We start from the raw sequence: 288,358 nt of genomic DNA on the forward strand, positions 1-288,358 counted from the left end.
CCTATTGTCTCTGGTAGGGATTCACTCACGAACACCTGCCAGTATTTAATGAGAAGCTGGATTATCAGAGTTCTCAGCTAGAATTAACTGGAAAGGTCAACAAACAAAGCAAATAAATAATCAATTTACAGCAAAATTTATTGTTTCCAAAGTTCGGAAAACAGCCATTCATACACAATGTTAGAAGAATTACTTAATGCAAACTAACATCCTTTTTTCAAAAGAAAAATGTTATTTTTCATCTGTTTTAAAAGTAATATGAAACAAAGCTTAGCATTTTACTAAATGCTGTGGAAGATGGTTATCAATTCTTGTGTCATTCAATTTCATATTGAGGTACAAAATTACTTAGAACCATTAGATTAGATTACCCACAGTGTGGAAACAGCCCTTTGGCCCAACAAGTCCACACCGACTCTTGAAGAGTAACCAACCCAGAACCATTTCCCTCTGACTGATGCACTTCACACTATGTGCAATTTAGCGTGGCCAATTCACCTGACCTGCACATCTTTGGACTGTGGGAGGAAACCGGAGCACTCGGAGGAATCCCACACAGACACGGGGAGAATGTGCAAACTCCACACAGACAGTTGCCTGAGAGTGGAATTGAACTGGCGTTGTCAGGCAGCAGTGCTAACCATTGTGCCACCTCTTTGAGACACATAATGGTACAGATATGTAAGGAGTTGCTTAATTTAAGATATTGATAATGCAAGGATTACCTAATCATAGAACTCCTACAGTGTGGAAGCAGGCCATTTTTTGAAGAAGTAACAAAGGAGATTGATGAGGGCAGAGCAGTAGATGTGATCTATATGGACTTCAGTAAGGCATTCGACAAGGTTCCCCATGGGAGACTGATTAGCAAGGTTAGATCTCATGGAATACAGGCAGAACTAACCATTTGGATACAGAACTAGCTCAAAGGTAAAAGACAGAGGGTGGTGGTGGAGGGTTGTTTTTCAGACTGGAGGCCTGTGACCAGTGGAGTGCCACAAGGATCGGTGCTGGGCCCTCTACTTTTTGTCATTTACATAAATGGATGCGAGCACAAGAGGTACAGTTGGTAAATTTGCTGATGACACCAAAATTGGAGGTGTAGTGGACAGTGAAGAGGTTTACCTCAGATTACAAGAGGATCTGGACCAGATGGGTCAATGGGCTGAGAAGGGGCAGATAGAGTTTAATTCAGATAAATACGAGGTGCTGCATTTTGGGAAAGCAAATCTTAGCAAGACTTATACACTTAATAGTAAGGTCCTAGGGAGTGTTGTTGAACAAAGACTCCTTGGAGTGCAGGTTCATAGCTTCCTGAAAGTGGAGTTGCAGATGGATAGGATAGTGAAGAAGGCGTTTGGTATACTTTCCTTTATTGGTCAGAGCATTGAGTACAGGAGTTGGAAGGTTATGTTGAGGCTGTACAGGACATTGGTTCGGCCACTGTTGGAATATTGCATGCAATTCTGGTCTCCTTTATATCGGAAAGATGTTGTGAAACGTGAAAGGGTTCAGAAAAGATTTACAAGGATGTTGCCAGGGTTGGAGGATCTGAGATACAGGGAGAGGCTGAACAGGCTGGGGCTGTTTTCCCTGGAGCGTCGGAGGCTGAGGGGTCACTTTATAGAGGTTTACAAAATTATGAGGGCATGGATTGGATAAATAGACCAAGTCTTTTCCCTGGGGTGGGGGAGTCCAGAACTAGGGGGCATAGGTTTAGGATGAGAGGGGAAAGACATAAAAGAGACCGAAGGGGCAACTTTTTCTCACAGAGGGTGGTACGTGTATGGAATGAGCTGCCAGAGAATGTGGTGGACGCTGGTAAAATTACAACATTTAAGAGGCATTTGGATGGGTAAATGAATAGGAAGGATTTGGAGGGATATGGGCCGGGTGCTGGCAGGTGGGACTAGATTGGGTTGGGATATCTGGTCAGCATGGACGGGTTTGATCGAAGGATCTGTTTCCATGCTGTACATCTCTATGACTCTATTTGACCCATCGACTCCACCCAGACCCATCCCCCCCAACCCTATCCCTGCATTTCCCATGACTACCCCATCCAACCAGGACATCTTTGGATTATGAGAGGAAACTGGAGCATCCAGAGAAAACCATTGCAGACATGGAGAGAATGTGCACACTGCACACAGTCACCTGAGGGTGGAACCTTACCCGGATCCCTGGTGCTGTGAGACAATAGTGCAAACCACTGAGCCACCATGCCACTGATGGAAGGTTTGAATCATGGAAGATATGCAGAGTTGCAGGCATGGCCTCTGTTTCACACTCAGGGTGAGAAGCTGGAATGCTTACCACATTAAAGGTGTTATATAAGATTGTGATGTTCCTTGCCTAAAGGATACAAATTAAATGAGTTGGATTTTTGTGACAATCTGATAAATTCATGATCACCATTGGCTTTTTAACTCTTGATTCACTTGATCACCATTGCCACAAGTGCCAGGCAATGATAATCTTCAGCAAAGGATAATTTAATCAACATCTCAATGGCATGACCAACCCTGAATCTTCACCATCAACATCTTGGAGGGTGGCCAATGACCAGACACTGAACTGGACCAGCCATATTAAATACTGTGGCTGCAAGAACACACCAAATAATGGGAATTCTGTGACAAGTAACTTAACTCCTGACTCCCCTAAACTGATTTACCATCTGCAAGGCACAGGTTCAGGATTTGATGGAATATCCTGCTTGAATAAATGCAGCTCCAGCAACATCAAATGATTAGGACTCTACTTTAAACCTTCACTCTATCGAATACACGTTGGTAACAGCATCTGCTCTAGAAAGATGTGTTGCAGTCACTCATCAAGCCTCCTTCACCGGCAACTTCCCAACCTACTACCCCTCCTACCTAGAAGGACAAGGGCAGCAGATGCATGGGAACACCATCCACCTGGGGGATCCCCTCTGAGCCGCTCACCATCCTGACTCATAAAAGTGTCTCCGTTCCTTTACTGTCACGGGGTCAAAATCCAGAAACTCCCTCCCTTACAATGTGGAGGTCACTACAGCATGTGGACTGCAACAGTTTGAGAATCCAGCTGACTATTGCCTTCTTAAGGACCATTTTGGATATCCAGTGATATCCACATTCTATAAACTTCAGTGGGGGAGGAGCGGCACAGTGATTACCTGCCTCACAGCACCAGGGTCCCAGGTTCGATTCCAGCCTCAGGTGACTATCTGTGTAGAGTTTGCACATTCTCCCAGTGTCTGCGTAGATTTCCTCCGGGTGCTCCAGTTTCCTCCCAGAGTCCACAGACGTGCAGGTCAGGTGAATTGCCCATAGTTTTAGGTGCATTAGTCAGAGGTAAATGTAAGGGGATGGGTCTGGGTGGTTGATCTTCGGAGGGTCGGTGCGGACTTGTTGGGCCAAATGGCCTGTTTCCACACTGTAGGACATCTAATCTAAGGAAAAAAAACTGAGTACTAAATCTCCAACTGACATAGCAAGAGACTGGCTTCTGGATTACAAATCCAGTAACATAGGCTCCATGTTGCTGTACCTCACATACTGTTCCCTTTGATGGGGAACATTTTGCAGTTGGTCAGTTGGAGGGAGCTACAACATTCTGCATCTCAAGTAACACAAAGACACTTACATGTAAGTAACGGCTTTAACACAAAGACACTTTGAACAGTCTGAGAATGTATTCTTTGCTATGAACTCAACCCCATCTGGAAAGGTAATTGTTACAGTGAAGTTGTGATTTGTGAAAAATGAGCCAGCCATAACAAGGAGCAACCGTGTCTGCAGAGCTCGTTCACCTCATTCATTTACTTCGACCTTATATCAAGCTTTACCATGTCCAAGTAATATTTGCAAAGTTCCTTAATCATTCTAACCACAAAACCACCTTTTGGTATTATTGTCAAAACGACTGCCATTTTATTTTGGTTGACTTTATCTAAAGTGAGCACATTTAGTTCATCCCAACGCTGTTAAATTTAGCAGATGTTCTGAAATAATTCACCCAGCTCACAGATAACACTTGTTGATACGATGCCAGATTTGCACTGTTTTGTGATTAGTCTGGTCAGTTAGTTAGCTATGTTGTTCTTGAACTCAATAGAGCAGCACCTATCCCACACACTTCCGTTTGCTGAAAGGTTCCACAGCTTATGTCTACACATATACAACCGAATTTTACAGTAAAGAAGGAAGCCATTTGAGCCATCAGTGCCTGAAAGAGCTATCCAGCTAGTCTCATTCTTCAGCCCTATCTCCATAGCACTCTAAATTCATCATTTTCAAATATATATCCAAATCTCTTTGAAACCTCCTATAGAATCTGCTTCCATACTCTCCCAGGCAGTGCATTCCAAATCCTAACAACCCTACGAGTAAAGACGTTTCTCTTCATCTCACTCCCAGCTCTCTTGCTGAGAATCTTGAAATTGTGACCCCGAGTTACTAACAGACCAACTCGCAGAAACAGAATGTCCTTCTTTACCCTGTCAAAACTGTTCAGAATTTTAAACATCTCAATAAGGTCGCCTCTTAACCTTCTCTGCTCCAAGAAGAATACACAAGTATTTCCGAAAGTGTATAAAATGTCTTTCATTTACAAACATGTTGACACAAAGATGAACTATTAAATATGATTTGTTTTAAAATCCTGAAAAAAGCAAGCCAAATGCCCTGGACTGAAATAATTGTAAACACACACATGGCAAAGAATCTCAAATCTGATTGCAGTGAGGTTTATTTTCATTATCTAATTTGTCAACAAATTGCATGGCACAGTGGATCAGTGGTTAGCACGGCTGCCTTTCAACACCGGGGATCTAGGTTCAATTCCAACCTCGGGTGATAGTCTATGTGGAGTTTGCACATTCTCCCCATGTCTGTGTGGGTTTTCTCTGGGTGGTCCGGTTTCCTCTCATAGTCCAGCGATGTGCAAGTTAGGTGGATTAGCCATGGGAAATATAGGATAGGGTGGGAATCTCTTCAGAGGGTCAGTGTGGACCCGATAGACTGAAAGGCCTGCTCCCACAGTCTAGGGATTCTATGAATATGCTAACTGATCACTGAAAGGGCAGTCAACTTTGATGAAGGAATGAGGAGATAACTTGCTGGAGAAACACAGTAGGTCTGGCAGCACCTGGAGAAAGAGAGTAAGTCCCTTCTTCAGAACCACCTTTGAATGAGGTGTTGGCAGTAAATCCTATTATTAATCCGGACTGTAAGGCGGCTCTGGAGATGCTGGAAACTAATTGATGCCAGTCATACAGTCATAGAGATGTACAGCACAGAAACAGACCCTTCGGTCCAACTTTTCCACGTTCTCCCCTTGTCTGCGTGGGTTTCCTCCGGGTGCTCCGGTTTCCTCCCATAGTCCAAAGATGTGCGGGTCAGGTGAATTGGCCACGCTAAATTGCCCGTAGTGTTAGGTAAGGGGTAAATGTAGGGGTATGGGTGGGTTTCGCTTCGGCGGGTCGGTGTGGACTTGTTGGGCCGAAGGGCCTGTTTCCACACTGTAAATCTAATCTAATCTTGTCTGAGCCCCAAACTCTTGCAATTTTTATTTGAATTCTATTACGTTGAATACAATCAGAGTGAACAATTTTGTTAAAATATAACATATTGGAATTGCTCATGAAACTCCAAAAAAAAATCAAGATTTAAAAACAGTTATTAGATCAATATATTACACAAAAAAAACCCTACAGAATAAGGGAATTTTATATTCCAGAAGCAAGAACAGAAATTGCTGGAGAAACCCAGCACCTGTGGAGAGAGAAACAGAGTTAATGTTCAGGGTACAGTGACCCTTCTGCGCTACAGCTCCTCCAACACTCTTTGCTTTTGTTTATAAATTACAAAATTTACTCTGCAGTTTTTAAGAACAGATTTCACATTTAAAACAGGATTTAGAAAATCTAATAAAACAGAGATGCTGAGGACCTGAAGCAAAAGCAGAAATTGCTGGAGGAACTCAGCAGTTCCGCTTAAAGAAAAACAGAATTAATGTTTCAACTCCAGTGAGGCTTCTTCAATGGTGAGATTTAGGAATATTCTGATCACAAGAAACATATATTTAATATTTCAGCAATGATATTGATAGATCTAACCATCAACTGGTAGAAACACAGAATTAATCCAAGGAGGAAGTCTCAATTTTCCCGCTACTATCAAGCCTGGGGGGATGCTGAGAAACCCAAATGAAGCGAATGCATGAAGGTTTCAAACAAATGAATTCCTTCTGTATGAATTACCCAAGGCATTTATCTGCACCTTTATTGCTGTGACCATATTGCCACCTAGGAGCCCAAATTAGATCTCATCGTACATTCCCAAACTCCCTCTTTTTGGCTTATCTTTTGTCGAAAAAAAATCAAATATATTTTTAAAAATAAGGCAGGCTGCAACTATTCTCCAAATGATTTAATCCAAGTCAGCATTCATTTTAAGTTATAGAAAAGATGCCATTTCAAGAGGTTGCTTATTCGAATGCAACCATTTTTCATTACAAGGACTGTTAGCTTAACCTGTTTAACCAGCACAAGTGAAAACTTTTTGTCCTTTTAATGGAGCATGCTAGTTTGTTGCATTACCGCTGTCTGCACAATGGGTAACAAAACCAGGCAAGGTTTCGCTCAGGTCATTGAAGTGACAGCACTATTAATGCACAGCTTTAATTACTTACTAGTGAAGTTTAAATAGAAGCAAAATCAACAGGCTGTCAATGCTTTCTAATTTCTGGGAGCTATTCAGATTATTTTTCTTTCTGAAACCATTTATATTTAATTGTACTATGTCAGTACTTGTATTTGTGATCTGGTCAGATTATAATTCTTGTTTGCAATGTGTGGGGATTCCACTCACCTTGGAACACTATCCTGAGATTCCAACCTGCCACTACCTTTGTGTAACCAACACAGAAATTGAACTCAGGAGAAACAGCGTCTGTGGAGAGGGAAACTGAGTTAACCGAATTAGAAACAAGGAAGATTAGAACAGTCGACTATTCTGCCTTTCCAACCTGCTCCACCATTCAGTGATCATCTCACTCATTACCCTGTCCCTGCTGTCACCCTGTGTCCTTTGACTCTTTTAAAATTAGAATTAGGTTTTATTATCACATGTACTCAAGTACAGGAGTACAGTGAAAGGTTTATCATGCTACCAATCTCTGATGCAATCTTAGTTACAAAGGTATCCAGGTACAAAATACAAAACTAAAGCTTGACTGTCCTAACAAGGGCATGTTTTCTCCAGCGCTGAGCCAAGTCCCACCTGGGCTCACCAGTCATTTAACCGATAACCACAATTTCACCAATGTCCACCACATTACCGATGACCATCATTTCACCAATGGTCACCACATCATCGATGACATCATTTCACCTACGTCCACCACATCACCGATGATCACCATTTCACCAATAACTACAGCACCGATGACCATGACATCACTGAAGACCATCAACTTCACTGATAACCAACACATCACCAATAACCATCATTTCACCGACGAACACTTCATTGATGACCACCATCCGGGCATGCGCTGACTGTGAAAGACCCACTCTGGGCTCCTAACCACTGCCTTCACATCCAAGCTCTCTTCAGAAAATAATTTTAAAAACTAGAAGAATAGGAAAAGAGGAAGAAATAAGCAAAAGCAGATGGAATGAACGAGACCCAGGCTCATGAGCCCTAACACTGCCTACTCTGTCGCCGCTACCTAAGCATGCATCTACAGCCTTCTTGAAAACATTAAATGCTTTGGCTTCAACCACTTTCTGTTGCAGAGACTTCCACTGGCTCATCATTCACCATTTTGTTGAACGGAGGGACCAAGGGGTGCAGGTACATAGTTCCTTGAAAGTGGTATCACAGGTAGACAGGGTGGTGAAGGCAGCCTTTGGCAAGCTTGCCTTCATTGGTCACAGTGCAGAGTTGTGACTTCATGTTGTGGCTATACAAGACATCAGTGAGGCCACATTTGGAATACTGCATACTTCTTGTAGCCAGGCGATTACAATTGTATGTTATTACACTGGAAAGAGTGCAAAAAAGATTTACAAGGCTGTTACCAAGGCTGGAGGGTCTAAGTTATATGGAGAGGCTGGATAGGCTGGGACATTTTTCCCTGGAGCATTGGAGGTTTATAAAATCATGAAGGGGCATCAATAAGGTGATTAGTCATGGTATTTTTCCAAGAGTAGGGGAGTCAAAAGGCATAGACAGCATAGGCTTAAGGTGAGGGGAGAAAGATTTAAAAGGAACCTGAGGGGCAACTTTTTCATGCAGAGGGTGGTGTGTGCATGGAATGAGCTGCCAGAGGAGGTAGTGGAGGCTGGTACAATCACAACATTTAAAAGGCATCTGGATGGGTATATGAATAGGAAGGGTTTAGAGGGATATGGGCCAAATGCTGGCAAATGGGAGGAGATTAATTTAGGATATCTGGTTGGCATGAACTGAAGGGTCTGTGTCTGTTTATGTGTTGTATATCTCTATGTCTCTACAAACAAGCAGCATAGAAGGAAATGTTTTCACACATAACAAAATACATGCATGAGAATATAATTACCATAACAGTTTTAGTAATATCTCACAAAAAAGACAAATGAAGCAACATAAGGCAGCAGTTGCACAATTAGATTCGTGAGCAATATTATCAGATAAAGCTGTTCATCCAATAAGGAAGCATTTCATAAGTACACACACCATCACTTCACAAATTGATTTTTATTAAATAAATGCATAATTCATGAGAAAGGTATTTTGAGAAATTCATGTGAACAGATATTTTGCAGATACAACACACTTCTTTTCTTGTAATGAGGTGCAGGTGATCGGTTTGGTATCCAGTCACTCTGATTGGGAAAAAAAAAGCAAAATTAGACTCCACAGATTTTTTTATTCTTGATAATTTTCTGCAAACATTTAGCTCCCAACTAGTTAAAATAGTTCACCGTAGATGTTCTAGCAGCTGTATCCATTTCGGGAATCCCCTCACAAAGAGGTGGAATTCTTTTTCAGACTTGCAAACAATTCCTTGCAATTGCTGCAGCGGATGTCGGTGTGGAACTTTACAAAGCAATAAGACTATTAAGTACATGAGGTATAAAACATCAGAACCAAAGTTCCTTCCACAGTGATCATAGAGAGGGAGAAAGTATACATTTCAGGGATTACAATTAAAGTTGCATTTACTGTAAGTAGCCCAAACTTGTAGGAGCTTCAATAACAAGCCCTGAAGCTTGATATAGAAAAGTTTCAGTCGACAGCTAGGTATGTTAATATTTCAGATGGAAAATGGTCAGTACCAAAATGGATCAGTTCTAATTGTACAAATTCTATAACATTCTAACAACTTTTGCTCCAAAATAAAACTAAAGGTATTGTCATACAAAAGAATGTAGACACTACAAGGGTGTAAGCTTACAGTAATTCTCATTCCCATTGTTAATAAATGAAAACAACTTTTGTAATAAAAATATATACTGTACCATCTACATTATTTGTGTATGAACAGAGCAAGGAATTATTTTTGACTTTATTCAATTAGAATATTTCATTTATTTGTTTGCAGAAAGACGGATACAAGTTATTTGGGGGAATGAGAAAGCTACAGAAAAAGGAGTAAATCTTGACACTTGACATTCAAGCTTTTGGTCTTTACAAAATAATCACAAAAATTCCATTATCTACATATTTACCCAACAAAAAGTTGCACTTTAACACACCAGCATTTTGATAAGGCACAGCACTGTTTTATGTGCACACAATGCCTCTCGACACTTCACAAACAAGGCATTGTTCCCATTCAATTGCATCTGCCTTAACAATATGTAAAAGAATTGCTGAATACAAATTTACACAAAATGACATTTTCTGTACACGATTGTCTTAGCAAACTGAAGTTATCTTAAATTATAAGAGAACAAATTCTCTGTAAACCGCTTTGTGACTTGACAGAATCAAACATGTTCCTGGTGTCAAACGGCAAAAAAATTCTAATTTAAGTACCTTCATAAATGATGTTAAAATACAATAGTCAGTTCATAAATAATAAAACAACCCTGGATATCAGTAAGGAAACAAAACTCCTCCACAAGTATAAGATGCCGCTAGCATTTGTCTAACTCAGTTTTCAGTGTAAGTTTTAAATTCCTTCTGGTAGAAATGTATTGTTTTCTTTACAGAGGCAATAGATTGATGACTGTCAATGCTTAAAGCGTTATCCATCCTACTTGTTGTGAAGGCCATATAACTGGTAAGAGCTAAGCATCTTTTCAGATCCAAAATCTTCACATTTTCAGATCCATTTTGTTGTAGTACTGTAGCAGTAACAGGGCTGTTGAACATTATAATGGCCTTTCATTGTATAACCTCCACAGTCTTGTGAGCCATCAGAAGCTTTGCCATAGATTAATTTGCCTCCATTTAAAGATTGGTCAAGGGTTAAGACAAATTGCAGCTGCCTGTCAACACTTGGGGCACGTCACACGGTTTGGAGTCAGAAGCTGCCAGAAGACACAGAAATATTGTAGTCTACAAACAGTGAAGGTGGAGAGCTACATTTCAAAGTACTGCTACAAGTATTCCAATTCCAGGGCATGATGTAAGGCCATAAGGTCAGAGTGGCTTGAGATCCTCCAGAAGGGCATGGTGTGCTGTGAACAATACAAACAGGAAATCTGAGAAGACCACGTAGCCTTTGCTCTGGTTAAACAATTCATTGTTTGAAATGCAAACTTGAAACAGCCCAAAGCATCAAAGACTTAACATTTCGTTACATAAGTTATTGCTTAATATTTGTAAAAATCCATACTATACTTTCAGCAAAACTGCTTTTGGCTGTTTTTACAGAATAATTAAAGTTTGAAAGAAAACTTCTGAAAGCAGCTGAGAAAGCAAGCAGTAAGTACATGCCATAAACATCCCTCAACTTTAGTATGTTGCAACATTAAATCACGATCCCCATTTGGCATTATATCCAGCATGGTGAATTGAGTTGATACATACGATGCAGCTGACATGTGAACTAAAATAGATCTTTTTACTTGGTAAAAGCAGCAAGTCATTGTCTGGCATCCCATTTTTATGCTTAAAAAGATCTTTAACAATTCTTGAAATTTACTGTAGGAAGAGCCTGCTTCATTAAGCAAAGATTTTTATGCCAATAGGTTATTCCTTGCCACTGCTCAGGCAATCGAATGATGACAATCAGATTCTGTTCACTATAAAAACAAATGGATTCATTGTGGAAATATGACTCGCAGGTGAACTAGAAGGAGACCTTGTCAAGAAATGACTTGAAATGTTTTCCTCGGATCATTACCATGTTTTATCAAAGGTAAATATTCTCAGAAGCAATGCATTCCAATCCCTAGTGTTTGTGCTGACCTTAATAATGACCTTTACTTTGTTGTATAAATCCTTTATTGTAGAGGATGATGACTTTATTCATTAGTTAACCAAACCAGAGGAGTGTATCTAGACAAATACTTAAAAATACCCTCATTTGACTTTGGGGACTTTACAAAAAAAAATACTTATTGCTTTCAATTTGTTAAGATTTCTTTCACACTTGTAGGAGGTTTGGCAAACTGAGGTGCATAGTAAGTTAATATGCTCTTCAGGGGCTTTCTCTGTGGATTGGACATTACCTTGGCAAACGATACTTCTATCATCCAATGACTCATGTGTGCTTTTTGCTTTTCTTGTGTTGTTGTCAAAAGACTCACATTTAGGATGCCATTATTTTCTAACTTTTACTTTAAGCTTTATCTTCTTCCCTATAATGGAATAGGTCAGTAGCACAAAATTTTAAAGAGTATTCCTGCCTTGCAAAGCACGGAACGTTCAGCAGTAAGTTTTACTGCTCCATCACTTCGGCTCCCACAGACAGAACTTGTTGGAACATGCTATTCAATCCTGCCTGAGTAGTATCTGTTTGAAAATGTTCGAAATAGCAAATCTGTCTCATTCTTTCACCTCGTAATTTCTGAAGCTTTTCTAATCATCATGACCTTTAACTGTAGTTTGAATTAAGAAAAGCCCCCTATTAGGTCAGGTCCCTGCCTGTTCCTTAATTAGCCTTCTAAGTGATGTGGTTCTCGTGTGGGAATTTAGTTGACATCAAAAGTCTGGAAAAGCTGAATTATTTTTATTGGGCAACAGTCTCTTAATTTCAACAACAAAGAAGCATGTGCTTTTAAGAAAATTCAAACACAAAATGATTGAAAGAGAAACCAGCTGCCAGCTGAATGCCTCTTATTGCAAACCAGGCATAAAATTTCCTTAATTTCAACTGAAATGCAGATGTACTTTGAATGCTTTATTCATTCATAATTAGGTATGCCCAAAATACTTCAATTTTTTTCCTTTCAGATGCAAAACTCAGACTCCTGTTGTGGCCACATCACTCGAACAGCCCTTATCGAAATCAGAAACGACAGGTTGGTGGAGAGCGCCACCATCTACTCCCCACTGCCCCCACTCTCTTTCCTGTCACCCCCAATGGGTGGCAAACCAATAGCAGCCTCACTGAACTTATGTGTGGAAAGCCCAACAGGGGTGGCATGGCGGCTCAGTGGGTAGCACTGCTGCCTCACAGCACCAGGGTCCCAGGTTCGATTCCAGCCTTGGGCGACTGTCTATGTGGTGTTGTGTGGGTTTCCTCAAGGTGCTCTGGTTTCCTCCCACAGGTGGGAGATATGCAAGTTAGGTGAATTGGCCATGATTAAATTGCCCATATTGTTAGGTGCATTAGTCAGAGGGAAATGGGTCTGGCTGGATTATTCTTCAGAGGGTTGATGTGGACTTGTTGGGCTGAAGGGAATCTAATCCAAAATTGAGCCCTGACAAAGGGTTTTTGCCCGAAATGTTGACTTTCCTGTTCCTCGGATGCTGTTTGACCTGCTGTCCTCTTCCAGCCTCACATTTATCGACCCCCACAATTGAAGTGCACTCAGGCAATTAACTGGCTGGAATTTGAACGTGGGAAGACAAATACCCCAACAGACCACTGCTGGCCAATCACCGATGGCACCATCAAGGTTGAGGACTGCTGTTAGTGCTGCTCCAAGCTCCTACTCATCCCTGGAGTCAGGTGAATGGGGCAGCAAGAGGGTGACAGGATTGATTGGCATTTTGTGAGGAGAGAGCTCTGGGCAATGGCTGTTGTGAACACAGCCCAGTCCATCACACAGACCAATCTCCCATCCAGTGCCTCCATCTCTAGTTCTCGCGGCCTTGGAAAGGCAGTCAACGTCACCAAAGACCCCGCCCATCCCGGTTATAAACTCTTCCATCGGGCAGAAGACAAAAACTTAAATACACCGACCAACGGATTCACACACAGCTTCTTCCCAGCTGTTATTAGACTTCTGAATGCATCTCTCAAATTTCAAATCTAATGCTGATCTTGCTTTTTGTGCACCTTCTGTGAAGCCGCAACTTTGTATTCCTCACTCTGTTCAATCACCCTATGATCTTTTTATGATATAATTGACTTGTACAGTGCACAACACAAAACCTTTCACTGTACTTAGATACACGACAATAATAAATCGAATCAAATCACTGAGATGGCACCTTGGCACGTTCCCACTGCCAGGTCCCTTGATAGACACTAAAAGCCTGGAAGCTTTACTGCACAGTCTTTGGCAGCCTTGGAAAACGCTTGTGAGTCCCATTAAACCCCTGAGCTGAGCTACCGCTAAATTCCAATTAGCTCAGGGATAATTGACCTCAAGTGGCTCATTTGTGAATCTGATTGCCATCCTCCCATGCTGAGTCCTTCCTGCCCCAGATTCTCCATACTGTCCACCCCATCATTGTGTCTGAAAGGCAGGCTCTCCTAGATATGGCTCATCACGTGACTGTGAGCTTTGTAAGGTAGCCCCTTCCCTCCATGGCTCTCTCACCCTCCTTAACCTATCAGCAGGCACTGGCATAGCCGACTGCCCCATTCTCCTTTATTGTCCAGCTGGCTCCAGTGGCCATTGCCTTATTCAATTCTAATCTACCTGACACCTTCCATACTCGTGGCCACTGCCATTTAGAAGACTAAGGGCAGCAGATACATGGCAACATCATCATAGAATCCCTAAAGTGCAGGAAGAGGCTATTCAATGCATCAAGTGCTCATCAATCCTCCAAACAGCATCCCACCCAGATACATCGTCCCTACTCCATCCCTTTAACTCCACATTTTCCCATGGCTAATCCACCTAGCCTACACATCTCTGGACACTATAGGCAATTTAGCACAGCCAATCCATCTAACCTGCACATCTTTTGCACTGTGGGAGGAAACCAGAGTACCCAATGGAAACCCATGCAGACATGGCGAGAATGTGCAAACTCCACATGACTGACTCAAGATTGGAAGTGAACGCAGGCCCCTTATGTTGTGAGGCAGCAGCGCTAACCACTGAGCCCACCATGTTGCCTGTAAGTTCGCTCTCAAGTCACTCACTGTCCTAACTTGGGAAAAAAAACCTTCACTGAGACGGGGTCAAAATCCTGGATCCTTTCCTAACGAGGTGTTCAAGGACTGCAGTGATTCAAGAAAGTAGCTCACCAGCAGCTTCTCCAGGCAACTACAAATGGGCGATAAATACAGACCAATGCCGCAATGCCATGAATGAATCATAAGATTGTTCCTTGGCATCAGCATTTGAAAACTCAATATCAAGTCCCATTAAATTCAAACAACATTCAGATGTACCTCGGCACCACCTTTCCCATTGTCACTGCTTACAAGATCAGGAATTACTTATATTTTCATATTGGGAAGACTGGAGCCACTGGGGGTGGGTTAGGATCATGAGACATGTAAAAAAAATGGATAAATGTCCACACTTGACCTCAATCCAGCTCTGACCCACTCATACTCAGATTTAACACAATGAGCAGCCAATCTCCTCCATGGAGCTGGTTTGGTCATTTACATATTGTAACGTGTCTGCAGATCTCATATTTAACCAGTTACACACGTCTAACCAGGGCTGGCAAAGTTTCCAAGCCTCATGATATCTAATAGCTCTGTGAAAATGGGGACAGCTCTGGAGAAAAGCTAAGTGTCTTTGCAGCACTGCTTATAATCCAGAAGAGGTGCAAGAGCTCCTTCTCACCTCGGTTACCTGATTCCCAGGCATCTCAGTCTCCAAAAATGTACCATGTTGATGGCTCTCCATCTGTCAAGCCCCATTGGACCTAGGAATCTAAATCCCACTGATAGAGCAGCGATTTCCTTACCCATTCCTCTGCGGACTCGGCTTCTCGTTAGAAAAATATGTAAACTTTTGGAAGCTAATGCGGACTTCCAGGTTTCCTGATCAAAATTCTCCCATCACAATATAGGAACAGGAGTAGGCTGTTCAGCCCCTTGAGCTTGTTCTGCTATTCAGTCAGATCATGGCTGATCTGTGGTAGCACGATGGCTCAGTGGTTAGCACTGCTGCCTCACAGCACCAGGGACCCGGGTTCGATTCCAGCCTCAGGAGACTGTCTGTGTGGAGTTTGCACATTCTCCCCGTGTCTGCCTGAGTTTTCTCTGGGTGCTCTGGTTTCCTCCCGTTGGCCATGCTAAATTGCCCATAGTGTTAGGTGCATTAGTCAGGGGTAAACGTAGGGTAGGGGAATGGGTCTGGGTGGATTACTCTTTGGTGTGGACTTGTTGGGCTGAAGGGCCTGTTCCCACACTTTGATCTGAGGCCTACCTCCATAGACCTGCCTTTGGCCCATACACTGAAATATTGTTGCTTAACGAAAGCCTACCTAGCTCAGATTAAAAATTAATAACTGATTCTGCATCCACTACCATTTTTGGAAGAGATTTACAAACTGTTTGTGCACATATAAGGGCATAATATGTATAATGTGATGGCAATTGTTTTTAATTACTGCTACAGATGGAGTCAATGGGAATCAGGGGAAATCTCTGCACTGGGTGGAATCGTAGCTGGTACAAAGGAAGATGGTCATGGAGTGTTAGAGGCCAATCAGCTCAGTCTCAGGACATCTTTGCAGGAGTTCCTCAGGCCTATTATCCTAGGCCCAACCATCTTCAGCTGCTTCATCAATGACCTCCCCTCTGTCATAAGGTCAGAACTAGTGATGTTTACCAATGGTTGTATCATGCTCACTACTCCTCAGATACGGAAGCAATCCATGTCCAAATGCAGCAAGACCTGGATAATATCCATGACTGGGCTGTTAAGTGGCAAGTTACACTTGCACTACACAAGTGCTAGGTAATGACCATTTCCAACAAAAGCGAATCTAATCACCATCTCTTGATATTCAATGGTATCGCCATCACTGAATTCCCCACTGCTACAATTCTGGGAGGTAGCATTGACCAGAAACTGAACTGGATCGGATACACAAATACTTTGTCTACAACAGCAGGTGAGAGGTTGGGAATCTTGCACTGAGTAACTCATTTTGTGTTTCTCCAAAGCATGTCCACCATCTACAAGTCAGGAATGCGATGGAACACTCCCCACTTGCCTGGGTGTGTGCAGCTCCAACAATTCTCAGGGAGCTTGTCACCATCCAGGACATAGCAGTCCATGTGACTGGCACCAAATCCACCTGCACTCTCTCTATTACTGATGCTCAGTAGTGACACCTACAAGACATACCGCAGAAATTCATCGAGGCTCATGAGAACATTCCATGACACAACCAACTAGAAGGAGAATGACAACAAAAAGCATGAGAAAACAAATTTTGGGCTAAGCCACAATAGCATTCTGACTTGAAAATATATTGTTGTTCCATCAGTGTTGCTGGTAAAAATACTGCAATCCCCCTTGTGGTTGTACCTATCAAATGGACTGCAGCGGCTCAGGAAGGTAGCTCATCACCATCTTCTCAAGGGCAATTAAGGATGGGCAATAAATGCAGGCCTCCATCCCCTGAATGATTTTTTTGAAAAATCAAATATTTTAAGTTTCTTTGAGGATTTGTATTTTCAAGAATTGTGGAAAAAAAGTCGATCTGTTAAAAGTTTAATCTGGATTCATTTAGAAACAACGGAGATCAGCGAAAAGACATTGAAACCTTTTGTATTAAAACAAGGCTTCTTGGAAAACATATGAGTTTATATAACTGAACGGATTAACTTCTCAGAGGTCCACTGCCTGAAGTTTAGTGCTCACTTGTTTAAAAACAATGTGGCTTGGAGAGTTGCTTATTGGAATCAGTGAGGATAAGCCGACTAAGAACATGTTTCACAGCTTGTGTTTCCAGTTTCTGAATCAACCTTTTGCAGTGAATTGATTGTGAAACCTGAATGTTCTTCTGGAAGAGGGACAGAACATCCCAATATTGTATTTCCTGAGTATGTGTGTCTGCCAATAAGCCAGAAACAACTGTGTTTTTAATGATAGAACTATATATAAGGCCATCAGACCGACTGCCATCATAATGTTCTATATGTCTCATACCTTTTTGCTCTCAAAAATAATAATTCATGACCAGAGAGTGTTTTTCTTTTTAAAATTAATATTTACAGAGAGATCCAATTTTTTCCTCCTTTGCCTGAAGAATGTGTATTTTGTGTTACTTAAATTTCCATTTTCATACAACAAACTATACATGTGAACCCACTTTATATCTTTATGCAATGGGTTTTCTTTGACAATAAATCAATAGCCTTGAGTTTATTAAAGACACAAAGTTGATAAATCTTTTCATTTGAAGTCTACTTGACTATATTTGTAATTGAGTCAGGTATGTTTACAGTTAATCTTTGACCCTTGGAATGGTGGGACTTTCATGACTCCCACTTTGTTTGTAGCAAGGTAGACATTGTTATGGCAACTTTGAGGAGAACAAGGTGCAAGGTCTCACTCCTATGAGATCCTAAGCTGTTCTAACCACAGGTCCACATGATATTGTCACAGTGGAAGGTGCAGTTGGCACTATGCAGTATTAATCCTTTTAGACCCATATACTATCATCACCACCTATACTATAATTGAAATCTTATTCCCACTGTAAAAAACCCTAAATTCTCAATTCTCTTTCCATACCAGTCTTAAACTGAAGTTGTGCCCTTTCAGTTGGTTCTATACTTCCTATAATGATTGCTGTACTCCATCCATGGCCTAACTAAAGCCTTAAATTCAACTAAGGAAATTCAACCTACCTGTCTATAGGTGTTAAATATCCATGTTAATATGATAGATATCAAACTAAAGGTTCTATTTTTTGTGGCCTTATCCACTTGCATGTCCGATCTTACTTACCAGGGAAGCTGTAAAAACCAAAGATCCCCTGCTCCTCCCCAAGTAAGGTTGTGCTACTTCCTTACCGAGATTGTGTCTCATTTCACTACACCGTAGTACACCTTCCACCTATTTGTCCACTTCACCATCCTGTAGATGGCCATCTGAAATCTTTTACACAGCTTGTCACAACTGCCAGATCAGCCTCTTTAGCCAGTTTTAGTAGCTATCCCTGAATCCCTAAAGCCAGCTCATTTATTCAATAGGAAAAAGCAATATGGACCCCTAAAGAATTCTATGTTTTTGAACCTTGCAGTTTGAAAAAGCATGTCTTCACTGTTTATTATATATATAGTGGGCGGCACGGTGGCACAGTGGGCGGCACGGTGGCACAGTGGTTAGCACTGCTGCCTGACAGCGCCTGAGACCCGGGTTCAATTCCCGACTCAGGCGACTGACTGTGTGGAGTTTGCACGTTCTCCCCGTGTCTGCGTGGGTTTCCTCCGGGTGCTCCGGTTTCCTCCCACAGTCCAAAGATGTGCGGGTCAGGTGAATTGGCCATGCTAAATTGCCCGTAGTGTTAGGTAAGGGGTAAATGTAGGGTATGGGTGGGTTTCGCTTCGGCGGGTCGGTGTGGACTTGTTGGGCCGAAGGGCCTGTTTCCACACTGTAAGTCTAATCTAATCTAATCTAATCTTGTCTCCTGATGTGAAGTGGTTGTCTTGGAGGAAGATTTACTGCATTGATTCCAGTGATGAGGGCTTTGACTTATGAAGCGAGATTGAGCCGTTTAGACACTCTCTGGAGTTTCGAAGAAAAAGGCACTGACAAAGTAAACATCGAGGAGGATGTTTCCTCATGTAGGGAAATCTAGAATGAGAGGTCATAGTTTTAGGATAAGGTGTAGTTGATTTAAAACGGAGTTGAGGAGGAATTACTTCTCTCAAAGGGTCATGAATCTGTCAAATTCACTCCCCCAGAGTGCAGCGGATGCTAGGATATTGAGTAAAGTTAAGAAGGAGATGCTTAGATTTTTAGTTATCAATGGGTTGAAGGGCTATAGAGAGTGGGTAGGAAAATGGAGTTGAGGCTGAGATGTGATCAACCATGATCGTATCAAATGGTGGACCACTCTCGAGGCTCTGAATGGCCTACTCCTGCTGCTAGTTCTTCTGAAGACGAATTATTTATGCAATAATTGAAGGACTTACTTCTGGAGTAATATTGTTATCTGCTATGATTAAAAATTGTTTCAGATTTTGATCGTTGCTACCTGCAGTCTTTGAGATACTTAAAGTGATTGTGCAACATGGATGCGAGTGGCTTGGTAGCAATTTCCTTTTGTTCAATGGGCTCGGATTAAGAAATGGACACAAAGTACTGTTTAATAAAGAGAGTGTTACAATCTTAGATCATTTACCTTTTTAGATGCCTGTTCTTCTTCCACACCGTCTCCCACAACAACATATACTACTTTTCTGCCAAACCTTTGAATTATACGTTCAAAGCAGCTTTCTTTCCCTAAAGTAAAACATGCAAATTGTTACTTTGAAATAACACATTGTTTTACTGTAACATCAAATTTAAATATTTTGCTTTTTAAGTGCAGCAGGTTGAAACCTATTGGTCAGTGCATTGAGATGGGAGTTGGGAGGTCATGTTGCGACTGCACACTACATTGGTTAGGCCACTTTTGGAATACTGTATTCCATTCTGGTCTCCTTCCTATAGGAAGGATGTTGTGAAACTTGAAAGGGTGCAGATAAGATTTACAAGGATGTTGCCAGGGTTGGAGGGTTTGAGTTATAGGGAGAGGCTGAATAGGTTGGGGCCATTTTCGCTAGCACATCGGAGGCTGAGGGGGTGACCTTTTGGAGGTTTATAAAATCATGATGGGCAGTGATAGGGTAGACAGCTAACACTTTTTTCCCCAGAATAGGGGAGTCAAGAACTAGAGGGAATAGGTTTAAGGTGAGAGGGGAAGATATATAAGAGATCTGAGGGGTAACTTTTTCATGAGAGGGTGATGCATTTATGGAATGAGTTGCCAGAGGAAGTTAGTACTAGTACTGGAGGCAAGTACAATTACAACACTTAAAAGACATCTGGGAGGGTATATGAATAGGAAGGGTTTGGAGGGATATGAGCCAAATGCTGGCAAATGGGACTAGATTAATTTAGGATATCTGGTCGGCATGGACGGGTTGGACTGAAGGTTCTGATTGCATTCTGTATAACTCTGACTTTATGCTGTACCATATATTGAAAGTATATACCTTCTTTGCTTTGAATTACCTGCATGAACTACCAACATCAGCTCTGCCATCATAGGACACAGCGAGAGAGTGAAAGTATGCCATATGCTGGCATCGAGAATCAAATTAAAGTAAGTTAGTGTCTCCTTAACTAGGAATAGTGGATGATATTGGGAGAAAAGGAAGTGTAGGAAAAAAAGGTTTCTTTTTAAACAAAACCAAAATTTTTGTAAGTAGTGTCACTTAGAGTAAAATAATTAACAATGTACTTTATTGTGAAATGATTACCTCAATTTAATATCTATAAAGAAATGCATGTCTCTCTGTACAATTCATGTTGTAGGAAGTAAAAGGTTAATGGCTAATTGTTGTTTCTGTATTTCACGATATATATCAATGATTGAGCTTTAAATGTGGGGGATAAGATTCAGAAATTGCGAGCTACTTCAAGAATTAATATTTCTGGCTGAACAGTGAGGGAGAAGGAAACAGATTGCAGGAAGATATCAACGGGCTGGGTAAATGGGCAGAAAAGTTGCAAAGTGGTGCAGGTATAGAACGTACTGTATCAAAAGGTTGAAGAGGCAGACATTTACATCGCATTTACTTGTATATTCCTTGAAGCATCGGAACATACAATATCACAGACTAAGATTTAGACAGCAGAATTAGTCTCAGTAGCCCTTTCTCTATTGACCCAGGCACAATGGCCTAAATAACCTCCTGCGTTGGAAAGGTGTATGATCCCAAACCTATTGTCAGACAATTCAACAAATAACTGCAATTCATTGCATCTCATCGAAAAGCTTTCCCTCCTAAATTGTCAAAGTTTAACATTAATTTGTTTATCATCATCTCTTTAATAGGAAAATAAAATTCACAGATCAATTTTGAGATGTGCCAGGTATAATTAGATTGGAGATGAAGTGAAATAGTTAAGTTATTCACACTTTGTATTCTGATTTTACTCACCTATTTTAGTTGCACTATATATGTTTTCAATTGGAAAAACAATTCCTAATCCATACAGCAAGACTTTGGCAAGAGCAGGTATCAATTGTGTTGTTGTTACTAAAATATTTATACAGTTTGACCTGAAAGACATCATATATTTGGCGTTATTAAAAGTTATATTCTGAAGTTGGTTAAAGAATCAGTTATATAACCGAGTAAACACGTTCTGCCATTTTGTTATCAACTAAACACCATAAGTTGTGTTCTATAAGTACTCTAATATATTGTGTTTTGTTACAAACCGTTTTCATTATCTAACTACTTTGGTGTGCTGTAAACTGCAAGTTCAGATTGCTCCTCACCTTGAGTGAATGAGTGTGAGAACTTTCAGTGCAACTGTTAACCAGGAGTCTGTCAAAGCTTCAATTTCTGCTCGTAATTGTAACCAGGATTCCCTTTTCGTCGGGCCAACGAGACCTGAGATTTTCAAAATAGTTATTCTGAGTTAAAGATTGGTTGACTCTTAACCGCCCTCTGAAATGCCCAACAAGTCACTCAGTTCAAGGACATTTGAGAACGGGCAACAGATAATGCCTATATCCATTGAAAGAATAACAACAAAATTCAATATTTAATAAGACCTACATAAAACTACTCAATGCATTCTGTCACAGAACAATTTTAAGAGAATGAAGCATTTTACCAAATGGCATACCTAAATATTATACAAAGCCATAAAAGTTAAAACCTAATTATTTTCAATTTATTTTTGATTTTACATTTTGATTTTTATTTCTCTCTCTATGTCATAAAGCTACATTCAGTCAGTAGGATAAAACAGCATGGATCACATACCCACTTGATTAACCAATGAAACCCTGTTAGAATCATGTTTCTTTTGGGGGGGGGGGGTTACTTCTGTAAAAGACTAACTGGAAACATGAGTCAAATAGGGTTAGTGGGGAAATTGAAGCCCACTGGAAGTTTAGCATCTTTTGACATGCAAATATGCAATTCATTAATGTGGTCCAATTACCAGTTTATTTGAGAACTGATAAATTTCAAACAAAATATACAAACTTGACCAAGAGAAAACCCACATACGCAAATATTTTGGTTGGATTTCTTTTATTTAGAAAATATATAGAAGATTATGCCAAACTGGCTGCAAATACAGATTCTGTTGTTTAGTACAAACTCAATTAAACCAAGTAAGTCTCCACTGAAGGACTGGATAGTCACAGACCATGATTGTAAAGTGCATATACATGTTTACAATTGGCAAACATTTAAATATTCCAAAGCTACCATATTAAGACAAGAAACATGATGTGTTTTACTCCAAACAGATAAATTACATGAAAAGAACACTGTTTTGAATTTTGGCTTTTAAAACTTTATCTGGATAAATCACTATTTTTAGCAGGTTTCAGTATTCATTATATCACAACAATTATCATCAATGTAATGTTTAATCAAAACAGTATTCACAAATTACTTAGAAAATATCTATTTGCTCTTACCTGTTACTTATAGAGTAATTTAGAATTGAAACAGACCCTTCGGTCCAACCAGCCTATGTCGACCATGTTCCCAAACTGAACTAGTGCCACCTGTCTGTGCTTGGTCCATATCCCTCCAAGGTAAAAACAATGACTGCAGATGCTGGAAACCAGATTCTGGATTAGTGGTGCTGGAAGAGCACAGCAGTTCAGGCAGCATCCAAGGAGCAGTAAAATCGACGTTACGGGCCAAAGCCCTTCACCTGTATTCCTGATGAAGGGCTTTTGCCCGAAACGTCGATTTTACTGCTCCTCGGATGCTGCCTGAACTGCTGTGCTCTTCCAGCACCACTAATCCATATCCCTCCAAATGTCTTCTAAACATTGTAACTGGACCTGCAACCACCACTTTCGCTGGCAGTTCAATCCACACATGAAATGCCCCCTGGGTAAAAAGTTTGCTCCTTTGTCCTTTTTAAACCTGTCTCCTGTCAGCCTAACAAACTTCTCCTAGATTTGAACTCACCCACCTGAGGGAACAGCCTTGTAATTCATCATAACTCTGCCCCTCATGATTTTATAAACCTCAATAAGGTAATTCCTCAACCTCCTACGTCCTGGTGAAAGAAGGCCCAACCGTTTTAGTCTATGTTTATATTTCAAACCCTCCATTCCAGGCAACATGCTGGTAAATCTTTTCAGAATCCTCTCTAGATTAATCATATCATTTCTATAGCAGGGCGACCAGAACTGCACACAGTACTCCAGAAGCGGCCTCACCAACATCCTGTACAACCTCAACATAACTCCCAACTCCAATATGCAAAAGTCTGAGCAATGAAGGCAAGGATGTGAAACACCTTCTTAAGCACCCTAACTATGTGTGATGCAAAGTTCATAGAATTACGTACCTGAAACCCCAGGTCTCTCTGTTCTACAACACTAACCAACGGGGAGAAAGTGTGGACTGCAGATGCTGGAGATCAGAGTCGAGAGTGTGGAGCTGGAAAAGCACAGCAGGTCAGGCAGCATCCGAGGAGCAGGAAAATCAATGTTTCAGGAATAAGCCCTTCATCAGGAATGATCAGCCTCGGATGCTGCCTAATCTGCTGTGCTTTTCCTGCACCACACACTTGACCCCCAACACTACCCAACACCCTATTTTTAATTGTATAATTCTTGCCTTTGTTTGTTTTAACAAAATGCAATAACTCACATTTATTCAAATTAAACTCCTCTGCCACTCATCTAACCATTGCCCAATTGAGCAAGATCTCTTTGTAATCTTAGCTGACCTTCACTGTCCACTACACCATCAAGTTTGGTGTCATATGCAAACTTACTAACTATGCCTCCTAAATTCTCATCCAAATCATTTATTTAAATGACAAACAAAAGTGGGCTTAGTACTGATCCTTGTGGAACACAATTGGTTATAGGCCTCCCAGTCCAAACAACAATCCTCCATCACCATCCTCTGTCTCTGACCATAAAGTTAATGTTGTGTCTAACTGGCAAACTCACCCTGAATCCCATGTGATCTAACTATACAATCAGTCTAGTCTACTATGCAGAACCTTGTCAAAGGCTTTACTGAAATACAAGCAAACAACATCTATCACTCTGCCCTCACCAATCTTCATTTTAAAAAACTCAATCAAGTTGGTGAGACATGATTTTCCTTTCACAAAACCATGCTGACTATCCTTAATCAATCCTTGCTTCTCCAAATACTTGGAAATCCTAACTTTCCGAATCACCTCCAACAACTTACCCACCACAGAGGCCTACAGCTTCCAGGCTTCTCCTTACAGCCTTTCCTAAACAATGACACAACATTAGCCACCCTCCATTACTTCACCTGTGTTAACAGATGATATAAATATTTATTGCAAATTAGCCAACTACATCATGAAAGAAGATTAGAATACTTGCCTCCAACATTATTCTTGTAGGTGTTATATATTTCTTTTACTCGTCGATAGCGAAAAGCTAACTTCCGCATCCAATCAACTCCTCCACGAACACCAGTTGCTAGGCAAAGATTTGCACTAGTTGCTGCAGCATGAAAGCCATCTGTAGCAAAGTTATAAGTGCTGTATAAATGGACACAAATTATACAACGGTCAGTGGAGAACAAACACATTGGTATTTCATATAACATCCTGCGCCTTATCTAATTTCTCCTTCCCTGGAGCGGCATGATAAGAAAGTTGGGAAAATGTAGCGAGAATTAAAAATAAAATTGGAATCCTCACGTTGAAGAACAAGTTCCCAATTTTCTCTTTAAAGTTGAAACAGTGACTTCAGATCCCGAGTTGAGCAGTGACTACCTTCCTATCTTGTTGAATCACCTCGTTTATGGGCCACTTCCACTTCTCCTCTCCTACCCTGAGGAAACAGATGCTGTGAACTCCTGACATATAAACGAAAGCAGCCTGCTTCTCCCGGCTTCTATCCAGCTCGGTTCTTGGCACCTTGTCTCACTCTGTCAACAAGCATGGGCAAATCAGCAGCCTCACAGCACATCATCATGACTGCTCTCAATCTGACTCCCACCCCTTCAGCTCCTTCAACACTCCACTTTGGAGCTTAGGGACACCTCCAACTTATCGCTTTCTCCAGCTTGCGTTGAACATATATGTCGTGCAACTAAACAGGAAGGCTTATGGCTGTTAGCTTACTTTCTGAAGACTGACTGTGTGTACAAGGAGACGTTCAGTTCTGAAGGAGCTCAGCATGCAAGGTTCACCATGCAGTGCAGTATCAGTGCTGGCAGCCTCTGGGGATTGTGTGGCTTTTAAGTTCAGAAGGAGAGACAGGCAGCTTGTCACAGTGTGGAGCATTGAACAGCCAAGGGGTTGAGAATGTCACTTCATGGCACTATGCTACATCAACTTCACACTTATAGCATAAACCAGCACCTTACGTGGCAACCACACTGCATGTACTTCAACCAAGTGGCTATCTTTGGAAATTGAAGAGGTGCAGGACTATGATCAGAGGGCAGAATTGTTGCTTGTTCCTACCAGGCTCCTTGCAATCCACAGGTTGGGACAGCGTGGTCCGGCAGGTTAAGTTCAGACAATCGAGTTTACAGGTATGGGAGTCCTTAATGTTAGACATCTCAGTTCTAACGGGTCATCCCTTCACTCTGAGGCTGTGCCTTTGGGTCCTATTCTCTCCTACTAGTGGAAACATCCTCTCCATGTCCAGTCTATCCAGACCTCTCAGTATTGTGTAAGTTTCAATCAAATTTCCCCCTCATCCTTCTAAACTCCATCAATTACAGATCCAGAGTCAACCATTCCTCATTTCCTCATATGGCAAACCCTTCATCCCCAGGATCATTCTTGTAAATCTCCTTTGGACTCCCTCTAACACTGGCATATCCTTCCTTAGATACAGGGCCCAAAACTGCTCACACTGTCTGTCCGTAGTCTTATACAGCTTCAGCAGTACATCCCTGTCCTTGTATTCCAGCCCTCTTGATAAGAATGTGAACACTGCAGTTGGTTTATTAACTGCCAATTGAACCTGTACATTAGCCTGAAGGGAATCCTGGACTAGGGCTCTGAAGTCCTGGTTGGACATTGAAGTCTCCAGATCCTGGCGTGAACAATTGAACTTCTCCAGCTAACATGCGGATTTTCACTTCCTGTGAAATGTGGCGCATTCCACCAATGCCCCCTTCACACCCTCCCCTCAAGCCCATACACACAATTTGGCCCTCTCAGTCTGACTTGGGGTTAAATTCATTTACCTCATATTTCAAATTAACAACAATTAACAACTAAATAATTAACAACCAGCATCCAATGCCATTTGGGAAGAGGGTTCCAAACATCTACCACCCTGTGTGTGTAAAAGTGCTTCCTAACATTTCTCCTGAACAGTCTGCCCTAATTCTCAGGCAATGCCCTAGCTCTAGAATCCCCAACCAATGGGAATAGTTTATCTTTATCTACCCTGTCTTTTCCTGCTCATATCTTGAGGGTGATTACAGTGGAGAGGGTGTTGCCATGGATGGGAAGTCTGAGATATGAGGAGAGACCGGATAGTCTGGGATTGCTTTCCCTGGAGCACAGCAAGGGAAACCTGAATGTGAGGTACACAAAAATATGAGAGGCATTGACAGAGTAGATGGTGAGAATCGTGTCCCCAAGGCAGATGTGTCAAAGACCAGAGGGCGTACATTTAAGATGAACAGCAAGTGCTTTAGAGGAGGTCTGAGAAAAAAAATCTTTCACCCAGAGGGGGTAGAAAAATGAAATGTGCTGCCTGAGAGGTAATGGTGGCAGATACTCTTGCAATATTTAAGAAGCCAAGATGAGCACTTAAAATGCCAGGGCATGGTAGGCTATGGACCACATGCAGGTAAATGGGTTTGATATTTGTTGATTGGCAATGACAGGGTGGGCCGAAGGGCCTGTTGCTACGCTGTATGACTCAATGACTCCCATCAGATCACACCTTAACCTTCTCAATTCTTGAGAAAATAGGCCTAATGTGTATAGTCTCTCCTCGTAACTGGTCACCTGAAGTCCAGGTACTGTGGAGATGTTCCATGTAACAGTGAGTACTCTGGTCCATTAGCCTTGGCAATTTGTCTGTGCAGTGGCACTACTTAAACAAGTGCTGGTCCTGAAAGGGTGAAGGGGCAGGAATAGTAGCACGTGAACGAACTACTGAACTGTTACACCACAGATGGAGACTATTCGGCCCCTATTATCCAGTGCCACTCTCCTGCCTTTTCCCATATCCTTGTATAGCATTACTAGCCATGCAATACCCTCCTGAATGCCTCGATTGAACCTCCCTCCACAACATTTCAAGGCAATGCAGTCCATACTCTAACCACTCACTGGAGGGAAAAACTCTTCCTCATTCACTGAAAACAACAAGTGCTGAAGATCACAGCAGGTCAGGCGGCATTTGTGGAGAGAGAGCAAGCCAATGTGTCGAGACTAGATGATTCCTCAGCAGAGCTCACTTATTTCATTTGTGCGTCACTTTAAATCTATGTCCTCTTGCCCTTGTTTCTTTTAGAAGCGGAAACAGCTTCAGTCTATCTACTCTGTTCATTCTGCCAAGCAACGAGAAAAAGGAACTCATGACAAACAACCAGCATCACTGTTGGACAGTGCGGAAGATCATTTGCTGCACTGTTGTGTGACTCACGGGATTGCCATCTTGGTTCTGGTGGTATGGACTCTGCAGCAATCAGGAGGAACATAGCAACACAGGAACAGGGGTAGGCCATTCAGCCACCATGCCTGCCCCACCATCCAATACAAACGTGACAGGTTGAGCACTATAATGCCTTTTACTTACCCCATCCCCATTACCAATGGTGTACAGGGTTATCAGAAATCCATTCATCTTTACCTTAAACATTCTCAGAACTGCACCTCTACAGTCCTGTATGCCACAGAATTGCAAAAATGCACAATACTTCCTTCTCATCTGGGGCCCCCAACTACTTAACCAGCTCAAGCTTAATCTACATCTCCTCCAGGAGCCCCTCCTTTCTATCACCCGATCTGGTAGTATCTCTGGCTTCCTGTTGGTGAACTGGGGTACCAGCATGGGCCATGCCCTCGGTTACATGAGCCAAGCCACATGGGACCTGGCCTGTATGGGCATCTGAAGTGCTTTGCCTCTGGGCTTTCAATGTGGCACCATTTACTTTGAATTCAATCACAGGATGAGGGCTGGTTAGGCCAATGCTTATTGCCAATCTCTAATTACCCAGAGGAGAGTTAAGAGTCAACCACATTGTTGTGGGTCTGGAGTCACACAAGAATAGGAAAGGATGGCAGTTTCCTTCCCTGAAGGATATTAGTGAGCCAGATGGGGTTTTCCTGACAATGGTTTGTGGTCATCATTTTTAATTGAATCCAAATTCCACAATCTGCCAGAACAGGATTTCAAGCCAGGTCCCCAGGATATTAGTTTAGTTTCCGGATTAATAGTCGAGTGATAAGCATTAGGCCATTTGCCTTCCCTTAGCCTCTGCTAGTGGTGGGAATGCCTGAAGATTCCAGGTGATTCCATGAAAAAAGTGCCATGGAGCCCAGATTAAGGTGAACAGCAGAAGACTGAGTGAACAAATCTGCTCCATGCTTTGGCAGACGAGTTGCCATGACTCTTAGTCAACGAAATACTTCAACTCGAAATTAGATTAGATTAGATTATTTACAGTGTGGAAACAGGCCCTTCGGCCCAACAAGTCCACACCGACCCGCCGAAGCGTAACCCACCATATCCCTACATTTACCCCTTTACCTAAAACTACGGGCAATTTAGCACGGCCAATTCACCTGACCCGCACATCTTTGGACTGTGGGAGGAAACCGGAGCACCCGGAGGAAACCCACGCAAATGCGAAAGCCCAGCCTGTAAACTCTACTCAACAAAAACCGAAGGAACTACGGATGCTGGAAATCAGAAACAACAACAGAAATTGCTGGAAAAGCTCAGCAGGTCTGGCAGCACACATGCAGAGAAATCAGAGTTAACTTTTCGGGTCCAATGACCCTTTGTCAGAACTTCCATTTTGTGATGAACATACCTCAAATCCTGCCCATTATCGTCTGATGATACATCATCGATATGAACTTGATCACATTCCTGTAATGGATTCAAGATGTTGGTAAGGTAATTTAAATATAGGCTAAAATTATTCTAACTGAAACAGTTCTGAAAATAATGGGGATAAACAGGGAACTTGTATAAGCTGCCAAACTTCTGTTCAAGTATTTTGACTTTGTTTTATTAAAACATTGCTGTAAAATTCAAATGAAAATATTTACCTTTTTCTCTTCATGCTTATGTAGTATTTGAATAAACCATGGCTATAACTGAATCATTTTTAAAAGAGAGCATTAAATAATCTATCCTGGATTAATTAGGATTAACAAGTAGCCGATAGCTTTGCAAAATTACTGTTTCCATTGACTTGTTGAAAAAAAATACACTGAAGAATCATTTGGTTTGGAGAATGAAGTCAAAATTAATGAAACCAGTTTTTGATATTCAGTAATCTAATATTAACATCTGCTTTTGCAAATACGAAAGAAGATTCTAAGGAAAGAAACGTGATATGTAAATCTATCTGCTACTTCTTTAAAGATGACAAAAGCAAGTATTCATTTTGTTGATGAACTCTCAGCGTAGTAAAACTTTCCAAGATAGGAGAATTATCAAACAGAATTTGAGACTGAGCACCAAAAAATAGAAAAAGAAATGCCATAGTCTTACCAGACCACAGGGCTACTCTCCTATTAAAGATAAGGAGAAAGGAATGAAGAGAGAAAGGGAGAAAGAAAGGAAGGGAAGGAAAGAAGGAAGGAAGAAAGGGAGGGAAGAAAGGAAGGGAAAGAAAGGGAAAGGAAGAAAGAGAAGGAAGGGAAGGAAGGAAGGAAGGGAAAGGAAGAAAGAGAGGGAAAGAAGGAAGAAAGACAGGGAAGGAAGGAAGGAAGAAGGGAAGGGAAGGGAAGGGAAGGGAAGGGAAGGGAAGAGAAGGAAGAAAGAGAGGGAAGGGAGGGAAGAGAAAGAAGAAAGGGAAAGGAAGGAAAGGAAGGAAGAAAGAGAAGGGAAGGGAAGGAAAGGGAAGGGAAGAAGAAAGGGAGGGGAGGGGAGGGAAGGGAAGGGAAGGGAAGGAAGGAAGAAAGAAAGAAAGAAAGGGCGGGAAGGAAGGGAAGGGAGGGAAGAGAAGGAAAGGAAGAAAGGGAGGGAAGGAAGAAAGGGAGGGAAGGAAGAAAGGGAGGGAAGGAAGAAAGGGAGGGAAGAGAAGTGAAGGAAGGAAGAAAGGGAGGAAAGAAAGGAAGGAAAGGGAAGCAAGGAACAAAGAAAGAGAAGGAAAGGGAAGGGAAGGGAGGAAGAAAGGGAGGGAAGAAAGGAAGGCAAGGGAAAAAAGGGAAGGAAGGAAGAAAGGGAGGGAAGAGAAGGGAAGGAAGGAAGGGAGGGAAGAAAGGAAGGGAAGGGAAGAAAGGAAGGCAAGGGAAGGAAGGAAGGAAGGAAGAAAGGGAGGGAAGAGAAGGGAAAGAAGGAAGGGAGGGAAGAAAGGAAGGGAAGGGAAGAAAGGGAAGGGAAGGAAGGAAGGGAAGAAAGGGAAGAAAGGAAGAAAGGGAGGGAAGGGAAGGGAAGGGAGGAAAGGAAGGGGGGAGAGAATGGAAGAAAAAAGAAAGAAAGAAAAAGAAGAGGAATGTGAGAGAGAAAGAAGGAAGGAATTGGTGATGGTTTAGCTTGAGGCTCACCGTACAGATGAGGGTAGAGATTGCAAAGGCAAGCCTGTCACAGTAGCCTCAGCTAGTACAGGAACTGAACTCATGATCATGGTATCAGTCTGCATTACAAACCAGCCATCCAGACAACTGAGCTAACCAACTCCCCACAAGCACCATAAGCAGATATTCAAAGCCATATTTCCTCTGATTTCTCCAGGTGCTGTGCTGACCTCTGAATCCAGCAGTAAATGTGTTGTTACATCACCGGTACACAGTCCCATGGAGAGGGCGACACAGCACATTCTGTTCATTCTCAGGATGGCAGCATCACTGGCTGGGTCAGCATTTTTCCCCTCTCTTCATTGCCTGGGGGTGGGTTAGCAATTAACAGTCTACCACATTGTTGTGGGTCTGGAATTACATGCAGGCCAGACCAGGTAAGGATGGCAGATTTCCTTCCCCATAGGGCAACTGTGAATCAGATGGGTCTTTTTTTTTTCAAAACGACAATCAACAAAGGTTACATATTACCTTTAAGCCAGTTCTTTACTGAATTAAAATTCTACCATCTGCTGTGGTGGGATTTGAAAATGCTGACCTGGAGTGCTGGATTCCCAGTGCAGTGACATTGTCACAATATCACCACCTCCCTTTTTAAGGATTAGCTTCAAGGAGGATACAGAAGTGTAGAGGCGAAGAGGTATAGGGAGACCAATCCAGCCCCTATGGTCTTGCCATTGCATGGATGCCAACGGTGGGATGATTCAAATCGGGGATCTTCAAAACGCCAGACTTGCAGAAACCCAGAACTTCTGAGGAGATGTAGACTTCAAAAGATGACAGCGGAATGAAGCCAGACAGGTTATGAAACGCCATGTAGGATTTCAAAATCATGGCATTGGTTAAGTAGGCACTAATGTCCCTGAGCACAGGGTGGATTGGATTGGATGTCATTTAGAATGCAGGCAGTTTTGTTTTCGATCACCTCAAACTGAAGGAAGGTAAAACTTGGAAAGCAAGCCTGGAGTGTACTGAAACTAATTTGCAGAAAACAAAATCCTGGATCACCTTTATGTAGCTACAAATGAATGTTTGTGGTTTGGGCCAAATGTACACTATCTACAAGATGCACTGCAGAAATTCACCAAAGAACCTTCAATAGCAACTTCCAAACTCACGATCACTTCCATGTGGAAATTTGGGAACACCACCACCTTCAAGTTCCTGTCCAAGCCACTCGCCATCCTGACTTGGAAATGGATCACCATTTCTTCACTGACGCTGGGTCAAAATTCCTCGGGGGAGGGGGGGGGGTGGCATTGTGGGTCAACCCACAGCACATGGTCTGCAGAGGTTCAAGGCAGCTCACCCCCACCTTCTCAAGGGGACCACTAGGACAGGGAATAAATGCTGGTGCAAGCCAGCGACACCCAGGTCCCATGGGTGAATTAGAAGAGGATTATAGAGAAAGGAAAGGTCTGACTATAGAGAGAGGAAAGTTCTGCCCATACATTATTAGATGTCAGACAATAAAAATAAAACTCTGAGTGACCTGAGCTGTGGTGAAATGTTTGGCCGAATTTGGTAAAGATTTGGGGACACCCATTTGGTCTTGGAGATCATCTTGCTCCATCCTCTATGGTTTGCATAAATGGTGCAGCAAGATTCTCGCCAGGCGGTGACGGGATGCCAGCTGGTGGAGATTAACACGTGGTGAATGCTCAGTTAAGACCACACCTGGCCTCATCAATATTCACACACTGACCAAATGCTCCAAATAAGTCCAATGTCAGGAAATGTCGACCAGGTAGCCCTAGTAACTATAGGCCAGTGAGTCTGACTTCAGTGGTGGGCAAAGTCTTAGAGAGAATGGTAAGGGATAAGATTTATGAACATCTGGGTAGGAATAACATGATCAGGGATAGCCAGCATGGTTTTGTGAAGGGCAGGTCGTGCCTCACAAACCTTATTGAGTTCTTTGAGAAGGTGACTAAGGAAGTGGATGAGGGTAAAGCAGTAGATGTTGTGTATATGGATTTTAGTAAGGCGTTCGATAAGGTTCCCCATGGTAGGCTAATGCTAAAACTTCGGAGGTATGGCATTGAGGATACATTAGAGGTTTGGATTAGGAATTGGCTGGCTGGAAGGAGACAGAGGGTAGTAGTTGATGGATTATGTTCATCTTGGAGCGCAGTTACTAGCGGTGTACCACAAGGATCTGTTTTGGGACCATTGCTTTTTGTTATCTTTATAAATGATCTAGAGGAAGGGCTTGAAAGCTGGGTAAGCAAGTTTGCGGATGACACAAAAGTCGGTGGAGTTGTGGATAGTGAGGAAGGAAGTGGTAGGTTACAGCGGGATATAGATAAGTTGCAGAGCTGGGCGGAAATGTGGCAAATGGAATTCAATGTAGCTAAGTGCGAAGTCGTTCACTTTGGTAGGAATAACAAGATGATGGATTACTGGGCTAATGGTAGGCTACTTGGTAGTGTGGATGAGCAGAGGGATCTTGGTGTCCATGTACACAGATCTCTGAAAGTTGCCACCCAGGTAAATAGTGCTGTGAGGAAGGCATATGGTGTACTGGGCTTTATTGGCAGAGGAATTGAGTTCCGGAGTCCTGAGGTCATGTTGCAGTTGTATAAGACTCTGGTGAGGCTTCATCTGGAGTATTGTGTGCAGTTTTGGTCGCCATACTATAGGAAGGATGTGGAAGCTTTAGAACGAGTGCAGAGGAGGTTTACCAGGATGTTGCCTGGAATGGTAGGAAAATCTTATGAGGAAAGGCTGAGGCACTTGGGGCTGTTCTCATTGGAGAAGAGAAGGTTTAGGGGAGATCTGATAGAAGTGTATAAGATGATTAGGGGTTTAGATAGGGTAGATACTAAGAACCTTTTACCGCTAATGGAGTCAGGTGTTACTAGGGGACATAGCTTTAAATTAAGGGGTGGTAGGTATAGGACAGATGTTAGGGGTAGATTCTTCACACAGCGGGTTGTGAGTTCATGGAATGCCCTGCCCGTATCAGTGGTGAACTCTCCTTCTTTATGGTCATTTAAGCGGGCATTGGATAGGCATTTGGAAGTTATTGGGCTAGTATAGGTTAGGTAGGATTCGGTTGGCGCAATATCGAGGGCCGAAGGGCCTGTACTGCGCTGTATCCTTCTATGTTCTATGTTCTATAGGTACTGAGAGTGTTACAGCTCACTGCCTGCTCCCAACCACCTCCACCTTACCCATGGCCAAACTGACCGGTGCATGACTCATAGGCACCAGCCGCACCCATGACAATCCTGCCACTCCTTTTGGCATTGCATTCTAGAAGCATGTGATTGCATGGCAGGGCATGGCAGCAACTTGCAGTGAAAGGCTGCAGTTGGGTCCTTGGGGTGGACTCCCAGCTCACAGTCTGGACTAGGCTGCATTTCAGGGATACTTACCCACTCTAGTGGCATTTGCTCTCTTAGTGCCCACCTGCCCTGCTGTGCCACATAACCAAGCAACCTACCTTGCTGCCCAGCAGTCCTCAGCCTGGCAGGTGCCGTGCTGCACTGGCAGAGTGTACAATGTCAATCCCAAAGCTCCTCCACGTGTCGCCAAAGACACTGTATTGTGTAGCATGGGGCCTGCCAGCTCCCCAACACAATCGCCCTTGAATGAGCCCTTGGAGGCAGCAGTCCGTCAGATTGTCCCAGCACAGAAAGTCAATGCCAATCTCCCAGACTAGTCCAAAGGACTGGCCGCAGTCAGGCATCCAGTTGCAAGGGTCGGGTGGGGGCGTGGTTGGGGGCTTCCCAGCCTCTGCAGTCCAGAAATTGGGTTGCAGTCAGCCCTTGGGGAGGTTCGCTGAGGGAGATATACTGGCAGTATTCTAGACAATCTTGCCTGGGGCTGTCTGGTCATGTCAGTTGGTGGGGGGTGGGATGGAATGGGTCAGTCTGTCAGCTCTGTCCTCAGAAACTAAGGATTGGGGTGAAGCAGAAAGGGAGTGACAGAGTGGCTGCAGTGCTTGCCATGTTGTGTACTGTCTTACTCTATCATACCACTGCCCAACAAGGTCTCAAAATCAGAGGCTGTTGATAGGTTCTGGAGATGCAGGAAGCTGCCTTCCTGCAAGGCCTCGATACTCTCAACCCCAGAGGTCAATAGGGGGCCTTCTGATGGGGCTTCAACATGGAGGTTGAGGGTAGGTTTGTGGAACCTGAAAGGCTAAAAGGAGAGAGGGTATCACAGACACTGATGAGAAGTGGTGCCCAATGACTGGAGTGAGAGTGGCGTTAAGGGGGCAGTGGCAGTAGCATATAGTGTGCTACTTCCTCATTTACAGGATATGGAAGTTTCAGCACTCCCAGAGTCTCTCAGTTTTCTCCTGCAAGGGCCACGATTCTCTCCTTTTGGAGGGGAAGGAGCCTAATTCCGGGTACCTGTCCAATCTCCTCGTGCCCTGTTATGGGCTGACTTCCCCTGGAATAAGATTTGGGGTAGAGGGAGGAGGAAATGAAGCTGGCCACAGTGAGTAGTGGCTGGCAATGCTGGTGCACGCAGGTGAAAGGTGCTGAGATACTCAAAGAGACTGAAGAGGTAGTACAGAGGGCATCCAAGTTTAGTGTGGGGAGGCTGGAGTAGGGGGAGCGAGCAGGGGAAGATGGTACAGGCATCATAGTGAGAGAGCGAAATGGCATATATGTTGGTGGGAGGTATGTGCAGTGGAAGAGATAGTGTGAGAGAGAGGCAGGAGAGAGAGAGAGAGAGAGATGAGCATGGCGTTGACCCTGGCAGAGTGGAGAAGGTCACTGACCTCCTTTCTGCATTGCTGGTTGTTCCTCCATACCTTTGGCAGTGACCAGGCTGGTAAGGTTTGGTTACAGGGCCCCCACTCTCAGTCCACATGGAAGACAAAGACAGTGGCCTTTCTGTGCACCAGCCCTTACACCAGGACCCCCAGGCTCCTGCCAGTGAATCGCAGTGCCATCCTGTGAACACACCTTTGGATTGATTTGATTTATTACTGGCACATGTACCGAAGCACAGTGAAAAGTTTTGTTCTGCGTGCAGTACAGAACATCATAACATACAAAGACACAGATTATAGGGTATAGAGCAAGGAATGCAGAGTAGCAGCTGTAAAGAAGGTGTATAAAAAAGCAAGATCAACATTCGATTTGAAAATTGAGAGGTTCATTCAAAGTCTAATAATAGCGGGGAAGCAGCTGTGCTTGAACCTGTTGGTCCGTGTGTTTAAGCTTTTCTATCTTCTGGCTGATTGAAGAGATTGGAAGAGAGCATTACTTGGGGGGCGGGGAGGGGGGGGGGGGGGTTGGAATGGGGTTTTGATGATGGTGGCTGCTTTTCTGCGGTAATGAGAGATGTGGATGGAGGCCACGGATAGGAGGTTGGATTGTGTGATGAACTGGGCTGTGTTCATAACCTTCTGTAGTTTGTTACGGTCCTGGGCAGAGCAGTTGCCGTACCAAATCATGATGCACCCAGATAGAATATTTTCTGTAGTGGATCTGGAAAGGTTGGTGAGGGTCCTTATGGACATGTGAATTTCCTTAGCCTTCTGGGGAAGAAGAGGCGTTGTTGTGTTTCCTTGACCAGCGCATCAACGTGGGTGGGTCCAGGACAGATTGTTAGTTTATCATCACTCCCAGGAAGTTGACGCTCTCGATCCTCTCCATCTCAGCTCCATTGATGTAGATTGGGGTGTGTCCCCCTCTTATTTCCTGAAGTCAATGGCCAGCTCTTTCTCTGTCATAGAGTAATAGAGATGTATAGCATGGAAACAGGCCCTTCAATCCAACCTGTCCATGCCAACCAGATATCCCAACCCAATCTAGTCCCACCTGCCAGCACCCGGCCCATATCCCTCCAAACCCTTCCTATTCATACACCCATCCAAATGCCTCTTAAATGTTGCAATCGTACCAGCCTTCACCACTTCCTCTGGCAGCTCATTCCACAGACGTACCATCCTCTGTGTGAAAAAGTTGCCCCTTAGGTCTCTTTTATATCTTTCACCTCTCACCTATACCCTCTAGTTCTGGACCTCCCCACCCCAGGGAAAGACTGCCTATTTACCCTATCCATGCCCCTCATAATTTTGTAACCCTCTATAAGGTCACCCCTCAGCCTCCAATGCTCCAGGGAAAACAGCCACAGCCTGTTCGGCCTCTCTCTATAGCTCAAATCCTCCAACCCTGGCAACATCTTTGTGAATCTTTTCTGAACCCTTTCAAGTTTCACAACCTCTTTCCGAGCAGAAGGAGACCAGAATTGCACACAATATTCCAACAGTGGTCTAACCAATGTCCTGTATAGCCGCAACATGACCTCCCAACTCCTGTACTCTGACCTCCATGAGCAGGGCTGCTGTAGAATGCCTGTGCTCAGCTTGGTGTACTGTGGTATTGTGAAGATGGCAGCAGTACAAGGGCTGCTTGACTTTCGATGGACATCTGCAGAACAGCGAGGTGTTCTGGGTAGGGCATGTGGGACAACAGTGTGGAACTTGGACATGGGTGATGCCGTAGGAGCAAGGTTGCCAATTAATGTGGCACGTTTAGTAAGACTGAGTAAAAGAACTCGTTAGGCTTTGAGACAGTAAATTCTCCAAAAGAACTGGGTGCAACGTGGACTTACCTTAAAAAAGATGCACAATTCAGCCTTTATTTCATTATTTTCTTGCACAGGTTCTGAATTTTCATTAATGCTCTTGTTCATCAGTTTTTACTCTGATTGTGTTGACATATTTGACATGTTTGAAAGGAACTTGCTTCCAGACTTAAATACAGCAAACATTTCAAACTTTAAACAAAATCATCTTTAAATGATTAAGGAAGAAATAATTCAGAACTGAGAGAAAATAGTTGAAAAGTTACTCTTTATCAATTACTTTTTCAGCTCAAACTTAAACTTATAGGTAAGTTTGATTCAGTTCTGCTCACATGATATCTTAAAATCCTTTTCCCTAAAATTTAAAAATAGAACAATTTAAAATAAAACCCCGTTTCACATGATGATTTGAATATTATACCGCAACTAGGTTATTTCAGTCAATTTTCAGAGTAACGAAACACAGACTTATTGTTGTTGGATACTGAATGCTGGAAAAATTGAACTTGATGCAAACTGCCAGTGAAATGATGACCCCTGATTACTGTCGTGCCACCCACCACCATTGCCTCAGGCTTGCATTGAAAAGGCAAGTAGATTGAAAAAAAATCTGCAACTGGTTTGTCGGAGATGTATGATGCTCTCGTTTTTGTTAAATTGTAAATAGCAGAAAAAGAGTTTAACACAGGACGCTGCTAATAAAGCATGCTAGATTCCCTCTACAACGTTGTGTTCGGGAATCATACAAAATGTGTGCTATAATGAGGGGCCCATTTCAGGGCTGGCATTTTATATGGTTTTCTATTACAGAGGAGAGACAGAAGAAGTTGTGGTGTATCTCACAATGTTAGACTGAATTCTTTCCTTGACCATGAAAAATGTTACCTCGGTTGAATGTTTTGCAAACCTCTCTAATTAAGCAAATAATATGTTTAATCTAGAAGATTTTATTTTCACTTTGCTTTTCCAGAGTTTTTTTTTTAACCTTCCTGGATTTGTGGGTCAGGGTGAGTGGGGGAAGAAGAGGAGTGCAGAGAAACTGAAACCAGCTGTTCCTTAACACAATTAAAACCCTGACCCTGAACCTCTGCTCAAATACATCTATTCTGCAATCAAACCTCTCCCAGCAAGCAGTGAGGGCCAAGGAGGAAAAGACTTTGACCTTGTAACCTTCTCCTCCTTCTTACAGGTCAACAACTTCAGATAAGAGGGAAAAAAAAGTCTATGTGGCCTCACAGGAGGGCTGTGAATTTACGTTTTAAGACATAAGTCACCGATTGAAGGCACAGTTCGGAATGTTTTTAAACTGTTTGTTTAATCTGTTCTGAGACAACTCATGGGGACCTCTCTTGGATGACGGTTTTGACAATTTGTCACGGGGACAGCTGACTAAATGGCACAACATTTGAGAAACCAATGAAATGCAGAAGAAAAAACGGACAGAAAGAAAAAATATTCACCAAGGCCATGGCTGGGGAGGGGGAAACAATTTAGTTGCTCCCAAACCATCAAACTGGGTTATAATCCTCTTAATCAGGATAGGTGTGCTTGTATACATAAACAAAAGCAAAGCCTCAAATTATAGAGTTAACATTATTACAGACAAACAAAAACCTTCATCAGAAGCTCTTTGAGTGGAACTCCAGCACCCAATTAGCAACTAATTGCCTGTTAATGAATCTATTATCACTATTCTTCTTCAACAGCCTGTGTTTGTTTTCTTTTTACATGAATTGTTTAGATTGTCAGCATTAAATTGGAGCAACTATTCGAGGCATTGTTCAGAACACAAGCTTTCCATAATTATCTGACACCAATTGTCACTCTCCTTACTTCAGGTAAAACATTCAACAGCTGAAAATCTGTTTACTTGTGGGAGTGATTGAATATGGTAGCTTTAATGATCAATGATTGCACATGGTGTGGTTACAGGGTATAATTACTGTGTCTTTGTCCATTGCTTAGAATGTTTAATTGCCTTTACTGTCAGGTGGAATAGAAGTTACACCTTGAGGGATCTATGTTATCTCAGTTGCAAGAAAAACACATCTTAATTTTACTGAAAGTGGGGAATTGTACAGCATAGGAGGAAACTATTTGGCCCATCCATATGTTCTGCTTCCACACACAATAAAATAAACGAATCCACAGTTGTTATCTTCTTCCGCTTCCACTGTTTGACGTTTTCCCTTCAAATTCCAATCAGACAAAGCAGCCCATGCTCCTACAACTCTTGGAGTTTGCACATTCTCCCCGTGTCTGTGTGGGTTTCCTCCGGTATCTTCTCACAGTCCAAAGATGTGCAGGTGAATTGGCCATGCTAAATTGCCCGTAGTGTTAGATGGATTCATCAGGGGTAAATGTAGGGGAATGGGTCTGGGTGTGTTGCTCTTCGGAAGGTCGGTATGGACTTGTTGGGCTGAAGGGCCTGTTTCCACACTGTAGGGAATCAAATCTAAAAAAAACTGTGACTTCCTCACTGTCAATGTGACAATCTTAAATCGATGAATTTTGTATACCAGTTCTCCAACCAGAGGAAATAGTCTTTCCATATTCACAAACAAAACCCTTCATTGTTTAAAAAAAAAGCCTTTGCTAATCGACCTTTTGTTGGTTTTTGTTCTGTGGTATTAGTTTCAGAATGCCCAATCTCTTTTAATTATAGTTAAAAATCACACAACATCAGGCTATAGTCCAACAGGTTTCTTTTGAAGCAATGTCCGATCTTTTAATTATACTCGATCCTGCACCAGCACGGTAAGAAACTTTTTAAAAATGGGGTTGTAGCTTTGTCAATGTTTCACACATCTTCATCATGCAACTGTATGTTCTAACACTAAACCTTATATGATCTTGGCATTTTTCACAATAACTTAAAATATTTAAAAATATTTTTGAAACAACTTTACTATAAGTTGCACTTTTGGAGAATTACAAAAACTATGAACAATTTTAAAGGGTAAAGGATATTCTGTTTCCACTGGTTGGTGTGTCAGTAACCAGGGGGTCCCAATTTCAAGACTGTCAGCAAGAGAACAAGGAGTGAGATGAGGAGAGCTGCAAATGTGTTGCTGGTCAAAGCACAACAGGCCAGGCAGCATCTCAGGAATAGAGAATTCGATGTTTCGAGCATAAGCCCTTCATCAGGAATAAGAGAGAGAGAGCCAAGCAGGCTAAGATAAAAGGTAGGGAGGAGGGACTAGGGGGAGGGGCGATGGAGGTGGGATAGGTGGAAGGAGGTCAAGGTGAGGGTGATAGGCCGGAGTGGGGTGGGGGCGGAGAGGTCAGGAAGAGGATTGCAGGTTAGGAGGGCGGTGCTGAGTTGAGGGAACCGACTGAGACAAGGTGGGGGGAGGGGAAATGAGGAAACTGGAGAAATCTGAATTCATACCTTGTGGTTGGAGAGTTCCCAGGCGGAAGATGAGGCGCTCCTCCTCCAGCCGTCGTGTTGTTGTGTTCTGCCGGTGGAGGAGTCCAAGGACCTGCATGTCCTCGGTGGAGTGGGAGGGAGAGTTAAAGTGTTGAGCCACGGGGTGATTGGGTTGGTTGGTTCGGGCGGCCCGGAGGTGTTCTCTGAAGCGTTCCGCAAGTAAGCGGCCTGTCTCACCAATATAGAGGAGGCCACATCGGGTGCAGCGGATGCAATAGATGATGTGTGTGGAGGTACAGGTGAACTTGTGGCGGATATGGAAGGATCCCTTGGAGCCTTGGAGGGAAGTGAGTGTGGAGGTGTGGGCGCAAGTTTTACATTTCCTGCGGTTGCAGGGGAAGGTGCCGGGGGTGGAGGTTGGGTTGGTGGGGGGTGTGGATCTGACGAGGGAGTCACGAAGGGAGTGGTCCTTGCGGAACGCTGATAGGGGAGGGGAGGGAAATATATCCTTGGTGGTGGGGTCCGTTTGGAGGTGGCGGAAATGGCGGCGGATGATACGTTGTATGCGGAGGTTGGTGGGGTGGTAGGTGAGAACCAGTGGGGTTCTGTCTTGGTGGCGGTTGGAGGAGCGGGGCTCAAGGGCGGAGGAGCGGGAAGTGGAGGAGATGCGGTGGAGGGCATCGTCGATCACGTCTGGGGGGAATCTGCGGTCCTTGAAGAAGGAGGCCACCTGGGCTGTGCGGTGTTGGAATTGGTCCTCCTGGGAGCAGATGCGGCGGAGACGAAGGAATTGGGAATATGGGATGGCGTTTTTACAGGGGGCAGGGTGGGAGGAGGTGTAGTCCAGGTAGCTGTGGGAGTCAGTCGGTTTATAATAGATGTCTGTGTTGAGTCGGTCGCCCGAGATAGAGATGGAAAGGTCTAGGAAGGGGAGGGAGGAGTCTGAGACAGTCCAGGTGAATTTCAGGTCGGGATGGAAGGTGTTAGTATAGTTGATGAACTGTTCAACCTCCTCGTGGGAGCACGAGGCAGCGCCGATACAGTCATCGATGTAGCGGAGGAAAAGGTGGGGGGTGGTGCCAGTGTAGTTGCGGAAGATGGACTGCCTATCACCATCACCTTGACCTCCTTCCACCTATCCCACCTCCATCGCCCCTCCCCCTAGTCCCTCCTCCCTACCTTTTATCTTAGCCTGCTTGGCTCTCTCTCTTATTCCTGATGAAGGGCTTATGCTCGAAACGTCGAATTCTCTATTCCTGAGATGCTGCCTGGCCTGCTGTGCTTTGACCAGCAACACATTTGCAGCTGTGATCTCCAGCATCTGCAGACCTCATTTTTTACTCGTGAGATGAGGAGAAACTTCTTTACTCAGAGAGTTGTTAGGATTTGGAATGCACTCTCTGGGACAGTGGGGAAGGAGGCTTCAAACAGGAACTTGTCATGTACTTGAAAGTGATAAATGTAGAGGGTTATGGGGATGGCGCTGGAGAACGGGATTACTGTGTACCTGTTTTGGGAATAGATACAGACATGATAGGCAGAATGGCCTTCTTCCGTACTGTAAAATTCAACTTTTGTATAAATCTATAAATTACAAATCTAACAGGCCTTGCCATATATGCAAAGCCTACAGCACCTCTCACTTTAATGTGTAGTCTCAGTCTTCGTATTTCTTGCCAAAATGTACTATCTCGTAATTTGTAACATGAAATTGCATCTTATGCCTGTCTGTGCATTCCATTATGCTGTTGATGACTTTCTGACATCTTTCACAGTCTTCCTTGCAGAATGTTAAACCCTCTGTACCTGTACTGTCAGAAACTTTTACATTGCTCTCCTGATGCTCAGGTCAAATCATGTGTCTCAAACAAAAGCTAAACCGGACACCTCGGTACACCTGTTTCAACTGCTTTCTGATCTCGTAATAACCCTCTGATTCCTGTCTGACAAATTTCTATCTATTCAACAGGAGAAACTCAGCAGGTCTGGTAGCATCTGCGGAGAGAAAGCAGAATTAACTTTTCAAGTCCAGTGACTCCTCTTTCAAACTTCACTGGATTCGAAAAGTTAACTCTGCTTTCTCTAGCCAGACTAGCTATGTTTTTCCAGAAGTTTTTGTTTGATCTTTAACATCCGCAGTTATTTCTTTTAGTCAGTAATGTCATTTAATTTCCTTTATTGTCTAACTGTTTTCTTACAAGCTTCTTGGGAGTTACTGAACTGAACCCCTTATACATAAAAATTGTAGCTAGTGCATTTCTCTTGTCTCACCCCTTCATTCAAAAAATTTAAATTTGTCAACAGATCACTTCATCTAAATGCGTGGTTGCTGGTGTTTTAGCTCTCTGAATCATAATAAGAGAAGCCCTCTCACCACTTGAATTCCGACTTCCATTCCAAATGCTCCATTCATCCAATCATAGATACTTTCTAATCAATCTGTTCAGAGATGTTATTACACACCACTGAAGGAGGTGGGACTTGAAGCCAGGCCTCCTGGCTCAGAGATAGGGATACTACCACTGTATCACATGAACACCATTGTCCAATTACATCCAAAGGCATAGCTAGTCCCCAGTCCTCTGGCCCACCCTCCCAGCATGGCCTTTGTGTTGTGACCACCTTGTTAGTTTCTAAGCTTCACTCTGTAATTACCTCCTGTAACCATCCTCCCCATTGCTAGCTCACTTCCCATTCATACTATCCCTTCTTCCCCATTGTTGTCAGACTTCTGAATGGACCTTGAATCGTAAGAACATAAGACATAGAGGAGCAAAATTAGGCCATTCAGCCCATTGAGTGTGCTCTGCCATTCGATCATGGCTAATACGTTTTCCAACCCCATTCTCCCACTTTCCCCCCATAACCTTGATAGTCAAGAACCTATCTATCTCAGTTTCTCAATGACCTGGCCTCCACAGCCTTCTGTGGCAATGAATTCCATAGATTCCTCACTCTCGGACTGAAGAAGTTTCTCCTCATCCCCATTCTGAAAGGTCTTCCCTTTACTCTAAGAATCCCTACAGTGTGGACACAGGCCATTTATTGTATTGAGTCCACAGCGACCTTCCGTATAGTGAGAGAGTGAGAGTGAGAGTGTGAGTGTGTTTTGACTGCAGTGGCAGTGAGGAGAGGGATGACAGAAAGAGAAAAGTTTGGTGTTTTAGTCACATATTCAACTGTTTTGAACAAAATTAAATTATTTACGTGCAATATTTGGAGGATGCCTTTACCTTAGTCTACTGTCTAAAAGAATGTGAGAAATACATTGGCAACATGTTTAAAAAAAGGACTGGTATTCTGGCAGCCAATATTGGTCCCTGCATGAACCCTGCTAAATTAAAATATTATCATCTAACTTTGATGTGTTCAAATTAGCTAGGATGCTCACCTGCACTAAAACATCAACACCTCAAAAATCGTTAACCGCTTTTGAATCTGTTAGTCAAATTTGTTACATCAATGAAGGCTTGTCCTTTGGGCTTTGGTCAAAAAACATTTGCGTTCTACTTTCCATTCCAGGTTCTGAGCAGAGGCTCGTGACTATCCCCTTCTGTATAACACTGTGGATCTGCAGTAACTGCTCATGGTGGTGTGAAGGAGCAGCGCTCCGAAAGCTAGTGTGCTTCCAATTAAACCTGTTGGACTATAACCTGGTGTTGTGTGATTTTTAATTTTGTACACCCCAGTCCAACACCGGCATCTCCAAATCTTTTCGATGAGATTTTAAACCAAAGCGTTCGTCCACTTGGATAGATGCAGCAGGTCTTGTCGATTTATTTGATAAAGAAAAGGGAGTTCTTCCAGGGTCTGCACTGACATTTCTACCTCAAAATCTATTAGCTAGGTCATTCCTTTAATTTCCTGTTTTGTGAGCAAATTGGCTGTTGTGGTTGTTTACATAACAGCAATGAATGCAGCCCAAAAGCTATTGCTGATTGTAAAGCTCTTTGAAATGTCCTGGGGATATGATAAGGCTATTTTAGCATTCATTCTTTCTTTCTTACTGTGTTCCAAAACTAACCTCAGTTCCTTTCCTGAGAAAGGAACTGAGAACTCACTGCAGGCCAGTCAGACCTCTTCTTTATCATACATAAACTAATGATTGTTTTATTGTCGTGTGTATTTAGTGAGAAAAACAGTAAAATATGCAAAAAGCTTTTCTACCGGTGCCATTTTGAATAGCTTTAAGAATAAGAATAAATAGAAAAATATAGCTGGAAGATGGTCCTCAGCCAACTCATCAACAATCCCTCCTCCACCACCTCACTGCCATCCACACTGGACCCAACCAATGTTTCAGTCACCATTCTCAGCCACCTCACTGATCCTCCTTCCCACCGTCTCACCAGACTCACCAACATCACAGTCACATCTCTCGCCGCTGAGCCTACCTCATCGATGTCACCATGACACCCTTCTGCCACCACTTCCTTGCCGCCAGTGCTGGGCCCAACCAACAACTAAGTCACTGACTTCAAGGTGCCTTCATTCACCGCCAGGTCTCCCTGGCTGACATTACCTTCACCAATTCCAATGCCAGGGGCTGAGTCATCCCAGAAAATTAAGTAGGGGTTACCTCACCACCGCCACTACAGTCTGTGCTGGGCCCGCTCCAGTCCACCCTGGGCCCACTCCAGACTGCGCTGGTCCATTCTGGTCCGTACTGGGCCCACTCCAGACTACGCTGGGCCCACTCCGGTCCGCACTGGGCCTGCTCCAGTTCATCCTCAGTCCATTCCTGTCCGCACTGGGCACGTTCCAGTTGGTGCTGGGCCCACTCCAGTCTGAGCTGGGCCCACACTAGTTCGCACTGGGCCTGCTCCGGTTCGTGCTGGGCCCATTCCAGTTCACACTGGGCCCGCTCCATTTCACCGGAATCAACGTTTCAGGCATGAGCCCTTCTTCAGGAAAGGCCTTCTTTCCTGAAGAAGGGCTCATGCCCAAAACGTCGATTCTCCTGCTCCTTGGATGCTGCCTGACCTGCTGCGCTTTTCCAGCAACACACTTTCAGCTCTGATCTCCAGAATCTGCAGTCCTCACTTTCTCCATTCCAGTTCACGCTGGGCCCACTCCAGTTCATACTGGGCCCACTCCAGTTCACACTGGGCATGCTCCAATCTGCACTGGGGTTCCTTGACGCCGTCAGTAGCAGTAAAAGGAAGGAAGTATAAAATAAAAACAACAAGAAAAGAGAGAAAAAAGTAAACCAGCCGGAACAGACAAGCCCCAGGACAGGAGCCCTACTCCACCGCCATCTTGATGATGCATAAATATCATGATGCATTCTCAGGAGTGAAACGGCCAATATAGTACTAATTTATAGTAATCAGATGTCATTCTATAAGGGGTTCAGTTAGCTAAGTTGGCTGGACAGCTGGTTTGAAAGACAAAGGGCTGCCAACTCTCACACTGGCTGAGGTTACCATGGAGACTTTCCTTCTCTGCCTCCCACCCCTCACCTGACCCTTTGGTTAAACCCCCACCCATCAGTAGCCTCTCTAAAGAAAGGGCAGCCCTCTAGTTTAGTAAGGCTATGGTGACTTTAACAGTTTTATATTGCAGTATCACATCCAACAGAACACAGTGGACAATATCTAAAAACTTATCGAAAGGGTACAGCTAGCATAGACTCATTTTATACTTAACCCGGCCTCCAACATCAGACTGTGAAACTGGATCATCCCACCCCCTGAAATACATGGTTACTGGCGTGTCCGTTGGGAAAAGATTGGCAAAAATGAGACTCTCGGCATCAAGATCGTCAGATTCTGCAACGATGGTTCAAAAAGCGAGTCGAGTTGGCAGCCAGAGGCCTGGTTGAATATACCTGTGTGTTGTTAATATCTAACCCCACCTCACTGATCAGCAATTTCCCATTCTCCATATATCAGAGAGAAACCCGACAGGGAGAATGTCTGACATGAAGGTCAGACACCAGGCGATGCCAGTTCACCATTTGTACACTGGTTGTCAGCATTTCAGGACAAGGTCCAAGGGAAGGAGGCAGCAGTGCCCTCTGTCCATGGTGGTTGGCATTGGAGAAGTACCAGCTGTAGTCTCACTGCACGTCTTGTACCCACTTACGATGCAATCCTGCAAATCAGTTCTGTACTTTGGAGGAGCCTGGCCCCTTACCTGGCAGTGCTGAACACTTTGTGCTCAGGGGCAGGCACCAACTCATGGCTTTGACTGGGGTACATCTTGGGCCTCCTCACTCACCATCTTGCACGTATCTGCCTTTCCGTACCTTTCTGCAATCTGTCCCTTTGGTTAGATCTGAAAGACTCACAGTACTTCTGAAGTTTCTTTTAATTCACCCTCATGCATCACTGGCTAGGTCAACCTTTATTGCCTGTCCCTAGTTGCCCTTGAGAAGGTGGTGGTGAGCTGCCTTCTTGAACCTCTGCAGTCCCAGTGCTCCAGGGAGACTCACAACGCCCTCAGGGAGGGTTGGCATCTGGCCTGGCCTCTTAGAATAGACACAAAGTCAAGTAGCTTGTCCTATTGGCAGCTGCTGTCAGTCACAGGGGCGGACATGTTGTTGTGGCTTTAGTCACAGGGCGGACATGTTGTAGTGGTTTTAGTCACAAAGCGGACATGTTGCCGTGGCTTTATTCCTGGTACTCAGAGATAAAGTGTGGAAATAAACAGCTAAAGAAATGGGTTGGGTGGGAACGTGGGCAAGATGAAAGTCAATGAGGTTGTCAAGGAGGCAACAAAGAGAAGAATTTGAAGATTTGGGGCATCAGCTGGACTGAGAGGCCGTGTCTATGACTCACTCTGTCAGGTGTGGTCACTGTTTCCCTCCATCCCGCTCCAAACTGCAAATCATTCAGTCATAGCGATGTACAGCATGGAAACAGATCCTTTGGTCCAACATGTCCATGCTGACCAGATATCCCAACCTAATCTAGTCCCATTTGTCAGCACTTGGCCCATATCCCTCTAAACCCCTCCTAATCATATACCCATCCAGATGCCTTTTAAATGTTGTCATTGTAGCAGCCTCCACCACTTCCTCTGGCAGCTCATTCCATACACGTACCACCCTATGCAGGAAAAAGTTACCCCTTAGGCCTCTTTTAAAATTTTTCCCCTCTCACCCTAAACCTATGCTCTCTAGTTCTGGACTCCCTTAACCCAGGGAAAAGACTTTATCTATTTATCCTATCCATGCCCCCCATGATTTTATTAACCTCTTTGAGGTCACCTCTCAGCCTCCGACGCTCCAGGGAAAACAGCCCCAGCCAATTCAACTTCTCTCTCCAGCTCAAATCCTCCAACCCTAGCAACATCCTTGTAAATCTTTTCTGGACTCTTTCAAGTTTCACAACATCCTTCCAATAGGAGGGAGATCTGAATTGCACACAATATTCCAACAGTAGCCTAACCAATGTCCTGTACAGCTGCAACATGACCTCCCAACTCCTGTACTCAATGAACTGTGCAATGGAGATGCAAATGGTGGCCATCACATCTGGACTGGGCTGAGTAAATGTTTCATTGTGTGTGTGTGAGAGTGGTGGGGACCACGTTCATGTGATGTGAGGCTCTTCAAAGGCCAGCACCACAAAGTAGACACTCGCCCAGTTCTGGTAAAAGGCACCTATTATCACAAAATGTGGACGTCATGCACTGAACTATGTTGTCACCTAATAACCTGGCCACAAGTGCTCTTGGTCACAACATCATGGATTAATCCTACTGTAGGCTGTGAGGCACAAGCAATGTTTTGTGGCCAGGATCGATTTACCCTCATTGCCGAAGTAGCAAGCACCTTCCAAAGTCCTATAGCCAACCCACGGTGCAGGAGCTGCTCACTTCAGACTTTACACCATAAAATGTCCACACCATTATCCTATGTGCACCACAGCCTTTCTAGGTAACTGTCGGAAGTGAAGATCTGGGAGAGAGAGTTCCTCATGATTGCTGTCACACATACAATCTCTTATTGCATGTGGGGCAATATTTTTGCTGAGCAGATAACTGAATCTGAACAATAAAATAAAACGTCCACATAATATCCCCACCTTGAAAGAAGATAGTGGCAGCAAATCTAACTTACAGTAAGCGCTCATACAGACAGCCCACATGGCATAATGAGAAACGTAATGGTTTGCTCGTACAACACTGATCTTCTGTCTTTTTTAGATTAGATTACTTACAGTGTGGAAACAGGCCTTTCGGCCCAACAAATCCACACCGACCCTCCAAAGAGTAACCCACCCAGACCCATTCCCCTACATTTACCCCTTCACCTAACACTACAGGAAATTTAGCATGGCCAATTCACCTGACCTGCACATTTTTGGACTGTGGGAGGAAACCTGAGCACCCAGAGGAAACCCAAGCAGACACGGGGAGAATGCGCAAACTCCGCACAGACAGTTGCCTGAGGTGGGCATTGAACCCGGATCTCTGGTGCTGTGAGGCAGCAGTGCTAACCACTGTGCCGCCCTTACTGAAGGAAAAGACAGTATCTGTAAATTTAACATTTTCTTAATTTGGACAGGTTTAGATGTGACCTCTCCCCCTCCAATTCATTCACAATTGCACTTGCAAAATCTCATTTTCTAGCCATTGGTTGTCCATCCACTCGGACATTTCTGCAGCTACCAATCTCGTCAATCACACTCTCCAACCATCAATGATGACATCTATGTTGAAGCCTTTATGCTATGGGAGGCCTCTAAACAATAGGAACTGTAGGAGATGTAGTGCAGCCATAGAAACAGTTCCACATGTTTCTGGATGGTGCCCCATGATGAAACATATGAGGATCAAGAAGCATAGCAGAGTGATAGAAGCACTAACGCAATTTGCGAAGAAGAACGGTTGGACAGGCTTTACTGATAGTTATTCTCGGTCAGCCTGGCCATTATCCCGTGCATACCCATCACTCTGCTTCCACAAGTGCAGTGGATACAAATGTGAAGGGCATGATGGTACGGTCACTAACATCTCCATCTGCCTGGTTGATGGCAGGATGTTTTGGATCCTGCTACAGTTTGTGAAAACTGCTCGATGGGTATATGAATAGGAAGGGTTTGCAGGGATATGGGCCGGGTGCTGGCAGGTGGGACTAGATGGGATATCTGGTCAGTGTGGCGGAGTTGGACTGAAGGGTCTGTTTCCGTGCTGTACATCTCGATGACTCTACGAATGTAAAAATCCCACAGCTTCTTTACTGAAGATCTCCTTTTTAAACTCATTTCCTCTGCCTCCTGCAGGAGAGATCAATGGGATTTATCAATTAGATTGGGAACATCCTAATCAGCTGCCACTCCCACTTCCCTCCCTTTCCCTAAAACACCAACCAAACTTCCTCCAAAGCTTTCCTCTTCCTTAGACTTGAAATTGCATCTTTCTCAATGTCTCTCCCATCTCCCTCAATTGCTGTTTGAGTTGGCTTTGTCCATAATTTACTTCTGTCACGTGTACTTGCTTTACTGACAAATTGTACAATACACCAGGGGAATAGAGCAGAGTGCAGCATACAATGTTACAAATTTCAAGAAAGAACAGAGAGATTAACCCAAACATTAAAGAGGTCCATTCAAATGTCAAACAACAGAGGGGAAGAAGCTGTTTCTGAATCAATATATTGCTTCTCCCTAATTTTTCTTGTCAAAACACATCTCCTCACAAATCTCTGGATTAATCCTTGCCTGTCCACTCCACGAGCACACCTATGCCACATTACAAACCAGTCATATCACCCTTGCTATTTGCTACATTTGGTATCATTGCCGAATTTTGAAATTCTATTCTACATTGCATCATCCAAGTCATTTACATATACTAAGAGAAGCAGTGGTCCCAGATTGGCCCCTGGGGTAAACTACTGCCATTTCTCATCCAGATCGAAAACTAGCCATTTAGTGCAGCTTGCTAGTTACTGTTCACATGTTTTTTTCAAACAATTCACTTCGACACTTAGCCATCTACTTCATGAACCTTAATCTCATCAACCTGGCTTTTGTGCGATACTTTGGGAAAAACATTTATTAAACCATTTACAGACATCTACAACATCCTCTTCGCCAATCTCCTCTGTTAGTTGATCAAAACGATCGGATGAGTCAAGCATCATGACCTTTTACAAATCTGCTGGTCCCTCTATACAGGCTGGGGCTGTTTTCCCTGGAGTGTCGGAGGCTGAGGGGTGACCTGATAGAGGTTTACAAAATTATGAGGGGCATGGATAGGGTAAACAGTCAAAGTCTTTCCCCCTGGGGTGGGGGAGTCTAGAATTAGAGGGCATAGGTTTAGGGTGAGAGAGGAAAGATATAAAAGAGACCTACAGGGCAACGTTTTCACGCAGAGGGTGGTACGTGTATGGAATGAACTGCCAGAGAAAGTGGTGGAGGCTGGTACAATTGCAACATTAAAGAGGCATTTGGATGTGTATATGAATAGGAAGGGTTTGGAGGGATATGGGCCGGGTGCTGGCAGATGGGACTAGATTGGGTTGGGATGTCTGGGAGGCATGGACGGGTTGGACTAAAGGGTCTATTTCCGTGCTGTATGTCTCTATGACTTTATGACTTGTTAAGTTTTTTTCTCCGACTGTTCATTGTTTCTATTCCTTTATACATTTGAAAGATCTGCGGATTGTGTAAGTCATAGAAATTGCTGGAAAATCTCAGCAGGTCTGGCAGCATCTGTGAAGAGAAATCAGAGTTAACGTTTTGGTTAACATTAACATTCCTGAAGAAGGGTCACTTGACCTGAAACGTTAACTCTGACTTCTCTGATTTTCGTTTATATAACCTTTCCCACTATAGACGCTAAAATTGCTTGTAGTCACTAAGATGGTCTTGAGAACTTTCTTGAAGAAGGGTGTCACTTTTACCACTTTCCAATCTTGTGGGACCTCCCTTGTATCCAGGAGTATTTGTTTTGTTTATAAAGTGATCCAATATACTATTTGACCTGACTAACTGGACTGAACCAATGAAGTTAGTTGTTGGCTTAGGAGAAATGACTACTTAAACAGGTACAGCATTACTCATCTGAGAAAGGAACATGTCAGGTTAATGACACTTTGACATTTCAATCTCACCTGTTTTTTTTCACCAGGAATTTGTTACATCAGAAAGAGTTTTGCTCTGAAAGGATGAAGCTACACTTAAAGAGAACCAATGACGAAAGTTTTGTAAAATATGTTATGACACTATTTATTATAAATAGTAAAGAAGCATTTTTGCAAGGAAATTGTCCAAAATAGGATAGGAATGTGCATCGAGCTGCAGGAGTGGAGTGTGGAGAAAGAAATTATCACAGTTGGTACAAATAGGAACATTTGTTATCATGCATCTTTCCTGACAGACTGAAAAACAGGCAAATTTCTTAAGAAGAGAAAGGAAATAGTGCATCTAATTTGTTTTAAAAGTATGAACGAACCTGCATTTGATTACTTCGGTGAAGTACAATTTTCGTAATTTTCGCAAACTTTCACAAGCTTTTTCTTTGTACTATCTACAAGATGTACTGCATAAATTCACCAAAGATCCTCAGACAGCACCTTCCAAACCCATGACCAATTCCATCGAAAAGGACAAGAGCAGCAAATATTTGGAAACACCACCATCTACTAGTTCCCCTCTGAGCCACTCACCATTCTGACTTGGAAACATCTTGCCGTTCCTTCACTGTCACTTGGAATTCTCTCCCTAATGGCATGGTGGGTCAACCCACAGCAGGTGGACTGCAGTCATTCAAGAAGGCAGCTCACCCACCTTCTCAAGGGGCAACTAGGGTCACGCAATAAATACTGAACAGCCAGTGACATCCACATCCCACAAATGAATTTTTAAAAACTTATTATATGTGCCTACAATTTAATTATTCTTACGTTTTGAAAATTGACATCAGTTTACTGTTTTGTTCATTGTACATATTTCTTAGAGTTAAAAAAAATTTGCAATGTTCATTTTCAATGTAGTTCTATCATACTAAAGCTACAAGAATATGAGAAACATTTGTACATAACTTTTCATGGAGTCCCTTTCTCTTTCCTTTGTGCTAAACTGAGTTGCTTTGAGTGAGAAATGAGTAATTACGAGTAAAACTGTACATTATCATCTTTCATACTGCACAGCTAGTGACCTCAGACAACACATGAAAACATAAAATCTGTTTTGGGTGGTGAAGTTCCCAACTCTCTCAATGGAACCAATTTTGTCATAGGCTTAAACAAATATCCATTCAACAAAAACAATAGTAAAGCCTCAGTCAACTACAACAAGTAAACATCAAAGTTGATGTATTCATGGAAATGCACAGTCAGTTTGCAATTAAAAATGAATTTGTCAGGGTGCAATCGGGCCGGTGGTGGCTTCAAGTGTTTGGGATTCACAGATTCAGAGCTTTTAAAATAAAAGCCAAGTTATAAAAATTGGGATATTGCAGAATTGTAATTTAAATGAGTGCATTATTCTATGGGATTTTGTCTAAATTATTCATTGCCTTCCAGATTTTGACAGCTAATTCATGATTGACTGGACCTAAAGATAAAGATAGAACCAGTTTTTTAAAAATAGCTACTCCAGTAATGATGGTATTTGTGCTCAGCTGTTCTTGCACTGGTTCTATTGTTGAAAAGGGCTGTTTACACCAGAACACGGCATCAGGTATCCTTACATACAGGCTTTAAACTTGCCCCTTTAAGATCCCAGGGGTTTGGTCAGCTCACGTGGTTAGGTGGATGGCTTCTGCTGCCAACAGCATGGGTTCAAGTCCTGCACTGGCTGAGGTTACCTTATTGTGACCCCTCCTCAACCTCTCCCCTCACCTGAGGCCCAGTCATAGGACAATGGCGACTTTACTTTTCCCATAAAGCATCACTGCTAATGAGAGAAGGCTCCTTTCAATGTGCTTCTATTGTGGACAGTGGATTCCCAGTCCTTCTGCCAATGATATCACTGCTGCAATGACAGAGGAAGCTCAAAAGCTCAGTGAGATAACAGGGTTGCAAAGTTAGCAGCCTGCCTCTACTGTTGCTGGTAGCAAAAGGGAAGCATGATGCATTTGTAAAAGAATTTTTGAAAAAAAGTCACAAAGAATCTTGGAAATCTGAAACAAAAACAGAGCAGAAAAACAGAACCGGGTTCCAGTTCTGAAGAAGGGTCACTGGACCCTAAAGATGAACTCTGACTTCTCTCTAGACCTTCTGAGTTTTTCCATCAATTTCGGTTTTTGTACCTGCATCAGTCCAGTGTGCGACTTCAATCTGCCCCAGCAAGAACACCCCAATGTTGCAGTCTGCTGTACTTTGTACAAACTATCATTGCAGGGATGAAGGATTACGTTCAGACTGAGAGGTGACCAAAATAAATGATGAAAACAATAGAGATGAACAGATATTTGACGGAATGTGTTTGTAAGCAGGGTAAGGTAGCAAAAGATACAGAGAAGTAGATGTGTGAAAGGGTGGAATCAGAGGACCGAATTGTGCAGCAGTGCACATTAAGCAGGAAGGCTGGCTGAAGTCATGCAAAGATTTGAAGAAGATGAGAAATATTTTGATTTTAACACATTGGAGAAAGTGAGCCAACTGACCTCCTGGTGGATATTGTACACTAGAAGATAAGTGCTTTTTAAATCAACAGAGTTCAAGTCCACACTTTAAGCAAGGGTTTTATTCCAGTTCACCACACTCAGTAAAACTAACACCCACTGATATTATTTACACTAGCAATTCACACTCAGTTAACTCTTAATTAATATATCCATCATTTGTTTCCTCACTCCATTAGAGCTCAGGTATTTCTTTAGACCATATCAGATGATTACAGTGGATGGGTTTTGCACAAGAGTAATATTTATGGATAGTGGGAAAACTGGTGTTAACAAAACCAGGAATAGGGATGTTGAACAGGAGTAAAGATGAGTGTATCATCACGGTAAGCAAACTTGGTGATAAGCAGGACCATTCCAGGTTGAATTTATTTAATGGTAGTATAACGACTTTGACTGTAATGGTACAAAATTAATTTCAGATGCACATATCAAACAATCAATTTGTTGCCGAATTTCGCACCAGAAATCTTTTATTTTCCAATGGCTTGCCAATCAGAAGGCTTCCAATAATTTTCCAAACTAGATTAACAGATCATACCCCCTGTGAATAAACATTTAGTGAATTTGTTAATGTTCTTCAGGGAAGGAAATCTGTCATCCCCACCCGGTCTGTTCAACATGTGACTCCAGAGCCACAGTAATGTAGTTGACTCTCTATTGCCCTCTGAAATGGCTGAGCAAGTACCTCGGTTAAATCAATGGGTACAAAGTCTCAACAAAGAAATAAAATCAGAGGTAGCTGAAATAACTCTACACAGACTGGTATCCCATCACCAAGTCATCCTTTATTTACAAATGAACATTCATTGACTTTAGTATGGCCTCATACAGAGCGAGGCACCAGGGTGTCAGTATCCTGATAGACAACCTTTTAATGCCAGCCAGGGCTCCCCGATTGGACCAGATTAACAGCCCCAATCAGGGCACTCATATTTCATGAGGTCCAGCTGACTACCCTCATTACAATCACTGCAGCGCCAACCTAAGCCTGGCGAAATCAGCTCTGTTGATCCTGCAATGTCTTCCTTCCTAACATTGGAGGGCTACTGTTAAAATTGGGGAGCTGTCTCACAGACTAGCCAAGCAATGTCCCAGATACTACCATCACCATCGCCAGAGCTGTCCCATTAGCAGGTTATACCCATCCAGGATCGTGGCACAGTGGTGTACAGTTGGGAAGGAGCTGCCCTAGGAGCCCTCAACATTGACTCTGAAACCCTTTGAAGTCTATGGCTTCAAGTTAAACATGGGCAAGGAAATCTCCTGTTGATTACCATGTACCATCCTCCCTCAGCTGATGAATCAGTAATCCTCCATGTTGAACAACACCGGAGGAAGCAGTGAGGTTGGCAAGGGTGAAAAATGTCCTCTGGGTGTGGGATTTCAATGTCCACCACCAAGTGTGGCTTGACAGCAGTACTCCTGATTGAGCTGGTCAGATCCTAAAGCACATAACCGCTAGACTGGGTCTGCAACAGGTGGTGGGGGAGTCAACAAGAGGGAAAAACATACAAACCCCATCCTCACCAATCTGCTGGCTGCAGATACATCTGTCCATGACAGTATCGGTAAGAGTGACCATCGCACAGTCCTCGTGGAGACATAGTCCCACTTTCACATTGAGAATACCCTCCATCGTATTGTGTGTCAATATCACTGGGCTAAATGGACAGATTCAAATATATCTAGCAACTCAAGACTGGGCAATCATGACATGGTATAGGCCACCAACAGCAGCAGAACTCTACTCCAGCACAATCTGGAACTTCATGGCCCGGCATATACTCCACTCAACATTGCCATGAAGCCAGGGGATCAACCCTGGTTCAATGAAGAGTGCAGGAGGACATGCCAGGAACAGCATCAGGCATACCTAAAAATGAGGTGTCAGCCTGGTGATGCGATCAAACAGGACTACCTCAGGGTGATGTCCTAGGCCCAACCATCTTCATCTACTTCATCAATGACCTTCCCTCCATCATAAGGTCAGAAGTGGGGATGTTTGCTGATGATTGCACCATGTTTAGCACCATTTGTGATGCCTCAGTCCACATTAAAACATAACAAGATCTTGTCAAAATGCATCTTGGGCAGACCAATGGCAAATGACATTCACACTACAAGATTGCCAGGCAATGACCATCTCCAAAGAAGAGACTAGCTAACCACTGCCCCTTGACACTCAGTGGTATTACTATCACTGAATCCCCCACTATCACCATTCATGAGGTTTCCATTGACCAAAAACTCAACTGGTCTTGCCATATAAACAAAGTGGTGACAAGAGTAGGTCAGATACTAGGACTACTGCAGCAAGTAATTCACCGCCTGACTCCCCAAAACCTGCTGACCATCTATAAGGCACAAGTCAGCAGTGTGATATTTGCCTATTGCTTAGAAAGGGTATAGCTCCAACAACAATCAAACCATCCGGCACCATCTAGGACAAAGCAGCCTGTTTGATTGGCACCACATTCACAAGCATCCACCCTCTCCATCACTGATACTCAGTAGCAGCAGTGTGTACTATCTATAATTCGCACTGCAGAAATTCACCAAAGATCCTCAGACAGCCCCTTGAAACCCACAACCACTTCCATCTAGAAGGGCAAGGACAGCAGATACACGGGAACACTACCATCTGGAAATTCCCCTCCAAGCTACTCACCATCCTGACTTGGAAATATATCACCTTTCCTCCAATTTTGCTGAATGCTATAATTCCCACCCTCAGGGCATCGTGGGTTTATCTATAGCACATGGACTGCGGTGGTTTAAGGAGGCAGCTCACCACCGCCTTCTGAAGGACAACCAAGGACAGGCAATAAATGTTGACCCAGCCAGTGACAACCATGCCCTACAAGTGAATAAAAACAACCTGACAACTCCCATTCCAGTTTCTGTAATACTGCGATTGTGACGAAGTGCTAATGTTAGAATATTGGAACAGAAAGCAAAATCTAAATGGAGTTTAACATGTTCTGGCAATATTAGAGCAAATGTAAAGTTACCATAATCTTACCAGACCATTGGGCTGCTCTCTATTGTTAGAGAGACACAACTGGTGGTGGTTAAAACTGGGAGTACTACATCTAAATGTGAGGGGAAGCGGTCAAGAAGGAGAATCCTTCATGGAAACCTTAGCCAGTTCAGGAATGGAACCCACACTGTTGGGTATCTCTCTATATCACCAACCAGCCATTCAGTCAACTGAGCTAACTGTCATTGAACTTACTCATTTAACTTCCAGCATAAAAATCAGATAATTCAAGTGTTGATTTGAGCACATCAATAGTCGAGCCAATTGGGCGAATATTAAGTGGAAAGTTCTAAGGTAATGGGCTGTTAATGTAGTTAATGTTGAGTTAGAAGGTTTTGGATTTAAGCCTCTGTGCTCACACTTGCCCACACTGCTTGGCTAACATTTCAGTGTGACATTGAGGGAGTTCTGCATTACTGAGGTTGCCATCTTTCACAAAAGACACCAAACCAAGGTTTCCTCATTATGGATGTAAAACATCCCATGGCAGAACAGGGATGGTCTCCTTGGATTCTAACATTTATCCCTTCACCAACACCATCAATATTTGGTCATTATTACAATCTTGTTTATTCTACCTATCATTTTGGATGTGTTACTTTGAAGTATTCTAGCCCCTTTGTGTTTTGTCAAACAAATTTATTGTGGAGTAAATCTTTTAATGTTACCTATGTTGATCCCAATGTCAAGAGTCATATATGAGGTGGTGAAGCAGCAGCACTATGAAAGCTTGTGATTTTAAATAAACCTGTTGGATGATAGTCAGGAGTCACATGACACCAACTTATGTCCACCGCAGTCCATCACTGGCAACTCCACATTATGTTTGTCATAAACATTATACAATTAGCAACCATTATATATGGTAGCTATTGGCCCTGAAATCAATTCAGCAAATCTATCTTAAAAGTAAAGAATGCAGATGCTGGAGATCTAAAATAAAAAGAGAAAATACTAGAGAAACTCAGCTTCTATGCAAGTATTCATAGAAATCATAGAATCCCTACAGTGTGGAAACAGGCCATTTGGCCCAACAAGTCCACATTAACCTTCCAAAGATTATCCCACCCAGACCCATTCCCCAACCCTATTACTTTACATTTACCACTGCCTAATGCACCTCATCTACCCATCCTTGAATGCTATGGGCAATTTAGCATGGCCAATTCACCTAACCTGCACACCTTTGGATTGTGGGAGGCATGGTGACACAGTGGTTAGCACTGCTGCCTCACAGCGCCAGAGACCCGGGTTCAATTCCTGCCTCAGGCGACTGTCTTTGTTGAGTTTGAATATTCTCCCCGTGTCTGCATGGGTTTCCTCCAGGTGCTCCGGTTTCCTCCCACAGTCCAAAGATGTGCAGGTTAAGTGAATTGACCATGCTAAATTGCCCATAGTGTTAGGTGAAGGGGTAAATGTAGGGGAATGGGTCTGGGTGGGTTGCGCTTAGGCGGGTTGGTGTGGACTTGTTGGGCCGAAAGGCCTGTTTCCACACTGTAAGTAATCTAATCTAAGAAACTAGAGCACCCAGAGGAAACCCACAGAGACACGGGGAGAATGTGCAAACTCCACATAGACAGCATTAACTCTGTTTGTTTCTTGGTGCAGAAGATTTATCTTACTGGTCAGAAGAAAGTTTGAAATGTCTTGTATAAGCATTATATTTATATTCTGCAAACTGTAACAATGCTTAATTCTTGTTGTCAGCTACAGGGCTGGTATTCAACACCCGGGAGAGTATGGGCATTATTCGGGTAGTGCCTGGTATGACAACAGCCAGAGCAACATTGAACGGACTGACTTCGTGTGCAGGGAGAAAGTGAGGACTGCAGATCAGAGTGAAGAGTGTGGTGCTGGAAAAGCGCAGCCGGTCAGGCAGCATCTGAGGAGCAGGAGAATCAACATTTTGGGTATAAACCCTTCATCAGGAATGCAGTTTAAAAGCAAAATAAAAGGAGTTTGATTCCTGATGAAGGGCTTATGCCCAAAACGTCGATTCTCCTGCTCCTCGGATGCTGCCTGACCTGCTGTGCTTTTCCAGCGCCACACTCTCGACTCTGACTTCCTGTTTAGCTTAGCCTAAAACAACCATATCGATCAGGCATTCATACTGTCGTAGAGTCATACAGCATGGAAATTATCTTTCAGTTGATTGGTGGGGGAAGGATATAATGGTAAAGGAGGGTGTATTTGCTTAATTCATTTTGATTAGGCTTTTTCATCTTAGTTTAAACTAATGTCAAATTATGGGCAATTGTATTTTAATTTAAAAGTAAAATAAAAGGAGTTTGGTATTTATCTTCCATGGAGAATGACATTATGAATGAATGAAAAGAGAAGTCAACTGTGGAACACTCCCTTAGTCATACAGTACCCCTGCTGAAATTAATCTTTAAAGCATTAACATGTAAACTGAAAATTAAACAAAAACAATTTGTGAACCTCATCCTGATAACTGATAAAGAGGAGTCAATCCAGCTTGGAAAACTGAAACCATCCAAAGTTCTGAAAGGGAATATTCCATTGTCTGACTTCCTTCTCCAAGTGTTCTTTCTTTCTGGTAAAACTAGTCACCACTTCATCGAATGCAAGTTCAGGGGCAGTGCCACCACATCGGGGAACCTTCAGATTCTGAAACAATTTGTTCCAAAGTCACTTCATCAAAGCATGTGGCTGAGGAAATGGCCAAACTATAACAGGAATTACAGGATTGACATTCGACACCTGAGTGAGCATAGGCATCATTTGTGTAGCGCCTGGTACAACAACAGCCAGAGCTACATTGAACTGACTGACTTCCTGTGTAACTAGAACAAGGAACCATATTGATCACACATTCACACTGTCATAGAGTGATACAGCGCAGAAACAAACCCTTCAGTCTAACTCATCCTGAACAGATATCCCAATCTGACCTAGTCCCATTTGCAAGCGCTTGGCTCATATTCCTCTAAACCTTCCTGTTGAAAAACCCATCTAGATGCCTTTTTTTATATAATGTGGAACAAGCCCTTCGGCCCAACAAGTTCACACCAACCCTCCGAAGAGCAACCCATCCAGACCCATTCCCCTAACTAATGCACCTAACACTAGGGGCAATTTAGCATGGCCAATTCACCTAACCTGCACATCTTTGGACTGCGGGAGGAAACCGGAGCACCTGGAGGAAACCCATGCAGACACAGGGAGAATGTGCAAACTCCACACAGACAGTTGCCCGAGGTGGGAATTGAACCTAGGTCCCTGACGCTGTGAGGCAGCAGTGCTAACCACTGAGCCACCGTGTCGCCCCATTTTAAATGCTGTAATTGTACCAGCCTCCACCACTTCCTCTGGTAGCTCATTCCATACACGCACCACCCTTTGCGTGAAAAGGTTGCCCCTTAGGTCCTTTTTAAATCTTTTCCCTCTCACTTTAAACCTAAGCACTCTAGTTTTACAGACCGCTCCCCCCCCCAACTCAAGCAAAAGACCTTGTCTATTTACCCTACCCATGCCCCTCATGACTTTATAAACCTCTAAATGATCGCTCCTCAGCCTCCGACACTGCAAGGAAAATAGGCCCAGCCTGTTTAGGCTTTCCCTCTAGCTCAAATCCCCCCAGTCATGGCAACATATTTGTAAATCTTTTCTGCACTCTCTCAGGTCTAACAACATCTTTCCTATAACAGGGTGACCAGAATTGAACACAGTATTCCAGAACTGGCTTCACCGATATCCTGTTAGTTGCAACATGACCATCCCAACTCTTATACTCAATGTTATGACCAATGAAGGAAAGCGTGCCAAATGCCTTCATCACCACCCTGCCTACCTGTGACACAACTTTCAATGAATTTTTGGGATTTACATATCAAAGAACTGAAACCAGCATGCCCATTCGAAAAGATGAGAGACTCAACCAATAATCCAGGTCTTTTTCAATATATAAGGTCAGTTACATCACACTGTAAACTTTTGATATAAATTCTGTGTCCTATGATCTTATATTTCATGACCACCTGAAGGAGCAGCACTCCAAAAGCTAGTGCTTCCAAATAAACCTGTTGGACTATACCCTGGTGTTGTGTGACTTTTAACTTTGAATACCCCAGTCCAACACCGGCTTCTCCAAATCAATTCAATGAATTATGCACTTGCACCCCTAGATTTCTGTTCAACAACACTACCCAGGGCCCCAGCATTAACTGTGTAAGTCCTGCCCTGGGGCTTGCCTTCCTAAAATGCAACACCTTGTATTTATGCAGCAGCTATGTGGCATAACGGGGGTTTGATCCTTAACTCCTTGCTCCTTCTCCTCAATCCTAAACATCCTGATCCAATGGCTGCCAACTGTAGTCATTGCCACAACTTTGCTGCCCTGTAAACTTGGTGAAACTCAAACTAAATTGGGTCCTTGACAATCTGAACACAATTCTCGTTGCTGGCCCTGACCAAGTGTGGGTTATACTTAGTTGGTTTTCCATCCATACGGGTGAGATGTGGACCTGGGACCAGGACACGGAGGATCATTTGCACATAGTTTTACCCCACGCCTGTCACTCCCCACCTCCAATACTGTCCATAAAAACCCAACCTTAAAGAAAGGTCCAAAAACAAAATACTACGGATGCTGAAATTTTGCAATAAAAACAGCAAAGGCTAGAAATGTTTAGAATCTGTAGAGAATGAGGCTGTCAAGGTTTCAGGTTAAACCAGAACTCCTTGGAAGTCAAAAAGTTGTTTCAGCCTTTCTGAAACTTAAATTGGTTCACTTTTGCCAAAGGCAGGTGAAAAGATGAGAAGAAGCATCTGATAATAACATTATTATTATTAATGATAATAAAGTGAAAGAGAATTTAACATGACAGCACCCAATTGCATTGTATTGCCTAATGATGACCTACTACATCGTTTGATCTGAGACAGAAGCACTGGAAAGACAGACCTCCATCTGGGTGTGAGAACATGTTTCTAATTACGGACTACATGAAAACCTGAGAAGATCCGGGACCTCTTCTGGACTGGAAAGGGTTTTGATCATATGGTGTTTGGAAAATGGGACCAACAGTTTAATGTGCACCATGATTTACCTTCAATTAATAGAAAATCAAATGACTTTGGAGTTTTTGCTCTTAATTGCTGGAAAACCTGACTTTGAAAAGAACATGGTGGCCTCTGTGCTTATGGTTGCCTGGCTTAGGTGCTTATGTTTTCAGGACCTTGACCAACATGGGTGTTTTTCCCTTCTGCCCTTTCTTAAAGAAAATCTCTGCACAGCTTGTTGTCATTTTGTGTGCTATGGGTGCGTCTGTTTGTGATTACAAGGATATTGTTCTAATTCCGTATTATATCTTCAAGGTTAACCAATGTTCACCAACCATTTTAATCAGAAGTTCTTTTTATTCAGGCATGGGAGTCGCTGTCTAGGCCAGCATTTACTGCCCATCCCTAATGTTTAAGAGTCAAACATATTGTGGGGCTTAGAGTCACATACAGGTCAGATCAGGTGAAGATGTCAGACTTCATGCTTTTAAGGAAATTTGTGAACCAGATGAGTTTTTAGCAACAATCAACAGAACAATTTATTTCCCGATTGCTTTATCATTATTGAATTCAAATGTCACCATCTTCTCTGGTGGGATTTGAACCAATGATCCCAGAACGTTAGCCTGAGCCTCTGGATTATTAGTCCAGGGACATTACCACAGCAATACTACCTCCCTTGTGTTGTACCGAATGGATTAATTTCTGAAAAAGGTCTGGTGAAATTCTCCTATTCTGGATAGGAGTACATAAAGGAATTAAATTGATTGTTTTGGCAATTAAATCAATACATTTATATGAATGGCCTGACTGGTAGAATAACTGGGCTTGATCAGTCTGATTCTCTGCAAATTATCTCTAGCATCAGCAAAGAACTAGATTTTAAGGACTCTGGCAAGGCAAGACTAGTTATTGAATTCTGGTACTGTAGCAATTCAAGCAGCAATTCATTCTAAAGGAGAGAAAAGATTTACATTAATGGGTATGTAATCTCAAATTGCATGCCATAAGGTATTCCCTGTCAACCTGTTCCATATTTACTGCTTGTCCATTCAAAACTCTCAGAGTGGCAGCTTTACATCTCATTCATACTGATATCTAACTGTAGGAGGTTTCATAATGTTTCACACAAGTCGTTTTACTGCAACCAATGACTGTGTTTCCCTGCGACCGCACACTATAGAAAATTGCTATAGAAAACCACTATAGAAAATTGCTCCACCCGTTCAGTAGAACGTTTGCGTTGTCCAAACATCACCCACAATTTGACAATCGTGTTACAGCCAATTTGCGCTGACGAAACACGTGTTATAGCAGAGCGACCTGTACATTGAAACTGTAGTTACTTCACATGTTCAAAGATCATAACACCTCATGCTATTGTAAAGTGACCAAATATATGTCTTCTTGCTATAGCTTGACATGCTAGCAGAGCACATATATAATGCAGTCGTCCTTTAACTGATAGTTTTTCAAGACTACTGCTGTACTTGTAAAACAAGATGACACACTGGCTGCACATTGTCACCTGGAGGTATGTCGTCCTACACATGCATCTTTAGAAAGTTTGCTAGCTAGATTAATGGAAGATCAATGCTGACTGTACAAAGATTAATTAATACAATTCCATGAATCCCACGGATTACCTAAAGGGATGTCTACTCTAAAGGATGATGATGTAAAATAAGTCTGCAGGTTACAAACTGGGAAATGCAGTTTAGATTAGGTTAAATTCCCTACAGTGTGGAAACAGGTACTTCGGCCCAACAAATCCACACCGACCCTCCGAAGAGCAACTCACCCAGACCCATTCCCTACACTTTACCTCTGACTAATGCACCCATCACTATGGGCAATGTAACATGCTCAATTCACCTAACCGGCACATCTTTGGACTGCGGGAGGAAACTGGAGCACCAGAGGAAATCCACGCAGACACGGGGAGAATGTGCAAACTCCACACAGACAGTTGCTAGAGGCAGGAATTGAACCCTGGTCCTTGGCACTGTGAGGCAGCACTGTGCCAACGTGCTGCCCTATAGGATTTATTGATTATTTTTTTCCAATAGCACGAGCAGCAGTACCAAATAGTTCCAGTTCTGTCAGGTGCAAAGAGAATACTTTACTGGGTTGGTGGATTGGAAGGAAGCCGGTAAGCTCCACACATTATTCCACGTTTTACATGGTGCTTCCTTTCTTGAAGAAAATTTATTGTAAATCAGAAATGCTTCGGATTGCTAAACGCGGTTTCATTTTTAAAAGAAGATCCAATGGAGCTCCCAGAGCTGAGTGAAACCTGGGCATTCACTACTGCCAAAGCAATGGCAAGCAGGTAGATGTTAGATGTACTTAATATTGTCACGTGTACCTAGGCCCAATGAAAAGTGGATAATGTCACCATGCTCAGGTGCCATTTGGATTACAGAATAATTTACTGAATAATTTGCATAAATTGTAAAAGGTATTTTATAATTACGGGAGTAACTGCCAGTGAAAGAGCTTCTGTAAGGTAAAGTGGTCTAGAAAATGATAGTTTGTTGTTTATAAACACAAAGCAATGCAGATATAGAAATTCAAAATAAAAACCAAAAATACTGGAATACTCTGACCGCAATGGTGGAAAAACAAGGAATTGTAGAGAAATAGATTTTACATTTCAATTTAGGATATCTGGTCAGCCGTGGACGAGTTGGATCGAAGGGTCTGTTACGGTGCTGTATATCTCTATGACTCTATTTGTTGCCTGTATTGGTTGGAAGGATGGGGTGACTGATTGATACCTCTGATATTACATATCATTGGATTAAATCTTACGCGATGGTTGGTTAACAGGTGCAGTAGCAATGTAAATGCAAAAGAAGTAAATTAGTTCATTGAAAACAATAATTTCAGTGCACATGCATGACATCAGACATCCAGGTTGTTCTGCTACAATACACATTTTGTTATTGAGAATTCACTGTAACGTGATTGATGAATTGGAGAACACCTTTCTAAACCACAAACTTTTAAAACGTGTGTTGGCTGTAATTGATTACATTGCCAACACTTTAAGTGCTGTTTCAAAAAAATGATTTTCCTATAATGCGGGGTTGCACAAGAATGCAACCATCATGTTACAGGAGAACTGCCTGCACAAGCTACACTGGTATAAGGGAGTAAGTACTCTTAAATACATACCGCGTCGTGGAATCCATGGCCTCCACTTGCACAGCGGCAGGAGCGGTGAGGGCGAGGACCAGGGGCACTGGGAAGGTAAGTTTTCCTCTTAGATACTTACCTCGTGAGTAGGCAGAGCGAAGGTTCAACAGGAGTGGATGCGGACATGGGGATTGTTGGGCACGTGAACTGATATACGGTAATCAGGCTGTGGCTAAACTGGAAACCCTACACGTGTAATGTCTCCCACCCGTCCTCCTCTGAGAGCCAAAAACAAGATCATGTGTGGAAGGTTGGTAAGCTAAGGCTTTTTTAAAATTTTTTTTTTCATTTATTCAATCTCTCTTGGCATTTTACAGCAGAGGGGATAGAGGCTTGGGTAGCTGCATGATCCTCTTGCAGGATGTGGGAGGTAAGGGTCACCACTGATGTCCCTGCTGACTTTGCCTGCGAGAAGTGCACCCAACTCCAGCTCCTCACAGACCGTGCTAAGGAACTGGAGCTAGAGTAAAAAATGAGGTCTGCAGATGCTGGAGATCACAGCTGCAAATGTGTTGCTGGTCAAAGCACAGCAGGCCAGGCAGCATCTCAGGAATAGAGAATTCGACGTTTCGAGCATAAGCCCTTCATCAGGAAGGGCTTATGCTCGAAACGTCGAATTCTCTATTCCTGAGATGTTGCCTGGCCTGCTGTGCTTTGACCAGCAACACATTTGCAACTGGAGCTAGAGTGTCAAGCTTCTGGGAGTGGTCATCCACAACAAGCTTTCTTGGACTCTTCAAGTGGACGCATTGGGTACAAAGACCCAACAACGTCTCTTCTTCCTCAGGCAGCTGAGGAAACTTGGCATGATGGCAAATCCCCTTGGCAACTTTTATAGGTGCACCATCGAGCGCATTCTGTCTGGATGTATCACTACCTGATATGGCAACTGTACCGATCAAGATCGGAGACGGTTACAGAGAATGGTGAATTCGGCCCAGATAATCACAAAGACCACCCTCCCATCTATAGAATCCATCTACCAGGTCCGTTGTTAAGGAAAGGCCGCCAGCACTCTCAAAGATCCATCCCACCCTGGCAATATTTTTTTACCACCTCTACCATCGGGGAGAAGCCTGAACACATGCACCAGCAGGTTTTGAAACAGTTTCTACCCAACTGTTGTTAGAATGGACTCACAAACGCTTAACATTCGCCTATACCCGTGTTTTTGTTTTTGCCGCTGTTTACCTATTATTTACTATCTATGTTATTTAACTCCATGACCTGCCTGTATTGCTCGTAAGACAACGCTTTTCACTGTGCCTCGGTACATGTGACAATAAATTCAATTCATTGGATTTGGTGCTTGGCAACGAACCATGCCAGGTGTCAGATCCCTCAGTGGGAGAGCATTTCGGTGATAGTGACCATAACTCCCTGATCTTTACTTTAGTCATGGAGAGGGATAGGAACAGATGGATCTGCCGTTCACTTGCTGATAGTGCTGGACAGGTTTGTCTCACTGAGGCAAGGAAGGAATGGTAGGTTGAAAGAATCTTGGGGACAAGTGATGTGGAACGTCAAGTCAAGAGGAAGAAGGAAGCTTGCTTAAGGTTGAGGAGGCAAGGATCAGACAGGGCTTCAGAGGGTTACAAGGTAGCCAGGAAGAAACTGAAGACTGGTCTTAGGAGAGCTAGCAGGGGGCATGAAAAAGCTTTAGAGGTAGGATTAAGGAAAACCCTCAGGCGTTCTACACTTAGGTGAGGAACAAGAGGATAGCCAGAGTGAGAGTAGGGCCAATCAGGGATAGTGGAGGGAACTTGTGCCTGGAGTCAGAGGAGGTCTTTAATGAATACTTTGCTTCAGTATTCACAACTGAGACAGACCTTGACATTTCTGAGGATAGCATGAAACAGACTGATATGCTAGAACAGGTTGATGTTAGGAAGGAGGATGTGCTGAAAATTTTGAAAATCATAAGGATAGAGTAATCTCCTGGGTCAGATGGGATATACCCAAGGTGATACTTGTAACCCTCCAAAGCCCTGACTGGTCCTTGCCTCTTCAACCTTAAATAAGCTTCCTTCTTCCTCTTGACTAGATGTCCTATATTCCTTGTCACCCAAAGTTCTTTTAACCTTTAAAATTCAGTGAGAGTTCAGGGTGTGACTGCGAGTGAGGCGGATAGGGGATTCGGAGTTCAGGAGTGCAGGAGCCTCAGCCCTTGACCTTGTCCAACAGGGATGAGATTCCTGCTCTCTGTATGGATGAGGGAAAGGACAGGATGAACCAGCTGACCATGGCACCATGGTGCAGAAGGCCATTCAAGAGGGGAAGCAAAAAAGACAAGTAGTTGTTATAGGGGATTCTATAATTAGGGAGACAGATAGTATCAATTGTGAGCCGGATCGGGAGTCCCACATGGTGTGCTGCCTGTGCGGTGCCAGGGTGCAGGTCATCTCCAACTGACTTGAAAGGATATTGGAGTGGGAGGGAGAAGATCTAGTTGTTGTGGTCTACGTTGAGACTAACAACATCAGCAAAGCTAGGAAGCAGGACCTGTTTGGGGATTAAGAAGCACAAGTAAGGAAATTGAAGAACAGGTCCTTAAGGGTCATAATCTCTAGATTACTGCTCAAGCCATGTGCTAATTGGCATAAGCATAAGAAAATTAGGGAAGTAACACGTGGCTAAGGGATTGATTCAGGAAAGAGGGATTCCATTTCATGGGACATTGCTATCAGTTTTGGAACAGGGTGGGGTGGAGTCTGTACCGGTGGGACGGTGTCCACCTGAACTGATCTGGAACCAGTGTTCCAGCAAAAAGGATAAATAGGGTGGTCACTAGCACTTTAATCTTGTGAGTCAAGGGGAAGGGAAAGGGAAAGCGACAGGGAGTATGGAGTCAAGTAGAAAGATAAGCAGCAGGTTAGCATCTGTGCAGGGTTTAAGTTCAAGGCAGACCAGGAATGAAGCAAAAAGGAAGGATAATTTAGGACATATCACCAGAGATGTTGGAAATCATGAGGATAAGAAAATTAGCATTAAGGCGCTTTACCTGAATGCTCATAGTATCTGTCACAGAGTAGATGAATTAACAGCACAAATCATCATGAATGATTATGATGTGGTAGGCATCACAGATATGTGGTTGCAGGGGATTCGGGACTGGCAGTTAAACATCCAAGGATTTACAACTTATTGAAAGGACAGAGAGATGGGCAGAGGGGGCGGGGTTGCCTTATTAGTTAAAAACGAAATTAAATCTATGGAACTGAATGATATAGGGTCAGATGATGTGGAGTCTGTGTGGGTGGAGTTGAGGAACCACAAAAGCAAAAAAACCATAATGGGAGTTATGTACAGAGCTCCTAACAGTGGTCAGGATCAGGAGCACAAGATATACTGGGAGACAGATAGGGCATGTCAGAAAGGTAAGGTCATGGTGATCATGGGGACTTCAATATGCAGGTGGTCTGGGTGAATAAAGTATGCCAGTGGATCCAAAGAAAGGGAATTCATGGAATGCTTACAGGATGGTTTTTTTTGGAACAGTTTGTGATGGAGCCCACAAGGGAGCAGGCTATTCTGGACTTAGTGCTTTGTAATGAGCCAGACTTTGCAAAAAATCTTAAAGTAAGGGAACACTTAGGAGGCAGCGATCATAATATGGTAGAGTTCATAATCCGGCAGTTTGAAAGAGAGAAGGCAAAATTGGATGTAATGATGTTACATTTAAATAAAGATAATCACAGGGGCATGACAGAGGAACTGATGAAAATCGAGTGGAAGCAGAGTCTGGCGGGGAAGACCGTACAGCAACAATGGAAGGAGTGTCTGAGTGTAACTGTGGACACAGTACAGAAGTTCATTCCAAAGAAAAGAAAGATTATCCGGTGGGGGTGGAGTGGGGATTAGACAGCCATGGCTGACAAAGGAAGTCAGGAAATGTATCAAAGAAATAAAAAGAGAGAGCCTATAAAGTGGCCATGAGCATGGAAAATCAGAAGATTGGGAAGACTACAAAAACAAACAGAGGATACCAAAGACAGAAATAAGGAAAGATAGAATCAAATATGATGGTAAGCTAGCCAGTAATATTAGAAATGATAGTTTCTTTCAATACATAAGAAACAAATGAGAGGCAAAAGTAGACGTTAGGCTGCTCCAAATTGATGCTGAAAGGCTGAGGAAATAGCTGAAGAACTTATTAAGTACTTTGCATCAGTCTTCGCAATGGAAGACATGAGTAATTTCCCAACCATTAAGGAGAGTCGGGGGAAGAGTTGAGTATGGTAGCGCTAGAAAAGCTAAAAGGCCTAAAAATTGATAAATCTCCTGGCCCCAATGGGGTACATCCTAGAGTTCTGAGGGAGGTGGCTGAGGAAATAGTGGAGACGTTGGTTGTGATCTTTCAAAGGTCACTGGAGTCAGGGAAAGTTCCAGATGATTGGAAAATCACTGTTGTAACCCCCTTGTTCAAGAAAGGATCAAGACAAAAGATGGAAAATTATAGGCTGATTAGCCTAACCTCGGTTGTTGGTAACATTCTGGAATCCATCGTTAAGGATGAGATTTCTAAATTCTTGGAAATGCAGGATTGGATTAGAACAAGTCAGCATGGATTTACTAAGGGGATGTCGTGCCTGACAACCTGTTAGAATTCTTTAAAGAGGTAACAAGTAGACTAGACCGGAGAAAGGCAGTGGATGTTATCTATCTAGACTTCCAAAAGGCCTTTAACAAGGTGTCTCACGGGAGGCTGCTAAGTAAGGTGAGGGCCCATAGTGTTCGAAGTGAGTTATTGGCATGGATTGAGGATTGGGTGTCTGACAGAAGGCAGAGAGTTGGGATAAAAGGTTCTTTTTTGGAATGGCAGCCAGTTACAAGTGGTGTCTTGCAAGGTTCAGTGTTGGGGCTGCAGCTGCTCACTTTATATATTAAAGGTCTGGATGAAGGGACTGGGGGCATTCTGATGAAGTGTGCTGATGATATGAAGTTAGGTGAACAGGCAGGTAGTGCTGAAGCTACAGAAAGATTTAGACAGTTTAGGAGAATGGTCCAGGAAATGGCTGATGAAATTCAACGTCAGCAAATGTGAGGTCTTGCACTTTGGAAAAAAGAATACAGACATGGACCATTTTCTAAACGGTGAGAAAATTCATAAAGCCGAAGTACAAAGGGATCTGGGAGTGCTAGTCTAGGATTCTCTAAAGGTTACCTTGCAGGTTGAGTCCGTGGTTGAGAAAGCAAACGAAATGTTGTCATTTATCTCAAGAGGGTTGGAATATAAAAGCAGCAATGTGCTTCTGCAACTTTATAAAGCTCTAGTTAGGCCCCATTTAGAATACTGTGTCCAATTTTGGGCCCCATACCTCAGGATGGACATACTGGCACTGAAGCGTGTCCAGCAGAGATTCTAACAGGTAGGCCTAACATCCGATGAGCGGCTGAGGATCCTTGGATTGTATTCATTAGAGTTTAGAAGGTTGAGGGGAGATCTAATAGAAACTTAAAAGATAATGCATGGCTTAGAAAGGGTGGATGCTGGGAAGTTGTTTCCATCAGGCAAGGATACTAGGACCCATGGGCACAGCCTTAGAATTAGAGGGGGCCAAATTAGAATGGAAATAAGGAGGTATTTCTTCAGCCAGAGTGTGGTGGGCCTTTGGAATTCACTTAGCAAAATTTTAACCTTACTGCATATCATCTTGCAAGGATGCCCACCTTGAAGAAGTTCTCCTCCTCTCTCCACAAGAATCTTAGTGAGTCTCTCTCTCACTGCAACCCCCAGGTCATCTCCTCTGCCGTGAAGCTCTTCAGCCATGTCCTGGAAAACTCGCCCCCATTCAACACCGACCTCCAGGCAGAATACTTTCCATCTATAACCACTCTCTACCTTCTGTCAGCCAATGAATTCTAAATCCAGATATCCAAATCTCCCTGTATCCCATACTTCCTGACTTTATGAATGAGCCTACCGTGGGGAACCTTATCAAATGCCCTGCTGAAGTCCACATACACCACATCCACTGCTCGACCTTCATTGACCTGTCTTGTCACCTCCTCAAAGAACTCAATAAGATTTGTGAGGCATGACCTGCCCCTCACAAAGCCACGCTGACTGCCTTTAATCACACTATGCTTTGCCAAATAGTCATAAATCCTATCCCTCGGAATACCTTCCAAAACTTTGCTGACAAAAGGCGTAAGACTGACTGGTCTAAAATTGCCGGAGATTTCCCTATTCCCCTTCTTGAAAAGAGGAACAACATTTGTCTCTATCCAATCCTCTGGTACAACTCCCGTGGTGATTGAGGAGGCAAAGATCTTCACGAGCGGCTTAGCAACCTCCTTTCTCCCTTCCCAGAGCAGCCTAGGAGAAATCTGGTCTGGCCCTGGGGACTTATCAATCTTAATGTTTACCAAAATTTCCAGCACATCAACTTCATCAATCTTGATCTGGTCAAGCCTGTATCCCAGCTCCTCAAAGTTCTCATTCACAACAAGGTCTTTTCCTTAGTGAAAACTGAAGCAAAATACTCATTCAGGGCTTCCCCAATCTGCTCAGACTCCACGCACAAGTTCCCTCTGCTATCCCTGATCAGCCCTACCTTTTTCCTGATCATTCTCTTATTCCTCACGGATGAGTAAAAAGCCTTTGGCTTCTCCTTAATCCTTCTTGCCAAGCCTTCTTCATGTCCCCTCCTGGCTCTCCTCGTCCATTCCTGAGCTCCTTTCTAGCAAGCCTGCAATCTTCTAAGGCTGTGCTACATCTTTGCTTCCTCCACCTCACGTAAGCTGCCTTTTCCTTTTGACGAGAAGCTCCTCTGTTCTCGGCATCCAAGGTTCCTTAATCTTACCCCTTCTTACCAGTCTCAGAGGAACAAATTCATACATCACCCGCAGCAACTGCTCCAAAGTTGTTATGGTTGTTAGGAAGGCCTATGATGTGTCGGCTTTCATTGCAGGTGGATTGAGTTTAACAGCCACGAGGTTATGCTGCAGCTCTATAAAGTCCTGGTTAGACCACACTTGGAATGTTGTGTTCAGTTCTGGTCACCTCATCATAGCAAAGATGTCGAAACTTTAGAGAGGGTGGAGCGAGATTTACCAGGATGCTACCTGGATTGGAGGGCATGTCTAAGGAAGAAATGTGAGGAAGCTAGGGCTTTTCTCACTGGAGTGGAAAAGGATGACTTGATAGAGGTGCACAAGATAATAAGAGGCATGGATAGAGTGGATAGTCAGAGGCTTTTTCCCCAGGGTGGTAATCACGAGGAAGCATAATTTTAAGGCGATTGGAGGAAGGTTTCGGGGAGATGTCATAGAGGTAGGTTCTTTACTCGGAGAGTGATGGGTACGTGGAATGCAGATACATTAGTGACATTTAAATGACTCTTGGATAGGCACATGGACATTAGTACAATGAAGGGTATGTAGGTTAGTCTGATCTTAGAGTAGGATAAAAGGCTGGCACAACTTCGAGGGCCGTAGGGCCTGTACTGTTGTATGTTTTTTGAACTGTAAAGTAATGAACATTTTTGTCAAATGTACTGGAGATGTCCTTCCACTAACGAGTGAAACGTTTGATTTTCAAAATCAGTCAAAGCAAAACGCAGAGCTGATTGGATGAAAATGTTCTGGAATCAGTCTATTTTCATTCACACTTTATATTCCTCTGTTCATTCAGAAAGACTGGTTGGATCTTCCCCAGCTAAAAGGAAAGGCATCAGAGCCTCCTCTGTTATTTCTGTGTATGTCACCAGGCAATTAACATCCAGCATCCCAGACTCTCCATGGAGCATATAAACAGCATATTGCCAACTGTAATCTATCATCTGCATCACCTTTATGGAATTCTTGGAAAACTGACTTTCTTTTGTAACAGTGGGGTTTATTATTTCTAAACTTTACTCGTAATTTTATTTTGGATTCTTAACCACTGTGTTTTAGGAACACCAACACTCTTCATACCAAAACGCTTCATTGGATTTAAGGCATTGGAACCTTTCACAATGCAGGATCTCAGATACCTTGGAAGTTTCCAGCCCATTGTCACAACATTCTTCTTACGAGCTAATCCCATGTGAGAAACCCAAATCTACGGTTCGCAGCTTGTCAATGCTGGCTCTCATTCTGGCAGAGCCTGTCATCCTTGTCAGGTCTATGGTTCATGACCCCTTCCATTTCATTCACTTTCCCACTACAATTATTCTATGCAGAAGAAGTGGGGGGAAGCAGATTACCTGTAGGTTAGAGCGGGATAAAAAGAACAAAAAGAATTCTTCCTACCCAATTCATTCAGTTCAATTTTTGGATGAAGGGTAAAGAAATTAAAATCGGCTGTAAGAAGTCTTAAATGATCCTTCTGGACTCCAATGAGTGAGTACATGTAGCCTTTGTTATTGGGATCAAATCACACAAAGACTTCATTAAGTAGTAAACACATGAATTGGAAAACAGACTCACCTATTTTTAAAAATGTTCACAGTACATTAAATCCCATTACCTTCAGCACTCCTGTCCCATGGACATTGCCAGAACAAGGAGCCCTGACTTTGTGAGATTCTCTGTCTGAAGTACAGAATATGTCTTTAAACTGTCAATTAAAGGTTTTGTTGGATAATTGGGTGTTAATTGCTTAATTGGATTTTAATCTGGTAATTTTCAGGCACGATGGGAAACTATGGTGTTCATATGAAGTGCAAAGTGTTTAAGAAACTGGTGTATATAAAATACAAAGTAGTTTGGCGCACTGACCTGTACACCGCTGAAGCCAAACGCCAGCTCGCGGACGCCTCCTCTTATCGCCCCCTTGACCACGACCCCACCTCCCACCACCAAACCATCATCTCCCAGACCATCCAGGACCTCATCACCTCAGGGGATCTCCCATCCACCGCCTCCAACCTCATAGTCCCACAACCCCGCACCGCCCGTTTCTACCTCCTGCCCAAAATCCACAAACCTGCCTGCCCCGGCCGACCCATTGTCTCAGCCTGCTCCTGCCCCACCGAACTCATCTCCCAATACCTCGACACGGTCCTGTCCCCTTTAGTCCAAGAACTCCCCACCTACGTTCGGGACACCACCCACGCCCTCCACCTCCTCCAGGATTTTCGCTTCCCCGGTCCCCAACGCCTTATTTTCACTATGGACATCCAGTCCCTGTACACCTCCATCCCCCATCACGAAGGACTCAAAGCCCTCCGCTTCTTCCTTTCCCGCCGCACTAACCAGTACCCTTCCACTGACACCCTCCTTCGACTGACTGAACTGGTCCTCACCCTGAATAACTTCTCTTTTCAATCCTCCCACTTCCTCCAAACTAAAGGAGTTGCCATGGGCACCCGCATGGGCCCCAGCTATGCCTGCCTCTTCGTAGGATATGTGGAACAGTCCATCTTCCGCAACTACACTGGCACCACCCCCCACCTTTTCCTCCGCTACATCGATGACTGTATCGGCGCTGCCTCGTGCTCCCACGAGGAGGTTGAACAGTTCATCAACTTTACTAACACCTTCCATCCCGACCTGAAATTCACCTGGACTGTCTCAGACTCCTCCCTCCCCTTCCTAGACCTTTCCATTTCTATCTCGGGCGACCGACTCAACACAGACATCTATTATAAACCGACTGACTCCCACAGCTACCTGGACTACACCTCCTCCCACCCTGCCCCCTGTAAAAACGCCATCCCATATTCCCAATTCCTTCGTCTCCGCCGCATCTGCTCCCAGGAGGACCAATTCCAACACCGCACAACCCAGATGGCCTCCTTCTTCAAGGACCGCAGATTCCCCCCAGACGTGATCGACGATGCCCTCCACCGCATCTCCTCCACTTCCCGCTCCTCCGCCCTTGAGCCCCGCTCCTCCAACCGCCACCAAGACAGAACCCCACTGGTTCTCACCTACCACCCCACCAACCTGCGCATACAACGTATTATCCGCCGCCATTTCCGCCACCTCCAAACGGACCCCACCACCAAGGATATATTTCCCTCCCCTCCCCTATCAGCGTTCCGCAAGGACCACTCCCTTCGTGACTCCCTTGTCAGATCCACACCCCCCACCAACCCAACCTCCACCCCCGGCACCTTCCCCTGCAACCGCAGGAAATGTAAAACTTGCGCCCACACCTCCACACTCACTTCCCTCCAAGGCCCCAAGGGATCCTTCCATATCCGCCACAAGTTCACCTGTACCTCCACACACATCATCTATTGCATCCGCTGCACCCGATGTGGCCTCCTCTATATTGGTGAGACAGGCCGCTTACTTGCGGAACGCTTCAGAGAACACCTCTGGGCCGCCCGAACCAACCAACCCAATCACCCCGTGGCTCAACACTTTAACTCCCCCTCCCACTCCACCGAGGACATGCAGGTCCTTGGACTCCTCCACCGGCAGAACACAACTACACGACGGCTGGAGGAGGAGCGCCTCATCTTCCGCCTGGGAACCCTCCAACCACAAGGTATGAATTCAGATTTCTCCAGCTTCCTCATTTCCCCTCCCCCCACCTTGTCTCAGTCGGTTCCCTCAACTCAGCACCGCCCTCCTAACCTGCAATCCTCTTCCTGACCTCTCCGCCCCCACCCCACTCCGGCCTATCACCCTCACCTTGACCTCCTTCCACCTATCCCACCTCCATCGCCCCTCCCCCTAGTCCCTCCTCCCTACCTTTTATCTCAGCCGGCTTGGCTCTCTCTCTCTTATTCCTGATGAAGGGCTTATGCTCGAAACGTCGAATTCTCTATTCCTGAGATGCTGCCTAACCTGCTGTGCTTTGACCAGCAACACATTTGCAGCTGTATATAAAATACAAAGACAATTATTTGATTATTACGTTGGATACTTCACATAAATTCACAGATTTCATTAACTCATTTGGAGTAAGCTGTGAATCTGATACACGGTGAATAAATATGATCAAATAATCATTACAAAGACATAGATAAATGTGAGGTGTTACATTTTGGAAAGGCAAATTAGAGCAGGACTTATACACTTAATGATAAAGGTCCTAGGGAGTGTTGCTGAACAAAGAGACTTGGAGTGCAGGTTCATAGTTCCTTGACAGTGGAGTCGCAGGTAGATAGGATAGTGAAGGTGGTGTTTGGTATGCTTTCCTTTATTGATCAGAGCACTGAGTACAGGAGTTGGGAGGTCATGTTGCAGTTATAGAGGACAGTGGTTAGACCACTTTTGGAACATTGTGTGCAGTTTTGGTCTCCCTCCTAGCGGAAGGATGTTGTGAAACTTGAAAGGGTTCAGAAAAGATTTATGAGGACATTGCCAGGGTTGGGGGGTTTGAGCTATAAGGAGAGGCTGAATAGGCTGGGGCTGTTTTCCCTGGAGCATCGGAGGCTGAGGGGTGATCTTAGAGAGGTTTATAAAATCATGAGGGGAATGGATAGGGTTGAGCTGTACCATTAACTGCTTTCCCATAGCCGCCACCTCCCCCCACCCCCAAAACATCCCCACCCCACACATCCCTGTCTCTCCATCAACCCAACAGATGGCCCTGTGATTCTTGGGCAGGTGGTACCTGACCTGAATTACTGACTGTGGCAGGGCCCCTGGTCACGAATCAGACAAGTTCCTTGAGTACCCCACCAAGGACTGCTCTCCTTTGATGCTCATACACTGGGTAAAGTGGAAGCACTGTGTCTGCCATGGAATCTGCTGGAACATGGTGTCGTCGTGACATTGATTTAGCGCATGTTGTGCTGTACAGCGACGTGCCCACACCGGGACGAGTTACCGCCTCTCCCCACACGCTCATAAACAATGCAACCCATGGAGGCTGGCAACTTTCCAGTAACCACAAATCGGTGAGAGGGGTAAGGGAGGAAGCTCAGAGCTGAACGACACACCTGGAGGGGATGCCTGTGTGCCCCAAAGTGACCTGACTGATGCAAGCAAAGTATCTGTGTCCTGGAGCTTCATGGTGGAGTCTTAACGGGCTGATGGGGGTGATGGAGCTGGTTTGAAAGCAGCCATGACAGCGTGGCTGACGGTGTACTGCCGGGGACTCAGTTGGGTAAAGGCTGGAAGCTGGCGGCGTTATCGGAGCGTACTGGGATGCCACAGTAAATCAGGGTGGGATGCAGGTTCGGAAAAGCAAGTGAAAAGCTGCTCCCACTGGTTCATCGTGACATCCAAGTGGGGAATTGCTGCTAGCCAGTTTCTCAGGGAAGGAGAGGGGAAATGGGAGGTGCAAGGAAATGAGGAGATTGGATGTTCTCATTGCTGCTCCTTCTCAAGATTCTGAACTCACTGTTTTTACTCGAAAGGAAAAACATCAAGAATGTTTTTCTCCATGTCAAAAATCTGATTTTCCCAATTATTGCCCATATAGCTCATACAGGGAGCAAAATATTTCACCAGCACATGAACGCTATTGGGAAATAATAATGTAGATCAGAAGGGATTTTCCTACTTAATTAAAGAAGTTTTGAGAAACAGCACAATGAGCTACAGTGCTTGCAAACCATTTTATCAATGTGCCAACTCACAATATGACTGTAATTGCTTCCATCAAAGATGAAAAAGGTCAAAATGTAGCACAGATGTTCACTGAGACTCTTAGAACCTGGTATTTTCGATTGACTTTGCTTCATTTGTGAAAGAAGGTGCACTGCTGGATTATGTAAAAAGCAAACATCAGGAATGATTTAAATAAAAAGTGCAGTTGATTAAATTTGATAAGCAAAATTCGTATCAACTGAAATCTTTTTGATTCTTCCTTCCTCTAAACCAAACAGATCCAGATTTATACACCAGAGAAATTTCATGAAAGCTTTCTGCAAAAGCTATTAACATGATACACTTCGTTGAATCGGACTGATCAACGTTTTTGAGTCTGCACATTTTGAAAGAACAGTGTCTTTAGGCCAAACCAAAAAGTTTTATTCCTTATGTATGATGAAGATAGCATCCTGTGTAATTAACGGGATAAAGCTACACTTTATTTTTAACACTAACCAATCAAGATGGCGGTAAAGCACAGCCAGACCTCTTCCGCTCCTTCTGTTTATTTCTTGTTTCCTTCAGTTTCATCCCCTGTTTCTCTCCCCCCACCCTCCGACTTTGGTGTTCTTCCCCCCTTGACATTCACCTCCACGGTGGCAGGCTTCGGCCTGGTCTCTCAGTGGGTCTCAGCTCACTCTCTTGGTGGCCCATGGTGGTCTCTCAGTGGGTCTCGGCTCGCTGTCTTGGTGGGTCTCGGCCCGATCTCTTGGTGGCTCATGGCGGTCTCTCGGCAGGTCTCGGCCCAGTCTCTCAGCAGTTCATGATGGCGTCTCGGCTTGGCATGCGTGTAGATCGTTCTCAGACATGTTCCTGAGGCACCGGGGGGGAGATAGGAGACTTGGCAGTTCTAGATTGTAACTGCCACATTGTCAAGAACAGACAGCGGAGGTCTCCGGAAATCGAGATAAATGGCGGACTCAAAGACTGTTAAACTTTTAACTTAGTGCTTAAGCTACATAAGATTTTAATATAAATATTACCTTATTTCTTTATTTTTCTGCCAATATGCAATAATGCTTTAACTTTTAAATTCTGTTTCTTTTATGACTTTGTACCAAGGTACCTTGTGTGGTAACATTATACACTTTTCACTGTATTCCTGTACTCCTGCACAAGAGACAATAAAATCTAAATCTAAATCTAAGCCACTTGGTTGTGTGATTTGTGCTCAAATACCAGTCGAGATTTTCATAGGGATTCATCAAAATCTGACAACAAAAGAAACTCAAAAACCTCTCCTTGCTGGCATTCACTGTAGCAATCAATCATGTGAATGCGTGCCAAGCTATCTTTACATAAGTGCTCAGATTAAGTGTTCACGGTATGATACAGACAAGACTGGCAGAGAAACCATAGATTCCAAGAAATTGTACTTCGCAGATGTAAGAGGCTTGGGAATAAAAGTAAAAGATTATGGCACAAAGCACAAAGACTGACTGACTTTGTCAAATTCATATTCCATGGGGCAGAAGGTATAACTTTTAGACAGTGGGATGTAACGGAGGGATCTGCACCCTACTGACAGAATTAGAATCCCGACAGTGTGGAAACAGGCCCCTTGGCCCAACAAGTCCACACTGACCCTCCAAAGAGTAACCCACCCAGACCCATTCTCCGACCCTATAATCATACATTTACCCCTGACTAATGCATCTAACCTACACATTCCTGAACACGATGGCCAATCCACTGAATCGGTACATCTTTGGACCATGGAGAAAATGAGGGCTGCAGATGCTGGAGATCAGAGCTGAAAATGTGTTGCTGGAAAAGCACAGCAGGTCAGGCAGCATCAAAGGAGCAGGAGAATCGATGTTTCGGGCATGAGCCCTTCTTCAGGAATGAGGAAGGTGTGCCAGGCAGGCTAAGATAAAAGGTAGGGAGGAGGGACTTGGGGGAGGGGCGTTGGAAATGCAATAGTTGGAAGGAGGTAAAGGTGAGGGTGATAGGCCGGATGGGTGGTGGGGGCGGAGAGGTCAGGAAGAAGATTGCAGGTTAGGAGGGTGGTGCTGAGTTCGAGGGTTGGGACTGAGACAAGGTGGGGGAAGGGAAAATGAGGAAACTGGTGAAATCTGAGTTCATCACTTGTGGTTGGAGGGTTCCCTTCCACCTAGGAACCCTCCAACCACAAGGGATGAACTCAGATTTCTCCAGTTTCCTCATTTCCCCTCCCCCACCTTGCCTCAGTCCCAACCCTCGAACTCAGCACCGTCTTCCTAACCTGCAAACTTCTTCCTGACCTCTCCGCGCCCACCCCCAGTCCGGCCTATCACCCTCACCTTAACCTCCTTCCACTTATCGCATTCCCAACACCCCTCCCCCAAGTCCCTCCTCCCTACCTTTTATCTTAGCCTGCTTGGCACACCTTCCTCATTCCTGAAGAAGGGCTCATGCTCGAAACGTCGACTCTCCTGCTCCTTGGATGTTGCCTGACCTGCTGCGCTTTTCCAGCAACACATTTTCATCTTTGGACCATGGAAGGAAACTGGAGCACCCGGAGGAAACCAATGCTGACACGGGGAGAATGTGCAAACTCCCCGGCGTTATGAGGCAGCAGTGCTCATGACTGAGCCGCATGCCACCTGATAAATGGTTATGGGTATGAAAGTAAAAAGTGAGGTCAGCAGATGCTGGAGATCAGAGCTGAAAATGTGTTGCTGGTTAAAGCACAGCAGGTTAGGCAGCATCCAAGGAACAGGAAATTCGACGTTTCGGGTCAGAGCCCTTCATCAGGAAGTTCAATATTTAAGCAGAAGCAAATTACTACAGATGCTGAAATCTATACTGTAAACAACAAATGGTGAAGATCACAGTGGGTTAGACAGCATCCATGGAGAGACAAGCTAACTTTTGAGTTGAGATGACTCTTCATCTGGAAGCTGTCTGACCTGTTGTGATAGAGTCAAAGATGTATACACCATGGAACCAGATCCTTCAGTCCAACTTGTCCATGCTGACCAGATATCCTAAATTAATCTGGTCCCATTTGAGCACCCACCCTATATCCCTCTCAACCCTTCCTATTCATATACCCATCCAGATGCCTCTTAAATGTTGCAACTGTATCAGCTTCCACCAGTCCTGAAGAAGAGTTACAACAAAAATGTTGACTTTTGGTGGGATGTTACTCATGTCCCCCTACACATTAACAGCACAGAGGTGGAACAAGTGGAGAGTGTCAAGCTCCTGGGAGTGGTCCACAACAAGCTTTCTTGGACTCTTCACGTGGATGAACTGGCTACAAAGGCCCAACAACGTCTCTCCTTCCTCAGGCAGCTGAGGAAATTTGGCATGACGGTGAATACCCTTACCAACTTTTATAGGTGCACCATTGAGAGCATTCTGACTGGATGTATCACTAGCTGGTATAGCAACTGTACCATTCAAGATCGGAGACGGTTACAGAGAGTGGTGAACTTGGCCCAGATAATCACAACAGCTAACCTCCCATCTACAGAATCCATCTACCGGGCCTGGTGTCAAGGGAAGGCCGCCAGCATTCTCAAAGATCCGTCCCATCCTGGCAATGCTTTACTACAATCTCTACTATCAGGGAGAAGGTACAGAAGCCAGAACACGTGCACCAGCCGGTTTCGCAACCATTTCTACCCTACTGTTGTTAGAATACTGAATGGACTCACAAACTCTTAACACTCACCTGTACCTGTGTTTTGTTTATGCTGCTGTTTACCTATTATTTACTATCTATGCAACTTAACTCTGTGACCTGCCTGTATTGCTCGCAAGAGAAAGCTTTTTACTGTGGGCCTCGGTTCACGTGACAATAAATTCAATTCAATTCAACTTTCTACCTTCTGATCTAGCCTCCTGCTTGTCTACTTTTGATTCCAGCATCTGCAGTTTTTTTGTCTCCATTACTTCCTCCGACAGCTCATTCCAAACACGACCACTCTCTGTACGAAAGAGTTGCCCTTTAGGTCCCATTTAAATCTTTTCCCTCTCAACTTAAACCTATACCCTCTAGCTCTGGTCTCCCCCATCCCAGGGAAAAGATCTTGTCTATTTACCCGATCCATGCCCCTCATGATTTTATAAACCTCTACAAGGTCACCCCTCAGCCTCTGACACTCCAGGGAAAACAGCCCCAGCCTGTTCAGCCTCTCCCTATGCTCCAAATCCTTCAAATCCTGGCAACATCCTTGTAAAATATTTTCTGAACCCTTTCAAGTTTCACAACATCCAAGTTTCACAACATCCTTCCAATAGCAGGGAGACCAGAACTGCACACAATATTTCCAAAAGTGGCCTAACCAATGTCCTGTACAGCTCTTCAGCAGGTGATGTTTTCAGTACAATATTTAAATGTCCAATCTTCATCAGCATTTGGTCATTGAAAACAAACTGAAGTGATTTCAACCCTGAGTCGTCACTTTAACTTCTAACCGATACATAGCGTCTGCAATTTCCATTGTCATTCATCAGCATATAGAAATCTAGTTAAGACTTTTACACACTTTAAATGTTTAGAAACTTCTGAAATTAGACTATTAGTTTCAGCTGAGTGTCAAATACATTTGAAGCATGGATTGGTGTTTGAAATAATAGATGGATAAACACTACCATTAAACTAAAGGAAAGCTCATGCAAGTAGTTCCACATACTTCAGTTAGATTAGAATCCCTTCAGCCCGATGAGTCCATACAGACCCTCAGAAGAGTAACCCACGCAGACCCATTTCCATCTCACTAATGCATCTAACACTATGGGCAATTTAGCATGGCCAATCCACACTAACCTCCACATCTTTGGACTGTGGGAGGAAACTGGAGTACCCAGAGGAAGCCCATCCAGAAACGGGGAGAGTGTTTGTGTGGAGTTTGCACAGTCACCCGAGGTGGGAATCAAACCTAGGTCCTTAGCACTGTGAGGCAGCAGTGCTAACCACTGGGCCACCATCCCACCCCCATACTGATACCATTACAATTTCCTAATCGGGAAAATCACAGAGTGAAGATCTTTTTCTCATAAGTGACGGGTAACTTGGAGAGAGAGAGAGAGAGAGACAGGATTAATTTCATTGCTTCTTAGCGATCAGACAAAGATTAGCAATGGATGGTGCTTAAAAACAACAACTTTCATTTATGTAGCAACTGTAATATAGCAAAATGTCCTCAGGCCCTTTACACAATCAATCATTGTCAAAAGAAATTGATGTGGAGGTGCAGGCTGGGGTAGCACTAACTGCCTCTTAGCAAGTGACCATTAAGGAACAGAGAGGATTAGAGTGGCACAGCCACTAATAATGGACTCATTTAAATTGGGGATGCACAAGAGAGAAGCAGCTGTCACAGAGCATTACGGAGCGGAGAAAGTTACAAACATAGAGTCATAGCGACGTATAGCACGGACCAGACTCTTCAGTCCACCTCCTCCATACCGACCAGCTATCCCAACCCAATCCATTCTCACCTGCCAGCACCCGGCCAAAATCCCTTCAAACCCTTCCAGATGCCTTTAAAATGTTGTAATTGTACCAGCCTCCACCATTTCCTCTGGAAGCTCATTCCATACACATACCATCCGCTGAGTGAAAAAGTTGACACTTATGTCTCTTTTATATCTTTCCCCTCTCACCCTAACTGTATGCCCTCTAGTTCTGGACTCCCCGACCCCAGGGAAAAGATTTTGTCTATTTATCCTATCCACGCCCCTCAAGATTTTATAAACCTCTATAAGATCTTACCTGGCTCTGGGGTAGTGCAGACTTTTATCGGAGTGGACTCGATGGGCCGAATGACCTTACTTCCACTCCTATGTCTTATGGTCTAAGGTCACCCCTAAGCCTATGATGCTCCAGGGAAAACAGCCTGAGTCCATTCAGCCTCTCCCTGTAGCTCAAATCCTCCAACCCTGGCAACATCCTTGTAAGTTTTTTCTGAACCCTTTCAAGTTTCACAACATCTTTCCAATAGGAAGGAGACCAGAATTGCACGCAATATTCTAAAAGTGTTCTTAACAATGTCTTGTACAGTTGCAACATGACATCCCAACTCCTGTACTCAATACTCTGACCAACAAAGGAAAGCATACCAAATGCCTTCTTCACTCTCCTATCTACCTGTGACTCCACTTTCAAGGAGCTCCAAGGTGTCTTTGCTCAGCAACACTTCCTAGGACCTTACCATTAAGTGTATAAGTCCTGCTAAGATTTGCTTTCCCAAAATGCAGCACCTCACATTTATCTAAATTAAACTCCATCTGCCACTTCTCTGCCCATTGGCCCATCTGATCAAGATTCCGTTGTAAGCTGAGGTAACTTTCTTCACTGTCCACTACACCTCCAATTTTGGTGTCACCTGCAAACATCAGGAGGAACAAGTCCGTTGAGAGATTTGAAGGTGAAGATGAGGCTTTCTAATTGAGGCATTGCTTAAGTGAGAGCCAATTCAGATCGGCAAGCACAGAGAAGGGAACTTGCTGTGTGTTAGGTCAGAGTTCTGAATAACCTCCGCTTATAGAGACTAGAACTTTTTTCTATTCACTTGGAGAAATGGGCGTTGCTGGCTGGCCAGTGTTTATTGCCTATCCCTGGCTGCCTGCTGGGCCATTTCAGAGGGCACATTAGAGTCAATCCCATTGCTGTGGGTCAGGAGTCACACGTAGGCCAGACCAGGTGAGGATGGCAGTTCCATTCCCTAAAGGTCATCAGTAAACCAGATGGGTTTCCCGACAATGACTTCTTGCTTACAAATATTTTTAAAGAATTGAATCCAAATTCCAGCACCTGCCATGGCAGGATTCAAACCCAGATAATTAACTGAGTTTCTGGTTGAATATGCCAGTGATAACCCCAATAAGCTGTTGCCTCCTCAAACATGGGAAACTATTCAGTCAAATCTAGCGGTGAACAAAAATGCACAAATGCGGGCTTCAGCAAAAGCTGAGCTGTGGCAGGGACAGAACTGGGCAGTCTTTCAAGCAAGAAAGTTGAAGAAAAAGATGGCCAGAGGGAACATTAAAAGCTGAGAATGGAAGTGGCAGGCAATGTAAGTGTGTCTGTGTCTGTATGTGTCTGTGAGTGTGTGCCTGTGTGCGTGTTGTGTGTCTGTGTGTGTTGTGTGTGTTTGTGTGTCTGTGTGTGCGTGCGTGTGTGTGCATGTAAGTGTCTATGCGTGTGCTTGTGTGTATGTGTCTGTATGTGTGTGCGCGTGAATGTGTGTGTGTCTGTGTGCCTGTGTGTGTGTGTCTGAGTGTATGTATATGCGCGTGTGTGTGTTTTGGGGGGGGGGGGAGCGGATGGTGACCTGGGCTGATGGGGGTGGGCAGCAGCGCAAGGAGGTGCAGGGTGGCCACTGGGTGGGTCAGATAGAGGGTGGGGTTGGAGGGTCAGACGGCATTGGGGTGGGGTGGGGCAGATGGGAGTGGGGGAGGAGGGGGGAACTCATGCGCAGTGTGCTACTGCCTAGTTTTCTGAATGGGGACAGGACTTAGCAAGTGCTTGCTGTGTCAATCCAATTGAACTGTTGGGGAGGGTGGGGGGTGAAGGTTTCAGCAATGCGGCACGTCCCTTACACACAAGTGTGTGTGTCTGTTCAGAAACAAACCCTGAGACAGTGAGAGGGAGCAAGGCAGGCAGTGCAAGGAAAAAGGAAACTTCAGAAAACTCCAAGCCCCAAAGGAGAGGCTTTGAATCATTTATCCGAAGAATCGGTTATCTGAATGAAATGCTGCCCGCCCATCTCATTCAGATCATCGAGGTTCCTCTGTATACGGCTTACAGAGTCCCATATGGAAGATCTTACCCAACACAACCTTACTAAAGGCCGTAAAAGAATGAGACACCTTGTCAACAGAACTTCTGCAATTTGAGACATTTGGATTTATTGAAGATTTAGATGTCAGTCACACAATCCATCACATCTAAAGCAGATTTATGTAAGCATCTGTGCTAACATGTACATAATACAACAATCATTACTGACTAAACCAGAAAAAAAAACTGCGGACGCAGTAAATCAGAAACAAAAACAGAAATGCTGGGAAAGCTTAACAGGTCGGGCAGCATCTGTGGAGAGAAATCAATGTTAACATTCCTCAGAAGTTCTGAGGAAGGGTCATTCTACCCAAAACGTTAGCTCTAATTTCTCTCCACAGATGCTGCCAGACCTGCTGAGCTTTCCCAGCAGTTTCTGTTTTTGTTTCAATCATTACTGACACCCTGATACCAACTCTTCCCCAAGTTCGATAACCCAATGAGACTTTCAAATCCATTAGCTAACACAAGTCACAGCAGTCCTACATGATCAGGAACCGACGCCTCACTTTTAAAATACTGCTGTCTTCATCACTTTACCAATAAGCCCACAATTGGCTCTCGTGTTTCATTCCAATGTCATTCCTAATCACTCTTTCAGAAAATCCCCACAGTGTGGAAACAGGCCCTTCGGCCCAACAAGTCCAAACCGACCCTCCAGACAGTAAGTCACCCAGACTTCCGCTATCCTATTATTCTATGTTTACTCCTGACCAGTGTACCTAACTTACATGTCCCTGAACACTGTGGGTAATTTAGCATGGCCAATTCACCTAACCTACATATCTTTGGATTGTGGGAAGAAACCAGAGCACCCAGAGGAAACCCACGCAGACATGGGGAGAATATTCAAACATGACACAGTCACCCGAGGCTGGAATCGAACCTGTGTCCCTGGCACTGGGAGGCAGTAGTGCTAACCACTGAGCCACCATGCTGCCCCTCTGCTTGCATTCTGAGATCCATGGAAATGCCATTGTTTCATGCCAGCTACTGTAATGCCTCTCTTTATTAAGGTTTCCTACTTGTGCATAGCACCAAGACTGGATTGATTAAAATTACCAACAACATCTTTAACTCATATCCCAAGATCTAGCTCGGCAAAAGTGAGGACTGCAGATGGAGGAAACCAGAGTCCAGATTAGAATGGGGCTGGAAAAGCACAGCAGGTCAGGCAGCATCCGACGAGGAGGAGAAAATCGACGTTTCGGGCAAAAGCCCTTCATGTGATCTGTCTCTTCCCCATCTTCCGACATGTGTAATCCTTTCTAGCCTCACATTCCCTCTCCCTCACCATGTCCTGTTACTCTTGCTTTACAAATAGCACCAGTGGAACTGTTTGTTCCCTTGAAATCAATATTGTCTTCATATGCAACTTCAGTAACAAAGTTTTGTACCAGTACATTCCCGGAAGCTGGAGTTATGCAGGAGAGAGAATCCTGTATGCCTCACTCTGTTTTCGCACCCTATGATCTGTATGTCCTTGTTTGCTATATGCCTGTACTGCTCACAAAACAAAGCTTTTCAATACAATAAACCAAATCACGTTTTCTGCTCCATATCTAAAAATCATAAACACTCCAGAATGGTTTCTCTGCACTTAAAAGAAAAACAAGCCTAAAATTATTTTTTTTTACTTTTGTTGCTCTGTTCCCATTTCTGCTCTCTCTCTCTTCCTTGTTTGTTGTGAATAGATTTTCTCTCAGAGTTCAAAAATATATGATGCTCTTTTCTTCCATTTTTCCTCTGTCTCCTAACCATTTTGGAGCTCGGAACTTCTGGTTGGCTGAAAACTGTTCAGCTTTTAAGTTCAAAAACTGCCAGTAGTTTCAAATTTAGTAAGTGATTCTGACAACTGGTTTATAACATCAAGCCAGGAAACACAGAGTGAGTAATCTGGTTTATATCAATGACAGCTGCAAATGTGTTGCTGGTTAAAGCACAGCAGGCCAGGCAGCATCTCAGGAATAGAGAATTCGACGTTTCGAGCATAAGCCCTTCATCAGGACCTATCAATGACAGTCCAATCATACCAGTAAAATAACAGACTTGCAGCATTCTGAGGATTAGAATTGCAACTAATGAAGATTTCTATTTACATAGTGCATGACATGCCTCTCAGTAATGGCTCAAAATGCTTTACAGACAATGTGGTGAAAGTGAAGATTGCAGATACAGGAGATTAGAGTCGAGAGTGGAAAAGCACAGCAGGTCAGGCAGCATCCGAGGATGCTGACAATGTGTCAGGTTGGTTCAATACCGTTTCTTTAGCTTGAGGGTTCAAGACCTATTGCAGGACTGTTAACACATCCTAAACTGATAGAGTAGCACAGTATTGAGGACTACCACATTGCTAGATGTGTTGGCTTTGAGCAAGATATTAATACAACTCTTATCTACTCATTCAAAAAGGGCTATTCAAATAAGAAACACGTTTTTTCTTATAGCATTACTCCTTCAAATAGAAAATAATTAACTCGACAGCCTTCTGGAAACAATATCAAGTTCAACACTTTAGGGTCAGGCACCTTCTCCCACAACACCAACCCAACACCAGACCTTGTTATCATATGGTTTGCTATTACATACTACCCATTGTTAGTCACTGATAGTCCCCATTAGTAGCTATTCATTCTCCTCAACTGATTGTTATCTGCTCTTTGGTCTGTCCAACTGTTCTTCTCTCTCTCTTTGGGCTCTATCTCCATCTACCATTTACTCCATACCCCTCCCCCGAACCCATCTTCTGCGCAAAAAAAGCCTTTTCCTTGCTCCTATCAGTTCTGAAGAAGAGTCACTAGACCTGAAGCACTAACTCTGATTTCTCTCTGCAGATGCTGACAGACCTGCTGAGCTTCTCCAGAAATTTCTAGTTTTAATTTATAACCAATTGGTCAATCGTTTGATTGCCACTGTAGCACCTTATTATGTGCAAGGTCATACCTGTACACATTGACATGTCCTTCGTGTTTGCTTTTTAAAATGCTGCAAAGAACTAACAACATACCATTTTAAAACAAAATTACTGACAGCAATAAGAAAGAGTATAAAAGCATCATTTCACAGTTTAGCTGACTCGAGTTGGCCACTCCTGTCCCTTTGCAAATATCACTTAATTTCTCAACAGCTCCACATTAATGACAGGAGGGTCAGCTGGATCAACAGGTTTCTAATATTTAAAAATCAGAAAAATATTTGGAAGAATGAGGTACAGAACACTCACTTTAATAAGTATGAGCGAATTACTGCAGATGCTAGAATCTCTACTGAAAACAAAAGATACTGGAAATCACAGTGAGTCAGGCGGTGTCCATGGAGAGAGAGCAAGCTAACGTCGAGTCTAAATGAAGAGCCAATTTGGACTCGAAATGTTAATCAGTGTGAGTTCTAACCTTCCTTGGAAAACTGTCTCACAAATTGCAACCTATTATCATATCTTACCATTAGATATCAAAATAATTTGTCCAATGTATCAAGTTTTTAACATAAATGTTTAACACAGGTTTTTAAAACTGTTAACACAAATTCTCAAATGCCCGAAGAACATTTTGTGTTAGGATATTCCAAATCAACATGACTATTACTGAGGTGATGTACAACATCACATTTTTGTTGGAATGCCAACTGAGACCTGAATTCTCATTACATTCTCACCATCACATTGTTGTTGATTGATGTAGTAATAGAAACAGTATGAATCACTATTCAGAAAAATCTATCACAGTGCAACTTCAATACATAAAACAGGCAGCTTGATTTCCTGCCCCAGTGCAGGATACTTCCCCTGGATAGGGAGTATTTTCAGGGGTATTGTTGAGTTAGTGCAGTAATTAAATTGAAGATTGAACAAAAGGAGCTTTATTACTGAGTTCATTCATCCTTCCCCTAATCACCTGTCCATCAATGAGAAGAAAAGCAATTTTCTAATGAGCTGGTTTGAACACAAGTAAATTTTAACAATAAAGGCTAGCTGTAAAATAAAAGTCACCACTTACTTCTAAATCATTAAAAAACAGATGTGTGTCTGCGAGGTTGAAGATCATTTCTTCCATTCGCAGCCCAAGTGACACTGATGTAGGTGGATCCTGTAAATAAAGGTTCAAATAAGAAAACAGCACTTGTTGGCTAACACAAGAGTACTCTAACTTATTATTCTTATTGATCATGTAAGTGCTTGATATCAATTGTCAAGGGCCTTGTTTAAAAATTCAAACTGAAATCTCAAGCTTTTAATACTGACACATCTTGGTGTCTGCTTTGGGAGTTCACAACAAATACTAGGAGTTGTGTTTCAGAATTTGCACTCTTAAAATTCAAACAACAAACAGGCCGGAATAGCAGAGTTGTTCTTTACTGGCTGAGTTGTTCGTCATTGAGACCATGTTCAACCATAGTTTGGATATCCATACATTAAAGAAGTAGAGTTGACGTTAGTAATTATGCATATATTTGAAACACAAAAGTTTTGAATTGATTCAGTTTCCGGGAAGAATTTAACAATTCTTGGCATTTTCTAAATGGAGCTGAGGCTTTCCTGGTTAAAATGTTCAGCACTATTGATAATTTTGGCCGAGGTGTAATATGCATTGAAAGTTCTTGAGGTTTAAATTTAAAACGGCTATCATTTTGTGCTAAATTTAAAGGCAGGAGGTGATAGAGTATACCAAAGTGTGCTTTACCTTGTTTAACGTGTAATTTAAAATATGGCAGGATACAAAATACAACTATGAAGACAGTCATTAATAATAATTAGGTTTGGATGAGATTTGACAAAAGAAATTGAAAAGTATGTTTATCTTTGTAATGTTTTTGGAAAGTTTTAATGGGCAGTGATATTCAGTTCTGTGATCTTAAACTAGATACAAATATATGCAAAACATAACAGAATTTAAAACAATAATACTCATAGTCATACATCCTACAGTGTGGAAGCAGGCCATTCAGCCCAGCGAGTCCACACCACTCCGAAGGCATCCCACCCTATCCCCGTGTCCCCACATTTCCCGTGGCTAACCCACCTAGCCCGCACATCCCTGAACACTATGGGCAATTTAGCACAGCCAATCCACCTAACCTGCACATCTCCAGACTCTGAGAGGAAATTGGAGCACCCAGAACAAACTCACGCAGACCCAGGGAGAACGGACAAACTCCACACAGTCTCCCGAGGGTAGAATCGAACCTGGGTCCTAGCGCTGTGAGGTAGCAGTACTAACCACTGTTAAGATCAAATAACGTTTGCCACCAATTCACAGGACACTGTATGCTGAAAATTCTGCTTAACTGAAGTAACATAAAGACAATTTATTACTTGGTTAATTGAAAACCAGTGCTTTTTAAAATCAAAACCTATCACAAAACTGTTATCTATGACTTCTGCCTTGTCAAACCATTTCTCTTCCTGCTTCCAGCATTTGTAAACCTTGCATGACCTTTAGATAAGGGAAATAAAGGACAAATTCTGTGTAATACACAAGGTTTAATTACTTTATCCAAAAGGATTGGCCCATTGGTATAATTTGCTTGAGAATATTTAGTTTAACTAGTTCAGCTGCATTTTTAACTTGCTCTGCTAATGAGAACAGGGAAATGCTGTTGTTAAAGTCACAGTAATGTGCTATTAACTGGGACCACACTACAGATGTAACCCAGGCTATTTCAGCAAAAATGTTTCAGGCATTGTGAAGTCCGAAGCTCCTGGTAGGCAGAAAACAGAAGCTGATGGGCCAAATGGCCTGTTTCCATGCTGCAGGGGATTGCATGAAAAAAAACCCAGGTGAGGTGGAGAGCTTGTGCAGGGAAGTCCATCTGCAAAAATAAAACAGCAGCACCTTGGCTCACAGTGCCAGGGACCCAGGTTCGATTCCACTCTTGGGTGACTATCTGTGTGGAATTTGCCCACTGTCTTTCTCTCTGTGTCTGCACGAGTTTCCTCCGGGTGCTCCAGTTTCCTGCCTCTGAGCAGGTTAGGGTGGGGTGGTCATGCTAAATTGCCTGTAGTGTCCAATGATGTGTAGAATGGGTGGATTAGCCATGGGAAGTGCAGCGATAGGGTGGGGGGTCTGACTGGGATGCCCTTCAGAGGGCTGGTGTGGATTTGTTGGGCCGAATGGCCTGCTTCCATGCTCTGGGGATTCTGTGGTAGATGGCAGCTTTTTCCTGCCCTTTTCTACGAGACTATCTGGAGATGATCACCAGGTTCGGAGGGGCTGCAGTCGATGACACTCTGAATGTGGGGAAATTCTAGAACCTGAGTAAGACCATAAGACATTGGGCTGAATGGCCTAATTTCTGCTCCGTCGAGTCTGCTATGCCATTTAATCATGGCTGATAAGTTTCTCAACCCCATTCTCCCACTTTTTCCCCGTAACCCTTGATACCTTTATCTCAGTCTTAAATTTACTCAAGGACTTGTCTTACACAGCCTTCTGTGGCAGTGAATTTGGTATATTCAGCACTCTCTTGCCGGGGAGTTTTATCATACCCTATAAAACATGGACCCAGTTATTCTTTAGGTGAGTATATTCGGAACACTGAATTATGCAGCTTGTTGAAGCCTAGAACATAGAACAATACAGCGTAGAACAGGCCCTTTGGCCCTCAACGTTGCACCGACCTGTGAATTAATCTAAGCCCATCACCCTACACTATCTCATCATCATCCATGTGCATATCCAAGGACTGTTTAAATGCCCCTAATGTGACTGAGGTAACTGCACTGACAGGTAGGGCATTCCACGCCCTTATCACACTGCATAAAGAACCTGCCTCTGACATCTGTCTTAATCTATCACCCCTCAATTTGTAGCTGTGCCCCTTCATACAAGCTGACATCATCCTCCGAGAAAAAAAGACTTTCACTGTCTACCCTATCTAATCCTCTGATCATCTTGTATGTCTCTAACAAATCCCCCCTAGCCTTCTTCTTTCTAATGAGAACAGACCCAAGTCTCTCAGCCTTTCCTCATAAGACCTTCCCTCCAGACCAGGCAGCATCCTGGTAAATCTCCTCTGTACCTTTTCCAATGCTTCCACATCCTTCCTGTAATGGGGTGACCAGAATTGTACACAATATTCCAAGTGTTTTGTACAATTGCAGAATGACATTACGGCTCTGGAACTCAATCCCTCTACCAATAAAACCTAACACACCGTATGCCTTCTTAATAGCTCTATCAACCTGGATGGCAACTTTCAGGGATCTATGTACATGGGACTCCAAGATCCCTAGAAGGAGTAGAAAGCAAGATTGAGGGTGTCAGTGACATTGACTCCAATAAGCAATGTTGATATACATGGGCAGTTGGTTACATGGGTGGTAGAGAGCTATAACAACCTGTCTACAGAGCTTAAACTCTTGATACTTGGCCACTTTCAGAAATGCAAGTACATTGTCTTGCATCTACAGATTCTAGCCATGATGTGGAGAAGCCAGTGTTGGACTGGGTTGACAAAGTTAAAAATTACACAATACCAGGTTATAGTCCAACAGGTTTATTTGGAGGCATTAGCTTTCAGAGCACAGCTCCTTCATCAGATGGTTGTGGAGTATATTCTAAAAGATGAAAGACTTAACAACCCAGGTTTGTTCAATACACCTCTGGATGACACTGTATTCTTTTGCTAAAAAATCTGTGTCTTATGATCTAAAACCCACAATCACCCGATGAAGGAGCAGTACTCTGAAAGCTAATGTCTCCAAATAAACTTGTTGGACTATAACCTGATGTTGCATGATTTTTTTAACTTTGACCACGGATTCTGGTAGTGTAAACATTCCTGTGAACACTCTTCAGTGGTCTGAAGTCATTGGCTTGATGCACTCGTTTAAACTTCTGTCACTACACTCCTTGTTTGAGCGTGCAGCAACTCATCGCCATGCTTCGCCCTGACTGTATACTGCAATCACTGAAATACCAGGCAGCCCAATGTTTACACGCTGCCTGCATCAGAAGCAATGGGGGCAGGAGGATCGAGTATTCACAGCTGGCTTGCAGGCTTTTCAAGTCTTATCAAATTTTGCAGCCGTTCAGTGACAAAATAGTTAAAATATGGCTGAAGTTGGATTTGAACTCAGAATTTGATGTTCGGTGAATTCGTTGACTGTTTCCAGGGGTAACATTTCTGCAACCATGAAAAAAAAACTTCCAGTTTACAGTTCCAAAGCTTTGTCTGATATTTTCAATCGCAATGAGGCCGCAAAGAAATTAAATTTGGCAACTCAGACTTCTTAAAATGTTGTCTGAGACTCTGAAAGCTATAATTATTTAACAGCTTGGTGACAAATTTGCTGTGCACCCATTGAGACCAAAGTGATGGAAAAATTGTGCTCAATTAAACTTTCATTTTCTGTTAAATCAACTAATTGGAAGTTAATTACTCCAAGTTGTAATAACACACCCGAGGAGAAAGTTTACAATGCTCACATGTTTATAAGGATTTGCAGTTCAATGAGACAATCTTAAAAGGTGTGGCTGAACTGTGAATAAACCTTTGAGGGGGGTAAGGATTAGCTATAAAGAGAAAATGACAGCTTGCTTTAGAAACTTAAACAGAGCTGTATTCCAGAGGGTGGATTGAAAACATAGGCTCCTTGCCATTTTTAATTTCACTTCCACTGAATCTCACAGTTCAAAAATGTTGAAGAACAGGAATTATTAGTTAGTACAGTCCCACAATGAATAACGATTATAGTTTTATCAGGGCAATGCAAAGCAAAGGATTATTTCCACTTATATTCTGTGTAACAATGCTTATAATCAGTACAAAAAAACTACAGGGAGTTGTAGGTATTATAAGAAATTTGACCCCTAAATGTACTTTTATACACATATGCACATTGGAAAATATATATATATTCTCCCAATTGTGAGGTTCCTTTATTAAGTGGTTAAATACAGCACCAACTAGTACAGGAAATTTGTAGATGCAACCATGCAAGAAAATGTCAGGCTTCAGCTGCTCTTTAGTTTTTGCACCTGTCTTCAGTCATCAGTGCGATCTCCCGAATGTCAGCTTTTTTCCCAGCTTCCAAAATCTAATCACCATGCAGCTGGTTTGAACTGTCAGGTTTATGTTTAAGAATTACTGATGCCAGTTGAGATAACTGATGAGCATAACAGGGGAACCTTATCCAACTTATACTCCTTGCTCTGCAGCCAAGAGCAGACATTGCTCAAGGGAGATTTTCACCAAGTAACATGGCTAGCCAACATCCCCCTAACTCGATCACAGACTCAACCTATGACTAAACAAGATTGAAGAAGCATTGAAAAAAGGGAAATTGACTTTATTAACATCAAACTAGTCATTTTTTCCTGCCAATTTATTCTCTCCTTTATATATTATTGATTTACAATTGAAATATACTTCCCAGATACTGATAGCCCTCATTTTAACTCTCTTAATAGTCATTACTCAAGTTGTAGTACACATCATTAAAATGTATTTTGTTTCTCTATTGCCCTCTACTAAAATTAAACTTTGCACTCTCAACATTATACCCAAATTACCTTCACTTATCGAGACATACAGTCATACAGCACAGAAACATATCCTTGGGTCCAAACACTCCATGCTGAACACACCCCCAGACTAACTAGTCCCACCCGCCTACTCCTGGCCCATATCCCTCCAAACCTTTCCTCTTCATGTACTTATTCAAATATCTTTTAAAAGTTGTAACTAAGTCCACATCCATCACTTCCTTGGGAAGTTCATTCCACATGTGAACCTCTGTGTAAAATATTTGCTCACCTAATAAGAAAGGGATGACCACCTTATTGGGATTGTATTATAGATCCCCCAATAGTCAGAGAGAAATTGAGAAACAAACTTGTAAGGAGATCTCAGCTATCTGTAAAATAATAGGGTGGTTATGGTAGGGTATGTTAACTTTCCAAACATAGTAAAATAATAGGGTGGTTATGGTAGGGTATGTTAACTTTCCAAACATAGATTGGGACTGCCATCGTGTTAAAGGTTTAGATGGAGAGGAATTTATTAAGTGTGTACAAGAAAAAATTCTGATTCAGTATGTGGATGTACCTACAAGAGAAGGTGCAAAGCTTGACCTACTTTTGGGAAATAAGGCAGGGCAGGTGACTGAGGTGTCAGTGGGGGAGCACTTTGGGGCCAGCGACCATAATTCTGTTAGATTTAAAACAGTGATGGAAAAGGATAGACTAGATCTAAAAGTTGAAGTTCTAAATTGGAGAAAGGCCAATTTTGATGGTATTAGGCAAGAACTTTCAAAAGCTGATTGGAGGCAGGTGTTAGCAGGTCAAGGGATGGCTGGAAAATGGGAAGCCTTCAGAAATGAGATAACAAGAATCCAGAGAAAGTATATTCCTGTCAGGGTGAAAGGGAAGGCTGGTAGGTATAGGGAATGCTGGATGACTAAAGAAATTGAGGGTTTGGTTAAGAAAAAGAAGGAAGCATATGTAAGATATAGACAGTATAGATTGAGTGAATCCTTAGAAGAGTATAAAGGCAGTGGGAGAACAATTAAGAGGGAAATCAGGAGGACAAAAAGGGGACATGAGATAGCTTTGGCAAACAGCATTAAGGAGAACCCAAAGGGTTTTTGCAAATATATTAAGGACAAAAGGGTAACTAGGGAGAGAATAGGGCCCCTCAAAGATCAGCAAGGTGGCATTTGTGTGGAGCCGCTAAAAATGGGGGAGATATTAAATGAGTATTTTGCATCAGTATTCACTGTGGAAAAGGATATGGAAGATATAGAATGTAGGGAAATAGATGGTGAAACCTTGAAAATTGTCCAGATTACAGAAGAGGAAGTGCTGGATGTCTTGAAATGGTTAAAGGTGGATAAATCCCCAGGACCTGATCAGGTGTACCCGAGAACTCTGTGGGAAGCTAGAGAAGTGATTACTGGGCCTCTTGTTGAGATATTTGTATCATCGATAGTCACAGGTGAGGTGCCGGAAGACTGGAGGTTGGCTAATGTGGTGCCACTGTTTAAGAAGGGTGGTAAGGACAAGCCAGGGAACTATAGACCAGTGAGCCTGACATTGGTGGTGGGCAAGTTGTTGGAGGGAATCCTGAGAGACAGGATGCACATATCAACATGGTTTTGTGCGTGGGAAATCATGTCTCACAAACTTGATTGAGTTTTTTGAAGAAGTAACAAAGAGGACAGATGAGGGCAGGGCAGTTGATGTGATCTATATGGACTTCAGTAAGGCGATAGACAAGGTTCCCCATGGGACACTGGTCAGCAAGGTTAGATCTCATGGAATACAGAGAGAACTAGTCATTTGGAAACAGAACTGGCTCAAAAGTAGAAGACAAGGGGTGGTGGTAGAGGGTTGTTTTTCAGACTGGAGGCCTGTGACCAGTGGAGTGCCACAAGGATCAGTGCTGGGTCCACTACTTTTTGTCATTTACATAAATGATTTGGATGCGAACATAAGAGGTACGGTTAGTAAATTTGCAGATGACACCAAAATTGGAGGGGTAGTGGAGAGGAAGAAAGTTACCACAGATTACAACAGGGTCTTGATCAGATGGGCCAAGGGGCCGAGAAGTGGCAGATGGAGTTTAATTCAGATAAATGTGAGGTGCTGCATTTTGGGAAAGCAAATCTTAGCAAGACTTATACACTTAATGGTAAGGTCCTAGGGAGTGTTGCTGAGCGCAGGTTCATAGCTCCTTGAAAGTGGAGTCACAGGTAGATAGGATAGTGAAGAAGGCGTTTGGTATGCTTTCATTTATTGGTCAGAGTATGGAGTACGGGAGTTGGGAGGTCATGTTGTGGCTGTACAGGACATTGGTTAGGCCACTGTTTGAATATTGCATGCAATTCTGGTCTCCTTCTTATCGCAAAGATATTGTGAAACTTGAAAGGGTTCAGAAAAGATTTACAAGAATGTTGCCTGGGTTAGAGGATTTGAGCTATAGGGAGAGGCTGAACAGGCTGGGGCTGTTTTCCCTGGAGGGTTGGAGGCTGAGGGGTGACCTTATAGAGGTTTTCAAAATTATGAGGGGCATGGATAGGATAAATAGACAAAGTCTTTTCTCTGGGGTCAGGGAGTCCAGAACTTGAGGTCATAGGTTTAGGGTGAGAGGGGAAAGATATAAAAGAGACCTAAGGGGCAACATTTTCACACAGAGGGTGGTACGTGTATGGAGTAAGCTGCCAGAGGAAGTGGTGGAGGCTGGTACAACTGTAACATATAAAAGGCATTTGGATGGGTATATGAATAGGAAGGGTTTGGAAGGATATGGGCCGGGTGCTGGCAGGTGAGACTAGATTGGGTTAGGATATCTGGTCAGCATGTTGGCCAAATGATCTGTTTCCATGCTGTACATCTCTATGACTCTAATCAATCTTTTCCTTGTGCATCTTCTTCACATCTTACTTTCCTGCTTAGCACCACATCATCAGTAAACATAGACATCAGTAAACACTAACAAGAGTTAGTCTCTTCACTGTGCTATTAACATGGATTGTTGCTAACTGAGGGCCAGCACTGGTCCTTGCAGTATCTAGCTGTGAGGGGGTAGGTTTAAGGAGATGTGAGACACACTTTTATTTTTACAAAGAGGGTAGCAGGTGCCTGGAATGTGCTGCCCGAGGAGGTGGTGGAGTCAAATACAGTAACAATGTTTAAGAGGCAGCGTGACAGACATGTGAACAGGCTGAAACTGGGGGGGAATACAGACCATGCAGAGGCAAAAAGTTTTTAGATTATGAAGGCATCATGCGTCAGTGCAGTCTTAATGGGCTGAAGGGCCTGTTTCTGTGCTTTAATGTACATACAGAACCTTCTAAAACCCCGGGGATAAGGCTACAGATCAGGAGACCCATTCAAATATAAGGAATCCAGGTATGACTTTCTCATGCCATTAAGACAGCCAAGGACCAATCCCACTGCAAACTAGAGACCCAGACAGACACCCAGCAACAATGGCAAGGACTGAATAACATCACAGGTTCTAAAAAGAGACAGTGCAAGATAGCAGATGATGACACATTCCTCCCAGATCGTCTCAACACCTTCTATGCTTGGTTTGAGCAGAATTTCGGCAGAGAGGTAACACCTATTCTGACAAGTCCTGACGAATCTATCCCAACAGTCACTGTATCAGAGGTTAGATCAGTTTTCCTTCGTGTGAATCCATGAAAAGAAATGGGACCAGATGGAGTACCAGGCCGTGCACGCAGAACATGCATAGATCAACTGGCAGAGGTCTTCGCAGACATCTTCAACCTCTCCCTGCAGCAGGCCACTGTCCCTGCCTGTTTCAAAAGGGCCAACATCATCCCTGTGCCTAAGAAGGCTCATGCAGCATGTCTCAATGACTATTGCCCAATGGTCCTAACTTTGGTGGTCATGAAGTGCTTAGAAAGCCTGGTTATGGCATTCATTAACTCCAGCCTCCCCACTACTCATGACCCACTCCAATTTGCCTATCGGACCAACAGATCCACATCAGATGCCATATCACTTGCCTTCACTCCTCCCTAGAGCATCTTGACACCAAGAACAGTTACGGAAGAATCCTACTCATTGACTACAGTTCAAGTTTCAACACTATTATCCCCTTGAGACTGATTACTAAACTTAGTGATCCCAGACTAAGCTCATTCTCTGCAACCGGACCCTCAGTTTCCTGACCCACAGTCCACAATCAGTGAAGATTGAGGACAATATTTCATCCTCACTAACACTCAATACTGCAGCGCCCCAGGGGTGTGTACTCAGCCCCCTACTGTACTCATTGTAAACCCATGACTGCATTGCCAAATACCAGACAAATGCCATTTACAAGTTCACTGATGACACCACCATAGTCGGTCGAATCTCAGATGGCGATGAAACAGATTATAGACGAGAAGTGGAAGACCTGGAAAAATGGTGCCCTGAGAACAACCTAGCTCACAATGCCAGCAAAACCAAGGAACTCATTATTGATTTTTGGTGGGATGTTACTCATGTCCCCGTACACATTAACAGCACAGAGGTGGAACAGCTGGAGTGTGTCAAGCTCCTGGGAGTGGTCATCCACAACAAACTTTCTTGGACTCTTCATGTGGACACACTGGTTATAAAGCATCAGGCAGCTGAGGAAATTTGGCATGACGGCGAATACCCTTGCCAACCTTTATAGGTGTGTCATTGAGAGCATTCAGGATATATCACTACCTGGTATGGCAACTGTACCATTCAAGATCAGAGACAGTTACAGAGAGTGGTGAACTCAGCCTGGACAATCACAAAGGCCAATCTCCTATCTGCCGAATCCGCTGTCAAGGAAAGGCCGCCAGCATTCCTAAAAATCCATCCCACCCTGGCAATGTTTTTCTTCAACCTCTACCATCAGGGAGAAGGTACAGAAGCCTGAACATGCACCAGCCAATTTCATAACAGTTTCTAGTTGTTAGAATACTGAATGGACTCTCAAACTCTTCTTAACAATCGCCTTATCAACATTTCCTTCACTACCATCAGGTCAGAGGAACACTCACTCAACCTGAAACGTTAACTCAGCTTTCTCTCCACAGCTGCTGTCAGACCTGCTGTGCTTTTCCAACAATTTTTGTTTTTGTTTCCAATTTCCAGCATCCGCAGTTCTTTTGGTGTTATATATTTCTTCACAGATGGTTTGTGTCCTCATCACAACTTACTTTCTGATCCATCATCAGCAACCTTAGCATTCACACACTTGGTCCCTCCATTCAAGTCATCGTGATAAATTATAACTTAAGAAGAACCAACACTGGTCCCTGTGGCACACCGATCACCACATGCAGTCATAGAGATGTACAGCATGGAAACAGACCCTTCAGTCCAACTCGTCCATGCCGATCAGATATCCAAAATTAATCTAGTCCCATTTGCCAGCACTTGGCCCATATCACTCTAAACCCTCCCTATTCATATAACCAATCAGATGCTTTTTAAATGTTGTAATTGTACCAGCCTCCACCATTTCCTCTGGCAGCTCATTCCATGCACGCAAAACCCTCTGCATGAAAACGATGCCCGTTAGATTAGATTAGATTACTTACAGTGTGGAAACAGGCCCTTCGGCCCAACAAGTCCACACCAACCCGCCGAAGAGTAACCCACCCAGACCCATTCCCCTATGTTTACCCCTTCACCTAACACTACGGGCAATTTAGTATGGCCAATTCACCTAACCTGCACACCTTTGGACTGTGGGAGGAAACCGGAGCACCCGGAGGAAACCCACGCAGACACGGGGAGAATGTGCAAACTCCACACAGTCAGCCGCCTGAGGTGGGAATTGAACCCGGCTCTCTGGTGCTGTGAGGCAGCAGTGCTAACCACTGTGTCAGTCCCTTCTAAATCTTTCTCCCTCACCTTAAACCTATGCCCTCTAGTTTTGGACCCCCCCCACCCAAAGGAGTAAATGACAGGAGGGGATAGAGCACAAAGAGAGAAAGAAGGAAATTTGGACATCCAGCGTGGGAGGATGAATAGCTGCTAATGGGGACTAGCAGTGACACTTTGCATCCACATCCAAAGGATCATTATAGGAGGTAAAAGAAGTGATCCGGAAGATAATTTGAATATTGTTGCTTATTACATGGGGAATGTTTTTCAACAATTGATGAGGGCATATTTGGAGTACTGTGTACAGATTTGAACTCCTTACTTAAGAAAGAAACACCAACGAAAAAAGTCTCAAAAACAGTTTTGAAAAAAGTCACTTGTTAGGGGTGGATGGCATAGAGTCATAGAGATGTACAGCATGGGAACAAATCCAACTCATCCATGCCGACCAGATATCCTAAATTAATCTCGTTCCATTTGCCAGCAGTTGGCCTATATCCCTCTAAACTCTTCCTATTCATATACCCATCCAGATGCCTTTTAAATGTACCAGCCTCCACCACTTTCTCTGGCAGCTCATTCCACGCACACACCATCCTCTGCATGACAAATTTGCCCCTTACATCCCTTTAAAGTCTTTCCCCTCTCAACTTAAACCTATGCTCTTTAGTTCTGGACTCCCCCATCCCAGAGAAAATATCTTGTCTATTTATCCTATCCATGTCCCTCATGATTTTATAAACCTGTATAAGGACACCCCACAGCCTCCAATGCTCCAGTGAAAATAGCCCCAGTCTATTCCACCTGTCCCTTTAGCTCAAACCCTCCAACCCTGGAAACATCTTTGTAAATCTTTTCTGAACCCTTTCAAGTTTCACACCATCTTTCTTATAACGGAGAGACCAGAACTGAACACAGTATTCCAAAAGTGACCAATGTCCTATACAGTTGCAACATGACCTCCCAACTCCTGTACTCAATGCACTGACCAATAAAGGAAAGCATACCAAACATCATCTTCACTATCCTATCTACCCGTGACTCCTCTTTCAAGGAAGTATGAACCTACAATCCAAAGTCTCTTTGTTCATCAACACTCCCTAGGACCTCCCCATTAAGTGTATAAATCCTGCCCTGATTTGCTTTCCCAAAATGCAGCACCTTATATTTTTCTAAATTAAACTCCATCTGCCACCCCTCAACCCATTGGCTCATCTGATCAAGATGAAGATGTACTCTGAGGTAACCTTCTTCGCTGACCACTACACCTTCAAATTTTAGTGTCATCTGCAAACTTATTCGACTGGCTAAGCCTCTGTCTATAAGAGTTTATAAATTGAGAGGTGATTTCATTGAAAACTGCAGTCAAGTTCCTGCCACAGACTCTGTTCCTTAACCACCAGCACCATCCCTTGCCTTGACTGTTGTGTGAGGAATGGAATTGTGGAGACTGAACCAGGTTATTGGCAACTTTGAGTCCTGTCCAACCTCGAACTGCACTTTTGATGCCATATCCTACCAATTGGAAAGATTGTCTGCATCATGTTGCTGAGTCCTTCACTCACCTACTGTTTACTTATCTACGCTACTTAACTCTGTGACCTGCCTGTATTGTTCACAAGGCAAAGCCTTTCATTGTGCTTTGGTATACGTAACAATAAATTCAATTCAAACCTGCTGAAATATGAATTCATGTTTTTCAAGTCGGTCCATTCAACTGCTTTCCTGGTTGATCTTTCACCTGTCAGCTGCTTTTTAATCAAATTCTCTGGATGTATTCTAATTCACGCCAATGTCTTTCACCCATCCCTATCTGCTTACTAACCTATGCTGCCTCCTGGTTGGCCAGTGTTTAAAATTCTTCTGATTCTTGTTTGCAAATCTGTCCCTGCTCCCTCATGTCACTCTGATTGTGAATGTGGCTTTAGCATGTACGCCTACACCATGTACGCATGAACGTGCATACAAAAAGTAACGAGCCCTGTGCTGTATGAATAATTTTGGCCTCTTGTGTGCTCCTGAAATTCATCAGGCCCCTATTAGCAACCCTCTGTCTTCTGTGGTTGATATCCTAAGATCTGAAAATCCACCTCGTGGCATCCTTTTAACACCATCTACAAAACACATGCTGTGATCATCACCTGTCCAAACATCTCCTTATGCAGTTCAATGACAAATCCTGTTTTATAGTGGCCTATAGGGTATTTTACTGTGTAAAACATGCTTTAAAGATGCACTGTTATGGACACTTAGTTATTATTGGGTAACGGAGGGACAGGAGAGCAGCAGTCTTGTGAACGAACTCATAAACTTGAGCAAAGTTTATGCAGCAGATTGGAATTAATGTTGTTGATAAAGTGCTGATTTAAAACTGACAATTCTGCAGGCCCCAGTCTTTTGTGCATATGTTAATATTGTGTATGTATTAAGATTGTTTTAAAGGGCATTGAGTGACACAACAAGCAAAACTAATGCCATTTACAAAATGTTGTGCAAGAACTGTAACAAACACTACATTGGACAGACAGGCAAAAACTAGCCACCAGGATACATGAACATCAACTAGCCACAAAATGACATGACCCTCTCTTACTAGTATCCTTACATACAGATAAGAAAGGATACCACTTCGACTGGGACAACACATCCATCCTAGGACATGCACAAGAATTCCTAGAAGCATGACATTCCAACTGGAACTTTACCAACAAAGACAACAAGTTAGACCCCATCTACCACCCCCTGCAAAAAAGAACAGGAAATGACATCACCAACCCAAAGAAACCCAAACATATAAATAGAAATAGGAATCATCAGCAGTGCTTTGCCCAGAGGCCCACTGAAGATGTTATCTAGTATGGTGACGAAACGTCAGAAAATGAACCTTCCAGCTCAGCGAGCAAACAGACATCCAAAACCTCAACCTGAGCTACAAATCTTCTCAAAGCTCACTGAGCACTCAGTGAGTTACAAAGGTTTCCTCTATGCCATGAGATTTACTTTCAGCCAGTTTGGAATTGTACTTCTGTAACTCCACATTGCTTCAGGTAGAGCAATGCCTTTTGATGTGCAGCAAATTCACCAAAACATTTTGTTGGAGGGAATTATTAGGGAAAGTAAACTGAGTCGGTATCCACAAAAGTTTCACGATACAATAACAAGTGAAGGGATTGGTTAAAAAGATGTTGTTGAAGATATGTAGCACTCCGCACAGTTTGAATTGGAAAGAGGAGAGGGATAGAGAAATTTTAAAACTGCAGCTAATGCAGAAGAGAGAAATATCTGGGAATATTAACGCAGAAAACTATTTTTAGTATAAGGATGAAGTAGAGGACTGTAACCAAATCAATTAAATATGAAGAGGGAAAAGACGGAGGTATTAGGGTCTGAAAAGAAATGGGAAGAAATTTTGTTTTATTTCACAACTGTAGGCTAATCTTGCAATAAAGACTATGGGCATAAACTGTGGGAATTGGAAGCAATTATTTCACAGGATGATTTAGATCAACAGAATTAATAGAAACTGAGTTACAAACTGGTCTTTGGCAGAGGAATATCACCCATATGTGGGATATTTAGGAGGGTTGAAAAGAAATATAATTTAGAAAACAAAAGAAGAAATTATGGTGATGTGGCAACATTACTGTCTACAAGAAGGGCTTATGCTCGAAACGTCGAATTCCCTATTCCTGAGATGCTGCCTGACCTGCTGTGCTTTAACCAGCAACACATTTTCAGCTCCAAGATGCACTGCAGAAATTCACCAAAGATCCTCAGACACCACCTTCCAAACCCACGACGACTTCCATCTGGAAGGACAAAGGCAGCACCATCCTGACTTTGAAATGTATTGTCATTCCTTCAGTGTCATTGGGTCAAACTGCTGGAATTCCCTCCTTAACAGTACAGTAGGTCTACAGCATGTGAACTACAACGGTTCAAGAAGGCAGCTCACCCCCAGCTTCTCAAGGGCAACTAGGGACGGGCAATAAATGCTGACCTAGTCAGTGATGTCCCCGTCCGGGGAGTAAGCCAAGAAAAAAGAAATAAGATCCTGAGGGTGGTTGCTAAAAGGATCCCTGAAGAAGGGTTATACCAGAAATGTTGATTTCTCCACCTCCTGAAGCTGGCTGGGTTGCTGTGTTCTTCCAGCCTACTGCTTGTCTTTAAAAGAATGGAATTAAGTAAGACATTTACCCCTCAGAGCATCATGAGCTTTTGAAACTCCCTTGCCCAAAGAGATGATGCAGTCTAGGGCTGAGGACAATAGATTCTTGGCTAACTAGGGAGATCCTGGTTATTGGGCTAGGTCAGATAGTGAAGTAGGTAATGCAATCATAGCAGCCCATGATCTTACTGAATGGCAGAGCAGGATAGAGCCGCTGAATAGCTTGTTGTTCTTAATTTGTAATATTCTATTGCTATTCAGTTTCCCCTCTTTAACTAATCCTTCGTCTGTACCTCAAATCCTATAAACCCTTATACTGCAACCTTTTGTGTGGAACTAATTGAATGCCTTTCAAAAATCCCAATATGTTTATCATTCACCTACGTTATTGACTCTGGTAGTTATAATTTTAGAGTAGGTCAGTTAAAAACAAATTTCCTTCCACAAAACTAGGCTGAGTCAGCCAAATCTTCTCATGGCACACACCTGTAAGAATGGACACCAGCATTTTCCTACCAACTGCTAGATGGCCTGGATTTCCCTGTTTTCACTCTGACTCCTATTTTGAACAGTGTTTTTACATTGAAAACCTTCCAAATAACTGGGACCAGTCTGCAATCCAGAGGTCTTTGGAAAATCACGACCAGAACATCCAATATCTCTGCAGATCAAGTTTTAGAATCAGAGCTTACAATGTCCAGGGTATGTCAAGGCTTTATGTCATTTTAAAAAAATCCTGTCTTGTTTCTTTATTAACATTAACATTCCTCATTCTCTTGAGAAGCTTGGTTCCCTATTACATCTGGTATTTTTCTGTCTTCTACTGTGATGACAGACACAAAGTAATTGCATAACATCTCACTATTTCCTGGTATAATTTCTCCTTATTCAGCATCTCAAGATTACTTTCTCCCTTAAATATTGCAGGAGCTCTTACTGTCTCTTCATATCTTTCTGGATGAGGAGGTGTCGGTGTTGGACTAGGGTAGACTAAGTCAGAAGTCACATGGCGCTGGGTTATAGTCCATCAGCTTCATTAGAAATCAGAACCTTTTGGAGCTTTTCAGTGACACCCGATGAAAGGGCAGCACTCTGAAAGCTTGTGATTTTAAATAAAGCTGTTGGATTATAACCTGGTGTTGCGTGACTTCTGACCATACATTTCTCCTTAGTTTTTCTCTCCATTCCCCCCTTTACCAAGTTTTTGGTCATCCTTTGCTGTTTTCCAAAATCCTTCCAATTCTCAGATTTCATCGCTCCGGATGCTTCTCCTCCTTTTATTGAAAGGGAAGGTGTGCAGATTCGTGAGGCAGTGTTCCAACTTGTCTGCCCTCCTTCCTTCCTCTGCACCGGCTGACCAAATATAAGGAATGCGGAGCTGAAGTGGTGTTACATGTTCAACAACATCCCCTTCAAGTTCTGGCAGGGAAGCTGCAAATTCTGACATTGAGCAACAATATGATAAATGATGGTTTTAATCCTGCTAATTTTACAACAGTCTGTGAGTCCATGAAAGTAATGTTAAAACCTATTAGACAGGATCACTTTCTGCTTGCTGGACAGGCTGCACTGCTTCACTACACTTGGCTTCCATCAGACATTGAATGTCATCGTCCTGTCCTGTAAAAGCAAGGGATCCCTGCCCTTCACTATTCAAAGTTTTATTTTTATTCATTCATGGGATGAGGGCGTCACCAGAATTTATTTCCTATCCCTAATTGCCCAGAGGGCAGTTGAGAGTCAACCGCATTGCTGTGGGCCTGGAGTCGCATGTAGGCCAGACCAGGGTAAGGATGAGTCCTTCTGACAATGACTTGGAGATGCCGGTGTTGGACTGGGGTGTACAAAAGTTAAAAATCACACAACATCAGGTTTATTTTGAAAGTTAGTGCATCCAAATAAACCTGTTGGACTATAATTTGGTGTTGTGGGATTTTTAACTTCTGACAATGAGGTTATGACCATCACAAGACTCTTATTTCCAGATTTTCATTGAATTCACATTCCACCATCTACTGTGACAGGATTTGAACACAGGTCCCTACAACATTACCTGGGTCTCTGGATTAATAGCCTAGCAATAATACCACAAGGCCATTGGCTCCCCAAGGAATTCAAGATGGAGAGTGTTGCATGGAAGTGGAACTGGTCCGCCAATGATGATCAATTCTAACATCTTCCTCGCTACAGACATCAAGCCAACTGGCTTATCCTGTTTCCTGCTTTCTGCCTCACTCCCTTCTTGAATGGACAGATTATGGAACCTTTCTGGAATCTAGGGAATTTTGGAACATTGACATGGTGGCTCAGTGGTTAGCACTACAACCTCACAGTGCCCGGGACCTCAGTTCAATTCTAACTTTGGGCTATTGTCTGTGTGGAGCAAGCATGTTTGCCCTGTGTCTGGGTGCTCTGGTTTTCTCCCACAATCTACAGATGTACAGGGTCAGTGAACTGGCCATGCTAAATTGTCCAAAATGTTCAGGGGTAAATGTAGGGGAATGGGTCTGGGTGGGCTACTCTTCAGAGGATCGGTGTGGACTTATTGGGCTAAAATGACCTGTTTGCACATTATTGGGATTCTATGATTTAATGTGTTCATTTCATATGCCATTTCCTTATTATTTAATATTAAATCCTTTCTAGAACACCAACACTCACTTTTATTTATTCTAATTTAAACATTTGCAGAAATTCATGTGTCCATTTTTACATTCTTCTCATATTCTAATTCCTTCCTCCTGATGAACCTTTTGTGACTGTCTCTCATTGTTTATCTTCTGACCAGTCATCTGGGCTGCCACACCCCTTTGCAGAGTTATATGCTTTTCCCTTAAGGCTGATACTTTTTTGACTCTCTTTGGTTAACCACAGATGATGGGTTTTCCCTTTTAGAATTTTTCTTTATAGCAGGAATATCCTTACTGAATATTCTGAAATTTCTCTTTGAATGTATGGGTCCACTACTTTTCATCATTTATACAAATGATTTGGATGTGAGCATAACCGGTACAGTTAGTAAGTTTGCAGATGACGCCAAAAATTGGAAGTGTAGTGGACAGTTTAGAACATTACCTCATCTTGATAAGATGGGCCAATGGGCTGAGAAGTGGCAGTTTAATTTAGATGAATGCGAGGTGCTGCATTTTGGAAAAGCAAATCTTAGCAGGACTTATCCATTTACTGGTAAGGTCCTCGGGAGTGATGTTGAACAAAGACACCTTGGAGTGCAGGTTCATTGCTCCTTGAAAATAGAGTCGCAGGTAGATAGGATAATGAAGAAAGCATTTAGTATGCTTTCCTTTATTGGTCAGAGTATTGAGTACAGGAATTGGGAGGTCATGTTGCAGCTGTACAGAATGCTGGTTAGGCCACTTTTGGATGGGAAGGATGTTGTGAAACTTGAAAGGGTTCAGAAAAGATTTACAAGGACATTACCAGGATTAGAAGATTTGAGCTAGAGGGAGAGGTTGAATAGGCTAGGGCTGTTTTCCCTGGACCATCAGAGGCTGAGGGGTGACCTTATAGATGTTTACAAAATTATGAGGGGCATGTATAGGGTAAATAGTCAAAGTCTATTCCCCTGGGGTCGGGGAGTCCAGAACTAGAGGGCATAGGTTTAAGGTAAGAGGGGAAGATATAAAAGAGACCTAAGGGGCAACTTTTTCACACAGAGGGTGCCAGAGGAAGTGGTGGAGGCTGGTACAATTACAACATTTAAAAGGCATTTGGATGGGTATATGAATAGGAAGGGTTTGGGGGGATATGGGCCGGGTGCCGGAAGGTGGCACTAGATTGGGTTGGGGATATTTGGTTGGCATGGACAGGTTGGATCGAAGGGTCTGTTTCTGTTCTGTACATCTCTATGACTCTATGTCTGTCATTGTGTCGATATTGATAAACCAAGTTGAAGCTTTTCTGTATTATTCACTGTCAAATACAAGTGACAATAAATCATCATTCATTCAGCTTATTTATGTTCAACTTTAGTTTACATTGTTGTCTCTTTTAGGTTTAAAATACTAACCTTAGAAACTGGATATAAAATTTAACCATATTGGGGTTGTTTCTACCTCGGTGAGGTGGGGGGGGGGGGGGGGGGGGGGGAAGGGGGGCCCTTAGTTTTGAGGTAATTAAATAATCCTGTTAAAATACACCAATACCAAATCTGATATAAACTGCTGTCTGGTCAGTTCCAGAATGTGCTGCAAAATTATTTCAAAAGCATGATATGACTATTAATGGCAATCTGATTTTTCCAGTTTATATGTAGGCTAAAGTCACCACAATTATTATCAGAAACGCACAATGTTTCTTTCTGTGTACTTCAACCTACATTGTGGTTACTGTTTGAGGGCCTGGAGACCACTCCCACAAAGTGACTAATTCCCCTATGACATAAAATTAAAGAGCTGAATAATTGACCAAAAGGCTTGTTTTGGAGAAGCTTGTGACCCACAGGCACCAATATTGGGAGCAGTGCACCTGAAATGTTCCTACACAACATATAACTAGGGAAGGTGAGAGGATTTTAAACTAAATAATGGAAATGAAGGATCAAATATGGAAGGTTGTGGAATATCAAAGGATAAGGAGCTAAGAGAGAAAACTATAACATGGGAAGAGAGGTCCGAGGGAAAATAATGGAATATATCATCAAGTCTAGATGTAACAAAGACAACACAAAATACAAAACTAAAGGCTCTGTGTCTGAATATATCAAGCACTCATAACAAAGTAAAGTAATTGTTGATGTAAACAAACACATTGTGATAGTCATTATGGGTTTGGGTCCTGAACAATGAGGGGGATATGACAGGAAAGGAAAATAGCGAAAGGTTAGTCAGGGATGGCATTGGGTTGTAATTAAGATTTACTTGTGATTCAGGAGATCAAGGTGGAGAATCAGATTGGCCGGAGATGTGGAATACTTTATGTCAACTTGTACATTGCTCAGGTAATCAGAGAGTCTAAACTGTCAGGCTCTGATTTTCAGTACAGTATCTCACTTGTGGGCGGCACGGTGGCACAGTGGTTAGCACTGCTGCCTCACAGCGCCAGGGACCTGGGTTCAATTCCTGCCTCAGGAGACTGACTGTGTGGAGTTTGCACGTTCTCCCCGTGTCTGCGTGGGTTTCCTCTGGGTGCTCCGGTTTCCTCCCACAGTCCAAAGATGTGCGGGTCAGGTGAATTGGCCATGCTAAATTGCCCATAGTGTTAGGTAAGGGGTAAATGTAGGGGTATGGGTGGGTTGCGCTTCGGCGGGTCGGTGTGGACTTGTTGGGCCGAAGGGCCTGTTTCCACACTGTAAGTAATCTAATCTAATCTAAGAGGAGTTTGCACGTTCTCCCCGTGTCTGCGTGGGTTTCCTCCGGGTGCTCCGCTTTCCTCCCACAGTCCAAAGATGTGTGAGTCAGGTGAATTGGCCATGCTAAATTTCCCGTAGTGTTAGGTAAGGGGTAAATGTAGGGGTATGGGTGGGTTGCGCTTCGGCGGGTCGGTGTGGACTTGTTGGGCCGAAGGGCCTGTTTCCACACTGTAAGTAATCTAATCTAATCTTGTCATAATCTCTATGCAGAACTTATTTTCCAGTTTTTGTGAAATCATTGATACCTACCTGGATCTAATGACTGGATCCTCCCCATTCCACTATAAGTTTCCTTCTAGCTCTCAGCATAAGACCTGGACTCATTTAGTGATCATTTCTCACCACGCACCTCCTATTGCACCCATTAACTCCCAATGTTAATTTATGGCCTCATGTCATCTTGACGTCAACTCATGTCCCCATCAAACCCAATAAACCTCCAATCCTAAGTGATAACCTTGTACACTCATTCACTTGGTACAGCCTATGCACTGAATCAATAAACCCTATAATAAAATTGACATGTGTGGAACTGCTTTGAGAAAAAAAAGCCACCCAAATTTCTTGGCAAAACTAAAAGCATTCCTACAAAACTTTGAACGTTGTACTCAAACGGGCCATCAGGCCATGTCCATCACTGACTGCTCATTTTCTCAACGTGTCACATGTTTAAAGTGAAGTACTTGTGGCATATGATTTGTTAAAGTATTTTTAAAGCAAAACTGGATCTAGCAGTGACCCTGGGAACACTTTACAGTATTTCACCAATCCAGGCACAGCTATTAGCATTACTGTAGGTTCCTAGCTGTTGATGCTCATTCTATGTTGAGGCAATTCATTTTAAAATACTTGTTGGGATTGTGTAATGAGCATCCCACAAAGCTACATCAATAAATTGGTACGCATAGTTGCCAACCATGTGCTTTTAGAATGACCTGTAGCATGAATATATCTGAAAATTACAAACAACTCTTGAGACAACACTAATATAAAAACCCAGACTGCTGAAAACATTTCCTGATGGAGACAAACTCTTTGCATTCTACAGAAATAAAACTTGAAAGTTTTTCCAAGTCCTTCAGGTTTTGCTGCCTTTCTGTTTTCTTCAGTTTCACAGCAGCAGGGTAAGTACTGGCCTGGCTTGCTTGGCCAAAGCTATGCAGGGTACTTTGGCTCAATCCAGCGCAATGGGAATGACCACCAGGTTTACCACCAGTAAAGATGTAGCAACCTCGACATGCCTCAAAATTTACAAACCCTGCAAAGACATGTTATTCAGCCTGTTGACACTCCATTCACACCATTTACACTTATCTGTTGACACTCTTAATTACCTGGAACTATCTTGCCATTATCTCTCCACCTATAAATTCTGTGCCTGTGCATTTCCCTCCACTTCACCTGATGAAGAAGCAGTGCTCTAAAAACTTGTGATTTGAAATAAACCTGTTGGTCTATAACCTGGAATCGTGTGACTTGTAACTTTTTCCTTCGCTGTTATTGCAGCAAAGACTGGAACCCCCCCCCTCCCTAACTGCACTGCACTGACCCTACATCACAAGGTATGCAACAGATCTAAAGGTAGCTCATCACCACCTTCTCAAGGACATTAGGAGTGGGCAGTAATGTGTTAGTCTCACCAGGGAATAAGCATTTCGGCTTAAAGGGAAAAAAAGGGAAGGTCATGGTCCACATTGGTATCAATGACATAGATGCATAGATGGATGAGATGCCAAAAGTAGGTTTTTTTGGGAGTTGGGAAGCAAATTAAAAATAAGGAGGTGAAGAGCAGTAATCTTCAGATAACTCCCAGTAACAAGAATTAATGCACTTAAAACCAGAAGGATTGAGGGATTGAATATATTGCTGAAGAATTGGAATAGTAGGGAAGACATCATCGTTCTGAGGCCCTGAGGCTAGTTCTCAGTCAGGTGAGACCTGGAAAAGCTGGATGGGTTATATCTTAACAGGACCAGGACTGAAAGCCTCACGGGGAAAATTGTCAATGCTGCTTTCAGGGGAATGGGAACCAGAAAGGTCGCTCAAATTGGAAGGAAGGAAAGCTGCCAACAGGAAGAAGAAAAATGCTGAGTTAAATTAGAAGACAGCCAAAATAAAAGTGTGCACCAACTAAGGTTAGACTGTGAAACAGTGTCAAAAAGACAAGTTGAGGGCACTCCATCTGAATGCATGCAACATTCGCACCCAAGTAGATGAATTATAGGCAGGGATAAATGTCAATGGCTATCATCTATTTGTCACAATGGAAACATGGTTGCAGGTTGACCAAGATTGCAAACTAAATATTCACTTACGAAGAGGAGGTAAAACAGGAAAGTTGGTGCTGTGCAGATGAGAAAAGAAGGAATTGTACATTAATACAGGAGGTCAGATTAGATGAAGAAAATGTGAAATTAGTCATGGTGGAGTTAGGAAACAACAAGGGCAGCTAACATTGGACTCATCGATCGACCACCAAGTATTAATGGTGGCATGGGTATGACATTAATGATGAGATCAATTGGGAGCGAAGCATGTGGCATGAGTAATACACTAGTCACGGGAGGCTACAATATACATTGAGACTGGGTAACCCTGGTGAGACTGATGCTGTGGAGTATGTGCTTTGCTTGAGGGACGGTTTCCTCGAGCAATACAGTGGGGAACTGACTGCAGAACAGGTTATTTTAGGCCTTGTATTTTATAATGGAAGAAAGGCTAATTGGAGTTGAGTGAATGTGATAAAATTTTGCATTGTGTTTTCAAGTGAGGTTTCAATCTGAAGCAAGGGGGTTAAAGGAAATTATGAAGGTATGAGGGGCTAACAGGCTGAATTGAATTGGAAAAGAAATACTTCAAAAGGTACGTATGATGGTACACAGACGATGGAAAGTCTTTAAAGAATGATTACATAGTTTACAGGTATTCATTCTACGCTCAAATACACCCCAAAAATGTCAGTCAAACCAAATTAACACAGAAGGTAAGGATCTTATAAGACTAAAAGATAAAGAAAACACTATAACACTGCCAGAAGGATTGGCAAGATCCAGGAAAGATCAAAGCAGGACCAAGAAAATAATAAAGAAAGAGAATACAAAGTGAATGCAAACTAACATGAAACATTACAATGTATTGTAAATACTTCTGTTGGTACATCAACAGGAAATATTAGACTGGACACACATGCATCCGGAGAGTTTACAATGGGGAAGACAGCAGTGGCAGAAAAACAGTTATTACTTTGTGCCTAGTTTTCATTGAGGAAGGTCTAAGTAATCTCTCAGAGTTAGAGATTCACGTGATGAGGGAGAATAAGGAATTGAAGGAAATGAGTATTAGTAAGAAGGTTGTTTTAAATAAATTAGTGGGACTGAAGGTTGATAAGTCCCCAAGGAACTGATATTCCAAAACCCAAAATGTTCAAAGAGGCAGCTATGGAGATGATTGATATATTTATGACAATTGTCAATGATTCTATATATTCTGAAATGCTTTCTGAAGATTGGAAGGTAATAAATGTCACCCCACTGTTTAAAAAGGGCAGGAGAGAAAAAAATCAGGAACTACAAATCTTTTAGTCTTATATCAGTAAGAAGTAAAAAGCTCAAATCCATTATAACGATGTGACAAATGGACATTGAACAATACTAACCTGGGCATAGTCAGCACAGATTTGTGAAAGTAAACTGGTGTTCGACAAGCCTGTTGCAAGTTTTTACAAGGATGGCACTGACAGCATTAATGAAAGGAAGTCATCTACTTGGACATTTGGAAGGCTTTTGATAAAATCCCCTACAGAAGAATGGTTAGCAAAATTAGAATACATGGACAACGTGCTGGCATGGATTAAGGATTAGCTAATAGGTGGAAAAGAGTGGGAATGAACAGCTCATTCTTGTATGGGCAGGCTGTACTGGTGAGGTCCATCAAGGGACAGTACTTGAGCTCCATCTGTTCCCAACGAGTCAGATGTGGGGGCCGAATATAACAGTTCCAAGTTGGAAATAAAACAAAACAAAGTTGGGGGGGGGGGGGGGTTGCGTGCTATGAGGAAAATGCTAAGCAGCTTCAAGAGCTTTTGGATAGACTTTGGGAAGAGGAGCATGGTCGGAAAAACAGATGCTCAAAGTATTTCTTGAATAATCAGTGTTAGGAGTCTGGAATGTACTTGCCAGGTAGTCACTGAAGACTAACATACAGATGCAGCAGGCAGTTAGGAAGGTATCTGTATTTATTGCAAGGCAGTGTTTGCTTGCACCAACCCATTGCAGGCAACTATGCACGCACATTGATTAGGGAATGCATGGTTCCAAACACTGATGTCATCTTCATGTGTGACATCACGTGGAAGTGCTTGCACCAGGAAGCATGTGATTTTGAACTGGGCATCAGTGTTGAGAGAGGGCTGAGGGACACTGAATACACAGCAGGGAGCCCCTGGACTGGGAAGGGAAGAGGGCCTAGACACTGGAGTTGACCAGGAGAGTCCAGGACCCAGGAGGGGATGGCACGAGGAGGGAGCAGAAGCTGGGAGACTCTCTCTCCTGCTTTGACTCCCTTCCAGACTCCAGTCTGTCGCGCTCCCCCCCTCCACCACACACTCCAGTTCTCACCCGGATCCCAGTTTCCATCCTCCCAATCCCAGTCTGTTCCACCTCCCTCCTGACCTCGACTTGATCTTTCCACCCTGGGTCACATTTCTGATTCCTTCACCCCCACCACATTTCCCCTCCCACCCTCAAATCTGTGCACACATGATTTAAAGCAACGCATCATGTGAAGACTTATTACAAGAGGGCTTGGTGACAGGTACAATGAAGTTTTACACAGAAACATAGAAAATTGAAAAACAATGTTTAAGAAGAGAGAGAGCCAGAAGACAGGGGACAATAGGCTGGCTAGCCTAGCCTGACCTCAATAGTTGGTAAGATTTTACAGTTCATTATTATGGATGAGATTGGAGTGCTTGGAAGTGCATGGTGAAATAGGGTCTTGTCAAGGGGAGGTCATGCCTGAAAAGTCTGTTTAAGGAGGTAAGATAGACAAAGGAGAGCCAGTGGACGTGATCTATTGGAATTTCCAGAAGGCCTTCAACAAGGTGTCGCATAGAAGCTGCTAAATAAGAATGGAGCCCAGGGTGTGAGGGGAGGTGAAGCCTCTTCTGAATAAAAATATTAACTCTGATTTCTCTCCATACACACTGTTGTGTTTTCCCAGCAATTTCTGTTTCTGATCGCCAGCATCTGCACTTCTTTGTTTTATATAAATAAGATTTGGGTTAGCATGGCTGTCTCACAGCGCCAGAGACCTGGGTTCAATTCCAACCTCAGGTGACTGTCTGTGTGGAGTTTGCACATTCTCATGTCTGCATGGGTTTCCTCCAGGTGCTCCAGTTTCCTCCCACAATCCTAAAATGTGCAGGTTAGGTGAATTAGCCATGCTAAATTGCCCACAGTGTTCAGGGATGTGTAGGTTAGGTGCATTAGCCAGGGCTGAATACAGGATAATAGAGTAGGGGAATGGGTCTGGGTGGGTTACTCCAGAGAGTTGGCATGGACTTGGACTGAAGGGCCTGTTTCCACACTGTAGGGATTCTGTGAAATAAAGGGATGGGGGGATGGAGTGGGATAAAGGCATCAATGTGGACAATCCAACACGATGATATTGAATGGTGAGGCAGGCCGAATGGCCTACTCCTGTTCCTATGCTCTTACTGTCAATGTGCGGATATGACTGTATTTGCACCTTGATCAGATATGGAATAGGTTGGTTACAATGTTATCTAGCTTCACACTGTGCTGAGACTTAGCAAAAGATAAAAGGAATATAAAATACCGAAGTTCCACAGTAAAATTGAACTTATTCGGTATGCACTGAGATTGAGCTGTGCTGCTGTCTAATAGTTTGTGGCAAGAATAGGAATTGAACAAAAATATTCCTTGACAATGAGTACTACTAGTTGAATCTCTCCATCTCTGATTCTTCACTGTAAAAAATATTTTAACCTTCAGCCTCTTCCTCGACAATCACTTGAGACGGAAAACATAGGTGTTTTATATCACATCAATGACATCTCCAAGGGTTATCTGAGATTCTGATTGGTGGAGCATTCCAATTGGTGGAGTTCCAGATAACACTCAGTTTGCTGTACTTCCTTTAGATTTAGTGATGTCAAGACATTGAGAACATCAAAGAGAGTTGTAAAATAGCAGACGCAAGCCACTTTGTCAGTACTCTTCTTTATTCAGGCATAGGATTTGGCTGTCGCTAGCTAGGCCAGTAGTTGTTGCTTATCCCTGATTGCCCTGGAGATGGTGATGATGAGCTGCCATCTTGAACTGCTGTAGTCCCCTGGGGATTGATACACCTGACATGCTTAGAGTGTATCCCATGTTAGAGTGGGAACTCCACCATTTTGAGGCAGCGACAGTGAAGGAACGGCGACACTCTTCCAAGTCAAGATGGCTACTGGCTTGGAGAGAGACTGCCAGGTGGTGGTGCTCCCATGTACCTGCTGCCCATGTTCCTCGAGACAGCAGCTCCCAGGTTTGGAAGGTGGCTTGGAGGAGTCCTGATGAGATTCTGCAATGCACCATGTCAATGAGACACACATGAATGAAGTGTTCATTGTCACTTGCCTTTCACGGTGAATATCGCAGCAAAATACAGGGAAAAGCTTCAACAGTCGCCACAATCAGACGCTGTTTTGAATAGCTTAAGCATAAAAAAAAATTGAAAGATACAGGTCCTAAGTCTTGAGTCAGCTTATCGATGACATCTTATGTGGAAAGGTCATTGGTAAAGGAACTGATGATGGTTAAGCCTACCAGAGGAACTCCCCGGAGATTAGTCCTGGAGTTGAGGTGCTTGGCCTTCCAGCAACCATTACCACCTTGCTTTATGCTTGTATGACTCCAACTAGTGGAAAGATTCCTCCCTGATCCTCACTGATACCAGTTTTGCTAAAGCTCTTTGATACCTAATCAAAACATGCAACATCAATGAAACACTGCTCCAAAGCCTTAAATGGTAATCCAAATTGCAAGCTCAACCTCAAAATATTGGCCGAGCAAGCAATTCAGTTCAACAGCAAAAAATGTTTCAACCTGCAAAGCCCATAAATCATGTACAAGTTAAAAAACAATATACAGGCAACTACTCAGCTCTTCGAGGAGAAAGTGAGGACTGCAGATGCTGGAGATCAGAGCTGAAAATGCTGCCTGACCTGCTGCGCTTTTCCAGCAACACATTTTCAAATACTCAGCTCTACCTGGTCTCTTGTAGCTACCTTATTGGTATGGAACTCAAATTTACCTTCTTGTGATCTCAGTCAACGGGGGAATTGGCGATGGTGGTGTCTTAGGAGATCAGTGGAAGAGTTTTCCCTTGTTCAATATAGTCATTAACTTGCATTTGTTATGAATGAATATTATGTATCAGCCTAAACAGGTGGCACAGTGGTTAGCACTGCTGCCTCACGGCGCCAGAGATCTGGGTTCATTTCCCGCCTCAGGCGACTGACTGTGTGGAGTTTGCACGTTCTCCCCGTGTCTGCGTGGGTTTCCTCCGGGTGCTCCGGTTTCCTTCCACAGTCCAAAGATGTGCGGCTCAGGAGAATTGGCCATGCTAAATTGCCTGTAGTGTTAGGTAAGGGGTAATGTAGGAGTATGGGTGGGTTGTGCTTCAGCGGGTCGGTGTGGATTTATTGGGCCGGAGGGCCTGTTTCCACACTGTAGGTAATCTAATCTAATCAAGGCAGGTGCACAATCGCCTCAGGTCAAGAGCAAATTAGGGATGTTCAATAAATGCTGGCCTTATCAGCAATACTCACATCCCACAAAAAGAATTTTAAAAATCTTACCCTTCCGTATCTATTTGCATAGGACCCCGTTAGCAAGGAGTGAAAAACAATTATTGTTTCATCCAAGTCCCATATGAACACTCGCTGTGAAGAGAGAGAGAAAAAAAATCAATGTTGTCCTTTGTACACTGAAAAATGATAACTCAATCAATAATTGTGAAACGAGAGGGAATTGTAGTTAAGTGCTACTGTGTCATGACCCAGCGTTCTACATTACATACTAAAGGACTTTACGCTGTACACCAAAGCCAGCAAAATCTATTGCTAAGTCACTCAACAAACGAAGTAATAGTTATAGGTGACAGTATATTAATGCTTGATGGTTACTAGATCAGACTGTATTAACTAATTCATACATTTAACAGATCATCTATCAAGAGAATTAACATTAAAAAAAATCAATACTCGATTAACTGTTAGCGAAAAAGAAAATCACAAAAAGATTTTAAGCTGTTTAACACTTTCATTTTTCATGCATGTAAATTTCATTATTCTATTAGCAAATGCAGCCTTTATTGCTGCTCATGCATCATCTTTTGTGTGGCTTTTTTTTTGCTTAGTTTTAATGGAATCAATATGTTAGCCTTACCTCAAGGTCAGTGTCTGGGGGAGGTGAAGGGTTATTATTTCTTCTGCCTCTGCCACGTGACTTTCCATCTGAAACTCGACGCAATCGATCCAATTCTGAATCTTTAGTGGATGTTGACGAGCTGTGAATTGTACCAAACTCTCCTGAAAGACAGAATCATTATAAACTTTTAACAAAAATAGGTGAAGGAGTTTGGAAATCACTGTGTCTGCTGTCAACTTGCAACCTTAGGGAACCTAAAATTTCAAGAGGAAATTTTGTGGATCTGTATATCTTTACAGTAAGATGGTTGAGATAGCATGGCAGGCTCATATTACGGCCTGGGAAGGGCAAAATTAACATTTGTAAGGTGAGCAAGTGAATGCTAAATACATTTCCATGATATTCCACTTTCGACCACTTCAATGGAGGAGTTAACCAGTTTAAAATGTACACAGCAAGACCTCTTTGAAAAAGCAGTATATTTAAATCCAAAATGCTTAAGTATTGGCTTTGAGCATAATTTTTCATACTGTCAACAATAATTTCAAGTCTATGCTTTGTTTCGCTTAGCTTGTAATTTTACAAGTATTTACCAATGAAAGCTATATTAGATTCAAGGAAAGTTCCATGCACGTTCAAAAAGATTTCATTTGCTGTTGATAATTACACCTCTTGTCTCACATTCCTCAATCTGAATACCATAACCTAAAGGCCAACATTCCATGCCTTCTTAATAGCAGGCTTCATCCTCGCACTAATATCTCCTGATATGTCTACCAGAACACCGAGAAATGCCTGTCCACCAGCTTCCTTACCTCTCTCCACTTAAATAACATATTGCTTTTCTATTCTTCCTGTCAAACTTACACTTTCTTCCTTTTACTCCATCTGCCAAATTTTGCCAACTCACTTAACTTGCCCATATTCCTTTTGCAAACTTTCTACCTCCTTTGTTAACTTAATTTCCTTCCTATCTTGGTGTCACCAACAAAGTTAGTTTGTGTAGGTTTGACCACATCATCCGAGTTATTGATGTAGCTTGGAAATAATTGATGCCCCAGCACAGATCCTGCGACACTTCATAGTTACAGCTTGCCAATGTGAAACAGACCAATTTATCTCTTATGACTTCTGAGGAAGGGTCACTTGACCTGAAATGTTAGCCCTGCTTTCTCTCCACAGATGCTGTTAGACCTGCTAAGCTTTTTTTTTAGCAATTTCTATTTTTATCTCTTCTCTGCTTTTGGTTTTCATGACAATCAACAATGGTTTCATGGTCATCATTAGACCCTTAATTCCACATTCTTTACTGGATTCAAATTCCATATCTACCGTGGGGGATTCGAAACTTAGTGAGCCAATCCTTTATCCATGTTGCTGCTATTCTCTGTGCCAAAATCCAGACTGTACCACATCTATAGGTTCCCTTTTATCCACTTATCCTGTTGAGTCTTTTGAAAAAAACCTAATGAACCAACCTTACATGCTTTCTCTTTCACAAAGCCACGTTGCCCACATTATCATTTTCTAAACGTCCTTCTTTAACCTCCTTAATAATTTTTTTTAGCAATTTCTCTATAACCGATGTTAATTGCCTACCATGTTCTGCTCTCTGTCTCACTCTACCCTTGAACAGAACTGTTGCATGAGCTATTTTTCACTGGGACCGTTCCAGGATCAAGTTATTTTTCTGACAATTATAAACAATGCATTTACTATTCCTCTAACTACTTTTGAATCATGCCTGAAACTAAAGAAACTTGTGAGGACAGCAAGAAAAGAGTTAAATAACCATAGTGAAAAGTTAATGATTAAATGGATACAACAAAAAGACTTGAGGTAGATGTGGAGTTAAGGGTTAATTATACTCTATATCTATAATCAAGGAATTGCTACTGAGTATATGCAAAAGAAGTGTCAGATCACATGGAACTCAAGTCTGAAAAGTTCCAGTTGCATATCCTCCCTTGTTAAGAATTGTCAACAGCTACATTTAGTAAAGCGTGAGATTGTACACTTGTAAGATTCTGGACTGTACCTCATGACACTTCCCTCTGGCTGCTGGCACTTTGATAACTGGCAGGCCTTTAACCTGGGCCCAACCCTTGTACTATTTGTACCTCTTGTCCATTCTTCGTGAGAGTAGATATTGCGACTATCTCCAGAAAGTATTGACATTCAGTACACACTGAAGTCCAATGCAGTTTGAATCTAGCAATGATCCTAATGTTGGCATGTCACTGAGATGAGGAAAATCTAGTCCATTCAGATCTCCAAGCAATTCTAACAGTAGGCTTTTAAGTAAAGTCTTGGGCAAGGTTCCTTTGTCGACTGTCAGCTCACTGCGGTAGTGAGCTGCTAAGTGAGCCCTGCTATTCCCAAAGTTGTCACAGAGTTAAAAATGCAAATTTCCCCAATATTGCTGATTTTCAGACCAAGATGGATAGAAGGCACCAGTTGGGTTTCAGTACTGAACAAGACTTACTATTTATTGCAAGTAATTAGACGTGAGATATAGAGACTAATTAACTCTAATCCCCCTTACACAGCTGGAGATGGACCGACAAATAGACAGGGTAAAATAGATCATGAACGAAGGGGATAACTGGGAAGATAGTTTTAGTTTCCAGGTTCTGTTGTTTGAGGTAATCTTTATGACTCTTCAGCTGGCCTACACATTGCCTTGGCCATCCTACTCTGGATGGTCCGAGTGTTTGGTAAGTGTTTTATAAAAGGTCTCTGCCTCATCAGTTAAAAGTCACAACTGTTGTAGGAAAGATATGCTGGTTATCCTCAGATTTAGTGATGTTTGACTGCAGAGAGGGACCACTCTTGAGCTGAATACACACACACACACACACACACACACACACTCTCTATCTTGTTTTCAGCTCCAAACTGATCAGTTCCTGAGAACTAGCCACACAATTGTTGGCAGACAAAAAGACCTCCATCATTGATAACTGATCACTGTCCACAGGCCTAACACCTTCCTGTCGCCAACAAAAAAACTGCAGATGTACACCCCCACAACTCCGAATCAGCAAACTTCAATGACTGCTTGTACAAATCACTGCCCACGTGATGTTGGCTTGGCTGCCAGGTTACCTGCTTTTCAACCACCATTTCAAACAGCTCTCTCTCATTTCAGTCCCAGTTTTTAAAAAGGTGAAATAAATCGACATGGACTTAATATCCTGAAGCTACAACTCGATGGCTACACCACTGAATAAAGATGTTGCCCGTGTGCCCTTAACTTCAAAAGCTGTAGCTCCCTTTTCAGTGAGTGGGCAACCAGTAAAAGGCTCCATCCACAATCCTGGCTGTGCAGTTTGAATGGAACATATGCCCCAAGAAATATCTGAACATACATCCTCAAGCTTACTCTGCCATTCAATCACAGCATAGCTGATATGATTGTGGTCTCAATCTCACTTTCATTCCTACCCAGGATAACTTTTGACTCCATTGCTGGTCAAGAATCTATCTGCTTCAATAGACAATAGGTGCAGGAGTAGGCCATTCAGCCCTTTGAGCCTGCACCGCCATTCAATATGATCATGGCTGATCATTCCTAATTAGTATCCTCTTCCTGCCTTATCTCCATAACCCTTGATTCCACTATCTTTGAGAGCTCTATCCAACTCTTTCTTAAATGGATCCAGAGACTGGGCCTCCACTGCCCTCTGGGGCAGAGCATTCCACACAGCCACCACTCTCTGGGTGAAGAAATTTCTCCTCGTCTTCTGCCTTGAAGAACCCAGAGTTCTTAAAAATTATATCAAACTCTTGGCTCTATTTTTCTCCACACAAATGCTGAGACCTACAGAGTTTCTCCAGTATTTTCTGTTTCTAGTTCCTCAACAAATACTCCTAAAAGGTAGATCCTCTTCCATAGTACCTCATTGGTTGGAATGAACTTTTCTGCACAGATTCGGAATCATAGCTTCATAGTTTATATCAATGTAACCAACGAGAACTTGGCTTATGTACTTATTGTAGATAGTAATGGTTTTATTTTCCTGATTTCAATATTATCAGGCCACCAATCTGATGACATGCAGAACTCTATAAGATTCATTTATTCCCATTAAAAACTTTTCTGCATTAAGCCAATGTACGCAATCCTTACCTTCTCACCGTGCCAGGGTAAAATGACCTCCTTATTCTGCATTTTCAAACCTCCTAAATTTACTCCTTTAAGCTTTTCTTTTGCATAATCTCCAACAAAAGAGCATTTAATCATTTCCAATCTGACATTACCATCACTGAATCTCCTGTAATCAACATCCTGGGTTCCAACTGACCAGAAACTGAAACAGACCACCCGTGTAAATACGGTAATCACAACAGCAGCTCAAAGGCTGGAAATTCTGAAGTAGTTAATCCAGCTCCCTCAAAGAACCTCTCCTTCAAAGACTGCGTACCATCCACAAGAAACAAAAAGACATGTGATGGCATATTCTCTACTTGTCTGGATAAATACAATGAAAACACTCAAGAAGTTTGACACTATCCAAGACAAAGCAGCTCCCCTGATAAGAACCCATACACTGCTTTAACCTTTCGCGCTGTCTACCACAGTGTACACAGACAGCAATGTGTAGTATATACAAGGTGTAATGCAGCAACTTGTCAAGCTCCTTTAATGGCACCTTCCAAAGCAGTGACCTCTACCACCTGGAAGAACAAGGTCAGAAGAAGCAAGGCAACATCGTAACCAGCAGGTTCCTTGCCAGACCACACACCATCCTGACTTGGAACCATATTGCTTCACTGTCACTGGGTCAACATCCTGGAACACTCCTTCTCCGCCAAGTGGACTGTGACCATTTAAGAAGGCAATTCGCTCCCACCTTCTCCTAGGCAATTAGGATTGGCAATAAATGCTGCCCTGAACAGCAATCCACACACCCACCCCATGAATGAATTTTTAAAACCCAGTATTTGTTGAAGGGATGTATGTATATTAATCACACATTTACACCTAATTTATCAAAGCATAATAATACAATTTGACAGGGGGTCTTGATTTATGAACACTTGTATTTGCAAATGAAATCTCATACAGGGTTGTAATTCTCAAGATCCGATATACAAACATTCCCTCTCCATCTGGCCAGCTCCTTTATATTGTCCAGTGTTTGATTTGTTTATAAATCAACTTGGTGACCAAACTCTACAGCTGAACTAGTTCACAATTGAGGGACTACCTGTACAAATAAATATATGAGGGCTTTTGTGGCACAGTGGTAGTGTCCCTATCTCTGAGCCACAAGGCCCTAGTTCAATCCTCACCTGCTCCAGATGTGTGTAAATAACATCACTGTGCAGGTTGATTAGAAAATACCTACAAACAAACAATGATTCAGAAAAATTGCTGGAGAAACTCAGCAGGTCTGGCAGCAGCTACGGGGAGTAAGCAAAATTGGGGTTTCAAGTCTCTTCTTCAGAATGAAAAACTTCCAAACTAAAGGGTCACTTGACTAGAAACATTAATGCCGTCTTCTCTCTAAAGACGCAGCCAGACCTGTTGAGTTTCTCCAGCAATTTCTGCTATTGTTTTGGATTTCCAGTATCCACAGTTCTTCATTTCATTTAAAAACATGAGACAATTTGATTACTTACAGAGGAACCAAGACGCAACTCTTTGTTCTCCAAATCACCTGATGGCTATTGCTCCAAAACATTTATGGCCAACTTCTGACAGTTAAAACTTTCCATGCCTATTATTTTGAACTGATTATAAAGTTGGCACATTTTACAAGTTTTATTTCCCTTCCAAAGTTTAATGGTCCTAAAAAACCGTTTTGTGCTACATTTCCAGACAATATTTGGTTCTCTCTTGCAAATTTCTGCAAGTTTAATAACACCAAGTTGCTGGATGCAATTTGTTTGACTCAAATTAAGCATGTCTCATTAAATTCCAATCTTTAGCATGAGTTAAGCCTATGTTGATAACTCTCACAGCTGGAGGAGTTGTGGGGGGGGGCGTTGCAGTTTCTTGCCTATGTAAAACCTTTTAAAGAACATAATTAATTCCTTTGGTCCATTAATGAAATGGCAATGCATAGGCTGCGAGGAGGATGCAAAGAGGCTGCAGAGAGATGTGGACCCATTAAGCAAGTGGGCAAGGACAGGGGTTTGCAATATAATGAAGATACATTTGAAGTTATCAACTACAGTAGGAGAAATAGAGAAGTAGAATGTTTTTAAATGGCAAAGGGACCTGTCAGCAATCAAAGGGTGTTCTTGTACAGTAATTACAGGCAGTTAACACGGAGGTACAGCAAACAACTACAAAAATAAAGGATATCCGAGCCGTTAATATAAAAGGGTTGGAGTACAAGAGTAATCTCAGTGCAATTATAGAGGGTTTTTGAGGGACCACACCTGGTGTATTGTGTACAGTTTTGTTCTTCTTACATAAAGGAGTATACATTTGCCTTAGAGGGCGTGTAATGCAGTTACACTTAACTGATTCCTGGGATAAAGGGGTTGGCCAAGAGGGAGTGATTGCGTACACTACACCAATTTGCCCTGGAATTGAGAAGGTGCATGTTCCCATTCAAACATGTAAGATCCTTAAAAGCCTTTAGAGAGGATAGATAATGGTTTGCTCTGACTGTGCAACCTAGAACTGGGAATTGCATCTCAAAATAAGGGTGTTGACCATCTTAGACTGGTTAGTGGCGACATTTCTTCACTCAAAAGCTTGCATAGCGTTAGAATTCTCTAATCCAGAGATAATCACCTGTTGAAGGAGCGTCGCTCCAAAAGCTAGTGCTTCCAAATAAACCTGTTGGACTATAACCTGGTGTGTGATTTTTAACTTTGTACACCCTAGTCCAATACTAGCATCTCCAAATCATGACTAAGCCAGAGAGACTTGGATGTTCAACCATTGACAATAGTTCAAGACAAAGATTGCTCAATTCGAGGATACAAAGGGAATTAAGCAGTTGGGATTAGTGCGGGAAGGCGGAGAAGATGTAGCAACTCAGCTGTAATCTTCCTGAATGATACAGTCTTCAGCAAAGTGAGGATCTATTAGCTTCCTTCCACTCCTCACACAAACCATGATGGAAGTGTCCTAAGGAAAACAAGGACTGGACAATTACCAGATTCTAGCGACAGCAGAAGAATACACTACCGTTTTATTCATTTGACTCATTCCTGGGATGAAGCACTTGAAGAAAAGTTGAACAGGTCAGGTTTTTTTCACTGGACTTTAGAAGAATGAAAGGTTTTTTTTAAAATTCATTCACAGTAGGAGGGCGTCTTCGGCTAGGCATGTACTGCCCATCCCTAGTTGCCCAGAGGGCAGGTGAAAGTCCACCACATTGCTGTGGGTCTGGAGTCACAGGTAGCCAGACCAGGTGAGGATGGGCAGGTTCCTCTCCTAAAAGGTAATCTTAAATGAATCCTGCAGGATCCTGAGCGGCTTGATGCAGTGGATTCTGAGAGTATGCAGGCGGAGATGAGCAAAGTTCAATAAAATGGTCACTGTGTTGTGTTCTCCAGAAAATAGTGCAGACTGGGTCAGCGATTTTATTCAAGGCCAAGTTGGATAGATTTTTGATAGAGAAAAGAGATGAGCATTATGGGAAAGAAGACAAGAAAGTGGAGACGACATGACAATCTATGTTGACAACATGATTCACAATTTTGCTGAGGGCTGAATGGCCTACATTTATACCTAACAACAACATTCCTATGACACAATAAGGCATCCAGTCCACAGAGGCACACATTGCTGTCACCATCTCCACAGTCAATGAATGACAACAGAGCTGTCAGTGTGCTTTGTATATTCAGATTGTGAGCATTTGATTGTATTTTTTAATTGCTGTTCGCATGAACTGATTCACAGATGTAGTATTGCCATTAAACTCTCAGTCCCTGCCTCATCTGTTCTGTTAGTTGTTTCCCAAAGCACATTGTCTCAACTTTTCTCTTCGGATTTCTCTGCCCAGTGCCTTTTAGTTCGAAGGCCTATCCACAGTCAGAGTTACTTAATTCAACAAAACCCTGATTACAGGCTACTTTAACTGGTTCCTACCTCAATCAAACAATTCACTCTTTGCCAAGAATTAGTGCCCGTGAACTATGAATGAAAGCCCATTCTCATCATACCACTCCATGGTATTTTCTAATTTTCTAAAAGGGTCAGTTAGACGCGAAACGTCATCCCTTTTCTCTCCTTACAGATGCTGCCAGACCTGCTGAGATTTTCCAGCATTTTCTCTTTTGGCTTTAATTTTCTAATCTGGTGGAATATTCTGCAAAGTGGTCACCCATTCTACATTCTGCCTGCAAAAAGACCCTGAGCTTCCAGTTCCCTGCCAATTTAACACCCCACCCTGTTCCCCGACTAACATCTCTGTCTCAGGCTTACTGCAGTGCTCCAGAGAAACTCAGCGCAGGCTGGAAGAACAACACCTCATTTTCCACTTGGGGACTCAATTTCGAGTTCAATAATTTTAGGGCCTGAACTCCCCCATATCCTAGCCCCTTACCTCACACACCAGGCCTTGTTATCACAGTCTGCCATTGCACACTACCCATTGTTAGCCATTAACAGCTATTCACCCTCCACAGCCAGACTGTTTTCAACTCCTTTGTCTATCCTTCTAGTTCTCTCTCTCTTCGAGTTCTATTCCTACCTAACGTTTTAGCCCCTCCCCCATCCTACCTGTTGCATATACACTGACATTTCCCTAGCTACCATCAGTTCTGAGGAAGTTTCACCAGGTTCCACAACTCCTCTCCCCCAACCTCATCCCAGATCCAACCCTCCAACTCGGCACCGCCCTCTTGAAATGTCCCACCTCTCCATCTTCCTTCCCACCTCTCCATCCACCCTCTCCTTCAACCTATCACCATCATCCCCCACTTCCATCTACCTATCGCCTTCCCCTAGCCCCACACACCCCACTTATCTCTCTAGCCCCCTTCCTCAATCCCCTCACATTCCTGATGAAGGGCTTATGCCCGAAACATGGACTCTCCTGCTCCTGGGATGCTGCCAGACTGACTGTGGTTTTCCAGCACCACACTTTTCAACTCTGGTATGACATGACAGACAATTGTTATAATTTCATGAATAGAATAGGATTTCACATGAAAACAAGATCTGCTGGAAATCACAGTGGTTCAGGCAGTTTCTGTGGAGAGAGAGCAAGCTAACGTTCCGAACTCTGATGAAGAGTCATTTAGACTTGAAACATTAGCTTGCTTTCATTCCATGGATACTGCCTGACTCACTGTGATTTCCAGCACTTTTTTGTTTTCAAGTGAAATCCTGTTCTGTTTATGAAATTATAACAAGTGTCCATCATGGCGAAAGTGGGTACTGCAGATGCTGGAGATTAGAATCAAGATTGGAATGGTGCTGGAAAAGCACAGCAGGTCAGGCAGCATCCGAGGAGCAGGAAAATCGATGTTTCGGACAAAAGCCCTTCATCAGGAATGAAGGGATGATCTTTTCCAGTACCACTCTAATCTCAACTGTCTGTCATGTCCTACCGTATTGGATCTTAGGAAATCCTGGAGCTCCCAATAGAACAATATTACTAAAAGTAGATTGACCTACGCAGCAAAAGCCATTTCATTTTGTTTTAACTAAAGCTTGATATTGTATTCTTCTATATGACTATAAGCACAGCCTCAATCAGGACTGCACCTTCAGTGACAGCAACGGACAGAATTTCTCTGGGCTCCTAGACCACATCACCAGCACTGTCTCCTTATTCAGTGTTCTATCCATGCACCCATTTCTTATCCTCCATGAGAGCCCATTAGGAACACCATTTTACAATTTGGACAGCTTTTCGTCCAAGCTGTCTAGGCAGAGAAGTCTCTCCAGGAGGACTTGGTCTGAAAACCTGAGATAAACAGAAGAATTTTTAACCCAAAAATGTGTAACTATTGCCACGATCTGGCCAGATCTCTCGTGATCTATCTCTCTGGCAATCCTTTCCATTATCACTACCAAGGGATTTTCCGGCATTTTCAAAAGGGTGGAATACAGCAGATCTAGGCTTCTTCTGAAAGTCCTGCTGCTATTGCAAGAAAATTCCACATTTGTGTCCTTCCTGTCTCCGGGAACATCAGGCTCATTGATTTTCATTCTTATGAATACCTACATCATTGAGTGTTTTGTTCACACATTTGATGTACCAGCTGTTACTGCTACCCACATTTTTTATTTACAATAAAATGGAAACAGTTTCATTACCTGCAGCAGAATCTGTAACGGCTTGGCTCGTAACAGTTGATAAATCTTGGAGCTGGTATGTTGTAGTAGTTGAAGGAGTTGTTGGATTGCTATTGTTGCTTGTCAAATAAGGAGAAGGGTACGCAGAATTGTTATAATACTGTGCATATTGTCCTGGGCCAAAGCCTGCATAAGAATATTCCTAGAAAAGGCAAGATAAAAATATTTAGATTCTGGCTAACTATTCCTACCTTTGTACTGAAATAATTCTGCTTGTATACTATAGATGAATAATAACACAACTCCATCATGTTCATTTCATGCTGAGAGATGGTCCATATTTAATAAGGCATGGGTAATGAGTGAGTACTCAGTGTCGACACAACAGGAGGTGCTAAAACAGAGTCAAAAAGATGGATCTTAAGGAGTTTAGGAAAAATCTATGGCAAAGCAGGAGGCTGAGGAGTTCAGAGGGCAGACCAAATTATTCAAAGATTGGCCTTTTTACAATTTATCTATTCACGTGTGGGATGTGGGGGTCACTGGCTAGGCCAGCATTTATTGCTCATCCCTAATTGCCCTTGAGAAACTGGGGGTGAGCTGCCTTCTTGATCAGCTGCCGCCCATGTGCTGTGGACCCACTGTACTGTAAAGGAGGGAATTCCAGCAATTTGATCCAATGATAATGAAGGAACGTCAATATATTTCCACCGGCCGTGGGTTGACCCACAGTGCTCTTAGGGAGGGAATTCCAGGATTTTGACCCTGTGATAGTGAAGGAATGGCGATATATTTCCAAGTCAGGATGGTGAATGGCTCAGTGGGCAATTTGCAGGTGGTGGTGTTCCCTAATGTATCTGCTGCCCTTGTCCTTCTGGATGGAAGTGGACATGGGTTTGGAAGATGCTGTCTGGGGATGTTTGATGAATTTCAAAGAATGGCTGAGGGATGGTAGAGAGGGGAAAGGGGGAAGTAAAGTAACACTGAAAGTCCAAGGGTGATGCCGAGGTACACAAGATTGCATAAAATTAGGAAAGTGGACCTTGAGGACATTCAAAGTGAACTTAGGAAACCTAAACCTGACTGATTTCCCTGTACCTGACAATGACCCACAGCAAGGATAGAGAGATAAGGCTATGGGATTTGTGTGGGTGAGGGATAAGGCTTTTTCTAATTTTAAAAATCACACAACACCAGGCTATAGTCCAACAGGTTTATTTGGAAGCACTAGCTTTCTGAGCGCTGCCCCTTCATCAGATGGTTGTCTCATCACAACCAGCGAAAGTGAGGACTGCAGATGCTGGATATCAGAGACAAGATTAGAGTGGTGCTGGAAAAGCACAGCAAGTCAGGTAGCATACGAGGAGCGGGAGAATTGACGTTTTGATGAAACGTCAATTTTCCTGCTCTTCAGATACTGCCTGACCTGCTGCGCTTTTCCAGCACCATATTAATCTGGTCTCATCACAAACACCTGATGAAGGAGCAGTGCTCCGAAAGCTAGTGCTTCCAAATAAACCTGTTGGACTATAACCTGGTGTTGTGTAATTTTTTTTAACTTTGGACACCCCAGTCCAACACCAGCTCCTCCAAATCATGGCTTTTTGTAACGATGAGTAGTAAAGGTAGGAAAGCTAGAAATGACAGTGTTGAGAAACTGATGGTAACAAATGGTAGATTAGGAAGTAGGCAACGTTACAAAGTTGTCAGAAAATGGCCGAAGTGGCTGACTGGATCTAGAGTAAAGGTTAATAAATGCTAATTGATCCAATGCTCCCCGGTTTTAAGCCTGAGAAGAATGAACTGGATTTGAACCTGGAGCAGCACTGGTGTCTGTGGGAGGATAACATCAGTTTTGTTGACATTACATTTGTTTAAAGTTTGGCTTATTCAGCAATTAATATAGCAGGGACAGTTGGAATACTCGTGGAATATATGAGGTCAATAGAGAAGATGATGCGTTGTACCTGAGTAAGTGCCAGATAAATAAAAGCTGATCTGTGCTACTGAACAGCATTGCAAGGAAGACAGAAAGAACTTTGATTTTGATAGGATCGTTTGCTAACCTGAGGACATCTAAGGATCTGTTATAGCCAATTAAGTACTTTTGAGGTGTACTGACTGTTTGAAGGTAGGAAACATGACAGTTAATTCAAATATAGCAATATGTCACAAACAGCAATTGCCAATGCCAGAAAATCAACTTGATCAAGGATTCAATATTGTCCCAGTATCCTCAAAGGCCACAAAGTTAACATCTCAACCAAAAGGTGAGATCTCCAGGTGCCTCTGCCGTGAACTGGAAAATCAGCCCAGGCTTTCTACTTGAAGGTTCGATTTTCAAAGTGGGATAATGCCCAGACGCCGACACTCCACTGAAAGGGTGTCTTGTAAATGCAACTGGGCAGATGTTTGGCACCCAATTAATGGCACTGTGTGTGTCCAGGAGGCAGGGACTGCCTGTCAAACACCAGCAACAAAGACAAACAGCAACCAGAATGGAGGCTGCTGATGCTTTACCAAAGAGAGAAGGTAACTCTGTCAAGAGTCAGAGATGATGAAGACAAAGGGAAATGGGGATGCAGCAAATAAAAGTGTGGTGCTGGATCCAGTGCAAGAACCCCAATGAACTGAACTGTCTTATCATCTCAAAAGCAAATTTGCAATTCTTCATGCAATCGAGCTGATAGCAGTGCACGACCACACACAAGGTTCACCAAACTGTCCACACCCTCCCCAGTCCATTACAAGCTCCTCATGCAACTAAATGCAGGTGAGTACATTCTCCACTCTATGCCTCCCACCTTCTATTGAAGATCATGATTCACCCCAGAGATTTTTGGGATCCAGCACTGGAATCCGGGAATACATGTTTAGAGCATTCTTGGACCGATTCCTGACCTCAACAGCAACTACAAATGTGGCCCTGGGTCTACGGAGTGAGAGTGGATAGATGGGTCTGCCAATGCTGACCCACAGAGTCGCCATATTGCAGCAGACCAGATATTACAGCAACATGAACAGGGTTGGTCATTTGGCAAACACCAAGAAATCACTGGAATGGACATGGAGCGCATGTACTATCGGGTGTGAGCAGAACTACGAGAGGGCACTGCTGCAAAGATGAATGGTGCAGCACTGAAGCTGGGAATTTGCTCCATTGTATGTGTCAGTTTCTTTGCTAAAGTCATCCAAAAGCAATGCAGACAATGTCCATGTTCCTTCTAAAGGTTCTGAGGTTTCAGCTATCAACCACCCTCCTAGGCAGTGTACTGCACATTCCCACGACTGTCTGGGTGAAAAAATGTTTCTTCTCAAACACCCTTTAAACCTCTTGCCTTTCACTTTAAAATTATGACATTACAAAAAAAAAACTTTAAAAGCTTGTAACGGAGTGGAGGAGTTAGGAGTTGTTTCTGTTATAGTCATCCAGCATTGAATCTGGCCCTTCAGGCCAACCCGTCCATGCTGACTAGATTTCCTTACTTGAACTAGTCCCATTTGCCTGCATTTGGCCCTATCCTTCTAAACCTTTCCTATCCATGTACTTGTCCAAATATCTATTAAATGTTGTAACTGTATCCACCTCTACCACTTCCTCAAGCAGTTCATTCCGTACATGCAGCACCCTCTACATGAACAGGTTGCCCCTCAGATCCCTTTTAAAATCTTTCCCCTCTCACATTAAACCAATGTCCTTTAGGTTTGGACTCCCCATCCTGGGCAAAATACCTCGGCTATTCACCTTTTCTCTGCCCCTCAGTTTTATAAATCCATATCTTTGCGTATGTGCACCCAAGAACAAAATTATTAATACTTTAAACCTCTGTAGGGTCACCCCTCAGCCTCCTAAGCTCCAGGCAAAAAAAAAAGCCCCAGCCTATCCAAATAACTCAAACCTTCCAGACAAGGTAACATCCTTATAAATCTTTTCCATACCCTTTCTAGTTTAATAACATCCTTCTTATAAGAGGGCAACTAGAATTGTACACAGTAAGCCAAATGTTCTCCATGGGAAATTTAAATGGGACTAGATTAATTGTGAAAACTGGACAGCATGGACATTTTGGGCTGAAGGGCCTGTATCCATGCTGGAAACCTTTACGACTCTATAAAGTAATAGGAAGACGGACGGTTGCAAAGCAGGAATGGCAAAACCTCAGATAATTTAATCCATATTTAATAATGGATAGCTGGACTGTTAGACTGGTCTTGCTAAATACGATTATGTTTATGACCAATGGTGCTGAGTCTTGCACAGGGCTGTGATACTGGTGACATGTTAAGAGTTGGAAGCTATTTGCTTCTACTTGAGGAAAGGTTGTGGCTGTCAAGAAAAGATAGTGGTTGACGGATACAATAATGTCATTGAGTTTTGAGAAGATTTGTAGCTCGGGTTGAGGTTCTGGATGTAAGTTTGCTCGCTGAGCTGAAAGGTTCATTTTCAGACGTTTTGTCACCATACTAAGTGACATCATCAGTGAGCCTCTGGTGAAGCACTGGTGTTAGTGACCTGCTTTCTAGTTATCTGTTTAGGTTTCCTTGGGTGGATGATGTCATTTCCTGTGGTGGTGCCGTTTCCTGTGGTGATGCTATTTCCTATTCTTTTTTTCTCAGAGGTTGGTAAATGGGATTCAACTTGATGTGTTTGTTGACAGAGTTCCAGTTGGAATGCCACGTCTTTAGGAATTCTCATGCATGTCTTTGTTTAGCTTGTCCTAGGATGGATATGTTGTCCCAGTCGAAGTGGTGTTCTTCCTCATCTTTTTGAGGATATTAGCGAGAGTGGGTCATGTCTTTTTGCGGCTAGTGGATGTTTATGTATCCTAGTGGCTAACTTTCTGCTTGTTTGTCCAATGTAGTATGTTACAGTTTTTGCAAGGAGCTGATTGCCAAACTACTCAGACCGCTTGGCATCATGGTAGCCCACAAACCCACCAACACACGAAAACAGCAGCTAATGAACTTGAAAGATCCTATACAGACAACAAGCAAAACTAATGTCATTTACAAAATACCTTGTATAGATAGATAGCTTTGTAGTGTTGTTAAACTGTCCCTAACAAGGTCGCATTTGCAGGTAATATCACTGGCAAGGAGGTGTTACACTAACTCTCCGGACCACTGTGAGATAATGGAAAAGCACTCTGTGTCCAAAAGCAAAGTCATAGAGTTATAGAGATGTACAGCACGGAAACAGACCCCTCAGTCCAACTCGTCCATGCCGACCAGATATCCCAACCCAATCTAGTCCCACCTGCCAGCACCTGGCACATATCCATTCAAACCCTTCCTATTCATATACCCACCCAAATGCCTTTTAAATGTTGCAATTGTACCAGCCTCCACCACTTCCATACATGTACCACCCTCTGTGTGAAAGAGTTGCACTTTGGGTCTCTTCTTTATCTTTCCCCTCTCACCCTAAACCTATACTCTCTAGTTCCGGACTTCCCAACCCCAGGGAAAAGACTTTGGCTATTCACCCCATCCATGCCCCTCAATTTTGTAAACCTCTATCAGGTCACCCTTCAGCTCTGACGCTCCAGGGAAAACAACCCCTGCCTATTCAGCCTCGCCCTATATCTGAAATCCTTACAACATCTTTCCAATAGGAAGAAAGTTGGGATAACTGCTAGGCATGGATGGGTTGGACCAAAGGGTCTATTTCCGTGCCGTACATCTCTATGACTCTACGACCAGAGTTGCATGCAATATTCCAACAGTGGCCTAACCAATGTCCTGTACAGCGGCAACATGACCTCCCAACTCCTGTACTCAATGCTCTGACCAATAAAGGAAATCACACCAAATGCCTTCTTCACTATCCTATCTACCTGCAACTCCACTTTCAAGGAGCTATGAACTTGCACTCCAAGGTCTCTTTGTTCAGCAACACTCCCTAGGACCTTACCATTAAGTGTATCAGTCCTGTTAAGATTTGCTTTCCCAAAATGCAGCACCTCGCCTTTACCTAAATTAAACTCCATCTGCCACTTTTCAGACCATTGGCCCATCTCGTCAAGATCCTGTTGTAATCGAAGGTAACCTTCTTCGCTGTCAACTACACCTCCAATTTTGGTGTCATCTGCAAACTTACTAACTAAACCTCTTATGCTTGCATCCAAATCATTTATATATAGAACATAGAACATTACAACGCAGTACAGGCCCTTCGGTCCTCAATGTTGCGCCGACCTGTCATATCAATCTGAAGCCCATCTAACCTACACTATTCCATGTACGTCCATATGCTTGTCCAATGACGACTTAAATGTACTTAAAGTTGACGAATCTACTACCGTTGCAGGCAAAGCACTCCATACCCTTACTACTCTGAGTAAAGAAACTACCTCTGACATCTGTCCAATATCGATCACCCCTCAATTTAAAGCTATGCCCCCTCATGCTCGCTGTCACCATACTTGGAAAAAGGCTCTCCCTGTCCACCCTATCTAACCCTCTGATTATCTTACATGTCTCTATTAAGTCACCTCTCAACCTTCTTCTCTCCAACGAAAACAGCCTCAAGTCCCTGAGCCTTTCCTCGTAAGACAAGTGACTCAGGCAACTGACTGTGTGGAGTTTGCACATTCTCCCTGTGTCTGCGTGGGTTTCCTCCAGGTGCTCCGGTTTCCTCCAACAATCCAAAAAATGTACGGGTCAGGTGAATTGGCCATGCTAAATTGCCCGTAGTGTTAGGTGAAGGAGTAAATGTAGGGGAATGGGTCTGAGTGGGTTACACTTCAGCGGGTTGGTGTGGACTTGTTGGGCCGAAGGGCCTGTTTCCACACTGTAAGTAATCTAAAAAACCTTCCCTCTATACCAGGCAACATCCTAGTAAATCTCCTCTGCACCCTTTCCAAAGCTTCCACGTCCTCCTTATAATGCGGTGACCAGAACTGTACACAATACTGCAAGTGCGGCCGCACCAGAGATTTGTACAGCTGTAGCATAACCTCATGGTTCCGGAACTCGATCCCTCTATTAACAAAAGCTAAAACACTGTATGCCTTCTTAACAACTCTGTCAACCTGGGTGGCAACTTTCAAGGATCTGTGTACATGGACACCGAGATCTCTCTATTCATCTACACTACCAAGAATCTTACCATTAGCCCAGTACTTTGCATTCCAGTTACTCCGACCAAAGTTAATCACCTCACACTTGTCCGCATTAGACTCCATTTGCCAACTCTCAGCCCATATCTGCAGCTTATATACATATCTCTGTAACCTACAACATCCTTTGTCACTATCCACAACTCCTCCGACCTTAGTGCCATCTGCAAATTTACTAACCCACCTTTCTACGCCCTCATCCAGGTTGTTTATAAAAATGACGAACAGCAGTGGACCCAACACCAACCCTTGCGGTACACCACTAGTAACTAGACTCCAGGATGAACATTTCCCATCAATCACCACCTCTGTCTTCTTTCAGCAAGCCAATTACTGATTCAAACTGCTATATCTCCCAACAATCCACAATGTGGAGTTGAAATGCCCATCAGCCACGATTGGAGTGGACTCGATGGGCCGAATGGCCTTACTTCCACTCCTATGTCTTATGGTCTAATCCCATTCCTCCGCATTTAGTAGAATAGCCTACTGTGGGGAACCTTATCAAATGCCTTGCTGAAATCCATATACACCACATCAACTAGTTTACTCTCATCTACCTGTTTGGTCACCTTCTCAAAGAACTCAATAAGGTTTGTGAGACACAACCTACCCTTCACAAAACCGTGCTGACTATTCCTAATCAAATTATTCTTTTCTAGATGATTATAAACCCTATCTCTTATAACCTTTTCCAATACTTTACCAACAACTGAAGTAAGGCTCACTGGTCCATAATTACCAGGGTTGTCTCTCCTCCCCTTCTTGAACAGGGGAACCACATTTGCTATCCTCCAGTCTTCTGGCACTATTCCTGTAGACAATGACGATTTAAAGATCAATGCCAAAGGCTTGGCAATCTCCTCCCTGGCTTCCCAGAGGATCCTAGGATAAATCCCATCTGGCCCAGGGGACTTATCTATTTTCACACACTGCAGGATTTCTAATACTCTTCCTTGTGAACTCAATCACACCGAGTCTAGTAGCCTGTATCTCAGTATTCTCCTCGACAACATTGTCGTTTTATAGAGTGAATACTGTCGAAAAATATTCTTTTAGTGCTTCCCCTATCTCCTCTGACTCCACATATGACTTCCCACTACTATCCTTGATTAGGGCCAATCATTCTTTTTGTCCTTAAATACCTATAGAAAGCCTTCAGGTTTACCCTGATCCTATCTGCCAACAACTTCTCATGTCTCCTCCTGGCTCTTCTGAGCTCTCTCTTTAGGTCTTTCCTTCTCACCCTCAAGCACCCTACCTGAGCTTTCACACCTCATCCTAACATAAGTCTTCTTCTTCCTCTTAACCAGAGATTTCACTTCCTTCATAAACCACAGCTTCCGTGCTCCACAGCTTCCTCCCTGCCTGACAGGTACATACTTATCTAGTACACAGCGGAGCTTTTCCTTGTATAAGCTCCAAATTTCTAATGTGCCCAAATGATGAAAAGTAGTGGACTCAGCACCAATTCTTGTGGCACTCCACTGGTCACAGGCCTCCAGTCTGAAAAACAACCCTCCACCATCATCCTCTGTATTCTACCTTTGAGCCAATGGCTAGTTCACCCTGTATTCCATGAGATCTAACCAGTCTCTCATGGGTAACCTTGACGAATGCCTTACTGAAGTCCATATGGATCCATGAAGTATTCTCTTAGTTTTCTGCTGATTGTCAAATACAGGAATTGAATAGCAGTCATTAAACATATACTTTTGCTTAAACTATTACTGTATCATTAGAATCAGAAAGGCAAAGTCTCAGTGAGCTATGATGCCTAAAGTTGCACTGTCTTATGGCCATCCCTCATTCTAAGAGCTCCGTTTGGGATCACTGTTTGGCAGTATTTAATTACTGTCTGCACCTGCATTTGATTATGTACTATGTTTTCGTTTTAACTATGTGTTGGAACTTTCCAATCATATGTTCGCTGCAAGTAAGCTTTTGGCGTGAATTTTGCCTTGGGAGCCAATGCATATTTTGAGCAACTGAACAGCTTGTTCAAAACTGTTACTTTGTGTTTTGGCAGCCACATGATCTACGGTTTCGTGAACTTCTGTAATTTGACTTTTATGCAAATATTTCATTCCATGTTTCTCCTTTCACATTCTAAAGAGAATAGTTATTCTTCGCATCCGAGACTGGAAATGAACAGTTCACATACAGTGCCTCGAACACAGCAACGGTCTAACTGGAGTGTTTTCAAAAGAGCTGAAGTACAGAAAAGGCATAAGGTCAGATGACAAGAAGTTTAGTCAAAGTGTTACGATTTAAGGAGGACCGAAAAGTCGACAGGCAGTGAGGTTTTAGGATAGATGTTAGGATCAAGCAAGTGAAAGAACAGCTGCTAAGCTGTGGACAAATTAAAATGGTGATATGCTGAAGGCTAGATGGAAGGATATCTTGAGAGACTTGAGAGACTAGAGGGAAGTGCAGGGATTGGGAGGAGAGAGAGCTCATGGAGGGAGTTGAAAACAAGGTTATGCAGCCTCTGGAGGAGTGTTTTTAATTAGACGTTGACTAAATTATGCAAAGAATCTAATACATATTTAATGCAGTCACCCAGTATCCATGGTGGGGGGGGGGTTTAAAAATATTTCAGGCTTTACTGGCGAATGAGGCAACATTGGTTATGGGCGGCACGGTGGCACAGTGGTTAGCACTGCTGCCTCACAGCGCCTGTAGACCCGGGTTCAATTCCCGACTCAGGCGACTGACTGTGTGGAGTTTGCACGTTCTCCCCGTGTCTGCGTGGGTTTCCTCCGGGTGCTCCGGTTTCCTCCCACAGTCCAAAGATGTGCGGGTTAGGTGAATTGGCCAAGCTAAATTGCCCGTAGTGTTAGGTAAGGGGTAAATGTAGGGGTATGGGTGGGTTGCGCTTCGGCGGGTCGGTGTGGACTTGTTGGGCCGAAGGGCCTGTTTCCACACTGTAAATCTAATCTAATCTAATCTAATTGTTCCTCTTGGTCCTATTTTTCTGCACAGAAAATAATGTATCAATGTGCATCAATTCCTCCCATCCAGATTTCAAGGAAGACCTCTCTATCGATACCATACACCAGACTGTCAATGTTCAGAAGGTAATTGAATGTTTGCTGCATAACATAAACTGATAGTCCCCATCTGAAAAGGAAGCTACAAAGAAAGTCACACATTTGGAATGTGTTGCTGGCTTGAGAATGCAAGATCAAGCCGGAAGAGTTATGAGCTAGAACACTGGGCTCGAGAGAGAGAGGGCCAATACAATTGACTGAAATCAGATATGTGAAATGAAAGCAAATTACCGTGGATACTGGAGATCTGAAATAAAAACAGAAAATGCTGGAGAAACTCAGCAAGTTTGGCAGCATCTGTGGAGAGAGAGAGAGAGACAGACAGACAGACAGACAGAGTTAACATTTCGCGTCCAACTTTTTCTTCGGAATTGAACAGAGGTGCAAAATTGATGGGTTTCAGGCTGTTAAAGGTGGAAGGCAGGGAGGGGAATGCAAGTGGAATACAAGAGCAGATCAATGAAAGGTTCTGGGAGATGAGAGGTCCCACAGAACAAAAGACAAATGGAATGCTTATGGTGAAAGTGAAGACACCACATAGATCCAGAATAGGAGCTAATGACAAATAAAGATGAGCTCTAACTGAGAGCGAAATCATGAAAACAAGATGCAGACACTCTGTGTTTGGGGTTGGGGGGTGTGGGGAGGTGGGGAAACAGAGTGTGGAATAATCAAAGCAGAGGACAGAGTTCCTTATCTGAAGTTCTCAAACTCGATGTTGACTTGAGAAGGCTGTTCCGGGCCTACAGTTGCCATAATCTCCCCAGACCATTGGGTTACCCCCTCAATAGAGAGAGAGTGAGAGTGTGAGGTGACTGGTGGTGGTTTAACTGAGGGTCACCATGCCTCAGCCAAGGGGAAAGGTTAAGCAGGACAGTCCTGCATGGTAATCTCAGTCAGATCAGGAATGGAATCCTCACTGTTGGTGACCAGACTGCAATCCAGCTTCCTTCTCCCCACATATATTAGAGTTGATCTTTCTCTGCACTGTCTGTCGCTGTATTCTGCACTCTGTTCTATTACCCCAATGTAATTACGTAAGGTATGATTTGTCTGATTAGCACATAAAACTATACATTTCACTGTTTCTCAGTGCATGTGACAATAATAAACCAAATCACACCCGAGTCATAGTCACCCTTAGATTAGAGGAGAAAGTGAGGTCTGCAGATGCTGGAGATCAGAGCTGAAAATGTGTTGCTAGAAAAGTGCAGCAGGTCAGGCAGCATCCAAGGAGCAGGAGAATCGACATTTCGGGCATAAGCCTTCCTGAAGAAGGGCTTATGCCCGAAACGTCGAATTTCCTGTTCCTTGGATGCTGCCTGACCTGCTGCACTTTTCCAGCAACACATTTTCAGCTCACCCTTAGATTAAACCACCACCAGTTATCTCTCTCTCTCTCTAATGACGAGGAGGTGCTGGTATTGGACTGGGGTGGACAAAGTTAAAAATCACACACCAGGTTATAGTCCAACAGGTTTATTTTGGAAGTACTAGCTTTCGGAGCACTGCTCCTTTGTCTGGTAGGACTATGGTGACTTTATCTACTTTTACAATGCCTGAACTGAAAACAAAGTGTTTCACTGAAACACTGCAGCGGAACTAAGACAGGAATGTATCATATGATCATAACAGCAGGATAGTATATTGGACTGGAAGGTGAGAGTCATGCTTGTGGACTGAAGCTGAGGTCAGAAGTTTAAAATAATATAAATCAGAAGAATGGAAGAAATATGTAGAGTATTGAAGATATCTATATCGTCATGTGCATGTGATGGGAGTTGGAGAGAATTATGAACTGAGTACTGCAAGTGCATAAGGGTTTGCTTTTGTGCTGCTCCTGACTTCACCAAATGAAATGTAAACTTACTATTTCTGGGCCTTTTCTCCACTATTGCCTGCGGAATTAACCAGAGAGTACATTCTCTGATTTTAAGTCTTTTGTAGAATAATAGTCTGGGGTCCTTTGTTCATGATGGGATTTAAAATGGCACACTGGAAATGGTCCACCCACAGGACCCGGCAAGATGTTTGCTGGCAGGTCAATAGGCTACTTTTCAGAGTGCCTGTAGTTCCTTTTGCTTTATTATAGTTCCATTTGCAACAAATAAAATAAATCCTATTACACATTTCCATTCCTGACCAATTTGGTTTGAATATTCAATTTAAAATTTTCCCATAAAACAATGAGGAATTAATAAAGTAGCACTGTTTGATCTACAATACTGGTAACATTGCTGGATTTATTTCGTAGCTACATCGATATAGTTTAGCATTGCCTTAATGCAATAATGTTTGCACAACAATATCATGTAAAGTATAAAAGTGCGACACCTGATGTGAATTGTTGAAGCCTGTGGAGTTTGTCTGAGAATTGCTTCCTGTGTAAATTCCTGATGCTGATGTAAAACATCCCCCTGAAAAAGAAAACTTTTGTCAGACTTTTATTTTCTTCCAGAGAATCTCGTTCTTGCATCTCAGGTAAATAAATTAACAAGATGTACCAGAGGTCACAACATAAAATGCCACATTGCATAACGACTGGCTAAGTTATTTCCCAGTTACCAATTCTGGATTCTCACACCCAGTAATTTCTGAGCGAGGATTTTGTTTTAACGTCACTCAGTCACAGGATGCAAGCATCACTCACAAAGTCAGCAATTCTGACATGGTTTGTGTTAAATCATTTCAGAGGATAACTCAGAGTCAAATTCACTGCTGCTAGTCTGGAGTCCTATTTAGAGTCGATCAGTTATGGATAGCAGTTGTCCTTTCAAAAGGACACTAACAAACCCCATGGGGTTTGAAAACAATTTGGTAGTTTCAAGGGCTCCTTTACTGATATCAGCTGTTTACATCAAGCTGCCTAGGTAGGATTGGAACTTGATTTCCAGATGACCAGCCCAGTAACACAGCCTCAATGATGTCACCTGATATGGTACTGCCTTGAGAAGAAACATTCAAAATTGAAAAAAATAAAAGTGATTATATGATAAGATTTCTTTTTAAATTGGAAACAAGGATTTTTTTCTGAAGATTCTAAACTCATTTTGGAGTCAGATAATTCCATAACCTCAAGATATTGCATTTAGTTTAGAGCTTCACAATGCCCCTTGGGGAGGTGGGGTATATTGACTTCCCCTGAACCCCGAGTGGCTGAAGGCTAAACGTTCCCTAAGCTTTACTCTACACATGCCTCCATGATGAATCAATTAAGCGTCACAGCGTATATCTCTGTACATATAGCACAGGGGCTATCTTAAATACAAGTACACAACTATATAAAGTGTACACATACAACTCATTCCTCCCTGGACAGAAACCTAAAATGACAAAAAGAATCCATAACTAGTTTTTCAATAATTACTCCTTTTTACCAGACCGCATTATTTATTTTGCAAGAGGCAGGAAGTATCATCAATATTTAAATGAAAGCAGTTCTCCCCTCACACGTGATAGAAGACCAGTTTCAGTGGTGCTATAATACAGGCAAAATATTGCAGATGCTGGAAATCTGAAACCATGCTGAAGAAGCTCAGCTGGTCTGGCAGCATCCACAGAGAGAGAAACCCAGTTAATGTTTCAAATCTGGTATGTCTCTTCTTCAGAACTGAAAGACATTGGAGAATAGGGTATTTTAAAAATACTTTTGATTCCTGTAAGGACGCTATTGCATTCCACACTGAAGCATCTGTTCAGACAATGCCACCTTCCACCAGGCTGCCTCCGAAATGACCAGCACTTTCCTCAACCAAGGATTCTGTGGTTGTCAGGGCCTTCAGCCATATTCAACCCATCTCCTGCACTTCTACCCTCACCCCTTCTTCTCCTTTCCAGAACAAAGATAGGGATTCCTTATCCTTACATTCCAACCCACCAGTCCCAACATGCAAAGGACAATTCTCGGCCATTTCCACCACATCTAGTAGGATTCCACCAGTAAACACATCCTCGCTTCCCCTCTCAGTATTCCACAGGGACTGTTCCTTCCCTGACACCCTGGTCCACTTCTCACTCACTCCTCACACTTTCTCATGCTCCTGTGGTACCTTCCCAGATAAGGTGCAACACTTGCCCAATCACCTCACTGCCCAAGGACTCAAACAAACTTTCCAGGTGCAGCAGCATTTCACTTTCAGTCTAGTTTACTGCTCACACCGGGGTTTTCTTTAACAGCAGCCAGACCAAATGCAGACTGCCTCTAAACTGCCCACAGCAATGACCCTGACCTCTCAGTTACTCACCTTTTCAATAGCCCACCTTACTCTCATGCTAACAATTCTGACCTGCTGCAATGTTCCAACAAAACACAATGCAAGCTCGAGAAGCAACATCTCATTTTCCAAGTAGACACTCTATAGTCCCATGGTTTCAAAATCCAACTCAATCATTTCAGAAACTGACTGCTCTGTGTCTGCCCTCCATTTTTTCTTACATTCTCTTCTCTTTGTCGTGTTTGTATCCTGATTCCTTTGCACATCATAGCAAGGACTAATTCTCCCCCTTTCACATTTTAATTTACACCTTTTTATAAATCTCTTTTCTTCTCTCTCTACTTTGCACTGGGACTTCGCACCATTCTAGCACCCTTCAGCTCTGAAGAAGTCATACCAAACTTGAAACGTTAGCATTGTTACTCTCCAAAGATGGTGCCAGATGGGTATATGAATAGGAAGGGCTTTGAAGGACATGAGCCAAGTGCTGGCAAATGGGAATAGACTCTGTTGGGATATCTGGTTGGCATGGGCGAGTTGGACCGAAGGGTCTGTTTCCATGCTGTACATCTCTATGACCCCACAACCTCCTGAGTTTCTCCAGCATTGTCTTGTGTTTTCCTCAGTGGTGCTGTAGTGGCTTGGGACGACTGAGTCGGCCATTTCAGAGAGCAGCTAAGAACTAAAACCACCGCTGTGGAAGTGGAGTCTCATAAAGTCTGGACGAGATAAAGGTGACAATTTTCTTCCCCATGAAGAACACTCATGAGCCCGATTATGCTCCTTTTGCACAATAACCCATTGATTTTATGATTCACTATTAATGAGATTATTATTATGCGCCTTTTTCACAATAACCCCATGGTTTTATGATCGCTTTTAATGAGATTATTATTTTATTCCAGATTTATTAAGTGACTGAATTTAAATTCTTGGAACTGCAAAGGTAGTATTTGAACTTGTGTCTCTGGAACATTTATCTGTGTCCTAGCCCAGTAACAATATTATCGTAAGGTTCTTTAAAACCAACAAAACAGTTTAGTCACTGCTTCTACAAGGAGATCGCTTAGTATCTTGGGGCAGACTTTCTCCATTACAGAAGAACTGGAGATCTGAAAGAAAAAACAGAAATTGCAGGAGAAACACAGCAGGTCTGGCAGCATACATGGGAAGCATCTGGTGGCTTTTCATCAGGGTCTGTCCCCAGCTTTGGCTTCAGCATAAATATCACTTTTTCCCAGCTCTAGTAAAGAGTCACTAGATTTTAAACGTTAACTTTGTTTTAATCTCACAGATATTGCTGAGTTCCTCTCTCAATTTGGAATCATAGAATTCCTCCAATGCAGATACAGGGCATTCAGTCACCGAGTCTGCAATCATCCTCTGAACCCTATCCCAGTAGCACCATGTTTACCATAGTTCACCCACAACTGCAATTCAACATGGCCAATCCACCTAACCTGTACATCTGCAATTCAGCATGGCCAATCCACCTAACCTGTACATCTGCAATTCAGCATGGCCAATCCACCTAACCTGTACATCTGCAAGTCAACACCTAACCTGTACATCAGCAAGTCAACATGGCCAATCCACCTAACCTGTACATCAGCAAGTCAACATGGCCAATCCACCTAACCTGTACATGTTTGTACTGTGGGAGGAAACCAGAGGACCCGGAAGAACCCATGCAGACACGGGGAAAATGTGCAAACTCCACACAGACAGTCACCCGAGGGTGGAATTGAACCCGGGTCCCTGGTGCTGTGAGGCAACAGTGCGTACCACTGAGCAACCCTGCCACCCATTGTTTCTTCATTACAACTTGGGTATCGGGTATTAACACAAACAGAATACAAAATGACAAAGCAAACAAAAAAAGTCTGCCTGTGATAGCAGGACTACCATAATTTTTATTCAATTAAGTAGATAGAAAACTGCTGGGTTCCCTTACATTTAGTCAACTCTTCCTGCCCAGATATTTCACGGTCAAATGCTGAAAAGACCACATGCTAATCAAGTGAGCTGCTTTGTCCGAGATGATGCCAAGCTTCTTGAGTGTTGTTGGAGCTGCACCCGTACAGGTTGTCCCATCCCATTCCCAACGTGCACCCTGTGGTTTAAACCCAAGGAAACCTAAACACATAAATAAAAAGTGGGCCATGCCACCAGTGCCTCACCGGGGGCTCACTGATGATGTTATCTCATGTAGTGATGAAACGAATGAAAACAAACCTTCCAGCTCAGTGAGTTAACTTACATCCAGAACCTCAACCTGAGCTACAAATCTTCTCAAAACTTGCTAAACGGAGCACCTAGTGGAAACCTGAGCAGACACAGGGATAATGTGCAAACTCCACGCAGTCACCCAAGACTGGCATCAAGCCTAAGTTCCCACCCCCCACCCCACCCCACCGTGAGGTAGCAGGGGCAACCACTGAGCCACCATACCACTGTATGGCAATTACACTTCAGTATGAGGTAACCAGTAACCCCCAGGATGTTGATGGTGGGGAATTCCGCAATAAAAATGCATCGAATGGCCTGGGGCAGTGGTAAGATACTCTCTTAATGCTGAAGGTACTTGTATGGTGCCAAAATGACTTGTCACTTTCCAGCTTAAAGCTAGATACTGTCCAGGTCAGGCTACATTTGGACATGGGACACACTGCACTTCACTACCCATGGGATCACAAGTGCTTGGTCCAATTATCAACAAATATTACAGCTCAGTTCATCTGAATGATGGGTAAGGGGTGAGGGAATATCAGTTGCTCTTAAGTAGAGCTTAATAAACTGAACATTACAGCCATTGTGCTGAATACAAACAATAAATAGGAGAATGTGATTTTGGGCTTGATAATATGAGCTAATTATTATAAAACCTAGGACCTGAACCCAGGCCTCCTGGTCAATGGATAGGGGCATTACCAAAGGGCCTCTGCCAATTATGATGCATTAGGTGGGGGTGGGTACTGCAGATGCTGGCGATTAGAGTCAAGATTAGTGTGGCACTGGAAAAGCACAGCAGGTCAGGCAGCATCCGAAGAGCAGGAGAATCGATTCGGGGAAAAGCCCTTCATCAGGAATGAGACTGGGAGCCTCGGGGGTGGAGAGATAAATGATGATGATGTAAATAATTATGATGTACTACTGTCCACTCTTCATCAAATAGGGTGAAGCAGCAGCTTCAGGTAATTACGTCCATTAAATGGCGATAGCAAATGTATTACTCAATATAAAACCAGGACCTGAATAAAGATTCCATAGATACCATCACCATTAAACATTAGTAGCTTTTTGTAAGCAAATTCACATGTTGAATGCTCAATTTGAAATCATGAACATGCCAAGAATTATATTTAAACCATTCTTGCCTCATTATGCACTTACGGTCGGTTACTGTAAAGTACATCAATGTACCTTCAGAGGATATTCATTAGAATAGCAAAACTAAAATCTGACCATGATAGATCCCAGGCTTGCACCAATACTCGAGGAATGGCCTCATACAGGGGCCTTTGGGAATAAAAAGGAGTTCTGAGTCACTGTTTAGTAAGATTCATCAATAGGAATTGCTTACACTTTATCAGTGCTCAACTTGACTGTCCTGTTATTTTCCTAACAATTACCATGTTTCCTTTATCCTCTGGCAGCTCTCCACTCCAAGCTTCCGAAGTTCATGAATGGATCCTTGGGAATGAGGGACTGTCCTTGTAGAACTGGGCACTCTTCCAACTGCAAGAATCCCAGACACAGGAATGCACCAATACAACCAACGTCACACAATTATCATGACACAAAATCTAGAAGCAGGAGTTGGCAGTTCTGAGGAAGGGTCACTAGACCTGAAACGCTTACTCTGATTTCTCTCCACAGATGCTGCCAGACCTGCGGAGTTTTTCCAGCAACTTCTGCTTTTGCCCCTCGTTGTGGAAGTGCCGACGGGGATATTTCCAGAGACTTGCATCATCCTTGCAGCTTTGTTGGGGCAGCTGTAGACATTGGGCCTTGCTGAGCAGAGATTCTCACTGTCAGAGGGATCATACACAGTGGCCCGGCGGTTAGCATTGCTGCGCCAGGTTAGCGCCAGGGTCCCAGGTCCCAGGTTCGATTCCACTCTTGGACAGACTGTCTGTGTGGAGTTTGCATATGCTCTCCATGTCTGCGTGGGTTTCCTCTGGGTGCTCTGGTTTCCTCCCACAGTCCAAAGATGTGCAGGTCAGACTGGCTGTGGTATATTGCCCACTGTATCCTGGGATGTGCAGGTTAGCTGAGTTAGCTGTGGGGAATGCAGGGTTACAGGGATAGGGTAGGGGAATGGGTCTGGCTGGGATACACTTTGGAAGGTCGGTTTAGGGACTAGTTGGGCTGAATAGCCTGTTTCCACAACTGTAGGGGTTCTAAGTAAACAGCCTAAGGGTGATAATGAGGGCCAGTGACCACCCTCAGCATCCCTCCCCTCCACTGGTGATTGCTCTGCATAGCTGGAGGAGACGATGAGCTGGAGCAGACAACTGCAAACTGGATTCCCTGCAAACATCGCTGCTGGCCTGTGATCAGTGCCACTGACTGGCCAAGCCACATGCTGTGGTGTACGTCGGTATAAACTTGCTGTCTGACTGTTGTGGAAGTTGGCCCCGCTCTTTATGGAGTTGCTCAAACATCCATGGTCCTGAGCCAATGTGACATACATAAGCCGGACAGACTGTTCCATTCCCATCCATTGACTCCATGCTGCTTCCTGGGTCTCCAACATGTGGGAGCACATCTACTACGGGTGGTATAGAGAATGTCCCCTTTCCCTGAGAGCCTGCATCTACACCCAGCTGTGTATGTCCAAGGGAACACCACCCCCCCCCCCCCCCCCCCCCCCAATTCCATCTGCCCCGGCACTTGCTCCTGCATGCTTGAGATGTGCTCTTCACCCAGTGACATCTTACAGGGGGATGGCCTTGTGAGGTGGTGATGGCCTGAACATAGAGGGAGCACATGGAAGGATCAAAATCTACTCAGAAATCTACCTCTGTTGCTTGATCCTTCATTGCCATCAGGATTTCCAAGTGTGGCACCCTTCTGCCAATGTGTGCCCTTTCATGGGCATTATGAGGTGCCGGCTTCTGCAAGGACAAGAGACAGCCAATGGTGACTGTTTCGATTCATTCAAATCGGTGTCCCTCAGTGACGGTCAGTCTCCAGCAGCACTACAGCTCACGGTCACTCCGAGAGATCAGGGAGTGACATGGGCAGACCCGCTACCTGTGCCCTGCCATTCCTCAGCTGGTATTGTTTGCTGGAGGGTGAATAACCAGTGAGCAGCCAGGAGGGCTGGAGTTTGCACAGAGCTTGTCAGAGCCGATGCACTCATTTCCCACGCTGGATCCAGGCTGGACTTCTGTCACTAACAACAGCTGCGATTTTGACCTGAGCCTGATGGACCTGAATGGATGGTCTTAGTCTTGGACCTGGAGGAATGGTCTTGGGGTGGCACAGTGGCTAGCACTGCTGCCTCACAGCACCCAGGTCACAGGTTTGATTCCAGCCTCGGGCGACTCTCTACGTGGAGTTTGCACATTCTCCCCGTGTCTGCGTGGGGTTTCCTCTGGGTGCTCCGGTTTCCTCCCACAATCCAAAGATGTGTAGGTCAGGTGAATTGGCCAGGATAAAGCGCCCATAGCGTTAGGTGCATCAGCCAGAGGGAAATGGGTCTGTGTGGGTTACTCTTCAGAGGGTCGGTGTGGACTTGTTGGGCTGAAGGGCCTGTTTCCACACTGTAGGGAATCTAATCTAACCTACACCCTCTAGTAAAACAAAAACTCCTTTTTCTTCCCCGTGGTCTCCAGACGAATTTGAGGCTGCTGTTCAATATCATGGGGGGTCCTCCTCGCTCAAGCCTCTAGGCCTGCAGCTTTCTGGAGACATGAAATATAGATGCAGTTCGAAGCTCGCTGACCACCCTCCCTGTTCTTTTAGCTACGCTCTCATGAGGAGTTTAAATTGGACCAGCACTTCTCCACTCTGACTATCGCATTAGTTAACTGGCCGCTAAATCGATCTCCACACCAATTAAGGTGTTGGCCCATGAAAATCGCGACTGAGTTCTGCTCCCCCTGGGGCAGGTTCAGGAACTGGAAACAGTCCCAAACTCTCTTTCCTTCACCCAGGATAAAAGCTGGGGTGTAATACCGGAGGGCAGTTGGCACTTGAAGAATTAAGAACAGCATTCATCACCAATCAAGGTTTAAAAAGAGGGAAAAAAAAACTTTAGTAAAAAGATTAGAATTCTGTTTTTTGCTTAAGCAGCAAAATTAGTGAAAACTGAACAGGCTAAAGTTTCCAGGATAGAAGTGCGTCAAGATTTTTTATGTGCACAACTCAGCTAAAAAGCTCTGCATTAAAAAAAAGGTACACACACGTTCACAACGCAACTGCCCAGTCAAAAAGAATTTAAACAGAAACCTTAGCCGTCTCATAATTTCAAAGCTCTTCAATATTACCAGCTTTGTCAAAAAAAAAAGCACAGGAGATTAATTTACAGCAGCCAGTAGAAAAAGTAATTACACCTCAGTTTTGGGAAGCAAAATGAGCATGGCCCTTTCATCCTGTGGTCATCAGCTCATGGGGAGGTCTTACACACCGTAACAAACGTAAACCAGGTTTGATACAAGCCGCTGTGTGGCCTAACCAGTCCTGCTGGCTTTGACATGCCAATTTAATCAGGTAAGATGGGCAAAAATTACAAGAGTAGTTTCAGCATAAAGGTTTCATCAAGTCTTACACTTTAAAAGTGTAAGCCAATACTCTCGGCGTAATTTAGCAAGCATGGTGTGGTTTTGTCTCTGAGGCTACAAGTCCTACAGCACTCTGTAACACTCAGACTCCTCTGTAGAACAAATTAGCTGGATAGGCACTTCCAAATGCGATAAAAGCTTAAGCCTATAGGTCAGAGGGCAAGTCAAGAGAGAGCACAGGCTCACATAAAAGCTAGCAACCTCAGCAGCATTTGAAGAATGATGTCCTGCTGGGACTAGTTTGCGGCTCCCCTGTGTAGAGTGTTTTTTCCCAATTCCTATTTTTCTGGGTAAGACGCAAGCTTCCTTTGTGGCTTTCTGACAGGAGTCTATTTGCTTTGGTTGATCAGCTCCTTGCCATGGGCTACGTCTATCATCAGGACACAATATATGTGGCAGCAGTTAGAAGACCTCTCTGGGGAAATCCCTATGAAGTCCAGATGGGGTCTTTAAAATCAAGAATTCCAAACGGATTTATTCTGTACCAATTACCAGTTTATACTTTAATGTAGATGATTGCAAACAAACTAGTACATCTGAATTGAGTGCTTTACACGCACCAGACGTAATGACACAATTCACAAAGTCTGTAATTACAACAGTAGGTGCGCAAAATTTATTTATATTCATAGACCAAGCTTCCAAAACAAACAAGGTTGAAATAAGTGACATGTTAATATACATTAGACTACTGTATAATAATCTTTTTCTCACCCTGAAAACTATACATATTTATTCAGACTGTAGTTACTAACGAATTAGTGAAACTGCCAGCGTGAATTAGATGTCTGGCTACATGAAAGAACACAAATTAGAGACAAGAAGGATATTGCTTTTCTGCTGAAGTGTATTTTTTAAAGAGGGTAATGAGACCATAAGGATAACTATAGAAGTTTAAGCTACTTGGAACATTCAAATCTTATAACCAAACAAGATAATGTGAATGTGAAGGGAGGCAGCAATATGGAAAATGAAAGGTGGTAACCTTACAACACATTAAACAAAGGGAATGTTGTATGACAAGACTAACGTCCATGAGGTGCGACGGCCAGTCAAATCAGCATGACACAGGCATGCAAACATACAAATGAGGAGATACAGGAAGCCATTTGACAAGATCATGGCTGATCAGACTACAGCATTTACTTCCCTGTGCACCTTTTATATCTTTGACTCTCTTGTCAATAGAAAATCTATTTACCTCTGCCATGAAAATATTTAATGATACAGCCGCCAGTGAGAGAATTCCACTTACCAACAACCTTTTGAGAGAAACAAAAGTATTCTCACCTCAGTCGTGGATGGGTGACCACTTATTTTTAAGCAGTTTCCCTTCCTTCTAGTTTCTCTAACATGGGGATAAATCCCTTCAGCACAGACCCCAGTGGAAGTCTGTTGTAATGCGCACCGATGTGATACAACTTTACTGAAAGAATGATTAGATTAGATTAGATTACTTACAGTGTGGAAACAGGCCCTTCGGCCCAACAAGTCCACACCGACCCGCCGAAGCGCAACCCACCCATACCCCTACATTTACCCCTAACCTAACACTACGGGCAATTTAGCATGGCCAATTCACCTGACCCGCACATCTTTGGACTGTGGGAGAAAACCGGAGCACCCGGAGGAAACCCACGCAGACACGGGGAGAACGTGCAAACTCCACACAGACAGTCACCTGAGTCGGGAATTGAACCCAGGTCTCTGGTGCTGTGAGGCAGCAGTGCTAACCACTGTGCCACCGTGCCACCCCGACCCATGGGGGGTCTCATGGTTTCCAAATTCATGTGCAACCACCTTTCTCCACCTGATCATCACAGTCAGACAGCAATTAGTCCTTTGTACTCAGATATAATTACACTCACAAGTTATAGTGGCTGCACCTAAAACATAGTACAGCTGTAATTGACATGACACTGGGAATAACTGAGCGTAAAATCTTGCAGTTGTTCCATGGAACTGGACTGCTCCTAGACTTCTTCAAGATCAGCTTCCAGGAGGAATTGGTTGGCCATGTGCCTCCTCTGGGATACAAAAGGGTTCCATTCAACCCAAAGTCAATTCCAACGACAACAAAAACTTCATCTACCCACAGGGACGATGAAGGTACTCTATAATCTGACAATTTGAAAGCTGTGGAAAACAAAAGATAAACAAACAAGCTACAGTGGTGCTGGGACGTTCAAAATAACCAAATAGTTCAGCTGTAGGCAGTCCAGTTGTAACACAGTTTACATGTTGGACACCAACATCCATGTTGTTATCAGTCTTTCCTCTCTACAGATGAGAACACTATAACCTGCAAATGTATTTTCCCCATATATTGCTCTTCTTACATTTTTTTCTTAAAATACATTCGATCATCAATTGCATTAAATAGTTAGAATAAATTCAGTGCATTGCTGACTTCAATTATTTTAGAATCTGCTTGTTGGAAAACAAGAAAGAAAACAATTTGGAAAGAGAAAACAGAACTCAATGATGAATTCAGAGTAAATACAAAGGGAAAGGTCACAAACATTCCAAAATAATCTGTTGAACTATGGGTTACTACATTGAATTATTGATCTTTAATGGCACAGTACAGGAAGAAGCCATTCAGCCTAATCTGATCATGTCTGTGTTTGAAAGAACTGTTCAATGAGTCCAACTCTCCTGCCCTTTGCCCAGGAAGTTACAAATTTGAATTTGAACACTATCTACTCATGCAGTGAAGAACAGTGAAGATTGAAGACTATAGGGTTTCAGCTACAGTCTCTCCTCATTTAAATAATATTCTGCCTTCCTTCTCTTCTGACCAAAGTACACTTCTCTCTGCCTCGAGGAGGCAGCTAACATCATCAAAGACCCTCCCACCTCGATTATAATCGTTTCCAACCTCTTCCATCAGGCAGAGGACACAAAAGCTTAAACACATGTACTAACAGGCTCAAGAACAGCTTGTTCCCTGCTGTTATAAGACTTCTGAATGGACCTCTCACATTTCACATCTAATGATGATCTTGCTATTTGTGGACCTTTGCAGCTGTAACTCTATATTTCTCAGTATGTTCAATCACCCAAACATCTTTGAATGGTATGATCTGCACGCAAAACTAAACTTTTCACTCTACCAAGGTACACATGACAATAATAAATCAAATCAAAAAGTAGACAAGTTCACATTTGTCCATCATATACTTCATCTACATTGTCTTGCTCAAGTAAGACAGAGGTTTTTGCTACAAGTCAGGAATTTTAGTAGCAATGTGCAGCTCTTTCTTGACTGGACATGTATCACGCCCACTTAACATTCCTCTTATTGCTGTAAAATGCATTTCCAAATTCATATGACAAAGGATCAGCGTTTCAAAACAGCAGCAGTGTGACTCTGTATCTTGGCAGCAAAAACAAAATCAATATTTTCCACCAGCAAACAAATTATCAAAATAAATATAGCAACAATTATCTGTAATTAAAGACTGCGAGAGCTTATGTCTCACAGTTCTGGTACAGCCAATGATTAGGAAGGTAAATGGAAAGTTGCTGTTTGTTGCAAAGGATACTGAATATAAAAGTGCAATGTTTTGCTACAGTCGCGCAGAGCACTAGAGAGAAATAATGTGGAGTAATGAAGAGGCTTTATTATAACTGGTACCTTTTTGAACCAGCACTCTCAATAAACCGGCAAAAAAATTATGTATCAGTACCTCAATTACTGGAAAGTTTTGTATCACTGTGATTTCTGCGATGAGGGTGCAATTGGTTAAGGGTGTGAGTGAGAAGACTCCAAGAGTCATAGAATCTAACAGTATGGAAACAGACCCTTCGGTCCAACCAGTCCATGCTGATCATAATCCCAAACTAAACGAGTCCCACCTGCCTGTGTGTGATCCATATCCCTCCAAACATTTCTTATCCATGTATTTATCTCAATGCCTTTTGAACATTGTAACTGCACCTGCATCCACTACCTCCTCTAGAAGTTCATTCCATACACCAACCACTCTCTGTATAAAAACATTGCCCCTCATGTATTTTTTAAGCCTTTCTCCTCTCACCTTAAAAGTATGACCCCCCCCCCCCCCCCCAGTCTTGGAATCCCCAGCCTAGGGAAACGACATCTGCCATCCACCCTATCTATACCCCTCATGATTTTATAAACCTCCTTAAATGTCACCTCCCAACCTACAGTGAAAAATATCATCCACCTTTTCTTTATAACTCAAACCCTCCTTTCCTGGTAATATCCTGGTCATTCTCTCTGCTGGTAAATTTTATTTAAGGCAAAGTTGCATTACTACCTACGCAATTTATACGGTAAATAAAACATAACAGTGATGTATATACCCCTGCATTACATTTCTATTACTTTTTGTGTATTTTTACATTGATTATGTGGACCACTTGAACAACTGGAATATTTAATCAACCGATACATCCCTGGTTCTATAGGTACCAGTTAATAAAAATAATTTGCTGTAAGTGCATTAGAATCAGTTCAGAGAAAGTTCAATCAATTGGATGCCTGGGAACTTGGGTGGGTTGGAAGTGGGGAGGGCAGGATGGGGAGTGAGGGGGGAGTAAAGGGGGGCGATGTGTGTGGCTGAGGCAAGTTTGGGACAGATTTGGATCTTACCCATTGGAGTTTGGAAGTGACAATCTTATGGAGACTTGAAAAAATCTTGACAGAACATGATAGAGGAAACATCCTTTCAGCATCTCCCCTAAGAGAAAAGACCAGAACGAGGGAACACAAATAAAGGACCGACCATTTAAGATGGAGATGTGGAGATTTTCTTTCACCAAGACAATTATGGATAAGGGAGAGGTCATTGGATATTTTTCACACAGAGGTAGATAGAGTCTCGACTAAAGGAATCAAAGAATATCAATGCTAGGCAGGAATGAGAAATTGTGGCCACATACCAGACCAGATGTGACCTTACTGAATAGTGGAGAAGGTGCAAGGCATCAACAGGCCTACACCGAAGTTGTACGTATCTAGATCTTTACAGGTTCATATTTGCATAGAGACCCAGAGGCCCTTCTAGCAAACCCTCCGAATGAAATGGGAGCACATGTCTAGGGGACTGGTCTTAAGGGTGTGGCAACATCACTACGAAAGATCAAATGCCTCAAGTAGGTGGTCACAGTCAGCAAATACATCCCACCCACTGCACCACCACTGGGCCGAGGGGCCTGTTCTCTCTGCTGTATGCATCAATGAGAGCCATGAGGCTTATGGGGGTAACCTTTTATGTTGCTCAATGCTCCTCCATCACTCAGTTTGCCAGGGCTCATGCCCAAATACTTTGTCTCACATTCCAACGCTGCCAGTAGGACACACACCTCCCATTCACTCCACATAGTTCGAACTATTCAACTGGGGCAGCCTTACAGAACTCTGCCACTTTCTAGTCAGATGAAGTGGCACTGGAGTAGAACAGAGCAGGACGTATGGGGGTCCAAGGAGATGCGCACCTTAGAAGCCTGAGAGAGGACATGCTTCTCTGTACCACAAACTAGCTGCAAGCAAACCCATACAACAGAAGTTGTCAGCACTGTTGACAGCCTGTGTTCCTTATGTGCTCCTTTCAACCCACTGGGATAAAAATTGGCTTGTAATGATCTGCAAGAAGATAAAGTTGTTTCTCTTGGATCAGAACACAGACAATTTTGCTGGAAATGCTGGTATCAGGCCCAAGAAGTCGGGGGTCAAGGTGGGATGCAAACATGAAGAGAGATAAACGTGGCTTGTCATCCAACGTACGTACCAGTTCTGAAAGGGGCCTCAAACAGACAGGACTTAACAATAAGACATCGTTTCCTCGAGTCCTGCTGAGCAAACTGGTCGCGTCCGTCCCCAGTTCCTGCGGGACCCCACCCCCCTCTTCACTCTCGGTGGGAGACCTTGGTAAATTCTTCAATGAGCTGGTCGTACAGAGGAGGTCAGCCAGGAAACCGGGGTGGGGACTCACTGTGCAGCTTCAATTCCGCAGCCAGTCTCCGATGTCAAAGGTTGATCCTCTGCTTAGGACCTAATCTGTTTAATCACTGATGAGGTGGCATGGTGGCTCAGTGGTTAGCACTACTGCCTCACAGCAGCGGGGATATGGGTTCAATTCTAGTCTCGGGCGCCTGTTTGTGTGGAGTTAGCACATTCTCCCCAGGTCTGGGTGCTCCAGTTCCCTCCCATGATCCAAAAATGTGCAGGTCAGGTAACCTGGCTGTGCAAAATTGTCCACAGTGTTCAGGGATATGTCAGTGGTTAAATGTAGGGCAACGAGTCTGGTGGGTTACTCTTGGGAGAGTCAGTGTGGACTTGTTGGGCCAAAGGGCCTGTTTCCACACTGTAGGGATTCCGGAGCCACAGACACAGCCACTGACAACCACAGTAGCAAGTAACTCCACTCTGGGAACAAAGGGTTAACCAGAGGGGACAAGTGGTCAGGTTGGTATGGGCTGTTGATCCCTGGGCAATGTCAGATGCCTCAGTGTGACAGTAGCATGACAGTGTAGGTGGGCACGGTGGAGTGCATGATGGTGGGATTTTGAAGCCTGGCAAGGACTGCCTTTGGAGAAGCCACTGGATTCTTCATTCAGGCACCTGGCCCCACCAGGTTGTTGGTGTATCTCTTGGCAAATTCAGCTGATAGCAACTAAAAGCTGAATTATAATCAGCTCTCTTCAAGTCAACCTCTTTATGATACTACACCTTTGGAACAGGTGAGATCCAGCCCTCCCAGTCCAGAGGTAGAGGCACTGCTACAAGAGTCCCCTCATGAGACTTGTAGCCCCTGGATCAGCTTGTTCACCAACCCACCTGTCGACCTCAGTTCAAGTTGGAAATGAATAGGTACAAGGTATCTTGCACTGAGTGACAAACTACATTAATCCCTCAGCTGCCCCCGCCGCCCCCACCCAATCCTGTTCTGATCAAACACAGACCTCTCTTTTCACTTTATAGTGTCAATATTTCCGCCTCTTCTTCCCACAAACACCTTTGAAGTTGTACAATAGTAGAGGGAAAACAATATTGGTCAGAATTACTTGAAAAGGAGGTATAACAGAGATGGAAGTTAAATGGAAACAAGTGTGAGAGCGAGAGAGGTGAGGAAGGAGAGGTGGACAACTCAGAGGAAGGTGTGGAAGACATGGACTGGAGGAAATGACGTGAAGGAAGTGATGAAACAGAACATATAAATATGGACACAGTCTGTCTTGGTCCACTCACATTGCTGCGATGGTCAAGATAGCACAACAATGTCTTTACTTCCTCAGGAGGCTAAGGAAATTCAGCATGTCCATAAGGACTCTTCCCAAATTTTATAGGTTGCTTTCTATCGGGCATCTATCTGGATGCATCACTGCTTGGTACGGCAATTGCTTTGCCCAGGACTGTAAGAAACTACAGAGAGTTGTAATCACAGTCCAGTCCATCACGCAAACCAACCCTACAACCATGGACTCCACCTATACTTCCCAGAGCCTCGGAAAGGCAGCCAACCTCAGACATCTCCCACCCCGGTTATACTCTCCTCCATCAGCCAGAAGCTTAAACACACTGACCAACATGATCAAGAACAGCCTCTTCCCTGTTGTTACTGGACTGCTGAGTGGATCTCTCAAATGTAATACTGATTTCCCCCTTCACTCTGCACCTTGTCTGCTGCTGCAACATTGTATTCCTCGCTCCATTATGTTATCCTACTGCACTTCGTATGGTACGGTCTGCCTGTACTGCACGGAAACCAAAACTTTTCACTGTACCTAGGTACACGTGACAATTGTAAATCCAATCAAATCCAATACATTAAAGAAATGGAACAGGGTCATTAATCATGCACCATTCTGGTGTTATGTAACTCCTATACACCATCACCAACACCGTTCTTTCTTACTCCACGTAGTCATGCAACCTTCTAAAACAGATAGCTTAGGGACAATTTCTATATTTGGTCCTGTTTGCCATTCCCACAGCTTTGCCATCATTCGAATGCTTGTAACAAACCTATACTCACTGCACATGTTAGTAATCTATCCCAGAGGTCACTAATAGACTGATAAATTGGGTTCATCCCTGCATTTAACATAACTCCATGATCAACATCCATGGACCATAAAATGGTAAGATACAGGAGGAGAACTCGGCTATTCAGCCCATGTTCGATTATGGCTGATAAGTTTCTCAACCCCATTCTCCTGCCTTCTCCCCCTAACCTTTGACCCCTTAACTAATCAAAAACCTATCTCTGTCTTATATACACTCAATGACTTGGCCTTCTGATGAGTTCACTACCATGCGACTGAAGAAATTCCTCCTCATCTCTGTTCTAATGAGTCTCCCTTCACTCTGAGGCTCTGCCCTCTAGTCCTAGTCTCTCCCATCAGTGGAAACATCTTCTCCACATTCACTCTATCCAAGCCTCTCAGTATTGTGTACATTTCAATCAAATCCCTCCCTCATCCTTCTAACCTCCACTGAGTGTAGAAATAAAGGAACTAAATAGAGGAGACAGATATTGAAACAGTGAGGGAGGTCATGAAAACAGAGATAGCTTGTGGCACTTTAATACTCCAAGCATCTTAGTTACAGGACCTTGAGAGTTGATGACAAAGCCTCAAATCAGCTGTTTAAAAATGATCAAATTAGATGGTTTTGTTCAAATTTATTAGCCAAAGTGACCGCCAATGAAGAAATACTTTTTTAAAATTTGCCTCAGTGCCAAGATTCAAAACATTTAAATGTACTCTGATGTGTTTTGATAAAATAGTTTACATTTTACAATAGAACATAGAAAAATACAGCGCAGTACAGGCCTTTCGGCCCTCGATGTTGCGCCGATCCAAGCCCACCTAACCTACACTAGCCCACTATCCTCCATATGCCTATCCAATGCCCGTTTAAATGCCCATAAAGAGGGAGAGTCCACCACTGCTACTGGTAGGGCATTCCATGAACTCACGACTCACTGAGTAAAGAATCTACCCCTAACATCTGTCCTATACCTACCACCCCTTAATTTAAAGCTATGCCCCCTCGTAATAGCTGACTCCCCGTTAAATAGAATTCACGTTAAATTTGTTTAGCAGAGACTTCGAGCAAAATAGAGTTGTGGCTGAGGGACTAATTCCTTCCAGTCAGATAATTGGACATAGGAAAGGGGCTGAGGAGGGTCACTGGACCTGAAGCAGTAACTCTTACTTCTCTGCACAGGTGCTGCCATACCCACTGAGCTTTTTCAGCAACTCCTGTTCTTGCCAGCTGACTGTGTGTGTATATCGGGGGAGATGGAGGTGTGGGGATGGTGTGTGGAGATATTTAATTCTGGGCAAGTATTTTATTCCCAGTTTAATACAATTCAAGGTTCCTCTAAGACAGTGTGACCCTGGTAAACATTTGCCTGCAGGGAAGGTATGAAGTTTAACCACCTGCTCTCTGTGCTGGGGATAGACAAGAATGTGCATAACTGGTAAATATTCCACATTAAGGACCTTATGAAAACAAACTCCCACCCTATCTTCCTCCAGTGCCTATACAGCTGTTGTAACTTTGGGGAACTATAACACTCTTCACCCTCCATCTCCTTATGGAAGAACTTGGAATGACATTAGACACAATGCAAAACAAAAACTTTACAGAAATGCCTGTGAAATAATTTTAAGAATGCTTCTGCAACTACAGAAGTGAATGTCACTGTGTTTAGTGACACTCCCATGTCAATGAAGTGACTTTATCAGTTTTCAGAGCACTAAGACCTTGTCCTCATAAACTTTACATGACAGAAGAAGCCTGTGGGAAACAGTTCAGCAGAAGCTTTCTCTACCTCTGGACCTGCCCAGCATCAAGGCAAATCAATCCCATTTCAACTCTGACATTTCTTTGTTTTGTTCCAAACCTTATTTACCCAGCTAATTTCCAATACATTGAAACCTTCAGTAACAGTTCTCTTTGTGTTTAAATGTAACCCAGATCTTCCAGTCAGTGAGAGAACTGCACTTTTTGAAGCTGATTGGACAAAAGCTGACGGATTTATCTTCCTCCGATTTTCCTGACGGATCCTTCCAAACTTGTCAAGCATGGGAATACTCACATGGAACAGTGGAGAGATTCCTCACAATATCCACACCCATCTTTTACAATACTAGCTGCAATCCTAGAATCCCTATAATGTGGAAACAGGCCATTCAGCCCAACAAGTCCACACCGACCCTTTGATGAGTAACCCACACAGACCCATTCCCCTACTTTATTACTCTACATTTACCCCTGACTAATGCACATCCTGAACACTATGGGCAATTTAGCATGGCCAACCCACCTAACCTGCATATCTTTGGACTGTGGGAGGAAACTGGAGCACCCGGAGGAGCACCCGCAGACACAGGGAGAAACTATATTATACCTCCTTTCTGACGTATAGTAACAACAATTATTATTTCCCACAACCACCTGAAGGAGCGTTGCTCCGAAAGCTAGTGCTTCCAATTAAACCTGTTGAACTATAACCTGGTGTTGTGTGATTTTTAACTTGGTACATCCCAGACCAACACCGGCATCTCCAAATCATAACAATCACTATCACATTTCTAAAGCAAATTACCTGCAATACCTTGCTTAATAAACTTTGAATGCACTCTCCAATGCTGATGGAGCAAACTCACGGGATTTAAGATTGCCTGGAGCTGCTAAACTCTGAAACTATGGCCTTACCCAAATAAGTGTGTTCACTACTTGCTCACACCCAACAATATTCAGTCTCGCTCGTCCGATACAAATGATCACTCTCGCCTTGCACCTTTGGCTGTACACTCCAACAATGCTGACCCTTCTGGTGTCAGCCGAACTGAAGCCAGGGACTTCAGAGGTGAGTTGGGAGAGGTCCCGCAGGAGTGGGTGGGTGTGTCTGGTGTGTGTGTGTGCATGTGTGTCTGGTGTGTCTGGTGTGTGCGTGTGTCTCTGGAAGGTGAGAGCACAGGCAGTGGTAGGGAGGGAGTGAACACCTTTATCAGAGGAGGAATGGGTGATGGGTGCAGAAGGGGCTTTGGAATAGGAGTGGCTGCATTATTGGCTGAGAGAGGGTGCTGCAGGAGAGGGTGCTGAACATTGCTGTGGATGCTGAACTGGTTTCCTGAGAGATTCACTGGTTTACATCACTATGAAAGTCATTGAGCACATCCGTGTGTAAACCCAGCCAAGTACAGTGCAAACAGCCCTTGTTCCGATGGTTCTGCATAGCTAATTCCACTGTTCCCAGTGGAGTAAAGGACACAACCAGAAATTTCAACCTTCTGCCTAAATACTGCAGGTTTGTATTTGTCAGCATTGCCTTAGTGTTCCATAGTGCATCAGTGAGGTAAACACAGGCAAAGGCATCTACCCAGGTCAGAAGGGTGATTTCCTGTTAATGTTTGAGGGTTTAGAAAGGGCTGTCTAATTGAGAGCAGAAGATAATTCTGTTTGGGGGGAGGGGCTGCAAAGTTATTCACCAGGAGTGGTTCGATGATCATTAACCGATAACCACAAGCTGGTTAAGTGATAATGGCATAGCTGGTGGATCTGATCTGTAACAGTCTACTTGACCTCATCGTGGTAAAAACAATGACTGCAGATGCTGGAAACCAGATTCTGGATTCGAGTGGTGCTGGAAAAGCACAGCAGTTCAGGCAGCATCCGAGGAGCAGGAAAATCAACGTTTCGGGCAAAAGCCCTTCATCAGGAATCATCCTGAGTGACCGTCACACAGTTACCACAGAGACAGAGTTCCATCCTCACACTGAAAATATGTTTTGATGCACAACAATCATGCTGAATGGGAGAGACATCAAACAAATTCAGCAACTCAAGCCTGGCACCCAGAGGGTGCTGTATCCTAATGGCCTGGTGTGTCCCATACTCTGGGAAAATGGTGGTCGAATAGCTCCAGCAGGAGTTCCTCCATGCCGGCTATAATTTCTCATCCTGCTCCTCCCTCTCCCATCTTCTCTCGGCCTCAGACACCCAGCCTTGGTCTCCGATTCCCAGCGAGTAAAAAGTGAGGTCTGCAGATGCTGGAAATCAGAGCTGAAAATGTGTTGCTGGTTAAAGCACAGCAGGTTAGGCAGCATCCAAGGAACAGGAAATTCGACGTCCTGATGAAGGGCTCTGGCCCGAAACGTCGAATTTCCTGTTCCTTGGATGCTGCCTAACCTGCTGTGCTTTAACCAGCAACACATTTTCAGCTCTGATTCCCAGCCTCTGACGTGGAGCTGATGGCCAGCGGAGACACCAGTGACCACAGCAGGGATGCCCAGTGACCAGCGCCTGGTGCAGAGCGTGGCAACAGAGGCCCGGTGCAGAGCGTGGCAACAGAGGCCCAGTGCAGATTGTGGTTTCAATGGCCCAGTTTGGGGCCTGGCCACAGCGGCCCCAGTGCGGGGCCTGGCCACAGAGGCCCCAGTGCGGGGCCTGGCCACAGCGGCCCCAGTGCGGGGCCTGGCCACAGCGGCCCCAGTGCGGGGCCTGGCCACAGCGGCCCCAGTGCGGGGCCTGGCCACAGCGGCCACAGTGCGGGGCCTGGCCACAGAGGCCCCAGTGCGGAGCTTGGTGAGTGTCAGGCCATGTGGAGGCGCCCCTGTGCTGGTCTGCTGCAGACAGCCCTTGGAGAATGACTGCGATATTTGTTTTTTTAACCTTGCCTCTTGTTTTACTGACGTTTGGTTATACTGTGTAATGCTGAACATAGCTTTCTTTTTCTTCATTTCTCTGTTCTGTAACTAAGGGATTGTACCAAAGTATCCTTCTACCTAAATGGTGCTGTAAGTGGCGACTTGTAAACTCTCCCTGCACTAATTTGAGTACATGTGACAACAAAGCCCATTCAATTCAACTCAATACCAAGTCAACAGATCAACCCCAGCTCAAAGAAGAGTGCAGGAGGGTACGTCAGGAACAACACCATGCCAATCTCAAGAAGAGGCATCAACCTCCTGAAGCCACACGCCAGTACAAGATAGACACGGCGACGTGATTCCACAACCAACAGTTCAGATAGAAGTTCCAAAGTCCTGCCACATCCAGTCATGAATGGTGGGGGACTATTAAACAGCTCAATGAAGGAGGAGACTGCACAAAAAGTCCTCATCTTCAATGATGGTGGAGCCCATCAGATCGATGTAAAGGACAGGTAGAAGAATAAGAATTGAAGAGTGTGTTGCTGGAAAAGCACAGCAGGTCAGGCAGCATCGAAGGAGCAGGGGAATTGATATTTCATGCAAAAGCTCTTCATGCCGAAACATTGATTCTCCTGCTCCTCGGATGCTGCCTGGCCGGCTGTGTTTTTCCAGCACCACACTCTTTGACTCTGATCTCCAACATCTGCAGCCCTCACTTCCTCCAAATAAGGAAGGTTTGGATGGATATGGCCCAAGGGTCTGATTCCAAGCTGTATGACTGAAGCTCCCCCATTGTATCACACATGCAAGTATTCCATCAATTCCATTCAATCCACGTGTTACCAAGCTATTCAGCACAGTTCCAACACTGGACCTGGATAACTGTCCATGTACATCCTGTAACTTGCTTAGTTTGGGGAATAGAATATGTAACAAAGGCAAATAAATCACTGAATAAAATGATCGCGGAGTTAATTAGAACACATTCTGGATGAGAGGGTATGTGATGCGTCAAGCATGCGGTGTCTCCTCGATGCTCACGCGATCCATGGCAATAAGTGACTGGATTAAGGAGTGGGAGTTGATAGAGTGTGGAGCTGGAAAAAGCACGGCAGATGAAGGCACATCAGAGGAGCAGGAGATTCAACGTTTCGGGTCGGGACCCTTCATCACACACAAAAAAAAAGTCCTGATGAAAGGTCCCAACCCGAAACATCGACTCTCCTGCTCCTCTGGCGTGACTTCATCTGCCGTGCTTTTTCCAGCTCCACACTCTTATCAACTCTGACTTTCCAGCAACTGCAGTCCTCACTATCTCCACGAGGTTAAGGAGTTTCAACTAAGAGCTACTGAGGGCTGCGCTGAAGGCAGTGCAACAAAACAGCAAATGGGAGGGTCACCTTCTGATTTGACCAGTGGTTAGGGGCAAAGGAATGAGGCTACAGCTAAGGAAAGCCAGGTCATCCAAAGGATCAGGATAGAGGAACCTCAGCGATCATATTAATCCCAACAGTTCGAAGGTTCTCTCACCTTATCAGCGAGGGCTGAGGATGGCCGTGCTAACGGACCACAGTACAGGAAGCACCTCAACTGGGTAGGAGAAAAATAAATGCAGTGTAGGAGTGGACAGCATTGGGAGGGGCATTGACAATGTTATCTACAGGGAAGAGTTCAAATCTAGAAGTCTACTCAATGTCAGGGCTAGAGAGGAACCTATAGTGGAGGAGGATATATTCTGGAGGCACCAACAACATAGACAGTCCAAGGAAAGAAATTAATCATTCCCTTATTTTCAAATTTAGCTCCTCATCCACAATACCAGTTTAAATATATTCCCAAAAGTTGCATTTACTTTTGCTGATGGAATATCAGAGTAAATGGTTCAGTGAAGATCACCTCATTTCTGCAGCCTTCCCCGTACTAGAGCTCACTCCACCATTCCAAAATATAAATCTTCCCCTAACATTTGAGGGCTGGAAATGTTGACTTAGCCAGAATTGTGATGTAACTTGAAAATAAGTTCAATCATTTTGGTGGGTTTCCGTTGACTGTTTTATGAAAGATGGGCAGGGAGGAAATGACAAACAACAGAGATAAGATTTGGACGTACACCACAGTAAAACAGAGTTGACTATCTCAAAGTAGTGGGGGTAAAAAATGAGGTCTGCAGATGCTGGAGATCACAGTTGAAAATGTGTTGCTGGTTAAAGCACAGCAGGTCAGGCAGCATCCAAGGAATAGGAAATTCGACGTTTCGGGCATAAGCCCTTCATCAGGAATCTGTCCTGGTTGGGTCTAAATTTTGTTGGTTGGAATGTAGTTCGGAGTCCGTGTGGGATCAGTCGGTTCCGTAGGCAGGTGCTGAGGAAGGAGATGTGGCTGTGGTAACGGGTCTGTTTGAGAACGTGGCTGAAGAGTTTCTGTGCAGAGGAGATGACCTGGGGGGGTGCAGTGAGAGAGGGACTCACTGAAATCCTTGTAGAGGGAGGAAGAGAGCTTCTTCAAGGAAGGCATCCTTGCAAGAGGATTCGCAGTAGGTTAAAATCTTAGGGTAAAAAAAATGAGGTCTGCAGATGCTGGAGATCACAGTTGAAAATGTGTTGCTGGTTAAAGCACAGCAGGTTAGGCAGCATCTCAGGAATAGGGAATTCGACGTTTCGGGCATAAGCCCTTCATTCCTGATGAAACGTCGAATTTCCTATTCCTTGGATGCTGCCTGACCTGCTGTGCTTTAACCAGCAACACATTTTCAATCTCAAAGTAGTCAAAGGATGGTGGTAATTTTGTCTAAAATTTAAGTTGAACAGGCTCGAGAAATGGAACCATTCACACCATGACCATATCAATTCTCTAGGGTGCCTTTAAAACACAATTTACACTCCCCGCATGCTTCCTCAACATTCTGCAGTGACACAGGGCATAAGAAATGTATAGACATTCACAGTAGCCAGATCTCTGAGGGCACAAGTGATGAGAAAAACCACTGTGTGTTTTTGAATATGACTATCCCAGTCACTTCAAACAAAAACCTTTCAAATTGATGGAAAGAGTTAGAAACCAGTAGACTGGCTTCCAACTGGTTTCCTTCTTCTTTCTGATAGGAAGAGCCTGCCTGCACTTCTAACTGTACATTGGCCTGGTTTGTTCTGGGGGAGACAAAATAAATATCTTTTAGGTTGACAATATCTCACATACAGTATTAAAACAAGCCCTTCAGCCCACCATGTCAATGCCAACCAACAAACACCAAACTGAGCCACAACACACTGCAGTACACCAGAACTACGAAAAGAGGAAGAGGAACACCTATACAAGGTATTCGCCAAAAACGGATACCCATGCAACTTTATCACCAGATGCCTAAGAGATAGACCACGGAACGAGGACATGCCACAACCAAAAAGACTAGCCACACTACCATACGTCAGAAGCGTCTCAGAACTGACAGCCAGACTACTGCGACCCTTGGGACTCATAACAGCACACAAGCCAACTTCCACACTCAGACAACAACTCACTAGAACAAAGGACCCAATAGCCAGCACAAACCAAACTAACGTAGTTTACAAAATACCATGCAAGGACTGCACAAAACACTACATAGGACAAACAGGAAGACAGCTAACAATCCGCAACCATGAACATCAGCTAGCCACAAAACGACATGACCAGCTATCCCTAGTAGCCATACACTCAGACAACCAGGAACATGAATTTGACTGGGAAAACACTACCATCATAGGACAAGCCAGACAGAGAACAGCCAGGGAATTCCTAGAGGCATGGCATTCATCCACAAACTCCATTAACAGACACACAGACCTGGACCCCATATACAAACCACTACAGCTGAAACTGACACCCGGAAACGGCAAGAAGATCCATCAACAGACACATCAACCTGGACCCCACATACAAACTACTACAGCTGAAATTGACACCCGGAAGCGGCAAGAACAAACCACTATAAATACCGGAAGAAACATCAAAGCAGCGCTTCACAGGAGGCTCCAATAGCACTGATGATGTTCCCTAGCCAGGGAACGAAACGTTTGCAGCAAAAACTTCCAGCTCGGCGAACAGAACCACAACACCAAACTATACTAATTCCATTTACCTGCTCTTGGTGCATAACTTACTATGCCCTGGCATTTGATGAGCTCATCCAGATGTTTTCTAAATACTGCGAGAGTACCTGCCTCCACCACCCTCTCAGGTAGCATGTTTCGTATTTCGACCTCCCTCTGGGTGAAAAAGATTTTTCTCAGATCTCCTCTAAACCACTTATTCCTCACCTTAAATATATATCCTCTGGTCTCAGACACATGTGCCATTGAGACACGATTCTCACGATCTACTCTGTCAATGCCTTTCATACTATTGTGTACCTCACAATTAGGTCTTCCCTCAGCCTGCTCTGCTCCAGGCTGGGATTGCTTTCCCTATCAGTCTCTCCTCATATCTCAGACTTTCCACCCCTGGCAACTCTTCTGCACCCTCTCAAGTGCAGTCACGTTTTCCGATAGCTTGGCGACCAGAAGTGAACACAGTATTCCATCTGTGGTCTAAGCAATACTGCACAAAGTTGTTCTAAGACTTCCTTGCTCCTATATTCTACACCCTGGCTAATGCAGGCAAATATCCTGTATGACTTCTTCCCCATCCTGTCTACCTGCGCTGACACCTTTGGGGATCAAAGGACTTTTACACTATAGTTCCTTGGTTCCTCAGTACTCGCTAGTGACATACAATTCATTGTTTATGTCCTTCCTTTATAAGACCTCCCAAAATGCACCACTTGCACTAATAGGGAGTAAATTCTATCTGCTGAGGTGCTTTTCCCAATTTACAGCTGATCAATATCGGACTGTTGCCTGACACCATCCCCCCACTATCAACAACACTAATTTCGGTGTCATCTGCAACCTTACTAATTATACCTTCTACATTTACATCCAAGTTGTTCATGTACATAACAAACAGCAAAAATCCCAGCGGTGGTCACAGGCTTTCGATTATAAGAACGACCATCCACGACTACCCTTTGCCTCCTGTTTGGAAGCCGATTTTGCATTTGCCTTGGATCCCAGTGGCTTTTTTCTTTGGGATCAGCCTTCCACTTGGGACCTTGTCAAAGGCCTTATGGAAGTTCATGCACACCATATCAACTGCATTACCTTCATCAGTATATTTAGTTCACCTTTTCAAAAAAAATTAAAACAATCAGATAGGGCTTCCTCTGAACAAATCTGTGATGACTATCCCTGATCAATCACTGACTTTCCGAGTATTGGTCAATCCTGTCCCTCAGAAGTTTTTTCAGATGTTTTCCCTACCACTAACATCAGACTAACTGTAATTGCTCAAATGTCATTAGTCAAGAGGAAAGTGAATAAATATCTTTTCCTGCAATATGATCTTTAAAACTGGGTAATCTAGCGGTCTAACATATCAAAGGAAAGCAGACAATTGTAGAATGAATGTATAGGTGTAACCAGAATGCTTAACCTTGTAGTTCTATTTGCAAAGATTCTATTTGATACAAATCACGATCAGTTTGCAGGCACCAGTGAGGTTTTATTTCTTAGAGTGAAATGAGGTACCTGATAGGATTACCAACTGCATCCACATTTTAATCTATCCTAATGATATTAAAGAATAATAGCAACTAATCACAATTGCACTTAGTTGTATTATCACTACATTGTCTATTCTGAAAAAGTTATTAAAATATTTCCTTTCACATACATGACTTGATACTGCAACATGACAGAGGCTTCACATTACTTGTTCCTTTGCTCATGAACAGAGAAGTACATGAAAATACACAAAGCTTTCTCAACCAGACTGCATTTCAAAGCTGAACTTAATGCCCCTTTTTGACTCTCCAACAGCACTGTTATTTTGTGCATAAAAACACCTTAGTGCCAATACAGAGATGATGAAAACCATTGCAAACACTGGTGGGCAACACTAAGGCGTGGACTTTCTTTGGAGTTGGAAGTCAGGAACCTTTCTAGCATGCCAGACCTGCCCTAGGCCAATGTGTCCTAAACAGCGCGATCATCTCCTGGGTGTGTGGGGGGCTATGCAGGATGGAGTGGATCTGCCGTCCCTGTACATGGCTCAGAGTTGGTCACATCAGCTGCCTAGTGCTGGGGTTCTCCTTTGGTTCTCTGAGACTTCATAGCGGTTATTTTCTGAAACATCAGGTCTTCTTACTCTGGTCCTATACCCCCCATGTATTTTCCATGTGTATAAATACCAACTCAGGCCCCACTTACATCAATGGCCCCTCATACCCTCCATGCCAACTAATGTCCCCAGGCCAAACCATGACTCCCCTGCCCATTATACTTAGATTAATTATACTTTTACATCAGTTACCGAGTTCAATATATAAAGAAAATCCCATTCGCAAAAGTCCATTCAAAATATTTGAATCCATGCAAATATTTGAATCCATGCAAATATTTGAATCCATGCAAATATTTAATCCCCTATGCAAAAAAAGCACAACTGTCATAGTGACAACTAATCCATAGTGACAACTAATCCAACTATAGTGACAACTAATCCAACTAATCCATAGTGACAACTAATCCATAGTGACAACTAATCCATAGTGACAACTAATCCATAGTGACAACTAATCCATGAATAACACTTCTAAGCTGTCAAGCCATGCATATGCTATGTCTCCCTCTCCCATCAGTATGATAATCACAAAATATGGACAGCAGTGTAGCTTATTAACAATATAATGATAATGTTTCAGGTTAACACTACAAATTGTGACCAAAACAGCCAGAAGACCTTTTATAACTCTCATGGAGAGAGGCTTACAGTTCTTTCTCAACTTTTAACCATTTCAACAACTTGATAGTTCTATAGCTTATAACACCCTTCATTGAGGATGTCTCAAAAACCCTCTAACTCCCACACTGCGAGTTCACTGGCTCCAGTGAAACTGAGCTCTGTAGGAACTCAGCATTGAGATCACATGGCTCTGCTGAGTTTGGGATTACTGCATGGTGGGGGGGTCACATCCTGCTCCAGTCCCCCCAGGCTCTGTCAGAAACAGGCTGGGCATTCTGAATCAGGGTTCCACCCATTATTCTAGGAGGTCCCTGGAGAGTCTGCGAAAATCCAAGCCTGGGTCTTGGAAATAGCATAAATTGGTTAAACAATACAGCACAACAACATTGCTTAAATCACATTAAGAGTGAAACAGACCTTGCATTTGGTAACTGTAAGGGGCTTGGCCTGGTTGAGGTGCACTTAAACTTGAACCATAACTCAGAAATCCCGTTTGGCCAGATGACTGTGATTGAGTCAATCCACCTTCGGTCTTGATGCCTGTCCACAATGTACCTACATTGGTTAGTGATATCAGATCTGCAGGCTCTCATTCAAGTATATCAGAAACAGAAGAGTTAGCATTTGATAAAACTTATCATTCTAAACAAAATGAAAAAGTTATTGATTTTAGCTGTTTTTGATCTTTTTGTGCAGTTCTGAATGTAATTATAAACAAGATTATTTTTTTAAAAAGTCAACTGAAACAAGCAATGAGTCTGTTTACCATATGATGGGATTCCATAATGCTGTCCTGATTGTGGATATGTTGCATAAATTGATGCTTGTTGCATTCCTGTAGTGTACGGTGACTGTCCATATGATGCCATGGTTTGTGATGAAGGTGTGGGAAGAATATGTGGATATGACCTGCTGCTTATGAGAAATAACAAAGAGCAGAGATTTACAAATGATTAAAAACTATGTAAATGGCCATCAACTACTGATTTGCAGCTAATTCTACCACTTCGATATCTAAATAAAACAATCCATTACTAATATAAAATAAAGAAACATGGATGCTGGAAATATGAAACAAAAAACCCAGAAATTACTGGAGAAACTCAGCAGGTCTGGCAGCATAGAGTCATAGAGATGTACAGCATGGAAATAGACCCTTCGGTCCAACCCATCCATGCTGACCAGATATCCCAACCCAATCTAGTCCCACCTGCCAGCACCCGGCTCATATCCCTCCAAACCCTTCCTATTCATATACCCATCCAAATGCATTTAAATGTTGCAATTGAAAAGTTTAATCAAGAGTCATCTCTCCATAAAATATATAATCAAGAAAGAACCCACTCTACTTCCTGCTGCAGGTTCTCTGTGGGCCACACTTAATAACAACAATTAACTTATTTGATTCTGTGCTGTGAACTTCACCCAACAGTTCCTCCAAGATTAGTTGTGAATTCACTGTTTGTTAACGTTCCCAGATGCACTCCAGTGATACACGAATTCAAACAGCAAAGGCAGTAACTGTGCAGGTTCTCTCTCTCTCTCCTGCACTGACCTCACCATGTGCTTCCTTTGTCTGTTCTTCTCCCTTTTAAAACAGATGTTGTTTTGACTTTTTTTTAAACCAAAGTTCCAAAGCAATGCAACAGCATATAAACCAGTAATTGCTGCTTCTGGAATTCGAAGAAATCACCTCCAGCACCTAAAATACCTCAAAAAAGGAGCAGCTGTTACAGTCAGAAATTTTTCCCATCCTCCATCTTGGGAGAGGGAGAGGGAGAACTGAGGAGAGAGAAAACCGAATTAACATTTCAACCCTTTTTCAGAGGTTTGCCTTCTCTCCACAGATGTTACTAGGCCTGCTGAGTTTCTCCCACAATTCCTGTTTCTGTTTCAGATTTCCAGCATTCATGGTTAATAAGTAATGTTACTCTGAAGAGAGTTAAATTTGGAAATGAAGAATTAGGAAAGAATGATCAGCTCAATACATGGAGACATATTTTCCACACAAATAATGAAGCTAAAATATATTGAAAAAGAAGAAGCTTGTTAGGAGTTTAAATTATATTTTTGCTGCATGCTTTTCAAAGAACATTAGAAATCTTACTTGGAAGGATAAATCTGAGGAGAGAAGTGATGAGTTTGTCTTGGGCTAAAGCCGCTACCGATTGCTGTAGAGAATTAAATAAGGGAGAGGTTGGTTACAGGATACATTTCTTGTTAACAGACTTCTGAAGGTTTTGAAAATTTGTAACTTCCCTCCTGTTATAGAGTCATAGAGATGCACAGCACGGAAAAGACCCTTCGGTTCAACTCATCCATTCCGACCAGATATCCTAAATTAATCTAGTCCCATTTGCTAGCACTTGGCCCATACCCCTCTAAACCCTCCTATTCATATACCCATCTAGATGCCTTTTAAATGTTGTCACGATACCAGCCTCCACCACTTCCTCTGGCAGCTCATTCCATACATTCACCACCCTCTCTGTGAACAAGTTGACTTTTAGGTCCCTTTTAAATCTTTCCCCTCTGACCCCAAACTTATGCCCTGCAGTTTTTTTTATCTCCCCACCCCAGGGAAAAGATCTTGTTTATTTACCCTATCCATGCCCCTCATGATTTTATAAATCCCTATAATATTCATTGATGCCACCTCAACAATTTGTTTACTTATTAATTGACTTGTAATCTAACAATACTTGTCAGTGCATTCTGTTTTTCCATTAATATTTGGAATGTACAAACGCAGTCTTTCTCATTGTTTTTCAGTGTTGTTTTCTGTCCACTCCTGACAACTGTAAAGGGTCAGCATGGATAAAGTCTCATACTTTTCTCGGCTGACACAGTATCACAGATTCCAGCTCAAAATATTGAATAACGATCAACTTCTGAGTTTCTGTAAAGCTTCCATTTTCACCGAGGACATAAAAAGCTCATTGCTGGATTACTGCCTAATTTTTCCTTGACATTGAATGATGTCTACAGGGAGAATCCTGCTGTCCACTATAGGCTTCAGCTGAAAGTTAAGCTCACCTCATCTCTACTTCCTCAGCCCCAGCTTGCTGAAGCCAAGTATGGCACCATTTCAGAAGCTAACTCAATGCTGATGGATTAACTAAAACATTAATATCTACATCTGCTAGATAGGGTACTGGTGGTGCAGTGGTAAGATCCTTACCTTTGAGCCAGGAGGCATGGGCTCATCTCACCTGCTGCATAGGTGAGTAAGAACATCTCTGTACAGGATGTTAATACCTCAAACTATATATTGAGATCGCTTGTTTCTTAGGGCTATTATGGTGCAGTGGTAGCGTCCCAATCTCTGAGCCAGCAAACTTGGGTTCAAGTCCCACCGGAGAACCACAACAGCATCTCTGAATGGGTTGATTAGAAACATATGTACAACTTTTAGTTCTGCGGGTTCCTGTGGTGCACTGGTAGTACCCATTTTTCTGAGCCTGGCGTCCCGAACTTCAAGTCCCATCTGCTCCAGAGATGTATAATAGCTTCTCTGAAGGTATTTTCTAATCAACCGCTCAGGGATGTTATTACTCACCTCCAGTGCTGAATCACCTGGTTCAGAGGTAGGGATACTACCACAGTGCCAAGAAAGCCCGAGAACATCTCTGCACAGGCTGATTAGAAAATAACGTCCTCTCTAAGTCCCTTGGGCGAGGCTTAGCATCTGAATGGAATGAACTGAGGGAAACTGCAGGCGTCCAGCTAATGCCCGATAAAATTCAAGTGTTTCGCAGTGTTATAACTGGGTATAAACTGAAGGGCGGATCACTGTCTCATTTACAGGACTTTCCTGACTTCCACTGAAATTAATGGAAACAAAAACCAGGGGCAAGAGCTTCCCCTGCAGGAAGGGAATCTGTTCCGGCAGTTTACTCCCAAATAGTGATGGGGGCAGGAAGTCAGAGACTTCATGCACACAGAGAGAACTTCAACTTGGATAAAAGCTAAACATGACGGGAAGGGATACGAAATCCAGGAAACATGTCAGCATTTTGGGAAAACGGCAACTTCCACGTGAACTGCAATGCTGTAAGCTACTTGTGAGCAGCCCCTTGTAAATAAGGCAATTGCAGTAACGTTAACGTGGTTCTCCGAATTTGCTTCCTGGAACTCAACATTGAAAGCAACGTGAGGACACAGCGGTGGAAACATTTGGGAAAAGGTATCTTGGCTATTCAAAAGAAATGCACTGAGAAGAGATCTGCTTTTACCCGGTCGAATGTTCATGCTCTGGTTCCAGACCCCACAGACTCCAATATCCTATTTCAGTGGAAGCAGCGGGTCATTAAAATGGACAGCTGCCTCTCTAGGACCCAGTGCATTCATAAACTACACCCCACCCTGAATCCCACTCCTGCAAATAAATGAGAGATGCTAAGTTCGTGGGTGGGCTTGTAAGTGCCATGTTCTTCAATCATTTTGCCATGGTGGAGACGTTTTCTGTTGTGGTGAAGATTGGGGCCATTAACCTTAACATCTATTCTGCCAAGCCTGCTCAGATGTTAAATGATTAAACTTATATATATGGCTCCTTGACCTCAACTGGGCAGAAAAGGTGGTGGGAGCAAGGTCTAACCAATCCACAATCTTTAACATCCCCAGCCTCCTTCTCTTCAGAGCAGTGCAGTTTGCAGTTCCACTGGACACCTCTTCACATTCCCAACGAACACTTCCATTCCTAGGTTTCTGGTAAATTCACACCTGCATCTGCAATTCTTTCAGTTTTAATCTTTTCAGATTGTTTCAGTTGACATCAAAATAGGTGGAAAAGCAAACGGCAAGGACGACACAAAGTGTCTGCAGAGGAAGATGGAGGACGGGAAATATTTCTGGCTGTAACAGCTGCTGCTTTTTTGAGGTATTTTAGGTGCTGGTGGTGATTTTCTCGAATTCCAGGAACAGCAGTTACTGGTTTACATGCTGTTGCATTGCTTTGGAACTTTGGAAAAAAAAGTCCAAACAACAGCAGTTTTAAAAGGGAGATGAACAGACTAAGGGAGCACATGGTGAGGTCAGTGCAAGAGAGAGAGAGAGAGAGAGAGAGAGAGAGAGAGAGAGAGAGAGAGAGAGAGAGAAAGAGAAAACCTGCACAGTTACTGCCTTTGATGTTTGAATTCGTGTATTGCTGGACATCAGAGTGCACTTGGGAAAATTATCTGACAGTGAAATTCACAACTGATTTTGGAGGAACTGTTGGGCGAAGTCAATTCTGGTCTCCTTCCTATTGGAAAGATGTTGTGAAACTTGAAAGGGTTCAGAAAAGATTTACAAGGATGTTGCCAGGGCTGGAGATTTGAGCTATAGGGAGAGGATGAACAGGCTGGGGCTGTTTTCCCTGGAGCATCGGAGGCTGAGGGCTGACCTTATAGAGGTTTACAAAATTATGAGGGGCATGGATAGGGTAAGTAGACAAAGTCTTTTCCCTGGGGACGGGAGTTCAGAACTAGAGGGCATAGGTTTAGGGTGAGAGGGGAAAGATATAAAAGAGACTTTTGGGGCAACTTCTATTCCTGTTGAAATGCTTTTGCCCGAAACATCGATTTTCCTGCTCCTCGGATGCTGCCTGAACTACTGTGCTTTTCTAGCACCACTCTAATCTAGAGCAACCTTTTCACACAGAGGGTGGTACGTGTATGGGATGAGCTGCCAGAAGAAGTGGTGGAGGCTGGTACAATTGCAACATTTAAGAGGCATTTGGATGCGTATATGAATAGGAAGGGTTTGGAGGGATATGGGCCGGGTGCTGGCAGGTGGGACTAGATTGGGCTGGGATATCTGGTTGGCATGGACGGGTTGGACTGAATGCTGCACATCTCTATGACTCTATGAATATATTCAGGTTAAGAGAGTGGGCAAATACTTGGCAGCTGAAATATGAGGAAATGGGAGGTTCTGCTCCTACATGTTATGGTCTTATGATCTCACGGAGGTCACTAAACTCAGAATCAAATAGCATAGGATGTCATTCATCTGCTCTTTCATGGTGAACCTGTTTGAAGTTTATGAAAAGATGATTAAAATAATGTAGGCATGACACTAAGGTAGGCAGAGTTGTGATTAGTGCTGAAGGATTTTGTCGGTTGCAGAGGGACATAGATAAGATACAGAGCTGGGCTGAGAAGTGGCAAATGGAGTTTAATAGAGAAAAGTGTGGGGTAGCTCACTTTGGAAGAAGTAACAGGAATGCCGAATACTGGCGAATGGTAAAATTCTTGGCAGTGTAGATGAACAGAGAGATCTCAGTGTCCAGGTGCATAAATCCCTGAAAGTTGCCACCCAGGTTGATAGGGTTGTTAAGAAGTCATATAATGTGTCGGCGTTTATTGGTAGGGGGATTCAGAGCCACGAGGTCATGCTTCGGCTGTACAAGACACTGGTAAGGCCGCACCTGGAGTATTGCGTACAGTTCTGGTCACCACATTATTGGAAGGATGTGGAAGCTTTGGAAAGGGCTAAAAGGAGATTTACTAGGATGTTGCCTGATATGGAAAGAAGGTCTTATGAGGAAAGGCTGAGAGGACTGAGACTGCTTTCGTTGGAGAGAGGAAGGTTGAGAGGTGACTTAATCAAGACGTATAAGATAATAAGAGGGTGAGATAGGGTGGACAATGAGAGGCTTTTTCCTCGGATGGTGAAGGCAAACACGAGGAGACATAGCTTTAAATTGAGGGGGTGATAAGATTTCAGACAAATATTAAGAATAGTTTCTTCACTCAGAGTAGTAGGGGCGTGGAATGGCCTGCCTGCAACAGACTTGCTGACGTTAAGGGCATTGGACATACATATGGATAATAATGGAATGGTGTAGGTTCGATGGGCATCAGATTAGTTTCACAGGTTGGCGCAACAGCGAGGACAAAAGGGCCTGTACTGGCTAGTGAGGAAATTGGCTGAGACGCAGAGGAGACACAATAAGGCTGATGGGCAGGTCCTCTAAATAGCAGAATGCCCCCCAAGAAGATATAGTTGGTTTGTGGCAACAACTATTCAGTGTATTTATTGATGACTTAGATGATTGAACAAAAAGCCATGTATACAAGTTTGCTGGAACAGAAAGAAAGTTCAGATTGGAAGCCCTGTAGGTGGAAACATAAGCTTCAGCATCATGCAAATAGGGCAGCATGGTGACTCAGTGGTTAGCACTGCTGCCTCACAGCGCCAGGGACTCCAGGTTCGATTCCAGTCTTGGGTGACTGTCTGTGTGGAGTTTGCACATTCTCCCATGTCTGTGTGGGTTAGGTGAATTGACCATGCTAAATTGCCCAGAGTTCAGGGATGTGTAGGTTAGGTGCATTAGTCAAGAGTAAATAGAGAGTATTAGGAAAGGTCTTTGGGTGGGATACTCTTCTGAGGGCCGATGTGGACTTACTGGGCTGTTTCCACACTGTCGGGATTCTATGATTACTTGGAATTTTAAGTGATTTGACAAAACTTGGCAAATGGATGTCAATATAGCCAAATGCCCGATCATTCACTTAGGAAGTACTCTGCCATATTTTTATTAGATCCAAGTGGTGAAGAATTAGAAACAGTACAGGTTCCAAAGAGATTTTGACAGTCCAGGTCCTTAGATCGTTAAAATATCACTGACACGTACAGGAAAGAAACTAAAGAAAGATTCTGGCTTTTAGAGGTGTAGAAATGATGCTCCAGCTATGCATAGCCTTGGTGGTTCACAACTGGAGTACTACCTGCAGTTCTGTGTGTCATACCTCAGGAAACATATACTGATCTTGGAGTAAGTATTGTGTCATTCTACCAAGATGATATACTGACTTCAACAGTTAAATTATGAGGGATTGCAAAAACAAGGGTTCTATTCCATACAATATAAAAGGTTAAGAGGTGATGTGAATCCAAGTTTTAGGAAGATATAGTATGGATCAAAAGAACCTCCTTCCATTGGTTGGGAATCAAAGGCAAGAAGCACAGCTTAAAATTAGACCTTTCAAAAATGAAGTTATGGAACAATTTGACACACAATGATTACTAGAAGTTTCTTAAGTCTCTTAAAGAACATGGAGAAAATATTGTTATATGCAGCGAGGTCTCAGATCAGCCTGGTCTCATTAAATGGAATTTTGAGTGCAAAATGGTTACTCATGGAATGGTTACAATGTTGAAACAGGATAAAAACAATGACTGCAGATGCTGGAAACCAGATTCTGGATTAGTGATGCTGGAAGAGCACAGCAGTTCCTGCAGCATCCGGGGAGCAGGAAAATCGACGTTTCGGGCAAAAGCCCGATGAAGCCCGATTTTACTGCTGTGCGCTTCCAGCACCACTCATCCACAATGTTGAAACAGCCCCTTCCGCCCCTCAAGACCACACTATCTCTCTTCCAGATCAATTTAGCTCGGAATCATGCCTCCATCCTTTTTGCACAGCGCTGCATTTTTTTCCTAGAGGTGCTTGTCTAATTTATTTTTGACACCCATGATTGAAATGACCGATATGGCCTATCAGATAGCACATACCAGGCTGTAACTACAAGCTGGGCAACAAGACCTCTGGTCCTTTAGCCAATCACCTTAAGTCTGTGTCGTCTTGTTCTTGACTCTCTGCCAATGGGAATAGTTTTTCCTCAATCAATTGTCTAGATTCTGCTAGAAAATTAAATCTCCTTTTATCTGCTCTTCTCTAAAGAAAACAACTCCACCATCTCCACATACCCACACTATAGCAATCCCTCTTTCTTGCAATGATTCTGATAAATCTTTTCAGCACCATCTCAAATACTTTCATATCCTTCCAAAAGTATCATCCCAAGATCTGCATACAATAATCAGTCGAGGTTGACCAGTACTTTATAAAGGTTTGTGATAACTTCCTGGCTTTATCTAAAAAGGTCAGGATCCTATATGTTTTATAAACTGCTTCATCAAGTTGTCTCACCCCCTTCAACAATTTGTGAACATTTGACCCTCGATCTCATCATTCCTTCACCCACTCAGAACTGCAGTCTTTATATTATAACATCTGTTCCCTTACTTCCTATCACTTCATACTTTCTGTGCTTCAAATTTCATCTGTGTCTGACCATTCAGTCATCTACCTCAGTCCTCTTGCAGCTGAACACTAGTCTCCTCTGTTCACCATACTATTAAGTTTTGTGTCACTTGCAAATTATGAACTTACGTCCTGTGCACTCCAGCTATTCATATATATATATAAAAGAGAAAGATTAAGACTAGTTTCAACTTCTGGTGAACAGGATCCTATACAGCTACCAGTCTGAAAACAATAACTCAGCACTGTTCTCAGTGAAGTATCAGGGTACTATAACTTCTGAAAAAACAATAAATATAACACATCCTCTAGTCTCCACTTTTACAACCCCTTAAACATCCTATAACATTCACCCTCTCTAAAACCCCGAAAACATTCCCATGCCCCTCCACATTTCTCATGCCCATTTCTCATATCATTTATGCCAACCTATGCCGCTATACAAACCTCAATGGCACATTTTTCATGTCAGGTTATGCCCCTCTAAAGGTCTCACATGACCTTTTATAGCTCCTCTGACAACATAGTGCCAATTCATGCCAACCCATTCTTTGCCCTCACACCTACCATGCCAACTCACTTAGTATTCACCATGGGAAGAAATAAAACAAAAACCTAAGTACTGCAGATTCCAGAAAAACTGAAAAAAAATCATAAAATCCCATTGACATATTTAAAATCTTTCAACCATATAATGTCTCATTTTTTAAAAAATGAAGAGCCCAGTCTCCTATGACAAGCAGTGGATAAATTATAAACTTTCCTGTCTCTGCCTGCAATGGTTCCAACATTTAGTTTTGCTAATCTTTTCCTTTTTACATACCTCTAGAAGCTTTTACAAATAGTTTTTTTTTGTTGCTATTTTGTAAGTGTATTCTATCCTCTCTTTCTTCACAATTGCTTGGTCCTCCATTGCTGAGTTCTGAAATTCTCCCAATCCTCAGGTTTACAGTATTTTGGGTAACTCTACAAGGCACCTTCTTTGATCCAATACTATTTTTAGCTTAGCTGTTACCCAAAGAGCTCGTGTTTTCCTGCAGGAATTTTTGCCCTGAAAGCAAGCATTTATTCTTATAATACCAGCCTTTGCCTTTTTAGATTAGATTACTTACAGTGTGGAAACAGGCCATTCGGCCCAACAAGTCCACACCGATCTGCCGAAGCGCAACCCACCCATACCCCTACACATACCCCTTACCTTACACTACGGGCAATTTAGCACGGCCAATTCACCTGACCCGCACATCTTTGGACTGTGGGAGGAAACCGGAGCACCCGGAGGAAACCCATGCAGACACGGGGAGGATGTGCAAACTCCACACAGTCAGTCGCCTGAGGCGGGAATTGAACCCAGGTCCCTGGCGCTGTGAGGCAGCAGTGCTAACCACTGTGCCACCGTGCCACCCTTTCTATCATCAAATCTTTATATCCGTTTTTCCAACCCACTGCAGCCAACTTCCTCCTCATACTTTCTTAAGTAGCCTAGTTTAAATTGAAATCCAGTTTCAGATTGAACTACGTCTTTTTCAAACTTGCTGGAAAGTTCTATCATACTGTAGTCATTATTCTTTACAGGTTCTTTTACAACAAAAGGATTAATGACCCCTTGGCTCTGCACAAAAGTAGATCTAAAATTGACTCTGTTATGCTTGGTTCCTCGTCATATTATTCCAGCAAACTATCTTGAACACATTCCAGGAATCTTTCCTCCATGTTGAAGTCATGAGATTTACCCAGTGAATCTGCAGATAGAAGCTATCCCACGATTACTTCCTACCTTGCTATATGAACCTTTAATTTCCTGATTCATATCATTCCCTACATGGCTGCTACTGTGATAGCTTATAAACCACTGCTGCCAATGTTCGCTCATTCTGCTGTTTGGAATTTCACCCAAATGGATTCTACTTGTTTTTTTTTCTGATCCGAGGTCCTGCCCCATAATTTTATCCTGCTCCTTTAAACCCATCTTTCCTAAACCTTGATTAAAGTTCCCAATCTTAGTCACTCCACCGTCACGTATCCACACTGGCAATTATGGCCATACAGACCCATCTCCTCCACTAGCACCATCGATTCTCCATTCCTTTTGTGCACACTTCAGATGGAGTGCTTTTAATTTTATGTTATTAAACATTATTCTGTAATTTAATCCTGGTTGATTCCAGTACTACTGTTTTCCACTTTCATTTATAACTTTTCCACTTCCCATACTTGGCCTGTTTTTGTTTAAATCCTGCCTGAATCCTCTCTAAGGTTCCCATTCCCTGACAAACTGGTTTGAGACAAACTATTTTAAACCCTCCTCGGAAAACCAGGAAATCTCTCTACAAGGATATATGTCACTGTCCTGCGAAGATATATCCCATCTCCTATAACAGGTCACTCCTTCCCCAGAACTGGTCCCAATGCCCCAAAGTCTAAAGCAATCCTTGCTGTGGCATTTCTCTGGCTGGCTGCATGTTTGCTCAATCTTCCTGTTTCTATACTCACCAGCATGTGGTACTGGAGATTTCTACCTGAAAAGGTTCTGTTTTTCAGTCTCTTGCCCAGCTGCCTAAATTCAACTTTCAGGATTTTAACCGTCTTACCTACATCATTGGTGCCAAAGTGGAACAAAGAGAGGGTGGTTCATATGTAGAACGCACTGCCAGAGAAAGTGGTAGATGCAGATACACTGACATCATTTAAAAGACATTTTAGCCAGGTACATGAATAGGAAAGGTTTACAGGGATACTGGCCAAATGCAGGCAGGTGAGACTAGTTTAGTTTGGGAAACTTGGTCGGTGTAGACAAGTTGGACAGAAGGGTCTGTTTCTGTGCTGTATGACTCTATGACAATCTCTATATTTCACTTTCCATCAAAAGCATGTGCTGCAGCAATCCCTAATCCTGACACTTCTGTAATACACTTAATGGTAATGTCCTCGGGAGTGTTGTTGAACAAAGACACCTTGGAGTGCAGGTTCGTAGCTCCTTGAAAGTGGAGTCGCAGGGAGATAGGATAGTGAAGAAGGTGTTTGGTCTGCTTTCCTTTATTAGTCAGAGTTTTGAGCACAGGAGTTGGGAGGTCATGTTGCGGTTGTACAGGACATTGGTTAGGCCACTTGTGGAATACTGCATGCAATTCAGGTCTCCTTCCTGTCGAAAAGATGTTGTGAAATTTGAAAGGGTTCAGAAAAGTTTTACAAGGATGTTGCCAGGGTTGGAGGATTTGAGCTATTGGGAAAGGTTGAATAGGCTGGGGTTTTCCCTGGAGCATTGGAGGCTGAGGGGTGACCTTATAGAGGTTTATAAAATCATGAGGAGCATGGATAGGGTAAATAGACAGTCTTTTTCCTAGAGTAGGGGAGTCCAGAACTAGGGGGCATGGGTTTAGGGTGAGAGGGGAAAGATATAAAAGAGACCTAAGGGGCAACTTTTTCATGCAGTGGGTGGTGCGTGTGTGGAATGGGCCACCAGAGGAAGTGGTGGAGGCTGGTACAATTACAACATTTAAAAGGCATTTGGTTGGGTATATCAATAGGAAGGATTTGGAGGGATATGGGCTGGGTGCTGGCAGGTGGGACTAGATTGGGTTGGGAGATCTCGTCGGCATGGACGAGATGGACCGAAGGATCTGTTTCCGTGCGGTACATCTCTTTGACTATGACTCTACGTTATGATGTGCCATAATGAATGGATAATCAAATCTCACTTCAAATTTGCATTTCTACATAGCAGCTATCACCTGAGAATCCTCCAAAGCCATTTTTTAAAATTCTGAAAGATTGTTCAGTTTAAAAGTACAAAAACTTCTAAAAGTTAATACTGGTTATAGCTTCTTATTTTGTACTCTGGTATTCGTCTTAATCTCTGCATTTCCTAACTTCCTAAAGGTTTGCTTTAATCTTCCAAACCTTCCAGACTATGAAATAGTAGAGAGTGGAAATAAACCAGGAGGCCACATGTAATCTACTAACAATATCATAACTAGATAATTATCAGTTCTTCACTGCACTCAGTTCAAGTAAAATATGATATGATGCAGATGCTGAAGTGAACAGAAAATGTCCAGTTATGGAAACTTTCATTATACCACTGGATGAATAATCTATGCAGAGGAAATTGAATATTTATATAGTTTTGCATGTTAGACCTACATTTTAGAAACATAAAACAATTAAATACCGTAACACATTTACAGTACTCCTAATTTATCTCACACATTGCTAATTTGAATTGAAATTTCTTTACCTTTCCTGTCCTCCTGGGTTAAATGATACTTGCAAGGTTACAGTTCCACAATAGAAATTGGTCCTGAATAACTAACATGCACCACCTTCCTTTATGAATATGCTAAGACAGTTTTGTTGATGGATTATTTGCTTGTTACTAATAATGTGCTGGGTCTGATATTATTCTCAATCCAATGATCATGTAGATCATTCAGCAGAATAAAATCAAAAGTTGAAATTCTGGTCAATTTTCTCCTCCTCCTCGACTGAATGCATTGTATTCATAGGAACCATGTTCCTTCTTAGCTAAGGGCTCATTAAATAGCAACAAAACGAGGTGGAAAGGGAGCCCAACACCTTCCTGCAGCCACCGACTACATGCAGAGGCCAGATCTGTGGCACTGCAGCCAGCAAAATGTGGCAAATTGATCTAAAGAAGTGGCTCATCACCCTCACTGGTATTAGCAGCAGTCCCAGTAACAAGGGAGTCTGTCAGGTCAGTTAATGCTGGTTTTCAGTAGACGGAGTAAGGCTAGGGGGGATAAGAGAACCTTTCTTCACAGCCACTCAATGTCCCTCCAGAGGCATGGCCAGCAATTCAGATGGTGCCACAACTGGAAGTTATCCCACCAGTACCTGCCTGTAACATATGAAAACACATCCTTATCTAGCAGCCTTCCTGTGGCACAGAGGATCATAGAATCCCTACGTGAGGAAAGAGGACGTTCAGCCAATCAAGTCTGCACCAGCTCTGTGCAAAGCATCCCACCCAGACCAGTGCTCCCAGCCTACCTGTAACCCTGCGTATCCCATGGTTAACCCACCTAGCCTGAACATCCCTGGACAATTTAGCATGGCCAATCCACCCAAACCTGCACATCATTGGACTGTGGGAGGAAACCAGAGCACTTGGAGGAAACCCACGCAGACACAGGGAGAATGTGCAAACTTCCCACAACAGTTGCTCGAGGAGGGAATCGAAACTGGGTCTCTGGTGCTGTGAGACAGCAGAGCTACCCACTGAGCCACCGTGCCATGTCCATTTCTAAATCACATGATCTAGGTTCAAATCCCGAGAAGTAGTCACAGCGTGTCCAATCAGTCACCTAAAAACAACTCCAGTGTGCCGCAACAGGGACTTACCTAGCTCTCCTTCCTATCGGAAAGATGTTGTAAAACTTGAAAGAACTTGGAAAAAATTTACAAGGATGTTGTTAGGGTTGGAGGATCTTAGCTACAGGGAGAGGCTGAACAGGCTGGGGCTGTTTTCCCTGGACCATCGGAGACTGAGGGGTGACCTTATAGAAGTTTACAAAATTATGAGGGGCATGGATGGGATAAATAGACCAAGTCTTTTCCCTGGGGTCGTGGAGTCCAGAACTAGAGGGCATAGGTTTAGGGTGAGAGAGGAAAGATATAAAAGAGACCTAAGGGGCAACTTTTTCACACAGAGGGTGGTACATGTATGGAATGAGCTGCCAGAGGATGTGGTGGAGGCTGGTACAATTGCAACATTTAAGATGCATTTGGAAGGGTATATGAATAGGAAGGATTTGGAGGGATATGGGCTGGGTGCTGGCAGGTGGGACTAGATTGGGTTGGGATATCAGCAAGGACAGGTTGGACCGAAGGGTCTGTTTCCATACTGTACATCTCTATGACTCTATGACTCTAATCACCCCCACAGTCCCTTTCTGTATCCACATTGACTCCAGGCCTACTTCTGGGCCTTCCTTAATTTCTGTGAAGAGCAGCCTAATCTTTCCAGCTTAATGTTGGACCTGGAAGGTTCAACCACTTGGCAATGAAGAAAGTTGCGCCCAACATCCTTATAAACATAGAACAAAACTCAATTTTAAACTGCTGACAAATGTGGCATGGTCATGTCAAAATTACTTTTCTTTGTAGTACTTAAGGCAGTAGGAAACTCCAAAGATTATACATTTGTGTCGTTAAAGACCCTTTCATTCTATAGATATAACAAAAAAAATTAATTGAATTTGAGACCTAAGCGATACTTACATTCAAAATGTAAAGTCACCATAGTCTTACCAGACTATAGGGGCTGCTTACTCATGGGGGAGTGGGGGCTAGAAGGGGGGTGGGTTAACCTGAGGGTCATCACTTGCCAGGATGGGGACAGGTTGAGAAGGAGAATCCTTTATAGACACCTCAATGGGTATAGGAATGGAACCAATAGTGTTGGAGTCACTCCACAGTGCAAACCAGCCATCCAGCCAACTGAGCTAAACTGACCTACATCCAGTGGCCAGACCAGACCACAACTGTGATCCCGTTATTTTCCATTAAGCTTCCACAGAATACAGGGGGACACCAACCATCAATGATGTTAACAAAGCAGTCTGAATAGGACTGTCTCAAAACCAGTGAGATCATTTATATTTTTACAAGAATATCAAACAAATTTCTGAGACTATTGCTTGACTCTATAAAATTGGACTACAATTACTGAAGGAAAATCAGGAAGATTTTACTCTTCCTCCTTAAACTGAATGTTGGGTTTCACATTACACAATGGATTGCGACAGAATGAAAATAACAACAAATATAAGTATTGGTTAATATAAAACATAAATTTACTTTATAGCTTAAGGGATATAATAAGAAATATATTTGTTAAGTGCAGAAACATTCAAAACTACATAAAAGTAACATGTCTTGCCAACTAAAATGAGTATTTACATAATAGTTAAGACATTTTTCAAATTTATGTTAGTCATCCTATAGATCAAAGAGGAATAGATCAAAGAGGTAAAAAGACAATAAATGGTGGTTATTGGCATCATGAATGACACATTGTCCATTTTTCCACATCAATAAAAATGCAAGAGTAGAATTTGCCTACTGTCCTGCTTCTTGGGCTGTATCTAAGAATCTTATTCTTTATCTGCGGTCTTAATGGATTTGCTCAATACACACGAAGACCATAACCATCAGCTGTTTCACACCCTCTTACCTGATTCTGAGAAATTGTCTAAAGACCCATCTGTTGATGTCGTGACAATATTACTGTTGCTCATTGGTTCTGTTTTCACTGAAAACAAAATAAAAGGAAGCTCTGTCAACTATGTGATGAGCAAACCTTCACAGAAATCTAAAACTATACCTGATGTTAATTTTAAAAAAATATTAAACAGACACACACGAGAATTCCTCGAAGCATGGCATTCCAACCGGAACTCTATCAACAAACACAAGTCAGACCCCATCTATCACCCCTGGAGAAAAAAACCAGGAAATGCCACTACCACAGGAAATAACATCACAACAGGAAATGACATCACCAACTCAAAGAAATCCAAACATATAAATAGAAAGCAGGAATTATTCACAGTATTTTGCCTGGAGGCCCAATGAAAATGTTACCTAGTAGGGTGACGAAACATCTGGAAATGAACCTTCCAGCTCAGTGAGCAAACTTACATGTAAGTATTTTAAAAACTAAAAGACCAGTGGGATGTTGTAAATCAGAAGCAAAAGCAGAAATTACTGGAAAAGCTCAGCAGGTCAGGCAGTATCTGTGGAGAGAAAGCAGAGTTAATGTTTCAGGTTGAGTGACCCTTCTTCAGAAATGTGTGCTGAGGAAGGATCACTGGACCTGCAACGTTAACTCTGTTTTCTCTCCACAGCTGCTGCCAGACTTGCTGAGCTTTTCCAGTAATTTGTTTGTGTTTGAGTCCAAAGTAGTTCCTCATTTATAAACATTGAGATGATAGCTTGTATATAGAGTTACATATCTCCAATATAATGTGTAAAGCAATTGGAGATGTAAATGATAGGGAATCATAGACCACCAGTAGAAAGTGTAAGCTCAAAGGGGGAGTAAATAGTTTTCTTTAGCTTATGTTTCCCATTTGTTTGATACTGGATATGTCATAATTTAATCTCACATTTAGTTTTTTTAACATGTTTCTTTGATTTGTGACTTCTGTTTGTTTTACATGATTCTTCAGAGCTTGAAGAAAAGTATTTACAATAAGTAAGCAATGTTTTCAATGTAAAACTATAATATAATTAATTACTCTGGTAACTCAGGTCTGTGATTTCCATCAAGACAAAACTCCAATTCCAGAAGGCTAGCCACAATGTTACCCTGTTGGTTGGCTGAGGGAAAGTTGGGGGGAGGGGTGTGTGAATGGAATGATGGGCAATTGAGGACTGGCTATATTTTGCAAATTTGTGATTCTTGGAGGCAATTGCAGGTGTTGAAGTGGAATTGCCTTTTAAAAGAATCCAATTTTATTTAGTGGGATGGACAAAACCCACCTTCTGAACTTTAGATCTTTCAGGAAGAAGTCTAAACAGGGCACCATTTTGAATAGTTTCAGGGGCATCCCTGGGAGATGTTGGGTGATATTAGGAAGGTGCAAGTACCTTTTGGGATTGGTTAAAATTAGTCATGAACATGCATTTAGAAACTGTATGAACACATTGGAAACATCAAGTTGATTGGAGCTGTCAAAATGGCAAGGGGCCTGTCAATTTGCTAATGCATCAAAATGCCGCAGTTTAAATGAGACCTTTGCTATTTCATTCTCTGATTATCATTATAGGATTTATGCTGCTATTTATGAATAATTTCACAATCTATCATGTCACAGTGGGAGGCTTGTCAGTCAGACTGTGAACTGACAGTTGCAAATGGCTATGAAGTCTTGGCAATGGGGCAGTGAATATGAATATTAGTTTTTATTAAGCACTTGAACAAAATATGTATTTAGAGTCATAGAAATGTACAGCACGAAAACAGCCCTTTCAGTCTAACTCATCCATGCCAACCCAATCTAATCCTACTTGCCAGCACCCGGCCCATATCCCTCCAAACTGTTCCCATTCATATACTCATCGAGATGCCTTTTAAACATTGCAATTGTACCAGCCTCCACCACTTCTTCTGGCAGCCCATTCCATACACGTACCACCCTCTGTGAAGAAATTGCCCCTCAGGTCTCTTTTATATCTTTCCCTAAACCTGTGCCCTCTAATTCTGGACTCCCTCACCCCAGAAAAGAGACTGTATCTATTTATCCTATCCATGCTCCTCATAACTTTATAAGCCTCTAAATGTAGGTAGGATTGCCATGCTGGGCCAAGAGACCACCATGCTGGGTCCATGCTGAGGCTGAGCTCTAGACATCAAGAGAAAAGGAACAAAAAAGCACAAGAGGAAAAAAAACCGGAGTGGACGAGCTCTGGCCATCTTGGAATATGGGTGGGCTATTAATTATCTCCCTGGTCCATCCAGCATAATATCTATTACTATCTTCTCATGGGTTTACTACTGGGCAACTGTCAAGCCTACTCTAGTCTGGTGGTAGATGTAAAACTTAAGTAGTTCTAACAGGATTAGATCAGACAGATGCAGGAAGGATGTTCCCAGCAGTAGGGGAGTCCAGAACCAGGGGCCACAGACTAAGGTTAAGGGGTAAGCCTTTAGCAGAGGGATGAGGAGGAATTTCTTCACCTGGAGAGCGGAGCCAGTGGAATTCACGACAACAGAAGACTATTGATATTAAAGTACTAGAGACTGTTGAGGCCAAGATGTACATGCAATCCTTAGGACTAAAGGGAGTGAGGGGTATTGGGAGAAAGGAAGATTAGGGGACTGAGTCAGATTATCAAATCAATTGGAAGAACAGGTTTGAAGGGCTGAATGGCTTACCCTTGCTCCTACTTTCTGTTTACAGCCTTTTAAGATACAAAAGGCTTGATGATTCACCCAGTACTCTGATTGACATTTTAATGAATTACCTAGGCTTCCTTACTGCTCACTCATTTTGGACATACCAGATGGTACTGCTGGGTAAAGATTTGTCCCATGTTGAGGGGTGGACCAACATGGAGGACATTTTCACCCACAGCCAACACCTGTCCCACATTTGACGCTTCAGATCCAATAAATCAATGTAGGTGTGATAACATTGATTGGCCTCAGCTGAGTTTCCACTTATAATACCACACAAGTCTTAATGTTGGGTGAAGATGAGATAGGCTTGTCAGATCAAACAACCTTTTGATGGTATCTGTCGCCAGTCTCTAGGCTCACACAGAAGGAACTGGAGAAATGGTGGAAAATATGGATCTATGGCCCAGCATCAGTCATTGATATTTGTCTACTAGTTGATATTCTAACAACTGTAAATTGCTACGTTACTTGCTTTAAGTTGCCTTTGTTTTAATGGAACAAAACTAATATAATAGCTAAAATTGCTGGCAATAAACTCTAAGACTACTAAATGGTCCCACAGGTAACAACAGAACCACTTTTTTAACTGGAACATGTGAAGGCTGTTGTAGTAGAATTAAGTTAAAAATCACAACACCAGGTTATAGTCCAACAGGGTTAGCAGGCACTCTGCCTGTATTCCTGATGAAGGGCTTTTGCCCAAAACATTGATTTTTCCTGCTCCTCGGATGCTGCCTGAACTGCTGTGCTTTTCCAGCACCACTCTAATCTAGAATCTGGTTTCCAGCATCTGCAGTCATTGTTTTTACCTTGTACTTAATTGGAAGCACGTGCTTTCAGAGCGCAGCTCCTTCATCAGGTGGTTGTGGAGTACACTATTGTGAGACTAGTGCTTCCAATTAAACCTGTTGGACTATAATCTGGTGTTGTGATTTTTAACTTTGTCCACCCCAGTCCAACACCGGCATCTCCAAATCGTAGTAGAGTTAGGTTGAATGTAATTGTTACACATGTCTTAAACTAGACTTTAAAATTATCTGCAACTCCTAAATGCAAGATTAATTGGTTTATTACTTATTATTGAAATCATAAAAGTATAACTCTGAAAACTAAACAAAAAATGGTATATACTTATTCATTCTTGTAATTGCACACATAACTACAATTCAGACATCAAACTCACTTTTGACCTGAAGAAAAAGTTTCTTAAAATCACCAAGGTACTACTAACAATGATCCATCAGCATTAATTGGGTCCTGTCTCTGTAACTCTTTATGACATACAATTGTGCTGTGATATATCAATCACAAGCACATTGGCCCAAAATCCTCTGCTGTTAAATTAATGAAAGAATTAACACATTTATTTTAAATTGGTCAACATCTTCAATAGGGCAGGTGGTTAGAGGAGTTTTATACAAATGTTTAATTTGTGAAATACTAAAGTAGCATAGCAAAGCTTCAATTCTTCACTGCCTTCTCAAAAAGGAATAGAATAAAACAATTTTTGAGCCACAACATTTTACCTAAAATGGAAAGCAAATGTAATAAAGCTCGCTATCGATAAAACTGATGCAAGTTAAGCTTGTCAAATTCTCTCAGACCTAATTTCTAATAGTCACCATAACCAGGATTATAACAAAATACAACAGAAATTCCTTTACATTCAAGTGAGTAGACAGGATGTACAGTATAGCCTCATTTTCTGACACAGCTACATGTTTATAACCCAGTCTTTGACACTATAAACCTTTATTACGACGTCATTACTGTTTTTATATTTTTCAATGAGTAACAATTGTTTTTAAAATTATTAATTCATTGGCAATCTGAATGGAAAACATCAATGGCATTGCTTTATTCCGAGTGCATGTTATAAGCACCAACCATTTTTCACTGACAAAATTAGGCAAATTTGAATCGATGTGAGTCACACTGGGCTGACTCTTGCCATATTTTGGTGAAGTATGAGTTTTTTTTTGAAGTTTTATGGAAAGTTTCAGTTCCTGGGCCTTGATGCATTTCCTCACATAACCTTTTGCTGCTCACCTCCGTAATTATACAACCAGGCTCCAAGGTGCCCTCTTGTACAGAGAGCTCACCAGTGCTAGTGTCAATGCAATGGACACTATGTTTAATCCCCAGCTGTGCACCACTTCAAATGCTGCATGCCAGGGATGCCCATTCTGGGTGTCAGCTGAACCACATTCCAGAGGGTGACAGCTGAGAAAGGGAAATTGGCACACTGCTCTGTAAACGGGCACCTGGTGATCCTGATGGGAATGCTCCTGGGGAGCAGCACCATCCTCTTTCCTCAGGATCACCAGTGGAGACCACAGCATCCAACCCTGTTGGCCTGATTGGAGGTAGCTCTTTATTCAGGGCCACTTCCATGGTCAGTGAGTCTGCTGCAGCATCTCAAGATGGCCGACGACTATGTTCCCATAAGGATATGTGTGTCACCATCCTTTCTGCTTCATCACACACATTTCTAACTCTGCCACTGCACTACGCTTGATGGTCTATCACTCAAACTGTTGCACTTCACTTAACTGCTATGACCACTCCCCCCCCCCCCCCACCCCTCCCCCCATCCCCGCAAAGCTACTCACACTTCCGGCTCTCTGCACTTCCTCTAACTCACTCAGATCTCTTCACCAGCTTTCTTCCTTCTGCACTATCTCTAACAGCACTTCCATCTCAATACCTTCAGTCTCTCTCTTCCCACTGCAGAAGAAACTGACCCATGACGGATCACAATGGCCTACTCCTGCTGCTATCTTGTTTCCAGAAGATGATCTTTGAATTAGCAAGAGATTGAAACCACTCGTGTGAAGGTGACAAGACCTCCACATGAAGGCAAGTGAATAAGCTTCTTTGTGATGTGCTAAGTGGCTCTCCCATTCCTGTTACATTGACTATATCCATAACATGTTCAAGCTTTAACCAATCTTGCACAACCCATTCCATCTCTTGTCTTCTGCAGGCACCATTGGCACTCTCTCAGCCTCTGTTCTCACAATGCCAACAGTTCACCTCATGGTCTGCACTTTGACCCCTCAGGGGATGCACTGGCATAGCTTTCTCCTGCTCCCTCCACCAACTGAGACTTTCACCTCACTGGGGATTAGACTCAGGAGCATATTCCAATGAACACATGGCTACCATGTCTCCTCAGCTGTTCAAGGAAGAAACAGTCCAGGGTGCTGGCATTCGAAGGATTGCTGGAGACCAGGCCCTGAGTGACCCCAGGCAGAAGATCACTGCATGGTTTCAGCCATTAATAATGCTGTGTACATGCACAAAGGTAGCAGCTCTCTGTAAACTGAATCAGCTTGGAGGAGTCCAATGTTACTGGTACTCATGCTGGTTTGGGGATTTGACTGAACTTAAAACAGAATTGCAGATACTGGAAATCAGAAACAAACACTGAAATTGCTTGAAAAACTCCACAGTTCGGGCAGCATCTGTGGAGAGAAAATCTGCAGAAGGGTCACTGGACCCAAGATATTTACTCGAATTTCTCTCCAGAGATGCTGCTGGACCTCCTGAACTTTTCAGCAATGTCTATTCTTTTTGTTGGTATTTGTCTGCCTGGCTGGCATCATGGGCAAGTTGGTGCCATCAGGGGCAGCCAGGTTTAGCAGCATATGCACTGACTTGCACCCTCAGCAACAGCGATAAGGCAAAAGGGCCTTGACTAGGGTTGGTGAGGACAGCGAGACCAGCAATGTCAACGTCCACCTTGCTGCTCCTTCCCCTCAATGAGGCAGCAAAGGAGGAACCACCCAGACAGCGAGAGACACACACATACACATACCTGAAGAAACTCCTCTCAGGACACTTCCCCAGTACCTGGATCCCTTTGCCTGCACCCAGCTGGCCCTCCTCAACCCTGTGAATCTGTGACCTGGGGAAGAGTGAACCTGTAGCTGGGGAAGACACTCTAGCTATTAACAACTCTGGGCTCATCCACCCAAACCTGCCAGACTAACCAGCTCTGCTACACGATGGCTCCCTCCAGTTCAGTTGCAGAGACCGTGGCTGGACCTAGTTATGGGGCGAAGGCAAGGAACATGGAAACAATCTCAGGAAGCAGAGATGACAAGATACTATCGGTAGAATCACATCCATAGTTACTAACATGCAGCATCTGATCAACTCTGTTTAGCTATGGAACCAGGTTAACTAGTTACTATGTCACAGTTAAGCTGCTCCTTCACTAATCCCAAAATAGATAGTTGCAAGGCCTTGTTTATCTCCAGGTAGCTGTAGATTTCAGACCTCCCTCACATTCATCACTGCAGCCAAGACAAAACTGAGGTGAGGAAATTACAAATAAATGAAATTGTTTTGTGATGGTCTTTACTTCCACCTGTATTCCAGACTTTTAGCCACATTGTGTACACATGTAAATCCTCATCCATAACTGCATATTTCTCCAGGGTTAAAGGTTAACTCTGTAGGCAATAGAAGGGAGTGCACTTTCATTAAGAATGGGCGATGTCCACAAACATCCAAACTGGCTGGAAAAGAGGTTTGTAGAACCGACTTAGTAACTTGGGATGTTGTAGTGAAGTCAACTAAAGAATGACCTGCTCGTTCAGTGATGTAAGTGAAATTCTAGATGCTGAAGGCTGCATGTTGAGATGAGTCTGTGTTCGGATGCTGCAGACCGAGAGTCACCATGGCCCAATGCACAGTGAGGCTTCTTCAACAACTGATTTGAAAGGAAGCCTCAAAACCTAATCTTACTGCCAGGTGATGTCAGTACACTGCCTGAGTGAGTGCTCAGTTTTTCCCCCAAATGCCTAGTGGAACAGATGAAGCTGTCTTTCTTGAACGTAGGAGTAGCAGATGTTAAAAGGCACTTAAACAGTAACTTCTATGGCACAAAACCAAAGAAAGATATATTAAAACAGCTGCATTTACTCTTGTGAACTAACAGGGACTGTTGGCCTTTGCGACCACAAAACGATGCATTCACTGTGCTCCAATCATTCAGAATATCTCAGCTGTCAATTCTGTTCTGTCTGGTTTATTGTGCCTGATGCTGTATCATGGTGACAGTGATATTCTTCCCCTTCAAAGTCCTCAGCTTTTTCCTTGATGGAGATGGTTGCTCTCCCGACTCCTCCGTGTCCAGGCCACTCCCTCTTTACCTGCTTCAGTTGTGCACAGCCAGGACAGATTAAGGAGCGGACTCTGTCTGAAGTCTTGTCCAGACTGATTGGAACCACCGTATAAGCCACCCTACTACCGTTCCCTCATGGCCTTGGTGGAACAATGGGCTCCACCATACCTGTGTTCTTACTCAGTCAAGAGGTTTCTTAAAAGGAGCCATCAGCCCTGGTTGGATGGGTAGGTCTTGTTTACAAGAAGCCATTCGGCCCTTTGAATGAGGCAGGAGTTGGCCTGTTATCAAGAACATAAGCATTTTGGCAGCATACCGGGCACAGACCTTGAGCAATGTGGCAGTGACGAGGTGCCCATTGATTAAGTGGTACCCTTTCGTGTTAGTTCAACCTCATTATAACATGGTGCTCTCAATGCAGTGAGTGTAATAGTGCCCTGCACCTAGGGGAAGGCAGCAATATTTTGTAAAATCCCACTGCCAGACTGTAGCACTGACCTCACCCCAGGGAAAAGAGATGAGGCAGCATGACCTTGAATTGAATTTATTGTCACGTGTACCGAGGGACAGTGAAAAGCTTTGCCTTTCGACCTTACACAAATCAGTAACAGTCCTGTGGGACCAGGATTCCGCACAGATCCCCAGTGGTGTTCAGAACATGCCAGGCACACTTGTGTCATGGTGCCACCTTGGCAACCTATGGGATGGCCAGCCACTCCTTCAGGGTGCGGAAGACAAGGTTGTGTCCCGGGTCATCCTCAGTTGTGCCTGCACTGAGCTTCAGGCATCTGAAGGAAATGACGACAAGGTGGGACCACTCTTGTACATCCAAACCTCCTCAGCATTCCGGAATTCCAGCATTTGGGGGAGGAATGGTTGTGGGAATCGCCCCTTGGAGAAGGGGTGAGAATCACCCCTGGGGTGGGGGAACAGGGCAGTGGATGGGGATCTATGGTAAATCAATCAGGGGTTTGGGTCAGTTATTGTCAGGGCTGCCATTCCAAGTCAGGCAGGAAGCTAAGCCTTGGGGTGGATGGTAACTGAACATCAAGGGGGATTATCAGGGATCTGGACTGTGCTGAGGAAATGTGCAATATTAATTATGAGAATTGGGGACATTGGCATCTCGGTGGCAACTCCCACTTGTAGGGTCTGACCTGGTGCAGAGCTGGGGTTTGAATATGATGTTGAAACCCAGCAGGTTCCAGCACAGGCAAGCACATCCACTCAAGTGGGTGCACGATAGTAAGACAGCAGTACTGCGGAATGTAGTTAGTGAGGTGACCACTGTCAAAGTGCATGAGAAAAATCATGAGAGCTAATTGGGAGAAACTCCCCATGGAAATCCTCAAATTAGGACCAAGTCAAATGTTGGGAATACTCAGCCCACCATCTCTACTGGGATCGTTCATCAGGTGGCTCAGCGTTTAGCAATGCTGCCTCACAACTCCAGGGACCCGGGTTCGATCTCTACCTCAGGTGACTGTGCAAACTCTACACAGACACATTCTCCTCGTGTCTGGGTGCTCCGGTTTCCTCCCTCAATCCAAAGATGTGTAGGTTAGGTGAATTGACTATGCTAAATTGCCCATAGTGTTAGGTGCATTAGTCAGGGGTAAGTGTAGGGTTGGGGAATGGTCTGGGAGGGTTACTCTTCGGAGGGTGGGTGTGGACTTGTTGGGCTGAAGGGCCTGTTTCCATACTGTCTGGAATCTAACCAAGCTAGTTAATTTGGAACAACATTACTTCAAAAGCATTGTTACAAATTTCTTCACCTTTTTCTTTTGCTATTACTGTGCTGTCCTGAACACGCTCTGATTGTAATCTGGAAATGGAAATAGGTTATTTGCAAAACCACCTTGAACTTCTGGAAGTAGCTGTTTTGCCATAAACTCTGACTTTTATACAACAAACTAAAATGTACTGAAATGAAATAGATACTTACAAATTTTAGTTCTGCAAATATATAACTAATGTGGAAAGAGTTTGGGTGTTGGTTAAATCATTGGGACATAAATTGTCACAAAATGATATTGATATAGTATAATCCCATCATACAGACATACAGGATTAATACCTTTGTAATACTAACAAGAAACATAACTTATTGCCAAAAAAAATCATAAGACTAACCTAGAGTTTCATAAACAGAAGTATTATACCAGCCTGTATAAAAAGAAAGGCAAACCAAATCTCGGCATTTATTGCAGAAGTCGAAGAGTGTGGTGCTGGAAAAGCACAGCTGGTCAGGCAGCATCCCAGGAGCAGGAGAATTCCTAATGAAGGGCTTATACTTGAAATGTTGATTCTCCTGCTCCTGGGATACTTCCTGACCGGTTGTGCTGTTCCAACACCACGCTCTTCAACTCTGATCTCCAGCATCTGCAGTCCTCACTTTCTCCCATTTATTGCAAAAGGACTAGATTATAAAAGAAGTGTTGTTACAATCCTACAAGGCATTGGTGAGGCCACACCTGGAGCACTGTGTCCAGTTCTGATCTCCTTATTTGAGGAAGGATGCGGTGGTACTGGAGGAGGTTTACCAGGTCGATTCCAGGAATGGAAGGGCTGTTGTATGGGGAGCGGTTGAACAACTTGGGCTTGTACTTACTGGAGTTCAGAAGAATAAGGAGAATCTGATTAAAGAATATAAAATGCTAAGGGGGACTAATAAAGTGGATGTTGAACAGATGAGCCTCCTTGTGGGACAGTCTCAAAAAAAGAGGGCATGGTGGCAGTGGTTAGCACTGCTGCCTCACAACGCCAGAAACCCAGGTTCAATTCCCCCTCAGGCAACTGTCTGTGTGGAGTTTGCACATTCTCCCCGTATCTGTGTGGGTTTCCTCTGGGTGCTCAGGTTTCCTCCCACAGTCCAAAGATGTGCAGGTCAGGTGAATTGGCCACACAAATTGCCCATAGTGTTAGGTGAAGGGGTAAATGTAAGGGAATGGGTCTGGGTGGGTTGTTTATCGGAGGGTCGGTGTGGACTTCTTGGGCCGAAGTGTGGAAACAGGCCCCAAGTAATCTAATTATATAGAGTGAGAGGAGGTAGGTTCAAAACTGAGATGAAGAGAAACTACCCCTCTGAGGATTGTGACTCTGTGGGACAGTGAGTTCCACAGTGCAGAGGAGGCAGAATTAAGCTGTAGATTCAAGAAAGAAATAGATATGTTTCTGATAAAGGGCTGTGGGGAACAGGCAAGAAAGTGGAGTTAAGACCAAGATAAGATCAGCAATGATTATGTTAAATGACAGGGCTGAATTATTTACTCCCATTTCTAATTCCTGTATACAGCATAGCTAACCTAAAACCACTCTTGTAGGGTAATTCAGAGAACACACATAATGTGAAATAATTAATCAAATCTTGTGATTTTTCTACCATGGCCACACAAACCTGCAGCGCTTTCTGCACTGGACGTGAACAGCCATTGGCTGTGTTGACCACAGTGATGCTCTCTCCTAAATGGACATAAGAATTGAACTGATCTTCTCTGGAGTTATAAAATATAGGACTGCAGTTGTGTGTATTACAGATCAGGATAGGATACCTCCAAAACTATTACCTCTCTTTAGGTGGAATTGTTTGAAGACATGAAGGGGTCACACATTTAAGACTGAGATGAGGAGGAATTTATTCTGAGTGCAGTCCATCTGTGAAGTTCTACAGCGTACGGAGCGTTAGAGGCTGGGTCATTAAAATCGATCTCACTTTTGAATATGCTTAATCAGTTCGGGGTCAAGGGTTATGGGGAAAAGGAGGCAGAAAAGTGGAGTTGAGGATCAGCTATGACCTCACTGGTCTACTTTAGCTCTGACATCTTATGGTCTTAACTCGGGTGAAAAATTAGGAAGTGCGGTTTAGTCGCGAAACCAAAATATATGTTGGGATTCAATCCAGTCGGAGTAAAATAAAATACAACGTTTTACAATTTAATAATCAGGTCCTCTTGAGAAGAAGGAACCTGGAAAGGTGTCTCTCGGAAACAAAACTCAATGCACAGGGAAAACGCAAAAGAGCAAGTAATGACTATGACTAGTGATTGTTCAATCTATACATTCCAGATTATTACTTTGGGATCCCCATATACAACTGAATGACACAACATCAGCTGGGACATTCCAGAGGTCGTGAGGAGGTAAAGAAATAAGATCACACCAAGATAGAATGGTACGGCTCAGGAACAGGCCCTTCAGCCCATCATGTCTGTGCCAGCCCTGATGCCACTCTAAGCCAATCCCATTTGTTTCTCATAACAGCTTCTTCACTATAACAGAGTTGTCTGTGCATTGAATAAAATAATTATGTTAATGAAAGAGTTTAGTCTGCTAAGTAAACCAATGTTATGGGATAATGATGAAACTCCATTCCTAAATAAAACTTCCATGTTTAGTCAGGAACATGTGTCAATAGATAACAGTTCAATAGTGCAATGGTGAAACAAGAGGATATCTGTTGTTCACTTTTCGATGGGAAAAAAGAACAGAAATATTGCTCACGCAAACAGCATCTCTGCTTTGCCTCCTCCTGTTACTTTGAGCTTGTCATGGGGTTTTAGCGCAGACACCAAGTCAGGAGAGTGTGTCATTGTTGACAGTGGGATTCAGGTCAAGGGGGATGACCTACAGCCAAAAGGTCCTGGCACAGGAAGTCAAGGGCACCTTCTCATTCCAGTCTGGGGACATAGCCACAGTCAGGCAACCACTCGGAACCGTCACTGCCAGCACACTCTCCACGGAAAGAGTGAGGAACCTGAAGTCAGGCAGCATCACCCACCTGTGTTTACTCTTTCTGCCCAACTAGGGGCTGTACTCCTCCTGAAAGTGACCTTATAGAGTTTATAAAATCATGAGGGGCATGGTAGGGCAAATAGCCAAGTGCTTTTCCCTAGGGTTGGGGACTCCAGAACTAGAGGGCATAGGTTTAAGGTAAGAGGGGAAAGATATAAAAGGGACTTAAGCGGCAACTTTTACACAGAGGGTGGTGCGTATGAAACGAGCTGCCAGAGGAAGTGGGGGAGGCTGGTAAGTTATAACATTTCAAAGACACATGGACAGGTGATAATGTGTGGCACAGCTGTGACTGTTGGCACAGGTAGGGAGGTGTCCCCAGTGAGTGAGTAGACAGTACAGAGGGGCATGCAGAGTGGGTGGTGTTCTAGGATTGAAGTGGGTGGTGGGAAGTGATTGAAGGTGTTGCAGGCAATAGCATGAGGGGTGGTAAAGCAGGGGCTCATGTGGGTAGCGGAGCAGAGGTGGAGTGAGAGTGTGAGGTACGGTGGTTAAGTTGATGGCAGAGGGCAGAAGGGTACTGACCTTCCACCTAGCACGATGGGCATTCCTCCAGATGGCATGGACACAGTGGGCATCCTCAGACCAGACTGACACTGCCAATCCTTTGGGAAGAGGAGGTCCTGCCACTGCACCACCCTGCCCAGTGGGATCTCCAGGACCATGTCCACACAGCCGAGTGCCAATTTCCTCCATTTCCAGGACAGCTCCAGACACTGGCCTTGTCCAGGGGTGCATCTGGGTGCTGTTTATAGACGGTACGGGCAGTGTACCTCCTGTGGTGTGTCATCGTGGGAACGGTGTATGGTAAGATGGACACAGGCCGGGGTGTGAAGGACGCCGTGGAAGGGGTAGGTAATTAACAAAGCAAGTTTGGTCAGACATTCTGAGAAAAGGTGTGGTAGAAATCGTTCCAAGAACTAAACACAACTCCCCTTTGGCAAAAAAAAGAAATAATAAATAGTTATCTTGGGGTCAATCTTAGACTAGGTGAAGGTGAGAACTGCAGATGCTGGAGATCAGAGTCAAAAATAGAACCCACACAGCAGTACCATGCAACAGTCGCAGTCAAGATGTATCCCTCAGATTTCTCAGCAAAACACCGTGAGTCACCCAATTTCATTAGAAGCTTGCCTCCTTTACGAGAGATTAGATTTCTTCACTTTCAAAGATCTAGCTTTGAGATGTCCTCAGTAGCCACTCTCAAGAATGTCCTCAGTGAGAGCTCACCATGCAAGTCTGACAGAGAGACCTAAGGGGTACAGGTACATAGTTCTTCAAAAGTGGCATCACAGAGGCTGTGGGAAGGACGGCATTGACTTGCTTGCCTTCAACGGTCAAAACATTGAGTACAGGATTGGGGGCATCACGTTACAGCCATACAAGACATTGATCGGGTCACAGTTGGAGTAAAATCATGGAATCCCTACAGTGTGGAAGCAGCCCATTTGGCCCATCAAGTCCACACTGACGCTCCAAAGAGCATTCCACCCAAACCAATCTCCCCTACCCCAGCCCTGTAACCCTGCGTTACCCATGGCCAACTATCTAATCTGCACATCTTTGGATGTAGGAGGAAACCTGCACACACAATGGGAGGACGTGCAAACTCCGCACCGATGGTTGCCTGAGGTTGGAATCGAATGCAGTTCTCTGGTTCTGTGAGGCAGCAGTGCTAACCACTGAGCCCTTGTACAATTCTGGTCAACCTCCTGTGAAAAGGATGTTACTAACTGGAAAGGGTGTAACAGAAGATTTATAAGGATGCAACTTAGCGAGGCTAAGACTTCTTTCCCTGGTGTGTAGGAGGCTGAAGGGTGACCTTTTAAAATCATGAGGGGCGTGGATATGGTAAATAGACCAAGTCTTTTCTCTGGGGTGGCTGAGTCCAAAACTAGAGGGCATAAATTTAAGGTGAGAGGGGAAAAACGTAAAAGGGACCTAAGAGGCAACTTTTTCCTGCAGAGGGTGGTGCGTGTATGGAATGAGCTGCCAGAGGAAGTGGTGGAGGCTGGTACAATGACGACATTTAAAAAATCATTTGAATTGGTATATGAATAGAATAGGTTCGAGGGATATGGGACAAATGCAAGCAAATGGGACTTGTTCACTTTCAGAAATCTGGTTGGCACGGACGAATTGGGCTGAAGGGCCTGTTTCCGAGCTGAATGAGTTTGACTCTATAAGTCTGTTATCATGAAACTGTCCTCCACTGGATTCCTGTGGCTGCACTCCAGCGTCTAATCACAGGAGCATTCATGTTAGAGTCATCAAGTCATCGAGATGTACAGAAAGGAAACAGACCCTTTGGTCCAACTCGTCCATGCCGACCAGATATCCCAACCCAATCTAGTCCCACCTGTCAGCACCCGGCCCACATCCCTCCAAATCCTTCCTATTCATATACCCATCCAGATGCCTTTTAAATGTTGCAATTTACCAGCCTCCACCACATCCTCTGGCAGCTCATTCTATTAACGTACCACACTGCGTGAAAAAGCTGCCCTTAGGTCTCTTTTATATCTTTCCCCTCTCACCCTAAAACTATGCCCTCTAGTTCTGGACTCCCCGACCACAGGGAAAAGACTTTGTCTGTTTATCCTATCCGTGCCCCTCATGATTTTATAAACGTCTATAAGGTCACCCCTCAGCCTCCGACACTCCTCCAGGGAAAACAGCCCCAGCCCATTCAATCTTTCCCCATAGCTCAGTTCCACCAACCTTGGCAACATCCTTGTAAATCTTTTCTAAACCCTTTCAAGTTTCACAACATCTTTCCGATAGGAAGGAGACCAGAATTGCACGCAATAATCCAACAATGGCCTAACCAATGTCCTGTACAGCTGCAACATGACCTCCCAACTCCTGTACTCAATACTCTTACCAATAAAGGTTCTTTAACAGTCAGTCCTCAACTGGCAGTGCCCCATTCTCCCAGACTCTAACCATTCTCAGTGACACCAAGTGAGCAGCTGCTTGTAGATTTCCTTCTACCTCACACTCAGCTGCACTGTCATATAGATGGCCCTGGGTTTCCAGTAAGTCCCCACTTATTCCAGAGGTAAAAGCAATGACTGCAGATGCTGGAAACCAGATTCTGGATCAGCGGTGCTGGAAGAGCACAGCAGTTCAGGCAGCATCCAACGAGCGGCGAAATCGACGTTTCGGGCAAAAGCCCTTCATCAGGAATAAAGGCAGTGAGCCTGAAGGGTGGAGAGATAAGCTAGGGGAGGGTGGGGGTGGGGAGAAAGTAGCATAGAGTACAACGGATGAGTGGGGGAGGAGATGAAGGTGATAGATCAGGGAGGAGAGGGTGGAGTGGATAGGTGGAAAAGGAGCTAGGCAGGTCGGATCAGTCCGGACAAGTCATGGGGACAGTGCTGAGCTGGAAGTTTGAAACTAGGATGAGGTGGGGCAAGGGGAAATGAGGAAACTGTTGAAGTCCACATTGATGCCCTGGGGTTGAAGTGTTTCGAGGCAGAAGATGAGGCGTTCTTCCTCCAGGCGTCTGGTGGTGAGGGAGTGGCGGTGAAGGAGGCCCAGGACCTCCATGTCCTTGGCAGAGTGGGAGGGGGAGTTGAAATGTTGGGCCACAGGGCGATGTGGTTGATTGGTGCGGGTGTCTCGGAGATGTTCGCTAAAGCGCTCTGCTAGGAGACGCCCAGTCTCCCCAATGTAGACGAGACCGCATCGGGAGCAACGGATACAATAAATGATATTAGTGAATGTGCAGGTAAAACTTTGATGGATGTAGAAGGCTCCTTTAGGGCCTTGGATAGAGGTGAGGAAGGAGGTGTGGACACAGGTTTTACAGTTCCTCCAGGATGGGAGGGTGGGTTGTAGCGGGGTGTGGACCTGACCAGGTAGTCACGGAGGGAACGGTCTTTGCGGAAGGCGGAAAGGGGTGAGGAGGGAAATATATCCCTGGTGGTGGGGTCTTTTTGGAGGTGGCGGAAATGTCGGCAGATGATTTGATTTTAGGGTGCAAGGTGAGCACCAGGGGCATTCTGTCCTTGTTACGGTTAGAGGGGTGGGGTCTGAGGGTGGAGGTGCGGGATGTGGACGAGATGCGTTGAAGGGCATCTTTAACCACGTGGGAAGGGAAATTGCAGTCTCTAAAGGAGGAGGCCATCTGGTGTGTTCTATGGTGGAACTGGTCCTCCTGGGAGCAGATACAGCAGAGGCGGAGGAATTGGGAATACGGGATGGCATTTTTGCAAGAGATAGGGTGGGAAGAGGTGTAATCCAGGTAGCTGTGGGAGTCGGTGGGTTTGTAAAAATTGTTAGTGTCAAGTCGGTCGTCATTAATGGAGATGGAAAGGTCCAGGAAGGGGAGAGAGGGGTCAGAGATGGTCCAGGAAAATTTAAGGTCTGGGTGGAATGTGTTGGTGAAGTTGATGAATTGCTCAACCTCCTCACGGGAGCACGAGGTGGCGCCAATGCAGACATCAAAGTAGCGGAGGAAGAGGTGGGGAGTGGTGTCGGTGTAATTACAGAAGATCAACTGTTCTACGTAGCCAACAAAGAGACAGGCATAGCTGGGGCCCATACGTGTGCCCATGGCTACCCTTTTGGTCTGGAGGAAGTGGGAGGATTCAAAGGAGAAATTGTTAAGGGTGAGGACAAGTTCATCCAAACGAATGAGTGTGTCGGTGGAAGGGTACTGTTGGGGACGTCTGGAGAGGAAAAAACGGAGGGCTTGGAAGCCCTGGTCATGGCGGATGGAGGTGTAGAGGGATTGGATATCCATGGTGAAGATGAGGCATTGGGGGCCGGGGAAACGGACGTCTTGGAGGAGGTGGAGGGCGTGGGTGATGTCTCGAACGTATGTGGGGAGTTCCTGGACTAGGGGGGATAGGACAGTGTCGAGGGAGATAGAGATGAGTTCAGTGGGGCAGGAGTATGCTGAGACAATGGGTCGGCTAAGAAGTGACCTCCTGCCTTTCTCAGTTCATCTGGAGCTCCCCAGAGCCATGAAGACTGGAGACTGTGTGAAATATCAGCACTTGGTCTACCTGGAAACTCTACTCCCTGTTTCTAACTGGCTGAGCGATCAGCAGTCCTTTAGTGGGTACCCTCTACACCAGCTACCTCCAACAAGCATGGAGTCTCCTTCCTGGTGTCTCTGTCACACTGACTACAACTGAATCGGACTCTTGATCTGACCCAGATTCCAATTGAAATCCTTCAAGGGAAAGAGTCCTGACTTAGTGAGAAAATAGGAACAAACTTTTCAAAATACTGGAACACCTTGTGCTTAAATGTCAAAATCTCCACCAGCAAATGGTGGCAGTGTAGTTAGCTCTGCTGTCTCACAGCTCCAAGGTCTTGGGGTTGATACCACCCTTGGGCAATACTCTTTGTGGAGTTTGCATGTTCTCTCTGCGTCTGTGTGGGTTTCCTCCGGGTGCTCCGGCTTCCTCCCAGAGTCCAAAAACGTGCAGGTTAGGTGAATTGGGTTGAAATCATACCTACTTAACAACAGACTTTACGATAAATGAGGTTTGCCAAAATGCTTGAGGTTTGAATATCGGATGTGATTGTGAATGCTGGAAGATGCAGGGAAGCAGTTTACCATAGCTACTTATTTCTAAAAAGTAAAGTCCAAAGTTCTTTAAAATATGCAACATTCAGCTATACACACAGGAGTTGTTCAATATGTTTTTGAGGTAACTATACTGCGAGACTTAACATTGTGACAAACTAGTTGAAACTCTCCATTTTGTTGAGGTTCTGATCGCCGAGCTGGGAATTTGTGTTGCAGATGTTTCATCCCCTGTCTAGGTGACATCCTCAGTGCTTGGGAGCCTCCTGTGAAGCGTTTCTGTGATCTTTCCTCCAGTATTTATAGTGGTTTGTCTCTACCGCTTCCGGTTGTCAGTTCCAGCTGTCCGCTGCAGTGGTCGGTATATTGGGTCCAGGTCGATGTGCTTATTGATTGAACCTGTGGATGAATGCCATGCCTCTAGGAATTCCCTGGCTGTTCTCTGTTTGGCTTGTCCTATAATAGTAGTGCTGTCCCAGTCGAATTTATGTTGCTTGTCATAATATGCCAGAGGAAACATCACAGAAGTGCTTCACAGGAGGCTCCCAAGCACTGAGGATGTCACCTTGACAGGGGACGAAACGTCTGCAACACAAATTCCCAGCTCGGCGAACAGAACCACAACAACGAGCACCCGAGCTACAAATCATCTCCCAAACTTTGAGTCTCCCTTTTAATTGTAGCGAGGGTGGAGAGAAGGAGGACTAGGGGACTGTTAGGAAGATAAACTAACCATTTAAAAAGCTTCCTTTGGGAGTCTGCGGCCTCCATTTTAGTTGCTGCGAGGGCAGAGCGAACGATGACCAGGGGGCTGCTGGGAAGCTAAACAAACCACTTAAAAAGCTGATTTTAATTGGGCAGCGGCTGAACCGATGACACTACCCGTGTAGTGTCTCTCAACTGCCCTCCTCCTCCAACCAAAAAGGATGTCTCTGTGGTGTGTTGTAAAGGTCAGGATTTTGGTAAGTTAAGATGGTTTAAAAAAAAACTTCTTTCCTTTTTTTTGGTAACTTTAGTTTCAACTTAGGTGAAGCTTAAGGTAGAACAATGAGCAAAGAAAATTTACAGCTCAGGAACAGACCCTTCGGCCCTCCAAGCCTTGCCGATCCAAATCTACTGTCTAAACCTATTGCTCAATTCCTAAGGATCTGTATCCCTCTGCTCCCCACCTATGTATGCATCTGTCCAGATGCATCTTAAGTGAAGCTACTGTGCCTGCCTCTACTGCCTCCATTGGCAATGCGTTCCAGGCACCTACCACCCTCTGTGTCACGTACTTTCCACGTGTATCCCCCTTAAATCTTTCTCCTCTCACCTTGAACGCGTGACCTCTTGTCATTGAATCCCTTACCCTGGGGAAAAATGGCAGTAGATCTCAGACCCTTGTTTTGCTCTACATGGGAGCTCAGGGATGCGGCTGATGTCCCTTCACGGGCAGAAAGGGTGTCCAGCTGCAGCTCTTGTTAGACTGCAGGACGGCTCTGGAGCTGCGGATGGACTCCCTTTGGAGCATACGCGATGCAGAGGGGGTCGTGGGTAGCACGTTTCGTGAATTGGTCACACCGCAGACTAGGATTGCTGAGGGAGACAGTGAATGGGCGATCAAAAGGCAGAAGGAGAAGGAAGGTAGTGCAGGTGGTCATCTCCCACCCAAAATAGATATCCCGTCTTGGATACTGTTGAGGGAGATGGCTCACCAGGGTAAGGCAGCAGTAGCCAGGTTCATGGCACCGTGGCTGGCTCTGCTGTGCAGAAGGGCAGGAGAAAGAGTGGAAGGGCTATAGTCCTAGGGGATTCAATTGTAAGGACAGTAGATAGGCAGTTCTGTGGCAGAAAATGAGATTCCCGAATGTTAGGTTGCCTCCCAGGTGCACGGGTCAGCGATGTCTCGGATCGGCTGCAGAACATTCTGAAGGGGGAGTGTGAACAGCCAGTTGTCATGGTGCACATAGGCACCAATGGTATAAGTTTAAAAAATGGGATGAGGTCCTACAAGCAGAACTTAGGGAGTTAGGAGCCAAGTTTAAAAAGTAGGACCGCAGAGGTAGCAATCTCAGGATTGCTACCAGTGCCACATGTGAGTCAGATTAAGAATGATTGAACAGGCCAGATGAATGCGTGGCTGGAGAGATGGGGCAGGATGGAGGGGTTCAGACTCTTGGGGCATTAGGACTGGTTCTGGGGGAGGTGGAGCTATTACAAATTGAAAGGTCTACATGTGGGCCCAACTGGAACCAATGTCCTTGGGGGTGCTTTTGTTAATGATTTTGGGGAGGGTTTAAACTAATGTGGCAGGGGGATGGGAACCAAATGAGGAGGTTGGTGGACAGGAAGGAGGTAGTAACTAAAGCCTGGAGGAACTAGAGAATGAAGTCCGCGTGAATAAGAGAAGGAGTAGGCAGAAAGCAGCAGATGAATGCAGAGGAACTGATGGTCCGAGGTGCATTTGTTTTAATACGAAAAGTGAAGTAGATCAGGCAGATGAACTTAGGGCTTGGATTAGTATCTGCGAGTATGGTGTTATTGTTATGACTGAGACTTGGTTGAGGGAAGGACATGATTGGCAACTAAACATCCCAGGATATCGATGCTTCAGGCGGGATGGAGAGGGGGGTAAAAGGCATGGAGGATGTGCATTACTGGTCAGAGAGGATATCACAGCTGTACTGAAGGAGGGCACTATGGAGAACTCAATCAGTGAGGCAATATGAGCAGAGCTCAGAAATAGGAAGGGTGGGGTAACAATGTTGGGGCTGCACTACAGGCCTCCCAACAGTGACTGTGAGATAGAGGTACAAATATGTAAACAGATCATGCAAAGATGTAGGAGCAACAGGGTGGTGGTGATAGGGGATTTTAATTTTCCCAACACTGACTGGGATTCACTTCGTGTTAGAGGTCTAGATGGAGCAGAATTTGTAAGGAGCATCCAGTAGGATTTTCTAGAGCAGTATGTAAATAGTCCAACTCGGGAAGGTGCCATACTGAACCTGGTGTTGGGGAATGAGCCCGGCCAAGTGGTTGAAGTTTCAGTGGGGATTACTTTGGGAATAGTGATCACAATTCCATAGGTTTTAGGATACTCATGAACACGAGAGTCCTAATGGAAGAATGCTAAATTGGGGGAAGGCCAACTGAACCAAAATTTGGCAGGAGCTAGGGAATGTAGATTGGGAGCAGCTGTTTGAAGGGGATGCCACATTCTATATGTGGGAGGCTTTTAAAGAGAGGTTGATGAGAGTTCAGGAGAGGTATATTCCTGTGAAAATGAGGGATAGAAATGGTAAGATTAGGGAACCTTGGATGACAGGTGAAATTGTGAGACTAGCTAAGAGGAAAAAGGAGGTATACATAAGGTCTAGGTGACTGAAATCAGATGAAGTTTTGGAAGAATATCGGGAATGTAGGACCAATCTGAAACTAGGAATTAAGAGGGTTAAAAGAGGTCATGTGATATCCTTAACGGGCAGGGTTAAAGAACACCCCAAAACCTTTTGTTCATATATCAGGAGCAAGAGGGAATGGGTTGGCCCACTCAAGGATAAAGGATGAAAGATATGCGTGGAGTCAGAAAATGGGTGAGATTCGTAATAAGTACTTTGCATCGGTATTCACCAAGGAGAGGGACATGGTGCATGTTGAGGTTAGGGATAGATCTTTGATTACTTTAGGTCAAGGAGGGAGGAAGTGTTGTGTATTCTAAAAGGCATTAAGCAGGACAAGTCCACAGGACTGGATGGAATCTATCCCAGGTAAGTGAGGGAAGTGAGAAAGGAACTAGCTGGGGCTTTAACAGATATCTTTGCAGCATCTTTGAACAAGGGTGAGGTCCCAGAGGACTGGAGAATTGCTAATGTTGTCCCCTTGTTTAAGAAGAGTAGCGGGGATAATCCAGGTAATAACAGACCTGTGAGCCTGATGTTAGTGGTAGAGAAGTTACTGGAGAAGATACTAAGGAATAGGATCTACACTTGGAAGAAAACGGGCTTATCAATGCATAGTTTTGTGCAGGGAAGGTCATGTCTTACAAACCTAGTAGAATTCTTTGAAGAGGTGACAAAGTTGATTGATGAGGGAATGGATGTACATGTCATATACATGGACTTTAGTAAGGCGTTTGATAAGGTTCCCAATGGTAGGCTGATGAAGAAGGTGAAGTTGCATGGGGTCTAGGGGGTTCTAGCTAGATGGATAGAGAACTGGTTGGGCAACAGGAGATAGAGACAGTGGAGGAAGGGACCTTCTAAAAATGGAGACCTGTGACCAGTGGTATCCCACAGGGATCTGTGCTGGGACCATTGTTTGTGATATACATAAATGATCTGGAGGAAGGTGTAGACTGCCTCCTTAGCAAGTTTGCAGACGACACTAAGATTAGTGGAGTAGCAGATAGTGAAGGATACTGTCAGAGAATACATCAGAATACAGACAGATGGGAGAGATGGGCAAAGAATAGCAGATGGAGTTCAATCTGAACAAATGTGAAGTGATGCATTTTGGAAGATGCAATTCCAGAGCAAACTATACAGTAACTGGAAAAGTCCTGGGGAAAATTGACAAATAGAAAGATCTGGGTGTTCAGGTCATTGTTCCCTGAAGGTGGTAATGCAGGTCAGTACCATGGTCAAGAAATGCGTATGGCATGCTTTCCTTCATTGGACGGGGTATTGAGTACAAGAGTTGGCTGGTAATGTTATGATTGTATAAGACTTTGGTTCGGCCACGTTTGGAATTCTGCATATAGTTCTGGTTGCTACATTACCAAAAGAATTTTGGTGCTTGCTCTGAGGAGAGGTTGAGTAGATTAGGATTATTTTCATTGGAAAGAAAGAGGTTGAGGGGGACCTGATGGAGGCCTATGAAATCGAGAGGTATAGACAGGGTGGATAGCAAGAAACTTTTTCCCCCACAGTGGGGGACTCAATTACTAGGGACCATGAGCTCAAAGTGAGAGGGGAAAAATTTAGGGGAGATATACATGGAAAGTTCTTCACACAGCGGGTGGTGGGTGCCTGGAATGTGTTGCCAGCAGAGGTGGTAGAGGCGGGCATGATAGCGTCATTTAAGATGTATCCAGACAGATACATGATTGGGCAGGGAGCAGAGGGATACCGATCCTTAGAAAGAACATGGCAGGTTTAGATAGAGGATCTGGATCAGCGCAGACTTGGCAGGCCGAAGGGCCTGTTCCTGTGCTGTAATGTTCCTTATTCTCTTTGAGAGTTTTATTTGATATTTCCCTGTGAATCAGACAGCAATTGATTTTTTTTTTACCATGTTAAATCATAATTTTGCCATCATCTCCTAAATTTACCTCACCACCACCAAGACTAGTAACAAATTATTAAGTTTCTTTACAGCTGCTGAGGTCTTGGCATTTCTCGTATAATGGAATACATTTTTCAGCAAACAAAAACTATTTATGTCAAATTAGATAATTGCATCTAGACGTGTTGAATACTTTCTCACCCAAGCTTTAAAAATTCCAAAACATAATTCTTGGCAGGATGTGTTCACACAACAAAATAAGAATAATGTCAGAAAATAATAAGAATTCCTTTTGTTTCCTCCGAGTTAGAGTCATGGAGATGTACAGCACGGAAACAGACCCTTCGGTTCAACCTGTCCATGCTGACCAGATATCCCAACCCAATCTAGTCCCACCTGCCAGCACCCGGCCCATATCCCTCCAAACCATTCCTATTCAAAAACCCATCCAGATGCCTCTTAAATGTTGCAATTCTACCAGCCACCACCACATCCGCTGGCAGCTCATTCCATACCCGTACCACCCTCTGTGTGAAAAAGTTGCCCCTTATATCTCTTTTATATCTTCCCCTCTCACCCTAAACTTATGCCATCTACTTCTGGACTCCCCCCACCCCAGGAAAAAGACTTTGCCTATTTACCCTATCCATGCCCCTCATTATTTTGTAAACCTCTATAAGGCCACCTGTCAGCCTCTGATGCTCCAGGGAAAACAGCCCCAGCCTGTTCAGCCTCTCCCTATAGTTCAAATCCTCCAACCCCTGGCAACATCCTTGTAAATCTTTTCTGAACCCTTTCAAATTTCACAACATCTTTCAAATAGGAAGAAGACCAGAATTGCTCACAATATTCCAACAGTGGTCTAACCAATGTCCTGTACAGCTGCAACATGACCTCCCAACTCCTGCACTCAATACGCTGACCGATAAAGGAAAGCATACTTCTTCAGTATCCTATCTACCTGCAACTCCACTTTCAAGGAGCTATGAACCTGCACTCCAAGGTCTTTTTGTTCAGCAACACTCCCTAGGACCTTACCATTAAGTGTATAAGTCTTGCTAAGATTTGCTTTCCCAGAATGCAGCATTTCGCATTTATCTGAATTAAACTCCATCTGCCACTTCTTGATGGGTCTGCATTTGTTCCTATTAATACTGAATGGACTCACAAACTCTTAACATTTGCCTGTACCTGTGTTTTTGTTTTTGCTGCTGTTTACCTACTATTTAATTATCTATGATCAGCCTGTATTGCTCACAAGACAAAGCTTTTCACTGTGCCCCAGTACATGTGACAATAAAGTCAATTCAATTGACTAATAATCAGAGCAATATTCTCACTTTAGCCTTCCTTTCATCACTCTGTCTGATTAAACTTGCTGATGAAGGGCTTTTGCCTGTAACATTGATTTTTCCTGGTCCTCAGAAGCTGCCTGACCTGCTGTGCTTTTCCAGTACCACTCTGATCTCCAGCATCTTCAGTCCTCACTTTTGCCTGCCTGATTAAACTTGCTGTGTGTCACAAGACTTATGTCCCCACCTGTGTAAGATCTGGAGGATGTATTTCACCTGGTTGCAACAGCCTTCTAAAGAGGTACTTCAAAGATTAAGAACGATATTTTCAAATACGTTGGAGGAAACAGCGAATGTTAGAGCTGGAGCTTGAAAGGCAAAACACAATGTACGGGGGGGGGATAAAAAAGCACAGTAGCCTAATTTCTTTCAATACTGCACCAAATAAAATGAGAAAATCAAGGGCTTACCTTCAGTGCCATTTGGTGTCATGGAATTATTATTGATGCAGGAGTTGTCAAGTTTGGGACTATTGGGAGATTCACTATTTCCACTCAGGCGGCCGTGTGGACTGGCTAGATCCTGCATTTCCATAGACCTACCAACAAGAAATAATCCTTGTTTCTTTATGAAAAATATTTTTAAAAGTACGTGCTTTTTCATTTTGATCTCTATAAGGGGCCAAGGATTATGGTGAGGAGCAGGCAGCGTTAGGCCACTGTCAGATCAGTCATGGCTTAACTGAATGGCTGGACAGGCTTCAGAAGGTACAAACTGCTCTATCTCTATTCCTACTTCTTCTGTTTTTTAAACACCAGGCAGATTCAAATCATTCAGAAATTGCTTTGAGGAAAGTGCACTCATTTATCTTTGGCAGTCATCCACTCCAACCCAAAGATTCAACCCAAATATTGGTTAGAAAGGTTAGATTTTGTTGAAGCTTGCACTCATGAGGACATTCAGAAGTTTACCAACATAAAGGAGAACAGAGTTTGTATTTTTTTGAGAAGAGAGTGCTGCTAGTTAGAAGTGCATTCTGATTAATACAGATGTTGCCATGGAGAATGCACCAAAAAAAATTAACTTTTATGGAACATTTTTTAAAAAATCACATATCTGAAAATAATGTACGGTTTTAACTGCTGGGTAGGTGATCAGAGATATGATATGCTGCACAACCAAAACACAGCAGCAAAATGTCAAAATCCTTTCTTAGAAAATAATAGAAAAAACAGAACACAGAAACTAGTGTTGGAACATTACTACCATATCTAGTAATCAGCATTTCAGAAATGCCATCTTTTAACAGTGACAATACTCAAAACAATTTAATCAAAATTGTGACCACTGCCTTTGTCGTAATTAACTTTCTTCAACATTAGATTAAATGCAGAGCATCAAACTAGTATAAACTCTCAAAATTTATTAATGTTATAATCAAACCATCCTTTGTAATTATTTGATGGTGATTTAAAAGTCTCATGTTAACATTATCGACATGATGTAAATTTTTTGGAGAAATAAGACATCTCCCAAAAATGATACACAAGTTTAGTTTGAATCAGCCATCCAACGCTCTACCCAACTTGAGAATTGCAAACTGAACTGCGAGGGAATGATTTGGAGATGCCGGTGTTGGACTGGGGTGTACAAAGTTAAAAATCACACAACACCAGGTTATAGTCCAACAGGTTTAATTGGAAGCACACTAGCTTTCGGAGCAATGCTCCGAATGCAACTTTTTTTAAAAAAAGGGTTTTGTGATTTACACATGAAAGAAGTGAAACTATCACTGTATTCTAACAGATGAAAGGCTTAACAGACAATCAATTTTTCAATGTATAATTTCAGTTACATCACACTGCAAATATTTGCTATAAACTCTGTTACGATTGAGCCCTCCGCAATCACCTGATGAAGGAGCGTCGCTCTGAAAGCTAGTGTGCTTCCAATTAAACCTGTTGGACTATATGCTGGCGTTGTGTGATTTTTGACAGGGAATGAGGCATTCTTGATATATATGTTTACTCCAGGTCTTAACTCTTAATTGCTTCTTTGTTTCCTTCACAGCATGAAATACATTAAAACGTTATTATGCTTTCCGATTTGTTTGCTTTTGGGATTATATTAAGCACGTCCTATTGAAAAGGATTAAAATTTACACCCATACAGTTTGTAAATGATTTAGACTGCTGTAGTAATTTGGAGTACTTCAGTTACCACAAGAAAAACAGAGAAGGTTAAACAACATTTCTTGTATCTATTTGATTTCTGACTGAGTCCACATCTCACACAAAGCTAAATCAATTAAACAGGTTAGTCTATGAGGTAAGTGCACTGTCTGGTTATTTAATTTATTATCGTTTGTGGAACTGGAAGATTTGTATCATCAGCAAGACATGATCCAAAATATCTGTAAGATTCTCAGTATTCACTCTGCACTTGATCATTAAAGGGCACATTATCTTAAAATCTAATGATTTATCACAGCTGTACAAATTTTCAACTCCAAAAGTATTTTTAAAATCCTGAGATTTAAAAATTGTGGATCTAGTGTCACAAATGCTACATTAAAACTCTAGCTTGAAATATTTGAAATTTATTTTGCTACTCTGCACAATCAGCACATAAAAATGAGTAATAATTCAGAAGTGAAATGTAAAAATTTTATAGTATTCATAAATAATAAGTATTGTGGAATTAGTGTAAGCTTGCATTTCAAATAATAAAGTATGTTCTTGAAATCATTGTTGGAAGTTGTACGTTTTTGAATGTAGCATAGAGCAAGCACAGACAATGTTCAATCATAACGCATTCGGTCAAATTTCAACAATGCTCTTACCTGGAACCTGGCAGATCTGAAACATTGGAATCAGGTCGAGTTTTTTTTCACCTGCCAGTCAAGAACAAAATAGCTCCTTGTTATTCAAGTGTTACGGCTCATCATATTCCCGAACAATAGCTTGAAAAAAAAACATTCATCCCCTTTATCAGCAAGGCAGAAGGAGAGACTCTGTAACAGAGAATCACATTGTCTTTCAGTTGATCTTTTGTGCCATTTCCTCCTACAGGTCTTTTCTCCTCCCCATAACAGGGAAAGCAGCCAAATGCTGAGAAGGTGATTCATCACTTGGTTAGACAGCTGCAAACTGGATTAACCCTCCCTGCAGTCACACATGTAAAGGAGCTTTGTGAAGGTAAAGCAGCACAAACTGGCTGGAAACAGGGGATGCCTGAAAATGGGCTTATTAAACAGAAGCATTTCACCTCCAGCAACTTTAGATCTTTTACCTTCCACTCCCGTAATCAAATACCATCATTATTCCCTCCCTGAGCTCCAGAACTGTCATTGATAATGTCAGTTAATTTAATCAGCTATGCAGATGCACTGTACTGTATTTCAGATCACAGCCATTAAAATTTACACTTTTATATGTAAACAACGCAGATTTAATTATTCTTCTAAATTACCGAAGTATCCCAGATATTAGACAATTTTTACAATTCAATTTTCTGATATTGTTCAAATAATGTTAACCATTTAAAGAGTGGCACGGCGTCACAGAATAAAGATTCTTTATTGGAGAAATGAGAAGAAAATTCCTGAAACTTTACTGTTTTTAAAATGTCACGTAAACCATCATTTGCCATCCAAGTCATTTAGAGTATTGTTTACTGCAAGGGGAATGAAATATAAAAGTAAGGACCATGTATAAGGCTTTGTTGAAACCACATCTGCAGGGCTGTGTACAGTTTTAGCCTCTTAGGAAAATATATGACATTTGGGGGTGTGGAGATTGGGTGGAAGATTGGCACTGAGGAGATGATCAGCCATGATCTGGAAATGGCTGGGCAGGCTCTTTGGGAAATAGCAGCGATTTTTCCTGATAACATTAGAAGCCATTCTGACAAGATTCACTTGACTGATTCCTGCCTATAATCTGATGAATCACGATATTATCAAAAGGTCAAGCTGGTTTAAGGGGCCAAATGGCTTACTCCCATTCCTAATTCATGTATTCATACATATGTACAATTGAAAAATAATTAAAAATATATGGTTTTTCTTTAACGCACACACTACAGAGGGCACACCCTCACAAAAGCATTAACAAACATTTCATCCATTATGGCTACTGATCTTGGTCGAAGGTTCATGATGAAGATGCACTTATAAAAATTAGCTCAGATAGAATTATTTCACAAAAGGTCTTGTTATCAATCTCAATGTAAAGAAATTTCAGAGCTGATTAGATAAACGAATAAAATTAAACTATAAGTCGCAGTCAGACTTGTAAATTGTACAGTAGATGGAACAGTTTTCAAAGTTCCTTCACAGCATGAACTGAAACAAAGTTTACAGGATTTTCCATCCTGAAGATATTGCAGAATTAAAGCTTATAAGTGCTCATTGGATTCAACTCGCTCTCCAAGATTGGAGGATAAAAAGCCTCTGTTCTTGTGAAGTACTGAGGGAATGCTGCACTGTCAGAGGTACCATTAATAAAAGCAAATTACTGTGGATGCTGGAATCTGAAACCAAAACAGAAAATGCTGGAAAATCTCAGCAGGTCTGGTAGCATCTGTAAGGAGAGAAAAGAGCTGATGTTTCGAGTCTATCTGACCCTGCCTCCGTCACACTCACAGACTGTGCATTCCAGATCTTAAAGACTCGCTGTGTGAAAACATTTTCTCCTCGCGTCACTATTATCTCTTGAGCCATCCTTCATAATTCTGAATAACCCTCGCAAATACTTTCTTCACCTTTTTTTCTCAATGGAAAACAAGCTCATGTTCCCCAATATTTCTACAGGACTGAAATTCCTCATCCATGAAATCAATTTTATCGGAACTTCCTTGCTTTTGTGTGTTTTGTCCCTTTGGATAAAGCTGAGGATGGCGTATGCTTCATTAACAGATCTCTCGACATTCCCTGCTCCTTTCAATGATTCAGCTCCAAACAGACCCAAGACCTCTGTTCCGGAAAGACTATACGAAATTCATATCAGCTACCCCTTTTCTATTCTGCTTTCACAATTCCTAATCAAATCAAATCTTATTTTGAAAAGATTATTTCCAAAAATTTAAATAAATGTCACTTGGTTATCGAACAAATCTTTATTTATTACAAATGTTGCATAATATGATCAAGCAGAGTCAGCACAGCTTCGGAAAAGGGAAATAATGCTTGAGAAACTTACTAGAATGCTTTGATAAGATAACAATGGGGATAAAGGGAAAGCGGTGGATGTCATTTATTGAATTCTCAGAATATTAGAACCAGGAGTAGATCTACTCAATCTACTGAAGCCTGATCAGCCATTCAATACCTTCTTACCACAGTCTCAGTTCCACTTTCCTGCCCCTTCTCCATAACCCTTCAGCCTATTACTAATTAAAAATCTATTTCTTCCTTAAAATTACTCAGTCCTAGCACCCACTGCACTTAGAGTCATAGTCATAGAGATGTACAGCATGGAAACAGACCCCTTAGTCCAACCCGTCCACTCCGACCAGATATCCCGACCCAATCTAGTCCCACCTGCCAGCACCTGGCCCATATCCCACAGATGCACCTTTGAGAGAAGTAATTCCTCCTCATCACAATTTTAAACCTGCTATCCTTTATTCTTAAACCATAACCTCTCATTCCAGATTGTCCCACAAGGGGAAACATCCTTTCTACCTCTGTTCTGTCAATTCCCTTTAGGATTTTATATACCTTAACTAGGTCTCCTTTCATTCTTCCAAGCTCTAGGCCGATATTCCCTGAACTGTTCAATCTCTCTTCACAAGTCGAACCCCTCATCACTGAAATCAATTAAGTGAACTTCTTCTGAACTGTCTCCAATACAACTATATCCCTCCTCTAACAAGAGAACTGTATGCAATACTCTATATACAGTCTCATTAATGCTTTATATAGTTGTAGCAACACTTTCCTAATTTTGTACTCTATTCCTTTAGTAGTAAAGGCCAAAATTCCATTTGCCTTCCTTGTATACCTGCTGCATCTATCCACTAGCTTTCAGTGATTTATGTATGAGGACATCCAAACCCCTCTGCACTGAATCACTCTGAAATTTCTTTCCATTTAGATAATAAATTCCCTTTCTATTCTTCCAAGCAAAATAGAAACCTCACATTTATCCACCTTCTGCCAAATTTTTGCCTATTCATCTAACCTATATATATCCATTGGTAAATTTGTATATTGCAACTTACTTTCCACCTATTTTAATGACAACTGTGAATTTGCCTTCTGTCCATACATTTGCTAAGGTATCACACATTAGGCTACTTAATAACATAAGAGCCCATGGTGTTGGAGGTAGTATATTAATGGGGAGAGAGGACTGACTAACTAATAGAATGTACACCACCTGATGTACAACCTCCTGATGAAGGAGCTTCGCTCCGAAAGCTAGTGCTTCCAAATACACCTGTTGGACTATAGCCTGGTGCTGTGTGATTTTTTTAACTTCACACATCCCAGTCCAACACCAGCGCCTCCAAGTCAGAATGTACTATAGTCAAGTTTGTGGATGACATAAAATAGTTGTGATGAGGAAGTGCTGCTGTTGGATTGGGGTGGACAAAGTTTAAAAATCACACAACACCAGGTTATAGTCCAACAGGTTTATTTGGAAACACTAGCTTTCTGAGCACTGCTCCTTCATCAGGTAGTTGTGGAATATAAGATCATAAGACACAGAATTTATAGCAAATGCTTACAGTGTGATGCAACTGAAATTATATATTGAAAGAGACCTGGATTGTTGGTTAAGTCTCTCATCTTTTAGAATGAACATGTTGGTTCCAGTTATAGAGTCAAAGAGATGTACAGCACGGAAACAGACCCTTCAGTCCAACCCGTCCATGCCAACCAGATATCCCAACCCAATCTAGTCACACCTGCAAGCACCTAGCCCATATACCCATCCAGATGCCTTTCAAATGTTGCAATTGTACTAGCCTCCACCACTTCCTCTGGCAACTCATTCCATACATGTACCACCCTCTGTGTGTAAAAGTTGCCCCTTTGGTCTCTTTTATATCTTTCCCCTCTCACCCTAAACCTATGTCCTCTAGTTTTGGATTCCCCGAACCCAGGAAAAAGACTTTGTCTATTTATCCTATCAATGCCCTTCATGATTTTATAAACCTCTATAAGGTCACCCCTCAGGCTCCGATGCCCCAGGGAAACAGCCCCAGCCTATTTAGCCTCTCCCTATAGCTCAAATCCTCCAAAATCTGATTGAAGATTTGTAGCTCGGGTATCCGTTGTTGTGGTTCTGCTCGCCGAGCTGGAAGTTTTTGCTGCAAACGTTTCGTTCCCTGGCTAGGGACCATCATCAGTGCTGTTGGAGCCTCGTGTGAAGCGCTGCTTTGATGTTTCTTCCGGTATTTATATTGGTTTGTTCTTGCCGCTTCCGGGTGTCAGTTTCAGCTGCAGTGATTTGTATGTGGGGTCCAGGTCGATGTGTCTGTTGATGGATGTTCTTGCCGTTTCCGGGTGTCAGTTTCAGCTGTAGTGGTTTGTATATGGTGTCCAGGTCAATGTGTCTGTTGATGGAGTTTGGGGATGAATGCCATGCTTCTAGGAATTCTCTGGCTGTTCTCTGTCTGGCTTGTCCTATGATAGTGGTGTTTTCCCAGTCAAATTCATGTTCCTGGTTGTCTGAATGTATGGCTACTAGAGATAGCTGGTCGTGTCGTTTTGTGGCTAGCTGATGTTCATGGATGCGGATTGTTAGCTGTCTTCCTGTTTGTCCTATATAGTGTTTTGTGCAGTCCTTGCATGGTATTTTGTAAACTACTGGACATACATAACAGAACACAGGAGGCCGAACCTATCAACAAGGACGGCATACTTAAACTACTGGACCTGTGCCTCACCACACACTTTACATTCAACAATCAGATATACGAACAAATCAACGGAACACCCATGGGATCACCAATCTCGGGACTCATAGCAGAGGCAGTTATGCAAAGGTTAGAACATACAGCCATACCACAAATCCAACCCAAACTCTGGATCAGATATGTTGATGACACCTTTGTAATCATCAAAAACACAGATATAGAAAAAACACACCGAATCATCAACGCCACACTCACAGGAATCCGATTCACACGAGAAGAGGAAAAGGATAGCCAACTCCCATTCCTAGACGTGTTAGTAGAGAGAACACCCAACGGAGAATTCACCACAAGGGTACACAGGAAACCAACACACACAGACCAAGTCTTAAACTATGAAAGTAACCACCCCAACACACACAAACGAAGCTGCATCAGGACACTATTCAAAAGGGCCACAACACACTGCAGTACACCAGAACTGCGAAAAGAGGAAGAGGAACATCTATACAAGGTATTCGCCAAAAACGGATACCCACCCAACTTTATCACCAGATGCCTAAGAGATAGACCGAGGAACGAGGACATGCCACAACCAAAAGGACTAGCCACTCTACCATACGTCAGGAGCGTCTCAGAACTGACAGCCAGACTACTGCGACCCTTAGGACTCATAACAGCACACAAGCCAACATCCACGCTCAGACAACAATTCACTAGAACAAAGGACCCAATACCCAGCATGAGCCAAACTAACGTAGTTTACAAAATACCATGCAAGGACTGCACAAAACACTATATAGGACAAACAGGAAGACAGCTAACAATCCGCATCCATGAACATCAGCTAGCCACAAAACGACACGACCAGCTATCTCTAGTAGCCATACACTCAGACAACCAGCAACATGAATTTGACTGGGAAAACACCACTATCATAGGACAAGCCAGACAGAGAACAGCCAGAGAATTCCTAGAAGCATGGCATTCATCCCCAAACTCCATCAACAGACACATTGACCTGGACACCATATACAAACCACTACAGCTGAAACTGACACCCGGAAACGGCAAGAACATCCATCAACCGACACATCGACCTGGACCCCACATACAAATCACTGCAGCTGAAACTGACACCCGGAAGCGGCAAGAACAAACCAATATAAATACCGGAAGAAACATCAAAGCAGCGCTTCACACGAGGCTCCAACAGCACTGATGATGTTCCCTAGCCAGGGAACGAAACGTTTGCAGCAAAAACTTCCAGCTCGGCGAGCAGAACCACAACATCAAATCCTCCAACCCTGGCAACATCCTTGTAAATCCTTTCTGAACCCTTTCAAGTTTCACAACATCTTTCCAATTGAAAGGAGACCAGAACTGCACGCAGTTTTCCAACAGTGGCCTAACCAATGTCCTGTACAGCCGCAACATGACCTCCTAACTCCTGTACTCAATACTCTGACCAATAAAGGAAAGTATACCAAACACCTTCTTCACTATCCTATCTACCTGTGACTCCACTTTCAAGGAGCTATAATCCTGCACTCCAAGGTCTCTTTGTTCAGCAACACTCCCTCGGTACCTTACCAATAAGTATATAAGTTCTGCTAAGATTTGCTTTCCCAAAATGCAGCACCTCACATTTATCTAAATTAAACTCCATCTGCCACTTCTCAGCCCATTGGCCCATCTGATCAAAATCCTGTTGTAATCTGAGGTAACCTTCTTCGCTGTTCACTACACCTCCAATTTTGGTGTCATCTGTAAACTTATAACTATACCTCTTAAGCTCACATCCAAATCATTTATGTAAATGATAAAAAGTAGTGGATCCAGCACCGATCCTTGTGGCACTCCACTGGTCACAGGCCTCCAGCCTGAAAAACAACCCTCCCCCACCAACCTCTGTCTTCTACCTTTCAGCCAGTTCTGTATTCAAATGGCTAGTTGAACCCAGTATTCCATGAGATCTAACCTTGCTCACCAGTCTCCCATGGGGAACCTTGTCGAACGTTTTACTGAAGTCTACATAGGTCACGTCTACCGCTCTGTCCTCATCAATCCTCTTTGTTACTTCTTCAAAAAACTCAATCAAGTTTGTGAGACATGATTTCCCATTCATAAAGACAAGTTGACTATCCCTAATCACTCCTTGCCCTTCCAAATACATGTACATCGTGTCCCTCAGGATTCCCTCCAACAACTTGTCCACCACTGATATCAGACTCACCAGTCTATAGTTCCCTGGCTTGTCTTTACCGCCCTTCTTAAACATTGGCACCACGTTAGCCAACCTCCAGTCTTCCAGCACTTCACCTGTGACTATTGATGATACAAATATCTCAGCAAGAGGCACTTCCCTAGCTTCCCACAGAGTTCTAGGGTACACGTGATCAGGTCCTGGGGACTTATCCACTTTATGCATTTCAAGACATCCAGCACTTCCTCCTCTGCAATATGGACATTTTTCAAGATGGGACCATCTATTTCCCTACAGTCTATATCTTCCATGTCCTTTTCCACAGAAAATACTGATGCAAAATACTTGTTTAGTATCTGCCCCATCTCCTGCGACTCCACACAGGATCTTTGAGGAGCACTATTGTCTCCCTAATTACCCTTTTATCCTTAATGCATTTATCTTTCATATGTAAATTGCAGAACTTTTTTAAAGTTACATTCTCAAGTGAACTTTAACAACTGGTGTCATGTCGACCTAGATAATGCAGCAATCATAGTGTCATACAACTGAGAGGCTTTACTTAACAGCAGTCTAGGTTTGTTCAATATGTCGTATTGAATAGCTATCTGATGAAGGAGCAGCGCTCTGAAAGCTAGTGCTTCCAAATAAACCTGTTGGACTATAAGCTGGTGTTGTGTGATCATTAATAAAATAAGTGGGAAGGCATGTGTTGAGGATGGCACAGATCCTCAGAGATAAACAGGTTACCTAAGTAGCAGTATTCAAAAACCTGGCAAATGGAAGACAAGGAGGAGAAATATGAGGTCATACGCTTTGGTGGAATAGAACAGATAAGCTGAATGTTATTTAAATTGAGACAGACCGCAGTACGTTACAGAGGAATTGGGAGTCCTCATCCATGCACAAAAAAGCCACAAAAAAGCTTGCATCCGAGTTCAGCACGTCATAATGAAGGCAAAGTTAAAAATCACAAAACACCAGGTTCTAGTCTAACAGGTTATAGTCCTGGACTATAACCTGTTTATTTAGATTAGATTAGATTCCCTACAGTGTGGAAACTGGCCCTTCGGCCCCACAAGTTCACACCGACCCTCCAAAGAGTAACCCATCCAGACCCATTTCCTCTGACTAATCGGCAATTTAGCATGGCCAATTCACCGGATCTGCACATCTCTGGACTGTGGGAGGAAATCAGGTGTGATTTTTTAACATTATCCACCCAGTCTAACACTGGCATCTCCAAGTCATAATGAAGGCATATAGAATATTAGCTTTTATTTCAAAGGGAATGGAGTATAAAAGTAGCAAGGTTTTGCTAAAGCTATACGAGGCACTAATCAGACCACAGCTGGAATCATGTGCATGATTTTGCATCCTTTGTCTTGAAGGGAAGATACATTGACAGTGGAAACATTCCAGATAAGGTTCACTGGGCTGATCCTCGCTATGGAGAGAATGTCTCATGAGAAGCGACTGAGTAGATTGGGCCTGTACCCCCATTGGAATACAGAAGAATGGCAAGTGACCTTATTGAAACATACAAGATCCTTATTGGACTGGACAGTGTAGATGTGGAAAGGTTTTTTACCCCTGCAGGACAGACTAGGACTAGAAGGCATCATCTCCGAATGAGGGAGTCTCCTAGTTCAGTCAGAGAAGAGGAGGAATTTCTTTTGTCAGAGGGTTGTGAATGTTTGTAATCCCTGACTGCAGAGGGCTGTGAAGGATTACTTACAATGTGGAAACAGGCCCTTCGGCCCAACAAGTCCACACCGACCCGCCGAAGCGCAACCCACCCACACCCCTACATTTACCCCTTACCTAACACTACGGGCAATTTAGCATGGCCAATTCACCTGACCTGCACATCTTTGGATTGTGGGAGGAAACCGGAGCACCCGGAGGAAACCCACGCAGACACGAGGAGAACGTGCAAACTCCACACAGACAGTCGCCTGAGGCGGGAATTGAACTCAGGTCCCTGGTGCTGTGAGGCAGCAGTGCTAACCACTGTGCCACCGTGCCGAACCACTGTGCCACCGTGCCGAACCACTGTGCCACCGTGCCGAGGATGAGTTGATAAGAACCATATATACTCAGGTAAAAGTTGAATTTTTTTTAGACTTTTATTAAGGTTAAATTTATGGGGTTGACTATTACATGGATACTACTTTTGAGGGGGTGCAATTCATGCTTCAGTCCAAAATACAAGTGCTATGGGGAACTGAGCTCAGCTGAACTGCACATAAAGGGAGGCTTTCACCTGACTCTAACCTGATCCGTCTTAAACTTTTGCGCCAAATTCGAACATTTCCCTCAGTTTTCTCTCATCTACTGTTGTTTTAATTTCTTAATCAAACATTTTAAGCTTTTACTTCTGATAAAAAAAGTTATCAGACATTTGACTCATACAGTTTCACTGATCATTGTAGCTGTAACTTTTATGTACAGGTTAATACCTTGCCTCACAAATGTTGATCTGTTATCGGTGAAGAATTAGAGTCAACTTTTACATAAGATATATGGAAAATTATAGATGTTTTATCCACAAATAGGGGGTCAACTTTTACATGAGATTGACTTTTACTCAAGTATCTCCAGCACATTCAAGTCCAAGTTAGACCGATGTTTAATCAGAAAGGGAATGAGGGGACAATGGGATAAAGGCTGGAGAGTGGAATTGTCGATTACCAGATCAGTCACGATGTTATTGAATTGTGGAACAGATTCAATGGGCTGAATGGCCCACTTCTGCTCCCAAGCTTTATGCTCAGCAGTGATTGCCTTGCCATAGTGCAGTTCCTCAGCCACATGGACAGTTTTTAATATGGCATTGATCACCAAGTTGTAAATCATCCTCTCACAGTATGGGAGTCTGCCAAAGAACTATTGGAGGAAATCACAGACTGAGATACTCATTTACTTTCTTAATTTGACTTAAAATACATCCTTATTCCTGTCTAATAAAGGAAAAATTGAGATAAACTGAGACATAATTGACAGTTTTCAGTTCGACAAAAATAGATAATTGCAGGTTCAAAATTATGAATTATGCTATGACTAGCTCAGCACATTTTGTAACAATGCAACTAAAAAAATCTAGCACCAAGGTAAAATGCAGGCTAATTACTTTCATAAATAGATAATCTGCTTATTAATCATGTTCACTGAGTGAATGTCCTATTTCAAGGGCAGATACTGATTTTTTAAAAATCACAATGTTAAAGTGTCTGTTTATAAGCTGTATGACTCTATGACTCTAATTGTAAATTGTACATTTGAATGAATTGAATAAGAATAAAGAGTAAACAATATTAAATTTAGCTGCAAATAATTAAAGTTAGTTAAGCCTTGTTATCACTTTACTTATTAACTGACTGCAATTTTCACTCAATCACACCAAACTAAATTTGACAAAAAGGAGTTAAACTTTGGTTGTGTAAAATCGAGTAATTAGTTTGTTACAATCGCCATGGGGGAAATGAGAAACTAAAATAGCCAGAATTACTGAATGAACTCCAAATGAAGAAATTATCCAAAAGAGTTCATTTCTTGTAACATCTGCTTTAAATGACTCAGAATCAATGTGAATTAATAGGCAAGTGATACTTTATATAAAAAAGGTAAATTTCACTTTAAGTAGTCAATCCAACATTGATACCTCTTAAATAACCACCATCACCCACATCATTTCCCACACTCTTTGCACTATGTAACTCCACAGTTCCACAACAGGAAAGATTTCTATCTGATAGAAGCTTTCAGCTCGAGATTCACAGGTAGGATTATCAACAACACGACAAACTTCTCTGATGTCTCTCTTCCTCATATCATGACAGCCGGATGGTGTAGCTTTCCAAAGTTCTTTCTCAACCAACCAACAACACCATGGTATTCAATTTGGCACTTCTGGGGTAAAAGAAACCACGCTCGTTAGCATCTCAACTATTCACTCAGTTTCCCAACTTTTAGTCCTTTTTAGTCAACACATAGTGCCTCTAAGAACTTATTTATCCTTTTCTGTCTAACACAGAAAACAGACCCATTACCTCACAACAGTTCAGTGTGTTCCTCTTTCTGTATCTACCTGTTTTCTCTCTCTCTGTCAGTCATGTGGAACGGATTGTTAGTCTTCCTATCTCCTCTTTGTTTGTCTTCTCAGTTATTGGCCAAGAGGCTTCTGCATTTTAACTTTTTTCTGTTGGTTCTGCTTCAAGGTTAAGGGTCACCAGGTCACATGGAATAATATTTCTTACTATTCAAAAAAATTGCAATTGATCGCTTCAGAATTACTGTAAACTATTAAAAGAGGAATGCTTCCTCAGCATTCTTGAATTATAGACTCCATTGTTATGTTAGAGATATTGCAGATTTTCCTCATTATACTGTTCTCAAATCAAACAGCATTACAGCTCTAATAAAATTATTTTATAGTAAAGACAATGTAATACAGTCGTCAGTATTTTAGAACTCCACTTAGCCACTTAACATTCATAGAGCTCAGTGGTTAGAACTGCTACCTCGCAGTGCCAGGGACCCGGGTTCGATTCCACCCTTGGGTGACTGTGTGGAGTTTGCACGTTCTCCCCATGTCTGCGTAGGTTTCCTCCGGGTGCTCCGGTTTCATCCCACAGTCCAAAGATGTGCAGGTCAGGTGAATTGGTCATGCTACATTGCCCATAGTGTCCAGATATATGCAGGCTAAGTGGATTAGCCATGGGAAATGCAGAGTTACAGGGATAGGGCTCTGGTTTGTGTCTGGGTGAGATGTTCTTCAGAGGGTCAGTGTGGGCTCTATGGGCCATAAGACCATAAGACATAGGAGTGGAAGTAAGGCCATTTGGCTCATCGAGTTCGCTCCGCCATTCAATCATGGCTGATGGGCATTTCAACTCCACTTACCAGCATTCTCCCCGTAGCCCTTAATTCCTTGTGACATCAAGAATTTATCAATCTCTGCCGTGAAGACATTTAGCGTCCCGGCCTCCACTGCACTCTGCGGCAATGAATTCCACAGACTCACCACTCTCTGGCTGAAGAAATGTCTCCGCGTTTCTGTTCTGAATTGACCCCCTCTAATTCTAAGGCTGTGTCCACGGGTCCTAGTCTCCTCGCCTAACGGAAACAATTTCCTAGTGTCCACCCTTTCCAAGCCATGTGACTTGTTTCTATGCTGAAGGGATGTTATGATTCTATCATTTTGAAGGTTCCAATATGACATTAGTAAAGGCAGCATGACAAAATGTGAATGTAAATTTATTACAGTTCTTATTGATAATAAATCAAGGCATAACATCTATTGATCACATGATAGAAGTCCAGCAACTACTGTAAAACTATTTCTAGACAAAGAGACCCAGTCTGAGAATGAGGGACAAATCATTCAGTTGAGACATTAGAAAGCACTTCTGCATAGAAAGGGTGATAGAGGTTTGAAATTATCTTCCATAAATGGCAGTTGATGCTAAATTAGTTAGTGGTTTTAAGTCTGAGGTAGATAATTTTTTGTTAAGCAAAGGTATTAAGTGATATTTGCCAAAGGCAGGTATAGGGAGTTAAGCCACAGATCAGCCATGATCTCATTGAATGGTGGAGCAGAGTCAAAGGGCTGAATGGCTTCCACCTGTTCCTATGTTCCACACCTTCAGCTGTACAATGAATAGAAGAACTATTGTACTGGAAAGCCTGCTCATTACTGGAATATCAAGTTTGACCCCATTTCCCTTTTGTCTTTAGAGGAAATTTTGTACATTTCACAGCAGGGTGAACAAAATATTTGTCATTTATATTGATTAAGACATCGTTTAGCCCAGTGAAAAGAATGAGAATAGTTTTGTTTTGGCTAATTTGCTTGACTTATCATTAATAAGATGGAAAATGTAGCAACAGCTTTGTGCCAGTAAACCAGTGGTGATTTCATTTCATTCAATTACAGAGGCATTTGTAAAACTGCATTTATAAAATGAGAAAATAGTGTTCCTATGATTACCCTAAAAATGTGACTTTATAAAAGACATTCTAACTGTATCATAAAAATATGTATTATGATGCTTACTGTGAAGATCCAATGGAATTGCCCGACTTAAGTAAGTTTTTGTACTTAATTAAGAACTTTCACTATATCACAACACATATTAACAATGTAAAGGTATGAGCTACATCTAGTGACACTAGTCCTTCTGCAATAATGAATACAAATTGTTAGCAGGTGATATGGCCCAGGTGAGCAGAAATTGTTGGCTCTAGAGCACAAAGAAATCTATCCTTTGCTAACAGAGTATTGTCTAAAAACCCTGCATTCAGCATCTTTGATGTGCATTTCAATTCAACCTGAACCCAGTAACTCTTTGATGTTTTCAGTACAAAGTCGGAGGAGATGAAGCATTCTAAGTGCCATCAAATTCAACAAAGCAACTCTTACAGCCCTGTTTATACTTTTTTTTAAGTGTTTCGCTCTGCTTGGTAATTTTACTTTTAAATATATTAGACTATCAAAACAAAGATTTTTTTATTAAACTGCAATAAAAACAGAATATAGACAGTGGGTCATTTAACTGGAATGCGTTAGTATTCCAGATGGTTTAACTTACCAAGGCCTAACACCTGTGATGAACCTAATTTAGAGAGATCCTGGTAATATTTTAATCTCTTGCTTTTTTTCCGATAAGGAATTAGTTTCACTAATAGAACTAATAAACACTAAGTGTTTATAAGTGTAAGCTTCTATACAGAATGGTACTTCAACATACTGGATGCAATAATCAGTATGAAGGTTCGCATGGATTTTTGATTGTTTTTGGAATTTAAATGAGAACATAATACACATAAAAGAATTCTCCTGAATTTGCTGGCATAAAAACTGCAAATTGCAATTACGCAGTATCTTTAATTTGGACAAATATCTCAAAGTGCTTCAAAAGAGGTGTAATATTGTAGAAGGTTCAAATATTCAAAATATTCTTGCAAATCAAAAGAACTATGATGATAACATGAACGTATATCAAGTTTTAGTAACTTGCTTTTACATTACATTGGCATTGTTCTTTGTCAACTTAGTATTATTACACTTCATGATGTTTTGTTTGGGGCAGTAACACAATTATTTCTGTCCATTATTTAATTGAAATTATTGTCATTAAAAAAAAATTGTTGAGCTTCAATATTTTTGTCCTAAATTACAACCAAATTCATTCAAGCCTATAATCAATGATGTCCTTATGATGGTCCCGTTTTATCTCTGAATGTGATGTTTTACTGTCTGGATAATAAAAATGCCTTTTCGGCACAGATTCTAAACCTTCAGTTTTCCACAGGACAATTTTCTTCTGATGTACTTAATTGTTTAAATTCTGATAAATTATAGTAACATAGCAATTGGAAATAAACGGTATTAGTTTTAATAAAATATGTATGTTAGAGGGATAACAATATCCATGTGTACTTCGACCTGATTCATTTATTCGAATCTAAATATCTCTGCATCATTTGTGCTGGATTATTGATGCGCACATCTTGCTGAAATTGTACTTCTTCCAATGCAATAAAAAGTAAAAGTCAAAATTTTGAAAACATCAGTTTACAGCACTTCAAAGTAACTAAACTTCAAAACCCACCTGAATTTCCACAATAACCAAGAAAAATATATCCTCGGAGAATTCATTTTAAAACGAGATGCAATTTGAATGTAATTTGATAAAATGATGAAACATAAAAGTACTGTATCTTATTAGGGACAATTTAGATCAAGACAAAATTAATGGCTCAAAATGTATCAAATATTTTGAAGATGTTGAAAAAACTAAGCAATCAGGATATTTGTAACCAAGTATTGGTTAATATATTAAAAGTTTCTTTTTTTTCCATATGATCACTTCATAAATAAAACAAGAAATAAAAGCAAGTTGTTTTCAACACATTTTCTTCATGTTTAAACATTAAAAACATATTGCAACTTGTAAATATTAACTGAAATCAATGAAGTACCTTCTCTCACAAAAAAGCTCAAAAGCCTAATGCAGCCACAAGACAGAATAAACAACATTTGTAAAATAAACAATTCATTAGCTCAGTTGCAATTATTTTAATTAAAGTATCATTTCTCTTTAAATAGTAATTTGCTGTGGACCCACAGCCATGAACATTTCTCCAATTTGTTTCTTTTGTTTTGTTGAATCTGACATACTGTTTTAGCCATCTGCCTGAATTGCTACATTAAATCTGTTAATGCTGTGCTCTTCAACCCCAGAAATTATTTCCAGAAGGGAAACGCTCTGAGAGATGATCAAACAAGGTTTAAGGTAGACATTTTATCACATTTTCCCTACCGCAGAGCCAGTAGAAAATGAGAAGGTATTCTTTCGCTTTGTGCTTAAACTCCAAAAATCTACAAGTAATTTCAATTTACAAGTAAAATACAACATAAAATATTAAATACCCAGACATTTCAGTTTTGAATAATGTGAATAAGGTCAGGTTTCTGAATTTTAGTTTCATACGAGGTTCAGTTTCTCAAAAGATTATTTCTTAGCATCTAGTATACTACAACGATTAAGAAACACCTTTTTTGAGAATCTTTCAACAAGTATGCATATAATTTACTTCTATCAAAATTTCCTTCAGTGTTTTCATGTACATATGAACTATCAAAGTTTGCACGTCAGAAGAGTAAAATATTAAGGTATAAAACGACACCTGAATGCAAACATTCATTCTTATAAATCACTTTCCAAGTAGATTTTAAGGAATCTGGACAGAAGGAGTAAATTAATTCTAACCCTTAACAGCAGTCAGGGCACCACAGGGTGCTAGCACCTCTACACATCCAGCTGCCAGTAATTTTTTTGCCACGAATCTAAACCATTTATTACTTCTAAGGCTGCCACATGAGGACCTTACAGTCTTTGATATCCGTTTGCAAAAATATTCTCACATTTAAGGAGATTTGCATAAGCCACCTCAGGGATGAAGTGCAAATATATATATATCAGAAAAAAAACTATTCCACCTTGCCTTAGTTATTAGCTTTTATGGGACTACAGTTTGCAATTACAGTGTATCGTTTTATGCCAAATATTTATCAAACGTACACTGCTAGGCAGACTACAACACAGAAATATAAATCAAACAAATTATCTAGCTTAATATTAGTTATTATTTTTATACTTGCTTGGCATCACGTTGTTTTTTAAGAAAAGGCAACATTTCTAATATAACCAATCATTCGCAATACTTTTTGACTTCCACTTTTAAAGTGAATTTGACAATATTTATTCTTGCAGCGGGTAGCACCTCCTTCCTTCAAATCCGTCCCTTTATAAAAGAATGTTTGCTTTAATTTGTTTTTTTTTCTCATGCTCACATAAATTTACAGTTGGCTAAGATTATGTCTTCATCATTTCAAGACAAAAACATGGTGAATGTGACAAATGCATTTAAAGAGTTCTACTGAAAAATACGAAATAAACAGTACATTAAAGGAAACTTAATCCAAACAAATAAAGATACATTTCAAAACACATTGACAAATGGTGTAATATCAAGCTGCAAAATTAACAAAGCAACAGTCAAAAAGAATGGTGATGATAGCTTATGATTTAAAGAAATTGTAACTAAATCTACTTATTAATAATACAATAAAATTTTAATGTTTCACATTTATGCAATTCCTATCAAATCAAAACATGGCCCATAGAATGTACCATATCAGAAATTACATTGCGGCACAAACATATGTAAAAAAAATTCAATTTATTTGTAAGCATTTTTGACATATGTTCAGCATAATGACACTCTAATAAATGGAAATGGTTTAATTTAGGACACTAGTTATTCTGCTCTGAAATGGCCTCTATAGGGATCTAGTATTTTGCTTTGCACAAGAAAACTTTAAACTTATTAAAGGATTTGCAGGATTGACAAGATCATTGAAATTCCTCAGTTTCAAATTTATAACACTCATTTTCATTGAGAAATATACTTTTATGGATCATTGTGTATATTTAAGGGAGCATATGTCAAAGGCAAGATATCAAACATTTTTCCCCTCATCGTATTATTAATCGTAAATGAAAACATCGACAGCAAATCAGTATAACAACTCCCCAAAAAAGGCTACATTCACCTGCTCTGGGGTGCCATTTAAATTCAGAAGTTGAGAAGAAATGTGTGGAAATGAACCTTAGCAATGAATGGAAGTAACAGGCATGTTATGTCAATATTAAATTAAACCAATATTTCTACAAATTAATGTAATAGTCGCTCTACATTTAAGGGTATTCACTCTGCCAGACACATAATTATTGATTAATTATTGTAATTAAACCTTATTATGTACAAAAACTGTACAATTTAAAACATAAACTAGGCCTTTCTTTACTAAGTCTCCAGGGCAAATATAGAGGAGGGTTACTAATACCTCAGAATTGGACAACTGCTGGCAGCCCAATGCAATTTCATTGATTTAGACTTGTACTTACAGCAGCTTAAATGCAAAGCCTCCCGAACTCTTCTCGATGCCCTTCAAGCTTCTGAATTCAATAAACCATCATTTCCCAGTGTAATCCTTTTTCCAAATAATGTGAAACTCTGTACTCAATACACCAATTGTCCAAGTTGTATGCAAATAACATAGTAGCAGTTGAGAAGGTTGGAGCAGAGCTGGGTTAGTGCACTCCAGTCACCACTGCAGACTCTGACTGGGGAATGTCTGAGTTTAGCAGTTTCTACAAAGAGGGGGGAAAAAAACCCACAGTGGACTTTGACAGGAAGACTTAGAATCGGAAATGACACTTGGGAGTACACAGCTACCAGCACCAACCCTCACTTAAGTCAGTGCTCTAAGCAATGTACCTTTTCCCATTAAACAGCAGCAGATAATATCACTGATCCACAGACAAAGAAATGGCAAAAGCTTCATCCTTCCTATTTGTTTGCTCAGTCTTGTGGTTCTGCCCAAGCTGCCTCGGGGCTTTTTGTTTTTGTAATGCAAACCACAGCTTCTCCCCTGCATCTAGTTCCACTGGTTTAAATGAAACAATAGGAATCAGCACAGTGTTATCCCAGTCCCTTTTAGTAGCTAAAATAAATTCATTATGTAAATGAACAGGTCTGCAGTTTTTGAATAAACAGCTGCGTGCCTGACCTAACTCAAGTACTACAGCAACAGGCAGCAAGCATGTTTGTCCAGTATTTACCGAAAGCTACTGGAACTTTCCACACAGTTTTACCAGATCTGTCAAAACACAACAATGAAGAAAGCAATTTGGCATTCTCACAGGCCTGTATGCAAATATGTTTACTTAGTAATTTAGGCCAAAATGCTATGAGGGAACATTTTTAAATCACATTCACATAAAATACAATTTATGGATGTACTTTCCAAGCAAAAGAATGCTGGACATATTTTGCATTATTGCAAAATAATTTCTCTCTCTATACTTGCACTACATATTCCTGATGAAGGGCTTATGCTCGAAACGTCGAATTCTCTATTCCTGAGATGCTGCCTGGCCTGCTGTGCTTTGACCAGCAACACATTTGCAGCTACATATATATTTGCAATGTATAAGTATTGTCTTTGGCGACACAAAACATTTGAGATCTACAGCGTTTTGGTTTCAACATTATCAGCTCATTTTGAAATAAACATAGAACGCACCACCAAATCATTAACTAAACGATGTTCCTGCACCAGTAAATGCTGACTTATTATATTTTTGTTTAAGAAATGATTAAGTCATGAAAATTTAAAAATATTGCTTTGCCATATACATTGAAAACCAAAATATATCTGTAAGGAAATAAAGGTAGTAGTATACCATTTTTAAATCCCATGAATTATTTCCTTATTCTTAGCTGTTTAAGATGTTACATTTCCAACTGTTTTTATGAAACTATAAACAAAGTGAGAACTTTTCACACACTCTAACACTTCTGATATCTCTACCTCAAATTAAACTATTTCATGGTTTGAAATGTGCGCTTGCATAACCGTTTAATTGTGCCTTTTTTCAAATGTTATAAGATATTTTGCTCAGTTATCCCCTCCCAAAGTAAGATCATATAGATTTAAAACAAAAACACAATAAAGGCATCCCTTCTGCATATTTAATACACAACTCTGGGCAAACCCGGGGCACTTTTTTTTCTCTCTGAGTAAACTTCCAAACGCCAGAGTGTGGCAAATAAAGTAAGTGCCGTCACAATATTGATGTTACATGTGCTACTGAGGTTCTGTGAACAAAGTGAAAAATCAGACGAGTCACAAACAATTCTGCTACGTAACGCCATCCTCGATCGCACTTTGTGCATGACTCAATATACAGAGCAATCCTGAGTTCAATAGCACCAAATTAAAAACAACTGGAGCTTAATACAAACGAATTAGAAAATCACATTATGCTGAGAGCTGCCAGTCCAACACTTACCTTTCACACAACTTATGAACACAGCAACAAGGGTCTAATTGTCACAAGTAAGTCCAGTTCCTGCTAATGTACCTTCCCAAAGTGACAGCCGCCTCTGTGCGCTTGCTGTTTAAACACACTACCGATCTTAGAATATTGGAATGTTTAGCCAGTTCTGTTTAGTAAGTTCCCTCTAAGTTACACACACCTAAGATTTTGTTTTGCTTCTGTGCAGCTAAGGCATTCTGGGATACTCACCTAGCCATATATGGTCAACCAGGTTGAAGCTAGAGACCTGGTGCTTTGAAATGGAAATCTCCCTTAAGAGACAGCACTGCTTTGCGGTTCAAAACCATTGCCGCCGCCATGATCTGGTTGGGTCGCTACTTGGTAAAGTTGAGCTTTAACTTGGTTCAAGTTAAAAAAAAAGAAGGCACGGAAAATGTTCTTCTGCAGAAAAAAGTCTTTCTGAAAAAGCAGAATTTGTTAAAAATTTGTGTTTCTGATCAAAACAATAAGACAACCATCAAAAAATGCATTTGCCATTAGATTATCTGAAACAAACAATTCTTTGTATTGAATTGTGCCGAATTATGAAAAGTTCTGATAAAAGGGAATACTTTTATCAAATTAGATGACTTCTGATATTCTGAGTCTCATCACTTTTAAAATCAAAGGAGGCAAGGAAACAAGTGAACCTTAAATTAGAATTTGTTTGATTTTATTAATGTATGCTAATTGCAATAATAGCAGCGTTAACCTACTTTTATGTTCTTTGTTCAAACAAAATTAACATTGCTCAGCAAGTAAAGAAAACAAAAAAAGTAAGAGAACAAAACCGTTGCAATGCTTGATGTCTCTTTGGTCTCAAGGTCAAAACTCATCCTTGTTTCAAAGGGCTGGTAACTCAATCCATAGACGATTAAGTTCCACGGGCAGGCTAGGTAAAGACATCACTGTCAATAAAATAAAGAATGATCCAACTCCCTTCACCTTCTCCACCCTGTGCGCACACACCCCCCACCTCCAAAAAAACCGAGTCAGTTGTTTTTCAGGGATCATAAACATCTGACTATTTTGTTTTTCAATGATAACGTTTATCGAACTCCTGCCAGCTGAGCACTTGTTAATTTTCCTCATTCAATGCCAACGTATTACCATGTAAACTTGCTTCATGGCAAACTGGCTTAATATTAACAAAAGCAATATTTTATAGATCAAATTAATAATAGGGAGAGCTTGAATAGGCTAGGGCTGTTTTCCCTGGAGCGTCAAAGGCTGAGGGGTGACCCTATAGAGGTTTATAAAATCACGACAGGCAAGGATAGGATACTTTTCCCTGGTATGGGGAGTCCAGAACTAGAGGGCATAGGTTTAGAGAGAGAGGGAAAAAATTTAAAAGAGACCTAAGGGGCAATTTTTTCATGCAGAGGGTGGTACGAGTATGGAATGAGCTGCCAGAGGAATTGATAGAGGCTGGTACAATTACAACACTTAAAGAGCATCTGGATGGCTATATGAATAGGAAGGGTTTGGAGGGATATGGGCCGGGTGCTGGCAGGTGGGACTAGATTGGGATATTTGCTTGGCATGGACGAATTGGACTGAAGGGTCTGTTTCTATGCTGTTCATCTCTATGACTCTTAGTCTAAATTACTTTACTGAACAAGTTATAGTCATAGAGCTGTATAGCTTGGAAGCAGACCCTTCGGTCCAACTTGTCCATGCCGACCAGATAACCTAAATTAATCTAGTCGCATTTGCCAGCATTTGGCCCAAAAACCTCTAAACCCTTCCTATTCATATATCCATCCAGATGCCTTTTAAATGTTGTAATTGTACCAGCCTCCACCACTTCCTCTGGCAGCTCATTCCATACGCATACCAACCTCTGCGTGAAAAAGTTGCCCCTTAGGTCTCTTTCATATCTTTCCCCTCTCACCTTAAACAAGTCTGTTGTTTAAATAACTACTGTGCTTATCCCACAAAGTGTATATTTAACTGGGAACTTTTCAAAATGAAGACAATTAACTCATTTTCAGATTTGAAATTAATAAGCTCAAATATTTATAAAGTCAATAAACTTCAGGCCTTACTCAGAAAAATATGTTTTACAATTTTTTTATTTGTAATTGTCATGTATGAAGTTTGTGCAGATAGAGATGATAAAATACTAAAGTATATAACAATATGTAAAACCAGATTATTTCAATCCACATTTGCATTGTAAGATTTATGATAGAGTCAATTATGAAAACCTTAGAACACACAAGAAATTAATGTAATGATTTTAAAAATTAGATTTCTTTCTTTCTTAAATAACCAATGCTATGTTTTAAGGATTATAGACACAATACTATCAAGACTGAAACATAAAATTTAACAAATAAGATACTTTTAAATTATCCTGTATTATCATTATGAAGAAAATGCCTCGATGACTTTGAATAACAATAAGACTGAGTAGTCTGCTAAATCCCCAAAGCCTGATAATCTACCTCCTAGAGTACTTGAGCAATTGGTGGTTTTCCTTCAAGATTCTTTAAGCTCTGGTCCAGTTGCCACAGATTGGAAGGTAGCTTATGTAACTCCATTATGTATTTTAAAAGGTAGGTAGAGACAAAACAGATAATTATAGATCACTGAGTCTGATATTGATAGGGAGGATGCTAGAGTCCATTGTCAAGAATTTTACAGCTGAATACTTTCAAAGTAATAACATCAGATAGAGTCAGCATGGAGTTACAAAAGGGAAATCATGCTTGATACCCCCACTGGATTTCTTTGAGGTGGAACTAGTAGAGCTAATCGGAGGAGCCAGTGGATGTGGTTAATTAGGACTTTCAACAAAGTGCCACATAAGAGATTAATGTGTAAAATGAAAGCACTTGGGATTCAGGGTAGTGTATTGAGATGGACAGAAAATTGGTTAGCTGACAGGAAACAAAGATTAGGAATAAACTTTTTTTTCCCAAATGGCAGGCAATGATGAGTAGGCTACCACAGGGGAAAGATAGCTGGGAATGTGATAGGTAGATGAAGGTGGGGGTACAGAGTGATGATGATTGGTCTGAGCGGAGGTTGAAGTGGATAAATTGGAAGGAAGATGGAGGTGGGACAGTTCAAGAGGACGGTGCCTACTTAGAGGGTTGGCTCTGAGATGAGGGGGAGGGGGGGGGGTGTTGAGAAAACTGGTGAAATCGACATTGATACTGTGTGGTTGCAAGGTCCCAAGGCGGGTATGTTGGTCAAAATAATATGTATATTTGAGTACAGGAACAAGGATGTCTTGCTGCAATTGTTGATGAGGCCACACCTGGAATATTGTGTGCAGTTTTGGTCTCCTTATCCAAGTAGGGATGTTCTTTCTACAGACGGATGTCAGCGAAGGTTTACCAGATTGATTCCTGGGATGGCAAGACTGATGAATGAGAAGAGATTGTGTTGGTTAGGATTGCATTCACTGGAGTTTAGAAAAATGTGGGGGAGATTTCATAGAAACCTAGATCATTCTAACAGGACTATCCCAGAGTAGGTGCATGAAAGGTGGTCCCAATGGAGGCGGAGTTCAGAAGTAGGGATCATAGTTTCAGAGTCAAATCTTTTACAGCTGAGATGTGGAGAAATATCTTCACCCAGGGAGTGATGAGCCTGTGGCATTCACTACTACAGAAAGTGGTTAAGGCCAAAACGTTATGCTTTCAAGAAGGAGGTAGATATATAATTTGCAGCTAAAGGGATTAAGGGATGTTGGGGGAGGGTGCGATGAGGTTATTGAGCTCGATGATCAGCCATGGTAGTGTTGAATAGCAGAACAGGCTTATGGTGATGAAGGACCTATCATGTTTCTGTGAATTTTGTAAATAATTTGCTTGAAATCAAAATAAAACTATAACTAACTCTAGAGTATGCAAAAAAAATGTGAGACGTGGCATATTTAGTGCTTGGATCCATGATTTTTAATTCAATCAATATCGCAGTTTTGTGACAATTATCTCTTTAGACAAACTTACCATTTACCTACAAACAATGAGCTAAACATGTCTACAAAATGCTGAGAGGGTGCCCACCATTGTTGCTGGATAATTGTTGAAGGTGCCCATTATTGATGGATAATTGGGCCAGTAGCTTCAGAATAGGAGAAAAGGTGCAGCTAAAACTGATTATTCAAAATCTGTCATGTTGCCCACCAATAACATGGTGAAGGTTGTAATTTGCACTTAGTGTTTTTGTTAGTTGCTACATTTACCACGTGAATTGCTCATTAAACGCAGCAAAAGCTAAGCCTTGTCACTGCAAGCTTAACTCTCCTTTTGGTGATATTGGAGATGTGAAGTCAATTGACTGTAATTCAACATCTCTGGCCATGAAAATGGTCTATTAATGTGGTGTACTCACATTTCTTAAGCTTTTGTATTTTTTTTGGGAGGTATTGAAAATGTCACATCTTGCACGCAAAAAACTTTCCTTGCTTACTTTTACTTTCTATCATCTTTCTCTCTATCCTAAGTCAATTTTTACTTTATTCTGTCATGAACTCACAGATTCATACAGCACAGGAGCAGACCCTTGGTCCAACTTGTCTACACTGACCAGATATCCCAATCTGATCTAAATTTGATTTGGAGGTGCCGGCATTGGACTGGGGTGTACAAAGTTAAAAATCACACAACACCAGGTTATAGTCCAACAGGTTCATTTGGAAGCACTAGCTTTTGGAGCACTGCTCCTTCATCAGGTGGTTATCAATCTGATCTAATCCCGTTTGCCAGCAGCTCTAAACCCTCCCTATTCATATACCCATCCAGATATCTTTTAACTGTTGTAATTATACCAGCCTCCACCGCTTCCTCTGACAGCTCTACTCATGCACCACCTCCTTGTTTGAAGATGTTACCCTCAGGTCTTTTTAAGTCTTTCCCCTCTCACCTTAAACCTACGCCCTCTAGTTTTGGAACCCCCTCACCCTAGGAAAAAGACCCTCAATATTTACCATATCCATGCCCCTCGTGATTTTATAAACTTCAAATAAGGTCATCCCTCAGCCTCAGAAACTCCAGGGGAAAAGCCACAGCTTATTCTACCTTTCCCTATGGCTCAAATCCTCCAGTCCCGGCAACATCCCATAGAAGGGTGACCAGAATTGTAAGCAGTATTCCAAAAGTGGCCCAACCAGTGTCCTGTACAGCCATAACATGACTTCCAAACTCTCATACTCAATGCTCTGACAATAAAGGAAAGCATACCAAATACCTTCTTCACTATCCTGTCTACCTGTGAGTCCACTTGCAAGGAACTATGAACCTGCACTCAAGGTCTCTTTGTTCAGCAACACACCCTAGGAGCTTACCATTAAGTATATAAGTCCTGCTCTGATTTGCCTTTCCAAAATGCAGCCCCTCACATTTATCTAAATTAAACTCCATCTCCACTCCTCGGCCCATTGGCCCATGTGATTAAAGTCATGTTGTAATCTGAGATAATCTTCTTCACCTCCACTACACCTCCAATTTTGGTGTCATCTGCAAACTTACTAACTATAACTCCTATGTTCACATCAAAATCATTTATATAAATGGCAAAAATTATTTATATAAATGACAAAAATCATTTATATAAACGACACCACTGATCACAGGCCTTCAGTCCGATGAAGAGCTTATGCCCAAAACATCAACTCTCCTGCTCCTTGACTGATGCCTGACCTACTGTGCTTCTCCAGCACCACACTTTTCGACTGACTCTCCAGCACCTACTTTCTCACAAGCATCCAGTCTGAAAATCAACCCTCCACCATTATTCTGTCTCCTACTTTCAAGCCAAGTTTGGATCCAAACGACTAGTTCTGTCTAGATTCCATGTGAATCTATTTCCTTTTTCATTCACCTCTGGACTTCTTGTTTTATTTATATCTCAGTAAGTTAAGGGAACGCAGATTTGAACTCTGTTCTCCATCAGTGACTTGAAAGACAGGCCTGGAGGAAGTCAGGAATCTGGTTTGGAAAGGATACGGCTACCTTATGTGTCAGCAATCTGGTGAATGTGCGATGAGGGTTTGCTTCATCATCTCTGACTGAGAAAGAGCCAAGACCCATGGTCTTCATACAGGAGGTGCCCCTATGTTTAAAGGCACCCTGTTCAAAAACTAATATACTTCTTCTTCATTGTTTTTCTGAGGGAGGAGCAAAATTGCACTGAAACAAAGTCGGAAATTGCTGGAGAAACTCAGCAGGTCTGGGGAAGCAGAGTTAAGATTCAGTGATCCTTCTTTAAGGATTGCTGGGTTTTTCCAGCAATTACTGTTTTAATTTCTGATTTTCAGCTTCTGCGGTTCTTTGGGTTTGGTTGGAATATTGAACAGTGTGAATATCGTGGCAGAAAACCTTTAGGGATCCAAGGTATGAGAAATTTCCATCTTTGTAAAAGTTCAGTTGAAGTCATCTTCATGGATTATGTCTCAATTCATCCAACCCTTGGTTCTTGAGAAAGGGGAAGCCATTAACAACTAGAGGAGCAGATGAGCTGAGGACCATTAGAGATGGAGAGGGAGAGAGGGTGGAGTCAAGGTAGGACGAGATGAGTTCAGTGGGGCAGGAGCATGCAGAGATGATGGGTCGGCTAGGGTAGTTGGGCTTGTGGATCTTGGGGAGCAGGTAGAACCAGGCAGTGCGGGGCTGGGGGACAATGAGATTGGAAGCAGTGGAGGGGAGGTCACCGGAGGCAATGAGGGCCAGACAGTGCGGGTGAGTTTGGCCTGATGGGTCATAGTGGGATCGTGGGCAAGGGGGAGCATGCTGAACACAATGTGTGTACAGTCTATCGTGCCCTGTCCCTGGGCGTGTCCAAAATGTTGGCTAACTGGTGACTGTCCAGGGCTGCAGCACTGGGAAATGAGATGAAGTGGTGAGTTGTGGTACAGGTTACATTGCTCACTGAATGCCTAGATACATTGTGTGTGCGTATGTGTTTGTGTGTATGTATGTATGTGCATGCGCGCGTGTGTGTAGATGTGCACATGTGCATGTGTGTGTGTGTGTGTGTGTATGTGCATGCGTGTACTTGTGTTTGTGTGTGTGTAGCTTTGAGAGATCTCACCTAGCTCCCCAGTGGATTCTTGAAAGCAGCCAGTTGTGTAACAATGGAGCACCGCTGTCACCATGACAGCCACCAGGATAGGGATCGCCACCAAACTGTTCCAGTCAGAAGTCCTGCTCCAGTGGGCGTGGTTCTGATAGTGTCCTGGGGTGAACCTGCAGTCTGTGTGGGCATTACACCTCACTATCTTGGAGAAAGGACAAATGATGCTGTGCCTTGTACAGCTGCTAAGGACATCTCTTCACATGGAGGCAGGGGGAGGTTCCTGTTACCCCTGGGCTCACTGGTGAAGTGACCTCCTCCACTGTTTCTCTGTGCCTTCATTGTACTACAACTACAGCAATGACAAACCCTGTGGTGACTGGACCCAGTCAGTCACATTTGGAAATGAACCCACATGAGGAATAGCAGAAGCAGAACAGAACCTTATTTATGTGGGCAGTTAGCATTCACATCACGCACAAATTCTGGTGAAGTTCCCATACTGTGGGACATGGATGACAAAGTTGGCCACGGAATTCTCCCAGATGCACCTTTGATAAGGGAGCTTAATAGAGTCTTAGATATAGACAGATATGTCAAACTCATCCATACGGACCAGATATCCTACATTAATCTAGTCCCATTTACCAGCACTTGGTCCATATTCCTCCAAACCCTTCCTATTCATATACCCATCCAGATACCTTTTAAATGTTGTAATTGTACCATCCTCCACCACTTCCTCTGGCAGCTCATTCCATCCATGCACCACCCTCTGTGTGAAAAAGTTGCCCCTTAAGTCCCTTTTTGGATCTTTCCCCTCTCACCTTAAACCTACGCCTGTTGGTTTTGGACTCCCCGACCCCAGGGAAAAGACCTAGGCTACATACCCTATCCATATCCCTCATGATTTTATAAACCATATAAGGTCACCCCCTCAGCCTCCGAAGATTCCACAAGCTATGCAGCACGAGTACAGCAGGAGGTTGTAAGTGCGGCAGGATTATAGAAACCTAGCTCCTATTCTGCAACGTTTCCCCAAACGTCTCCATGTCCCCTAAAAATGGTAACACTCCATTTCAGAACATATTGGTTGTTACTCACAAGTCAAGGTATGAGGAAATCAGCTCCCTCCTTATGTGCAGCCTTGGGCTGATTTGTGAACTGTGGCCCACAGGTGAGACTTTGAGTTCACAAAGGGGTCTATGATCAATCTGTAATGACTAGTGACATAGTGGAGATCGCTTGTGGGTAGGGTTGTATGCTACACAGCGAGCATCGTATACATTTCACATGCAGGGTACTACGGTTACTGATGTGTTCGATCTGTTCAGCGTAAGGGCCTGAATAAAGCCTTCACCGGCCTCCCCTTTCTCACAGGTAAAGCCTGTATACTCAGAGAAAGAAAAAAAACACTTAGTCCATGTGGCAGCCATTTTCCATTTCCATTGCTCAATTGCAATTTTGGATGAGAATGCAAAGCAATGCAGGTTACGCTTTGCAGAGTGAGTCACAGGCTCAACCTCATCTTCTTTTATGGGGGTGGGTGGGAGGCTGCAAATCTTTAAGCTCCTTTCTTCCTCATCGTCCTTGTCAACGCCATCATTTCTGAGATTCCACCCAACTCTTTGTTGATTCATGCAGTCCATGCTCTGCAGATAAGGTGCAATGTCCTTAGGGAAGGAAATCCAGGAGTTTGACCCAGTGACGCTGAAGGACCAGTGAGATATTTCCAAAACGGGATGGTGAGTGGCTTCGAAGAGAAGTTCGAGATGGTCGAATTCCCATTGTATCTGCCATCCTTGTCCTTCTTGTTGGGAAGTGGTTATAGGTTTGGAAGGTGCTGTTGAAGGATTTTTGGTGAATTTCTGCAGTGCATTCTGTAGATAGTTCACACTATTGTGTTGATGTTGGAGGTAGCGGATGTTAATGGATGTGGTGCCAATCAAGCAGGGTGCTTTGCTCTGGATGGTGTCAAGCTTCTTGAGTGTTGTTGGAGCTGTGCTCATCCAGGCAAGCAGAGAGTATTCAATCACACTCCTGGGTAGTGCCTTGGAGATGGTGGACAGGCTTTGGGAGTCAGGAGGTGAGTTACTTACCACAATATTCCTAGCTTCTAACCTGGTCTCATAGCCCCTCTACTTATAGGATGAATCCGGTGGAGTTTCTGGTCAATGGTAACTTCCAGGATGTTGATAATGGGGGAATTCAGTGATGGAAATATGATGGCATGTTCTTACTTGATAAACCTCTAACAAATAAGTCACAACATATTGTTCAGCTAATCTTTTCATTCACTGTTATGATCCCAGCTAATGGTTACAGTGGACAGATCCCAGAATGACACCTCCTTGTTTGATCATACACTTATGTTATGACAGGGGGTCAACCCCCTCTGTTAATTTTAAACCAGCAACATAGAAAAGATTCATCCCGGGCGGTAATCTGTGAAAATTCGAGGCCAGAACTATTTAATGTAAAAATTAACAACTTTATTTTTACTTAAAAGTCTAACAGATAATAATTAACTAACAACTATTTACAACTCCTTCCTCTGACCTATCTTTTACTTTCCCTTCCATAATACTAGTCCGATAAAACCCCTGATTAAGATTTATCAAAAATTAAAATTTCTCAACCAGGCAGCTGTCGAATCTTCCCCTTTTATCTTCTTCTGTAGATTTGCTCTCCAGATCAGTGTCAATGTTTTTCTCTGTGGGAAACTCATTTTCTAGACAGGTACCTCTCAGACAGTTCTGACTAACAGCCTACATCTGTTGGTCTTTTGGCAGTTCTCTCCCAATTGTTCAATTTTTCCCGGTCTTATATCCCCAAAGCATCGGATTGTGTCATTGGCTTTTTATATTGTCTATATACTAAAATCAATCGGGATTGGAGTTTGGTATTTTGTTGGGATATAATTTAAACTGATTGGCCTAATTCAAATTTGTTTTTTTTGTCTCCAGGCAACCAGCTACACTAACTGCTGAGAAAACTTGGTGCTGTCAGGTAGTTCTGCCGGTTTTTAACTTTCTTAAAGGTACAGTACACCCACATCTTCATACCTTATCCCCCCCCAAAGAAAAAAATGACCCATCATAATGAAAAGATGGCTTCATTATTTTCCATTCTTTAAACACATTACCCTAATATACAGATAATTTTAATCTACGTTTACCTTAACTTCTTCCCATATAACTGTGTATATATAATACATCAAATAAATACAAATCTCATCTAAACTTGATCAGTTAAATCTGTGATAATGCATCTATGATTACATTCTTACGACCTGCAAAATGTATGATTTTTAAATTAAAAGTCTGTAATATAACTCTCCAACGAAATAGTCTCATATTCTTGTCTTTGAAATGTACTAAGAATGTAAGCAGATTGTGGTCAGTGTACACAACTGTCTCCAACACATTGTTCATGACATACACATTAAAATGCTGTAAGGCCAGGACCAAACTCAACAGTTCCTTTTTGATTGTGGAGTATTACCTCTGGTGGATGTTGACCTTCTTTGAAAAGTAACCAACTGGCAGTTCAATCCCAACCTCATCTTCCTGTAGGAACACAGCTCCAACACCAATGTTACTAGCATCGGTGGCAACTCTAAAAGATTTTGAAACGTTTGATGTAGCTATAACTGGTTTGGTGGTTAATATCGATTTCAAATAGTCGAATGCCTCCTGGCCTGGTTCTGTCCACCGAAACGTTGTGTTCTTCTTCAGCAAATCAGTTAATGGTGCCACTACACCGCTGACGTTTGGAACAAACTTCTGATAGAATCTGCTGAGTCCGAAGATGTGAAGCAACTCTTTCTTTGGGGTTGGTCGTGGAAATTCTTTGATAGCCTTCGTCTCTGCGTTCCATGTGGTCAACCTTCCATGACCGACGTTATGTCTCAAGAACGTCACCTCTGTTTTCACAGATTCGGTTTTATTTAAGTTTATCACCAGTTTTGCTTCTCATAGTCATTCAAAGAACTCTGCCAACGACCATGTGATCTTTCCAGGATTTACTAAAGATCACTACATTGTCCAAATAGACAGCACAGTTTGTTAACCCAGCCACAACTCTGTTCATGAGTCTTTGGAATGTGGTGGGTGCGTTCTTCATTCCAAAGGGCATCACTTTAAACTGATATAGCCCATTTGGGATTACAAATGCGGAAGTTTCTTTCGCCATCTCTGATAAAGGTACCTGTCAGTAACCACATATTAAATCCAACTTGGTGATGTAACTGGCTTGTCTGACTTTCTCAATACAGTCCTCCAATCTAGGAGTTGGATTTGAGTCCGATTTTGTAATTGCGTTGATCTTCTGATAATCCACTCAGAATCGTTGAGTGCCATCCAGTTTGGGAACGAAGATGATCAGTGAACTCCACTCGCTCTGGCTTGGTTCGATGATGCCCTCTTTGGGCATGGCCTCCACCTCCATCTGGACCTGTTTGGCTTTGACAGAATTAAGCTGACAGTGGTGTTGTTTTATTGGAGCAGTATTCCTTATGTCTACTTCATGTCCAATAGCATTAGTACTCCCCATCTGATTCTTACATACGTCCTTATACTGCAGTCATGAATCATTCAACTGCATTCTATGCTCCGGAGACAGATAGCTTACTAACCTATCCCAGTCCTTAAGGCCTTCTTCATTTTTTAATCTATTTTGAGGCATCTCAAAATTCACATCATCTAGATTTGATTCCTCACTCTGTGGGGCAGTAACTAACACCAGTTTCTCCAATTCTTTCTCTCTATTGTAATTCAGTTTCAACCTGTTCACATGACATACCTGATATATATTTTTTCTATCTTGCATCTTTACTAGATAGTTCACCTGACACAACTTTTTCTCAATTTGATAGGGAGCACTAAATCTGGCTTTGAAGGGATCTCCTATCACTGGTAACAATACCAACACATCATCCCCTCAGGAAAACATCTGAATCTCAGAGCTTTTATCTGCCACCTGCTTCATTCTATACTGTGCCCTCTTTAGGTGCTGTTTAACTAATTCACCTACTTGAGTTAGTCTCTCTCTCACCTCCGATGCATAATCTAAGTGTGAGATTTCTGACTTTGGTCCTGTCAATTTTTCTTTAATTAATTTCAAAGAGCCTCTCACTTCATGCGCGAATATTAACTCGAAGGGAGTGAAGTGGGTCGATTCATTTGGGGCATCTCTAATGGCAAATAATATGAATGGGATACCTTTATCCGAATCATTCGGATAATCCTGACAGTATGTTCTCAACATGGTCTTCAAGGTCTGATGCCACCTTTCTGAAGCTCCCTGGGATTCAGGATGATATGCACTGGATCTAAAGTGCTCTATATCTAAGCTAACAATAACCTCCTTAAACAGCCAAGAAATAAAATTTGACCCTTGGTCTGACTGAATCTCTCTGGGTAGCCCATACCGTGTGACGAAAGCTACTAATTCCTCTACTACCCTTTTTTGCCTTGATACTCCATAATGGAATTTCCTCCAGAAATCTGGTAGACACATCCCCTATGGTTAACATGTACTGGCTCCCACTTTTAGTTCTCGAGAGGGGACCTACACAATTAATTATAACCCATGTGAAAGGTTCTTCAAATGCAGGAATTGGCAACAAAGGAGCTGGTTTTATTACCACCTGTGGCTTACCTACCATTTGGCATGTATGACACGTACAGCAAAAGTTAACCACTTCCTTGTGCATTCCAGGTCAACAGGAATGTTTTTGTACCTTAGCCTGAGTCTTTCATACCCCTCAGTGACTTCCTACAGGCAAACCATAACACCTCCTGTCTGTATGTTATCCGCAACATAATCTGGTGCACTTCGGCCCATTTCTGCTCTGCTCTGCTGTGGTCTCCATTTCCATCTTAGCATTCTGTATTCCAGATAATAACCCTCCAGAATATTCTCTGCCTCCTTTTCAGAGAATGCATCCACATATATATATTTTATCATCTTGTCTGGCTGTTGCAAGTCCCTTAGCCTTTCAGGACTAAACACTTGTGTCTGACTCTCTGCCTGTTCAGGTTTTTCCTGCACCATTACGTCAAACAGGGGATCTGCTAACTGAACCTCAACTCCTTCACCTTCCTCTTCTCATTTCATGCTGTGAGTTACGATAGTGGGATCTGATTACTACAAAGTCTGGGAAAGCACCAGCGTATGTGTCTTTTGACTCCTGTTTTAACTCCTCAATTTCTTGGTCTTCCTTGGGCTTCTCCACAACAAGGGGTGTCACTCCCACCTTGGATCCTGCCAAATCATTCCCAAGAACAAGCTGAATTCCTGGAACTGACACTCTGTCAATCACTCCCACTGTAACGTTCCCAGCCTTGAGTTGGCATTCTAATCTGATCTTACACATGGAACACTAAATTTCCGTCCATCTATCCCACAAGTTACCATACTCTTGGCTAATGGATCAGAAAGAGTGCATGTTCAGTCATCCCTTACTGTCAGCAACTGGTTAGATCCTGTATCTCTCAAAATGATAACTTCTTGTCCTCCCCCTGTTCTTTCTGAGTAAACTTTACCCACAGAAGTGAATTCTTTGTAGAGATCAGTTACTAACACCATACCCAGCCCCAGTCTAGGCTGTGCACTCTCCCGCAGCTCCTTGGCTCTTCTTGGGGTCTCCTTTACTACCGTCACTAATGCCACTTGCTGGGCTTCTTTCTCTACATCTTTTCCCACAGCCTTTCTTTAACAACCAGCACTGTGCCTTTACATATCCCACTTTACCACAGTGGAAACATCTGAGGCCTTTCACCTCCTTTCTACCCACTTGAGCTTTTTTTTTTAACCTGTGGGAAACTCTGTTCTTTACTCTTGGTTTTGTAGTGTAGGATCTCCCCTTCTCCCAACTTCTATCCCGCACAGGAGGGATAGCCAGAAGCTTGTCTTATGCACCAACATGTACTCATCTGCTAATTCTGCTGCCCTTCTCACTTCCTGTTCATCCACGTGAATTCTTACCAACCCTGGAAGTGAGTTTTTTAGCTCCTCCAGCAGAATAATTTCTCTTCAAGCCTCAAAGCTCCTATCAATGTTTAAAATATGTACCCATCCATCAAAATGACTATGTTTGATTCTTTTGAACTCCAAATAAGTCTGATCTAGTTCCTTCTTATTGTTTCTGAACCACTGTCTATAAGCTTCTGGTACCAATTCATAAGCACTCAAAATAACCTGTTCAACCTCTGCATAATCTCTTGGCCCTTCATCTGACAGTGCGGCCAATATCTCACTAGCTCTGCCTACCAGTTTAGTCTGAACTAGCATTACCCATAAATCCTTGCACCACATCATCTGTCTAGCCAATTTTTCAAATGAAATAAAGAAGGCTTCAACATCTTTCTCATCAAAATGTGGCAGAGTTTTGTCATATTTATATATACCACTACTTTCTCTTTTAATCTCCATCTTGTTGACTTTGCTGATTAAGCCACAACTTCTCAAGGTCAAATTCTCTCTCTTTATCTCTCTCTTTCTCTCTCACTTTCTTCTCTCTCTTTGCACAGCTAAGAAGCTTCTCTCTCTCTCTCTTTTTCTTCTCTCTCTCTCTCCTTTTCCTCTCTGTCTTTGTCTTTGTTTATTTTCTAACTCCATTTTCCTCAATTGCAATTTAGGTTTTTCTATCTCTTCTGCACTTATCTGTTTCTCTGACATACCTACGTGTTTGAGTAATTCCCTTAAAATTTCAGCTTTACTTTTGTCCATGGTTAAACCCAAATGTAATTTCTTTGCTAATTCTAAAGTATAGCCTTTTTCTTTCCTTTTAAACTTTCTTGGCAAATATGAGAATCATCTTCAAACCCCAAAATCTCTTTTGCAATTTTAAGAGCCTTTTTTCTCACTTTTAATTTAATCAAACACAAGTCACTAAAATTAAACAAATCATCTCACCTACGTTTTTTTATTTATAGAGCTAGGATACTAACCTGAAATTGTTTAAATCTGCTGGGACTTTTCATACCCACAAATCTGTCTAAACCTGTTCAAATCCCAGACGAGCCCCCAAACTGTAATGACACAGGTTAAACCCCCTCTGTTACGTTTAAACCAGCAACACGGAAAAGATTTATCCATTGTCGTAATCTGTGAAAATTCAAGAGGACAAGGACTATTCCAAGTAATAATTAACAACTTTATTTTTACTTAAAAGTCTAACAGATAATAATTATCTAACAACTATTTACAACTCCTTCTTTTAAACTATATTTTACTTTCCCTTCTATGATACTAGTCCAATAAAACTCCCAATTAAAATTTATCAAAAATTCAAATTTCAAAACCAGGCAGCTGTTGGATCTACCTTTTTTATCTTATTTTGTAAGTTTGCTCTCCAGATCAGTGTCGATGTTTTTTTTCTCTGTGGGAAACTCCTTTTCTAGACAGGAAGCTCTCAGAGAATTCTGACTAGCAGCCTACATCTGTTGGTCTTTTGGCAGTTCTCCCCCAACTGTTCAATTTTTCCTGGTCTTACACCCCCAAAGCATCAGATTGCGTCATTGGCTTTTAATAGTGTCAATATACTAACTTCAAACTGGATTGGAGTTTGGCATTTTGTTGGAGTATAATTTAAACTGATTGGCCTAATTCAAATTTGTTTTTTTTTGTCTCAAGGCAACCAGCTATCCTAGCTGCTCGACCACATACTACACTGTATCTTCAAAGTTTGTGAGAAGACTTGTAGCTCAGGTGCTCGTTGTTGTGGTTCTGTTCACTGAGCTGGGAATTTGTGTTGCAGACGTTTTGTCCCCTGTCTAGGTGACATCCTCAGTTCTTGGGAGTCTCCTGTGAAGCGCTTCTGTGCTTATTCAGAACACTTGGTGCTGTCAGATAGTTCTGTTAGCTTTTAACTTTCTTAAAGGTACAGCACACTTATACATCTTCATAACACTTAGCTGTTTACGATACAAGCAAAGAAATAAACAAACAACAAAATCTATATTTATAGAAGAGACTGAGAAAGGTCTTAATACAAACATTTGCACAAGATTTCAACCTGTTTCCCAAAATCATCCATTACAAAGACTCAAAGAAATATAAATAGAATTTTACAGTTTTAAACAAAGTTTACAATACAATGTTACAATTCATGGATGACTTATCTCTAACACCCAGAGTTACATCTGGTACATGTAGGGGAACAGACTGGAAGAGGACACCTCATAGTGTCTATCATTTTCTTTAAGAGCAGGACCCTTTAAATGGATGTTGATGAACTTTTGTCTTAAATTTACTTCTTTGTAGCTTATGATTTTTCATATGACTTCTGTTGTTAATATAACTGCCGTGGTAGGGCTACTTATAACACTTTCCATTATAGTTTTTTTGTTAAAGTACATATTCTAAAAAATAGCATTTGCTATCAGGTTGATTCCATGGGTTTATCAGTGACTCTAGCCAGATATTGAGGGTCTTCAAGTCTCATTAGACTTTAGAATTCCAATTCCAATTCATCATTTTGTTCTTGAAACTCTTTCTCAAGAAGAATCTGTCTATCCCTCACTAACTGCTCTCCATCAACATGCCCTCTCAGTGGGAGAAAGTGAGGACTGTGAATCCTGGTGACCAGAATCGAAGAGTATGCTGCTGGAAAAGCACAGTCGGTCAGGCAACATCGGATGAGCAGGAGAGTTGACGTTTTGAGCTTCAGCTCTTTATCATTCCCTTGAAGCTGCATGCGGTCACTCTGATGTCCTGCACACATCAGTCAGCAACAACAGGTTAGTCCCTGAGGGGGTTTAGGAGGCCAATGCAACTGGTGAGAAAATTACAGAGAGCTGTCAGTCTGGTCATTCAACCTCCTTTCCTCAGATTACACTTCCCTGGACTCTTTCACAAGCATGGCTCCAGATTAGACTAGATTACTTACAGTGTGAAAACAGGCCCTTCAGCCCAACAAGTCCACACCGACTCGTACTCACCCAGACCCATTCTCCTACATTTACCCCTGCACCTAACACTATGGGCAATTTAGCGTGGCCAATTCACCTAACCTGCACATTTTTGGACTGTGGGAGGAAACCGGAGCACCCAGAGGAAACCTGCGCTCTTCAAGCGTGGAAACCCAAGATCTTCACTCTTGGCATGATTCACTAAGCTGAAAGGGTTTCTGAGTTTTCCCTTGAGCTCTAATCTTGCTCAGTTGTATCTAGTAAATACGGCATGTGGACATTTCAACCATTGGACTCTCAGATGCACTAAGTATTAATGCTCACACAGTTATTCTGAATCCCACATGGTTTCCACCAACTCAGGGCCAGCAAGCATTGACTTTCTCATCTCCTCAGTATTTTCTGAGTCTTGACTCCAACATTTAGTTGCCCACTAAATCCTAGAACTTCATCCCGAATTCTAACAGCATCAAACTGCTCTGGGCTCTTTGATGAGTCAGTTGGGGAGAATGGTGGCCCAGGGTAGAACTGTTGAGAGTTTGGAAGCTGCAAGATGGAAAGCAGTACAAGAGGGCTAAGTTTGAAGAACAAAATCAAAGCATGACAATATAGGAGAACTCTCTAACATTCAAAAGTTATCTGGATGGGTACATGAATAAGAAGGTTTTGGACAGATGTTGAGCAAATGCTGACAAATGGGATTAGATTCATTGGAGGTGTAGTGGTCAGTGAAGAAGGTTACCTCAGATTACAACAAGATCTTGACCAGATGGGCCAATAGGCTGAGGAGTGGCAGATGGAGCTTAATTTAGATAAATGCAAGGTGCTGCAATTAGGGAAGGCAAATCTTAGCAGGACTTATACACTTAATGGTAAGGTTCTAGGGAGTGTTGCTGAACAAAGAGACCTTGGAGTGCAGGTTCATTGAAATTAGAGTCGCAGGTAAATAGGATAGTGAAGAAAGCATTTGGTATGCTTTCCTTTATTCGTCAGAACATTGAGTCCAGGAGTTAGGAGATTGTGGCTGTACAGGACATTGGTTAGGCCACTGTTGGAATAGACAATAGGTGCAGGAGTAGGCCATTTTGCCCTTTGAGCCTGGACCACCATTCAATATGATCATGGCTGATCATCCTTAATCAGTATCCTGTTCCTGCCTTATCTCCATAACCCTTGATTCCACTATCCTTGAGAGCTCTATCCAACTCTTTCTTAAATTAATCCAGAGACGGGGCCTCCATTGCCCTCTGGGGCAGAGCATTCCACACAGTCACCACTCTCTGGGTGAAGAAGTTTCTCCTCATCTCTGTCCTAAATGGTCTACCCCGTATTTTTAAGCTGTGTCCTCTGGTTCGGCACTCACCCATCAGCGGAAACATGTTTCCTGCCTCCAGATTTTCCAATCCTTTAATAATCTTATATGTCTCAATCAGATCCCCTCTGTCTTCTAAACTCAAGTTTATGCAAGCCCAGTCGCTCCAGTCTTTCAGTGTAAGGTAATCCCGCCATTCCAGGAATTGACCTCGTGAACTTACGCTGCACTCCCTCAATAGCCAGAATGTCTTTCCTCAAATTTGGAGACCAGAACTGTACACAGTACTCCAGGTGTGGTCTCACCAGGGCCCTGTACAGCTGCAGAAGCACCTCTTTGCTTCTATACTCAATCCCTCTTGTTATGAAGGCCAGCATGCTATTAGCCTTCTTTACTACCTGCTGTACCTGCATGCTTACCTTCATTGACTGGTGTACATGAACACCCAGATCTCTCTGTACTGCCCCTTTACCTAAATTGATTCCATTTAGGTAGTAATCTGCCTTCCTGTTCTTGCCACCAAAGTGGATAACCATACATTTATCCACATTAAACTGCATCTGCCATGCATCTGACCACTCACCTAACTTCTCCAGGTCACCCTGTAATCTCCTAACATCCTCATCACATTTCACCCTGCCACTCAGCTTAGTATCATCAGCAAATTTGCTAATGTTATCCCTAATTCCATCTTCTATATCATTAACATGTATTGTAAAAAGCTGCAGTCCCAGCACTGATCCCTGCGGTGCCCCACTGGTCACTGCCTGCCATTCCGAAATGGAGCCGTTTATCACTACTCTTTGTTTCCTATCAGCCAACCAACTTTCAATCCAAGTTAGTACTTTGCCCCCAATACCATGCGCCCTAATTTTTCTCACTAACCTCCTATGTGGGACTTTATCAAAAGCTTTCTGAAAGTCCAGGTACACTACATCTACTGGATCTCCCTCGTCCATCTTCAGAGTTACATCCTCAAAAACTTCCAGAAGATTAGTCAAGCATGATTTCCCCTTCATAAATCCATGCTGACTCTGTCCTATCCTGTTACTACTGCATGCAATTCTGGTCTCCTTCCTATTGGAAGGATGTTGTGAAACTTGAAAGTGTGCAGAAAAGATTTACAAGGATGTTGCCAGGGTTGGAGGATTTGAGCTATAGGGCGAGGTTGAATAGGCTAGGGCTGTTTTCCCTGGAGCATCAAAGGCTGAGGGGTGACCTTATAGAGGTTTATAAAATCATGACGGGCATGGATAGGGTAATTAGGTAAGGCATTTTCCCTGGGGTGTGGGAGTCCAGAACTAGAAGGCATAGGTTTAGGGTGAGAGGAGAAAGGAATAAAAGGAATGAGCTGCCAGAGGACGTGATGGAGGCAGGTACAATTACAGCTTTTAAAAGGCATCTGGATGGGTATATGAATAGGAAGGGTTTAGAGGGATATGGATCAAATGCTGGCAAATGGGACTAGACTAGGTTAGGATATCTGGTCGATATGGATGAGTTGGACTGAACAGCCTGATTCTGTGTTATACATCTCTACGACTCTGTGACTCTAAGTTAAAAATCACACAATACATAACTTTGTCTACTCCAGACCAACATTGGCTCCCCCACAGCGGGACTAGACTAATTTAAGATAGCCAATCAACAGGAACGAGTAGGTACAAAGGGTTTATTTTGTAATTCTGTGATTCTGTGATCATAAGGAGCACATCTTACCTGGGCTATAGTAGCAGAAGAATAAACTCTAACACTAGAAATATTCAAACTTTATAAGAAACACATTTTGGGTACCCAAAGAGTTGGCAATATAACTGGACCAGATAAAATGCATCCAGATATATTGAAAGAAGACAGTGTAACTTACAGAGGCGCTGGGCATCATTATTCAGGCTTTCACGGATATAGGAACTGGTGCCAGAGGTCCGGAGAATTGCAACATGATATTCTTGTTCAGAAGAATTTGTAAGGAGCAGCCCAGCAATTACAGACTCGTCACTTCGCTTCTGAGGAAACTTCTTGAGACAATAATTTGGGATTAATAATTACATTGACAAATGTAGGTTAATTAGGGAGAGCCAGCACAATCTTTTCCTCAGGGAAAACCACAATGAGTTAACTTGCTGGAACCTTTTGAAAGAGTGACAGAGCGTGTTAATAATGGTAATGCTGCTGCGATGGTGTATATTGATATTCAAATGACATTTAATAGTGTGCCTGCACGACAAATTTGTAAGAAAGCTTATTGCTCACGGTAAACAGGGGATGGTGGTGATATGGTTATCGAGTTGACATTGTGACAGGAAACAGAGTGTCATGTTTAATGGATATTTTTCAGCCTCGAGAAGGTTTGCTTGAGAAGCTCCTTTATTTGCCGTCAGAGAATGAACTTCCAAAGAAGCTGCCTGCTGAGGACCTGCTGTGGTATCAGGGTAGAGGACATGGACCAGGTTTAACTGGATTCAAACAACCACAGTTCAAAACACTCTGTAAGTCAGCAAACTGACAGAGACCTTTCATTGTTCATCATTTAATTTTACCGCAATCAACCTTGGTCCAAAAAGACAGATAAATTGGGGAATTTTGTGCTATTTTAAAAATCTTTAATTTCTGTGATGACCCTGGGAAAAGCAGGCCTGGATATTGAGTGCACGATCTTAGTGAGGGGTAGCATTTAATTGAGTAGACATTGAAGCACACAAAATGAAACACACCCTTCATGTTGTTGTGGTCCAGGCCAGACCCCCTCAAAGCATTTCAATGAGGTTGCCCAGACACTAATTTTCCTCGTTGTTTTAAATAGGTATAAAGTCGATATTCCAGGAGTGATACTGCTGGGAGAAAGTGAGGACTGCAGATGCTGGAGATCAGAGCTGAAAAATGTGTTGCTGGAAAAGCGCAGCAGGTCAGGCAGCATCCAAGGAGAAGGAGAATCGACGTTTCGGGCATGAGCCCAACCACTCAGTTTTAATCAAAACAGAATTTATTTACACGTGAACAAAAGAAAACTGAGTTTAGAATGACGTAACTATTTGAAAACCCAACCGACTTGAAAAATGCAACTTAATGATGCTGTTCCAAATACTTGCAACATCCCCGTAAATATGCCCCTTGGCAAAAAAGGTAAATTCAAATACAATTTCTTACAGGAGAGACGTCAGAGAGAGAGAGAGAGAGAGAGAGAGACAGAGAGAGAGGATCAGCATGGAGCTGTTTCTTTGTGTCCCCAGCAGTTTCTCTGGACCCCCAGCTAAACTTCACCAGAAGCTGCAAAGAAGGCAGCTGACTAAACCAAACCAAATCAAACTCTGGGAGAACCGGCCACTTCCCTTTCATTGTACAAGTGTTTTATTAAAAAAAAACTTAATAGCTTTCTCAAGTAGATATTTCCAGATATATCGGAACCGTGGCCTTTACAATCCCTTTGAAAAAGGGATAGAACAGCCTTGTTAAAGGAGCAGCACTGTCACAGTGTAAATCATGATATATATCATGAACAGCAAGAGTCCTAATACTGGGTCTGCAAACCCCATCAGAAACCGCCTGCCAGTCAAAAAAAACAATCCTTTTGCTCCCTACTATTGAACAAGTTTTAGATTCAACTTGACACTTTCCCTTGCAGTCCATGATCCTTTTGACACTGATTAGTTTTCCTCCATTTGAGACCTTGTAACAAGCCTTACTACAATTCACATAACATTTAACAAACATGTTACTTCAAGACCTATTAAACATGCAACATTAATCCCTGAGACCACCATTTACTTAAAAGAAATCTCTGAACTATCCATTACTTCTACAAACTCAGCCAGGAGAAATTATCAACAAATTTGAGAATGGGTGATGATCCCTGTAAATAATATTGACAATTGGTCCTTCCTGCTGCAATACACATTTCCAAGAGCTGTATGTTTAAGGGAGAGTGTTAGCTGTAACAGTGAGGTCAGACATGTTAGATCAGAATGCATGTGGACTGGCATCATGACTGTCCACATATTTCTATTACTTGACACTGATTTTCACTTAATGAACACATTCAAAATGCTATCAGCATAAACTATACCAATGCCTTTTTGGAACCAAATCAATGCCCATTACAACAGAAACACGGGTGCTACAGAGCTAAAGTTATGTGAACAAATTATTAATCTGCATTGTTTGCACTGAAGTTAACTGTCCAAGTCAATGTACATTTTTTGCATTGACTTATCAACTGTATGAATTTTCTCTTTGTTAGATTTTTATTCCCAATTCTGTTTCCTTGAACATTTTTTCATGAAATATTGTTTTTGCATTACTTTTTGCTCACGTGTCTTTATCTCTCTATAGTTGGAATCAGAATGAACTCATCTGGTGCAGCAGTAGTCTTTTGGATTTAATGATTTTTGTTCTGTTCTATTTGATGCATTTCAAATCATTCCTGAGATTACTATATCTCACAAAAATACATCATGTTCCTAATTTATAATAAGTTTGATAACATTCTTGATTTCATGCTTTTTTACGTTTTGCTTTTGGATAGGGATATTTTGCTGTGAAAAGGGAGATTTGATTGAAGCTTTTTTGTCTTGCAGACATCAGAACAATTTGCAAGAATACCAATAAAGGAGGAAAACCCACTATTTCTATTGGGTGAGAGGAGAGTGCTGATTGGTTGGTTGGTAAGTGGAGTCCAACAGGAAAAAGTATTATCATTATTGTCATGGAAACTGGAACTGGTTACAGTCAATCATAATTAACAGAGTTTTTAAAAAATTTCAGATTGCAGAATCTGTGGTATTTTGCTTTAATTTTATATTCTATCTTAAACCATTGCCAAAAAAACATTTTTTTTTGTTTACATGGCAAGGTTTTAGGTACCACAGAAATGGGTCTGATCTAGATAAGGGTCCAAACATTAAAACCTTTCTTAGAGGAAGCCACCTCTCCTGATGCATTGGTAAGAGAGGGCTGCACTTTCTCAATAATGTACCATTACCAATGGCATATATAACCAAATGGTGCATTGTTTTGCACTCTCTCCTTTTGTCTTTCCCATGTAAAGCTTTGTTTAAAGGCCGCACTTATAATATTGTTTTCATTTCTGGTCACCACATTACAGGAAAGATGTGGAGGCTTTGGAGAGGATGCAGAAGAGGTTTACCAGGACGCTGCCTGGATTAGAGGATATGAGCTACAAGGAGAGACTGGACAAACTAAACTTGTTTCTTCTGGAGTGGCAGAGACTGAGGGGAGACTTGATAGAATTTTATAAAATTATGGGAGGCATAGATAGTCAGAATCTTTTTTTCCCAGAGTCAAAATGTCTAATACCAGGGGGCATGCATTTAAGGTGAGGGGGGAAAGTTCAAAGAAGATGTGAGGGGCAGGTTTTTGTACAGAGAATGGTAGGAGTGTGGTGGAGGCAGATATGGGTGTTTAAGGGGCTTTTAGAGAAGCACATGAGTACGTTAGGAATGGAGGGATATGGTTCAAGATCAGGCAGAAGGGATTAGTTTAATCTGGTGTCAGCACAGGTGGCAAAGCTACATCTATGGGATGGTCGATACGGGATCCCTGCACCACTTTCCTGTGAACTCCATGCTGAACCCCATGACCAGTAACATAAGACTTGAGAGAATGAAACTGGCATGGATCATTTTAAAAATTAAATTTCACTCGTAAATATTTCCTATTACATTGGTTTCATTTTGGCCATTTGCGAACCAGCATTATTTGTTTTCAGAGAGCTAAATTTATTGGCATGCCTCATGCTTGGCTCACACCGATGGTTACAGGGGGTTAGATACATTTCCTTTAATGTGAAAGAAACAGTGTTGTTCATTTTGTACTCGTTCTTTATTCTGTTAGTGTTTAGTGTGATACTGTGCAGAATATGGCTGAGTTTGCACATTCAGCTAAGCATCCTTCTATGCATTCAAATGGACATTGTCTGAGAGTAACCTCAGTGAATGAGTTGAAATGTTGTGGATGAACTCCAGTCCATGTAAAGATTCTGCCAGGCAGCACTCTGTGGGGGACACAACATCAACATCACTGACATCACCCTTTAAGCCCCTAACTTTATTGCCTTCACTGACTCTCCCACCAATTTCTCTTAACACATACATCTGGGACATTTCCCACTTCACTTCTCCATGCCCCGAACCCCACACCCTGTTCTCCACAGATCCCTTTTCCATTCCTCTGTAGTCCTGATCCCCCAACATAAATCCCCTCACCTTTGCTATTCCTGAGGCTCAATGTCAGAATCCATTTCCTTACATTTGTGCTGTGGAGTTAAACAAAGGATCTTACAAAGGCAACAGTGTCTTACTACCTTCAAACGATTGTGAACACAGTGCCACATGATACATATTTGTGACTCACTTTTTCTTGATGAATATTCATGACATGCAAATATATAATAAGTATGAACCCATTATAGATTGCTATAATTTTCGACATGCTGCTGACTTTATCAGCGCATCTACCAAATACAACACTTTGCCTGCCATGTTTCCTGCTTTGAAACAGAAACAGAAATTGCTGGAGAAACTCAGCAGGTCTGGCAGTATTTGTGGGGAGGGAGCAAACTCTCTATAATTCAGAGTTGGGCAGTTGCTTGGCTGCAGATCGACATGTTCTGAAGCAGCTGCTTATGTCTGGTCCACTATGCCCTTTCCTGACCCTCTTGCTTCCCTTGCTGCTCCTTCTCCCCTTCATACCCATTGTAATCCCTCACTGTGTTCCTTGCTAAATACCTAACAGCAGGCAAATCTCCCACTCCAGCTCAGGGATGACTAACAGACTAAACCTTCACTACCCCGAACAATCCAGCAGCCCTCTTTTCACCCAGAGCTAAAGGCTGTCACTGACCTCTTCTTTGCAGTTTAAGTCAACCATTAATGAAATATCATGATTTGGAGGTGCCGGTGTTGGACTGGCGTGTACAAAGTTAAAAATCACACAACACCAGGTTATAGTCCAACAGGTTTATTTGGAAGCACTAGCTTTCAGAGCACTGCTCCTTCAGGTTGTCACACCACCTGGTGAAGGAGCGGCACTCCAAAAGCTACTGCTTCCAATTAAACCTGTTGGACTATAACCTAGTGTTGTATGATTTTTATCAATGAAATGAAGGGTCACATGACTCAAAATAGTAACTGTCTCTCTCTTTGCAGCTGCTGCCAGACCTTTTGTTTCAGATTTCCAGCATCTGCAGTTCTTTGTTTTATTAAAGCTGATTGAGATTGATGTCTCGAGGCAATACTAAGTCTACTTGATAATGCCAACTTTAACAGGAAGGTCAGTGTGCGGCCCATTAAATCCCAAGCTGTTTAAAATTGCTGGCAATTACATGTAAATGACTGTTAAATGAACTGAATTGCTTCACACTGTGTTAGGGTGACAACAACACCCTGGAGCTTTCTCATCGCTGGCAGAATGCAAAGCCAACGTCATAACAACAGTGTTCCAGTCAAGTGCATCCCCATTTAAAAACCATTATGGTTAATGTTGTTTCTTGTGCTGTCATGCACCTTCACAAAATTGTTCCTCCTTATCCCTCTTTGTTCACACCAATAACATGGCACCATTATATTTCTCAGTGGGAATTCTCTGAGCAGATGTATGAATGAAATAGAATGGAAAATGTGTGTAGAAATGTCAAAACAGCTGAAGTTACCCAAGAGGTGCTCTGAGCTAGCCTACATCAGCAGACAATGTGAAATCAACTTGCTTTGGAAGATGTAGCTATGCACATGTTGAAATTAAAAAGCAAATTATTTTCAACTAGTGAATCCACTCTGTAAAGATGTCATATTTATGTTGAATTACAGAAGGGAAGACTTGTATTGCAGAACTTGCTGCTCCCCTAGCCAAGCTCTTCCAGTACAATTGTAACACTGGCATCTACTTACCAATGTGGAAAATTGCTCAGGTATATCCTGTACATAAAAAGCAGGACAAATCCAGCCTGGCCAATTACTGCCCATCAGTTTACTCTCAATCATCAGTAATGTGGTGGAAAGTGGAAGAATGCTATCAAGCAGCACCTGCTCAGCAATAACCTGCCCAGTGACGCCTAGTTTGGGTTCCACGAGGGCCACTCAGCTCCTGATCTCGTTCCAGCTCTTGTTCAAACATGGACAAAAAAATTGAATTCCAGAGAGGAGGTGAGAGTGACAGCCCTTGACATCAAGGCTGCATTCAACCGAGTGTAGAATCACGAGCCCAAGCAAATGTGGAATCAATACAAATCAATACAAATCTGGTAAAAGTCATACCTGGCACATTGGACATTGGTTGTGGTTATTGGAGGTCACTCATCTCAGCTCCAGGACATTTCTGTGGGAGTTCCTCAGGGTAGTGTCCAAGGCCTTCAGTTGCTTTATTAATGACCTTCCCTCCATCAGAAAGTCATAAGTGGGGATGTTTGCTGATGAATGCACAATGTTCAGCGCCATTCGTGGCTCCTCAGAAATTGAAGCAGTCCATGTTCAAATGCTGCAAGGCCTGGACAATATCCAGCCTTGGGCAATTAACATTCACAGCCTACAAGTGCCACGAAAAGATCATCTCTGACAAGAAAGAATCTAACCATCCCCATCTTGTCATTCAATGGCATTCCCATCACTGCATCTCCAATAATCACCATCTTGGGTTATCATTGACCAAAACTGAACTGGACTAGCCATGTAAGCACAGTGGCTACAATAGCAGGTCAGAGGCTTGGAATTCTGGAATGGTGACCACTTCCTGACTCTCCAAAGCCTGTCCATCATCTACAAGGCACAAGTCAGGAGTGTGATGTTGTACTGCCCACGTTCCCAGATGGGTGCAGCTCCAGCAACACTGAAGAAGCCTGACACCATCCAGGACAAAACAACCTGTTTGATGTGACACCATATTCACAAATACTCACTCCCTGCACCATTGATGCACATGAGCAGCAGTGTGTACCATCTAAAAGATGCATTGCAAAAATTCATCAAGGCCTCTTTCACAACCCCTTCCAAGTTCACCACATTAGAAGGCCAAAGGCAGCAGATACATGAGAACACCACCACCTGCAGTTCTCCTTCATGCTATTCACCACCCTGTCTTGGAAGTATATCGCCATTTCTTCACTGTCATTGGGTCAACATTACCTCCCTAACAACAATGTACAGCCTCTATCTACTGCACATGGACAGCAGTTGTTCTAGATGCCTTCTCAAGGGCAACTGAGGATGGGGCTGTAAATGTTGGGCTAACCATTAGCCTCCATCCCCTGAATGAATAAACTGTCACAATCAACAACTTAAAATTGCAGTTATTTAAAATGCTACAACTGAACTTTCCTTGTGCTTGTAGCTGCCAGATATTGAGCAGAATGCAATGCATGTTCTGCAGAAAATTGTTAGTTAATTTTACAACTATGTGTATATTCTGGTCAAATGAAAATACTTGTCTTACTTCACAATGGATAGAACTTCAATCAAAAACTAGACATGTCTATATTCAGCCACCAACTAGACTGCCACTTTCCAAAGTATTGCCTCAGCTATCAATATCCTTCCTCACAGAAATATTCTCTTCTTCTCTGATTCATGCTCCCTAACTCAGACGAACAGTCTCCCTTTTAACCCTTGCCACTTCACTGAATCATTTCCCTTCTCTGACATTCCTCTGTTCACCAACTCCATCAGAGTTCACTGAGATACTTCCCTTCCTGATGATCTTCCCATCACTGGTCTTTGTCTGATTCAGTCTGGGACTGGATTCCCAGTTCCATGTAGGATCATGAAAGACCAGATTTTAAAAACTCGACAGTTCATAGCTGTCCTTCAGGAAAAGTTTCCAATATTCCTAACTGGAGGCCAATGTGTCATTTTAATCAAATGAAACAGGTGAACTGTTTTACAGGTGAGAGGAGAAAGATCTAAAAAGGACATGAGGGGCAACCTTTTCAACAGAATGGTTCGTGTATGTAATGAGCTGTCAGAGGAAGTGGTGGATGCAGGTGCAGTTACAATGATTAAAAGAGATTTGGATAAGTTCATGAGTAGGAGAGTTTGGAAGGATATGGGCCAATGGCAGGCAGGTGGGACTAGTTTAATTTGGGAGAATGGTTGGTGTAGACTGGTTGGACCGAAGGGACGCTTGTATGACTCTGTGACTCTACAAAGTCCTGAGAACAATTTGACATGGCCAAATCAAATTGCTTTTTAGTGTCACAGATATCATTCATCCAATCTTAATATCCTGCAGCAAACACTGCTCAGAAACGTTTACATTTTTCACTTGTTCATAACTCTACTTAAACTCTGCAATACATCCTGTGTGGTTGTGAATGTGCTGGTTGGTAACTCAGTCCCTCATTTAATAGAAGATAATTGTAAGTGGACAGGATTGTCTCCTGTTGTATGATATTGTTAAATGCATTTGTTATAATTTGGATGATGCTACCTTTTGAATTAAACTGACTGTACCTCAAAGTAAAGTTCTGAGTATTTTATTTAAGTGGTAATTTACTATTTACACGGTTAGGCTAGTATTTATTGTCCACCATTAAATGCCCTTGTAATGGCAGTGGTGAGCTGCTTTCTTGACCCATTGCATCCACAATGCTGTTAGGGAGGGATTTCCAGGATTTTAATCCAGTGATACTGAAGGAAAGTCAAGTCCAGATGGTGTGTGGTTTGGAGGGAAGCTTGTCCTTCAAAGTGGTAGAGGTGGTGGGTTTGGAAGGAGTTGTCAGAGATGCTATGGTGAGTTATTGCCGTACAGATTACAGCCAGGGTATAACAGTGTTGGAAGAAATGGAAGTTGAAGTTGATGGTGTGAGGTAGCGGGCTATCTCAATAGCGTGCCAATCAGTTGGGCTGCTCTGTCCAGGATGGTGTTGAGCTTGTTGATTGTTGGAATTGAATTCATTGGAGAGTGGAGGGTTTTTGGAGAATTGAGTGGAGAATATTTCACTAAACTCTTGCCTTGCACTTTGTAGATATTGGATGGGCCTTCAGGAGATACACCCCATAGAATTCCTAGCTTCTGACATTCTCTGGTTACTACAGTACATACATGGATGGTCCAGTTCGGTCTGCCTCCAGAAGCTGATAATGGGGAATTCAGAGATGTTAAGCAAACCAACCATTTACTGTCAAGGGGCAATGGTCACATTTGCTGTTGATGGAGGTGGTCATTGCCCTGCACTTGCATGGAGTGAATGTGATAGCCTGGACATTGTCTAGATAAAAAGAACCATGGATGCTGTAAATCAGAAACAAAAACAAAAATTGCTGGAAAAACTCAGCAGGTCTGGCAGCATCTGTGGAGACAAATCAGAGTTAACATTTTGGGTCGAGTGACAATCCTCAGATTGTCTACATCTTGTTGTATTTTGACATGGAGTGGCTCAGTGAAGTTGCGAATGGTTTTCTGGTGAACAGCCCATTTCTGACCTTATGATGGAGGGACTGTCATCAATAAAGATACTTGTTATGGACCAGACCAAACCCCCTTCAAATATATCAAGTAGATAGCCCAGACCCTAACTTCTATCTTATTTAAAGGCAATTGTAAGATGCTGTGTTTCAGGTATAATTCAATTGGTTACAATACTCAGTTTTAAGCAAAATACATTTCAGTCTTACCCTGTAGTTAAAATATAAACAAAAGAAATAGAATTGATATAAATTTAACTTTATTGGAAAACTTATCAGAATTAGAAATTATTTAACTGCTGAACAGCAACTGCCCCAACACAGTGACATCCCATGGCAAACGCAAATTGAGTCAAATAGATTGTCTCACATGTGATTCTGACAGCGAAGAGAGAAAGATCTCCAACTTTTAGCTCTAACAGAGAGAACGACATAGCAGCTTCCAAACCAGCTTCAAAAACCCCAACAACTACTGAAAGCTAAACAAAAATCCTCGTTGTGCAGAAGCCTGACTCCACCCATTCATGCGCTTCTGTTGTTCCAACTTAAATAAAAACCCCAAGACATCACAAGGTGGCTTGGAATAAACCTCCGTTCACCTCTGTCTCAATATCTCTTCGCAACGTAAAACCAGGCAAAATATGCCTCTCAAAGTTATAGAGAAGATGCCCATGCCTAGGACACAGCACTGAGGAACGTCTGCAGCTATATCCTGTGACCAAGATGATTGATCTTCAACATTCATAACGACCTTCTTTTGTGCTTGGTATGATCCTAACCAGTGGAGACATTTCCCCTGATTGCCATTGGCTTGGGGTTTCTTGATCTCCTTGATACCCCAGTCAAAAGCTGTCTTGGTGTGAAGGGAATTTTTTTTTAGTCACTCACAGGATGTGGGCATCACTGGCTAGGCCACCATTTATTTCCAGAGGGCAGTTAAGAGTTAACCACAATACTGTGGGTCTGGAGTCACATGTAGGCCAGACCAGCTAAGGATGAGAAACTTCCTCCCCTAAAGGGCACTAGTGAACCAGATGGGTTTTTCTGACAATCAACAATGGCTTTGCAGTCATCACTAAACTCTTCATTCCAGGTTCTTTATTGAATTCAAATCCACCACCTGCCGAGCTGGGATTTGAACCCAGGTCCTCAGAATGGCTGAGTTTCTAGATTATTGGTCTAGCAATAATATCAGTAGGCCATTGCCTCCCCCAACTTTACCTGTGGAGTTCAGGTTTGCACAAGATTGTGATGAGGCCAGAGTTGATTGACCCTGGCTTAACCCAAACTAAGCATCAGTGACCAGGTTTCCGTTGAGTAAGCGCTGCTTGATATCAGGGTCAATGATATCTTCCATCACTTTGGTAAAAACAATGACTGCAGACGCTGGAAACCAGAGTCTAGGTTAGAGTGGTGCTGGAAAAGCACAGCAGGTCAAGCTGCATCTGAGGAGCAGGAAAATCGATGTTTTGGGCAAAAGCCCTTCATCAGGAATACAGGCAGGGTGCCAGCAGGGTGGAGAGATAAATGAGAGGGGCTCTCCACTGCAGGCACCCTGCCTCTATTCCTGATGGAGGGCTTTTGCCTGAAACGACAATTTTCCTGCTCCTCGGATGCTGCCTGACCTGCTGTGCTTTTCCAGCACCACTCTAATCTAGAGTCTTCCAAGATTTTGCTGAGAGTAAGCCATTGGGTGATCATTGGCTGGTTTAGATTAACTTTGCTTATAATGGATACAACATATCTACGAAGTTTTTCTTATTGCCGGATGGATGCCAGGTTTGTAATTTATAGAGAATAGTGGCTGGGACATTGCTAGTTCTGGAGCACAGGTCTTCCATACTGTCACCAGGATGTTGTCAGGGACCATAGTCTTTGTAGTATCCAGTACCTTCAGCTAATTCTTAATATCGCATGGAGGGAACTGAATTACCACAAGGCTGGCATCTGCAATGTTGGAGTCCTCAGGAGGGGGCCAAGATGTTTCATTCACACTGCACATCTTGCTGACAATTGATGCAAATGTCTCTGCCCTATCTTTTGCACTGATGGCACCCCACCCCCAATCATTGCGGATGCGGAATACAAACATATTGAGTCAGAGAAGAATTAAGCCATTCAACTCTTCGAGTCTGCTCACTGTTCAATAAGAGCATGGCTGATCTGTATGAGGCCAGTGTTCAATATACCCATCTGGAGAGCCATACAGTCATACAGTCGTACAATCATAGACCCTTCGGTCCAACCAGTCCATGCCAAAATTAAACCCAAACTAAATTAGTCCCACCTGCCTGCTCCTGGCCCATATCCCTCCAAACATTTCCTGTTCATGTACTTATCCAAATTGTCTTTTAAAGTTGCAATTTTGCCCACATCCACCACTTCCTCATGAAGTTCATTCGACATGTGACCCACTGTCTGTGTAAAAAATTAGCCTCTCGTGTCTTCTTTAAATCTCCCTCCTCTCGCTTTAAAAATGTGCCCCTGTAGTCTTGAAAAACCTCTCTGGTAATCTTTCGACCTCGCAAGAATGTATTAACCTCAGCTCTAAAATGATTGACTAACCCCTTCGCCACTGCCTTTTAAGACATAGAGTTCTAACGTCAGACATCTCTCTGGCAGAAAAAATGTTCTACTCATTTCCATTCTAAAAAGGCAACCGCTGATTTAAAACAGTGTCCCCCAGTTCTGATTCACTAATAACAGTAAGCATCTATTTTGTCCCCATGTTGTGAAGACCATTGAGGGTCTTATAAACTTCAATTAAATCATCTGTTATTCTTCCTCAGAGAAAACTAGCCCAGCCTGTCCAGTCTTTCTTAATAACATAACCTGGTCATCCCAGATTTCTTTTTATCAAACTTGGTATTGTTAGATACAACTGAGTGGCTTCCTAGACCATTAGAAAGAGCTCTGATGCAGCTCTGATGTCCTGAATAGACCCAACTACTTGAGGATTGTCGATCTTTCCTTTCTGAGGTGCGTTAGTGAATCAGATGGATTTTATGACAAATGACAATGATTTTGTGGTCACCATTCCATTCGCTTCTGACTCCCAATGTATTAATTGAATTCACATTTCATTTCTTGCCAAGGTGGGATTCAGACTCCTGTCCCCAGAACAATAGTGACTTCACCATCCAGTCCCCTCAATAATGTTATGCATAATAGTTAATCAATTAATGATCTGTGATGAGATGGTGCTGCATAAAGGTCAAATAAAACATATGCTTTCTTTTACAGTTGCTATGATAGATATCATAGTAAAGAACTAAGCAAGGTTTGAATTTATATAACACTTTTTACAAGCACTGGATGTGTCATCTCTGCAGTAATTTGGGAAGCAGAACACCCAATTTAAGGTCCTAGGGAGTGTCGCTGAACAAAGAGACCTTGGAGTGCAGGTTCATTGCTCCTTGAAAGTAGAGTCGCAGGTAGATAGGATAGTGAAGAAGGAGTTTGGTATGCTTTCCTTTATTGGTCAGAGCATTGAGTACAGGAGTCAGGAGGTCATGTTGCAATTGTACAGGACATTGGTTAGGCCACTGTTGGAATATTGCATGCAATTCTGGTCTCCTTCCTATCGGAAAGATGTTGTGAAACTTAAAAGGGTTCAGAAAAGATTTACAAGGATTGGAGGATTTGAGCTATAGGGAGAGGCTGAACAGGCTGGGGCTGTTTTCCATGGACATTGGAGGCTGAAGGGTGACCTTATAAAGGCTTACAAAATTATGAGGGGCATGAATAGGATAAACAGGCAAAATCTTTTCCCTGGGGTCGGGGAGTCCAGAACTAGAGGGCATAGGTGTAGGGTGAGAGGGGAAAGATATAAAAGAGACCTACAGGGCAACTTTTTCACGCAGATGGTGGTACGTGTATGGAATGAGATGCCAGAGGAAGTGGTGGAGGCTGGTACATTTGCAAATTTAAGAGAAATTTGGATTGGTATATGAATAGGAAGAGTTTGGAGGGATATGGGCTGGGTGCTGGCAGGTGGGATTAGATTGTGTTGGGATATCTGGTTGGCATGGACGGGTTGGACTGAAGGGTCTGTTTCCATGCTGTATATCTCGATGACTCTATGACTCTATAAGAGAGTGGGGTTAAGTTCTCTACTCCTCTCTGATCCTCCATACCCACATCAGTAAGCAGCTGTGGCTTCAGTTTAACACCCTATTGAAATATGAACTGATATCAATCAGCGCTTCCTCAATATTACCCTGGAGTATCAGCCTAGATTTTAGAATGCAAGTCCTGGATTTAGAGTTAAACCCAAAAGTCTTGGATTCAGAAGCAAGCGTGCTACCAACTGAGCCACAACTGACAACATTTAAGATGCATTGTTGAAGGAATAATATTAATCAAAGCATGGAGGAAAAATATGATTATTTTTAGAGAGTGCAAAATAACTATTAATTTTGATTTTTTTGTTCCTTCCATCTGACATAATTTTGGAATATAATGCAGCTGTTTTTACTCTAAGGAAAGCAATTTATGTAATATGCTCAACATTAAACATAGGTAATTCAACATTCTTAATGTAAACGTGGCCCCTGAAGTACCAACTCAGTCAATACCAAGACATTAAAGCAAGTGGGTGTACATTTATTTCAAACTCTGATGTCAAACCTCTTGTTAAATGTTGAAATTTCTAATCTTCCAGCTTAACACTATTGCCCCATTTTCAAAGTGAGCTTCACGAAATGAGTAGACCCCCGCAACAATGGTAAATTAACCACAATAAGAAAGATTACATTTTTTAGTCCTCAGACGGCTTGACTCTTGACTTTTACAAACATATTTACCATGCTTAAACCAATACTGACAGTCTAAACGCACTTTAATAAATTGACCCTTTTATGAAAATAAAAAGTAATGGATTGAAAAATGTTTAGCCAAGCAATGCATAATTGATGGTGTCACGAGCACATAGCCCCTAATAAATAATTAAAATTAATCTCATTATAGCTGTTTTCATTATACGATAATTTAATTAAATGACAGCCAATGGTTTTCATAGGAGGGAAAGATACTTTTGCCGGCAGTTTCAGCTAATGGTTAAATGATTGAGTGCTGTAATGTACAGAAGTCTATGCATTATTTAACGGTCCCTCAGAGACTGGAGAAAAGACCAGATCGATATTATCTTGTCATCCCACGGACATTTATGAAACATTTTCTAATAAATTGAGAGACAAAACTGAAAATATCGTAAACTTCTATCAATGCTCATTGAAACATCTTAATATGTACATACCACCTCTCTATTCAAACTAAAACTCAATTTCCATTACCTCATAACTGACACCACAATCATTGGCACGAATCAAGCTAGATTAGGTCAGCATCTCAGTGAAAATTCTTACGTGTTCGACTTATATAACTGTTACTAAGTGAAACTGACAATAAGTCATGTGGAATTCATTAATAGGCTTTCCAAGTTAGCATTGTTTTGTACTTAACAAAAACATAACTTTGTAGTTCTGGCTTGCAGAAGGTTTCTTCGTTAATAGATAGTCACTTGTACATTAACACAGCGCATTACAAAAATGATTACTTGAGTGTTAGTTTGTGCTAATACAATCTAAGAAACATTTGGGAACTTAATTCAACCTTCCAGAAATTTTGTTAAAATTTATCAATTACCTACAACAATATTAAAATATTAAATTTGAACTCAATGCTTGTATTTTCTGCCATTATAAATTCTGTTTCCTAAATTTATGCTGTTGTGTGAATTTGTCATGTAGTCATTATTGTAGTTTCCAGGTGATGCAATTATCACGACCAGGTCAGGCAGAATGAATTGGTTCAGACAGTTTTAATAATAATATAGATTATTTGCATGCTGCCATCTCAATCTTCAGTTGCAGTTAGATCTGAATTAAGCAGCTAATTGAAAGTTTTCTGGAGGGAGAGAAGGAGGAATTTTATTACATACTAACCACCAACAAAGTATTAAAACCAAACAAAAAATACACACACGCGCGCACACGCGCACACACATACACAAACACATAGATACAGACACACAAACACACCTACACACGTGCACAAATACACACACAAACACAAGTTTAAAGCTTAAGAAGGGAACAGTTATTGAAGAGTGCAAGAGGGCATGCCAGGAGCATCACCATTAATTAAAATGGGGTGTCGGGCTCTGGCCCGAAACGTCGAATTTCCTGTTCCTTGGATGCTGCCTAACCTGCTGTGCTTTAACCAGCAACACATTTTCAGCTGTCAACTTGATGAAACCAACAAACAGGATTACTTGCATGCTAAACAGCATAACCAACAAGTGATAGAGCTAAGTGAATTGTGATGGACAATTAACCAACTCACTTGAGAAAGGCGCAGCACAAATATCCCCATCCTCAATGATAGAAGAACCCAACACATCAGTGCAAAAGATAAGGCTGAAGCATTTGCAGCAATCTTCAGTCAGAAGTGCCGGGTGAATGATCCATCGTGGCCTCCTCTAGATGTTCCCAACATCACTGATGCCAGTCTTTCGCCAATTTGATTCATGCCACATCGGCACTGGACTTGCTACACCTATAGGCTAGCTCTTCCAGTACATTTACAACATTGGCATTCACCCAAAACTGTAGTCAATTGCACAAGTATACACAAAAAAGCAGGAGAACTCTAACCTGGCCAATCACCACTGCATCAGTCTATTCTCAATCATCAGTAAAGTAATTGAAGGTGTAATCAACAGCACTTTTAAGCAGCACCCACTCAGCGATGGCCTGCTCAGTGATGCCCAGTTTGGGTTTTGCCAGGACCACTCAGCTCCTGACCTCATTATGGCCTTTGTTCAAACATGGACAAAGCAGCTGAATTCTAGAGGGGAGGTGAGAGTGACAGCCCTTCATATCAAGGTTACATTCAATCGATTTGGAGATGCTGGTGTTGGACTGGGGTGTACAAAGTTAAAAATCACACAACACCAGATTATAGTCCAACAGGTTTAATTGGAAACACTAACTTTCAGAGCAATGCTCCTTCATCAGATGGTTGTGATTGTTGGAGGTCAGTCATCTTACCTCTCAGACATCTCTGCAGGAGTTCCCCAGAGTGGTGTGCTAGGCCCAATCATCTTCAGCCAGTTCATCAATTATCTTCTTTCCACCAAAAGGTTAGAAGTGGAGTGTTCAGCACCATTTGCAACTCCCCAAATACCATGTTCAATCCATGTTCAAATCCATGTTTAGAAGGCTGAGAGGGGATCTGATTGAGAACATATAAGATTATTAATGGATTGGACACTCTGGAGGCAGGAAGCATGTTTCTGCTGATGGGTGAGCCCCAAACCAGAGGACACAGTTTAAGAATAAAGGGTAGGCCACTTAGAACAGAGTTGAGGAGAAACTACTTCACCCAGAGAGTGGTGGGTGTATGGGATGCTCTGTCCCAGAAGGCTGTGGAGGCCAAGTCTCTGGTTACTTTAAAGAAAGAGTTGGATAGAGCTCTTAAGGATAGTGGAATCAAGGGTTATGTGGATAAGGCAGGTACAGGATACTGATTAAGGATGATCAGCCATGATCATAATGAATGGTGGTGCTGGCTCGAAGGGCAGAATGGCCTACTGCTGCATCTATTCTCTATTGTCTATTGTCTATTGTCAATATCCAGGCTTGGGCTGACAAGTGACAAGTGGTATTCACGCCACACAAGTGCTAGGCAATGTCCTTTTCCAAAAACAACCACCATTTGACATTCAATGAGTTACCATCATTTGAATCTCTCATTTTCAACATCTTACAGGTTGCCGTTGAAAGAAATACTGTAGACATAACAAAGTAGCTACAAGAGTAGGTCAGAGGCTAGGAATACTGCAGCTAGTAATTTATGTCCTGGTTCCCCAAAGCCTGTCCACCATCTACAAGGCACAAGCCTGGAGTGTGATGGGATACTCCCCAATTTCCTGGATGGGTGCAGCTCCAAAACTACTCAAAAATCTCAACACCATCCAGGACAAGACAGCCCGCTTGATTGGTATCACATCCACTCCGTCCACCACTGGCGCTCAGTAACAGCAGTCTGTACTATCTACAGCATGCACTGCAGACATTCACCAAAGATCCTCAGATCGCACCTTCCAAACCCATAACCACCTCCAATTACAAAGACAAGGGCAGTAGATGTATGGGAACACGACCACTTTCAAATTCCCCTCTAAGCCACTCATTGTCCTGATTTGGAAATATATTGCCATTCCTTCTCTGTTGCTGGGTCGGAATCCCATAATTCCCTCCCTAAGGGCATTGTGGGCCATCCTACGGCACATGAGTGCAGAGGTTCAAGGAGGCAGCACACTAGCACTTTCTGAAGGGCAGCTAGGAATGAACAATAAACACTGGCCATCTAGCGGCACCCACATTCCATGAATGATTAAAAAGTGTGGCCTTTACAAAAAGGAAGATCCAAAACAGGGAGTTCAGAAGGTTTTTAGAATCCTCGGGTGGTTATAGTTGAACCTGAATATTGGATTTGAGTTAATGTCTTGTAAAAGAACATAAGAAAAATGAGAAATAAGCCTCCTGAGCCAGCTCCACTATTCAATAAGAATATGATTGTTTGACCTGTGTTCGGAAATTCTAATGCCCATCAAATCCTCATATAACTGTTGACTCCCTTGCCCAACAAGAATCTATCTATCACAGCCTTCAAAATATTCAATGGCCTCCCCCTATCACCATCATTGGTGCTGTGTGTTTCAAAATCACACATTCAAGTGAAAGAAATGAGAGAAAAACATTTCTCCTCAACTCTGTCCTAACAAAGCAACTCCCAATTCTGAAACAGTTGCCCCTTCTTCTGGACTCTTGCACAAAAGAAAACATTTTTCCATGTCCACCCTCATTGCTCATTGGAACTCCATGGAAGATCTGGCCCTTATTGTCATTGACTTACATTCCTGGAGCAAAGGCATGGTAGCTAAATGCAGTAACATGGGTGTTAGTAGGAAATTATGTTGAGAAGGTGAGATAATGAGCTTGCAGGTGCATATAGTGACTGATCAACATTTGGCAATGGAACGTAATCTAGAAAATATGAATTTTATTCATTTTAGAACCGAATTACCAGACTGATTACTGGGATTGCAGGACTGACGTAGGAAGAGAGATTGGATCGGCTAGGATTATATTCACTGAGGTTTAGAAGAATAACAGGGAAATTTCATAGAAACCTATAAAATTCTAACAGATTAAAGGCAGGAAGGATGCTCCTGATGGCTGGAGAGACCAGAGCTAGAGGTCACAGTTTAAGGATACAGGGTTTATTTAGAATAAGATGAGGAGAAGTTTCTTCACCTAGAGAGTGGTGAGCCTGTGGAATTGATCAGGTGCTTGAAATATGGTGCCTTTGGTAGGAATCCCAGTACGTCCCAGTATTAGTGAGTACTCTCACTCCTGTTGAAAGCATGGTAGTGTGACCACATCACAAAGGGGGTTAGTGAATACGCAATGAGCAGGTAATCAATAATTGCACAGGGATTACTGATCAAATTCATGGAAAGAAACAAGCCATGGAACTTCCCAAAATTGACACTTAGTCGATTTTTGTCAAAACTCAATGCAATGGAATGCGCCACTAGAAATTAAAATTATTCAGCTGAATATAGAGCGACTATTTCTGATGGCTGATGAGTCCAAAACTGGGGGGGCATGAACGTAATGGATCACCAACATATCAAAGAAGTATTCAGAAGCCATTTTATTACACAGGTAATTGGGAAAACATGGAACTCACTGTTGGATTGAATGGGTGTAGCAAGTAGCACACATACATTACTGTTCTCCAACTGTCCAGCTATCTCAACCACTCTGCTAGATCTTTGCACGGAAAACTCTGTGTGCCTTTGTAAAGGCCTCACCTGCCCCTTACAAGGTCAATAGCAGATAAAGAGCAATGCCTCCCAAAACCAAGAATGTCCACATCATACTCTCATAAATAATACACAATATATTTGCTGTAATATTAATGGTCCACTTCCAAAAAGTGCTCAAATCTTGGATTAAAATTTAAACTTGGAATCTTGTGATTCAGAGATTGCCAACTCAACTACAGCTGTCGCTAAAGTGAATGTTTCCTGTCATAAAAAGATAACGCAGGACTGCTAGGAGTTACATTCATGATTAAGAATATCTCATTTCGTTGGGTCTTCATGAATCTCCGTCCATCAGTGTAAAATTGCCAGATTTCTGCCAAGTTGACCTCAATTGAAAAGTCCGCACATGGAGAGACAGGACCCTGAAGCATTGAAACATTGAATGTAATAATACAGTGCTGCAGGCTTTCGTTATCAGAAATTGGCCTGCCTACCTTTCCAAGCCATTTTATGCATTAGCATTGCTGCATTTTTGCTTCCCATGTGGAGACAAGTTCCTCTTGGATAATCCATTGCAGTTAACATATAAACAGTTCTAATTTGAGGGTGGAACCATATCAATACGTGTATAGCCATTCTAAGTAAAAAAAGACACTTCTAGGAAAATAGTAACTGTAAGTTTCAGGAAGGATTTCTTGCCAGAAAGAAAGTGCTGACTGATTCCTGAGATGATGGGATTGATGTACGGGGACAGGTTGAATTGGTCAGGATGATGTTCACTGGAATTTAGAAGAGTGAAAGCAAATCTCACCAAAACTATAAAATACTAACAGGCCCTGACAGGCTACATGGAGGAAGGATGTTCCTGAAGGTGGGGTTCGGGGTGGGGGTGGGGGGGGGGTGGGGGAGGGTGGTGGTCCAGAAGCAGAGGTCATAGTCGAAGGTTAGGGGGTAAACCATTGAGAACCGAGATGAAGAGAAATTTCTTCACTCCGAGAATGATGAGTCTGTAGAAGCCCACAGAAAGCAGTCGAGGTCAAAACATTGCATGAATTCAAGAAAAAGTTGGAAATGGCACTTTGGGCTAAATGGATCAAAGGATATGGAGGCAAAACAGGAAGAAGCTTTGGGTTGGCTGATCAGCCAAGATCACAATGAATGGCAGAGCAAAGTCCAAGGGCCAAACGATTGACTCTTGTACTTTTTACGTTTGCTTTAAGATTAGCTGGAACCCCCAGAATGTGAACCTGAACCCAAAGTTCCAGTTAATTTTAGTTTTCGTCTTATAGTAAAAACCAGATGAAGCAATGACTCATCATTTTTATGGGCACATAAATCAGATAGGTTCACTTTCGCAGGTGCTTATGACTCTTGACATTTAGAAATCCCAGCATTATTAATGACGTTGCTTGTGTCTGCTAAGAGCCCATACAATAAAGGTTTGCTATCAGAAAGTCTAAAGCACTTTCCACAAATGTTTCATTGGTTTTGAGTCAAATTTATGTGAAAATAACATAGCTTTGGAAAAAAAATGTTTGGAAGCAATTTAAAAGTGTGATTTTGCAATTTAGGAAAATTACTTCCAATTACACCATGAAAAAATCCAATCACCCATAAGTGAAGTCGATCCAGTTTTCCTAAATACTAACTCCCCAACTATTTTACTACCCTGTGACTAATTTAGAATTATTGCTGCAATTCATTTCCTTCAGAATTTTAACTTTGATAATGACATATTTTCTTTCACTAGACTGCTGTAAAGAGTGAGATTGCGATGTTAAATTGTCCCAAGAATGCCAATGCATTTGTGCTCAAATAGTGTGTTGGAAAAAAAACACAAAAATGAGGGCAAGGAATATAATAAATAGATAGGAAAATATTTTGTTAAGGGTCCTTTATGTTATCCCTGCTTGGCCACTGCTTTCTTTTTTTTTAACGTTGAAAAATAAGCAAGAACCACTTACGTATCCTGGGGTAGAAGGCTATCCAGTAAAATTAACAAAGAACATCTGGCTTTCATTTAGGTTGTATTGAACTGTTCATTAAAAACTCCTGACTGGTCTTTTTAGATCGTCTCTTCCGACAAACACCCGAAAGTCTTTTCCACTATTATGCTAACTTGCGCATGAGATTTAAAATACATCAAAGTAAATTTAGCAGTGCAGAAATGAAACCATGAAGAGACATGTTTACCTGTTAATCAATGGATACAACTGCTTTTGATGCTTATTTAATATTTTCTCCGTGATGATGATATTTTTCATCTAAATGTCTTGCAGCTATTTATCCTACACTTCTCAATCTCATTGAAGATAAGTGTATTGGGATATTAATTGGATTAAGTGGAATTGGGAGAGCCACGATCTTGCTCTCAAGGTCTTGAAGAAATGAACACCAGTTTGAGCTATAAATATTAATATGATAGCAATGAATGCCTAGTCTCCACAGCAGGCCTGATTATGTCAAATAAGTGAGAGAATAGAGGACAAATTGCTCTACTTCAAGAGCTTTTATAACTTGCCAGCAATTTTATGTTGGCCGTAACTAACCCATATGGCTAACATGGAGTCGCACAAGGGAATCATTGAGAAGGCATTGCTTTTTGTTCCTTTCAGGACATAATTTAATAAAGTTAGTCAGGCAAAAAGTTTGTGAGCAAAAATTCTGGAAACTCAGCTCTGCTACTAGCCTGCCAGGCCTTCATTTCTTAATAACCAGAGACATGGACTCTGTCCTAATCTGGAGGAATAAAGAACACTATGATAATTAGCATAGGTGGCCTGTGTCTGTCCACGTACATCATAGGTATTAATCTGAAAGTAGTCCATCAATCTGATGAGGGCAGAAAGAGGCACTCGAGAGCTGAAAAATCAAACCGAACTAAAACATTCTTGGTCCTGCAGGGAAAAGATCAAATGTTGAAATTAATTTTTAGAACGGTCATGTGAGGTTTTCTATGCCCTCAACAAAATTCAAGACAGCTCTTAACTGCTGGGAGCTCCATTGTCTCCAATAAGTAGATTTGCTGAATCTCTACAACCCTACCTGCATGCCTCAGGTAGTGTGCAGGCGTGAGATTGATGCACTCTCTTTTATCCAATAGGAATTTAGCCTGTAATTTAAATTAGAAACAAAATAAAGTCATGGGGTTGAATAGCCCAGAAACAGATCCTTCAGTCCAACATCTGGTCGGCGTGGATTGGTTGGACCGAAGGGTCTGTTTCCATGCTGTACATCTCTATTACTCTATTACGACATCCAGATCCTCAATTAATCTAGTCCCATTTGGTCCATATCCCTCTAAACCCTTCCTATTCACATACCCATCCAGATGCCTTTTAAATGTTGTAATTGTACCAGTCTCCACCACTTCTTCAGGCAGCTCATTCCATACACGCAACACCCTCTGCATGAAAAAGTTGCCCCTTATATGGCTTTTATATCTTTCCCCTCTCACCTGAAACCTATGCCCTCTAGTTTTGGACTTACCCACCCCAGGGAAAAAGACCTTGTCTATTTATCCTATTCATGCCCCTCATGATTTTATAAACCTCTATAAGGTCACCCCTCAGCCTCTGATGCCCCAGGTAAAACAGCTCCAGCCTGTTCAGCCTCTCCCTGTAGCTCAAATCCTCCAACCCTGGCAACATTCTTGTAAATCTTATCTGAACCCTTTCAAGTTTCACAACATCCTTCCTATGAGAAGGAGACCAGAAATGAAAGCATTATTCCAAAAGTGGCCTAACCGATGTCCAGTATTGCAGAACATGGTCTCCCAACTCCCATACTCAATGCACTGATGAGTAAAAGCAAACACACCAAACACCTTCTTCACTATTCTATCTACCTGCAACTCCACTTTCGAGGAACTATGAACCTGCACCCCAAGGTATCTTTGTTCAGCAACACTCTCCAGGATGTTACCGTTAACTGTATAAATCCTGCTTTGATTTGCCTTTCCAAAATGCAGCCCCTCACGTTAATCTAAATTAAACTTCATTTGCCACTCCTCAGCCCAGTGGCCCATCTGATCAAGATCCCATTGTGCTCTGAGGTAACCTTCTTCGCTGTCCACTCCAACTTCAATTTTGGTGTCATCTGCAAACTTACTAACTATACCTCTTATGTTTACATCCAAATCATTTACATAAATGGCGAAAAGCAATGAACCCATGGGTCATAGTTGTGCCCTAAATTCTTGGTGTGGTCCACACTCTCCAGCCAAGGTAGATAGTTTTTAAATCAAAAACACCATAACACATGGTCAGATCAAGTGGGATATGAACCTAGGCCTCTGGCTCAGTGGTGGGAACACTACCACTGCAGCACACATGCTGTCAACATCCAAATGTACAGCTTATTCTGCCAAAACCTGCTTTAAATCTGGGACCTTTAGATCTTCAGTTTAACACACCCCTACTAAGCTACCTTGACTGACTTCAGCCAATGTAATCTTATTCTTAAAAACCCTTTCACTTGCGCTGTATGATTTTCACTTGACTCAGTTTGCTATAGTAGATAGATAATAAGAGGGTAGAAAGGGAACACTGTTGATAATCCATGTGCCAACAAGGCAAGGAATAGGGAGAAAGAGGAGTTGAACATGTGGCTACAGTAAAAATAAGGACTGCAGATGCTGGAAACCAGAGTCTAGATTAGAGTGGTGCTGGAAAAGCACAGCAGGTCAGGCAGCATCCGAGGAGCAGGATAATCGACGTTTCGGGCAAAAGCCCTTCATCAGGAATACAATTCTATTCCTGATGAAGGGCTTTTGCCTGAAACGTCGATTTTCCTGCTCCTCGGATGCTGCCTGACCTGCTGTGCTTTTCTAGCACCACTCTAATCTAGACATGTGGCTACAGGGATGGTGCAGGAGGGTGGGTTTCGGGTACCTGAATAATTGGGGCTCAGTCTGCGGTACGTGGGACCTCTACTGACAGGATGGTCTACACCTGAACCAGAGCGGTACAGATACCCTGGAGGGGGGAGGTGAATTTGCTAATGCTCTTCAGGAGGGTTTAAAATAATTCAGCAGGAGGATGGGAACTTAAATTGTAGTTACAGTGTCTAGGAGGTTGAGAGTAATGAAGTCAGAAATATGGCTTCTAGGTTGCAAGAATTCACCGACAAGCAGGAAGGTGGTTTGAAGTGTGTCTACTTCAACGCCAGGAGCATCCGGAATAAGGTGGGTGAACTTGCAGCATGGGTTGGCACCTGGGACTTCGATGTTGTGGCCATTTCGGAAACATGGATAGAGCAGGGACAGGAATGGTTGTTGCAGATTCCGGGATTTAGATGTTTCAGTAAGAACAGAGAAGATGGTAAAAGAGGAGGAACTATGGCATTGTTAGTCAAGGACAGTATTACAGTGGCAGAAAGGACGTTTGAGGACTCATCAACTGAAGTAGTGTGGTCTGAGATTAGAAACAGGAAAGGAGGGATCACCCTGTTGGGTATTATCTATAGGCCTTCGAAAAGTCCCAGAGATGTAGAGGAATATTGACTGGAAATACTATAGTTCGAGTAATTTAGATGGGTCAGCTTTTGTTCAAAGTATGCAGGAGGGTCTCCTGACACAGTATGTAGACAGGCCAACATTTTGATTTGGTATTGGGTAATGAACCCGGGCAGGTTCATTTGGAGGTAGGTGAGCACTTTGGTGATAGTGACCACAATTCGGCTATGTTTACTTTAGTGAAGGAAAGGGATTGGTATATACTGTAGGGCAACAACTATAGCTGGGGAAAGGCAATTATGATGTGATTAGACAAGATTTAGGATACAAAGGTTGGGGAGAAAAACTGCAGGGGATGAGCACAACAGAAATGTGGAGCTTCTTAAAAGAACAGCTACTGCCTGTCCTTGTAACCTTCAACATCCTTCAGCACTATCTACAACTCCACTGACCTTAGTCTCATCCACAAATTTACTAACTCATCCTTCCATGCCCTCATCCAGGTCATTTATAAAGATGACAAACAGCAGTGGACCCAAAATAGATCCTTGTGGTACTCCACTAATAACTTATCTCCAGGATGAACATTTCCCATCAACCTCCACCCTCTGTCTTTTTCCAGCTAGCCAATTTCTGAGTCAAACCACTAAATCACCCTCAATTCCATGCCTCTGTATTTTGTGCAATAGCCTACCATGACAAACCTTATCAAATATCTTACTGAAATCCATATGCACCACAACAACTGTTTTACCCTTACCTACCTGTTTGGTCACCTTCTCAAAGAACTCAATAAGGTTTGTGAGGTACCTGTCAGGCAGGGAGAAAGTGGTCAAGCGCGGAAGCTGTGGTTTACTTAAGAAGTTGAATCTCTTGTCAAGAAGAAGAAGGCGGCTTATGTTATGGTGAGATGTGAAGGCTCAGTTGGGGCACTTGAGAGTTACAAGTTAGCCTGGAGAGACCTAAAGAGAGAGCTAAGAAGAGTCAGGAGGGGACATGAGAAGTTGTTGGCAGATAGGATCAAGGAAAATCCTAGAATTTTCTGTAGGTATATCAGGAATAAATAATGACAAGAGCAAGATTAGGGCTAATCAAGGACAGCAGTGAAAAGTTGTGCGTGGAGTCCGAGGAGATAGGAAGTGTGCTAAATTAATATTTTTCATCAGTATTCACACTGGAAAAGATAATGTTGTCAAAGAGAATACTGAGACACAGACTACTAGAGTAAAAGGGATTGAGGTTCATACAGAGGAGGTTTTAACAATTCTGGAAAGAGTGAAAATAGGTAAGTCCCCTGGGCCAGATGGGATTTATCCTGGATTCTCTGAAAAGCCAGGGATGAGATTGTTGACCCTTTGGCTTTGATCTTTATGTTTTCATTGTCTTCAGGAATAGTCCAGAAGACTGGAGGATAGCAAATGTTGGCCCATTGTTCAAGAATGAGAGTAGAGCCAACCCTGGTAGTTATGGATGAGTGAACCTTAATTTGGTTGTGGGTAAAATGTTGGAAAAGGATTACAAAAGATAGGATTTATAATCATCTAGAAAGGATTAAGTTGATTAGGGATAGTCAACATGGTTTTGTGAAGGGTAAATCGTGCCTCACAAACCTTATTGAGCTCTTTGAGAAGGTAACCAAACAGGTAGATGAGGGTAAAGCGGTTGATGTGGTGTATATGGATTTTAGTAAGGCGTTTGATTAGGTACCCCACAGTAGGCACAAAACACAGAGGTATGGGATTGAGGGTGATTTAGCGGTTTGGATTAGATATTGGCTAGCTGGTGGTTGATGGAAAATGTTCATCCTGGAGATAAGTTACTAGTGGTTTACCGCAAGGATTTGTTTTGGGTCCACTGCTGTTTGTCATTTTTATAAATGACCTGAATGAGGGCGTAGAAGGATAGGTAGGTAAATCTGTGGATGAGACTAAGGTCAGTGGAGTTGTAGATAGTGCTGAAGGATGTTGAAGGCTACAGAAGGACATAGATATGCTGCAGAGCTGGGCTGAGAAGTGGAAAATAGAGTTTTTTGCAAAAAATGTGAGGTGATTCACTTTGGAAGGAGCAACACAAATACAGAGTACTGGGCTAATAGTAAGATTCTTGGTAGTGTAGATGAGCAGAGAGATCTCTATGTACATAGATCCCTGAAAGTTGCACCCAAGTTGATAGGGTTTTAATAGGGTAGAGGGATTGAGTTTCAGAGCCACGAGGCCATGCTGCAGCTGTACAAAACTCTGGTATGGCCGCACTTGGAGTATTGTGTACAGTTCTGGTCACCGCATTATAGGAAGGATGTGGAAGCTTTGGAAAGGGTTCAGAGGAGATTAACTAGGATGTTGCCTGGTATGGAGGGAAGGTCTAATGAGGAAAGGCTGAGGGACTTGAGGCTGTTTTCGTTAGGGAGAAGGTTGAGATGTATCTTATTTGAGAAATATGATAATCAGAGGGTTAGATAGAGTGTACAGTGAGAGCTTTTTTCCTCAGATGGTGATGGCTAGCATGAGGGGACATAGCTTTAAATAGGTTTAGGACCGATATCAGAGGTTGTTTATTTACTCAGAGAGTAGTAGAGAGATGGAACGCTCGGTCTGCAACAGTAGTAGACTCGTCAAATTTAAGGGCATTTAAATGGTCATTGGATAAACATATGGAAGAAAATAGAATAGTGTAGGATATATGGGTTTCAGATTAGTTCCAGAGGTCGGCACAACATCGAGGGCCAAAGGGCCTGTACTGCGTTGTAATGTTCTATGTTCTGTTCTAAGTGTGGAGCTGGAAAAAGCATATCAGGTCAAGTAGCATCAGAGGAACATCGACTCTCTTGCTCTGCTGATGCTGCTTAACCTGCTGTGCTTTTTACAGTTCCACACTTTATCAACTCTGACTTTCCAACATCTGCAGTTCTCTCTGCCTCCAAGTACCTAGACATTGAATAGAGGCTGTTTTTGGAACATGGGGTCACATTTTGCAGCACAATTCCTCATGCACACCAGAGTCCCAGCAGCATCAGAGCTTGGCTTGTGTTCTAGATTTAGATTACTTACAGTGTGGGAACAGGCCCTTCGGCCCAACAAGTCCACCCCGACCCGCCAAAGCGCAACCCACCCATACCCCTACATTTACCCCTTACCTAACGCTACGGGCAATTTACCGATTCACCTGACCCGCACATCTTTGGACTGTGGGAGGAAACCGGACCACCCGGAGGAAACCCACGCAGACACGGGGAGAATGTACAAGCTCCACACAGTCAGTCGCCTGAGGCGGGAATTGAACCCAGGTCTCTGGTGCTGTAAGGCAGCAGTGCTAACCACTGTGCCACCGTGGTCGTTTTGTTTGGCAACATTCCCGAGGACATTATCCTTGCTGCATGTTTCACAACCTTGCCACCATGAAGGGACAGTCTGGCTTCTGATTTAGAGACAAGGATGTTACTTGCTGCACCAACAAGATCTCGAAAAGACATCTTCTCAATCCAAATTTATAAATGAAGTTATACCATATTGCATCGAAATATAAACTGATTACCCACATACAATCCCTGGTGCTAGTAAATATTGATCTTGAGCTTCCTGCCAATGCAGACAGCGAATCACTAATAGTTTTAATACTGCTCACACATTGAAATAAAGTAAAAACAAGATGCTGCCTGCATCAATTCAATGACCACCAGTTAATTGTGCATCACAATCCCCCAGCACTTTCTGTTCAATTTAAGTGTCAAACTTACAGGTTGAGTCAGTAGTTAGGAAGGCAAATACAATGTTGTCATTCATCTCGAGAGGACTAGAATGTAAAAGCAGGGATGTGCTGCAGATGCTTTATAAAGCTCTGGTCAGACCACATTTAGAAGATTGTGAGCAATTTTGGGTCTCATACCTCAGGAAGGCTGTATCGGCCCTGGAGCAAGTCCAGGGGAGGTTCACGAGAATGATACCAGGAATGAAAGGTTTAACATATGAGGAACGTTTGAGGATTCCGAGACCATATTCAGTGTTGTTTAGAAGGATGAGGGGGGATCTAATTGTGCCTTACGGAATACTGAATGGCCTGGGCAGAGTAGACGCTGGGGAGATGTTTCCACTGACAGAAGAGACAAGGATTCAAGGGCACAGCCTTAGAGTAAAGGGAAGACTGATCAGAAGGGAACTGAGGAGGAACTTCTTCAGCCACAGAGTGCTGAATCTATGGAATTCATTGCCGCGGAAGACTGTGAAGGCCAGGTCTTTCAGTATTTTTAAAACAGAGATAGATAGGTTCTTAATTGCCAAGGAGATCAAAGTCTATGGGGAGAAAGTGAGAAAATGGGGGTGAAAACCCTGCCAGCCATGATTGAGTGGCAGAGCAGACTCAATGGGCCGAATGGCCGAATTTCTACACCTATGTCTTATAGTCTTATGGTCTCAAACAAATAATTGAGAAATACTTCAACAGTTTGGTAAACAATCTTTATACTGTGCTCTTTAAATAATGCTGGTTCCCAGGAACCCGGGAAGCCCATATGATAAAGATACAGAGATTATTCAACAGTCACGCATGCTGTGAAATTGTATGGATGCACACTGGTTCATTACAATATTGAGCCAACCTCTCACCCATTTCAATTGGGAGTAACCTGCCTGCACCAATTCTTTCACTGAATATGCACCCAATTCACAAAACGGATAGCAATCCTGGTGATTTACATTTTTGTGCTGTTTTCCAATTGTTAATGCTTAAACTTAAAAGTTACCAAACAGAAATTTAAGATAATGTGGCATACAAATTTGCAGTTGCAATGTCATCTAAAGCAAAATGTGCAAAATGGATTTTGAAAGTACAGTCAGTTCTGCTATGACGCGGTAGTTCCATTCTCATGTAATCCCAATTTATAAGAAAATCACATAATAGCAGCACCATTTAAACTAATGGGGCTAGAATTGCATTATAACCAACACACGCTTTAAAACTTAACACTTTAGAAACAGTCTGTCCAATTCGTCAACTGTGTATTAGCGACTTTGTGTTCACGAAATGTGCATTATAGTAGAACGATCTGGATGTTTTAAGACTGCTAATCATTAGGAAATAATTATTAGTCAGTAAGTGTAGGGGATTTTCAGTATTTGTAAATACCCCTCCAAGACATACACCCACTGCGGTCAGGAATATATTGCTATTGCTTCATTGTCACGACAGTAAATCTTCATGTATTAGAGCTGCAGCTGCACCACGTGGACTGTCGAAGTTTGACAAGGAGACTCTACTTTCTTACGGTCAACTATGGAGGGTCACCAAATGCTGGCTTTGCCAGTGATGCTCAATCCTCTGAATGAATGAAAGCAAGAAGCAGTTGAGAATGATAAACACCAGATGTACAATAGTTTCTGAACAGATTGCATGAAGTGTCTTTGTGTCTGTGAAAGAAATGAGGACCATCAATCAAATCATTCAAAGTGTAAGCTTGTGTATGTGTAATTTAGATAGAAAACAGCAGATGGAGTGCTGGGACACTGTAAAAATAACAACAGCATAATCTGATTAGGAGTGATATGTCAATGGAAAGTTTTCATATCTCAAACTGAGGGAAAAATTATACCATTACACAAAGATGAGCAACAGATGATCAGTCAGAATATAAAGGCTGATGGAGAATGAATACAAGATTGATCAAGAGGAAGGAATTGTATCATAAGAGGAAGCTGGCTGTGTAAAAATGGATGGATAGAAAGAGTCACCTGAAAAGCGCAGCAGGTCAGGCAGCATCCAAGGAACAGGAGATTCGACGTTTCGGGCATAAACCTGAAACGTCGATTCTCCTGCTCCTTGGATGCTGCCTGACCTGCTGCGCTTTTCCAGCAACACATTTTCAGCTCTGATCTCCAGCATCTGCAGACCTCACTTTCTCCGAGAAAGAGTCACCACAGGTATTAGAAAACCAAAGGAATAAGTAAAGTATTTGCCCACTAGAGAATAAGAACAGGGAGTTAATAGTAGGTAAGAAAGAAATTATGAAACATTAGTTAGGCAACAGATGAAATACTGTGTGCAGTTCTGGTCACCACACTATCAGAAGGACATTATTCACCAGATTGTTGCCAGCGATGAAAAGTTCCAGTTATAAGGAGACTGGATAAGCTGGGATTGTTTTCCCTGGAGCAGATGAGGCTGAGGAAGAAGTTGATTGCGTGATACAACATTATGAGAGGCACAGACAGAGTAGATTGTAAGAATCTTGTGCCCTTGCTAGATGTGTCTAAAACCTGATGACATAAGTGAGGAGTAAGTGGTTTTGAGGAGATCTGAGGAAGAATATTTTCACCCAGAGGTTGATTAAAAATATGGAGCACACTACCTGAGAGGGTGGTGAAGGCAGATACTCCTGTAATATTTAAGAAGGATCGGGATATGCACTTAAAATGCACTTAATATGGTCTAATTTGTGTAGTTTAGTGTTTGTAGGTTGACTTGGACATGATGGGATGAAGTGCCAGTTTCTATACTGTATGACCTTATGATTCTATAAATGGCAGATGTAATGAATAAATATCTTGCGTTAGTCTTCAGTATAACAGATGCAAAAACATTCCCAGTAATACCTGTAAATCTTTAAGGATAAGAGGAACTTGATGAAATTTTAATCACCAGAGGAGTGGTACAAAGCAAATGATGGAGCCAAGGGTTTAAAAATCTCTAGGCTCTGATAGATTTTATCCTAGGGTCTGAAAAGGTCTGGCTAATGAGGTAAAGGAACTACTTTGTGTTAATTTTGCAAAATTCATTCAATTCTGGAATGGTTCCCTTAAACTGGAAAATAGCAAATATCCAAGAAAGGAGGGAGGCAGAAATCAGAAAAGGATCTTGCACTCTCTGTACCATCATCAGTACTTTCCTATTTTCGTGTCATCTAAAAACGTGGCTACTTTCCTCATCAAAGTGATTAATATGTATTTTATGTAACTGTGGGCTCAGCACTGATCCCTCTAACATTCCATTAGTTACAGGTTAACATCCTGAAAATTCCCTGCTGTCCCATCTCCCTTTCCTATGTCTTTTGGAAATCCAAATATATGAAATCCACTGGCTCCACTACTTGTTACCATCTTGTTACAACACACAGTAAACCCCTCTACTATTTTAAACCCAACACCCAGAGAAGCTCACCTCGCACTGTAATCTGTTACATTTCAAAAGGCAAAGAACTATTCACTATTTAAAGTAAAAATGAACAATTGTTTTATTTAAGTCCAACAAAGAACTTTAAAACAACAATTATTTCCAACTTCTTTCTCTTAAACCTATCTTTTACCTCCCACTTGTGGGTGGCACAATGGCTCAGTGGTTAGCACTGCTGCTTCATAATGCCAGGCACCCAGGTTCGATTTTTGCCTTGAGCAACTGTCTGAGGGGAGCTTGCACATTCTCCCTGTGTCTGTGCGCATTTCCTCCCACAATCCAAAGATATGCAGGTCAGGTGAATTAGCCATGCTAAATTGCCCATCGTGTTAGGTAGGGGAATGAATTAGGGTGAGTTGGGGTGGACTTGTTGGGCCAAAGGGCCTGTTTCCCCACTGTAGGGAATCTAATCTAATCTCACCCTATAATACTGGTCTGATTAAAAAACAATCCTAAATAAGTTTTCAGAAAAACATAATCAGGTTTCAAAAGCAGCCAGCTTTGTCAATTCTCCTTAATAGGTTTATCTCTGTATTTTCCTGAGTTGTCTCTCCTTCCATCTTCTGCTGCACAACTTTTCTTATGGACAGGTACCTTTCAGAGAGCTAATCAGCCAGCAGTCTATACTTGTTGGTACTCTTTCGTGTTCTCTCCTGAACTGTTCAAAATGTCCAGTTTTATACACCAAAACATCAGATCATTTCATTGGCTTGATGTCATCCCAAAGAGTAAAATTCAAATTAGATTGGGTCTTGGTATCTGGGAGGTAAAAACAGTGACTGCAGATGCTGGAAACCAGATTTTGGATTAGTGGTGCTGGAAGAGCACAGCAGTTCAGGCAGCATCCAAGGAGCAGTGAAATCGACATTTCGGGCAAAAGCCCTTCATCAGGAATAAAGGCAGTGAGCCTGAAGCATGGAGAGATAAGCTAGAGGAGGGTGGGGAGAGAGTAGCATAGAGTACAATAGGTGAGTGGGGGAGGGGATGAAGGTGATAGGTCAGGGAGGAGGGGGTGGAGTGGATAGGTGGAAAAGGAGACAGGCAGGTAGGACAAGTCATGGGGACAGTGCTGAGCTGGAAGTTTGGAACTAGGGTGAGGTGGGGGAAGGGTAAATGAGGAAACTGTTGAAGTCCTCATTGATACCCTGGGGTTGAAGTGTTCCGAGGCGGAAGATGAGGCATTCTTCCTCCAGGCGTCTGGTGGTGAGGGAGCAGCGGTGAAGGAGGCCCAGGACTTCCATGTCCTCGGCAGAGTGGGAGGGGGAGTTGAAATGTTGGCCCATGGGGCGGTGTGTTTGATTGGTGTGGGTGGCCCGGAGATGTTCCCTAAAGCACTCTGCTAGGAGGCGTCCAGTCTCCCCAATGTAGAGGAGACTGCATCGGGAGCAACGGATACAATAAATGATATTAGTGGATGTGCAGGTAAACCTTTGATGGATGTGGAAGGCTCCTTTAGGGCCTTGTTTGGAGGTGAGGGAGGAGGTGTGGGCACAGGTTTTACAGTTCCTGCTGTGGCAGGGGAAAGTGCCAGGATGGGAGGGTGGGCTGTAGGGGGGCATGGACCTGACCAGGTAGTCACGGAGGGAACGGTCTTTGCGGAAGGTGGAAAGGGGTGCGGAGGGAAATATATCCCTGGTGGTGGGGTCTTTTTGGAGGTGGCGGAAATGTCTGTGGATGATTTGGTTTATGCGAAGGTTGATAGGGTGGAAGGTGAGCACCAGGGGCGTTCTGTCCTTGTTACGGTTGGCGGGGTGGGGTCTGAGGGCGGAGGTGCGGGATGTGGACGAGATGCGTTGGAGGGCATCTTTAACCACGTGGGAAGGGAAATTGCGGTCTCTAAAGAAGGAGGCCATCTGGTGTGTTCTGTGGTGGAACTGGTCCTCCTGGGAGCAGATATGGCGGAGGCGGAGGAATTGGGAATATGGGACGGCATTTTTGCGAGAGGTAGGGTGGGAAGAGGTGTAATCCAGGTAGCTGTGGGAGTCGGTGGGTTTGTAAAAATGTCAGTGTCAAGTCGGTCGTCATTAATGGAGATGGAGAGGTCCAGGAAGGGGAGGGAGGTGTCAGAGATGGTCCAGGTAAATTTAAGGTCAGGGTTGAATGTGTAGGTGAAGTGGATGAATTGCTCAACCTCCTCACGGGAGCATGAGGTGGCACCAATGCAGTCATCAATGTAGCGGAGGAAGAGGTGGGGAGTGGTGCCAGTGTAATTACGGAAGATTGACTGTTCTATGTAGCCAACAAAGAGACAGGCATAGCTGGGGCCCATACGTGTGCCCATGGCTACCCTT

The 288,358-nt window shown here is 42.7% G+C and overlaps 1 protein-coding gene and 1 long non-coding RNA gene across 10 annotated transcripts; both read right to left on the minus strand.

The window, feature by feature from the left end:
* Positions 1 to 8,717: 8,717 nt before the first annotated feature.
* LOC132815289 (uncharacterized) lies at positions 8,718 to 9,353 on the minus strand. Its single transcript, XR_009644635.1, has 2 exons — positions 8,960 to 9,353; positions 8,718 to 8,860 (listed from the first exon to the last, which is right to left on the minus strand). It is a non-coding gene; the product is annotated as an uncharacterized LOC132815289 (long non-coding RNA).
* A 175-nt stretch (positions 9,354 to 9,528) lies between these two features.
* eya1 (EYA transcriptional coactivator and phosphatase 1) lies at positions 9,529 to 234,169 on the minus strand. Of its 9 annotated transcripts, none has more exons than XM_060822745.1 (18): positions 234,158 to 234,169; positions 214,263 to 214,313; positions 211,891 to 212,018; positions 186,661 to 186,738; positions 172,539 to 172,602; positions 171,198 to 171,346; positions 170,849 to 170,971; positions 142,303 to 142,385; positions 129,816 to 129,996; positions 119,594 to 119,736; positions 119,005 to 119,088; positions 90,274 to 90,363; positions 29,524 to 29,582; positions 24,885 to 25,045; positions 21,810 to 21,924; positions 21,466 to 21,587; positions 19,659 to 19,759; positions 9,529 to 10,663 (listed from the first exon to the last, which is right to left on the minus strand). In XM_060822745.1, the coding sequence occupies exons 3-18, from the start codon at positions 212,012 to 212,014 to the stop codon at positions 10,583 to 10,585; spliced, it is 1,758 nt and encodes a 585-aa protein (XP_060678728.1). In that variant the 5' UTR covers positions 212,015 to 212,018; positions 214,263 to 214,313; positions 234,158 to 234,169; the 3' UTR covers positions 9,529 to 10,582. The 9 variants fall into 9 exon arrangements, with proteins under 9 accessions (XP_060678728.1, XP_060678727.1, XP_060678729.1 ...); XM_060822744.1 differs by lacking the exon at positions 234,158 to 234,169 and adding an exon at positions 233,993 to 234,119; XM_060822746.1 differs by lacking the exon at positions 234,158 to 234,169 and adding an exon at positions 233,921 to 234,119 and having other exon boundaries at positions 171,198 to 171,343.
* Positions 234,170 to 288,358: the final 54,189 nt, after the last annotated feature.

This window comes from Hemiscyllium ocellatum, chromosome 4 (assembly GCF_020745735.1).
Source record: "Hemiscyllium ocellatum isolate sHemOce1 chromosome 4, sHemOce1.pat.X.cur, whole genome shotgun sequence".
Lineage (NCBI taxonomy): Eukaryota > Metazoa > Chordata > Chondrichthyes > Orectolobiformes > Hemiscylliidae > Hemiscyllium > Hemiscyllium ocellatum.

Excerpts from the sequence above, each read along its gene's own strand:
- eya1 (XM_060822745.1), bottom strand. The coding sequence starts at position 212,014 with ATGGAAATGCAGGATCTAGCCAGTCCACACGGCCGCCTGAGTGGAAAT. Across the intron at positions 142,386-170,848 it reads TTACAGTTACCAAATGCAAG|GGGGATGTTTTACATCAGCA; the intron begins GTCTGTTTCACT and ends TTTCTTTTTCAG. Across the intron at positions 129,997-142,302 it reads GCTTCAACAATTCACATCAG|GAATATTCTTATGCAGGCTT; the intron begins GTGTCGCACTTT and ends TGCCTTTTCTAG.